The following is a 282,369-nucleotide window of genomic DNA, read 5'->3' on the forward strand; positions in this document are numbered from 1 at the left end:
TGAGTGCTTGTTTTTTAGGAATTAAACCTAATGGTGGTATTGCTAGGTCAAAAGGTATTCACATTTTCAACTCTTTGAGCATAGGAAAAGGGCCTATATGTCCCAAAGTATTTATAGTACTCTCTCTTTGGTGGAAGAGAGCCAGAAATTGAAGGGATGCCCATCAGTTGGGAAATGGTGAAACAAACCATGGCGTATGGTTCTTTTCTTTCTGAAAGACCTCTTTATTTTTTTAAATTGTATTTAATTAGATGATTTAGAATAATTTTCCATGATTACAAGACTCATGTTCCTTCCCTACCCCCACCCCTTCCCATAGCTGATGCACAATTCCATTGGGTTTAACATGTGCCATTGATCAAGACCTGTTTCCTTTTTAATATTTGCACTAGGGTGATCTTTTAGAATCCACTTTCCCAGTCGTAGCCCCACCAACCCATGTGATCAAGTGTTTGTTTTTCTTCTGTGTTTCTTTTCCCACAGATACAGTTAGCGTTCTTTCTCATATGTCCCTCCAAATAGCATTGCTGCTGGTAGAGAAGTCCATTACCTTCAATTGTACCACAGTGTATTGGTCTCTGTGTACAATGTTCTCCTGGTTCTGCTCCTCTCGCTCTGCGTCACTTCCTGGAGGTTGTTCCAGTCTCCATGGAATTCCTCCACTTTATTATTCCTTTTAGCACAATAGTATTCCATCACCACAATTTGTTCAGCCATTCCCCAATTGAAGGGCATCCCCTCATTTTCCAATTTTTGGCCACCACAAAGAGCGCAGCTATGAATATTCTTGTACAAGTCTTTTTCCTTATTATCTCTTTGGGGTACAAGCCCAGAAGTGCTATGGCTGGGTCAAAGGGCAGATATTCTTTTGTCGCCCTTTGGGCGTAGTTCCAAATTGCCCTCCAGAATGGTTGGATCAGTTCACAACTCCACCAGCAATGCATTAATGTCCCCGCTTTGCCACATCCCCTCCAACACTCATTACTTTCCTTTGCTGTCATGTTAGCCTGGCGTAGGATTCTGATGGGATACTACTGCACTGTAAGAAAGGATGGGTGGGTTATTTTGGAAAAACGTGGAAAGGCCTACATGAAATTGTGAAGAACAAAATGAGCAGAACCAAGAGAATGTTATATACAACAACAGAAATATTGTTTGAAGAATGACTTGTGTGTGTCCATCTCCAGAGAAAAGAACTACTACATAGAAATGACATCGTTTTATAGACACATAAATCTTTTTGTTGAATGATGCCTTCTCTGCTAGGGGAAGGGGAAGGAGAGAGAATTAAGTATTTTAATGTAACCAACAAATAAATGTAATTTTTAAATGGGTATTTACTGGAAACATAAAAGATAATTTATATTTACATATCTGTCTCCTACATGATAATGCAGGGAAGAGAGATGGAGGCTGGGGGGAAAAAAACCAGAGTAGGAGAATTGGAATAAAAATGTGCCCTGAATGTCTGCGACACACTCTCCACTCAGCCTCCAGGGGAGCGTGGGTCCAAGTTTAGAGAGTACATGCGGCACAGGGATAACATAGCTCTGGTGGCTGGAATTCTTCATCCCTCCCCCTTTGTAGGGTTCTTGTAGTGGGACTCATTTTAGAGCCTCATATCTTCCTTCCCCCATCTTGGGCAGACTGTTCCCAGATGAAGACTCTACTGACAGCTACTCTCCTCCTGGGGATGCTGCTGGGATGCCAATAGAAAAATCCAAACCCTCTGAGCAAGTCATGGCAAGAGGGAGCCAAGGCCAAGGCCAATTTCCTCCCTCCCTCCCTCACCTCCAAGTAATGAATCCCTTCTTTAAATTTAGCTGGAATGCTCTTCTTTTTGGCTTACCGCCTTCACCCTTCTGGGTTCTGAACTAGCCCCTGGTTTTATGCAAGCCTTCCAGTGTGGCCAAGTTCTTCTCTGGTCAAGGTATGAGGTTCAACTCCTTATTTGCTGAAGGGGAATGGGACGACTGATTAGTGTTCTCCAATTTATCCTGCATCGGTCTTGTTTGTACAGAGTGGGCTGAATACTGTCTAAACTGTCAGCTGCTTGAGAGCAGGGCTGTGGATTTGTTTTTTATTTTCATCTTGTGCAGAGGGGAGAGGGTTATACTTCCTTTGTGTCCCTAACACTTATTATGGTGCCTGGCACCTAGGAGGTGCTTATTAAATGTTCACTGACTTGGGGGCAGCTGGGTGGCTCAGTAGATTGAAAATCAAGAGTTCCTGGGTTCAAATCTGGCCTCAGACATGTTTTAGCCATGTGACCCTGGGCAAGTCACTTAACCCCATTGCCTAGCCCTTACTACTTTTCTGCCTTAGAACCAATACCCAGTGTTGATTCTTAGGCAGAAAGTGAGGGTTTTTAAATAAATAAATGCACTAGAGGGGGCAGGTAGGTGGCTAAAGCACCAGGCTTGGAGTCAAGAGGATCTGGGTTCAAATCTGGCTTCAGACACTTCCTAGTCGTGTGACCTGGAGCAAATCATTTCATCCCAATAGTATTAGAATTAAACCCATGCCCAGCCCTTATCACTCTTTTGCCTTGGAACTGATATTTAGTATTCATTCTAAGGCAGAAGATAAGGGTTTGTTTAAAACTGATACTAAGAGGGGCATCTAGGTGGCATAGTGGACAGAGTGCCAGGTCTGGCGTTGGGAAAACCTGAATTTCAATCTGGCCTCAGACACTTCCCAGATGTGTGACCCTGGGCAAGTCACTCACTCTCCATTCCAGCCCTTACCACTCTTGCACTGCCTTGGAACCAATACACAGTATGTGTATATATATAAATATAAATAATAATAAACAAATAAAATAAATAATGAATGAGTGAATAATAAAATAAATAATATATTTAGATATATGTTTATATTTTTATATTTTTACATTTTTTATGTATGAAATCCAAGGGTTGGTTGACTCTGGTGAGTATTAAGACGGCTGGGCTGGTGGCCAAACTGCAGGCAGGTCGAGGCTATCCAGCAGAGTCCTCCAATTTTACGGGAAAGGTGGCAAGGGAGCAAATGGCAAGACTGAGATTTGAACCGAGATCTTCTCACTCTGGGCCCAGGCCTCTTCCCACTGCTGGCTCCCTGGATGGTTCATGAATCTGCATGTGTCCAGCTGGTTCAAGCAGGGCAGCAGGCTACAGTACCAGCCCATACCAGCCGTCCTATCATTTCTCCAATTCAATACCCATTTATGAAACACCTACGAAGTGCAACGGGCTCCAACTGAGGATACAGAACTAAACAGCTCATCTTGGCCCAACGGGACGTCGGACCCTTCTTGTCTTAGTCCACAGGCGTTTTATTTCATTTTAGGTGGCTCAGGAGATAGTGTGAGTTGAACCAATGCTTGTTGGCTGGCTGCCTGAATTGGAGGCGAGGGCTAAGACCCTCAGGTAGGCTCTCCCGGATCTCTAGGGGCCTGAATTTCCAAGGAGCCACTGGCCCAAGTTCAAACGTCTCCAGGAAGTCTTCTACTTGATTTTATTTTTGACTGCGTAGACCCGATGGCTTTTCCCCCTGCATTTTTTTCCTTTCCAGGAAGCCAAGTCCCATCGAGACCCAGCCAAAGCACTAGATGCCTAGCCTCAATATCAGGAAATAATAATAACTCTAATACGTCGGTAATTACTTTTTTCCTCCGAGCTGATCGAGACAGAGATCTGGCCTGTGGCGAAACCAAAGAAAAAAACTAAATAGAAAAAAGAACGAGAGGATGCATCTGTTTCCTGGCTCAAGCCGATCCGATGGGCCCTGCACCCAAAGCCAGCTGCGCTGAAGCTCGCAGATGCTCTGAGGAGAAACAAGGTAGTCGGGGGTGCTCAGCAAAGGCAAGAAGCTCCCTAAAGAGGGAGGAAAGCATCAGACAGGAAATTTGATTATGGAGAAGCCAACTGGAAAAGGGCCATGTAGAGCTTAGAGCAAAGACACCTGGGCAGCTAGGTGGGCCTGCAGTCAGGAAGACCTGAGTTCAGACCTGCCTCAGACGCTTCCCGGGCAAGTCGTGTAACTGCTGTCTGCCTCGGTTTCCCCATCTGTAAAATGGGAACAATAAGAGGGCCTCCCTCCTGCGAATCAAATGCAATAAGAGTTGTAGAGCTCTTTGCCATGCTTAAAAATCTGTAAAAATGCTGACTGTGATTATTACTAGAGACCCCCAATTCACAACACTCTTGCCCCGTGTATTAATTAGATAATTGATTTAAGGGTTATGGTGATTGAGAGATCAGATCTGTCAACCCCGTCCCTTTCCTCCCCCCCCCCCCAAGTTGGTTTCTTCAGCTGCTGACACTGGAAGACAACTCTGAGTGAGTTTCCTGATAAATCTAATAGATAACTCTCTCTCTGAATAGTTTAAACAAGGGGGTTTATTTAGGAAAAGGGGAAGGGCAGGGGAGTTTGATGGGAGAGAGGCTTTACCGTTTCCCTAATCTTAAAATACTCCTAAACCGAAGAATAGTAGAATAGAGTCTTGAATGGAAGGAGGATTTTTAGCCACTTCTGTCCAGTAGGGAGAAATCAGTAAGAGAAGGACCTTCTCAGGCCTTACTCCTTCCTGTCTCAAGAGCAAGACAGACCCCTTCTCACAGTGTGGCTCTTCCTTTCAACCGTCTCCCCCCCCCACCCCCCATTCCATTCCAGAATGCTTCTTGATTGACAGCTTCTACAAATGTTACTCCTCCGGCTCTGTTGCAGGTTTTCTCCCATTTTCTCATTCACACCCTGGACTTTAAAGGTCTTGTCCACCACCACCACCCCCATAATGCATCTGCTATAGATCAATTAAACCATCAAGCTCTTCCAGTATGCAAGGCATGGCCAGAAATGCTGGAGATAAAAAGACATAAAAAGGAGACGACCCCGACGCTCCAGGAGTTCCATGTCCTGGCAGGGAAGACGAGGATTTGTGTGAGAGAATAAATACAAGGGAGTTTGGGGGGGGGGCACCTAGCATTTAGGGGTATCAGGAAACACTTCATCAACAAGGCAATACTTAAACTGAGACTGGAAGGAAGAGAAGGATTCTATGAGGATGAGGGGAGGAAGGAAAGACCCACAGTGCAAAGGCCTGGAGGTGGGAGATGGAATGTCAAGGGTGAAGCCCAGAGAGAAGGTCTGTGCCCTGATCGCAGAGTACTGGAAGGGAAGGCAGTCACAACATGGTGCATTCTTGATAGTCCCCGTTGATCGGTGAGCTCCATGAAGGCAGAGCGCAGAGGGCTTAGCACACAGCACAGATTTAATTCATGCCCATCGAATGGCTGCATGAATGAACAAATGAATCAGATCAGTCTTCCATCATTTCTGACTGATGGGGGCCAAAGCTCTTCCCTTCTCTGAGGATCAAGTTCTTCCAGAGTCAAAGAGGAAAAAGCAAACTCTCACTCCCCCAAAGGCTGCGCTCCTCTGAGGAAGACACTTTGGGAAGCCAACTCGCCAAACCCTTCTCGGGAAGGCCATTGGTGGGATAAGTACCAGATCTGGATGAAACTTGGGTTCAGATCCTGACTTTGCCACCACCTCAGGCAGATCATGGAACTTCCCTGGAACTCAGTTTCCCCCTCTGTAAAATGAGAAGCTCAGTCACGATGCCATCTTTGGTCACTTCCAGCTCTATGTCCAGGATCCCTGATTTCTAGATAGGATGACTTGTAAAAAGCATGCTGTGAGTAGGTGTTTCCAGCGGCCCCCAGGCACCGATTGGGAAAAAAGAGAACAAGAGGCCACAGGAAAGGTAAGAAATTTCATCTGTTTTCACCCCCACCCCCACCCCCACCACCCCGCCCAGTGCCGGGACTTGCAGGACTGGATGGTGGGGTTATAGAAATAAAACGTTCTCAAGTGCTTGGAAGTAATTTGTTCTCTTGCTTCAGTTGACCTCCAGTGACAAACTCCTCTGATGGGCCCTCATGGTTTGGAGGTGAGCCCAGGTTCTCTAAGCCTGTGCTAGCATGATGCAGTCTGTGGTTGGTCTTACTGGGTGAGACAGGCTTTCATAGAGGCCAGGTAATGCAGTGTGTCTGTCCTCTGCGGACTAACTGAACTAACTACAGAGGCTCAGGACCAGAAGGATGGGAGAAAGGAAAGAAAGGAAAATGAGCATTTATCCAGTGCCTCCTATGTCTGAGTATTTTATAAATATCTCATTTGGTCCTTATAACAACTCTGGAACGTAGGGTCTATTATGATCCCCATTTTACATTTGAGGAAACTAAGGCAGAGAGCCCCAGGGTCACACAGCTAGAAAATATTTCATGGTGACTCTTACTTAATCCTTACCACTCTTCTGCCTTAGAATACTTAGCATTGATTCTAAGAGAAAAAATAAGAAAAGAGGGGAGGAAGGAAGGAAGGAAGGAAGGAAGGAAGGAAGGAAGGAAGGAAGGAAGGAAGGAAGGAAGGAAGGAAGGAAGGAAGGAAAGAAAGAAAGAAAGAAAGAAAGAAAGAAAGAAAGAAAGAAAGAAAGAAAGAAAGAAAGAAAGAAAGAAAGAAAGAAAGAAAGAAAGAAAGAAAGAAAGAAAGAAAGAAAGAAAGAAAGAAAGAAAGAAAGAAAGAAAGAAAGAAAGAAAGAAAGAAAGAAAGAAAGAAAGAGAAAGCTAATCCCTTGATGTCAATCATCCTAATTTTCAAAAAAAGGTGAAAGCCCCCTAACACCTTAGCAATCCCCCGGGAACCTAAAGGAAGAGCTGTGTGTCTAGCCACCCCTCTGCGTGCCTGACAGCATTCTGAAGGAGAGCTAGAACAAGGACCCCTAGCAGAGTTGATAAGGGCTACAACACTCATTCGAGCTTTGTTACAACTAAACCAATGAGGTAATCAAACATTATTATCAGTTTGTCATAGATGTGGGAAATGTCCCAAGGTCACACAGTTTCAAAGTATCTGTGGCTAAGAACTAGGAAATGAACTCAGGCCATAGGATCAGAGATCAAGAGCTGGAAAGAGTAAGAGTCATCTGGCCCAAACCTCAAGTTTTACCAATCAGGAAACTAAGGCCCATCAAGATGAAATCACTTGCCTCCGGACATACAGCTAAGTAGTCAACAAAGTAAGGATTTGATATCTAGAGTTCCAAAACTTCCAAGTTAAGTACTCTTTTCACATTTCATTTGACTACTTCCCAATAGCCACAGAAGGAACTCTGGGAGGAAAAAAAGTTAGGCCAAATTAATGTCATTTGTTATCTAAGAAAATAGTTTGTGGCAAGTGAGAAACAAAGGAAAAAATTTCATCCCTCCCCACTCATTTTCCCCACCCAGTTCAAGATTGTTGTCTCTGTTTCCCCTCCAATTTTGTGCTTAATGGTGACTCTTTGGATAAAATTTGTGCCAGGGCAGAGCTGCTTGTCTCAGTTGGACTACAAAACAGACACCTCCAATACAACTTAAATTACCTTCTCCTTAAAGGATTATATTTTCTAAAGGGATAAGCTAAGAGCACTGAGTTGGAGTAGGGAGAAAACACAATGGCCATAGAAAGAGAAACAAGAAAGGATTGAGAGACAGAAAGAGAGTGAGACAGAGAGAGAGAGAGAGAGACAGAGAGAGAGAGAAAGAGAGAGAGACAGAGAGAGAGAGAGAGAGACAGAGAGAGAGACAGACAGAGAGAGAGACAGAGAGACAGAGACAGAGAGACAGAGAAAGACAGAGACAGAGAGAGACAGAGACAGAGAGAGAGACAGAGAGAGAGAGAGAGACAGAGAGAGAGAGAAAGAGAGAAAGACAGAGACAGAGAGAGACAGAGACAGAGAGAGAGAGAGAGAGAGAGAGAGAGGTAACTTCTCTTGTTAAGTCCTTATAAATTCTTTCTTCCAAGAAAAATAAGTAAAGAGAAAAGGAAGAAAGAGGGGAGAACCAGATGTTCAATAATCACGTTTGATTGGCAGGCTTTGCGGCCATTTTTATCTCAGCCTGGGTCTGGCTGCTGACTTTCTTTGTGAAGTCAGAGTCAAGTAACATCAAAGCAGAAAGGAGTGGGATGTAAAAATGAATCTGGATAGAATATATGTCCCACATCTCCCATCTTCCATCTTCCTCTCCTCTCAGGATCTGTGCCTTTCTTAGCAGAACGTCTGACACATCATAGACATTTAATAGTGATTGATTGATTGCTTAAACCCACGACTAACATTCCTCTCTCCCATAAGGGGTTGTGCTCCCAGGGGTTTGTGTTACAGAATAGCCCTCTATTCCCAACAAAAACAGTCATCTGCTGCAGTTCTATGGATGGACACTGCTACCACTGCCCAAGCTGCGGACCTCAGACCTTTATTTACTCTCAAGAGTCATCTTGAGATGTCCAGTCACCACCTGGACAATTCTATCTTGGGACATTCATTCACCTAAGATCAGGAAGAATAAATCGAAAGGCAAGCTGGGCTAGCTGCGTGCTCAGAATCATTTTTGAATGAGAAACTCCTTTGCCCCTCCAGGCTGCTCCAAGTCATCCTGCCTTACTCACAGCCACAAAGGCAAAGAGCAACAGGGGATCTCCACCAAGTTCTGGCTCAACAGCCATTTAGAGGACTTTGCATCATTGAACAATAGTACATGGGTCCCTCATTCACACTTGGCCAGCAGCAGATCCCCAAAGCTTTGCGTAGTGACTAGAACCAAAAAAAAGAGAAATGGTTCAAAATGAGAAATGGGAATGAATTTGTCTGTGGAATCAACATTAAAGAAGAGACATTGCTTTCTGCTCTGCTGATGCACCCCAAAGCCCCCATCTGATTTGCAGCAGAAATCTTCCATATGTATTATCTCTCCCTTTGCAAGGGGCAACGGGGTGGCACAGTAGATAGAGTGTTGGACCTGAAGTCAGAAGACCTGAGTTCAAATCTGGATGCAGAAACTTACTAGCTGGGTGACCCTTGTTCAGTCAGTTAACCTTATTTGCCTTGGTTTCTTCATCTGTAAAAAATAAGATGGAGAAAGAAATGGCAACCCCTCCAGTATCTTTGCTAAACTGGGACTATAAAGAGTTGAACGACTCAACAACTCCCATTGGAACACGAGCTCCCTGAGAGCAAGGACTATTTTACCTTTTTAGTTGTATCCCCAGGGCTTAGCAGAGTATTTTGTACATGGCTGTCATTATTCAGTCTTGTCGAATTCTTCATCATCCAGTGAACTATATAACACCAATGCCATCCATGGGGTTTTCTCGGTAAAGATACTGGAATCATTTGCCATTTCCTTCTCCAATGGATTAAGATAAAAAGGGGGGTAGATGACTTGCCCAGGGTCACCCAGGTATAGTAAGTATCTGAGATCAGATCTGAACTCAGGTCTTCCTAACTCCAGGTCTAGTACTCTATCCATTGCACCACACAGTACCTCTGTTTTTGTACATAGTATTTAATGAATGTTTCTTTCATCCATTCATCCAATATCTGCACATGCTCTGAATAATCCACCAAGATGAACACGTATGAGCATTCCCCATGTTTATTATGCATTGAATGTGAGAGCTGGAATAAGAATGGCCAGCATTTGGAGAGTGCTTTAAAGTTTGCAAAGCATGTTACAGATATTCCCTCATTTTATCCTCACACAATCCTACAAGGGAGGTACTATCATTATCCCCATTTTTAAAGACGAGAAAACTGAGGCACAGAGTTAATTTACCCAGTTATAAATGTCTGAGATTGGATTTGAAATCAGGTCCTCCTGTCTCCAAGTCCAACTAGTTAGAATGGAGCTTAGAGATCCCCTCTCATTTTGTAGATGAAAATACCAAAATTGAGAGATTGTTCAGGAATGGAGGGCACAGTAGAACCAAGATTAGAACTCACATCTCTATCTCTTTCCACCAGTGTTCTTTCCAAGAGCCGTTCTTAAATGATTTCCTTTAGAATTCTAAGCAGAGTGATGGAGCACATAAGTTAGGGATAATCTGGAACCAGATAATGGGTGATAATTTTACAAATAGGATGAATAAAATGGCATAAAAATTTTTAATAAAAAAAGTGAGATGGGCACTTGCCATGGCATCTTCACAAAGGGAGTGGCAAGGGAAACAGTTAAGACTTAATTAAGAATTAGTAAACCCCAAAAGGGATTCAAATTTGTCTGCATTTCACAGGGTTTTTGTTTTGCTTTGTTTTTGTTTTTTAAAACTCTTACCTTCTGTCTTAAAATCAATACTGTGTAATAGTTCCAAGCCAGAAGAGCAGTAAGGGCTAGGCAATGAGGGTCAAGTGACTTACTCAGGGTCACACAACGGGGAAGTGTCTGAGGTCAAATTGGAACCCAGGACCTCCCATCTTTAGGCCTGAGCCACCCAGCTGTCCCCTTTGTTTTGTTTTTAATGACTGTGAAAATCCCATTGAGCTTTGCCTCTAGCTTTGGCACTCAGCCCTAATTCTATAGGACATTTCCTAGAAGATTCAGCTTCTACTACCACCCCCACCCATAGCCCTCTGGGCAGGAAGGGTCCTCCCAGGCTCAGGCTTGGAAAGACCAGCCCCAAATGTGAAGGATGTATTTCCTATTCCTGTCCCCACCCTAAGAGAAATAGGACAGTTTGCTGTCCCTCAAAGTTGCCTTGGGATAATAGTTACAGACTGATGAAAAAAGGGAAAGGGGGATGATCTCTACAAAATGGACAGCTGATTCCTCATTTACCTCCACTGTTTCCTACCAATAAAAGGAGCAAGATGAAGGCAAAATCACTCAGAATTTTTTTTCTCAAAAAATCATAGATTTAAAGCTAGAGGAGATGTTAGAAGTCACAAGTCTAACCCCATCATTTTACAGATGAAGAAACTGAGTCACAGGTCAACTAACCTACCTAGATTCCTAGATTCCCACTGCTGTTAAGTGCCTAAGGAGGGATATAACCCCAGTTTTTCTGACTTCCAAGTTCAGGGGTTTTAATATGAGATATATGAACTTTTTTTTCCCCCAATCTTACCTTCCATCTTTGAATCAATACTGTGTATTGGTTCTACAGCAGAAGAACAGTAAGGGGTAAGCAATGGGATTAAGTGACTTATCTAGGGTCACAAAGCTAGGAAGCACCTGAGATCAGATTTGAACCCAGGACTTCCCATCAATAGACCTGATTCTCAAACCCCTGAACCACCTAGCTGCTTCCATATCTGTGAACTTATTGAAATAATATTTATGTAGCTATATTTCATTATAATTTGTCTTCTCTCTGCTTTTATTTATTTTTATATTTATTTATATATTATATATTTATATTTAATTTTATACACTTAAGAACGTTATTCTACCAAGAGGCCAATAGGTTTCACTAGATTGCCAGAAGGGTCCATGATACACTAAAAGATTAAAAAACCCTGCACTAAACTATACACCTTTCTTCTTTGGATCCCTTGAGATCCCAAGAACCCCCAACCTGACACACCAGCCCCCAGGACACCGGGTAGAAGAGATGTGGGCATTTGCCAATGTCCAAAGCCCCGCCAGCTGGTAGAATGCTGGAAAGCAATCGTGAAGGGAAGTTCTCCTGGCAAGGGCGTGCTCTAAAAATGGGCAATGAAGGGCCAGGAGGAGGAAGGTGCCACACCCGCTGGAAAGAATCTGCCACCCTCCCTTCCTGCGAGAGAGAATATCAGATGGACGAGGTGGTTCTCCAGGGGCAGCAGGGAAGCAGAATGGGCAGCGACTCTTTGGAGGGGCTCTGCTAAAGAACATGATGTCTTAAAGTGTACAAAGGGAAAAAGAGATAAGGAGAACACAAGTCCAAAAGTCCATTGTTTAGGTTATCTTTGTTATTTTAGAAAAACAAGCATGGCGGGCTATGCCCACATTTTTGACAGCATGCTGTGAAGTGGCTTCTTTTATCCTTTCCACTGGCTTTGTCTTGAGTCCAAGAATTTCCGCTGGAAGTTTTCTGGGGCTGGGCACACAGTTGCCCTGGCTGAGGAGAACAGAAAGCCAATCAGATGAAATCAGCTCTCTGGACTGGCCCCAAGTGAGTCAAGTCACAGAATGTGAAAACTGGAAGGGATTATAATAAGTGTGTAGATGTGTATGTGTGTGTGGTACATTGAGGTGTACAAAGCATCTTGTCACCAAAACCCCCATAGGTAGGTTGTGAGCACCACCATTCCCATTTTATGGATGAATTAACTGAAATCTAGAGCAACAACAACAGGTATATGTCAGAGGGGAGACTTGAACTCGGGTCTCCAAAGCCAGTGCTCTCTTGGCAATGCATCTTTCTAACTTTTAGAACATAAAAGCTAACCTACTAGAGCTGAGAATCTCTGGTAGAGTGGATAGAGGAGAGCCCTGAAGGCAGGAAGTCTGGGTGCGATTCCCATCTCTGTCATATAATTAATTATGTATGTGACCATGAAATCACCTCCCTAAGAGAAGAAGTTGCAGACGGGGTACCCCTTTTCCCATAGGAATTCCCTGCATGGATGAAATCTTGGGTCTGGTTCCCCCCAAATTCTTCTTTCTAGATCATAGCATTAGAACAAGACATGTTCCCTGTGGGAAGAGCCTTAGAACAGGGAATGGCACAGCTGGGAAAGACCTTGGAAAGCCAAAGCCAGAAAGTAACTCTGGACCATCTAGTCCAACACCCTCCATCCACTGAGGGAAGTAGCCTGAGGATGACAGAAATAGCAAGCATTTACACAGGACTCTAAGCACTTGGGATAGATTATCTCATCTGATCCACACTTTGTGAGGGAGGTTCTATTTTTATCCCCATTTTACAGAGGAGGAAATGGAGACAAACCAAAGTTAAGTGACTTGCCCAGGGCCATGTAGCTGGTAAGTGTCAGAGGCAGCACTTTTTCTTTTAAGCCCTTACTTTCTGTCTTAGTAACACATCTAAAACAGAAGGGTACAGGCGAGATAATTGGGGCTAAGTGACTTGGCCAGGGTCACGCAGCTAAGAAGTATCTAAGGCCATATTTGATCCCGGGGTCCTCCCCGCTCTAGGCCTGGTGTTTGATCCACTGCTCTGCGCTCCCTTGGCTGCTCTGGCAGAACTTTTTATATGTTCGAGACACTGTCCTTGGAAGTCCAGCTTCTTCTGAAGGACCATTTATTTCTCCTCAGTTTTGATTGGGGAAAGTAAAAAGCAGAATCCGTGACAACCGTAGCTAATGCCTCTATATGTAGTACTTCCAGCTTTATCAAGTACTTTGCACGCATACTCTCATGTGATTCTCATAAAAAATTATGAGAGAGGGTTGGGGAGCTTTTTTTTTTTTTTAACAGATGAGAAAACTGAGGCTTACTGGACGTGGAAAGACTTGCCTTTGATAACACAAGTAGGGTTGAAGGTTTTGGAGAATTTGAACCCAGATCTCTCCTGACTCTCAGGCCGATGTTCTCATCAGTCTATGATGCTTTCTCATCTCTCAACAGAAATGAATCAGAGGTAGATGAACCTTCCTAATTTCCTGCTGTATTGCTTTGTCTACCCCTACAATTCGATTCAGTTCAATTCAATTGGGGATGTAGAGGCAAAAATGAAAAGTCCCTCATCTCAAAAAGCTTCTGTTCATATACAAAGAGAAGTGGACACAAATATCGGTGTAATTTATGATGGAGGGCGGGAGGCTCTGGCCTCATGTGGACCAAGATTGCTCCTGAGGGAATTTCCAAAACAGGTTCCAACGTCCCCACCCGGAGTTTTCTTGCCAGGATCCTTCTTGTACTGAGGATTTTGCGTGTAAACCCTTTCCACATGAGGACAGTATCATGAGAGCCAGCCCTTGGGACCGCCATTATATTATGTTCACAGTTTGTGGCCACAAAGACAGTGTCTAAGATTGGGAGTCCACACCTGCACCCAGATCTTAGCTCTGAAAGCTGCTGGGGCAGCCTAGCGAATGGCATCTTTCCATTTCATTACAGAACTAACCAGAAAATCCTTGTCTTGATTTCGTCTACCAATCCAACCCTCCAATGGGGAAACTAAATGGATTTCTCCAAAGGCTTTCAAGGCCAGGAGGAAGCATCCCCAAACCTGTGCCAGCCCTCCTTGACCTCTTCACAGCTGGGCTTTCCCCAGATGACTTGGCAGCTCTGGAGCTTTAAGGTCACATTTGTTTGGGGGTTCTCCCATGAGAGTCCATTTTACCTAACTGTAACGTAGCCTTTAAATGCTTGAGAGGAGCTGATAGGTGGCTTCTTTTGTTTTTCAAGCTGCTTCCTCTACAGCAGATTCATCTAAGAGTAGTAAATCCTTTGACTTTAGGCTGGGAAAGTTCTGCTCACTTCTTAATCCAATCCAGTCTACTTTCTGACCTTCTCCCTCAACTGAAAGGACTCTCTAGGAGAATACTTAAGTTATGTATAAAGTTGATCTCTTGAGATACTGGGTTGATATTGATAGGCTAACGCTTGTCAGGGAACTCTAGCAGGAGGCAGTTGATGAACCTGCTGGATACAGCTTAATCCAACACTATTTATTGATAATGAAGGGAGAGGCCAGGGATGGGATAAAAGGTAGAAATAAAATAGGATCTATTAAATCTAAACCCTCTGTCCCACGAGGGAATGAGCCTATCCTCATCTACTCCTACTGTCGAAAGACTAACTATTTAACCAAAGATGATCCTAAAGTTTTCTATTTCTCCTTAAATTATCTATAAACTTTACCAGCTGCGTCCAACGAATTTTCAATTGATGGCAGTTTATGATCTGTCTCTCCTCGCAGCCGGTGCCTGAAATTGACTCGGCAGCTCCAGCGAGAGGAGACAGCGCCCTCTTCGGTAGCTTTCCCTCTCTGAGAAAAAGCGCTCACTTGCCCCAGTCTTCTCTAGCTGAAAAGATGTTTCTTGACTTCTCCAAAAATAACTCTTAAGAAAATTCTTCACAGATTTATCAGAGCCAACTCCCCGGTCACCTGCTCCAAGCGAGGAAGCTCCAGAGAGACCCCGGTTCTCTCAGCCGACTTTCCTATCAGGAAATTCTCTTTAAGTCACCCACAGATCACTCTTTCCTTCTCTGCTTAAAGGAGCCCAGGTAGAATTTAAAACTCTCTAGACTAAATCCTTACTTCTCACTAGGTTAATTAGCTCATTTAAATTCTTATCCTAACAATGTATAAACACAGTGGAATTGCTTGTCAGCTCTGGGAGGGGGGGAGGAAGAAGGGGAGGGAGAAAATGTGAATCATGGAACCATGGGGAAAAAAATTTAAATCAAAACATCAGAAGTCGAAATTGATTAATTAACAAACAAATAAATAAATAAGAGGCATCTTTGCTAATTTTCAAGGTGTGGGGTGAAATTACAGGGTTGTATTGATTTGCATTTCTCTTATTATTAATGATTAAGAACATTCATGTGGTTGTTAATAATTTGTGATTCTCTTGAGAATTATTTGTTCATACACAATGGGATTTGAATGTATCAATGAGATGTACCTATGCCTTGATCCCTTTTTGAGGCGTGAATATTTCTTTGATTAGGTCAAGAAAGGAATAGCCTTGAATGACTGAGTAAAGAAGTTAACCCCTTCTTTATGGACTTTAAAGGTCTGGATCCTGGATAAGCTTCAGAATTCAGGAGTTGGAGGAAATTGTGGAGGAGACCCCTGTGACTATGCCAGAGGGCAACAAGTAGAGAAAGGGGATTTCCCTTCCCCCTACCCTGGACTATGTCATCTGACCTACTGAGCAAGTAAAAATCTCTGTATCCAATAAGAGGACAGAAACACACAGATCAGACATCTAAAAACATAGAGACATAGACAAAGTAGCTTGAGGGAAGAACCAGTTTCCAGGCATATGACTACTGACAATCAAGAGACAGACCCTAGAAAGGAATAGAACCAGGCAGCCCAGCTGGAAAACCTGCCCAGCAGTTACACTGTGACAAAGAGGAGCTACATGAGTACTCTGCAAAGAAAGAAAAGGATTCTAGGATGCTCAGGACCAAGGGCTGTTCACTGTCTTTGACCTGCGTATATCCTACAAGGGTCCTTTGCTACCACTGTCCTCTGTTTGAGCCCAATCTTCCCATGGATACTGTAGGTATTTGTGGGGCGGTATGCCCCAGTTCTAGGAGAAGAATGCTTTAACTGCCCTGTTCTTGCTATTAGCTGATTGCCAATGAGAAACATATTGGTGGGGGCTCATGAGCTACAGTAGTAGGAATAGAGACCTACACAAGATTAATCCTAGATCCAAAGGTTTCAGCCACCCTTTGGGGACCTGACCTTTGTGTTGAGTTGGAAAAAGAGCCCAAAGATGGGGTTATATTTTGATTTAGCCTGTTTGGGTGCATATATCAGGGGGACCTAATCAATGAAGTCTCCCTCCCAATCCATTTTGCAATATTACAAAATATAAAAGGCAGCTCAGAAATACACTGAGATGTGAGGGTCTCCCCTCTTAGGCTTGTGAGTGGCTTGCATTTACTGCTGGTAAAGCTTATGTCTCACTCTCTTGGGTACCTGCGCCTTATAACCTATAACTCCATCCAGTAAATCGGAAGGACTCAATTGTCGAGAGGTCCCTGATAACCCCCAGTCACAAATGTAAATTATTGGAGAGCAGGTATTGTTTTCATCTTTGGTTTTATATCCCCAGTGACTTGTACATTTATATATGTTTGTGGAATTAATTAATATAGTATATATATATGTATATTTTTATATACATATATATTTGTTCCCCATCCCATTCTGGTCCCCCACCCCAAACCATGGCACTTACTAATTGTATGACCATAGACAAGTCACTCTACCACTCTGAATCTCATAGAAAGAACACGTGATTTAGAGTCAGAGAACCTGAATTCAAGTCCCAGTTGTGTTACTTACTACTATGTGACCCACCGCAAGTCATCTCCCCTCTCTAGGATTCAGTTTTCTCATTGATAAAATGGTGGAGGTGAACTAGATGATGCCCAAGGGCTCGTAGGACAATTGATTTAGGATTAGAAGAGACTTCAGCAGGGTGGCCCAGTGGATTGAGAGTCAGGCCTGGAAATGGGAGGTCCTGAGTTCAAATCTGACCTCAGACACTTCCCAGCTGTGTGACCCTGGGCAAGTCACTTGACTCCCATTGCCTATCCCTTACCACTCTTCTGCCTTGGGGCCAATACACAGTATTGATTCCAAAAGGAAAGGTCAGAGTTTAAAAAAAAAAAAAGAAGAGACTTCAGCAGTCATTCAAGCCCCTCCTTCTCACTCTAAATTTCATCTATAAAAATGGGTTTAAGAATCCATGGTGTCCTTTTCTTCACAGGGCCTTGGTGGGGAAGGGGATCTGCCAAACTCAAAGCATTATGGGAATACAAACGATTATGATTTTGTCTTGCGGGAGTTTAAGAGACCATTTGCTAAATATTACTAAAATGATTATTTAAGATAAAAATGAGACTGCCACCTAACCTTCCCAAGCCCCCGGGAGAATGAGCTAATTCATGGTTTTGTCTTTCACTGCTAGACATTTGGAGCATCAATCAATCATTACAACACTCAAAAAGAAATATACCAACATCCTGCAACAATCATGCAGAAAAATGAAGTCAAGATTTCAGGGACTTGTAATTGTTCCAGCAACTCTTTCCCCCAAGATTCCCATAGAGTTATGAGCATGAAAATAGGTGTGAACATGGGTACACTTTAAAAATTAATGAGTGAGCCTGCCATGGGCCCAAGACGGGTATTGTTCAGGGAAAGAAGTTCCCATTCCCTAGTGTTGTTTTGGGCTGGGCTGACTTTGGGAACTGGGTTTCTTTTCAGATGGGTGTATTTTTCCTCACTGCAAATTTCCTTCAATTCATCAGCAGAGGTTCTAGTCCCTTTTCTGGAAGTTTGTGACCTTGGCTTGGGTAGAGTTTTGTATACACCAACAATAAGTTCTTGGACCATTGGAGAAATGTTTATTTATTTTTTTATGTTTTCTATTTTCAGTCTGCCGCATTGAGGAAGCAGCGAGGTACCATGGAAAGAATCCTGTGTTCTAGAGTCAGAAGATTTGGATTCAAATTGTGTCTTCTCCTTATTACCTATGTGAATTTGGGTAAGTCATTATCTGTAAGAAGAGAGAGTTGGACCAGATGACTCATAAAATACCTTCCAATTAAGAATCTAAACTCTTCCTTCTAGAACTACATAGTTAGCCTTAGATGGCTGTGGTCTGCTTTCCTTCAAGAAGGAAAGGGATAGTTAGGTGGCTTTGGTGTACACTTCCTAGCTGTGTGACCCTGGGTAAGTCACTTAACCACAAGCCTAACCCTTACCACTCTTCTGTTTTTTGTTGTTTTGGTTATTTTTTTTTTTAAGCCTCACCTTCTGTCTTAGAACCAATACTCTGTATTGGTTCCAAGGCAGAAGAGTGGTAAGGGCTAGGCAATGGGATTTAAGTGACTTGCCCAGGGTCACAAAGCTTGGAAGTGTCTGAGGCCAGATTTGAATCCAGGACCTCCTATCTCTAGGCCTGGCTCTCAATCCACTGAGCTACCCAGCTGCCCCCCACTCTTCTATCTTGTAACTTATACTTAGTGCCTAGTCTAAGACAGAACATAAAGATTTTAAATAAAAAGAAAAAAGAAAGGAACATTTTTGAAAAACTGAAATCAAAACATTTTTGTAAACTCATATATCATTGTTTTCTATAAAGCGGACCTATAATTTCATTAGTGTGCAAAACTTCTACCAAGGCAAATAGGCTCCTGCTCCAAGATCTAAGAGAGTTGCCTGAAGCACTAAAACATTAAGTGATTTGCCCACGGTCACACCACCAGTATGTATCAGAAATGACAGTTAAACCTAGGTCTTCCTGACTCCAAAGATCTCCGTTGCATTGCTTTAAAAATGCTGTGAATCACATTAAAAGCACTGAGGTTTAGGATTGGAAGAAAGGAAGGAGAGAGGGAAGGGAAAAAAGAAGAAAGGAAGAAGAGATGAGAAAAGGAAAAGAAATGGCATTTATTAAACCTTTACTATATCCCTTCCACATTGCAATTTTCCCCATCACAGTTTCAATATATCATAGGTTGGCTTAAGAAATTAAATGGGAATTTGGGGGCAGCTGGGTAGCTCAGTGGATTGAGAGCTAGCCCTAGAGACGGGAGGTCCTAGGTTCAAATCTGGCCTCAGCCACTTCCCAGCTGTGTGACCCTGGGCAAGTCACTTGACCCCCATTGCCTAGCCCTTACCACTCTTCTGCCTTGGAGCCAATACACAGTATTGACTCCAAGATGGAAGGTAAGGGTTAAAAAAAAAAAAGAAATTAAATGGGAATTTGGAGGGAGTTTTTTGGAAACTCACAGATATCTCACAAAGCCCAGAAGACAACATAGAAAAAGTTTAAAAACTCAGAAATATATAAAATATATGCCAAGCATTATATAATAACATATTTTATCTCTTAGCACAATAAAATCACATAATGTCTTTTTAAAAATTAAAATAAGTAAAGTTAGTTCATGAAAAGAACGTGAAAGCCAGAAACATTTATGAAGACTTCCCAGATTGCAGGGGCACCAGACCTCTAAACCCTGGGGTGTAGAAGGGATCCCTCTACTACAGCATATTAGAAATACAAACAGAAAAAAGAAGATTCTACTCTCAGGGAATTCACAGTCTAATTAGGGAAGACCACAAATGTAGGAGAGTCCAACTGCAGACCAGAGAGAAAGGCCCAGAGATCCTAATACTATAGCTACAGTGCTGATGTCGAGGCCTTGGGATTCTTAGGAGTGTCAGCTCCCTAGAGGGTGAGCTGTGGGGGAGAGGGAAGTGGGACCACACAGAGTTCCAGCTGTGGTCCTCCAGGTATCCCCGATGTGGGCTGGGGCAGGAAATCTGTCTTTAAACAGCCATTTAGATTATTTTCTTGGTGAAAGTCCATCAAAAGCTTAAAGAATTCCATTTCTATTTTTTTTTAGCCATTATCATTATTTCCCTATGTAGTTGACATGAGAGAAATAAAAAAAGGACTAACCCCCACAGATAGAAAAGCCAGTGGCAAGCAACAACAGAAAACAAAACTATACAACCTCCATTTCCCCTCATTTTAGTGGCCAAGGAGCATGGTCTTTGGATTACACAAGACAGAACATAAATGGCTAAAATCCCAAATACTTGGGATAATAATCTAAATAACTAGATAAGTGACAGATATAAATGTTGAGCCTTTCATTACTAATCATCTGTGGAAAACAGTGGCCAACCAGAGAGGTGATACAGGACTGAAGAAAAAAAATGTCCCAATTTTGAAAATCAAAAATGTAAAAATGGACTTGAATCCAGGACTTCAATCCCCAGAAGTCCTTGCTCCACTTCCCCAGAATGCTCTCTAATCTCACTGAAACCTCACCTGGGCTGAGAGCGAGATGGAGTATTTAATCTGGTTGTGAATAGGCAAGATGTGAGTGGTCGTGAATAGGCTCTCTGGGCCTAGACACGTGCTTTTCTTATGTTTTCTTTATATTTTAATCTTCAATAAACCTCATAAAAATATAATACTCCTTACAGAGAGAAACTAATTTCTATCTTGCCTCAGTCTCCCCTAAATTTTAATCTTTACAAAATATAGTCAGTAAACCCTAGACCCGGGAGATTGGTTTCCATTCCTGGCAAAAATTTAGAATGTACTATTAAATAAGTCATTAGTGAATCTCTAGAAAAAGGAAGTGACAACTAAAATGAGCCGGACTGCCTTTGATGAGAAAAAGTGGTACCAGATTAACCCCATTTCTCTTTTGACAGGGTTACTAAACTACTGGATGGATGTAGTTTGGCTAGATTTTATCCAAGCATCTAACAAACTCTCCCATTTTTTTTCTTTCTTTTTTTTTAAACCCTTACCTTCCATCTTGGAGTCATTACTGTGTATTGGCTCCAAGGCAGAAGAGTGGTAAGGGCTAGGCAATGGGGGTCAAGTGACTTGCCCAGGGTCACACAGCTGGGAAGTGTCTGAGGCCAGATTTGAACCTAGAACCTCCCGTCTCTAGGGCTGGCTCTCAATCCACTGATCTACCCAGCTTCCCCCTCCCATTTTTCTTATGGACACATGTGATAAAGGATGAGAAGTTTTGCGATCCTTTTCATCCTTTATCACACAAGCTAGGTTAGAGGAGTAAAATAAATGTCCCAGACTCCTGAACTAGATTACAACATCATTGAAAAGTATTTAACAAAATAAAAATTCAGCAGAATCTAGATAATGTTAGGATGTGTTTTTCTAAGTCAATTTGCACCCAGAGAGATCCTTATGTACCTTTAGTGACTGACTTCCTACTTGAGTCTAACACCACTTCTCTGGGGGTCATCAGAATGATGAATGATTAGGTCCAGAGCAATCATTAATACTTTTCAGAAGAACAGCTCTAGTGAAATGTCCTGGGAATTTGTGCCTGGCCTTGGGCTGTTTCATATTTTTATCAAAGTCTTCGACTGACAAAGATGGCCTTGTGACAGAGCTAGAAAACAGGATCCTGAAGCTCTTAACAGGCTTGATTATTAGGCCAAGTCTACAAAGATGAAATGGAATAAGCAGCCATGGGAAGTCTTCCATGTGGATGGGAGAGGCAGAGCTAGACAGCAAGGTGTCTGAAAAAGATGGATGGCCTGGGGGAAGCCTGGGCCCAGTAGAAAGAACATTAGTCTGGAAACCCAAGGACTTTGGGTTCAAATCTTGTCTCTGATATTTAATACCTTTATGATTTCACATGAGTTTGTTTCCTTAACTATAAAATGAGGAAGTTGAAGAAATGGCCCTTTCAGCTCCTATGACCTTATGACTGCAACTAACATAGGAATCTCAAGTGTAATATGGTAGACAACAATGATGATGTAATGAATTTTAGGTTACACTGAGAGGCACAGGGACAACTAAGTGGTGCGGGAACACTAGACCTGGAATCCAGAAGGCTCATCTTCAGGAGTTCGACTTTGACCTCAGACACTGAACCAGCTATATCACCTTTTGTCACTTAACCCTGCTTGCCTCAGTTTCCACTTTGTAAAATGATCCGGAGAAGGAAATGACAAACCACTCCAGTATCTCTGCCAAGAAAACCCCCAATGGGATCCCAGAGACAACAACAAAGACTAAATGATCGCTTATAAGATATATTGTATCAGGGCAGCTGGGTGGCTCAGTGGATTGAGAGTCAGGTTCTAGGTTCAAATCTGGCCTCAGACTTAACCCCCTTAAGTCACTTAACCCCCATTGCCTAGCCCTTACCACTCTTCTGCCTTGGAGCCAATACAGTAAGGGTTTAATAAAAAAAAACAATAAAGATATATTGTATGAAGGATGCTGGACAATGTAACCGTGAAAATGTGGGTTTCAAGACTGTGAATTGCCAAAACTGTAAAGATAATTTTTAGTGTCTTGATTTAAATAAAAAATAAGTGGTCGCCATGGGAAAAATTCCCAAATATGAAAATACCCAAGTCAGCTGGGTTTTATGGAGATTTTAATTAATACAAATGAAGGAATTTAAGTGAAGGGAGAGAGAGAGAGAAAGAGAAAATAGTAGGAAGGGCCTAGGCCAAATGGCCTAGGCCTGAGCCTTAAGAGAGACTAGTCAGTCTTTTATCACTCACCACAAGATCGTCCTAAAGCAAAACTCCAGTCCTTCACTGAAATCCTCAACTCCTGAACTCAATTCAGAGACCCAACTCCTCCAAACTAACTCCAAACTCCAACTCCTCTGAACTCCTGACCTCCTTTTAAAGAGAATTTTCTCTCTTATGTCACCTCCTCTAAATTTTCACATCTACCAATCACAGTAGATGCTTTTCCCCAGGACTGTCCATTCTTAGTTCACATCTTCTTTTGTTATCACCTTCTCTGATTAGATTATATCTTCTGAGTATTTCACATCTCTTTGCTAAGCTTGCCCTTTGTAAGTTGCTTGACCTTTTAGTGATTAATTTAACCTTTATAGGTACTTCTCACCTTTTCGTATTAGATCTAAAATAGACCACCTAGCTTAGGGTTTTTGCTTCACTATAAGTATAAGTTGGGGACTTTCATTGTTCAATCAGGAGTTTACAACTTTATCTTCCCCTAAGGCACTGTCTGAGCAGGGTGGAGTAATTTTAAAGTTCTCAATACATTCCTGACCAAGTACCTCCATTGTAGAAAATGGGGAATAGCTTAATCAAATCTTCTGAAGTAGAGTCTGAGCAGTTTTAAGATTCACAACAGGCCTCTCTGGACAGCAAAATTCTTTTAATTTCACTGATTCCAAGGAAAGGTCCAAAGGAAGAAGGTCAGAGTCATGTGTTAATGCCTAAAGATAAAAAAGCACAAGAAAGTGAAAGTTGGAAATATTGATGTATGTGTCTGTACAGAAATATAAACCACTAGAAATCCTAAAGAAGATGGATGTAATGTCTTCCTTTAAAGCAGTGTTTGCTCTGTATACGACCTGGTTCTCCCTGGAGTTCAGAACAGATGTGTGGTATTGTATATGAGAGGGAAAAAGCCTCCTGTGTTTTAGTGAGAGGACAGCTAGAAAAGTGGATAGAATACTGGGCCTGGAGTCAAGAAGACCTGAGTTCAGATCTAGTCTCCTCCCCTTTGGAAAACATTTTACAAATCTTAAAGTGCTATGTATGCTGGCTACCATCACCCTCCTTTATCAACTAGGGTACAGATCACTTCATTATACTAAGTCCAATATCTTCTTTTGTTATTGTACAGTCTTGTCTTACTCTTCATCACCCCATTTTCTTGGCAAAGATGCTGGAATAGTTTTCCATGTCTATCTCCAGCTCATTTTACAAATGAGGAAACTGAGACAAACAGGGTTAAGCGACTTGCCCAGGGTCACCCAGATACTAAGAGTCTGTGGCTGGATTTAAACTTCAGGTGCCTAAAAGAAAAATTAGTTGGATAAAGCTTACAACAACTTTATAAGTGGAAAAGGAGGAAAAAACTCTAAAACAAGATGTTCCCCAAAATAACTGACCCCTGATATTTGTTAAATGAATCCTCTGAAGAAAACAAAGACTTCCACCCACTGGAGACAAATGGTGCCAACTCATCGGCGGTCTTCAGCTTAATGAGTTAAATCCTTCCAGATGGAGAACATTCAAAGCAAAAGGGATCTTTGGGAGCCTCCTGGAATAGCTAATAGGCATAACGATATTTTACATGTAAACTAAAATCTATATCCTTTATCTCTGCTTTTTTTGTTTTAAACCCTTACCTTCCATCTTGGAGTCAATACTGTGTATTGGTTCCAAGGCAGAAGAGTGGTAAAGGCTAAGCAATGGGGGTCAAGTGACTTGCCCAGCGTCACACAGCTGGGAAGTGTCTGAGGCCAGATTGGAACCTAGGACCTCCCATCCCTAGGCCTGGCTCTCCATCCACTGAGCTACCCAGCTGCCCCCTATCTCTGCTTTTAAAGGACAGAGTAGAAAAGAGTTTGATTGTTGGAAAAAGAAATGCTGTATCTTAAAGTTCAAGAAAGAAACTAAGGGCTCTCACAAGTAAGTGTTTGATGGGAGAAAAAATGCTTTAAGGATCTAGGATACTAAGGGGCATATTTTTTTTTTAACTTTTAGAATTGATACTAAGTATTGGTTGGTAAGGCTAGGCAATTGGGGTTAAGTGACTTGCCCAGGGTCACACAACCAGGAAGTAGTTGAGGCCAAATGTGAACCCAGGTCCTGGCTCTCTGTTCACTCTCACCTCGCTGTCCCAGTCCTCAGGAATATCAGCGAAGCTGTATGCACAGACTAGGAATGAAAAAACGAGGTGTCTAGACAGAAGACCATTTAGATAACGGAAAGGTAAGACCAACGCAGGCATTAACATGTTCCAAACGTTCGGAGCCTTGATGGAGAGAAAGCTAAAGCTAAAGCAGATGACAGGCTCACTAGCATCCTGCGCCCTGGATTCACTTGTTTCTTTTTTAAGCCTGAGCCGTGGGCTCCGAGCAGAAGCAGGCTGTGGCCGGTGGCCCTGGAGCTCTGGTTCAGTGAGGGCTGTGGCTCAGGCCCAGATGGTGCCCGCTGTACCCTGTTTCCTAGATACGGAGGAAATTTGAGGCCACACCCTCGCTCGCTGCCCCGCTGATTTCAGTTCCCTTCCAGATGCTGAGATGTGGTTAGGTAACACCGTCGCTGGGATGTCCCGCCAAACTCATGTCATCACTTCAGAGCACTCTAAATCACAAAAATTAAGAATGTTAAAAGCAGAAGGCATCTGAGCCGAAGGAGGTCTATTCCTTTGCTCCAGAGCCTAGAGAGGGGAGGTGACTGGCCCAAGGTCACACAGCTAGTTAGGAGTCCACTGGAACCCAGAGCACCGGCCCAGAGTTCCCACTAGCTGACGTCAACCAGCATTTCTTAAACTCTTACTTGCTCTCTTAGTAACCAACCACTCTAAGACAGAAGGATGAGCAAGGGCTAGGCAAACAGGGTTAAATGACTTGCCCAAGGTCACACAGGTAGGCAGTGTCTGAGGTCGAATTTGAACTCAGGTCCTCCCAACTCCAGGCCTGGCACTCCATCCACTGTGCCACTTAGCTGCTCCTCAACAAGCATTTATTAAAGGCCCTTTATATGTGCTAGACACTGAGCTAAGAGCTGGCTCCACAAAGAAAGGCAAAAACATTCCCTGCCCTCAAGGAGATTATAGTCTAATAAAGGGGGCAACATGCAAGCAACTAAGTGCAAAAAAGGTACATCTAGGAAAAATCTGAAGTACTCAACAGAAGGAAGGAGCTAGCAGTAAGGGGGCCTTGGGAAAGGCTTCTTGCAGAAGGAAGGTTTTAGCTGAGACTTGAAGAAAATCAGGACAACTTCCTTCCTGGAATCTTCAGAAATGTAGAAAAGGAGAATCACAGAATCTCAGAATGAGATTTTATTTTGTTTTTTTGTTTAGTTTTTGTTTGTTATTTTGTTTAGTTTTGCTTTAACCCCAACCTTCTGTCTTAGAAGTGATACTAAATATTAGTTCCATGACAGAAAAGCAGTAAGAGCTAGCAATTGGAGGTAAGTGACTTGCCCAGGGTCACAAAGCTAGAAAGTGTCTGAGATCAGATTTGAACTCAGGTCCTCCCAACTCCAGGTCTGACACTCTATTCATCTAGCTACCCCTGAGATGACTCTTTAGAAGGCTTGCACTTAACCCTTGAGCAAGCACCTCCTTTAGAATATCCTCATAGAAAAGTTCTGCATCTGCTGGAAGACCTTCAGTGAGGGAGAACTCATTATCTCCCAAAACAGGTCATGCCCCTGAACCTTCTCTTCCCCTACCTGGACATCCCCGATATGTTCGACCAATTCTTTAAGTGCAATTCTTTGGGTCCAGTCATTTTTTAAAAACCAACATATTTTGTCTTATTGACAATTCTAAGACAGAAGGGCAAGGGCTAGGCAAATGAGGTTATGGGACTTGCCCATGGTCACACAGCAAGGAGTATGGGGCTAGATTTGAACCCAGGTCTTCCTGACTCCAGACTCTATCCACTGTGCTACGTAACTGCCCAGGTCCAAGCATTTTAAATAATTCATAATTGATCAAATTGTACTATCATTCTGCCCACATCTCTCCATTTTGTTCACAAGGATAGACAAAGAGGCTTTGTGGGAAACTAATGCTTGGATATTAGAATGGGAACTTCTTGAGAACAAGTGCTATTTTGTCTTTCCTCCCCCACAGCAGGCACTTATCAAATGCTGGCTGCCTCGTTTTGATGTCATCTCCTTCATCTCCTGCCTATGCTAAGAAGCAGTCAGAGCTCACAGGTCTTGGGTTCGAAATCTGACTCCTCCCCTGTTTGTTCCCCAAGTGACCTTGGACAAATCACTTCTCACTTGCTGGTCCTCAGCTTCCTCCTCTAAAAAAAGAAGGAAATTAGCGGTAGCTAAGTGGCTCAGTGGATTGAATGCCAGGTCTAGAGACGGGAGGTCCTGGGTTCAAATGTGACCTCAGACACTTCTTAGCTGTGTGACCCTGGGCAAGTCATTTAACCCCCATTGCCTAGCCTTTACCCCTCTTCTTCCTTGGAACCAGTATTTAGTATCAATTCTAAGATAGGAGGTCAGGGCTTAAAAAAAGAAATAAGGGGATTGTTTCTGTGTTCCTGAAGGAAATACAAATAATAAAACCTTTAGAAGCTGTCCCATATGGATTCTAGGCTTAGAATCAGGATCTTGGATTCAGATCTTGCCTCTGATACCTACCAGGCATGTGACCATGAGCAAGTCAAGAGAGATAGGAATTCAAATCTCTGTCTGACATTTTTTAGCCATGAAACTATAGGTAAGCCTGTGACTTATCGGTGCCTCATTTTCCTCATCTGTAAAATGGGGGAAAGCCAGACACGGTGACCCATATTTGTAGTTGGTGATGTTGGAGACGTTGAGGCCAATGGATTGATTGGGTCCAAGAGTTCCAAGTTGCAGCTGGCTAAAGCTAACAGGGCGTCCATACCCAGGCCCACGCCAATGTGGTGAGTGCCCAGAAGCAAGGGCCACCAGGTGGCTAAGGAGGAGGTAGTAAGGTCCCAAGTTGGAAACAAATGAAGCAGGTTAGAGTTTCCAGGCTGATCCATATTGAGATCAAGTCCATAAGTGGCTCCTGAATTCCTAAGCTGGGCAAGATAAGGAGAAAGAAAAAGGAATGGAGGAAGAGGAGAAAGAGGAGGAGGAAAAGGAGGAGGAGGAGAGAGAGGAGGAGAGAAAGGGGGAGCAGGAGGGGGGGAACTCTCCTGTGTCACTAAATATCACAGGGTTGCTATGAATATCAAAGGAGATAATGCATACAAAGTGCTTTTTAAACCTTAAATCACTATATGTCTAGTATCATCAATCATACTTCTATAGTCTTTAAGTGAAGAAAGCATATTTGTTCTGTCTGTGTTGGTTTGGTGGAGGGGGGGGGGGGAGATTTTTTTTCAAGCCCTTACCTTCCAAGGCAGAAGAGTTTTAAGGGCTAGGAAGTAGGGATCAAGTGACTTGCCCAGGGTCACACAGCTGGGAAGTGTCTGAGGCCAGATTTGAACCTAGGACCTCCCATCTCTAGGCCTGGCTCTCAAGCTGCTGAGCTACCCAGTTGAGAGCCCCCAGAAAAGATTTTTTTTTAAAGGCTTAAAGTAATAAATAAACAATAGAACTATCTAATCATACCAGAGACCATCAGACTGCCTGTTTAGTGTTCTTTTTTTTTTTATTTAAACCCTTACCTTCCGTCTTGGAGTCAATACTGTGTATTGGCTCCAAGGCAGAAGAGTGGTAAGGGCTAGGCAATGGGGGTCAAGTGACTTGCTCAGGGTCACACAGCTGGGAAGTGGCTGAGGCCAGATTTGAACCTAGGACCTCCCGTCTCTAGGGCTAGCTCTCAATCCACTGAGCTACCCAGCTGCCCCCTAGTGTTCTATAAAACCAGAATTCCAATATCTTCTAATGCAGTCCTCCAAAATAAATGTTGCAAGAATGAATGAGTGGGTGTGCCCTTTTAAAGGGGGGTGAAAAATCCTGGAGAAGCCTTACAGAGAAATACCATTGGAGGAAGGAGCTTTGTGCTGGGCTAAAGGCCAAATGTTTTGCTCCCAGGTCTGTCACATCCCAAGAAAGAGCACTTCCTTGTCTGGGTGGCTTCTCGACAAGGAGGGTCCCAGACTTGGCATCAGAAAGAAAGAAGAGCAATGGAAAGGAAGAGAAAGGGCTGTTACCCTTCTTGGCTGAGACTCAGAAACAAACAATCCTCGAGGCAGACATTGTCCAGGCTACAGAGGGAGAACTTTACTGTTACTGGCACATAAACAGGATCTGGGAATCTAAACCTAAACGGTGTCAAGGCATGGCCTTGTGGTTGCCTAAGGAAGCTTTGTCAAGCTCTAATCGGCAGCTGTGTTGAGGGGACACAGGTAACTTCCAGTGCTGGCTCAGTGTTTGGGCAACACCAAAGGAAAGCTCCAAAGGTACCAAAGTACAGGATGCAGGGAATAGATGGATCCCTGGATCAATCTTTTTTTTAAACTCTTACCTTCTGCCTTTGAATCAATACTAGGTATTGGTTCCAAGGCAGAAGAGTGGTAAGGGTTAGGCAATGGGGGTGAAGTGACTTGCCCAGGGTCACCCAGCTGGGAAGTGTCTGAGGCCAGACCCAAACCCAGGACCTCCTGTCTCTGGGCCTGACTCTCAATCCACTGAGCCACCCCGCTGCCCCCAGATCAGTCCTTTTAATCAAAGCCCTAACCTTTGTCTAGATCACAAATTATCTAAAGACTTGAATTCCAGAAATGACTTTTTTTCTTTTGGTTACACCTTTTTGTGCTTACCTTCAACTGGAAGAGAATGTGAAAGAAAAACATAGCTCCTTCTGTTGTGTCCTTTCTACTCTTTAAGAGGCAGAATTCCATTAAATTCAATAAGCACTTTTTACATACCTATTGGGGCACCTAGGTGGCTCAGTGGATAGAGAGTCACATCTGGAAATAGGAGGTCCTGGGTTCCAATCTGACCTCAGACACTTCCTAGCTGGGTGGCCTTGAGCAAGTCACTTAACTCCAACGGCCTAGTTCTCCTTGCTCTACTGCCCTGGAATCAATACTTAGTATTGATTCTAAGATAGAAGGTAAGGGTTGTTGTGTTGTTTTGTTTTGTTTTGTTTTGTAGTTAAACACTTATTAAGTGCTTCATATGGTGCTAGATGATACTGATGTAAAACCAAAATTGAAAAAATCTCTGACCTCAAAGAATTCATATTCTATCTACCAATGCAATCTAAGACACAGTACTAATTCTAAGATGGAAGGTAAGGGTTAAAAGAAAAAAAGAAAGCCACCAAAGCTATCTGTAGTCATATGAAAGATTGCTTTAAATCACCAGTGATTAGAGAAATGAAAATCAACACAACTCTGAGATACCACCTCATACCTAGCATATTGGCTAATAAGACAGAAAAGGAAAATGACAAATGCTGGAGAGGATGTGAAAAAATTGAGCCACTAATGTACTGTTGGTGGAGGTGTAGCCTGATCCAAGCATTCTGAAGAACAAGTTGGAACTACATCCAAAAGGCTATAAAACTGTGCATACTCTTTGAGCCAGTGGTATTCGAGGTTTGTTTTTTAAAGGAAAAGGATGCATATGTACAAAAATATTTTTAGCAGTTCTTTTTGTAGAGGCAAAGAATTGGAAAGTGAGGGGTTGCCCATCTCTTGGGGAATGGCTGAACAAATTGTGGTATCTGGTTGTAATGGAATACTACTGCACCATAAAAAATGAGTGTGAAGATTAAATTAACTCTCCCTGCCCATTTTTAGATTTAATCACCAAAAGTGTAAACATTCCACTCACAATTGAGTGGGGGAGGTCTGTTACACAAGTGTGCAATAGTGGGTGACGAATCAGAATCGACTAACTGCCCCCTGGGCAGTCCTAAGCAAAGCTTTAGCTTTAATTGGTAGATGTAAAAGTGGAGGAAGGCATAGGAAGTAACGCAAAAGCGTCTTTAAAAAGGAGTTGCAACTTCCTGTGAGGTCTTCTGGAGTTCTTCATGCTTGTGATTTCTGAGTGCTCTCATTTTTCAGAGTTCTGAGTTCGAGTTGGAGGTTGATGAAGAATCTGCTGACTGGACCTGAGACCTTAGACTTGGTGAGACTGTTCTTAAATCTCTCCCTTTGGACTGACACATGGTGAGTGAAAAGAGCTGACTCCTTTCCTGGATTTTCTGAAGAGACTAGCCTCAGGAGAGGCCTATCCTCTTGAGAGAGGCTCCCTGTATCCCAAGGCCTCTCTGCCTAAGGACTAAACTCCCCTGCCTGTTTTTGAACCAGGGGTCGGAGCAAAATACTTAGTGCTTAGGCTAGATATCTTACCCTATCCTCTCTCTGATTTTCTTACTTCACTCTTTCTATATTTTATAAATAAATTGTTAAAATAAACCTCTTTGGAATTAATTAAATTCCTGGTGACCTTGTCCTTAAATAATCCAGTCCAACCTTTTATGTTAACCCCTCTCTCTTCTATCCCTTACATGAGAAACAGGATAAGTTCAGAAAAACCTGGAAAGACTTATATGAACTGATACAAAACAAAGAGAGTAGAACCAGGAGAATACAACATACAGTAACCAAATTATTATATAATGGTCAACTGATAAGACTAAACCATTAGCAGCAAAGCAAGTTTCTAAGATAACCCCAAGGAACTCATAATGAAAACGCTATCCACAGTCAAAGAAGAAACAGTTGGAATCTGACTGCAGATTAAAGCATGCCATCTTCCACTTTATTGTCTTCATGAGTTTTTATTGTATGTGTGACGTGTCTTCTGTAAAGACATGAGCAATATGGAAATATATATTGCATGGAAAGCACTGGTATAATCCATATCAGTCTATTTATCACTTGGAAGGGAGGGAGGAAGAAAATCTGAATCCTAAAATGTCAGAAAACAATTGTCAGAAGTTGTTTCTATTGTAATTGAAAAAAATAAAATAACTGACTTTTAAAAAGAAATGGTGGGAGCAACTAAGTGGCTCAGTAGTTGGAGAGCCAGGCCCAGAGATGGGAGGTTCTGGGTTCAAATATGACCTCAGACACTTCCTGGCTGTGTGACCCTGGGGAAGTCACTTATCCCCCCATTGCCTAACCCTTACCACTCTTCTGCCTTAGAACCAATACATAGTGTTGATTCTAAGATGGAAAGTAAGGGCTTTAAAAAAAATGATAAGCGAGATGGCTTCAGGAAGACCTACATGAAATGATGCAGAATGAAATAAGAAGAACCAAAACAGTGTACATATTAAGACCAACTTAATGACTTTGGTATTCTCAGCAATATAAAGATCCAAGACAGTTCTAGAAGCCTTATGATGAAAAATTCTATTGACCTTCCAGACAGAAACTGTAAACCTCAAAATTTCTTAGACTTATAAATGTTGGAAATTTCACCATTGGGAAATTTCATACTTGAAAAATTTCCTATTGATAGTGGGTCTTGACTATCCTCTCCACTTTCTGTCCTAAAGTAATCTTAAGAAGGGAAGGAGAAGGAACCTCCCATGCCAAAGGGGTTCACATTCCAATAGTCAAGACCCACTATCAATAGGAAATTTTTCAAGTATGAAATTTCCCAATGGTGAAATTTCCAACATTTATAAGTCTAAGAAATTTTGAGGTTTACAAAACTGAATGCAAATCAAAATATATTTTACTTTTCTTTCCCAACATGATTAATATAGACATATATTTTATATGACTGCACATGTATAACCCATATCAAATTTCTTGCCATCTAAGGGAGTGAGGAGAGAGAGAGAACTGGAAACTCAAAATTTTAAGAAAACAAATGTTAAAAACTGTTTTTGCGGGGGCAGCTGGGTAGCTCAGTGGATTGAGAGCCAGGCCTAGAGATGGGAGGTCCTAGGTTCAAATCTGGCCTCAGACACTTCCTAGCTGTGTGACCCTGGGCAAGTCACTTAACCCCCATGGCCTTGCCCTTAGCACTCTTCTGCCTTGGAGTCAATACACAGTATTGACTTCAACATGGAAGGTAAAGGTTTAAAAAAAAAGTTTTTGCACATAATTGGGAAAAAATCATTTTTAAAAATAAAAAAGATAACAAGACAGGGTCTTTCAGAAGAAGACATCAAGATTGCCTGATCAGGAGCCAAGTTGGAATATCTATAGAGTCTTGGCTCTTTAAAACCATGCTAAATTGGTAATATAGCAGTTCTGGGAGCCTTCAAAGCCAGATTCTATTCCTCAAGTTCTGTTCTGCTTTTCAGATAATTACCACCGTTCTTATTTTGCTGAAAGATCCAACAATATTCCCTCTTCTCAGAATCAGTCTTACACATGGGCAGAATTGATGGCAACCTCTTAGATCTCTTCTAAATTCCAAACCTATTATTCTACAATTCCCCTAGCTAAAAATTTATCCCCAAATGGCCAGTCCTTAATGCCTGCGATTATAGTAGATTCACTCCCTCAGATAAGAGTATTACATATGAAAATGCAAATACTTCTGGGAGGCACAACACTTGAGCCACATAAGTCATCAACACTAATATAAAGTAATCTGGTTCGTTTCAAGCAACACTTGGTTGAGAGAACGTTTTGATAGGCACAGAGGAGGCAGGCATAGAGCCAAGGGGCAGTATAAAAGTACTGGATACCTAGTAGAGTAACAGTGAGGCAGAGTGTAGTTTGACAGGGAAAGCACCAAAAGAATAGGGCACAGCTGGACAACTGACAACGCCAAAATCTGAAAGTCCTCTATAAAGGTCAGCTATGATTAAAATTAGAGAAGACACCCTTAGGGTTTGGGATCTTCTCCAATATTTATTCTCTTCTTTTGTCCTCATTCCCTTCTATTCCTTAGCTTTTATTTATTGATGGTGATTTTTTTTATTGATTGATTGATTTATCGATGATGCTATATTGATGCTCTCTCTACATCTTTTCCATTTTTTTGTTCTTATTCTTATAAATCGCTGAGAACTCTTTCCCCTCAGAGAAATGTCTCCATTATCTAATTCCAATTTAGAGCTTAATCTGTCCTTTAGAACAAATAGCAGCAATCAGTTCACCTTGAGGATTCCTGAATTAAAGGGTTCCACAGTTACTGGGAATAACCTAAAGAATTTCATATTTATCAAGTCTTTTTTGTAGTCATTGTAATAGCAGGAGAGTCACACAGAACCAAGGGCCAGTCTGTATTTTTCTTTGTTTCATGTGTGACTACCAAATATGAATTTTATTATGTATTTTCCTTAGAATTCCATCTTTCCACTAACATAAAGAATGGAAAGTTTGAAATCCTTTTCAGTTTGGAGGTAGAAATATAGGAGTACCTGATAGAACTGGGAAAACATTGAGAACTTGATAGCATGGATAATCTTTAATATTTCCTGATATAAGTGCTCTACCGAAAACAATGTTCTTTAGAATTCATTTTTTAATTTATACAAGTAGAAATTTACGTAATCATCTCTTTATTTTATATGCTATTTATATATTATTTTAAATAAATTATTTTTGTATTTTACATATTCAATATATTTCATAGACTAACAAAATATTATACACATTTATATATTATTTATCTTTTCATATTGATGCCTTTGGTTTTTAAGTCACATTTATTTCTTTTCTTGTTACCATTTTTATATATAGCATGTAATATAACAATATATGTGATTTGTTATAAATATGTACTAACATAATAAATATGCTTATCCAAGAGAAACAAATTCTTATATTAGCTGTCTAAAAATCTATCTCGTTCATTTTTTTTCCACTTTCCCTCCTCCCTACTCCCCTCCCAAGAAGGCAGGTACCATGATAGATTATTTTATAATATATATTTCCATGTCCATCATATTGTGAAACAAGACCCATATTGCTTACACCAGAGAAAAATTCATGGGGTAAACAAAATGAAGAATGGTATGTTTCAATCTGCACTTGGATTCCATCTGTTCTGTCTATGGAGGTCGATATCCTTTTTTGTATGAGTCCCTTGGAGTTGTCCTGGATCTTCCTTGCATTGTCAATAATAGTTACGCCCTTCACAGTTGATCATCTTACACTACTGTTGTCACTATGTACAATGTTCTCCTGGTTCTACTCACTTCATTTTGCATCACTACATAGAAGTCTTTCCATTGGCTATCCCAGAGACCTGAAACTGTCTCCCTCTTCATGTCCTCCTTCCAGTTTCTTCTGGTTTCTTTCCTGTCTTGGCTAAAATCCCATCTTCTGCAAGAAGCCAGTTGCCGTTGTTCTCCATGCTGGTACCTTCCCTCTGATATTATCTCCTTTTTATTCTGTATAGATCTGGTTTATGGGATGTCTTCCCCATTAGAATGAGAGCTCCTTGAAAGCAGAGATTGTTTTTGTCTTTCTTTCTACCCTGTGTTCAACATAGAGCAGGGCAAATATAATAAATGTTTGATGACTTGTTGAATTAGACACCATGTGACCTTAGGCAAGTCACTTTACCTCTCTGTGTTTTGGTTTCCTCAACTATAAAATAAAGGGTTGATTCTCAATGGCCTCTAAGGCTCCCTTCAGCTTCAAATCCAAGGAGACATTCAAGAGTCACAAAGGATACACAAGGCAAGCATGGACTTCTGTTCATAACTCATTCAAAAAAGAACTAGAAAGTACAAGGGTTACCAACCAATATTAACTAAGCTCTGTTGGGTACCTAGTACTATATCGTAAACGACTCAAAAGAAAACCAAAGGAGTACATTTCTCCGAAAACAACTGTTCATTAGGAAAATGAATGAAGCCAACAGCTTGCTTTAGAAATGAACCACTAGATGGCAGGATGACTTCATTTATTATTTAAATAAATTCACTTTAGTCCACAAATTCTTGCTGAGCTCCAGCCTGTGTGATCACTATGGATGTGCATGGAGGGAGATTCATTGAATCTCTAAGTTGAAGAGAGGGCCTTAGAGGGCATCTAGTCAAACCTTTCCCTGAACAGAATTTCCTTCTAAAACAACCTCTCCTAAAAGATTTCCAGAGGCTGGGGCCCTACTACCTTCCAAGGCAGTCCACTCTACTTTCTCATAGCTTTAATGATTAAGAAATCATTCCTGGCATGGTGCCAATAATCTGCCTCCGCCATTATTGCCTTCTGGGGTGAAATGAAGAAAATCTCATCTCATTCCCATTGGTTTATTCTTGTTCATCATTTTTCTGTCATATCCAATGACCTATTTGGGGATTTCTTGGCAGAGATACGGGAATGGTTTACCCTTTCCTTCTCCAACTCATTTTATAGATGAGAAACCTGAGGTAAACAGAGTTAAGTGACTTGCTCGGGATCACAAAACTAGTGTCTGAGGCCAGATATGAACTTGAGAAGAAGAATCTTCCTGGGACAGCTAGGGAGCACAGCAGATAGAGCACCAGGTCTGGAGTCAGAAGGACCTAGGTTTAAATCTGACCTCAAACACTTCTTAGCTGCATGGCTCTAGGCAAGTCACTTAACCCCTAATTTCCTAGTCCTTACCATTCTGTCTTAGAATTGATAGCATGAGAGAAGGTAAGGATTTTTTTTAAAAAGAATAAGAATTTCACTTACTTCAGACCCAGCACTCTATTCTGCTACACCACCTAGCTGCCCCCCCAGCTCCTGTTACACATAAAGAAACTGAGGCAAAGGCAGTTAAGTGACTTGCCCAAGGTCCCATAGGACAATAATTCAAATAGCTTCTCTGCTCTAAGTCTCCTTTTCTTCAAGTTAAATATCCCTAGGAAGTATGCAGCATACAGCATTTTCTCCAGGTTACTCACCACCTTGGGCATCCTTTCTACTCAAGCTCCTTTTAGGAGACACCCTTCTTAAAATGGGGCACCTACCATACAGTATCCTAGAAATGGTCTCTCTAGGACAAAATATAGTGGTGCAATTCAAGCTGTGAAAGGAAATTATCCTCCTTTGTTTATTTTAGCTTAATCAATCAAGAACTTGGAGTGCCCCTCCTTTCACACTTAGTCAGTCAAACACTTTTACTACAAAGGGAAGTTCATATCCTCAAAGACCAGAAGTAGATCCCACAAGCACTGCAGTGCCAGGCAAATTAAGAAACTATGATTGGTTCCTGAGATGTGATAGACCAGCCCACAATGAAAGGAAGTAGAAACCAGAGAGACAGGAAGTGATGGGGGGAAAAGGTTATAAAAGGCACGACAGGAGAGCTAAGCATTCATTTGGTTGGATTCATTCTACTTTGGGAACTTCTGTGTTGGAGGGAGACTTCTGCATTGGTGGTTCTTGCTGAAGGAGACTATTGTGATTCCTGTTTGGAGATCGGGACCTAAGGGAGCCTTTGTCAGAGTTGAGCTGGATTTCTCTGGATTGGCAATTATAGGGTATTTAGCTAGGCAATATTCTTGACCTTGTTCCTACATTTCCTTCTCTACTATCTCTATTTTGCTGTAATAAAGCTATTAAAGCTACTAACAGCCTCGTGACTTAAGAGTTAATTTTTATAAACAGAGACCACAACAACTTTTTATAACTCTTAATTTGACCAAAACCAATCTTACAAAGCACCAAAGGCAACCGGGTCCTAAAGGAGATCCTTCTCCTCTCCCCCTCCTCCTATGGAAGCCAGAAGTTGGTCCAATCAAACCAGCATTTCCCATACACAGAACGAAGACTTTTGGGACACCCTGTACTATTATCTTTTTCTCATTCAAAATTTCTATGTTACCTCAAACTATCTTGGGGTAGAGGCATGTCTAAAGACATGAGAGGCCTCTATTGGTTCAAAAACTCTCTGAGCAAGAAACTCTTGGATTTATATTTTTTTGTTAGTCATTTTCAGTTGTGTCCAACTCCTGGTGATTCCATCTGGGGTTTTCTTGGCAAAGATACTGGAGTGATTTGCCATTTCCTTCTCCAGCTCATTTGACAGATGACAAAACTGAGGCAAGAAGGCTTAAGTATTAGACTAGCCCAAGGTCTCCCAGCTAGAAAGTCAGACATAAAAAGAGTATTAGAACCCACAATGTCATAGCCAGGAAGGATCTTAGAAGAAAGTGGATTCAAGAGGGGGTCCATGGCAGTACTTAATAGTCCATGCTGCCTTTTACAGAACTTTTTCAGAGGTACTTTTACTGAGGTGCCTGGAGACACCTGCCTGGTCCAAGGCCAGCCCTCTCTCCTCATGCCATCTGAGGCCAGATTTGAACTCAAGATGAGTCTTCCTGACTCCAAGCCCAGTACTCTATCCACTGGGACATCTAGCTGCCCTGCTTTGTATAAATAGTATTTGTTTGCGTGTTTTCTCCCTCTTTAAACTGTAAGCTCCTTGAGGGCAGGAAGTGTCTGTTGCCTCTTTATGTATCCCCAGTGCATGGTGCCTGACACATAGTAAGTGCTTAATAAATGTTATTAGCATAACATTTATTAATAATAAAATGTTAACAAATGTTAGTTAACTGATCAAGGGGCTTGTAGTCTAAAGGGGAAGAAAACATACAAACTACTATGTACAAAAAAAATGGGCATAGATCCAAATGATGGAGAAGGTTGTAAACCTTAAAATTTCTTAGACTTATAAATGTTGGAAATTTCACCATTGGGAAATTTCATACTTGAAAAATTTCCTACTGATAGTCTATTGGAATGTGAACCCCCTTGGCATGGGAGGGTCATCCTCCTCCCTTCTTAAGATTACTTTAGGTCAGAAACCTTTTGCTGAACAATGGAAAGGGCTTTGACCTATGCTTAAGCATAGAACAGGAAGTTCTTTGAGTCATGATTGATTTTAGAATTGATACAATAGAGATACTTGGAATGACAGAACCAGGTCTTGGAACTTCCAATCTCCACCCTACTCAGGGTAACAGGATTTAGGAAGGGCTGCAGCAAAGGATCAAGATTTAATTATTTGAGAATATGACCTTCAACAGACATGTGCAAAGCCACAGACCTCTGGGAGGTCCTGGGTTAAGCTAGAGCCACCATTGGCACAGGGAAGACATGGACAGTGATTGGTAGATGTGAGAACTGAGGGGAGGTAACTGAGATGGTTTCCTTAAAGATAGCGGGGTCTGAAGACTAGGGGGGGTTGGAGAGGTTTTGCTCTGAGAGGTTGTGCTCTGAGAAGCTTGCTCTGAAGGAAGCTGGAGGTAGAGGCCCCTGAGACTGTTTCGTCACGTGAGTGATAGGGACTGATCTCTTTTCTTTGCCTCAGCTATCTAAGGGCTTGGGCCTTTTGGCCCAGCCTAAACAGAGGGGGTATTTAAGCCCTATTCCCTTCTCTCTCTCTCTCTCTCTCTCTCTCTCTCTCTCTCTCTCTCTCTCTCTCTAATACCTTTCTTCCTCCTGTTTGTAATTAAACTCCATAAAAGGTTGACTGCTGACTTGAGTTTTCATTAAGGAATTACATAGCTGAATTCCTTGGCGACCTTAAATTAATATATATCAATCTTTTTAAGTTATTTCCTTGTCACAAGGTATAGGGACCCATCTGATTTCTACCAAGTGACCTTCCAAAAAGCTATGATATAATATCTCAAAAAAAATTCTGGGGCAACATAACCCACAAAAAGGCAAGGTAAAGAAATTTTTCAGCCCAAAATAACTTAGAAGGCTGGCACAGAAAATCTAGAACACCAGTGTCACAGCAGGCTCCACAGAGGCAACAGGACTTGGGCTCAGCTGAAGCAATAGCCAAGGCTTCCCAAACTCTTGGCCACAGATGGTAAAAAGGATCAGACAACTACTCAGAAGAAAATTTCAGGAGTTCCTTTGCTGGCTCTGGGGTCAAGACTCATCACATTGCCCATATACAGAATAAAGGCACACACAGGCTGAGGCACAAATGCAAGTTGAGGAGAAGCACTAGCATACACCAGCACTTGCCACTTGCAGCCACAAGGAGCAGGGGACTCTGGTAACAGTTCCAAAGGATACAAAGAGTGCTTAGGGTTACTCACAGAACAGAGCATAAGCCCAGAGAGCATTAAACCCACCTCTCATTACATCATACCACCCTGAAAGAACCAAAAGCAGATATATCCCCTTGTCAGCTCTGAAGACAGCTGTAGGAAGAACCTGAAGCTTAGAACAGGGCCCACAGGTACAGAGCCCAACTTTAACAGTTTTTTAAGCTAAAAGAAAAGAAAAAGGCTGAAAAACGAGAAAAAAAAGAAACTGAACATAGAAAGTTATTTTGGTGATAGAGTAGATTCAAGCTTAGAAAAAAGACAACAAAGTCAATACTGATGCATCCAGAGCCTCTAAGAAAAATATGAATTACTCTCAAGTCCACAAAGAATGAATGGAGAAGCTCAAAATGGACTTTAAAAATCAAATGAGACAGAGGAATAATTGGGGGGAAAATGAGAGTGATGCAAGAAAATCATGAAAAGGGAGTCAACATCTTGGTAAAGGAGACACAAAAGAAATTAATACTATAAAAACATAATGGGCCAACTGGTAAAGTAGGCACAAAAATCCAAAGAAGAACTACTTAAAGGGAATTTACCAAATGGAAAAAGATACACAAAAATGCACTGAAAAGAAAAACTTCTTGAAAAACAGAATTGGCCCTTTGGAAAAAGAAGTACAAAAATTCACTGAAGAAAATAACTCTTTACAAAGAAGAATGGGCCAAATGAAAAAGGAGATACAAAAGCTTACTCAAGAAAAGCATGACTTAAAAAATTAGAATTAGGCAAGTGGAAGCTAATGACTGTATGAGACATCAAGAAACAATTAAACAAAGTCAAAAGAATGGAAAAAAAATTGAAGAAAATGTGAAATATCTCATGGACCTAGAAAATAAATCCAAGAGAGATCATTTAAGAATTATTTTATTATACCACTTCACACCTGATGGATTGGCCAATATGACAGTAAAGGAAAGTGATATATGTTGGAGGGGATGTGGCAAAACTGAGACACTAATGCATTACTGGTGGAGTTGTGAACTGATCCAATCATTCTAGAGGGCAATTTGGAACTATGCCCAAAGGAACATAAAATTGTGCATATACCCTTTGATCCAGTAATACCACTACTAAGTTCATATCCCAAGAAGATCAAAAAAGGGGGGAAAGGACCTACTTATACAAAAATATTTATATCAGCTCTTTTTATGGTAGCAAAGAATTGTAAATTGAAGGGATTTCTATCAACTGGGGAATGGCTGAACAAATTGTAGTATATCATGGTGATGGAATACTACTGTGCTATAAGAAATGATGAACAGGATGATTTCAGAAAGAGTTGGAAAGACCTGCATGAACTGGTGCAGAGTGAAATAAGCAGAACCAGGAGAACATGTGCATAGTAACAGCAATATTGTGGAATGATCAATGGTGAAAGACTTACTCTTAGCAATAACATGATCCAGGACAATTCTAAGGGACTTATGACAAAGAATGCTATCTGCCTCCAGAGAAAGAAATATTAGAGTTGGAATGCATATCAAGGCATATTATTTTTCACTTTATGTGGGTTTTTATTTGGAGGCTTTAGATTCATATGAGCATTCTCTTACAAAAATGAACAATGTAGACATATGTTTTGCATTATAATACATGTATAACCCAGATTATGTTGCTTAGTGGTCAGCTAGATGGCTCAGTGGTTTGAGAGGCAGGCCCAGAGATGGGAAGTCCTGGGTTCAAATCTGGCCTCAGACACTTCCTAGCTGTGTGACCCTGGGCAAGTCACTGTAAAAATAAATTGGCAAGTTATAAAAAAAATATTTAAAAGAAAAAATTGTTCAATGTAGGTTCAAAGCTATTCAGATACTTTTGATAGATGTAATCAAAAGGATCCTCGGGGATGAAGTAAAGCTCAAATGTGAACTTCCCTTCAGGGCCAGGCACAAGGACACTAAAGAGACTCTTATAATAAAAATAAAATATTTATTGGAATATATAAGGATAAAGAAGATTTCTAATTCTAAGGGATTCTAAATTCACCCAAATAAACTCCCAGGTTCCTCAAGGAACCGCTTCTCCTGTGTTTCAAAGGCTACACTAATCCTCCCTGATCTAACTCAAATTTATACTATCTAAATAAAAACTACTACTATTATCCTTATAAATCTTAACTTTGCCTTCAAATTATAAAATAGCAAAGGCTAGCTGGTTGAGTCTCAACAAGAATCAAATTAGGGCTTTGAGTCTTAACAGACTCCAAGTCCAAAACAAAGACCAGGTTTTTCTTTGGTCTTCTCAGAGTTAAACAATCTATAAAAACAGCAAAAGATAGTTAATAGTGTTTCCCAAGTTGGGAAAGAGAAACACTGAGCTCCTTCAGATCTTTTCCTCAGACAGAAAGGCAAAGATGTTACTTCCTCCAGCCCTGAGAGTCTCTGTGTCTCTGCCAACTGCCAGAGACCAACTCCCAACTGCCAGAGAGTAATTGACATAGAAAAAAATGATTATAACTGTCAACATCTGAAATCAACATGCTCTCTCAGCTCTGCTTCAAACTCTAGTTCTTTCTCAAGCCAGCCATTTTACTTCTTATTCCTAAACTAATAAAACAATACTTAATTTCTAATATCATCCTTACATTACTTAAGCCCCATTACCTAGCTCTTATCACTTTTCTGCCTTGGAACCAATACATAGCAATGATTCCAGATGGAAGGTAAGGTTTTTTTTTTTTTTAATTGTTTACCAGTTCCAGGAAAGGGAAGGGAAATAAGAGAAGGAGACAATTTGGATAATGTAAACTTCAGTAAACTTATTAGGAAAATTATTATTGCATGTAATTGGTAAAATAAAATATCTTTACCAAAAAATAAAATTACTCAACTACTGAAAGCCATGATGGAAAAAGAGCTAAGACATCACCTTTCAAGAAATTATCAATGGGGGCAGCTGGGTAATTCAGTGGATTGAGAGTCAGGCCCAGAGATGGGAAGTCCTGGGTTCAAATCTGACCTCAGATATTTACTAGCTATGTGACCCCCTCATTGCCTAGTCTTTACCACTCTTCTGCCTTGGAACCAATATACAGTATTGATTCCAAGTCGGAAGGTAAGGGTTTAAAAAAATTATCAAGGAAAATTGCCCTGATATTTTAGAATCACAGAACAAAACTGAAATGAAAAGAATTCACTTTTCAACTCCAAAGAATGTTATATCCAAATTCCCAAACTCCCAGGTGTAAAAATAAAATCCATTTTCAGCACAGTCAATAATTCTATCGAGGAAAATGGAGGGAGTCTCTCCCACTTCCTGCTTTAGGCGCTCAAATTTATACCAGGTTCCTGGATTTCTGGAATTTTGCTTCAGAGTTTCAATTATTGCCTCCCTGGCTGTAGTTTAGTCTCTGTACCCCGCAAAAGAGTCATATTCCCAAACAGGATCCCAAGTTGGCCAATCAGAAATTAGGGGGTTATTATATATATATATATGAAGATATATATATATCATATATATAATTGTATAATCTGCTGTTTCTCCCTTTTTGTTAATAATTCATCCATAAGGATGTCAAAGTCCAAATAAGAAGGATTGTAAAGCTTAATTAAATGCTTGAACTGTTTTACAACACCCATGGATTCTTCATCATATGATGGCGTATTTTTCTTAAAATTGTATATATCAGCCTGTGTAAACTTTTTGTGGCACATGAGATTCACTATACCACGCTCTGGGGACACTATGGGTACCCCCTTAGAGGGAACATATGAGCTGGTTTGCTTTCTAATTCTTCAGTTTCCATTTCTAATTTAGTTGGTTTATTTGAATTAGTTGCACACTCTAATTTAGTTGCTTCATGTTCTTTAGTTTCTATCATTGTCCCTTTAGCCTTGAGTAATTCTTCATATTGAGTTTGCATTCTATCTAGTTTAGTCTCTAGATAGTTCACTTTTAACATTCGGTCACTCTTTGCAGTAGTTTGCTTGATGCTTGCTTTTAAATGTTTAAATACAACTGTCAAAGATTTGATCATCATGTAAAAGCACATGATAAACAATAGTAGCACAGGGATATAAGAGATTAGTTGTAGGAGCATCATTGAGAGTACTGGCATTAGAAAGTCATAGGCAATTACATTTTGTATAAATTCTGGTACAATAGTAAAAATGAAAGAAGTCATTTCTAATAGAGAAAATCCCATGGTGATTTTATGTAGCTAATTCACCAGGTTTTCTGAGTCTTTGTATCAAGTTGACTGGGAGATGGATTTTGTAGCCACCTAGAGTTCAGTTCTAGCGGCTTCCATAAACCCCCTGATGAGATAAGGGCTTCAACTGCCTAAATTGACAATTGGACCCTTAAAGTCAGACAATTAGGTTCATTGTCCTAGTTAGCTAGCCAAGCTGTAAAAATAAATTTGAGAACTATATAAATACAATATTTAGATGGAAAAAACTGTTCCAATATAGGTTCAAAACTGTTTAACTCACTAATCAGGTTCAAACTGTTTGGATACTTTTGATAGAGGCAACCAAAAGTATCTTCAGTGATGAAGTGAAGCTCAAATGTGAACTTCCCTTCAGGGCTAGGCACAAGGATGCTAAAGAGACTCTTATAAACATAAAATGTTTATTGAAACATAGAAGGATAAATAAAGAATTTCTAATTCTAAGGGATTCTAAATCCACCCAAATAAACTCCCAGGTTCCAAAAGGAACCGCTTCTCCTATGTTTCAAAGACTACACTAATCCTCCCTGATCTGACTAACTCAAATTTATACTATCTAAATAAAAACTACCACTAATAGCCTTATAAATCTTAACTTCATCTTCAAATTATAAAATAGCAAAAGCTAGCTTAACAGACTTAGAGTCCAAACCAAAGACCAGGTTTTTCTTTGGTCTTCTCAGAGTTAAACTATTTACAAAAACCACAATAAATATTCAATAGTGTTTCCCAAATTGGGAAAGGAAAACACTGAACTCCTTCAGGTCTTTCCCTCAGACAGAGAGAGAGGCAAAGATGTTACTTCCTCCAGCCCTGAGAGTCTCTGAGTGTGGTTCTGCCAACTGTCAGAGAGTAATTGACATAGAAAACCGGTTATAACTGTCACATCTGAAATTAACATGCTCTCTCAGCTCTGCTTCAAACTCCAGTTCTTTTCTCAAGCAGCCACTTTACTTCTTATCTCTAAACTAATAAAACAATACTTATTTTCTAATATTGTCCTTAGACAGGACAATGAGAAAATATCATCAGCAGATAAAAAAGAAACAATTCCAATGTCATGGAGCCATAGTCAAGATAAAACAAGACTTAGCAGCTTCTGCATTAAAGGATCAGAGAGTCTTGAATTTGATATTCTGGAGGACAAAGAAACTAGGACTTCAACCAAGAATTACTTACCCAGCAAAACTGAGCATAATCCTTGGGGGGGAAAGGGGGGGTAATGAATGAAATAGAGGGCTTTCAAACACTCCTGATGAAAAGACCAGAATAGAATGGAAAATTTTACTCTCTAAAACAAGACTCAAGAATTATAAAAAGATTAACAGGAAAGAGAATTAAAGACATTCAATAAGGTTAAATTGTGTACATCCCTGAACAGAGAGATGATTCATATAACTCCAAAGAACTTTGTCATCATTTAGGGCAGTTAGAAAGAGTATAGACAGACAGAGGGTGAGGGTGTGAGTTTAATATGATGTGATGATATAAAATAAAATCTATTTTACAAAAACATTTAAAGCTGCTCTTTTTAGCGGGTCAAAGATTTGGAAAATATGGGGATATCCGTCAATCGGGGAATGGCTGAGTAAGTTATAGTATATAATTGTAATGGAATACTATTGTGCAGTAAGAAATGACAAGCAGAAGAAGCTCAAAAAAGCTGGAACTGAAGCAGTGAAATAAGCAGAACCAGGAGAACATTGTACAGTGACAGAACTACTTTACAATGAACAACTGTGAATAACAGCTATTCTCAGCAATACAGTGATCCAAAACTATCCCAAACGACTCATGATAAGAAATGCCATCTACTTCCAAAGAAAAAGAACTGAGTCAAAAAAGCAAACTTTTTTCACTTTTGTGAGATGAGAGTTTATCCAATTTGAGCAAAGAACAGTCTCTGACAGAGATCAGCTGCAGAGAGAGTGGGGGAGGTGCAAGAAGAAAAAACTGAAAGTTCCAGGAGGGTACCTGAAGCTTGGAGAACTCCAACTGGCACTTCACTTCCAGCTGGGAACCAGAGAGAAGAGGCAAATCTCCTAGGCTGAGAAGAAGCTTGTGTCTCTCTGGAGATCAACTGTTTCCCATTGAACCCCTGGATACCTCTCACTCAGCTCTCAATAACAGCAGTCAGAGCCATCAGTGGATATTGTGGACTGGGACTTTGAAGGAAGCCATCCACAGAGATCCCTCTTCAAAGATCTCATTCTTCATCTCTCTCCCTAACCTGACCCTGCATTCCAGTATTCAAAGCTAGTTAGCTAAGGAGTAGGGACCAAATAGCAGCTGGCAAGAAGAGGGATCGAGGCCTTGATCCCACAGACCTTGGGGTGGGCCAGTCTGCCAGAGGGGACAAGTCATAGGGTTTCCTCTACACCCATTTTCCCTGCCTGATACCTTTACCACTCCTTCTTGTTTGAACCCAAATAAATTATCTGCTCCTTTAGATTTAGGGCTGGGCTAGTTTCTAGTAATAGCAAAGAGGACTAAAGATCGGGGGGAGGGTCATACCTCACCCCAAAAGGGGGGTTTAGCCTCAGGATCCCAGTGATCCAAATTACCAGACCCAAAGAACAAACATCTCTCCTGGGCTGTGGAGTAGCCCCAAGGTCTTGAAGGGAATTGGCAGTTGGTGTCACTGAGGAAGATAGAGGCAGAAGAGTTCATCTTGCCTCTCAAGAATAGTTTGGACCTCGAGGGGGGCATTGTGTCATCTTACTAGGACTTTCCCCTCTAGTTCTTGTCCTCCATCTCCCAGAACCATTCTCTGAGGAGACATACTCCCTCTTTCAAGGGGACAAGACTTGGTTACCTCCCCCCAAAAGAAAGAGAGGGGAAGAACAATCTCTCAACCTTCTCTCCTCATTTCCCTCTCTCCCTCCATCCTCCCTGTTCCCCTTTTGTCCTTATATTACACTTTCTTAATTTTTTCTGGGTTTTCTTCCACAAAAGGATTAATAAGGAAAAATGTGTTACATAATTGCACATGTAAAGTCTATATGAGATTGTTTTCCATCTCAAGGAGAGAGGGAGAGAATTCAAGACTCAGTGTTCTTTGAAAACTTTTTTTACGTGTAATTGGGGGGGGGAATAAAATAAAAAATGAATGCTAAAAAAAGACATGCAAGATAAATTGGGCATAATTAACAGAGGGAGGGTATTAAAGGGGATTCAAAAAGGGCTTCTTGTGAAAGTTATGATTTTAGTTGGCTAGGAGACATTTGAGGGCATAGGGGACAGTTAGTGAAAATTCATGGGGTTAAGAGACTGAGTGATTCTACAAAGGACATCGAAGGATGCCACTGTCACGGAGTCATTCTATAGCAAACAAGGTGTACAGACTCATGGCTTTTTCAAGGACTGAATTCCCAGTGTCTATGAAACAAACCTCACTGGACCTCCCTTAAAAAACAGCCTTGGGGTGGGGGGGGGGAGGGCAGCTGGGTAGCTCAGTGGATTGAGAGCCAGACCTAGAGACGGGAGGTCCTAGGTTCAAATCCGGCCTCAGCCACTTCCTAGCTGTGTGACCCTGGGCAAGTCACTTGACCCCCATTGCCTAGCCCTTACCACTCTTCTGCCTTGGAGCCAATACACAGTATTGACTCCAAGATGGAAGGTAAGGGTTTAAAAAAAAAAAACAGCCTTGGAAGGATAAAGGAGAACTATTGCAAGTATCACCAGAGAATCTTAAGAGCTTGATTCAACCAATAATCTGCTATTTATACTCCTATACTATCTGAATGACATCTCAAATAATCCCCTCAATTCCCTTAATTCTAAAATAGGGACATGGTGTAAAAGGAGTAGATTGATTGGACTTTGAGGTCACTTCCAGTTCTAAATGCTAAGTTAAATCTTTTCTCTGGACTTGTTTCCTCACCTGAAAGGTATCTAGGCGGTGTGGTGAATAGAGTAGTGGATCTTGATTCTGGAAGTTAGAGGTTTAAATCTGATCTCAGACACTTAATACCTATGTGACAGTGGGCAAGTCACTTCATCTGTCTTAGTTTATCCATCTGTAAAATGAGAATAGTAGCTCTTAACTCTTAGGGTTATTGTGAGGATAAAATATTTGTAAAATGCTTTGCAAATCTTAAAGTACTAGAAGCAGCTAGGTTAGTGGATAGAAGTCGAGATGGGTGGTCCTAGATTCAAATAAGACTCTAGACACTTCTAGAGATATACCTTGGGCAAGTCATTTAACCCCAGTTGTCTAACCCTTTCCATTCTACCTTGGAACCAAATTGATTTTAAGACAGAAGGTAAGGTCTCAAAAAAAAAAAAGGACCCTTAAAGCACTATATAAATGCTAGCATTATCAAGCAATTAACATTTATTAAGCAATTAACACTTCTTAAGCACCTACTATGTGCAAACCATTGCACTAGGCATACAAAAGGAAACCAAAGAAATTCCCACACTCAAAGAGCATAATCTAGTGGAAGGGACAGTATGAAAATACATGCAAAGCTTTAGGTACAGGATAAATAGGGAATAAATAAACAGAGGGAAGGCAATGGAATTAAGGGGGTTAAGGCTACTACTATAAAACAAAGGGGATGGGATTAAATTAAATTTCAAACATTTATAAAGGGTCTACTGAAAATTAAAGGGAAAAGAAACAGTCCTTGCCCTAAAGGAATTTACATTCTGCAACATTCTCAAGATTTTTAAACTAAGTGTCTAAGTAGATTGTGTCAGGATAGTGTCATCTTCAAATCTGGCCTCGGACACTTTAACTAGCTGTGTGACCCGGAGAAGTCACTTAATTGCCTGAGCTTCCACATCTGTCAAATGAGCTGGAGAAGGAAATGAACAACTACTTCGGAATTTCTGCCAAGTCTCCCAAATGGGGTCATGTAGAGTGCAACACGACTCTAAAGGACTTGACACCACCACCATTCCTCTTTTAAGTTGGAAGACCTGCATTCAAATCCCACCTTTGAATACTGCATCCCGTGGGACTTAACCTTGCTGGGTCTCAGATTCTGCATCTCTAAAAGGAGGGGGTTGGGCAAATGACCATCCCTTGCAGCCCTAGGTCTCGGATCCCATGACTCAGTTTCCTGCTCTGTAACAATGGGAGGTCAGCTCCCTGACCGCCCTTACCAAGCCGCACCCCCAGAACAGCTCTGCGCCTGCGCGAGAAAACGAAACCGCTCTGGCCCCGCCCCCTCCGGAGCCCGGCGGAAATGGGAGCTGAGGGGCAGCCTCGAGAGACGCTCTAGCCGAGATCTCCAGGCTCCGTGCCTTCCTCGGCCCAGCCCCTCACAGACCCCAAGTATGAGCAGAGTCTCTCCGAGCCCTAGGCTTTGCACCGCCTCGCGGCGCCGCCGGAAGTGACGCGAGACTGTAGGACCGGCCCGCGCGTCCCGTCGAGCCTTGCGGCGGCGGAATGATGGCGGCGGCGGGAGCGTTAGAGAAGAGTTTCGTGGAGCTCTGCGGCGCCGAGCGGGAGCCGCCGCGACGTTTCCGGGACTTCATCATCTCAGGCCCCGGTACTCGGCTAGAGGCCTTTGAGGCCTCGGCTTCCCCTTTCCCTGGACCCCTGGCCCTCTGTCTTGTCACACGGTCCCTGGCCCAGCCCAGCCCCCGCCTCCAGCTTGTCAGCTCCACCCGAGCCCCCTCTGGGTACCGTCCCCTCTCCCCCCGTGCCTCAGTATCCTCGTCCGTAAAAAGAGGGGTTCGGATTATTAAACGCCTCTGTGGGCCCTGGCTGGGACTTGCTCCTTCTAACATTCCCCCCCGGGCTATGACATTGTGGTTTCTGAGGCCCTTTCGCTGCCCCAAGGTCTCTGTTCTAAAGCCCCTCCCAGCTCTGATAGTCTGCGTTCTAAGATTCCTTCTAGCGCTGACATTCTCTGTTCTAAGATTCCTCCCAGCTCTGACATTCTGTGATCTAAAGCCCCTCCCAACCCTGGGACATTACGGATTCTATAACCAATTGTATCCCTGACATTCTCTGTTCTAAGGATGCTTTCAACTCGAGTCTCTCTGCTGTTCGATTTGTAGGAGTTGGGTGTTCATCGGGAGCTGTGAAATATGCCGAGAGTGCTGGTGGCTTCTACTATATGGAAAGCAGCAAGTTGTTCTCTGTCACGAGAAACAGGTTCATTCATTGGTGAGTGTTCCAGTTTCCACTATCAGGAAGGGAGATGTGGTTCATCCATAGCACTATTACTTCAAGTGAAGAATGGTTTTTGAAAATGGGAAGATACTTTTTTCATCTGATTTCTAAGTTATATGGAGAACAAATGTAGCAAGGAGAAATTCAGGATTTTAATTCTGGCTTAACGTTGCTGGCTCACTCACTACCTGTGTGACTTTAGGCACATTATTTAAAATCCTTGGGCCTCCGTTTCCACATCTGTGAGATGAGGGGGTAGGACTACCTTTCCCACTATTCATTTAATGTCCCAAGGCAGGAGAAGATAAAAATAGCCAGTGTTAAACATTATACTGTTTTATGTTGTAGTGCATAGAACATGGTGATAAGTACTAAGAAAAATACATAGTTGAGATATAATATTGTTTCTGCCCTCACAGAGCTTACAGTCTAGTAGAAAGATGACTTAGACTTCAAAGTCTTCCATGGTAAATGTATTAGCTCTGCCCTGCAAAATGCTAAGTGAAATTTTGAGAATGAAGATCATTCTGAACCAGTTCTTGATCAGGGAAGACTTCCTGAAGGAAATCATTAAGTTGAGCTGTAAGGATTAACAGATAAGAAGGAAAGACATTGTCAGTATAGAAATGGCCTTGTGAAGCCATTGAAGTAGGAAAGCATCATGTGGTTGATGATAGAATATTCTGACTGGGGAGAGGGATAAGGGATTATATTACTAGAGACTGGAAAAGTTCTGCAGGGCCTTGAAGGTCAGGCAGGAAAGTTTGAATTTTTATTTTATAGGCAGTAGAGAGCTACAGAAAATTTTTCAGCAGAGGAGTAATATTGCCAGCTCTGTTATATAGGATGACTTTAAGATGTGGAAGAGTTGTTTCCCACTTAGTGGAACCCTGGGGAAGCCCATGAATACATTTTAGTTCTGGCTTTGCCATTTTGTACACAACATCTAACCTTTATGTAGAGTACTTCCTTTTTGTTGGTTTGTTTTAACACAAACCACAAAGCATAATCCTTAAAACAAAAACAAATGGATGTAATTTGTGACTGATAATTGAAGTGGTCATGTAATTTACCATTTGTCAGACTAAATCCTGTCTTTTTTCAGCTTAATAGGGTAGTACCAGCATTGTTATAGATTACCTGAGTTTGGTTGCTGTCTTAATTCTTCATTTACATAGTTATCATTGTATGAATTCTCTCTTTTGAATCTGCTTTCTGCTTTCTTTCTGCTTTAAGTTGTATCCCTTCATACAGGAATTCCCTTTTTTTTTTATGGTATAGTAATATTCCATGACATTGAGGCAGCACACATACACGTGCGCGCGCGCGCGCACACACACACACACACACACACACACACACACACACACACACACAGTTCATTCAGCCATTCATCAGTCATATTTCAGAAGCAAATGCAGTTCCTTTATCATTCAAATGTAGACAACAATATAAGTAGAAAGAAGGTATTTATTTCATCATCAATAATTATAATCTCTATAGCATCTTGGGATATCTATAGCATTTTCTTTCAGGAAAGTCAGATGTCCTCTGAATCCATAGCCAGCATTTTACACTATCTGCCATGGAGTGACTCATTTTAGATAAAAGTAAGAGGATAGTTTCTACCTTCTCTCTAGAGAAGATTTTATAGAAAAGTAGGTTTTCAGGATTTATTTTATTTTCTAAAGGAAAAGGCTCTAAGATGGAAGGTACAGGTTTATAAAAATAAATAAAATTATTTTTTAAAGTTTGCCTTTTGCCTACCGATATATAAGCCCTGTTTTGGAAGTACCAAGAAAAAACCAAATTGCCTCATTAGTTCAGAGTTATTTTTAGTTGTTCAGAGCTATTGCGTTCCTTGGGACTACTAACTATAGAAATGGTTTCTGAAGATGAACAAGTAAGGGCAACAATAGTTGCTAGCATGCCACTATGCCAGCCCAGCCTTAACCACAGCAACTAATAGTGGATCACCCAGGTTTGTGGGAGCTCCCTTGCTCGATATTGTAATGATTCATTCACATAACCATTATAATGAAAGCAAACTTCATGGTGGTCAGTTCTTCCATCACATTAAGTTTACCATCTCTTTTTCAAGCTTCTTTTATAACTCTCAACTCAAGACCCACTTCCTGCACCAGGCTTTTCCTGGTTTCCCCAGTTGTTAGGAACCTGCCCTTCTCCTGAGATTACTTTGTGGTTATTTGTATCCCCATTATTCCATCTCTAATAAAATGTAAATTTCTTGAGAACAAGAGCAATTACTCTTTGTCTTTTTTCTCTCTGAAGCCCAACACAATGCTTTATAATAGCTAAAATTTGGGTAGCACCTTAAGGTTTGCAGAATACATTATCTCATTGGGTTCTCATAACAACCCTGGGAGGTAAGTGCTTTTATTATCCTCAATTTACAAATGAAGAAACCAAGACAAACAGATTGACTTACTCAGGGTCTCACAACTAGTAAATGTCTGACGCAGAATTGAAACTCAGCTTTCCCTGATTCAAGGTCCAGCACTCTATCCACTCTTCCACTTAGCTTCATAGGTGGTACAGTAGATACAGTACCAGACCTGAAATTAGGAAGACTTCTTTTCCTGAATTTAAATCTTGCCTTAGATGTTTAGTAGCTATGTGACCCTGAGCAAGTCATTTACCCTATTTGCCTCTTGTTTCCTCATCTATGAAATGAACTGGAGAAGGAAATAAAACCATTTCAGTATCTTTACCAGGAAAATCTCAAATGGGGTCACAGAGTCAGACACAACTGAAAAATAGTAGTCTTTAAAATGCTTACTAAATTGAATTGCTTCAAATGGATGAAACTTGGAAATATTTGTATTTGTGAGAATTTTTTTTAGTATTTTGTATTCTGCTTTGTAAATTTAAATATACCTTTGTGATTTGGGGCTTTTAAGTAGCATTGCATATGTAACAACTGGTCTAAGGTATTTTATCCAAATTCTCAAGTGGGGGAAATTTGCATATAATTTTTTTATACTAATCAGTAACAAAAGTATAAACTTGATAACCACCAGGAGGTGTTCTCTTTCTCTCCTTAGGGCCACCTCAGGAGATACTTTGGAGCTGGTGGAAGAATCCTTGGACATAAATCTTCTAAATAATGCCATCCGCCTCAAATTCCAAAATTGTAATGTCTTACCTGGAGGTGTTCATGTCTCTGAGACTCATAATCATGTGATCATTTTGATTTTAACAAATCTTACAGTACACAGGTTAATACTGCCTCACCCTTCCCGGATGTACAGAAGTGTAAGTTTAAGTGAAATATCTTTTTTTTTTTTCCCAGAATGGCTATGGCTGTCACTAATTCATAATCCCCTGTAGCAATCCCTTAGAACATTATCCCCTAGATTAGGACTAAATTTGGTACTTAAAACTGTAATTGCCAAATGAGCATCAGTCTTAGTATTTAAAGGTCACAGAGGAGCTCTTTTTCTTTCTAGACAATCTATTTCTCCTTTTAAAGGATTGATAGTAGGAAGGAATAATTATTTTTTAATTTATAGATGTCTTGTTATTTTGCAGGAGTTGGTAACTGAAAATCAAATGCAGTCAATACTCACTGACATTGGGAAAGTTGATTTTCGGGATCCTTGCAATTACCAGTTAATTCCTATGGTTCCTGGGATGGCACCCAATTCAACCACTTCAATAGCCTGGCTTAGCAGTGATGGGGAAGCAATGTTTGCTCTGCCTTCAGCTTCTGGGGGATTGTTTGTCCTTAAACTACCTCCTCATGATGTACCTGGTAAGTGTGGGGGACCTAGCATGCATTTTATAATAAGCATATATTGTCATATGAAGGGAAGGAGAGGGTCATTTTGTTTAGCCTCGTTCCTCAAGAGGAGTCCCTTAATAGTTCCAACTTCTTATACTTTAAAACATTGAATCTTAATAGCTAATATTACTTGATCTCTAAATTTGTGACTAATCCCTCCTATTAGACCAGAAATTCTATGAGATCTACATAGATTTTTATATATATAATCCATAAATGTTGCTTGAATTGAATAAGACACCTTTATATATATGTGTGTTCTTAATGGATTCCAAAGTGTTACAGGAACAATTAATCATAAAAAAAAAAGAGTAGGAATTGAGACTTGAGACTGAATCCTCAAGTTGAATAAGCCACTCCTGGTTAAACTAGTCTTTTTTTTTTCCCCAACCCTTACCCTTATCCTTCTATCTTAGTAACAACTCTTAAGAAAGGAGAGCAACAAAGGCTAGGCAAATGGGTTAAGGTCAGGGTCACACATCTAGGAAGTGCCTGAGGCCAAATATGAACCCAGGTCATCCTAACTCTAGGCCTGGTTCTCTATCCACTATACTACCCAGCTGCCCCTTTATACAGTGGATTATTAGGATGATAGGTCTAGAACAGAGACTGCTGAGGTCCAAAACTTATCATTTAAAATGATTCATATTAAATAGAGACGTTCACGTGATTAAAATACAGAATTGGTTCCCACTCACAGGAAGAGGTAAAGTGCTTTTCCCTAGGCTGTCAGCAGTTCATCTTATTAAACTTTAAGCATGTGATTTTGTTCAACATTAGGAGAAATCCTTTTTTTTTAAATGTCTTTTACTTAGGTAAAGACTTATTCCAAGTTTCTCTCCCGTTTGAATCCTTTACCCTATTTTGTTTTGTTATTAAGGACTACTTTTAGGTAGGCAAAATCTAGGAGGAACCTCAAATATAGTTTGTTTCTTTTTAATTTTCTAGGTGTTGTATCTGTTGTAGAATTAAAACAGAGCTCAGTAATGCACCGTTTGCTCACAGGCTGGATGCCAACATCTATGAGGTTAGTAGTATGCCTTAACCTCCACTTTCTAAAAATATACACAAAAACACATCATTTTTAGGTCTTAATGCCTTCTAGCAGAGAATGTCAGACTAATTCTAAAGTACTTGCTAAATGTTTTGCAATTGACAGCACTAAATAATATTCTAGAGAGGGAAGAATTTGTAGCATAACATGTGTAGACACAGAAAGTAGACACACCAGAGAGTCTTAGTCATGGTTCATTTATGAATTTTTTATATATTTCCTACAGAATCCTGTCCAATATTTTTCATGGAATGGGAATATATACATATTGTTAATTTTCTAAATCCAATTTCATCTAGAATAATTAGTAGAAAGTGCTTGTTCCTTAGAGCAGATTAGTATATGAGGGGAAAAAATACCACTAGGATGGAACTGTTCTATTATGAATTATTACATTGAATTAGGTTAAATCTAAATGTCATTACAATTAATAATGAGTCTATAGTTGGCCTGTACAATTGGTAATAATCCTATTCTAGAACAGTATTTTACTGTTGATCAGAAGGAGAAGTACATGAAACTCTCAAAAACTCTATGTTGGCATACACCTTTTAATAACTGCTCTCTGGCTTTGCTAAATCTCTGTGTGCTTGCATTTTTAGGGGGGACCAGAACACTTCTGACCGCCCTCTCAGTCTTTCTGTTCACTGTGTGGAGCATGATGCCTTCATCTTTGCACTTTGCCAAGATCACAAGCTCCGAATGTGGTCTTACAAGGTAAAGGCCCAATGCAGCTTCTTGAGCTTAAAATTGGGGGGTAAGTGTTGAGGGATTGAAACTCTGTTGCTCTGAAAGACAGATCAGAAATCTTTCATATGTTTCAGTTTGCACTTATAGCTTCCAAAACACAGCAGGAATGAGTTATAATCATAGCAACATACCAGTATATATTGGTAAAATAACTTTAAGCTTCATCATAGAAATAGCAACAATGAAACCAGTTTCCTCTTTAGGATCTGCAATATTGAAGAGAAGTGTTTCACCATACCCTTTTATAAAAGTAAAATCTTATCAGGTTGTTCATATAAATGCTAGTAGTGAATTTTTTAGTAATGTACTTAGATGGAGCATCTCTGATGATCAGAAGTCAGGAAGGAGGGACCTTTAACTCTTTTTGAATGTCTCTTGTTAATTTTCCATCTCAAACACCAATAGGATCAAATGTGCCTGATGGTAGCTGACATGCTAGAGTATGTGCCTGTAAATAAAGACCTGAGACTGGCAGCTGGGACTGGCCACAAATTGCGCCTTGCCTATTCCCCTTCCATGGGACTTTGCCTAGGGGTCTATATGCATGCACCAAAACGCGGGCAGGTATGTACTAACTAGTGTTTTCATTTACATGGAGATTTTGCAGTTACTTTATAAAGAGAATCCTTTTGTCTTTTAAAGTCTAATCTCATTGATTGATCTTACTGAATATTTCATGCATAAACTAATTCTTCTTATGAGATGCCATTGAGTACTATAGAAACATGAAAAATGAACAGATTTTGAAGAATAAAAGTAGAAAAATGGGGCTAGTAGAGGAGGTTCTTCTTTTCAAGGAATGTGGAGGAAGTCAGCTGAAGACAAAGGAGAAAAGAGCAAAAATAGGAGCCCGAGGAGGTGTGAGATGTCACCTGTTCCCCAAAAGCTTTCTCCATTCATCAGAGAAAGCTCATCTCCAAAATAAGTGTTTGAGAGGAGCCAATCATGGCCATTATGTATAGAAAAAATATATGTGGGCACTTGGGGGATGTATTCTACACTGGAAAAAATATGAGTCCTGAGTAGATTTCCTTTTGCAAGTCATTCTCATAGTTCTCATAACTAAGCTTTTCAAGGAAATAAATGAATTTAAAAAGCACTTATTAGTTGCTTGCCATGTGGAAAACACTGGTTTAATGGTTGGAGATACAAATACAAATGAGAGTCCCCACCCTTGAGGACTCATTCTAGAAGGATGAGACAACACATAGGCTAGGGAAGAGTGATTTCATCTGGAGAGTGGCAATAGATCCACGCAACAATCAGTTAAACTTTACCAAAGCAATTATACTCTCAATTTGAGTACTATTCCTTGAAAAAGAACTGGAAAGCTGGTTGAGACTTGGGGCAGTATAGTGAGAGGAGCAAGATAGATGGTTATCCCCTTGTTTTCTTTAGTCTTAACAAAATAACACTGCCATTCCAGTGATTTGCTGTGAAACGTCAAGTTGTTTCCCATACTTTGTTATTAAAAATAAGGATTTTTATAAGTTAAAAAAATATTTATGAATTCAACTCCCCTTGGCTAAGCTGATTGTTTTGTTTTAAGCATTGTTTGATTATCTTTAAAATTTTATATTTCAACAGTTCTGCGTTTTCCAGTTAGTGAGCACTGAAAATAACCGATACAGTCTAGATCATATTTCCTCATTATTCACCTCTCAGGTAGGTTTCCATGGTAAAAATTCCCTTTTGTGAACTACACTAGTCAGAACAATGGTTTAAGAGGCTTGAAGCTATCAAATAAGATTTCATTGCACATGTGAATGAAACCCTTCTGAATTCTGCCAGTTTGATTAGGTAGGGTCCTTCTAGTCTTTTCTTTGATGCATTTACTTTCTTTGCCTTTCTCCAATGCCCATCTTCAACCTAACCTTTTTTCTTCCTTCCTCTTAGGAAACACTGATTGACTTTACCTTAACCTCCACTGATATCTGGGCATTGTGGCATGATGTTGAGAGTCAAACAATTGTGAAATACATCAATTTTGAACAGTAAGAGTTATTTCCTTCTTTGTGACCCTACTTGACTAAAAACATACCCATCCTTGAAAAAACAGCATGGGTTCTCATTTTTGTAAAGGATATGGCTCTGGTTTAGCCTCTCGTTAGTCTTCTGAAGTTACTTTCTTTTTGGACTCAGATTTTGGTCTGTGAACATAATTCATTCTTCTAGGTTTAAGAGAGAGAAGAAGAAAATACTTCTGGTTATAACACGTTTCTGTAACACTTCTAGCCTTGGTTCATTGCTCCAAACTAAGACCATTGTTAAATGTACTTACTTTTTTAAAAAATAGTTTTCCATGCATACTTTTCTAAGTGGCAATAATAAACCTTTTGTACTATCTACAAAATGACCAGAGTTGGAATAGATAATCCAACTATAAAATTCTAGGATGGAAAGAGATAGGATTGTTCCAGTCTGACAGCAGTGAGGAGTGAGAATGTTTGTCCCAAATGGGCTGAGGCTGCTGTTTGAGGTCAAGGTAAAATTCTGCAGAGCATTGGGTGTGTAGGTCATGGTTTCATTAGATTATCTCTGGTTGGTGGTTGTTGCTAGCCTGACAGATATGTTCTTGTTCAGTAATGTTGCAGGACAATGGAACCCAGTTTTTATGCAGTCTCTGCCAGAGGAAGAAATCACTATCAGAGATGATCAAGACCCAAGAGTAAGTTGTACCCAACTAAAGTCAAATCTAAAGAAATAAAGTGGCCAGCTTTGCAAACTAGCTTTCACAGATGGAAATTCCATTCAGTTAACCTCTTTAATGTTTAGGAGACCTGCTTTATTATTTCCAAGCTGTTCGATATTGGACTTAATTCTTGCCTATTAAATATGTATAAAAGTATTTGCCCTGCCTAATCCTCAAGGGGTCAACATGATAGTCAGACATGGCAGAAAGTATATGTGAAAGCAGTTGGCAAACCCAGGTGGCATTTGTATGAAAGTTGTGCTGTTGTTATTTTTAGTGGTGGTAGTGGTATGAAAGGGAAATAAGCCACAAAGACTATGGGCTGAAAAGAAAGGGGTCCTTCTGCTTTATTTAACTGGCAGTCCCAGAATTCTTACTGAAACCTCCATCTGATTCCATTTTTAATGTGAGAGACATCATTTAATAACCCAGGTTTTGGGAGTTGGGAACAACATCAATATTACAGGCTTTCCATGTTGCAGTGGTAAAAGTTGGACTGTGCAGTTACCTTAAAGTGCTATATAAATGTTAGCCATAATTATTACCACTATTTATGTATAAAATAGGGCATATGTCAGACCCACCCCATGGGTGTAAGACCCCAATATATGATAAGCTATAGAATCTATAGAAAATCTTTTGTACCCCTTAAAGATTGATTTCAAGTAGAGCTAAAGTGCCATTTAAATGAGCAGCACAACTTCCCACTCCCATCCACACCTCCCCATGTGCTGTTTCAGTTGGGACTTGACTAGCTTATTCTTCCAGTGCAACCCGTTAAGATTTTCATCTAGTGGAAGGAAACTGATTTCAATCTATTTCATTTCATTGCTAGAGATTCGAGAACTATTTTCCTACTCAAATGTAAAAGAGAAACTATTTCCTTTCTCTTGTCAAATGTGGAGGAAAATGGAGGAACTTTGACCTTTTTTAAAACAGTCAAACTAGTTCTGTTTTTATTCTCTTTAGTTGGTTTTGCTGACTTTGTTTTATGTTTCTGCAGGAGACATATCTAGAGAGTCTATTCACACCTGGACATTTCACAAATGCTGCTATTTTCAAAGCTTTACAGGTTAGCAAGAAATTGATCCATATTTACTATTAAGATTTGTGTATTTTTAATGCAAGAAACATGAATATGCTTTGCATTTGTTAATTATTAAGGTGCACACATGGAGAGGGATATGCTAACAATTACAATGTAAAGAACAGCTACTTTTTCCAATTCATTTCAACAAGCATTTATTAAGCACCTACTATGATCAAGGCACTATGTAAGGCCCTAAAAATGGGAAGACAAGATCAGCAAACAAACTTTGTCCTAAAGGAGCTTCCACTGTACTGGGGGATAGAATGTATAAATAAATAAGTAAATACAATATCATTTAAGGAGGGAGAGCAGAGTAATAATAACTAAGGGACAAGGAAAAGCTTAGGGAACCCCTTGAAGGAATTTAAGGATTCTAAGAGGTTAAAGTGGGGAAGGAGGTACATTTTAGCTATGGAGTACAGTTTAGGCAAATGTTGAGTTCCCAAAATAGCCAATTTGACTGAGACAGAAAAGTGCAGTGAGAGGAATGGTGTGAAATAAGTCTAGAAAGGTAGATTCTAAGAGCAAGACTTTAAATACCAGGATTTCAATACCAAACTCAGGCGTTGTTAGTTTTACCTAGACACAGTAAGAAGCCACTGAATGTTTTGAGCAGGGAAGTGACTTGATCCAGACCTGTGCTTTAGAAGGTTCATTTGACAGTTGGGTATAGATAGGAAGAAGAGAAACTGGAAATAGGTACCTCAATCAGGAGGAGGCTATTGCTGGAGTTCAGAAAAGGAGTTATGAGGACCTGAATTAGTGTGATGAGTATCTATCTTAGTGACAAAAGCAACAAAAAATATTTCAGAGATAGGATCAGTAAGATCAAGTAACTGATTGGCTATAAAAGAGGAGAGAAATGTAAGAACTGCATGTAATTTCAGGATTGAAGATTGAGTGGGGTGTAGGGGGATTTTTTTTTTAAATCTCTCACTTCTTGAAGAAATTCCTTCTGAGGCATACTCTCCAAGCACCTGCTACTGTTTCCTGGTTGTGATGCATTGAATGTCTCTCTCCAGTGTCCAAAAGATTTGCAGAACTCATAGATTTTCCACACTGAGAAGTATCAGTATGACCCTGGTTAGGTTTTAGTTGTTAATGTCTGAATAGAAGTAATGCAAGTTTCTCTATGGTTTAAGAAAATCTTAGATTAAAAAGTCTAAACTAAAAAATAAGACCAGTTAGAAGGGATTTCTTTTACAAATGAATTCTTTACCTTATGTCTCTTCTATAATACACAGGAGAGCCTTGTCTCTCCAAAGTGAGCTCCTGTAGCTTTCTCTTCAACTCTACATCTTCAGTTCCCTTCACCTCTTGTTTATATGAAAATATTCCAGGACTCTGACCATTTTGGTCAGATCCCGCTAGGTGGCCCATTGGTTTACACATGTTCTTCTACAACACCTACAGTTGAACACTATCCTCACAGTGAAGTATTTCAGTTAATGTAGCCTAGGAGTGCAGGAACTTTTTAAGCTGCCCTCGTCTTATCATCAGGTCATATTCAACTTGTCGACTAACACTCAGATCTTTTTTCATGGGGCCTGCTTGCTTCCTTTCTAGATCTCCCAATCTGTTCAGTCTCTCAGTCAGTTCAGTTGATTTTTTTGAACCTGGATAGAACTTGACCTTTATTCCTATTCAGGTTTTTTTTAACCCTTTCTGTCTTAGTAACAACAGAAGGGTAAAGGCTAAGCAGATGGGGTTAAGTGAGTTATCCAAGGTCACAAAGCTAGGAAGTGTCTGAGGTCAGATTTGAACTCAGGTCCTCCAGACTCCAGACCTAGCACTCTATTCACTGAGCCACTTAGCTGCCCCCCTATTCAATGTCATCTCATTAATTTGGGCCCAACATTTCAGCCCTTCAAGGTGTTTGAATCAATATTCTGTCACCTCATTTAATAACCATCTTGCTCAACTTTCTTCCATCTGCAAAATTGTTAAACATTTCTTCTCTTTATGAAAAGTGTTGATGAAAATGTTGAGTTAAGACAAGGCCAAAGACAGCTCTGTGATGATTTACCATATCTCCCAACAGTTTAACTACATAACTATTAATTAGTCATTACATACTTAAACTCTTTCGAATAGTACTATCATTCAGCCCATATTTCACTGTCTTTTCTATAAGGATTCCACAGACACCTTTGTCATTTGTGATGCTGAAGTCAAGATTCAGTATGAGAGGAGGCAGCTGGGTAGTTCAGTGGATTGAGAGTCAGGCCCTGAGATGGAAGGTCCTGGGTTCAAATTTGTGTGACCCTGGGCAAATCACTTGACCCCCCATTGCCTAGCCTTTACCACTCTTCTGCCTTGGAGTCAATATTGACTCCAAGACAGAAGGTAAGGGTTTAAAAAAAAAAAAGATTCAGTATGATAGTCCATGGACCTATAAACCTAGATATTTATCAATTTTTTATTGTGTGCACCTCTTCATGACCCCATTTGGGGTTCTCTTAACCAAGAGGATTAAGTAATTTGCCTACTTTTGCCTTTTTTTAACACATTTTATAAAGAAATATAGTTTTTTGTAAATTGTTCTTTTTAAAACATAAACAAAACTTTTGTTTTTACATCACAGACATTTCTGAATATACTTTGCTTCCCCATTATATCCTGGGAATCGATTCCTCTCTTATGAGAAAGAAAAATAATTAAGCAAAACCAGCTGGTAACAGTGGTTGCATCTGACAATGCAGACAAAATTTTGTTCTTATTGTTTCCCTCCTCTATGCTAAAAGGAGGTAGATAGATTTCATTATCTGTGTTCTAAAATCACTATTGGTTTTTCATTTAAGCCTTTGACTTCCTTTTAGTGATCTTTTCGTTTATATTTTTTTAGTCAGTGGACATATATACTATTCTTCTGGCTCTGTTTGAAGTTATACAAATCTTCCTACCTTTCTCTGAGTTTTTCTTACTTGCCATTTCTTACTGCAGAGTAATAATGGTAGTATTCATGTTTTTTTCATCTATTATCCAACCAAAAGGTAATTAGTTTGGTTTCCATGATAACAGAGTCAAAGTGTAATCATTTTTTCTATCTACGTCAAATTTCTTTTCCAAAATGATTGGGTCATTTCTATTTTCCATCAACAATATTTGGCGTGACTTTTTTTTTTGGCGGGGGGGGGGGGGGGGGTCCTGATGATTCATTTTATGACAAATTTGCCAATGAGTGCAGTCAAACCTATTGACATCTATAGAGTTAATCTCTTTACCATCTTAAAAATAGATATTATTTGGCTTATCTCATTCTCAGCATCTTTCTCATCCATAATTTTTCCTTTACTATGCCCCCCACCCCCATCTTTTGTATATATACTCTAGAAATGGTATGATGTGTATAGAGTACTTGACAATCTAGCTTTTGCTCCTGGTTCTCCCACTAGTCAGATGGCCTCAGGTAATTAATTTTCATTGAGTTTTTGACTCCTTGTCTTCAAAATGAAGATTTGCTTTGAGGTATAATGTCTCACCCCTCTTTGATTGTCAAAAGAATTAAAAGCAATGAAACTCAGTATTGGTAAGGTTGTGTAGAAATAGGTACATGCTTTCATTCTTTTCATTCTCAATCATTCTATTCATTCAAATGGAATTATAGATTCAAAAGCGGAAACTTCTTGGAGAGCAATTATGACAGTACACAGTAAAAAAAATGAGAAATTAACCTTTGACCCAGTAGTGTAGGGAGCATACCCAGAAAGTGCTGTCATAAAACAAACAAAATGAACTCTTATATTCGGAAATGTTTGTTGCAGTATTATTTGCAATTATTTAAAAAAAACTGGAAGCAACAAAACTAAGGGGGGTGGTTAAGTCATTTGTGGTACATTTGTGTAATAGAAAAAACCAATGCAGCTAAGATTACTAAATATTTTTTAAAAGAAGAAAGAAAAATCTAGAAAACTTTTTAAAAATAATGAAAAACAACCAAGAAGAAAGAAAACCCCAGAACACATTAACTCTGACTATGTAAGTGAAAATGGAAGAGAAAGAATAGAATCCATGTATTCCAATGAAGACTTGGAGGAGAGTGAATAAAAAGCTACAATAATTTATGTATTGAAATTAATTTCGGTAGCATATAGCAAGCTAAATTGTATTAATGGTAAATTTTATTATTATAACTTCATATAAAACAAAGGATTTGGAATAGATGATCTTTAATAACCTTTTCAACTGTTAAAATTCTGATTCTTTTGAAATCTGAGATCATTGGGAAAGTACCCTATAAAGCAGGCATTGCTGATTTTTTTTTTTTGTATATCCAGGACCCCTCTGGTAACACCTATGGAGCCTTGGCAGAATAATGTTCTCAAATGCATAAAATAAGTAGGATCTTAAAAATATATATATTGAAATGCAGTTATCAAAATATTGCTTTTTTTTAACAGTCATAGACCTTGGAGGGTTAAGAAGCCCTGAGACACCCTTTTCTAGAGTTAAACTGACTTGTGGCTTAAATTACTGAAATAATGAGCTTTTGACTAGCAATGGAATCTCTTTTCATTAGCTACTAAAACAAATGTATTTGCCTTTTGAGTTGCCAATCTGTCCATGGGTTTAAAAAACTGAAAATAGTGGATAAGTGAATATAATATAGGAAGCAGGGGACATGAGCTGGTGTCATCTGCTGCCCCTGACTAATGGTATTTTTCTGGACATCTGGACATCTGATTTTGAATTCTAACTCTGAAACTCAGGTCGATAGATTTGTTAATATTCTGTGCAAAGGCTACTGTGTGCTCATTCAGGGAAGTATTATAACATCCCCAGATTTCAGCCATATATACTTAACAAAGCCTCTCACCTTTACAAGCAAGATGGAGAAATGTAGGCCTAATGATAATATGATGAGGTAGGTTTGTACTTTGTTGTTTGGCAGTACCCTAATCTTTAATGGATTGATAGGAACCTTAAATGAAGCTCTTTACTGGTTTGTCTTCTGCCTTATTCCATCCAACATTTTTAACAATGATTTGGAAGAAACAGATTGCATCTTTATCCAATTTACAGACTTGATGAAGCCAAGGGCCATGACCAAATTACTATCTATATGATGTCAACATGCTGGAATCCAGCATGATGAAATTTAGTAAGGGTAATAATTAGGGTAAAGCTATCTGTATCGCATCTATATATATATATATTATGATATATACATGTATCATCTAACATATAATTATAACACCATTATTATAATAATATAGGTAAAGAATCTATTCTGAGATTTAAAAATCAACTGCTTAGTAGCAGTTTCTATGAAAAATGCTTAGAGGTGTTCATTGAGAACAAGCTCTCTATGAATCCATAGTGTGTCTGACCCAGCTCCTAAAGACTGTTATGATCTTAGGCTGCATTAACAGAAGGACAATACTCATAACAGGGTAAAAGCCAGCCAATACTATATGTTAGACCACACCTGAATTACTGGGCTTCATTCTGGGTACCACATTTAATTCATGCATTCAGGTTTTTTCATTTTTTAAAATTCTTGATTTTTATGTCACTTTCATTTCTAGATATAGCCCTCTATTGATAATAGAGATAATAGAAAGAGGGAAAACAGTTCAACAGCATTGATCAACACAAGAACTGGGTCTAACAAGTATATGCAGTGATCCATCCCCATAGTATTCACACCCACATAACCCTCCAGGAAGGAGGTGAATACCCAATTGTTAAAGGGATATTTGAAATCTCTTGTCGCATTCAGAAGAGACTCAAAACTAGACCCTTTGGAGAATGCCTTCATTATTCAGAATATTTAGCCTGGACAAAAAAAGATAAAGGGGGATTTGATATCTCTGTACCCTCCACTGTATACCAATTAAGTGTTACACATAGCAACCTTTGATGACTTGACTAAATGAACAAAATTAAAATATATGAAAGGCTTATATAGGAGAGGTTAGACTTATTCTCACTTCAGAATACTAGTACTAGAACTAAGTGATGACAAACAGGAGGCAGATTTCAGCTTGACAAAAAGAAATATCTAGAAGGTAGAAACTAGAGATAGATCTAAAATAATATTAGATAAGTGCCCTGTTATTGAGATGTTCAAGCAGATGAACACTTCTTGAAATCATTTAGAGTTGGCTTTTAAAGCCCCTTCCAATTAAGCTTTTTCCTTTTTTGCTTAATTCGGTTAAGAATTATATAGTGATGTTTCATTTTTTAAATATATTCTGATCATTGTGAACTGTATATCTTTTTAATCTATCCATAAGATTACAGCTACATTTTTACACTAAACTGTTTGGAGCCTGAGATACATTTTTCTCTCCCTTAAGTGACTTATGTTTTTTATTTTATTGCCCCCTTTTGTTGGTTACTTAAGATAGAGATTGTGTCTTGTTCACCTTAACAAACTTCATGACACAACCTAGGGCCTTCCTTGCACCCAGTAAGTATTCAGTAAATATTTATCGAATGAATTAGTGTCCAGTTATGCCCATGTTTCCTTTCCGCACTAATATGAACTTCAAGATGATGTGGTCACTTTCTCCCAAGGTTCCTGTCACTTCCACATCGCCAACCAGTCCTTATTGGTCAGAATTAAGTCTAGAATAGCAGTATTCCTTGTTGCTTCCTCTACCTTCTGAGAGATGAAATTGTCAACAAGGCAAGTCCAAGAATTTTAGATGCTCTACTTTTAGCAGAATTAGATTTCCAGCAGATTCAAGATTGTTGAATTCTTCTACTGTGTTAGCTTGCCTCTTTGCCATTTTTGTAATCTGTATGAGGAAGACATTTATCTGTATCCTCTATCTGACTGGGTTTTCTGTAGTAAATTCCTGCAATATTGTTTCTGGTTTTACTTTTATCCCAACCTAAATGGTTTTGACTGCATATTCACTTTAATATTCATCACTTTCTGTACAGGCATATAAGTCAGGTGTAAAAAAAACTAACTCCTTTTACAAAAATTTGATTTACATAACTTCAGGAAGATAACTTGTAGAAAGAAAAGTACACCTGTTCTCTACAGTACATTTTCATACAGCGTTATAATGCCATCTGAATTGGAATGTTCTGATTAAGTTTGGAATACTGCATAGTATACTAAAACATCATTTTTAATATTTGTTTAGATTTTCCGTCGAGGAACAGAGAGGAATTTGGATCTTTCCTGGAGTGAACTAAAGAAAGAAGTTACTTTAGCTGTTGAAAATGAGGTGAGATTCGGATAGGAAAATGATAACTACATAGCCTCCCATATTTTTCATCAACATTAACAATAAAGTAATTTTTTTATTAATAAATATGAATATGTAAGTTTTTAAATTAAAGATTCATAGGTAAAATATCCTTCTCCAATGCAGGAAAAAATATGACCACTGTTCTGTCATTCTTGTCTCTAGTACTGTTTGAACTATCTTTGAATACAACTTCTTTTAATGAGAGAAAATTATTATTTTGGGAAAAGTCATGAACTACACTAATATTTTTATTTTATTCCTTCTTCTGCCAGCTCCAGGCAAGCGTTACAGAGTACGAATTCTCACAGGAAGAATTTCGACAGTTGCAAGTTGAATTCTGGTCCAAGTTCTATGCCTGTTGTCTTCAGTACCAAGAAGCACTCTCACGGCCTCTTGCACTGCATATGAATCCTTACTCAAATATGATGTGTCTGTTAAAAAAAGTAAGGATAGAAGCGTGCCAAAAGACATCTTCACATCTTCATGCTCTCGACTGGACTTTTCTGAATGTTCATCTGCTATCTTTCCATTTGTCTTTAGCCTCATTGTAGTTAGCTGATTTTCCTGTAGAAATGCCATTCATTTGGAGTTAGAGATTCTTCCCTATTTTTCTTTGAACATTTAAAAATTAACCAGAAGATTCACATTTCCAGGGGTTCCTGTCTTTTCTTGTGCCCTGTGCCCTAGTGGACCATCTCTATCTCTTGCCTGATGAGAATCTAATGACAGAGGATGAAGCCACCATTTCTGATGGTAACAGTAATTAATTGTTCCCTTTTCTAATCCCCTTCTTCAGCCTTTTGGTCACTGTCCTTTAGAAAGGTTTTTGTTACCATAGGCATTCTAGCAAAACTGATTGGGCACAAATGTTTTCTACCTTCATGCTCATAGAAATTGACAGCTCTGCACACTTAAAAAATAATATCAATTACATTCACAACCATAAAGTTAAGTGAGATTTCTTTTCCTTATAGATTTAGATATTGCACGTGACGTTATATGTCTTGTCAAATGTCTTCGATTGCTTGGGGAATCCATTTCTCTGGAAATGTCATTCATGATGGAAATGGCTTGCTATCACCTTCAATCTCCAGAGAGGGCGGCAGAACAGATTCTGGAAGACTTGATCGCGAATGATGTGTAAGGGAGAACTTAGGGTAAAGTCTGATTCATAATGGAGATTTTGTAATCAGTGGTACTCAAGTAATACAGTACAAATACATTTCAAATGGGTTCTGTGTAAAGTGGATCAGTGTTAATAAGAAGATGAGCTAATTTATCCATGGAAAAACCAGTATATGACTTCATATATATGGAAACAGACATATGGAACATAGTCCAAATGTTATAATCAGAATCAGTATTTGCATCTGCATCTTAAGCATTCTTTGTATGAACCTTAAGTAAAAATGTTCTCATTTCTGGGGGTTGGCATTTCTGAAAAGCCAAAGGAAACAATTACTTGACATTGTGCCACAGGTCAATTCTTGACTATTTTTAAAGCTTTGTTAAAAACTTTTAAAGATGCTTTTGTTTACTGAATTTCCTAAAAGTTATCATGGATGGTTCACTTGCTTCTTAGGATGTTTGGCTTGAAGTCCTTTAGTGCCACACCATCATCAGTCATCAAAGTTCTCTTTCTATCCCTGCAGAGAAAATGTAATGGAGGACATCTGCAGTAAACTTCAGGAGATCAGGAATCCAGTCCATGCGATTGGACTTCTTATACGGGAAATGGACTATGAGACAGAAATAGAAATGGAAAAAGGGTTCAATCCCAGTAAGTGACACTAGAGCAAGCATTGACCTTCAATTTTTAAAAGTCATATTGATGGTTAATACAGCTTTGTACACATTGGATGTGTATTTCTTTGTTTTCCTTGTTGCAGCTCAGCCTCTTAATGTTCGCCTGAACCTTGCTCAGCTTTATGGCAGTGGCACAACAGGGAGTGTGGTTTGCAAGGGTGTATGTAAAATTGCTGGTACTCGCTTCCTTATCTGCCGAGACCTATTGATCCTACAGCAGCTATTGATGAGACTAGGAGATGCTGTGAGTATTACTTTTTTTAACCCTTTGCTTCTGTCTTAGAATCAATATGAAATATCTGTTCTAAGGCAGAAGAACAATAAGGACTAAGGGCAGTGGGGATTAAGTGACTTGCCTAGGGTCACACAGCTATAAGAAGTCTCTGAGGCTACATTTGAACCAAGGACCTCCCAACTCCAGGCCTTGGCCTCCCTTTCCACTGAGCCACCTAGCTCTCCCATATGTATTACTTTAGAAAACTCATGGAACTCTAGTCAGCTACACACCTTCAGGCAAGTGCCAGGTCCCCATGACACAGTCACAAGTTGTAAGTACAGTGTGTATGCCAAATGGATCACCTTTCTCCATCATTTACATTAGGGTACTGCTGCCATTTGTTAGGTAACAAAGGATTCAAGAGCAGAATCCTTAGGGAGGGGACTGCAAAAGATGCATTTCCATATTGACCTATCTTTCTACCTCCATGTCATAAAAGATTCTTAGACTATCAGAACTATCATCAAGGCCAGATTCCATTAAGACCCTAGAAGAAGTGACTTGTCCAAAGTTATACAACCAAGGGCCAAGCCAGAACTGGGAAGCAGATCTCTTGAATCTCCACTGTTCCTTCCCACTACCCCACTCCCTCTGAAACCCAGGTTTCATCTTCACATGGGTGAAGTATCTCAGGATTTTGAGAGCTCCATATACTATAGTTCTTCTTGTACATGAGATAATTGTCACTTCAGAAATGTAAGCCACATTACAATGGCAACTAATCTATACCAGCATCTTTTTATTTTAAATAAGGTGTTGAACCATTCGAATGAAAATTTAAAATTTTCCATCATAATTAAACTTGGACCCCAATCATTAAAGCAGGCAGCAAGTTTTTGTTAAGCATGTAGTCTGTTACCCCTACCTTGTATAAAAACATTACATTGTCTTTTTAAATCTTGTGTCCACGACCCATTGTCTCATATAATAGGTCAGAACTGAAATATGTTGTTTTAATTTTATCTAAGGAATAGGAGATAGGTAATTTAAAGGACCTCGTTAATTAAACCACACTAAATTCTTTATTTAATGTCTCTTAGCTTTTTGGTATTTATCAGAAAGCCATAAGCTTTTGCTTTTCTGACCTTTGAAAACTATTGTTGCTTTAGCTCTGAATATTAAAATTCATCCACTCTTACTTTCCTTAGGTGCTTTTGGGAGCGAATCAGCTATTTCAGTCTCAGCAAGACCTTCTCCATCGGACGGCCCCCTTGCTGCTGTCATATTACCTCATTAAGTGGGGGAGTCAGTGCTTGGCATCTGAGGTTCCAGTTGATACACTGTGAGTCTTTTTAAGTTGTTAGTTGGTATAGATAATAGAGGAATTATATTCATTATTAACAGTGTTTCAAGGTTTCTAAATACATCCATTAGGACTTGATTCTAGTGTTGCAGTTTAATTTGTTTATTATTTGTCTTCTAGTTTTCCTTATGCTGGGGATATAGAATTTTTGTGGTCCAATCATTTAGAGCTGGAATTTTGACAATTCAGGAGTACTGATTTAAAAAGGCATGCTAAACTACCATTTCTTCCTTCTGTAGGGAGTCTAATCTACAGCATTTATCAGTATTAGAATTGACAGACTCCAACGCTCTGACATCACACAAACTTGGTAAGGATTTTTTACTTCAATTTAAGTATTGGATGCATCAACTTTCAAGTGATCTTATTTAAGTCTAATAGTGTTACCAGGCAGCATGGTGGTCCAGTGGATAGCATATTGGGCCTGGAGTCAGGAAGACACAAGTTGAAATGCAAACTCAGACACTTCCTAGCCATATGACCCTGTATATTTGCCTCAGTTTCCTCATCTGTCAGATAACCTGGTGATAGAAATGGCAAACCACTCCAGTATTTAAAAATCCCAAATGGAGTCACAAAGAGTCATAAATAATTTGAGAACAGCTAGACAACAACAAAAGGCATCTCTTTTTCCTTTAGATATTGTGACTATGGAAATATATGGAAAAGTACATGATTGAAATGACTGAACCAACAGTGTTATCTCTCATTGATGACATCTTCTTCTTTTTTTCATTTAGTATCCAGCCCTCAGACAATTGTGGAGTTATTTTTCCAAGAAGTGGCCAGAAAACACATCCTATCCCATCTCTTCTTCCACCCAAAAGCACCTCTCCCCCAAACTGATGTGAATTGGCCTCAACTAATTACTACAATTACTAATTTTTTCTTACAGCTTTTGTATCCTTTGATTCTAAAATTTTGGGGAGCTTTTCCTCTTTCTACATCAAGGATATCATGTTGTATAATGTAAGCTTTTAATGAATTGTGGAAAAAAGTGTTGCAATGATGTCCTTTATATATAAAGATGCCACTCCTGATCTATCATCATTAAGACATAGGAGATACACTTAGGTTTTTTTCCCATGTGTTCATATTCCATTATCCTAATTCCCTTTCCCACTGAGGATAAATATCTTCAGGGCACGTACATGGCATTCAGATTGTGGTCAGTGGCACTGAACTAGAGCAGAAGTAAAACGCCACACAAACATTACCTAATTCAGGCCAACAAATGTTTATTGCATTTATTATAGGTTGTGTGTAAAGCCTCATGAGGGTCTGCCTGTACCAGAGTTAAAAATGAACACATGATCTCCTGACCAGCTGAGCTAACTATAGATAGCTTAATACTTTGCATTTACCTTCTCAATATAATTATTTCATATGATCTACAGTTATTACCAATCAGTAGATAGAGCACTGGCCTTGGAGTCAGGAAGCTCTGGTTCAAATCCCTCCAAGCTCTGTGATCCTGGGCTTATCCTTTATGGATTTATCTTCTTTATCTTCTCTGAACCTTAGTATCCTCATGTATAAAATGAGGGTAATTATAACAACCATATTGTAAGGATGAAATGAGAGTATATATATATATATATATATATATATATATATATATATATATATATATATATATATATAAAGCTCTTCCTAATTCTTAAATTATTAAATAATTGTTAGCTCTACTTATCTCCTTCACGCTATCTCATTTTTTAAATGGTTTTTCAAAAGCTTCTGTCCTGGCTCATTCTGAAGTCTTTTTTTAGTTCTTCCAATAGAAAGGAAAGAACTTATTCCTTAGCTCCTGAGTAGGTGGCCTAGCAATCCTGGCTGCATGTTCCCAGAGTGTCTGATGGGAAGCTGTCAATACACCCCATTACAGGTAAGTTCAATGTAAATGTAAAACATTTGTTCACTTTGGGCAGCAAGGTTGTTTTCTGAATTATAGCTTTGAGAAATTAACTATCGTCTGAAACAGTTATCTTACACATCCTCTGTAGGCACACAAATAGCTCTCTATCAAAGTGTCCTTTCATCAGTGTATATTTCAGGTTTAGAGGGAAGGGCAGGGTAGGTATCAAAACTTAACCCAATGAAAACTACTTTCTTTTTCTTTACAATATCAATCTCAAGAAGTTAGCTTTAAACATTTTATCTTTTCCCTAATTCCTTTTACTGGGCTCTTTTTTCTCATGGGAAGTACAGTTCTTACATTTAAAGTAACAAACATTCTACCACATAGACACAAACTGAATCATCATGAATCCTTAAAATTCTATTTTGGGGGCAGCTAGTTAAAAATTGGATAAAGTACCAAATCTGTTGTCAGAATGACCTGGGTTCAAAATCTGGTCTCAGACACTTCCTAGCTGTGTGAGCCTGGGCAAGTCATTTAATCCCATTGCCACTTTCTGCCTTAGAACTGATACTAAGAAGGCACGGGTTTCTTGTTGTTGTTGTTGGAGGGTTTTTAAATCCTCTTTTTAAAAACTTTTCATATAACAAATAATACCAAAATTTGGAAACTTATTCAATTTATTTGTAAGTGAAATGTGGATTACTTTCTTGATTCTTCCCTTACTTAAAAAAAAAAAAGTTTAATGCCTTTTGACAGCATAATCATTGTCCCCTATCCTGCACCCTTTCATGCAAGACAAAAAAGAACATCTGTGTCTAACAGTTATACAACATTTTGTACTCATAGTCCTCATGCTCCAGAACCAAGATCAGTTACAGTCATTGGGTATGGTTTTCTCCAATACTTTCTTCACTTTTTATCTCTTAACCCAAGTTGTCCTGTGTTTCTCTAACTTGCTCATTTTTGTTATGTCTGTGCAATGATATTCCATAAATTTATTCAACCATTTCCCAAATTATTAGAATTTTCCATTTTTGGTCAAATTCATTGCTACAGCAAAGTTTATGCTTAGGATTTTGTTCTCCTAGGCTTCAAGCATATGCTCAGCAGTGGAAATGCTGGGTTAAAATATACGAATAGTTGAATGACTTTACTTGCAGGATTTTGAATTGTTTTCTCAAACCGTGTGGCCTCTTCTCAGCTCTCTTGGCAGTATATTATGCTCCTGGTTCCCCACAGCTCTCACAGCATGGGAAGTTTACATCTCTTATTTTTCCAATGTGATAGGGTTAAAGTAGAAACTCAAAATTGTTTTAACTTCATTCTCCTCGTATAGAAATTAGCAACCTTTTTTTCATATAGTTATTTCCATTTTTTTTCTGAAAATTACTTATATCCTTTAACCACTTAATTATATTTGCCTGACTTTTTTAAGCAAAAGGGAAATCTAAATAACAGGATCAAAATCAAGTCACTAGAGAAAAAAATAGCAATGATATGAAGAAATGGAAATTTGGTCTCTAAGCATAAAGTAGTAGTTATACTAGCACACACTTATGTAATATTTGATAATTTACAGAGTACTTACAATTCTAAAATAATTACAAATATTATCAACCCATTTTACACATGGAGAGGATATAGCAAGTATTTGCTTATTAAGTACCATATGCCAGACTTCCAGACACTGCAAAGTGATTTGCAAATATGACCTCATTTTATCTTAACAATAATTGTATTCTTTTTTACAGGTAGGTGCTGTTATCCCCATCTTCTAGTTGAGGAAACTGAGGAAGAAAGAGGTTATATGACTGTTGGCTCAGGGTTACATAGTCGATAACTGTCAGAAGCGTAACTTGAGCTTGAATCTTCCTAACTCTGGCCCTAGTCCTCTGTTCTTTTTGCCACCAGCTATTTCAATTAGGAAACAATCTCTCAAAAGAGGTTCTCACTTAACAAAACCAATGTAGCCAAAGTTAGAAAAAACTGAGGAAACTAGGGAAATATTTTAAAGGTTTCTCCAATAAAGGCCTCATTTCTCAAACATATAGGGAACTAAAACCCAGATTATAAAACGATTCCCTAACTGATAAGTGGTCAAAAGATATGAACAGGAAATTTTCTGAAGAAATCAAAGCTATCAAAGATCAAAAGAAAAAATGCTCTAAATGACTATTAATTGGAGAGATGCAAACTAAAACAACTGAGGTAGCACCTCACACCTCTCTAATTGACTAACGTGACACAAAAGAAAAAAATCACATACTGGAGGAGCTGTAGAAAAGTTGGAACACTAATGCACTGTTGGAGTTGTGATCTGGTCCAACCATTCTGAAGAACAATTTGAAACTACAGTCAGAAAGTTATAAAACTGCAGTACCACTACTAGGTCTCTATCTCAGTGAGATCAAAGAAAACAGGAAAGCATCTATGTGTACAAAATGTTTATAGCAGCATCTTTTGTGGTGGCAAGGGATTGGAAATCAAGGGAATACCCATCAATTGAGCAATAGTTGAACAAGTATAGTAGGTGGTTGAGAAGGACTACTGCTGTGCTATAAGAATTGATGACCAAGAGGATTTCAGAAAAACCTGGCCAGACTTGTATGAACATGATGTAGTGAAATAAACAGAAGCAGGAGAACATTGCCCATGGTAACAGCAATACTGTACAATGATCAGTTGTGAAAGACTTAGCTGTTCTGATCAAGACAGTACCTAAGACAGTTCCAAAGGACTCATGATGGAAACTGTTCCACCTCAGGGAAAGAGAATTGATAGTTGATAGTCTCTGCGTGCAGATTTAAGCATACTTTTTTCACTTTTCTTGCATTTAGAGAGGTTTTTAGTTTTGTTTTTTTTTAACAGGGCTACTAATGTAGAAAAATAATGCATGATTTCACATGTATAATTGATATCATACTGCGTGCCCTCTCAGAAAAAGTAATTGGGAGGGGAAGAATTTGATACTCAAAAATTTTAATGAATGTTATAAATAAAAATAGTCCATTTCAAGACCTTATGTAAGCAGCATCCATGTGTTTGGATGCTAAGCCTAGTGTTATTTCTCACAATAATCACACATGCATGCATGCACGTCATGCTTTAAGATTGACAGCATGCTATTCCCAAAACTCTTTGAAGCAGGTAGTGCAAAAGAGTATGTATGCTGAGATGTAGTGAGGTTAGCATTCTGGCTCAAGTCTCCTGACCTTGGATTCCCTTTCCACTTCCTCAGTCTTTGCATTTTTCCTTTTCTAATAAGAGAATTCTTTGTGTCTTTAAGGAGTACATTCGCCTACTGCAGCCTTGGTGTCAAGTGAATGTAGGCTCCTGCCGCTTTATGATGGGCCGGTGCTACCTGGTTTCAGGAGAAGGCCACAAGGTAAATTGAGGCCTCCTCTTTCTGGCTGACTAACTGGGAGAAGTTCTGGCAACTGCAAGAAACTACTATTTGCTGGGAAGCATCTGTCTCATTGTAGCTGTGGATGGCTCGAAGAGTACTTTCTGGTACCAGTCTGACTCTTAAGTGTTTGATCTTCAGCTCTCATTTGCTGCTACAGCCTCTAGGGCTCAGAATTTTAAACCCTCCCTCCCTTCCATTTTGTTACAAGTGTTGGAAAGATAGAGACAATATTTGTAAACCACTTAGCACAGTCCCTGGCACACAACAGGTGTTAATTAATGCTAGTTCCCATCTTCCCCTCCTCATGATGCTTATAATATTCCTTTGTTTCCTTAGGCTCTGGAATGTTTTTGCCAAGCTGCATCTGAAGTGGGCAGAGAAGAATTCTTAGATCGGTTGATCCGTACAGAGGATGGGGAGATCGTTTCTACACCTCGGCTACAGTATTATGATAAGGTATTAAATCTTCATCTGAACCTTTCCAACTCCTGGCACACGTATAAATGTATTACTGGGTCTTGGGAAAGGAGGGTTAGTGCTGGGTAAAATAGAAGTGTTATTACTTTATCACTTACTAAACCTCTAAAGAAGAATGCATTGCCAAGGGAAAAATGCAGATGTTAGAATGTTAGCTATTGAGTTAAACAGGCTCAGAGAATTCCCAAAGCAATAACACTATTTCCCAGCTAGAGCCAGACTGTAGGTGACTAGAGAGAAAAAATGAAAATTGCTCAATATTCCATCCCAGGCTTATCTAGCTCTAGAATCATTGGTAAAGATGAGTATTGCCAAAAAGAAACCAAGTGTACTTTTTCATCATAAATTGAAATTCGGTGCAAAATTATTCAGCTGCTAATAAATTCAAAGTTCTCACAAGTGCTGAGTTGATAAGACATGTTAGTTAACATCCAATGCAAATCATCCGTCAACTTCATCTGTGCATCCTTAACCATCTGTAGAATTGTGTTTGTGAACTTGGAGGAGAATTGAGAGACTAGCCCAGTGTGTTATAGTAAAAGGAGCTAAAAGAGTCCCCAGACTCTTCACAAACCAAACATCACCAGAAAACCAACAACAGGAGAAATGCGCTGACAAAGAAAATGGACAAAAAACCAAAGGTGCCAGTGAAAAAGTGGAAACTCCAAAGCAGTGTGGGTACTAGAAAGCCACTAGGGGTTCTAAGAGGTGCTCCTAGCCAGGTGCTATAGCCAAAGAAGTGAAGCAAGAGGTTGCAAATCCAAGATCAAAAATAAGAGAACTTGAGAAAAGAGGCAGCTAGGTGGCTCAGTGGATAGAGAACCAGGCCTAGAGACAGGAGAATCTGGGTTCAAATCTGGCCTCAGACACTTCCTAGTTGTGTGACTCTGGGCAAGTCACTTAATCCCTATTGCCTAGTCCTTAATGTCTCTTTTGCCTTGGAACCTCCCATCTACAAGACACATGTGGTATTTTTTTTACCTTCTGTCTTAGAATAGGGATTGAGTGATTTACCCAGGGTCACACAACTAGGCAATGTCTGAAGCTAGATTTGAACCTGAGATCTCCTTTCTCCAGTCTTGGCTCTACTCACTGAGCCACCTAGCTACCTTGCACATAAGGTGTTAATCCCAAGCTGGACAGAGAAAACTATGGACTGACACTAAGGAATATTAATGTGAAAATACTAAATGAAATACAAATAAAAATGAGAAGAGAAGCTTTTTCTAAGAGGACTTTTACACAGTATTGACTCCAAGATGGAAGGTAAGGGTTTAAAAAAAAAACAATGACTTTTATTTAGACTCCAATTGTCCAAAGCCCTAGGAAGCTTTTCAGATTTCCCTTTCCTTTTATATCCTTAAGCTATTTCATTATTTTCTAATATATTCATAAAAGGAATGAAGATACAGTTCAAAATTAATTTATCTTTTGGATTTTCTTTATACTATGCCTGTTTTAAATTGTCACAAATAATTAAAGTTTAATAGGTGACATTTTTATAATGTGTAGAAATAAAAGTGGGAGAGTTATGTGATAAAAGTAAGATTAAGAACTAAGGAAGATACAGATGTAATAGAGCCAAGTATCTGGTCCTCTGCCTTGTTGCACCTTGTCAGCCTAAACTTTTCATATATCTTGCCTTCCTAATTGGTCTTGGAACCAGATTGTTCCTGTTCAGTCATTCAGTTGTGTGTTAACTCGTCATGCCTCCATTGGTTAGAGCTCCCCAGGCTCTTCTGGTCCATGGAGTTTTCCTGGCAAAGATATTGGAATGGTTTGCCATTTCCTTCTCCAATGGATCACCTTTTATCAGAAATTTCCACTAGGGGTGAAGCTAGGTGGCTCAGTGAAAAGATACCGGGCCTGGATTTGGAAGGACCCGGGTTCAAATCTGACCTCAGCTACTCCTAGCTGTGATCCTGGGCAAGTCACTTACCTTTAAAAAAAAAAAAGACAAAAATCCAACTCCACTATGACCCTAACCTTGCACCATATAGTTCATAGTTTCAATAAGCTATATAAGCCCCTTTGCTACTACAACACAATAATCTAGGAGGGAATCAAGAATGAAGTGCCTAATTCCTTTTCAATTTTATTATTCACTGCTTAAAAGCACATTTGTGATGACAAATTCCACCTATTTAGGTTTTGCGATTATTGGATGTGGTTGGTTTGCCTGAACTGGTGATTCAGTTGGCCACATTAGCAATAACAGAAGCAGGTGATGACTGGAAAAGCCAGGTAAGAAGAAAAATTTTTTGTAATGATCTTTTTTTAATATTGTTAAAGTTTGGTGAGATTTTTTTTTTTGCCTAAAACTTTGTACCATAGTTGAGGTTTATCATTCTACCTAACATTGCAATTTTTATACTCCTTTCCTTTATTTCATTTCTAGGCTACTTTAAGGACATGCATTTTCAAACATCATTTGGATTTAGGGCACAATAATCAAGCATATGAGGCCTTAACTCAGAATCCAGACCCCAGCAGGTAGATAATGAACTATTTTCACCATTGCCCCATGGGCCACAAAAGGAAGCTCACCCAATATCCCCCATTTTGTTCTTCTAGGCAGCTAGATTGCTTGCGACAATTAGTGGTAGTTCTCTGTGAACGCTCCCAACTCCAGGATCTGGTTGAGTTTCCGTATGTGAACCTGCATAATGAGGTAATTGGTCCTGCCTGAGAACACATGGGAAGAACTTTGGTGGCTTTGCCAGCTGCTGCAAACTCACTCACCTTGCTTTTTGTTTCTGGCCTTCAGGTTGTGGGGATAATTGAGTCACGTGCCCGAGCAGTGGATCTCATGACTCACAATTACTATGAGCTCCTGTATGCCTTCCACATCTATCGTCACAACTACCGAAAGGGTGAGGTCTTGGGCAAACTCAATTTCAGGGTGTCAGAACTGGTAGAGACCATCTAGTCCAATCATCTCATTGTGCAGTGAGGAAACAGGTTTAGAGAATGGAGTAAACTCTCCCAAAGTGAGGCTGGGGAGAGGAAATAGCAGGATTAGGCTTTGGATTGAAGAAACTACCAGTCACAAAGTGGGAGGGTACTCTAGTCTAGTACCCACTCGTTTTATAGCAGAGAAAAGGGTGACTCTGTGCCTTAATCAAGGCCCCTCATGGGCAGTGTGGGTATCTCTGTGACTTCACTTACAAAAGTATTATATAAACATACTACCTGCCTTTTGTTTTTGTTTTACTACCAGGATATTGTCATTTCACTTGGAAATTGTGACATAAAGTTTCTCCTCTACATCTTTTATCTTTTGGCCTTGAGCATACTATAGGAATAGGGTTTAGAGCTCAAAAATCTAATCCAGATGCCTTGTTTCACCTGGCTGTAAATTGAGATGCAGACTTTTTAAAACTCATTTGAAGTCACATAAGTAGTGTTAGAGCTGGGAGTCAAGTCCCATGACTGCAGATCTAGAGCTCTTCCCATTCCACCTTACTTTCTTATGCTCATCAGATGGTATGAACCAATTAGGACATACGCCTGAGAAGAGACTGTGATCTCTTAGGTGTATACTGTGTTCAGCTATTTACTTAAGGCAAACTTAGCTTAATTCAGATCGTGTGAAGATTCAGGTTATTTTGTAAATTCTGTACCATTTCAGTAATTTAACTTTGTCCTTCTTGTTGCTCTTGTTCTGAGCAAATATTGTGGTTTCCAGTCTTAACAAATGTTGAATCATTTAAGACTTTTTAAATTCCTAAGAGGAATACGTTCCTATTAGAGAGATTTGTTTGACCTTTCATCTCCCATAGTAACAAGCAAAATCCTTACGAGGGAGTCAGTTTTCAGGTTTTTTCCAAAATCTTACGTAACTTACTGAGTTCTTTAAAATTTCAGTCATTCCAAGGTAAAGAACGCCTCCCTTTTCAGATCATTTTTTGACAAACTCGTTTTCTTTTTCTTTAGGAGTGGTTTTTTTTTCTATCTCTGCCTAAAGAATTCTTGTCTGTGAAGAAATGGAAACATCTTTGGATTGGTCTTCAGTTTACTGGGGAAAATAACTGACTATAATTCTTCTTTTTTTTTTAATTAATTGAAATAGATTTGTTTCAACACAAAATATACTTCCCAAATAACACCCAAGTGCTTTTTTAAAAACCCTTATCTTCTGTCCTAGTTTTAATACTATACATTGATTCGAAGGCAGAAAAGTGGAAAAGACTAGGCAATGATGGTTAAGTGACTTGTCTAGGGTCACACAGCTAGAAAGTGTCTCAAGCCAGATTTGAACCTAGGACCTCCCATCATTGAGACATCTGTATTTCCCTGAGAGCCTTTATAAGGAGCATTCTAAATAGTTATGTTTAAGAAACATCTTTGATATCCCCAAATGATAGAACATTTTATACATATTATTGTGAATGGATAGATTACCAGACTTTGGAGCCAGGGGGACCTGCCCACATCTGACAGAAATTAATTCCCATTTGGGGCAGGTCATGTAACCTTTTAGTGCCCCCAGCAACTCTCTTAAGACTCATCAAAGTATGATGACTTATTTATAAGCGTACAATTAGTAAGTTTTAGAAGTGAGATATAGATCTTGATGTCTCTCAATTCCAAATTTAGTGCTCTTTCCTTCAAACCATGCTGTCTTTCATGTTCCCATGGAAAAAAAAGGAATTGTGCTTTGGTTGAAAAGCAGACGGGGGCAGTTAGGTAGCATAGTGAATAAAGTGCAGGCCTCGAATTAGGAAGACCCAGGTTCAAATCCGGCTTCAGACACTTGCTACATGTGTGACTCTGGGAAATCACTTAGCCCCAATTACCTAGCCCTTGCTGCTCTTCTGTCTTAGAATTGATATAAGGCAGAAGCCAAGCAAAAGCATAGACTGTTATAATTTTAAGTTAATATGTGCTGTTTGTCAGTTTTAGCCCCTGGAAGGTGGCAGTGTAATAGAGAAGGGAAGCATTGGTTGTCTTTCTGAAGTCTCACCTATCCTTGTTCCACAGCTGGCACAGTGATGTTTGAGTATGGCATGCGTCTTGGCAGGGAAGTACGCACTCTCCGGGGTCTTGAGAAACAAGGCAACTGTTACCTGGCTGCCATCAACTGCTTACGGCTGATCCGTCCAGAATATGCATGGATTGTGCAGCCAGCCTCCGGGGCAGTGGTACATAAATGTTCTGTCTTTGAAATTTTGTATTTACTAACAACTACAACAGTAATATCCTTTTTAGTATGACATAACCACATTTATTATCTCATTTTATTTTATCTAATTTAAACTTTCTGCCTTTCAACTTTTATTTCATGGCATTATGATAGTTATTGACCTGTTACTGTCTAGTTGTGATGATTTTAGCTTTCCAACTGGCAATGACCAGACACTTTTCTTGATACAAAATTGGGGAAAAAAGGTGAAAAATGTTTGATTGTGTGTTCTGCATCTAATGCATATATGTTCATTAAGTTAATGTTACATTTAAAGTTTTCCTTTGGTGGTTATGAGTTTGCTTAGATCCATCCATATTCTTTGCTTGATTCCTTTTATAGTCAAAGATAGAGATACCCAGGCATAATCCTCACTAGCTACCTTAAATGCAGTGGAGTACATAGCCTTGGAACTAAGTAAAGCTAATTGTGCTAAATAGAGATCAAATCCCAAACCAGGACTTACAAACACTGTATTTTAGCCAAATATGCAAAGGAACCAAAACCACTTTTTCTTGGCCCTCATCGTAAGAGCACCCATGCAAGCAAATAATGCCTATTGTAAATTAAAATGGATATTGTTGCCACTTTTGCTGTATTGGTAAAGTTGAGTTGATTATTTCTAATTAAAATTTCCATCACCCAGCTGATCACTTTTTTGTCTACTAGTATGAACGTCCTGGAGCCTCCCCAAAAAGGAATCATGATGGAGAATGCACAGCTGTCCCAAGTAAGTGAAAACCTTCAACTAAGTGTTTGTTGCCTGGTAATTGTTTAAATCTTTGCTTTAGTGACTACTTAATTCTTATTTCATGAACTTGTTTTTGACTGATCTACACAATCCGAGAACTAATTGAAACAGATTTAATGTTACTTTGATTTTTTTTTTAACCTTCAGACATTTGGGCTTTGGGAAGACCCACTGGTTCTATACCACCTTCCTTATGCCTTTGGAAATTGAAAGGTTTTATTTAATGACTGGCAGAGGGTTGATAAGATCCATTAGTCTGTCTGGCACCATCTGATTTATCCTGGGGTTTTAGAATCTCTCTCTTTGTGATTTCATAGCAAGCCGACAAGTTGAAATCTTAGAACTAGAGGATCTAGAGAGGGAGTGTTCCTTAGCCCGCATTCGCCTTACTCTAGCTCAACATGACCCATCTGCAGTTGCCATTGCAGGTAAGAATTCTCTCATTTACATTTCTTCTTAAATACCATTAAAAGCTCTTTTAAAATACCCTTCTGTATGTGCATTTTCTCAGACTAAATACACAACAAGCTAGAGGCTGTGATATAAATCTTTCTCCAGGAAGCTCTTAAATATGACTTGCTTCTCAAGAAATAGGAGTAAAACTAAATATATTTCTCATCTGTACAGGTAGCTCATCAGCAGAGGAAATGGTCACTCTCTTGGTGCAAGCTGGCCTTTTTGACACAGCCATCTCGCTCTGTCAGACTTTTAAACTCTCCCTAACACCAGTCTTTGAGGGACTCGCTTTCAAGTATGTATCAAATTATCTTGTTATCAAACATTGGCAGCCTGCTTCTTATTACAAAACATGGCTGAATACAGTAGCTTAGCATACATTATTAAGCACAGTGTCATTGCTTTCTGAAGAACTGCATTTATAAAGGAGTTTGTTTTTTCTTAACCTCGTGTACCATTTATTCAAATTCATTGGGGTTCTTTTATCTTTGAAATTTATAGCTGACAATTGACACTTCTTAGTTATATTTAAGCTTCTATCTTTATTGTTAGCTAATTAGATATTTCAGTTTGAAAATGTTTCAGAATTTTTATTGGAAATTGAGTGGGAAGGTAGAGTTAGTGACTCAATACTAGTAACTTTTAGAAAGAAGGGTGCTTAAATGCTTACTTTACATTACAGGTGCATCAAATTGCAGTTTGGTGGTGAGGCAGCACAGGCAGAAGCATGGGCTTGGTTAGCAGCCAATCAGCTTTCTTCTGTCATTACCACCAAGGAGTCCAGGTACCTTATTACTATCATGAATTTGCCATGGATTTTGGATTTAAGTGTCTCAGTATTATAGCCTATGTGAGTGACTGAACTGTATAAATTGTTTATATACTTGGAGCTAACTTGCTTATTTTGGGTTCGATGTTCTTTGGAACTGAAATATATGAGTATATATGCAATGCTGTTCCCTCTTCCCCTTTCCCCTCAATTAAAAAATTCTTAGGCCATTCAACCAGAAGGCTGTTGTAAGCAAAGTATTTTGTAAACTCAAAAGTACCATAAAAATAGTTTTGATTAGTCTGAAGTTTGTATATAATGTTTCCAATATGGCATCCCTTTCCCTCCACCAACCCCTAGAAAGCAAGACTTTCCATCCAGATTTCACTATGGCCATGTAATGTTCAAGCGTCATTTAGTTCTCTTTGACTTAATTCACCTCCTCCTGACTTACTCCCTGGGAGCAGTTTTCTCCCTTAAGCATTCCCCTTCAAACCCAATAAAGTCAAGTGTTTTGTGCCCTAGATCAGGTCCTGCCTTTTCTAACTTAGCTCACAGTGATCTTTCATTTCTGCTTTTCCATATATGGTGGAATTATAGCAGGAAAATTGCTTTCTTCCCTAAACTGCTGCCTCTATATAATTTTCTTTATTGTTTTATCTTAACTTTGATAACAGAGTGTATCACCTGGCAGGGGGGAGAGGGATCACAAAGAAGCCTTCTGCCTCTATATACCCACATAAAGGCTAGCGTTATATGGTTTGTTGAAGTCTAATGTACAGACATTACAAATTTGTTTTTTACAAATATTTCCTTAGAGATCAGTCGTTTATTTTCATTTCAGTTTAGTAAAATTATTTAGGTTTTAATTATTGGCTTTCATCATTTATCTTTATTAGTTTTTGTTACTATCTCATAGGTTTTATTTTATTTTTTTAAATCCTTACTTACCATCTTAGAATCAGTATTGTGCATTGGTTCCAAGGCAGAAGAGTGGTAAGGGCTAGGCAATGGGGGTTAAGTGACTTACCTAGGGTCACACGGCTAGGCAATGTCAAGCCACATTTGAATCCAGGACCTTTTGTCTGTGGGCCTAGCTCTCAATCAATTGAGCTATTTAGCTGCCCCCTGTCTCATAGATTTTTAATTCTGGGCAGGTATGTGAAAACATTTTCCCTCAGCTTTTCTTCTTTGGTTTACCACAGTCCACAAAAAAAAAAAACCTAAATGGACTTACTAGGGTTTTTTTCTGAATACAACTATTATATTGCGTTTTTGTATGAACAGAGCAGTTCAGTCTTCATTAAGATATATCTTATATATATATATATTTTTTTTTAAGCTGGATTTTCCTTTTAAATACACATTTTAAGCTCTACCAGAAGAGTCTTATTAAGGAATATGAAAATTATTCATTTTTTCCAGTGCTACTGATGAAGCTTGGAGGTTGTTGTCATCTTACTTGGATAAATACAAATGCCAAAATAACTTGTATCACCACTGTGTAATCAATAAGCTGTTGTCCCATGGGGTGCCTCCACCCAATTGGATTATCAATAATTACAAGGTAAGTAGTGCCTCTGTGCATAAAAGCTATCTAGCCACTAATCTCCCTAACCTGATTAGTAGTGGCATAGTGATCCAGCAGAGACTTGTAAGAAAATAAATAGAAAAAGTGTGGCTATAGTTCATTCTGTCACTATATTGCCTTTGGGTATAGAATTTGGGTATAGAATAAAATCTAACATATAGAATCTAATTTCTAGAGCTCTTTAAGATATACAAAGTACTTTCTGCACAACAGGCTTGTGAGATAGGAGGCAATGTAAGGATTCTGTTCCATTTGCACTCACTCCATTCCTAACTGGAACTGAAGGAAGGTTCAGCTATTGCCTACCCAGCTAGATCACAGCCACAGGACTGTGGCTCGGGCATTTGGCTGCTTGGGGCAGCCCCAGACTTCATCAGCTTTTCTAGTTTCAGTCTCCCTTTTGCAGGCAAAGAAGTAGAACCCAAGACAGGTACCCTGGTGATTGTGAGGCTGCCTTCAGGCCCCCACACCAGGACTCCTTTACTTACATCAGTGAAGGCACTACCTCATTGTTTATTCCACAAACACATTTAAATTGGATAAAACCCCAAAACAAAATGATACTATAATCAGGGTCTGATTGGCTCCCAAATAATTACTTACGTTCTGTAATCCTATGATTTACCAAGCACTTTCCCCACAACAACCGTGAGAGGCAGGTAATGGTGGTAGCATCCTCATTGTGGAGGTGGAAAAATTGAAAAATTTAACAAAGGCATCTACAATCAGTGCCTTCTCTTACTCTCCTCTCATCTAAACCCTCTACGTTCTGGCTTCACTGACCCATCATTTAATGGAATCTCCAAGTGCTAAAGTGGACCTGTCTAGGGTCCACAGCCAATAGTTGGTAAAGCTGAGGTTTGAACACAGGACTCCTATTTTTAAAGTCTTATTCCACCCTGTACAATGGTATATCAAGGAGAACTGGGGATAGTCTTCATTACAAAAGAAATTCAAAGAAAAGGGATTCTATTAGGCATAGGAGAGAATATTTTTTCAGAAAATCTGGCTTTTTCTGGTTATGTGTTGGGGACACCCAGTTCTCCCTGACAGAAATTAATCTGCTGTTTCCAAGTGTTGTAGATCATGTGAAAGATGGTTAACAGTGGTGTCCTTGTAGTTTCTGCAGTGGAGCATTTCATCTCCCACCTCCATGCCTGGAATACTCTTTCCTTCAGCTATTTTTCCTGGCTTCCTCTAAGTCTTAGTTTAAATTCCATCTTCTTCATGACACCTTTCCCTAATTAATGCCTCTCCTTCACAGATTCCCTTCCATTACTCTGTATCTTGTTCATAACAAGTTAATCATATCTAAGGTCTTTTGAGGGTAGAAGGACTAGTTTGCCTTCCTTTGGATAATATTTATCCATGGTGCCTGCTTGCACATTATAAATACTTGATAAATTCTTGTTGATTGAGGGATTTAAAAATACTTTAAAGGCAATCAAGTACTTCTTTCATATAACCATTCCAACAGAGGAAGAAGGAAAGGGCTCATATGTATGTATGTTTAAGTTCTATGGAAAAAAATTACTGTATTCTAGTAAAACTTGAAATGTACCACTTTGTCTAAATTGATCTATAAATACCCCTCTTTATCTTTCCTTCTCTTTTTTTTTAACCCTTACCTTCCATCTTAGGATCAATACTGTGTATTGGTTCCATAGCAGAAGAGAGCTAAGGACTAGGCAATGAGAATTAAGTGACTTGGCCAAGACTACTCAACTAGGAAGTGTCTGAGGTCACATTTGAACCCAGGACCTCCTGCCTCTGGCTCTGGCTCTTAATCCACTGAGCCACTTAGCTGCCCCACCCCCGCCCCCCCTTTTTTATCTTTCAAATGTAATCAAAAATGGTTTTATTATTATCAGTATAGTTACCATATGGCCTATTTTAAAATATAAAATTTCCCAGAATAACCTGAATCTTTAGGTAAGACCATCCCTAAGAAATTTCAAAACAAATTTTCTTTTAAAAATCAGTTATCACAGAATGACTTAAGCATAAGGGCTCCAAGATACCAGACATTCTTATACCTTGATTCACCAAAATAAGTGTAATGTCTGTAAGATGAGGGTTTAACAAAATGCTACATTTTCCCATCCTTCCCTTTTGCAGAAGGTTGATGCTGCTGAATTACTCCGTCTATACTTAAACTATGACCTTTTAGAAGAAGCTGTGGATTTGGTTTCTGAGTATGTTGATGCTGTCCTGGGAAAAGGACATCAATACTTTGGAATTGAGGTAGGCACAAATTGACAAATTTTCCTCTGGTTAGTTAAACCAGGTTCTGTAATGAAACTTCTCATTGGGTTAATTCCATTCTATTTCTAGTAAATTACACCACTGGATTTTTTTTCCTCTGAAATTTAAGTATTTGTTACCTCTATTTTTCCACTTGTGAAATGGGAATGATAAATAATGTCTTGTTTTCCTACCTTAAGGAGTTATGATCAGTTAGCCTGCATGAAGAAGTACTGTATAGATGGGTACAGAGAGTTGTTTTTCTTTTTTAAGAATATCCACATGGGAATACTGTTTTAATATTGATTTATATTAAAACTTTTTTTAAATTGCTTACTATTTTGTTTTTTAATTCAATTCCATGAAAAAACAATTCTCTTAACCTTCATTTTCTTTTAAGTTTGAGCCAAATTCTCTCCCTCCCATCACTCTGAGACAGCAAGCTGATATAGATCTTACATGTGCAGTCGTGTTATTGGTCCTTTGGTGAAAGAGATCTCAAACAAATGAAAGAAAAAGAGTGAAATATAGTATATCTTTGACTACATTCAGACTCCATCAATCCTTTCTCTGAAAGCAGATGGCATTTTTTATCATGAGGATTTTCTTGGATCACTGCATTGCTAGGATAGCTGTCATGGGTAAATGTTCATCATATAATATTGCTGTTACTGTGTACAGTGTTCTCCTGGTTCTGCTCACTTCACTTTGCATTAGAGCATATAGGTCTTTAGGCCTTTCTTTAATCATCCTTTACATTCCTTATATAGCACAGTAGTATTCCAGTACAATCATATGCCACAACTTGTTCAGCCTTTCCCCAATCATGGACATCCCCTCAGTTTCTAATTCTTAGCCACCTCAAAAAGAGCTGCTGCATATTTTTATACAAACAGGTCCTTTTCCTGTTTTTTTTTAATCTCTTTGGAATACAGACCTATGGTAGAATTGCTAGGGCAAAGGGTATGCGCAGTTTTAAAATTTAGGGGGCAAGGTTGGATTAGTTCCCAACTCCACCAGCAGTGCAGTAGTGACACTCCCCTCCAGAATTATTTTCTTTTCCTGCCATATTAGCAAATCTGCTAGGTGTGAGGTAGTACTTCAGGGTTGCTTTAATTTGCATTTCTGTAATCAAAAATGTAAATCAGAGTTTCTAGTGATATTCTGGGAATAGAAAGAGTGCCTGTATTAGTCATTTAGAGGAGACTGGACTTCACAAAGAAAGTTTAATGCTGAATGAAACCAGAATTTGCTCTTTTAATTAAGGAAAAAATTGATGTACCCAAAAGTAGTTAAATCAAGGAAGAAAATGAGATTTTAAAATATCCTTAAGAGTCTGCATGTGTAGCATTTACATTCTTTTTTTTTTAACCCTTCCATCTTAGAATCAATACTATATACTGGTTCCAAGGCAGAAGAGTGGTAAGGGGGCTAGTTAATGGGGGTGAAGTGCTTGCCCAGGGTCACACAGCTGGGAAGTGTCTGAGGCCCCATTTGAACCCAGGGCCTTCCGTCTCTAGGCCTGGCTCTCAATCTACTAAGCCACCTCGTTGTTCCCATATTCCTTTTGTTATTACAAACAAAAATAGACTTTGAAGAAAAAATGAAAGTATAAGCTCCATTCATGGATTAGAATAAAGATAGTAAACATCTTGGAATCTTCCAAGTGATTTAATTCCTTTTATAAAAGCTATCCTTTCCTTTTCCTTTTAGTTTCCACTGTCTGCAACCTCTCCAATGGTGTGGCTTCCATACTCTGCCATTGACCAGCTTCTTCAGTCACTGGGAGAAAATAGTGCCAACAGTCACAACCTTGCTGTAAGTGATTCTTCATTAAGAGCCAGCCAACTCACATGTTACTTTTTTTGGCCTTCACTTCCTAGGGCTTAAAATTGAAAAGGAAGGGAAAAGTGGTGGCAGCTTCACAAGCAACCTGGGTTCTAAATAGTGACAAAAATGAATTTGCTTCTTAGACTCCTGAGCTGCCTCATGAACATTTGGGTTTTTTTCTCTTGCAGCTACACCAGAAAATACTTGACAAACTGAATGACTACCAGGAAAAAGTCGATCGGGCAACACGGGATTTGTTGTATCGCCGGAACTAGTATCATGAACAGTCTAGCCTTTGCAACCTCTCAGTGCCTCATGGGGCTTGAGACTACCCTCCAGGAACCCTGCGTTTAAGGCTGATTTCTGTAAACTGTAAATGAGACTGTACAAGATTAAACATGAATTCAACTAGAAGGCAGAAGTCATGCAGAGGTCCTTGGACTCACTTGGCTGGTGGTGCTAATACACAATTTCTGGTTTTCAATATTGGTCTGAAGCAGCTGCTTTTTGTATATGATTCAGGAGCTTTTGTAGAGTTTATATTTTTTTAAATTACTGAAGACATTGTTTATCTGCAAATTAAAACCACCTTCAACCAAGAAAACAGGCTGGTGATTTGTCATAGTGAACAACCAAAATCAGCCATTGCAAACCTGCATTTCCCCATCACGTTTTCTATTTCAGTGGAATAATTTTGATCTCGAACTGACAAGTATTTTCCACACACAAAAAAAACCAGCCTGAAAATGTTGCTATTTCTCTTGGTCCTTCATTTCTTGTGGAATTGTGTTACTGTTGTTTTTGTACGACCTTCAATAAAATGTAAAACATCTTGCCCAAGCCAAGCCTAAACTAATAATCAAGTGTTTGAAGAGGATGACTTGTTCCAATTTTGACTCTAATGCAAATGTGAAAGTTTCAAAGTCCAGCTTACATAGAGACAGTGAAATTTTACATTCAGGCCTGTCACAATGCACTGTCTCAATCTAGTCTAACCAGACTGGGTGTGATTCATTGATTGATTGATTCCAGTCGTGTCTTAGTAAGGGTTGGACCAAATGTAAACCTTCTCTGGTCAAAGGCATTCAGGCCTAAAGATTTTGAAAGAAGAAGATAAGAAAATCTTCTCTGATTTTATTCTGTATATTTAAATGTATTGGTTATCTTTTAAGAAACTAGCTGTGTAAAACTTTGGTTATTGTGCACATCATAGGATTTTCTCTGACTACATTCCAGGGCTGTAATCAAAGCCAATCATTGTTCTTCTGTTTTAGGTAAGGAGCCAGAAAGGCTCTCAGACATTTACACTTATTGATTAAATGATGGATTACATCTTAGTGATGTTGAGATTTGATGTGATTATCAATCAGATATTGGTGTTTTAGATCTATACCTTCCTAATGTGGAAGGAAAAGCTGTGTCTTCTTAGAGGAGTTTCTGGCATCAGTCAATACAGTCAACAACAACTCCAGTTCAAGAGAGAATTTGGACGTGGAGAGACAGAGGTATAGATGTACAGCATTTATCTAATACTGGATGTCCATGTTGGCAAACTATGGCACATGTGCTAGAGGGGGCTGCTCCCCTCTCCATGGGCCTGAGGACATTTCTCACATGACCTTCCCCTCTGCCCAGCAGCCCAATGAGAGTGCTTCCTCCCTCCCCTGTCTGGGGTAAGGTGGAGGAGTGGGAGTCAAATATTTATAGAGATTATGTAGAAATTTTTTAACCCTTACCTTCTGTCTCAGAAGGTGCTCTAAGGCAGAAGAGCATTAGAACTAGGCAATAGAGGTAAACTTACTTGCCCGAGGTCACGCTGCTAAGTAGTATCTGGGACCATCTCTGAACCCAGGTCCTCCTGATTCCATCCACTGATTTTACATAGCTGCTCCAGGAGCCTCTATTCTAATGGAAGAACACAACACATAAAGGGGAGCTGAAGAGGACATGGAGGAAGATTGGGAAAATGGGGAACCCTAAAATTTGATTTGGTTTTGTCCTTACATCAGGAATCCCCAGTTACAGAATTTTCATTTAGAAAGGCACCTAAGCATTTCCAGTCCTCCCTCATTCTAAAGACTGAGACTCAATAACATCCAATCATTATGCCTAGTTTTAATCTCAAGAAATGTGAAAGGGATCTCTAAAAAAACTAGTACTATCTTAGTTGCTTTGCAGTGTTGGGACAGAACAGGGCAATTAGGAATCACTAAATAGTTAACATTCAGTTGGGTATATCTCTTTACTTTACCTTTTGATTTCCTTTATTTTTTGTAAAGCCACATCAGCCAGCCATTTTGCTCTTATTTCTATTAAAACCCTAAAAGATAATGCTGCTAAGTATTGTACTAAATATGCCAACAAATTTGGAAAACTCGATAGTAACCATTGTTTTAGAAAAAATTAATTTATATCCCAGGCTTAGAAAGGTCTATGCCAAAGAATATTCAAATTTCCCAACAATTGTGCTCAATTTCACATGCTAGCAAGGTTATGTTTAAGATTCTACAAGCCAACTCCAGGAATTATCAGAAGAGCAGAGTGGTTTTCAAAGAAACAAGAAATAGAGACCAACTTGCCATCAGTTACTAGATTATGGAGAAAGCAAGGGAGAGTTCCAGAAAAACATCTAGAGCTTCATCGACTATATTAAAGTTTTTATGTGGATCACAACAAAATAGGGCAAGTCCTCAAAGAATTGAGAGTGGCAGATCATCTTGGATGAATTTAACTTGTTTCCTGAGGAACTTAAATGTGGGTCAAGAAGCAACAGAACTGAACTTGGAACAACTGATTTAAGATTGGGGGAAAAGTACAAGGCTCAAAGATCACTGCAGATGGTGACTACAACCATGAATTTAATTAAAGGTGTTTTCTCCTTCAAAGGAAATCTATTGCAAACTGGACAGTGTACTAAAAAAGCAGAGATATTGCCTTGCCAACAAAGGTCCATAAGAGTCAAAACTATAGTATTTCCAATAGCAATACATGGCTCTGAGGATTGGATTATAAGGAAAGCTGAGTGCCTCAGAATCAATGCTTTCAAATTGTGCTGGAGAAGACTTCAGAGCCCCTCAGACAGCAAGAAGACCAAATCCATCAATATTTTAAAGAAATTAATTCAGACAATTCACTGGAAGATCAGATACTAAAGCTAAAGCTTCAGTACTCTGGGCACATAATGAGAAGGAAGGACCTATTTGGAAAAGACCCTAATATTGGGAAAGATTGAAGGCAAAAGGAAAAGGGGATGGCAGAGGTTGAGCTGGTTAGGTAGTGTCATGGAAACAACAAATATGAACTTTGTCAGATTTCTAGAGACTGGAGGATAGAAGACTTCACATACTATGATGCATATGGTCAAGAAGAGTTGAGGATAGCAACAATAAAAATAATTAACAAGCAAATTTTAATTTGTCCTAAAATAATAATATATCACAAAGACCCAAGAGCATTTAGCTTTTCAACTCAGCATCTCTTATCTGTTTGTGAAAATGAGTCTGATAGGACAGGAGAGAGGGAAAGTCATGATAACTCTCATGATCTGAAATCTACCATAAGACTAGGCTTTTTATTCCCTTAGATGACCAGGAAGCTGTGCCATGGAAGTCAAGGGTCAATTCTACCTTCTTTTAATAAAGGCCTTCCCATCCTCTTGGTTCTATCATGAAGAGACTAATCCCACTTCAGTGACAGCCCTACATATATTTGAAAACAGTTCTTCTGTCTCCCATAGATTCATTCCTCAAGCCTTCTCTAAGCTAAATATCCCTAATTCAACTGAATTTCATCTGCCATGGTCTTAAACTCCCATTATGTGCAGAGCAGTCCTGGGGGTTTTCAAAGAGCATGTAGCAACAGATAAAGACAATCTAATGAGGCAGCTAGGAATTTGGCACAGTGAATAAAACTTTGGCCCTTGTAAAGGTGAAAATTAATGGTTGGACAATAATTTTATGGAATTTTGTGGTCGCCAATATTGCATCTTGAGTCAGAAATTTATTTACAAGTATTTATAGAGAGGAAACAAAAAAAATGTGAGGGGGATAGAGAAGTTATCTATCCTATCTCAACCAGGAAGGCCAGTGGTGAGTAACCATGAGGCCTCCTCCAAGATGGAAACTATAGTCTCTTAGGAAACTAGTCAGCCTTTCAACTCACCCAAGGTAGTCCAGGAGTCAGAGTCCAAGTGGAAGCCAAGTTCTAAACCCACAATCCAAGCCACAGTCTCCAGCAAAGCTTCCTCAAAGACTTCCCCAGTCAGAAGACTATCTCCAGAAGACAATCTCTTCAGACTATTCTTAAAAACCATCTGCTCTGAAGGAATTCGGGCTTGCTTTTATGGTGACTTCTTGTCTCCTCCCCTCTTTACAGGGGCCAATCACAGTTTCCAAATTGTCTAGCACTGTATCAGTGGGATCAACTTCTCACCTTCTGAAGGTCAATTTCTCTTCAAAAAGGTTCACATTTCCTGATTTAACAGTTTCTGAGGGTGTGAACTCTTAAAAGAATTCACAAGTTTCTGAGTTTAAAAAATGGTGGAGCTTTCCAAGTATCTTGCTGGCTTCTCACATAGCACCAAGTAAGGTGTTCAATCTTTTGTTGATTCAATTTCAAAGGCAGACAAAGGAGAGGTGATCCTGTCTTCACAATCTAGTGAAATACTTAAATTAGTGTTAACACAGGATAGACAATAGAGTAAAGAATTCTCTTTCACTTGAGTTAGGAAAACCTGAGTTCAAATTTGGCCTCAAACACTTTGAACTCCATGAATTCACCTGAACAAGACACTTAACCTCTTCCTTAGTTTACCCAACTGGAAAATGGAAATAGTACTTCCCTAATAGGTTTGGTTCAAGGATCAAATGAGGTAATTGTAAAGTGCTTAGCATCAGGCCTGGCACATAATAGGCACTATAAAAATGCTTATTCCATTTCCCCCTACCCCCAGTCCTTTTGAATAAGAGTTCACCAAGAAAAGTAATATGAAATTATTCTAGGAAAATAGATGAAAGCCTCTCTTCAGCATATCAGTTTGACAGCTGGATGAAGGGTGGTTTGGAGAGGGAAGAGACTGATGACTAGCCATGACTCATCTTGTACTTGTCCCTGAAGACAGGATTTTAGAGCCAAAGAAAACCTCAGAGTTCATCTAAGTTTGGTCCTGTCATTTAAATAAGTGTTAGACTTAGAATCAGGATGGCATTCCATTCCCTACCAACTGTCTGCACTGGGTGTACCTCTGACCTGGAATGTACTCCCTCAACTCCACCAGGTCCCAATTTCCTTCAAACTTCAGCTCAAACACTACTTTCTCCATGAAGTCTACGCTGATTCCCACAGATACAAATGCTTCTTCCACCATGAATTAACTTGTATTTCTTGTGTATCATTCCTTCTTCCTGCAGATGCATGTAAGCACACACACAGAATAGCAGCATTTGGAGGAAAGAAACTTTGTTTTTTATTCCCATGCTGAAGACTATTCAGTTCGACTCTTTGTGACCCTATTTGAGATTTTCTTGGCAGAAATACTGGAGCAGTATGCCATTGTCCTCTCCAGTTCATTTGACAGATGAGGAAACTGAGGCAAATGGGTTAAGTGACTTGCCCAAGGTCACAATGTCTGAGGCTGGATTTGAATTCATGTCTTTCTGACTTCAGGCCTAGTGCTCTATCCACTGCATCACCTAGCAGCCCTTATTATTTCCCAAGAGGCAACTGTAAATGGGGATGATAATAAAGAGTTTTGAAAAAACTGCTTTGTAGACCTAAAGCACCATAGAAATGAGTTGTTATTCTCACTTAATAGATAAGACACAAGGGTCTATTTCACCGCTATTGTTTTTGGAATTAAGCAAGATTAAGCGAAAAGGACACGATTCTTCTGGCTGGAGACCTATAAACTGGGCACAGCAACAGGTGTTTAATATTTGCAATTTGTTTTGTTTTGTTTTTCTTTATCGTGTTTCATTTAGACTCTGAGCCCCCGTTTTACAGAGAACTTACCCAAAGCAAGTGCTCACAGGGGGTCAGAAGTATACCGGGAAGCTCCAGTCTCTCTGCAAGAACTTGGATCCCGCTGAAGACCCTCTCCCAGGACCGTCCTGCCTGGCGGGCGGGCGATGTGTGCTCGCTTTATGAGCAAAGCAGAATTGCCTGCTTTGCCTATCTCCGAAGAGGTCGAGAAGCGCAAAATTGGAGTCATCGCTCCCTCAGATGTTCTTATGGACTCTTTGGGAGCTTCGGAGCTCCGGTGGGTCAGATCAGCCCAAGCCCGAGGCAGCGTACATTGATCCCGAAATAGCGGTATCCGTTTGGTCCTCTTCCAATATCAAGCACAGCAACGAACCAACCCATCTCCTAGGATAGTATATGGAGTTCCTCGAGAGGAATGACTGTCTTTTGCCTTTCTTTGTGGAGTGGAAGTGTTATTGGGACGTGACACTAATGTAATAAAGGGATTACTGAATTAGGCTGCGAGCTTCGGGAAAGCTGGAACCGTGCCCCGCCTTTGTTAACCAACCAGCGCTTAGCCTAGTGGCAGGCAAATAGTAAGGCCTTAATAACTGTTTATTGGCTGATTAAAACAAAGAGTTTGTTATTGCCCCCCTCCCCGAATGTTTCTCAAGCATGGCGCAGAGTGCTGAGAATACAAATTTAGAAGTACTTCCTACTCTCACGGAGCTTAAACTCCAGAGAAAAGACTACCTACTCTAGGGGCTAACAATCTCCCGCACTGCCGAGACTGTTACGTAATAGAGATTCCGGGACTCCATTGGTGGCTTCCGTCAGCCAATGGGTCACGCTGCTCCGGCTGGTCCCACCCTTCTGGCGCGTGCGCGCTGTACGCCGGTTAGGCGCGGTAGGTCGCGGGGGTGGGGAGAGGGTCATGAATATTGATCGCGTGCGGACGTGCCAACGCCGTCCGCCCTCCCCCTACCGGCGGCCTTGACGCGGTGGAGGCTCGCGCGGAGGCTCGCGATGGGGAAGAAGTCGCGGGCGGTCCCCGGCCGGAGGCCTATCCTGCAGCTCTCCCCGCCCGGACCTCGGAGCGGCGCCGCTGGGCGCGACGCGGAGCCCGAAGCTGAGGTGGAGGCTGACGCGGCGGTATCCGCCCCGGCTGCGATCCCGACCCCTACCGCGACCCCAGCTCCGGCCCCGGCCCAGACCCCGGCTCCGGTTCCGGCTCCGGCTCCGGCTCCGGTTCCGACCCCGACCCCGGCCCCGGCCCCAGTCCCAGTCTCTGCCCCGGCGGCGGCGACGGCGACGGCGGCTACCGTGGCGACCTCCCTGGAGGATTTGCCCCCGGAAGGTAAGGAAGGGCCGCGTGGCGCCTCGGCCCTGAGTAGGAGTCACGGCCCGCCTCGAGGGCGCTGCCGCTGGGGTCATGCCAAACTCGAGACCGGGGCTTGGGGCCTAGTCCTCCCCGGAGGTCCAGGGCTGGTACAGGAGGTGTGGATGATGAGGGAGGCAGAGAAAGGAGGTTGGAAGGAGAGACGCCTCAGCCGCCCCCCTGGCTCCTGGCCTCGGGCCACGAAGGAGTTTTTCCCAAAGGACTCGCTGGATGACGCCGAGCCCAAGGGCGCCATCACGGCTAGGGAAGGAGCGCGAGAGGACCGCCCCAACAGCCGGCTGTCCCCTACCGACCCTTGCCCGCGCCGTTCTTAGGGGCCCTGAGCTAGGGTTGGGAGAGAGGCTAGGCTTAGGCTTACCGAGGCAAATGACTGAGCCAAGGTCACCCGCGTGGCGTCTGGGACGGGGCTTTTTTACTTGGAGAATGAAACATCCGTGGAGGTCTATGACAGTGAGAAGAGAAGAGGGGTGAAACCAGTAGAGGACGAGAATTGTTCCATTGCGCTTCTCATTTGTGTTTTGGTCCTTGATTTCCCCGAGCACCTGAGCTGGGCTCATAGGACACGTTTAGTAAATGCAGGTTAAATTGAATCCAGCAAAAGCCTCATTGGCAACAGCATCAAAGGTACAGTATTCCTAGAGAAGTGGAATCCCTTAGCAAGTGGGGGTAGTCAGCATCTTTATCCCACCCCTTTAGAAGAACCCCCAAGACTAAAGTAGCATGAAGTTATCAGATGACTAATAAACGTTGTTCCCGGGACTTTGTAGGAAAATACTCCCGGATAGTATTGTAAAAGAAGAATGTAGATTTAGGATTGGAAGTCTTCTGTTCAACCCACTCATTTTATAGATGGGGAAGCTGAGGCCCAGAGGAGAAAAGTGGCTGGGGGGGGGAGGGGGTCCCAGTAAGTAGTAATCAAAGATTCCAACTGGGTTCCTGTGATTCTAGATTTGGTGTATATGATTCTGAGAAATGGAAACACTGCATTATATTGCTTATCAGATGAAATAGCTCCTGGGATTGAGCATAACTGTTAGCAAATTTAATTTTTAGTGTTTTGAATGCAATAATTTTTAGATGAGAAGCAGCTTGGTCTTGGGGGTTAGGAGGGGAGTAAAGGGGCAATCAGAAAATTCTGGATTCAAGTTTCTCGTCTTTACACATGCAAGTTGTGGGACCATAGGCCAATCCCTTAATCTGTCACTCCTCCAAGCAACTCTGCTCTGTAAGACTTAAATTACAGCCAATCTGAGATCTACATCTGTGGAAGAATTGTGCACTCTGGGGTTTCTAGACAATGATGAGATAATGGGTTTGGATAAAAGAAATTGTAATTACCTTTTTATTCCTATTTGGAAATTCCTAAATTATATGATGCGCTTAAAGAGTACTATTCTTTTCCAAATCATGCTCTGGGACTTTGGGTGTGGAACATGCCTTGTACTATCAGACTTTTGTTGATAACTCCTTTATTTTCCTCTTTTAGTTTTAGCAAGGGATGGCTTGCTGGGTAGGAGAGAGAAGAGGGACACCTTCAGAAATGAAGGTGATGTCAAAACAAACAATAATGATCAAAATTTTAAACAGTTTTTAAAAGTTAGGAGCTTATTTTTATGCCCCAAGTCATATTGAATGTTTCCTTTGGATTGGGACAAAATTTTTAGGTGACTATCATTTGTAATCTGAGTTTTCTTTACTGTTCCTTGCAGATGAACAGGAAGTTGTTATGGAGGTTCCTAAAGTTATTGTTCAGAATCCCCCAAAACCAGTCATGACTACCAGACCTACCACTGTCAAAGCAACAGGTACAGAGATTTGCTGCTGGTTTTTTCCTTCTCTCTTTCTAAAATCTATTAGAATTAAGCTTTGATTGATTGTAGTTGTCTCACTGATTTAATAATATGTACCAAAAAAGTTTTAAATTTTTTTGTCTTTCTGGCTTGTACAACATGTTGAAAGAACTTACAGAAAAAATTACTTTCTTTCATTTGATGCTTATTTAAAATTCAAGTAATTGGAAAAACTAAAATTGAACTGTTAGAAAACATGGTATAGGGGGCAGCTGGGTAGCTCAGTGGATTGAGAGCCAGGCCTAGAGATGGGAGGTCCTAGGTTCAAATCTGGCCTCAGACACTTCCCAGCTGTGTGACCCTGGGCAAGTCACTTGACCCCCATTGCCTAGCCCTTCCCACTCTTCTGCCTTGGAGCCAATACACAGTATTGACTCCAAGACAGAAGATAAGGGTTTTTAAAAAATGGTATAGTATATCTAAATGTACCTTGGGAAATTATGCTCACAAATCTGTGTTTCTTGTGCTGTTAATGAGTTGAAAATTTTTAATTCCAGTTCTCACAATTGAAGCATACAGTGGGAATCTTCAAGCCTAATATTTATCTACTAAATTTCATCTACCATCTAAAGAACTTTAGGGTTTGTATATTTAAAAAGGATATCCAGAGGAAAATGAACTCTAAAAACAATTAAATATTTTAATGAATGAGTCATCAGTCATAAAAATAGAATTGAGCATTGGAATAAGTTCAAGCAATATCCTATATCATGAAGATTGCTTTGCTTGGAAGATACTTACTGAGCATAGGGTATAGCTAGCTGTGCAAAGTCATTAAGTTTCAGCACTTAATGTTATAGGGAATATCCAGAAGGCACAGACCTAATCCCTATTCTGAAAAAACTTATAATGGAAGGCACATATGCATCAAAAGGTAACTAACTGTACAAAGCAAGGTATGTGCCAAATAGGAATAAATGTTACTGATTATTAAACTGAGATTAGAAAAGACACTTGCTAGCTATGACTTTCTATGGAAAAATGGACTAATCCATTCTTAGAAAAGGCAGCAAGAAGTACTGTTACCACCCTCATAATTACTAACATTCATAAAGTGCTTTACATACATTGTCTTGTTTCATTCTCATAATATCATTTAAATGAGAATGAAGACGCTGAGGGTCTTAGAGTTTAAAGGGCCTTGCTCATCCCTGATTGGCAAGTGGATTTCATTCCCAGGTCTCAGAGACCTAAATGACCTCTTAGCTCATTGCAGTTACTATCCTTGGCCATTTCTTACCTGAACTGTTACAGTTGTCTTTTAATCTCATTCCCTCTAGTTTCTCCCTACTCCAGTCTATTGAATGGGCCATAGCTGCAGCTAGTGGTTGGGAAGCTCCTTGTACCTAAAGCATGATTCCTTAGTCTAAATTTAAGGTCCTTAGTCTCTCCACAACCTATGCCTCCAAACTTAACCCCTATTCTTTAACCTACAAATTTTTTACTAGAACCAAATTTGAGTCTGCCATTCACATTGTGACTTTTCTATATTTGCTTTGCCAAGAATTAGCCCTCTACTTATCTTAAGTCCAAACTGTTCCTTTGAAGTCCCTGAAGGAATCCTTGATCCAGTAACTCAGGGCTCTTCTTCCTCGATCACTGGACACTTAGTCATATTTAGAGCTTTCAGTGCATGCTGTCATAGCTTTTTGTATATACCCTCACACATTGCACAGTGGACAATTAACATTTGATTGGGAGTACAGTAACAAGGAATGGTAGACATAGTGCCAGTCTACAAGGGAAAGGTGGTATCCATGGGCCTGGGCTATAATTGGGACATTGAGTCAACATCAACATCCTGACACACCCTCAGACAGTTTGGTTTGACAGAGAAGAGAAGCAGAGGAGAAAGCATGATAGAGGACAATCTAAAAGCCAAGTTTTTAAGTTATATCTCTTGACAAGTTACTATTTGGGTAACAGCGAGCACAGCAATTTCTCAATTGTACAGGCAACTTTCTGAGGATTTTTACACTAATGAACTTAGATGTACTCCCAATAAAGCATTAGTGCATAGTATTGAGTGGTAGATAAACATCAAAAAATTTTAAATGAATTGTGTTTATCTAGGAGGGAAATAGCTACTTGTGTTAACTTTTTTAGGTGGTCCTGGCATTGTCTTGAAAATTGTTTTTTCTTTTTTCACTAATGTATAAGTAGAAATATATATATTTAGCATTAACTCCATTTAATGGCTTCGATTAAGCTGTCGATCTAATTCATTTTAATTTTTATGCCCATTCCTTTTTCTCCTCCCTTCTCTCCCTCAAAAAAAAAATGGCACCTTTAGCCATTTTGAATCTGGACTCAGTTAATTCATTAGTATAAATTTTTTAATATGATTTAGATACAATAGATTGTAAAATAGTTTACTTATCTTCCTCATTAGATGTACTTAGACTTTATTCTTCACTAATCACTTTTATATTCTTAACAACTTAGTCTTTAATTTTTTTTTATTGAAATTGTATCCAATTTAGTATTCATTTTTGGTTTTGCTACATTTCAAAATAAAAAAGGCATACACTTCCCCAACTTTAAAAAAGTATCCAATGTTAAGTTATTTGAATATTATATGTGTAAGATTGTTTCTTTTTCTAAAGGTAAACTTTTATTATTGATATAACTTATTACTTAAAAAGAGAAAGACATTTCCTAAACCAATGTCTTTTGTTATTTCCTTTTCTTTATGTTTTTAATTGTGTATAGGAGAATTTTATATCTATGGCTCAGAAAATTCAAGAGTTAGGTTTTTAATTGCAGTCAGTTTACAAAACTCTTAGGAACAGCAAGCAGCAATAAAAAATTAGTGAATGAAAAATGAAAACTGGCAGAAATTGTGATTCTCCATTTCAAATCCTAGGCCTTTATAGGGCTTTTTTGAGAAAGGTGCTTAATAAGCCATAAAATACTTTTGAGATTTAGAAATTATAAAATGAAGGCTAACTTGAAATGTGGAAAGCAATCTTAAAAAAATATGAAATTTTTGAAAATTCTGCCCCTGCGAGATGTAGGAGGTCTGAGCTGAAGTTAGACTAAAGCCAATTTGATGCCCACTCTAAGCCCAGCACCATTCTGGGAGGAACCAGGGCCTACAGGCTGCCTGAGGAAGGCAATAGAAACCAGAGATTCTCTGTGTTGCCTGTCACTGGTGGAAGTGGGCTGGGAGTGGCTGTTGCACTTAAGCCTGTATGAGCCAGGGAGACCCAGATTCAAAACAGTAATACTGCTTTTTTGGAGAAATGTACCTACTGAAAAATAATTAGGGCCACATTTCCCATACAGTCTCTAGAACTATTGGCAAAAGTTGGTAAAGGTGTTTACTTGAATTGAATAAGTACTTTGTAGATGGGATCAAGAATAAGGTAGCTTCAGATTTGCTTTTTGAACATGTCATAGAAATCTAGAATTGACTTCCATTAAAAAATGTCCTTTAAGTATTTTAATTGTGATAGGCATAATTAAGGAGGCAATAAATGACATAACAGAACCTGATTAACTTGAATTGAGGGAATTATACTGATTTTCACCATTGGCCAATTCTGAGTATTATTTCATTTCCTAATGCTTAATTACTTGAATAAAAAATATTTGGAAAGAATGTTTCTGAAAATGGTCTCTAGTTTGCTTTTGTACCTAATAAAAAAATATTTTGCCTTGTTGTTAACTTGTAGGCAGTAATCAGTTATAGTCTGTATTATTCTCTTTTATCTGATACTGGCTTATTATTCCTAGTACCCCATCTACAGAAACTATAACTCTGCAGGAAGCTGTTATAATAATTTGGGGGGATCTATGTGTTTTCAAGAGGACGTCAACAGATGTTTACTGCTTTGACCCCATAACTAATTTGACAACTTCTTTTCAAGAAAAGATTCCTTATCTGTTGAATGATAAATAAATTTCAGCTTTTTGACTAAGAATTTATAAAATTAAACAAGGCCTATCAAATAATCATACATGAAACCTCTTTCCTAAAATATTCGCATTTATTCTAAGTTTGGTTTTTGTTTGTTTGGTTGGTTGGTTACCAGGAGGCTTGTGCTTGCTTGGTGCCTATGCAGACAGTGACGATGATGAGGGTGATGTGCCAGAGAAACCAGCATTGACTAAGGAGGCAAATGGAAACCAATCCACTGACATTGACAGCACATTGGCCAACTTCCTAGCGGTTAGTAGTGATTCAATTTTCATAGCCATGGCTATTAATCTAGTTTATTCCCAAATAAAAATCAGTCAAGCATTTATTAAGCATCTAAGCCTATAAACAATTTTCCTAAAATTATTAAGATTAAGTAGCTGCATAGGGCATCTTGAGAGCCAGGCCTAGAAATGGGAGGTCTTGGGTTTAGATCTAGCCTCAGATACTTCCTACTTGTGTGACTCTTTTGCCATAGAACCAACACACAGTATTGATTCTAAAATGGAAGGAAGGATTAAAAAATGTTTAGTAGTTACATTTCTGGGGAAAGAGCTTAGGGAGTTAATTTCATATAGTAGAATATTAAAGTGTGACCACTTTTCCTCCAGTTTTATTGATTTTAAATATTACACTTTTGTCATTTCATTTGAAAGGAAATTGATGCCATAACAGCCCCACAGCCTGCATCAGCTGTTAGCACTTCTGCCCCACCTCCAACCCCTCCTCGACCAGAGCCCAAGGAGTCTGGAACAGCTTCTCTTTCTTCATCAACTGCAAATGGAGCAGACTCAGCCCAAGCATCAGGGTGGCAGTATGACACCCAGTGTTCCTTGGCTGGAGGTGAGCTTGGTTCTGCAGTATCTTCAGTGTCATCCTCAATCCTACAGAAGGGGTTCAGGAAAAAAAAAAGAAATTACAGTAAACTTTTCATTATTCTCATAATCGTGTTAAATATGAATTTAAATTCTTCTGGTTGGTAGTTCTAAAGATAAAAGATGTAATTCTTTGCTACCAATCCATAAGCTTGTGTACTTGGAGGTATTTTTGGAAGGCAGGTGTTTGGGATGTTTGTTTTGCAAAGATGGCTATTTACCATTGAGATCTACCCTAATAGATGCCTATGTGCTGTCTCATTAGGACCAGTAACTATCTCTGCTAGGTGAGTAATAAGGCATTACTTCTAACTATACTTTGGAAATCAAATAAATATGTAGTTGAAGGTAGTGAGTTTTTTTTCTTTTTTCTTTTCTTTTCTCTTTTTTTAACCCTCTGTACAGTGGTAGGGCTGGCACTTTAGGAGAAACTAAAGAAGAGGGCAATTTGTTGTTTGGAATCTGGTTTGGGAGCTGACTGTCATAAAGTGAATGACAGAATTGTGAAAAGCACTGCCTCTTTCCTAAAATCTGCTTGTTTTCTTTTAGTGGAAATTGAGATGGGAGACTGGCAAGAAGTTTGGGATGAGAACACAGGATGCTATTACTATTGGAACACACAGACAAATGAGGTGACTTGGGAGTTACCCCAGTACCTGGCTACTCAGGTACAAGGGCTGCAACATTACCAGCAAAGGTGAGGCTGGTCTTTAAAACATTTTTACCTCCAATTAGAAATTCAGTATATAAACTAATAAGACTCTTCTTGTCTATATACTTTTATTTATATGCTGCTTGCTGAGAGTATTTCTTTTTAGTTCTGTAACAGGTACTGAAGCAAATTTCCTGGTGCCAGCAGATATGTATTCCAAAGAAAAGGTTCTTACTGTTACCACTAATAAGAGTGGGCCTCTCTTGGTTAAGCGAGAAGTTAAAAAGGTCAGTGCCAGCATTTTAGGTAATTTATTCACATTACTATACAGTTGAAATGGTAGTTGTGGGGGGTGGGGAGTTAGTATGATATTGGTTCCAATTTTGGATTTTAACTCGTTTAGCATCTGAATCTTTAGTCAGTATCCTCTATAATCAATTTCTTCCCCAAATAAATTTATTTTTATTGTACTCTGTACCTTTACACACTTTTTCTATTGAGATTTACTATTCAGTTTTATTGAGTTAGGTTTCTTATTGCTATTAACATCTAATAGAACCTGAATTTTTATATTATTCTCTTGTATATGTTAAGGAGACTGTGTCTTTTTAAGATAATATATCTTGAATTTACTTAATTCTTCAAGCTACCTTTTTTTTTTTAATCAGTTCAAGTACACAAATGGACTTCATATTCCCTCTTTACCTTAATAGTTACAGCCATCCTTTTGTCAGTGAGCCTGAATCTAGTGAAGCCGGTTCTAACTAATGGATACTGTCTGCTGACTGATAAAATTTGTCCATCCAATTTGGTTCTCTGTTTGATATGACCTTTGAGAATATACAATTACCTACACACTAGTGGCACTGAAATGAATTAGGACTTTATGATAAAGAATACATTACTAGCAGCCAGGCAGGTGTAGTATATTTACACTTTTCAAATGCATTCTTTGTATTTGTGTCTCATAACAACCCCAGGATGGCAATCAGTATAACTAGTCTTCATTTGACAGGCAAATAAAGGGGGAAGGAGGGCAGAACACATCACCTTAATTACTTTCACAGCATCCCTGTGATATATACAGGAGTAGAATTGGACTCACGTTTGTCTAAAATTACACACTGAGTTAACAGAAAAGAGAAATAAGATGCTTTACTCTTTTTTTCTAGGCTGCTAATGCTTCTACCAGTTTTGTTTACTATAGTCAGAATAAAGGTAGTCTTGAGAAGGAATACACGTCATAGTCATCTAGACTTTCCAAGAATTAAAATTTAACCAGTAGCAATACTTAAGTTGAGCAATGGATATCTAATGGTCGTCTTTGACTGGGACACTGATTACAAAGATTTGTATTTCTTAACATTGTTCAAAGGCAGCTAAAAGAGGGTAGACAGTTTTTGGGGCTTCCTACTATAAAGACTGAAGTAGTACATTTAAATAAAACTGGGTTACTAAAAATATTTCCCTTATCATTACAGGAAGTAAATGAAGGGATCCAAGCTCTTTCAAATAGTGAAGAGGAGAAGAAGGGGGTGGCTGCTGCTCTGCTGGCCCCTTTATTGCCTGAGGGTGTAAAAGAGGAAGAAGAAAGATGGAGGAGAAAGGTGATTTGTCAAGAAGTTGATCCAATAACAGATGTAAAGGAGACAGTAACCACAGAGGAATTATCAGGGACAAGAAAAACACAAGACCCTATGGGAGATAATCCAGAAGACAATTCCCAGGAGGATCTCTGTAGTGTTGTGCAGTCAGGAGAAAGTGAAGAAGAAGAAGAACAAGACACCCTGGAACTAGAGCTTGTATTGGAGAGAAAAAAGGTGAGTGTGGGGAGCCCAGTTCTTTTGCCCTAAAGTAAATGACACTGGCCAGCTTATGGATGTGTGTTGTTAGCATACTGTTGTCCATGTTACAGCTGTAACTAGGCTTGGAGGCCTCTTTGTAGTTTCTGACAATAACTTATAAAGAATTTGGTTCGACTCCCTCCTCCCCCCATTGTTTGATTTGATACTACATTTAAAATTGTCACTGTTTTTAAGGTTGTTGCTTTGTGGTGTGGCCTTAAACTCAACAAAATAGAGCTCATTATCTCTTTCCTCCAAACCCACCCCATTCTACACTTATTACTATAGGGGCAATGCCATCTTCCTTGACCTGCAGGCTAACTCGATAGGTGTCCTATTCCTTACTCTAATAAAAAGTCTGTCAGATTTACCCAGCACACTCATATGCTCCTTTCTCTCCTCTCATACTACTACCACTCTGCTTCTAGTCCTTATCACCTCTCCCCGTGGCAGTCCATCCTCCACTCTTCTGCCAAATTTCTCTCTCTCCCTCCCCCCCTCCCCCCTTATCTTCAGAAAAGTGGTATGGCCCAAGTGATTGGGGTTAAGTGACTTGTCTGAGGTCACACAGCTAGAAAGTGTCTTGAGGTCAGATTTTGAACCTAGGACCTCCCACTCTATGCCTAGTTCTCAATCTACTGGGTCATCCAGCTGCCACCCAAATTGATCCTCTTAAAACACAGGCCTGACCATGTTATTCAGTTAGAAACACGATTTTCTCCTTCTAGCACACCTCACTGTCCCCAAACACCAGTGACTTCCTATCACTTCTGGGATCAAATATAAAATGCTATTTGGTATTCAAAACCCTTTATAAACATCCCTTAACTTTCCATTCTTCTTATATTTAACCCCTATCCCCAGATCCATTGACACTGACCTTCTCTAGTTAATCTCTCAAGACATTTCTTCTTCCCATTGGCCATTTTTCAGGCTGTCCCACACACCTGTGATGCTCTCTCTCTCCTCATTTCTGCCTCCTGGCTTCCTTTGAGTCCCAGCTAAAATTTCATTATCTACTGAAAGCATTTCCCCCTTAACGCCACTGCCTTCCCTCTGTTGATCATCTCCCAATTTATCCTGTCTATAGTAAGGTTTATATATAATTGCTTGTCTCCTGCATTAGATTGAGCTCTCCTTAAGGACAAAGACTATCTTTTGTTTTTCCTTGTTTTCTAGTGCTTAGCACACTAGACATTTCCAGGCATTTTGCATATTGTTTGAATAAGTGGATTGGCAGGATTAGAGCTGGCCTCAGTTGGGAAAATCTGTTTTTTCTGCCCCATACTTAGTTGTGTGGTTCTGGGCAGATCATTTACCCTCTTTAAGTATCTCAAGCAATTGTTGAAGACAAGGACTTGGAATTTTTGTTGTATTCTGGACACCTTTGACAATCTAGGAAAGCCTATGAATGTTTTTCAATGCATAAAGTATTTAGGTCCACAGACCAAAAGTTTAGAACTCCTAATTTAAGACTAGAAGTTGCAGAAGAATTATTTATCTTCATTTAGTCAAAACACCACCCCCACCACCACCCCACCCCCCCCCAAAAAAAAAAGTGGGAAACTTCCAACTCTCTGGTGCCATTTCTACTAGCTAGTGACAGCAGTTGTCTCTTTTTTTCTTCTCCCCTTTCAACATCTTATTTATTTTCACTTTTAAGAATGAAGAATACTAGAAAAAAGTATCGGTTGAGTGATAATATGATGTGTGGGGCAAATCTACCTTCTTAAAAGGGAATTAAGCAAGGATCAAAGAACTCATAATTTAGAATTTCTCCTATATGGAGGGAAAGGAGAGGCAGCTTTCTATTTTGTGTGAACAAATTCTGAAGAGCCTTTCTATTCAGAGATCTTTGGATGCTGTCCTTGGATATAGAGGGAATGAGCTGTATTTCTTTAAATATTACCTGCAGAATCATCAACAAATAATTTCTTGAATACTGAGTATATGAGACAATAATGCTAGGTTTTGAAGCTACAGAGAGAGGTATGAGATGTGTTATTCTGCTACTATAGAGTATATGCTGTATTCTGGGAGCTTACTCCAACTCTTAAAAGAAATAATTATTATAACCTTACCTTGACTGTTGGATTCCTTTCTAGGCAGAACTACGAGCCTTGGAGGAAGGAGATGGTAGTGTGTCAGGGTCTAGTCCACGTTCTGATATCAGTCAATCAGCATCTCAAGATGGTATGCGTAGACTTATGTCTAAAAGAGGAAAATGGAAGATGTTTGTCCGAGCTACCAGTCCAGAATCTACCAGTCGGAGTTCTAGCAAAACTGGCCGTGAGACCCCAGAAAATGGAGAAATTGGTAATTATGGGATATTTTCAGGTTTTGGAAGGGGAAAAGCCTTTTAGATTTTTACTTTCCTCTAATGACAGGATAAGGATCAATTTTTATTTATCCCATCCTTAAAATCAGAGTTATATGCAGTTTCTTCATGAATTATAAATTAATCAATGGAACATTAACAAAGATCCATTCCTTTTTACAGAGAATACATATATGAGGGCAGAGTGGGATGTAGTATCAAACAATGAAAGTTTGTTATGAAAACATTAAGCTGATGGGAGGAAGATAATTTGAAAGCAGAAATGAAGATATGCTAAAAGAAAAAGGTCATTACTGAACTTATAGGAAAGCAGTTAGTAACATTTCCAGCTGCTACTGGTGTTTGGTTCAAAAGAAGTCCCATGAAAATCCTCCTTGAGGATTTAATTGTTTCCTAAAGACAACCAATTTGGGTCTGTATTGACAGCTCAGCTTTAAGAGTTGTAAGTAGTGGAAGTGAAGTTAATAGCTTGAAAAGTAAAACCAAAGTGAGAAGCACTGGACCCAAGGTGCAAAGGTAGAGTCAGCCTAGACTGTAGCATGTAACATTCCCTGAGAATTTCAATGCTGGTAGACACTGACAACAAAAGATATGAGGGAGCTGCTGAATAAGGTTATAGCAAGGGGTGTGCATTAGTTTATAGATTTCATTACAAATCCCCAGAGGATGTCTCTTGGCCATCTCTTGCCCTCACCATATTCCAGATACTGGCATCCAAGTTTTATTGGAATTAACAGAGTAATTCAAAAAGGCATTCACAAGAGACAGTTTGGAAGAATTCATATTTGATCATCCATAAGACTTTTAAGTTTAAAAAAAAAAATAGAGAACTTGCATATTGAACAAAGTATTTATTAGTTACCCTGCTGTATTAGGCACTGGGGATGTGAAGACCATAAGGGTGTGGAATCATTCTCTTTGAGGAGCTTATATTTCATTAAACTTCTGCCTTCATAACAACTCTTAAGACAGGAAGGGCATGGACCAGGTAAATGATCACAGCAAAGAGGAACAGAAAAGGCAGCTATCACTTTGACTGCAAATTGAAGATTATTTCAGAATAAAATAGTAGTGAGAGGTGGCAACTTCCTAGCCCTTTCCTGCCTGTGTCCAGACATCTTAACTAAAGGGAAACAAAGGGCCACATAGATAGAAGTAGGCTTTTAGTTAGCAAAGCTAACATATTTTTCTTTTTCAGCAATGGGCACTGAGAATTCAGAGAAAATTGATGAGAATTCAGACAAAGAGCTAGAAGCAGAAGAATCTCCAGAAAAACTAAAGTCACAAGCAGTGCCAAAGCTGGATGAAGAACAGGATTTGAAAGTATGTATATTACCTCAGCCTTGAAACTGAGTAAAAGGATATAGGCTAACCCAATTTTGTTTTTAATCAGCCTTTTCCTTCTAGCAAGAATGCAATTTAGCAAAATAAACAATTTTTACTATCTGCTAAGTATATATAAATGGTCATTTACACAGGATATGAGTGAGGGATAAGGTTAAGAAACTACTAAGTCTGTTACCTGTATGTAAGTTCTTTTCCACATAGATCTGTGCAAACCACATAAAGCCAAGAATAGCCATGAATATTGTGGAAAAGTTTTTTTTTTTTCCTCTAGTAACACTAATAATGTATTTTCCTATTAGAATTTAACTACAAGAAATCTTATTTGGGAATGAAATACAACTGATCTGGTTAGAAAGGAATAAATGTGTGGAGAGTAGTTTGTTTAGTACCTGCATCACCATTCGATTTACATTGGTGGTGTCAAACTGAAATGGCAATGATCCCCACTAGGCTACATATTAACTTGGAGAACCTCCTGTCTTCAAATCTATACTTACTATCCCTTCTAAGGTAGAAGAGCAGTAAGGACAGTTGGTTGTGACTTGCCCCCAGAAGTGTCTGAAGCCAGATTTGAACCCAGGTTCTCCTGACTCTAGGCTTGTTGCTCTAACCCACCACTATGCTATCATAGCTATTCCTCTCTATATTGTATTTTTACTTAATTTGTTAAACATTTCCCAATTACATTTTAATCTGGCTAAGTCATGTATTTGACTCCCCTGACCTAAATGAGTATATATATTCCCCCCAAAATTTCACTAGTTTAAAAACTGCATGTTTTGTTTTTAATATATCAAAGAGACTTCATTTGAGAGATGCTGCTTTTTTTTAGGCAGGTATGTTACCTAGCTTGGAGTAAAATAAGTTGGATCATGCCTTGCTCTGTCACCTATGATTTTGGGCAAGTCACTTTCCTTCCCTGAACTTCACTTTCTTCATATATTAAATGAGGGAGCTGGACTTGGTGAATTCTTGAGGTCTCTTCCAGCTAATAAGTGATGAACCTATTTCCTTTTAAGTGGGCCTTTTAAAAAGCTTCATTAGCTTAGGCCATAAGATCATCCCAATCAGATTTGATTAATTTAGAGCATTGTTCTCAGAGTATTTACAGATTTGGTCCTTGTTTGGACAAGGGGAAAAAATCTGATTCTGTAGCCATGGGTGACAATATGCCAATATACTTTATCCTTACAACCAGCCTCTAAAGTGGTCGTGATTATACTGTTACCAGAACATCTTAGCCCATAGCTTCTTTTATTTTTACCTGAAAGAATTTAAGCAACATTGTGGTTGATTAGAACAAAATAGAGTCTGGACAGTGAGAGAATCTGGCAGGTGTTTTAGGCTTCTAGGTATGTCAAAAGGCCTGTCATTTAGAAACGAGTGGTTGGGGTTACAAATGTCCTAAAATGTGTAGTTCTAAGTTTTTAGACAAATAAATGATTATTTTAAGATGTATTGAAATGTATTCTAATGGAGTGTCCTGACATCCAGGGGGGTTTTGATACCCTTGGCATTCTACATGACTGCTTCATTGTTCATATGTAGACATTGCACTGCAAATGAGAAATGTTGGTAATCATTCTCATGGATGACACTGTGTCCACCCCAGACTTGGCTCTGTGTTTATGACCATGAGATTGATTGCCTAAGGAAGAAAGTCATCCAGATCCATATTTGGATGTCTGTCATAGAACAGATTTCAGAGGAACTGTGGTTGACGTCTAACATCTTTTTTTTTCTTTTTTCCTCTTTGGGCAACAGTTTCAGATTGGAGAACTGGCAAACACCCTGACCAGTAAGCTGGAATTCCTAGGAATTAGTAGACAATCCATCTCCAATTTTCATGTACTACTCTTACAGACTGAGGTAGGTGTTCCAACTGTTAGCTGATTTTGTATGTAACATGAGTTCCCATGGGGATTAGCTCTTTCATAGGTTGAATTACATTTTTACTTCCACAGTTGTTTTTTTCTCTCAATATATTTCTATGGGACAGCTAGGTGGCATAGTGGATAGAATGACCAGGCTTAGTTAGAGTCAAAAGGAACTGGGTTCAAATTTGGCCTTAGACATTTCCTGACTGTGTGACCCTGGGCAAGTCACTTAACCTCATTTGCCTAACCATTACACTTCTGTTTTAAGAATTGGGACAGAAGGTAAGGATTTAACTATATATGTATATATTTATATACATACACACATACAATTTCAGAGCAGCCAATTCAGGAAACACAGTAATATTATCCAAAGCAAAAACATAATTATGATGGTAGTCTGGTGGCATAGTGAATGTCGCATGCCTTGAGTTCAAAACCTGTTTCAGGCATTTAGTAGCTGTGTGATCCCAGGCAAGTCCCTTCACTTCTCTCTGCTTCAGTTTCCTCATCTGTAAAATTGTATTTACTGCCCAAGGTTGTTGTGAGGATGAAATTAAAATAATGTCTGTAATGTGCTTTCTAGACCTTAAAAGCACTAAATATGTTAGCTGCTGCTGTTAACATGTATCTTAAAGCACCTCAAGTCTGAAAGTGCTAAATATTATTCTTCTGATTACCAGACAGGCACCTGTCCTACAGGTGCTTTTCTAGTTAGACACATTAGTGGTAATCCATGCACATTCGGGCCTCTGTTATTTGTCAGATATAACTGAAGAGATGAAACTCTTGATGCTGGCTAGTATTTTAGCCAGTTGAAACAACCCAAATCACATAGGCCTATTTCTAGAAAAATAAATTGTTACATTTTAAAAATCAAAGTTGAATAAAATTGTATCGTTTTTCCAATTTCCCAAGTACTACCAGGGAGGTTACATGCAGAGCACCAAAATACGATTATCTGAGAAATCCCTATCTCAGTACAGGAGGTCATTATGGGGTCATAATCACCTCTGCCTTTGATGTGCATTTGCTCTGTGGTATTAAGCAAGTCACTTTACCAACCTCTCAGAATGGTCCCTACACTGATGAAATTTTGGATCCAGACCCCCAAAACACTTTCCTGCCCATGAGCCACAAGACCTTAGCCATGCCCTAACAGGAGCCAATTGGTATCTGTCATTAGCACGATACCTGTAGCTCCTCTACTTTTCAGAACACACGTTCCTAGAACTGACCAAGTTACTCCTCAGTACAATAAATTGAATTTGTTTATTGCTAGACTCGGATTGCAGACTGGCGGGAAGGCGCTCTCAACGGAAACTACCTCAAACGAAAACTACAGGATGCAGCAGAACAACTAAAACAGTATGAAATAAACGCCACTCCTAAAGGCTGGTCCTGCCACTGGGACAGGTACGCACTCTTCTCCCCTTTTCACCTTTCACCTTTGACATCTCAGACATGATTTGTGATCATCACCACCTGACGACGTGCGTGACGTCCTGCCTGGAGACTGCGAGCAGCTTCGGTTAGCGGTGCTGGGCAGGCAGAGCACCACCGGCACTTACAGAGTTTGGGCCAGCCACAAATTGGAGAAACACAAAACAAATGTTTAAAGTGTTCCATGTAACGGATTTTTTCCCAAGATTGGACAAAGCTGGTTTTTACTCTCCAGAGTGTCATTTCACGGAGTAGGGCGGGCTTGGGGGTTAAGCGCATGCGAGAGCTCTGTGCGCTTTACAGGACCTCTGGAAGCAACTACTCCTGATTAACCTCGGTGAAGTTAAGGAAAGCTTCGTGGCGGAAGATGTGAATGAAGAGCAAGATTGCTATCTTCTGCCAGCAGGTCAGACGAAAATATTTCTTTTTATATTTGGCTTTTCTTGATTTTTTTTTCGTTATTTGAAATCTTTGCTCTTTTATTTTTCAGCTCCCAGATCCTCTCCCTCTCTTTAGCTTTCACTGTGTTTGATATCAAGAGTATGAAATGTGAATTCCACGGTCCAAGAGGGGAAGAGCCATCTTTCACAAACTCCGCTGTTCTCTTCTTTGGAAGGGAAATTAGGGTTCTAGGCGATTGAGTCCCTTCATTAATGAAACTTGAAACCCTGTTAAGCATTGGCAAAAAATGAGATGTTTTGCAAGCCCGTCCGTCATCTGTTGGAGTTGGAGGGCTCAGGGCTGTATTCACAGAGCTGCTGGCAGTGCAAATAGCTTTGAATCATCCTTGGCTCTCCTTCCTCAATTCTCAAAGCTGTTTGTTGCCTTTGTGAATAGCAGTTCATTAAGAAGAGGTTCTTCCCTGTGAGAGCAGACTGCTGTCCTGGGACAGGACCAAGTGGAAGTGTCACTACAGGAGATTAGGTCTTAAAACGTGTGTTTTCTTTCTTGTGATTTAGGGATCATAGACGCTATTTCTATGTAAATGAACACTCGGGCGAGTCTCAGTGGGAGTTCCCAGATGGTGAAGAAGAAGATGACGATGAAGAAGAAGAAGAAGAAGGGCAAGCACAAGAAAATAGAACAGATCCTCTTCATAAACAAATCTTAAAAGAGAAAACTGGCACTGATGCAAACTCTGGGGAATCCACTGAGAATTCCACAGGTAAAGAAGGTAATTGGCAATTTAGTAATTAGGGAGGAATGGGTTGGGCTCAGGGGATCACAAATACACAGGAAGTGTGAAGTAGTTATGAAAAGCATGACAGTTTTGTAGGGTATAGCATTAACTACCAACTAAAAAACCAGTGGCTCAATAAAGGGGCTTTTGGAGTATTTAGTACTTAATCTGCTATTGGAATATCAGCAACTTTATATATGAAAATTACCTCCAGTGCAGATTGAAGCATACCAGTTTTCACTTTATTCACTTTGTGGGTATGTGGTTTTTTTTGATGTGTATCTTACACATGACTAACATGGAAATATATTTTGTGTAATCACACCTTTAACCTATATCAAATTGCCTACTGCCTCAGGGAGGAAGAGAATTTGGAAATGAATGTTCAAGATTGTTTTACATGCTATTTGGAAAAAACTAAAATATTACTGGGGGGGGGGGGGCAGAAAATTACCTTGAAGCTTGTTCAATAATCTTCTCAGTTATAGTTCAGACCAAGTTGTGGGTCTGCATGAACTGTAAAGGCTTTGTGACCTATCAAAGAACAAAGAAGGGAGCATTGAATTAAAATGACTGGTAATCAGATGTTAACAGGAGAGTAATCTGATTTTTCATGCTGATCCCTGTCAGTTGGGAAAGTGACAGACACTGGTTATAACAAGATCAGTATTATAAGTATATATACAGTATACAAGCACTATATTAATCGAAGGGTGATGGTCATGAGCCACAGCAAGCAGAATTATCCTCTTCAGCAAATCATTTAGGGCTTGGAAGCAGAAGAGACTCATTACTCTAAATAGTCAATTAGATAGTGTATGGTTGGTTTCTCGGTATATGGTTCTTAAAATCTGGACACAGTCTCTTCAGCTCTCTTAAGTTTTCTCTGTATGCTAGCAGTCTTTCACCACCATAAATAAATAATTACTGCTGAAGAATGTTCAGCTACAGTGTCCAAAAAAACTGAAATGTTTATCTCAAAGGCAACTCATTGCTCTGTAAAGGAGATCTCTTCCCCTCTGACTGCTGCTGTTTCTTAATAATGGAAGGAGAAATAGAGACTAGCACTGGTGAAGATGATAAGATTATGGTATTCACTAGTCTTGCTCTCCTAATGTTGGATGATGGCATTTGCCGAATTTAACCATGGAGATGAAAAACAATCATTCAGTCCCAATTGGGAAGCTTTTGCCTCAGGATTCAGGAGACTCCAACCTCTCTGAGTAGTATTAGTTCTTGGTTTTCTTACATCTCTAGTGCCTAATAGAGTTGATTCAACATAGAAGGCTCTGGACAAAGGATTTATTTGAATATTCATGTTCTAGCTCTCCTTTGGACCTTCAGGAATAATTATTACTTGAAATTCTATTAGTCACCTATTTTGCGAGTCAAGTATGGAACTTAATCTCTTATCAAGAAGGTTGCTTTGATCTAAATAAGTTACCAGGTTCAAGTAGAAAAACAAAATGAAGATATATGTAACTGGTAGCTTCTTATATTCCTCTGAATAAGTAACCAACCTTGTAATCATCTGAGAGCCATGAAAAAACATTTTGCACCCAGTGCAGCTCAAATGTGAAACCTTAAGTTACAAGGGTAGCTAGGTAGAACAGCAGACAGAGTGCTAGGCTTGGAGTCAAGAGGACTTGGGATCAAATGTGGTCTCAGATACTTCCTAGCTATGTAATATGACTCTGGGCAAGTCACTTGACCCCGTTTGCCTTGCCCTTACCATTCTTCTGCTCTGGAGTTGATACTAAGACAGGTGAAGGTAAGGGTTTTGTTTTCTTAAAAAAAAAAAGAAAGAAAGAAAATAAAACTGTTACATTCCAGAACTCTGCCCTCATCTCCAGATCAGCATTTTTCCTGAGGAGTTTTCCCCATCTTAACTGGACTCAAATGACTCTAGAATCAGATTCTAATTAGTATCTACAGAACCAAAGCTCCTTCCTTGAATGATTATGAAAAAATGCTTCTTTGGTTTCACTGCACTTTCCTAATAGTAAAGTGGAAGGGTTAAGTGAATGATCGTAGTTTTAGTACCCAGTGAATAAAGAAGCCTGAGTGCAGCTCTTGGGAAATGTATAAAGTGTCCTTTAGACAGCGAGTTTCTTCTCCACTCACATAATCTTCACATAGAGGAATTCTAGCTTCATTAACACTGCTAGTAATGGTACCACAAATACCAAGACTGCTTCCCTGCTTTTTCTAGTCACTCACTTAATTCTGCCAAAAAGCAAATCCCAAGGCATTCCATCCAATGGAACTGTTTTTAAAATTGCTACCTTAGCCTCCTCCCAGAAGACAAAGCAAATTGAGCTGTGGGGAGCAAAAAGCCTCTCTTAATGCCAGGTGCCTGATGAGATAGGGCCAGCATAAAGGAAAACAGGCCCTGATAATTAACGGTTGGCACAGCTGAGACTTCTACAATGGAAAATAACACACAGTATTTGAAGGCCTGTTGAAGAAGAGTGTTGAGACATTTAGTTGTGCCAAATAATGAGTCTTTAAGATCACTAAATGGGAGGTGGTCTAATGGGAAAAGTGGTCTAACATTTCTTATTTAGCTCCTTGATTCCCAGAAGTGTGGACAGATTTTTAGGAAACCCATAAACTTAATTTTGCTTACACTTCATCACTTGTAATCAAATTTTGGCATCAGAAAATTCCCCTTTTTAATCCTTCAGACTTTTAATTCCTGTTCTAACTATTGCCATTTTTCTCCAGCCATAGTTACAGCAGATTGGTTGATATTTGTGAATATAGCTAGAGGAGCATAAAAACATAAAAAAATAAAAAATTTGTAGGACTCAAAACTCTGCGTTCACATTGTTCTCAATTTTAAGAGAGAACAGTTAAGTAAGATTTCCTGTGGAGATGCCATTCTTCTTGGCATCTAAACTTGGGCTTCTTCAGTCTTGGAGACTCTCCCTGAGTACCAAGAAAAGGGGAATATTTAGTTCATTGTGACCTGAACAATGACAAGTATATTCCAAGGTTTTTGTATGCTCTCAAACTAGGTGCTGAATCAAAAGGTTTTCACACATAAGCCCAGTTCAAGCCACTGTATCAAGATATTCCTTAGAGATCTTAAGCCAAAAAACTGTCCTTGTTTAAGGTATAGACTACAGATTTTTAGTTAACTTAGTTGTGTGTAAATTACCAATTCATAGCAAAGTGCCTCTGATGTACTTTGGTATCTGTTAGGTTTAACATCACATGCTTCAATATCCTGAGTATAGGAACTCAGGTCCGCCCTACCATTCGGGCATCTAATTTATTCATAACTCATCCTCTGTTTCTAAGCCATCAGCCTTGGCCATGTATTTCACAAAAAGCCATAGTATGTTGTTTCTTTAGGAGGAGGGATAGAATGTAGGCATTAAGAAACCAGTCAGTGCTTCTGGTTCTGCTATCTTAAACAAGCCTAATTGCATTATTCTAGATTCCTCCAGCTGGACTCACACCCAATATTCCCTACAGCCGGGATGGAGTAATCTGTAAGTCTGCAGTGCAGCTTTTAGCTAAGTCAGGATGATGGTGTGCTGAGAGTACCCTCCTTGGTCTACACTTAAATAGTGGTTTGCTGACTTGGAAACATAACAAGTGCTTTTATCTGATCAGCAGTTTCTTAGCCTCTAAAAGATCCAGAGTCGAATGAGCTACATTTTCTTTTGGTAGTGGCCTATAGTCTTTGTAAGCTCGTACTCCCTGCAGCTTTGGGGTCTGGGTCATCCAGATAATTTTATGAACTTGAAGCTTTTCAAATACGATAATTAATATCTATCTTTATCTTCCATGTGGCACTACTCTAGAAGCTAAATGTCCATTGACTGATGGTTTTCTTTGAGTTCTATGGAGCTACAAATATATTATCCCTATTTTCTAGGCTTACACAACCTAAATATTCTATTGAATTACAGTAAAGTTCTCTTGTCAGAACATGTTTAACACTGCTTTTGACCATGAAACTGTTAACAGGCGGCTGCAGCTGGATCCACTGCCTGAGAGGTGAGATTTGTTTGGCTGAGACTTTTAGGTCCCTGGGACTTTGTTTCATTCGCTAATTAGGGAAATGAGCTATAGAACTCTGAACCTGGGCTTTGCTTCATTTTCCTCATCTTTCAAATAAATGTTTACCTCATTTATTATTAAATCTTTAATTTATTATTATATTACAGAAGTCCCCTACTCCTTTGTAAAATTCTCAGCAAATAGGGAAAATCTATACTTAAAGTAGAAAAGTGAAATGTAGTTCCCTTCTTTATACCACTTCCCAGAAGAAGAAGGAGATAAATTAAAGGGGCTATATATTGGATATTTGAAACTAAATGAAGGGGGAAACTCAGGTTCTCACACTAGGCTAGGATCTTTGCCCTAGCAACATATTTTCAGTGGTGGTTCTGTTGCCTGGAGACCAGACAAAGTAATTATGGGTCAGCCTTTGTTGCCTTTTTACTGCCTTTTCTGAGTCCTGTTTTTGGGTGTTTTCATCATCCCAAAGACCTGATGCCATCAGGCTGCCCATTAGTTTTCCAGCTTTTTACCTCTGCCAGTCCTGTTGAGGATTCAGTTATTCCCTCTTCTCTAAAATGTGTTCACCCTAAAAGCTGGAGTTCTTTGATGAATTGTACTATCAGATTGACCCTCAGCTAACATCTTGTTGACCTTAACCTAAATGAAACCAGCTGATTAGAAAGCTGAGGGGAAAGGAAGTTTTCCTTGCTCCTCTGGATCACTTTTTACCTCCCACTGCCCCCTTTTTTACTCTAGACCTGTGGTGGCAAACCTATGGCACACATGGCAAAGGAGTGCAATCAGCCCTCTCTGTGGACACATGTGCCGTCACCCCAGCACAAAGTTCGTTACTAGAAAGCCAGAGGGATGTGAGCCAAGCTGCTCCCCTTCCCCTCTCCACAGGTGCTGGAAGACATTTCTTATTTCACCTGCCCCTCACTGCTCTAGACGTTCACTTAGCTCAAAGTTCGGTGTTAGCACGCGGCCCCACTTCTCCAAGTTGCCTATCTTCACACTGTTCTCTGTAAAGCTATTGGGCAGTATCTAGCCCAGTAAGAAATTGAATTCAGTTAATGGGTTACCCTCTTTTAAAATTTATAATAAACTTTTTATGTAAATCATTTCTATACTGATTGAAAATATTGGTGATTTAAAAAAAAAATCTTTTGAGTGGCAGCAATAAGCTGGGAAATACAAAGTATAAAAGGTGTAAAGCCTATAATTAGAATTGACTTAGGTAGAAAGAGGACAGTTTATACCTAGTATTTCTCTGTGTAGCAATATCATAAACCGAGTCGGCTCTATGCTCTGCTTTTCCATTTGTGGTGCCAACAATCACTTGGCTATTGAGATTGGTCTTTCTTTTCTCCTAACATGTATCTGTCTATCTTAGGTTCTCTTTGTAAAGAGCCCTTTTCTGGTCAAGTCTCTTCTGCATCACTCGTGCCACTTACTCCATTTTGGACCCTCCTTCAATCCAATGTTCCTGTGCTTCAGCCTCCATTACCCTTGGAAATGCCACCCCCACCTCCCCCTCCTCCAGAGTCCCCTCCTCCCCCACCCCCACCTCCCCCTGGCGAAGATGGTGAGATTCAGGAGGTAGAGATGGAGGATGAGGAAAATGAAGAGCCTCCTGCCCCAGGAACTGAGGAAGATACTCCCTTAAAGCCCTCAGTACCAAATCCAGCTGTCAGCAGCCAGGTGAGCAACACAGATAGGGAGAGATCTTGGAAAGGAGTTGGGATTTGAGTCACTTTTTGTTCAAGAAACTAATTTTTAATCCTCATTTTCTGTCTTAGAATCAATTCTGTGTGCAAGTTCCAAGGCAGAAGAGCAGTAAGGGTTAGGCAACAGGGGTTAAATAACTTTCTCAGGGTCAAACAGCTAGGAAGTGTCTGAAGCCAGATTTGAACCCAGGGCTTCTGTCTCTAGGATTGGATCTATCCACTAAGCTTCCTAGCTGTCTCCATTATGTTCTATTTTCAGAAAAGATTATTTAACAGGTGTCTAAAGCTCACCAGAACAAATCTCTTTATCTCTTTTAGAGTTCAGCTGATTCCAGCACTTCCAACACCACCACTACCACTAGAGCAGTAAAAAGGAAAGCGACAGAAACCAATCCTGGAGTGACCCAGAGGTCAGCCACCATTGGGGGCTCTCCTGTTCTCTACAGCCAGCCAGCCGTGACAACAGGTAAGGCTGCATCCTTAGTGCTTCTCTCACAGTGTGTTAGAACTGCCTGCTGCTTTAGATTTTTCAAATCAACTTCGTCCTGCCTCTGCATTAGTAGCTTGGCGTAGTATACAGAGTGTCCAGAAGTCAATACAATAAACTGCCACTAATCAGCAGTGTGACTAGGGGTTCAAAATACAGACTGTGCCCTCAATCCCACTTCTCTAATAGTAGTTCTAGTTCAAGCTGGAGATTGTCTAGTTACTAGTGTAAAGTAGAGCAGTCCATTAGCTGTTCTCTATTCTGCTAGACAGAGTGGAAGGGTTAAGATGAAAAATTACTTTCTTTTCATCTCGTATCTGATTCTAAGTATCTCATAGATAGCCTAAGGAGCATAAACAAGTAGAAATTTATTCCCCAAAGTCTCTGTTCTGTTAAAACTCACTGCTTAGTTATATGTTTTGTTGTTTGTTTTCTATGAGATTTTTATGGTGTTTCTTTGTTAGGTCACCAAACCGTAAATGTCAGCCACCAACCAGCCTCTGATGTCACTCATCAAACAACAAGTGTCAGTCACCAAGCCCCAGGCCTAGGCCTACAATCAAGTTACCTGGGACTGGCCACATCCCCTGCCATCATGTCTTATACTGAGTGTACTTTACCCATTCGAATGACTGTTCCCACATTACAGTCAGTTCCAACTCGTGGCATACTGAACACAACTGCCATTGCAGAGCCACCACCTCCCCCTGCTCCCAAAGTGCCACCACCTGAGAAGACCAAAAAGATGAAGAAGGACAAGGTATAGGATATGTATTTGTAACTCACTTATAAAAGAAGCAAGCAACAACTTTGATTGGAGAGCTGGGCTAAAGGGTTCAGATTGAAAGTATGGCTTGGGGGATCCAAGGTGCCATCGGGAGGAAGGAGCAGAACAAGGCAGGTCAGTGTAGTGGTCAGAGTGGAGAAGTCTATTTTGGTTGGCGCATTGAATGCATCAAGAATGTTACTGGAAAGAAAAGAGGATGCCTATTTGGGAAAGGCCTTAAACACTGGGTAAAGAACTTTGTGAACTTGAGTTAGTAGGTAGGAGAGAAAGCCAAGGGAGTCCTTTGGCAGTGGGAGGCAGGTGGGCAACAGGATAGGAATAGAGAAGGGACAAATTTGAGATGCTCCAGAGATGGAACCAACTGAAATTAGTGTCAGTTGGGGGAGTTGTCATAAATAAGCAAAGAAAACCAGGGAGCCAGAAAAAAGTGTTCATTGGAATCCATGGGAAAATTCTTGTGGGGTCATAGCTCTCCCCCCCCCCCCCCTTAATATACAGCTTTGGGAGTTGTGTTGTGTGCACACAGATTGGGGGGGGGGGTGCTATTTTGTTATACCTAGATCATTTTATTGTTCTCAACACTGTTTATTTAAATTATAAAGGTCCAAATATAACTCAAGGAAAAGAGTTATTTTTGCCATTGTAGGCTTTATTGAGAAAATTAGACAAAGCCTTTCTAAGCCATGTATATTCCCTAATTCTTTAATAAGCTTCATGGGTTTGTGGTGATTTATATTATTGATGTGATATTCTGGCGTTTCTTCTCAGATTACTCTTCTCTATACACTCTATATTGCTTACTTGTTAGCCAGCTCCAAGCTTTTTCTGGCTCCATTATTTTGTGCCCCTTCCCCTACAGTCCCATCCAACTCTACCTCCACCTCCAATTACTGAAGTTGTCCTTCAAGGCTCAGTTCAGATGTTATTTCCTCCGTAAAACTTCCTGGTCCCACTCTGTAGTCTCTTTCTCACATGACCCCAGGCTTAGATGTCCAAGTACTCTATGGGCCATTTAGGTATACTGTAGTTTAGCTTTTTGAGGACAGTGGCCGTTTTTTTAATTGAATAAAGAAATAACCAACCATCTGTAACTATAGTCATCTGAGCTGGACAAATTTTCTGATAGTCTTCCTCTTCTGTTTTTTTGTTTGTTTTCTTGCTTTATGGGGCTGGGGAGAAGGGGAGTCCTGTTCTTCAAGTTAGCGCTTTTTATTGCTTTTCTTCTCTTGTTCTTATACAATATTTTTCCCGATTTTTTTCAGGGGAAGAAGAGTAAAACAAAAATGCCATCTCTGGTAAAAAAGTGGCAGAGTATCCAGCGTGAATTAGATGAAGAGGAAAATTCAAGCTCCAGCGATGAAGATCGGGAGCTGACATCACAGAAGCGAATTGAGGAGTGGAAACAGCAACAATTAGTCAGGTAAAAATATATTTTTTTTTAGCTACAGAGAGGAGGGTTTTTAATCCTTCACACAGTAACCCTGCCCTAAGTTGGATCCAATCCGTTATAAGGCAATCTACATATGAAGTTCTCTGTTAACTCAGTTCTCATCCATAGGTGAGCATTTTTTATGAGGCTCTTTTGGAAGTCAGGCACTTGATTGAATGGCTTTGACCGTGCCTCTTGAATAGGATTAACTCCCATATTTTCAAGAATAGGTGAAAAATAGTAAGATGCTCATTACAGAATACTGAAAAGTGTGGGTTTTTAAATTAACATACAATAACGAAGGTTTTATATTTTATAAGGTTTATTAATAACAACTAGAGTAAAAACTACCTCAACCCTGCCTGCTAGCTAGAGAAGAGACGTGAGGGTGTGGCTTACACAGAACTATATGCAAATGTGGTGGAAAGAGGAGAGGAATTCTAGAAAATACTGAAGGACTTCTGGGGGAATGAAGTCCAGGGGTTCAAGATTCTAATTAATACATTCCCCCTATGATCCTATTGGGAGACCAGTCTCCCCAAAAGGATCATGGAAACCTAACTAACTTATAAGTTGTAATAATTTGTATATAAAAGGAAAAGAAAACAAAAACAATGATTGCTGGATGCATTGACAAAAAGCCAAATGGGGGAAATCCCCTTTGGTATAAAAGTATGCATTCAAAACAAATGCTTTCAAGCCCCCATAGTTCAAATTCACCATATCCCAAAAGTTCATTCTGGGTCTTCTGATGCAGCGTGTGGTCACAGCAGGCATGTTCATATTGCCTTCTCCAAACAGTTCACCTTCTGGGAGGTAGTCTCTTGTTTCTTATCCTAAAATTGCTCAAATTCAAAGTTCAAACAATAACATAATCCCCCTGAGGAGAATAATAACCAACACAGGGATCACTCAGGGATTCATGGTGGAGTTATGAGGTATATGAATCAATTGGCAAAAGAAAATAAAAAACATCACAAAATCCAAATAAAAGAAAAAATAACGTGTAGGTCAAATACAAAATGTCAAAAGTGTTATGTCTAAAATATTCTAAGTAATGGAAAAACAAATTTATAATAGGTCCTTGAATTAGGGCCCAATTAAAATGATTTAAGAAATTATGCACTTACCCAATCAGTAGCCAGGACTACAGAAAGTTTGCCACACTATGAAAGATAGAAAAGGGACTAGATTATAGGAACCAGAATGGTAGCCAGAATGAGGTACTTGTTAGAATATGGGAGGAAGACCTAGACCTACCTTTGACATATGTCAAAACAAATTTTTTTTTAAATCCTTGCCTTCCATCTTAGAATCAGTACTGATTCTAAGTTCAAGTCCTCTTGTCTTGGCTCAAAATTACATCAATCCCACTGGCATTTGGTCTCTTAGACCTTGTGCTCTTTTGACACAATGCAGGTAGCTTTTTGTATTCCCTTCTGGAATCAGAATCATTACGCAAAGTCCCATAATTTTTAAACAATCGATGCCATCGTTTTTATAGTCTAAAGTGTTTTGGGTATGAATTGACATTAGGGCAAATGTATTTTAAACTTATATTATTGCAAAATCAAAAGTTAAAGAAAATCTCAATACTATTGACATGTGCTTCAAATACAAAAAGGAGAGAGAATAAAACTCAAATTCTATATTGGCACATGCAAAGAAGAACAATAATACTAAAATGTTATTTAAAATAAAAATATAGCTTACAATCAGTGATGCATTATGTCAGCCAAGGAAAGGTTAGAATACAAAGGTTTCTCGCCCAAAAATTAAATCCATTTCCTTTGCAAACTTGACCATGAATCAGTGTGAGTGCAAATGATTTTCACACAGTCACAGTTTTTTATAAAGAACAGTACAACAGGTAATGCACATTCAAGAAGTATCAAGTTTCTGTGACATTTTTTAAAAATCTGTGAACTCATGGATACTTGTCACAAGTTTTTCAGATGTAGCATCTTTCAACCTTGACTGAGATATCTTTAACAAAGTCTTACTGCCATCATTACAAAATGTGGCAGAGGTCAGAAATGACACAAACCTATGTACTGTTGATATTGGCTCTAAAAACGTCACCAAGAATCTAATTCTAGTGGAAGGGTAGAGTAAGCTGCAGAGTTACAAATGGGAGACGCTCCCTCTTGGGAACCATTCAGGGGTACCACGCCCTAGGAATAACCTCCCAGCTCCTTTGGTATAAAACTGTTATGTCTCATGTATTACATTTTTACAAATGCGGAGGTGGGGATTATAATAGTGCTATTGCACTTCTACTTCAGCTATGAAATGAACCCTTTACCTCTTGTTACAAATAACTCAGAGGCAGACAAATGATTAGTGAGAGCTATTGGGAAAAAAATCTAAAAATCATGTCTGAAGATCCCTTAAAATTAATTTGAGATATTTAGCTCATTAAATTCTCCAAAGGTGGTTAGCCAGATTGACGAAGTCCATCCATCATCTGTGACAATTTAACAAAGCAAAATGAAAGAAGAGTCTATTTATGGACTTTTATTTTTACAGTGATATTTTGTTCAGTATAATTATAGGAAAAAGGTAACAGAATATATCTAATAGCCAAAACACAGTAGATTAAAATGATTCAATAAAACAGAATAGTATTTATCAGATTAATATATGAACTTAAAACAACAAAATTAATTTTTTTTAATTCTTTCCTTCCGTCGTAGAATCAATACTGGGTATTGGTTCTAAGGCAGAAGAGTGGTAAGGGCTAGGCAATGGGGGTTAAATGACTTGCCCAGGGTCACACAGCTAGGAAGGTATGAACCCAGGACCTCCCATTTCTGGGTTTGATTCTCAATCCAGAGCCACCCAACTACCCCAACAAAATTAAATCTTAAGACAAACAATCAGCAAAATACAATAAGATACAGAGACTTTCATAAAACAATGGAGTCTTAAAAAGCTTAAACATTTCACCTCCAGACTCTTTAAAAAAAAAAGTTCCTTCCCTATCTGTTTAGGTTCCTTTTGTCACACCTGTGGGATCTCCCATAGTGAGGGAGAATTCCTCGCAGGAATATGGAGGAATTCCAAATTGAATGAATCTTAGAGAGCCTGGGCAGGCCCAAATGGCATGGGGTTGTAGGGAGATGAATTCTCCCCTGAATTTCAGTCAAGATCATCACAAGGACCAGTGCACCCAGGAATGGTAGGAAGAAAAAGCATCCTAAAACTGGGAGCTGTTTAAGATAGGTAATGCACTGCTCTTTTACAGAGTGAGCCATGCTTTGTAACAAGTTTACTCCTTAAATAAAAGTTAAACAATAGGAGATCCTGTGACTGGAAGGTAAAGGGACTTTTTTTAGGGTTTTTTGCTAAAGGGCTTTTAAAGGCTATTCTGTGTTCTTCTCTTCCCTAAGGGCAAAACTGCAAGGGACAACAATAGCATATTTGCTTGCATATGAAGGACTGGTTAGGATGAAAAAATATCAATCAGGCTTATCCCCAAAATCTCTGAAGTCACATCTACCGATTTGGTGTCTCTCTGCCCTCCTTGTGAAAAAACCTTTAGTAATAGCCTTCTAAACTTTCCAGGGTCAGTGTAAAAAACTCTGCTTGAAAACTAGAAGGGTTGGTGTTGAATAGCCCAGTTTTGCTTCTTCACACTGAAAAATGACTAGGGCAGGCTAGAAAACCCATGTGGAGGGGTAGGGGTGGCCAAAAGGATTGGGGAGTCTTACCCTTTGTGGGGGAAAAACGGCTCAGATTGGCAAGCTCTTGTGGGCGGGTTTGGTCCTGGCAAGTGGAGGCTCCAAACTGGCTGGAGCTTCTAGCACTCACATGAGCTCAGGCAGATAGGTATGAGAAGCGGCTTATCTCTTTTATCTATTCTATCTTAAAAAATATTCTGAGAATTCTATCCCTTTGTGGTCGCCATAGTGTGGATTTTTAAATTAATATACAATAACTAAAGTGTTGTATTTTATAAAGTTTATTAATAACAACTATAGTAAGAGCTACCTAAACAACCCAGCCTACTCATGAGAGAAGAGCCACAAAGGCGTGGCTTATACTGAACTATATGTAAATGTGACCACACAAACATGGTAGAGAGAGGAGAGGAATTCGAGGAAATAATGAAGGTCTTCTGGGGGATGAAGTCCAAGGGTTCAAGATTCTAATTAATACAAAAGTATCTTGAAATGTGATCTTAGTTGTCACATGGAAATGCATTATTTAGCCAAAAAGTCCTATAAACATATGACATAAATAGACTTGGTTCCTCCAGCAAGAATTTCGAGAGATACTGTCTTCTCCTTCCCTTGCTCCAAGGAGTAGAATGCCATGTCCCTTGGGAGCAAGGAGCAAGGAAACAAAAGTTTCCTTTTTTGCTTTGTGTCCTCAGCCTCTAGTACTGGTGCTAGGCACATAGAAAGCTTATTAAATCCTTCTGCATTGCTGGAATTGGAGGGCAAGGAATAAACATGAGATTCCGCTTTATAAGATTGTTCATTTGGCTTGAAAGGGTGCAGTGGGGCTTCTAGCATAAAAACTGAAAACACACCTTGTCAGAATTTGCCACAGATTAAAAACTGAATCTTGTGAGAGAACTTCCCAGTGACTAGGGAAAACTGAACCGTTAGGCTTTTTTCTCTGTCGAGTGAAGTAATAAATTGTCCATTGTTTCCACAGTGGCATGGCCGAGAGAAATGCTAACTTTGAAGCCCTTCCTGAGGATTGGCGGGCTCGACTAAAGAGGAGAAAAACGACTTCAAACACATAATTCATTTGGGGCATTTGTGTTTTATTTTCATGTACAGTTACAAGTCTTACCATTTTACTGTTGTCAAATAAACTGTAAATGTTTTGGGAGAGAGCATTGAATTTCCTGGGTTGATAAAGACCACATGCAGAACCAAGATTTTCCTCCTTTTTGAGGATCAGAATCATAGTGGCCGCTGTTAAAGGGCTAGGCCCCTTTTGTGCTGGCCAGTTCCGCTTTTTGTGGAGGCTAACTGGCTTCATTAGTTTGAGCTGAGCCTGAGGAGCAGTATTGGGATCACAGCCTTAATACTATGGTATGAAGGAAATACCAGGCTGGGAACTAAGAGGGAAGGAGGTCTATGGGTTCATCCAGATTGATGCCCTTGACCACACCTAGCCCCAACAAGTGCAATTAAGCAGAAGGCAGCAGCTCTCCTTTTTTCCAAAAAGCTTGTTATTTGCTTATAATTTAGGGATTACCCTAGCCTGTGCTTCCAGCCTTGGGCTGCCTGCCGCCCATGTTCTCCAATACCAAGGTCTGATATTTCTCCCATACTGACAAGTGGCTGCACAATATCCACAGATTCCAGCTGTTGAATGTGCTCCTCTCACTTGGGCGCTTTGGTGGAGGTCAACTTATGCTTTCACATAAGCAGCAACAAATGCCATTTACTATCTTGGGTGATGAATTTCTTAACCCATTGCTCTTAGCAGAATGAGTGGGTAAGGAGCAACCGACTCCAGATTTAAGTGTCTGTGTCTCCATTTTACCCAGCTCTCGTACATACCTTCCTTCTGTCTCTGTGTTGTACTTGCTCTCGGTAAAGATTCCAGTATTTAAACAGCGGTTCTCTGTTCTTTCTGTATTTTGTATTTTATCACAATCAGGTAAAAGTCACTTTCTTTAAACTGAAGGAAAAGCAAATTGTGTTTTAAAGCTGTTTGTATTTCTCCAGTTTTTGACTTTGTAAATTTGTATATATGCACTAATAAAATCTTTTTATACTTCTGATTGATCCTTGTAATTCCCTAAATATTCCCTATGTAGCTGTTGTCACGTGTCAGCTTTTAAGAAGTGTCAGCTTTTATTTTCCTAAAGTTCATAATCATTGTTTAAAATGAGAATGAATTTCTCAATAGAAACCATGTGGTTAGACTGGCAGTTGAGTTCTCAAACCAACAAAATGGTTATCAAATCCGTATCAGAAGTCCAATAATTCTTTGGATCCTAACAACCATGTGTAACAGTGTTCTGTAGGAACATGTCTTCCCATTTCTAACGGGGTGCCAGAAAGATGGAAGAGTCTGATGGAGCATCATACTTCCCAGGGAACCCTTGGAAGCACCTGGTGATGGAGCTGGAAGAGCATTTGCCCTGTAAGCTTTACACTATTCTGGGCCCCAGTTGTCCTACTTGTGGTGTCCCAATTCCAGCCTGTTTGCCTTTCCCTGGGCCATTGTAAAACCTCTAGACAGGAAGCTTGTGCTTGTGAGAGAGGACTGTGGTTCAGATGTCCTTGTTAAAAGATGGTCAATTTCACCTTTCCGAACCCATTTTTTTTATACTTTTGTAGGTAGCCATGTTTGTAAAATGGAAGAAATGGTAGTAACCCATTCTGAATAAAATGCTTTTATCATACCGCTGAATTAGAGCCAAATAGCCCATCACTACTTGAGGGACCTTGGGCAAGTCTATTGCAGTTTCTTCTACAAAATAAGGGGACTATTCTAGATTTGCTTCCAGGACCCCTTCTAGCTCCTGTGAACAATTCTAGTAGACCTATGGGGAAAGTGCTTTGGCATTTAAGGCTTAATACCCAAGGGAGAGAGGAAAAAAGTAGTCCTTGGCCAGGGAGTCTACTGGAAGAAAAATAGCTGCCACCCAAAGAAGGAAATACAAAATCTCACCTATATATACAGCCCTCCTAAGATTTTGACAGTTTTCATAACCAGTGGGGGTAGGAAATAGTTGGAGAACAAACAATGATTTCTCATTCATGCTTTCTTTGATTTTTTTTTCCACTTAGATTTTGTTAGCACCCAGTAATACATGGGCATTCATGGGCATTAAATCAAAAAGGTTGCAATTTCTCCAGACTAAAGACTCCTTATACTCTCAACCACTATATGCAAACAGTGTCCAGTCTTGTCATTTCTATTTCCATGCCCTGATCTGTCTCCTTTTTTCTGCTGAACATGGCTAACATTGCCCTTTAAAAAAGCATATATTCTCTTAAGAAACAATCTCATAGATAAGTAAATAAATATATATATACAACTGTATGGAGAAGTTTACTTGAAGCTGTGTGTAGTCAGGCCCTTCTGGGAGGACATCTGATCCTGTTACCAGCAGCTGTGGTTGGCCCCTTGATTTCCCACATCTGGAACACGAGACTAAGAGGGGGCAGCTAGGTGATTCAATGGATAGAAAACAGAAGTCCTGGGTTCAAATTTGACCTCAGACACTTCTAGCTGTATGACTCTGGTAAGTCAATTAACTCCCATTGTCTATCCCTTACCACTCTTCTGTCTTGGAACCAACACAATTATCTATTCTAAGATGGAAGGTACAGTTTAAAAAAAAAAGTGATAACTGATGCAGGAAAAGCCATCATAAACTACAAGCACTAGAGAAAAACTCCACCTCTTTTGAGCATGTTGCTTGGCACTCAGACAGCCTGGGCTATATGTCCTCCATCTCCAGCAGCAATAGGAGCAACATGCACAGGTCATCAAGAACAGATTCTAGACCCCATGTCCGGTTGCCGCTTCTAAGGCTTTGATTTCTTTCTTTGAACATGTGACAATGTTCCCAAGAGATGGACATTAACTGATGTAGAGGAACTTTGGGGGAACTGGTCAGTCAACTCGGGAGAGAGGAATCTAGAATGACCCTGAAGTTGTAAGTTCCCAAGTGGTGAGGGTTTGAGAAGAAAGACGAGTTCAGTTTGGGATACTGAGTTTTTGGTCATTTAAAAGATTTTGAGATGTCCAATAGGCAGCTGGAGATGAAAATACAGAGGCTTAGGGCCAGATAAGCAGATCTGAGAATCCTCATTGCATGGAGATGAACATTGAATCTTTGGAAGTTGATTATGAGAACAATGAAATGGTATATATATAGGGAATAGAAGAGCAGAGGGCCCACGATGGTGCCCTGGAAAACATTCATTATTAACCAGACTGGGAAGGAGCAGGCGGGCACAAAACTTAGAGAAGAGAGTGCCAGAGAGGGAGAAGATAGTGATAGAGAAGGATGAGGATTAAGAAAAGGCTTTACAAACATTATCTATTAGCAATTAAGAATACTAATGGAGGCTCTGACACATGAAGAGGCCTGGAGAGAACAGCTTCTGCTGAATGAGGAGGGAAGCCAGCAGGCAGAGCGTTTACAAGAGAATCAGACTCTCCTAGGCCCAACTGGGCTTCAGCATGAGTCTGGAGAGAGGGTGTACTCTGGACTTCAAAGAAAGCTCACACCTGTAATACCCGCTTCTGAGGAGGCTGAGGCTCCTGGGCACAGGAGCTCAGAACTGCAGAGCCTGGAGCCAGGAGGTCCTGGGTTCAAATTTAGCCTCAGATACTTCCCAGCTGTGTGCCTGGGCAAGTCACTTAACCCCCACTGCCTAGCTCTTATGGCTCTTCTGCCTTGGAACCAATGCATAGTGTTGATTCTAAGTGGAAGGGAAGAGGTTAAAAAGCCTGAGGCGATTCGGGGCGGCCCTCAGTTGGGGTTTTTCCATCTCCAAAATGAAAGGGATTGGAACCCCCTTGAACTAGGGACATCCAGAGGCTCGCGAATGGATGACGGAAGGCAAGAATATTAAAGGACCAACTACTCTAGCAGGTATACTTCCCTTAGCTAGACACTTGCTTTAAGGGCGGAGCCTCAACAGAGCACTGACCACGTGACGCTCCCCACTTTCCGGCCCCTCCCTTCCTTATTCAAATCTCCCGATGTGCTCCATGGCATCAGCCAATCCCAACCGGGAGGGGGTGGGGCTCGGGCCCACGCTCCTGGTTCCCTCGGCAATGGCGCCTGCACCCCACTCGTGACGCTTCCGGGTTCGCTGCGCCGTTGCCTGGCAACGTTAGGTGTGCGTTCTGGGATCAGGGCTAGGCTCCCGGGGCCTCCCGTTCCAGGTGCGGAGCCTAGAGCCTCCAGCACTCAGTTCTAGCAGAGTTTTGGAGGCCCAAGGGTTAGAGCTGCAAGAGAGCTTAGAGAGCATCTTAGTCTAACTCCCTCATCCCCCTCTTACCGATGGGGAGACTGAGGTCCTGTCCAAGGTTACACAGGTAGTAAGTGGTGGCAGAGTCCGGATTCGAACCACGGCCCCTGGGTCCAGATTCCAGACGTTGGGGGAGGTCCTTCAGTCTAACTCTCCTTTCATCCTGGCCCTCATCTCTTCCACTCCTCCTGCCCTCCTCTTTCCTCTGGCTGTGAGGGAGCTCCATCCAGTGTGTAAGGTGGGAACAAGGGTCGGGACCGTGGGGCGGGCACACACTCTCCTTCCCCTCCCCCAGCCCTCCCTGGAGCGGCGTCGCATTCCCCGCCCCCACCCCTGGAAGTCTGGTTAGCCACCTGGCGTTTTCCTCCCCTCGCGGGAAGGAGGGGGAGGGGAGGCGGCTAGGAGCGGGGGAAGGGCTGTGGTGGGTTGTCATGTTTTGGTCTTGTAGCTTTTTTCAAATAAGAAGCGGCCCGAGTCCAGGACGTTGGGCTCTGGAGCACCGGAGACAAGAACACCATGTATCCCGTGCTGGCGACGGAGATAAAGAAGGTCAGTCCGCCCGGCCGGCTCAGGGTCCGAGCCCTACTGGGGTATCTCCCATGGGCGGATTTCGACGGTGCTCATGCACCTGTGGTAGCCCAGCGCCCACGTGTCCGCCAAGCCTCATTTTCCTCATCTATGCGAATACCTTTAGTAACCCTACTTGGTGACCACGGACAGGTGCCTTAATCTCCTTGAACCCCCTTTCTGCTGCTCTAAAATGGGAAAGAAGCATGTATTAAGTGCCTGCTGTGTACCAAGCCCTTTGGTGTTCAGGTGTGTGCAACCCCTGTGGACTGTCCAGAAGGGTTTCTCAGTAGACACTGGCGTGGTTCACCATTTCTTCCTCCAGCAGACCAGGTTCAGTGACTTGCCCAGGGTCACAGGACTAGTAAGTGTCAGAGGTCACATTTCCTGACTCCAGGCCCAGCACGGTAGCTCTCCCTGCCCTTTACACATGTTCTTTCTTCCACACAAACACTGAGGGGAAGGTCTTGGGAACCAACAGCATTTACTTGGATCATCCTCCTCACCCTGCCTTTGCCTTGTGGGTCTCCTAGATCTCCGCTGAAAGGGCAGGGGCTCTCTTGGCCCTTTGACCCAGCTGCTCCTGGGCTGGGTGCTCATCATCTCCACTGCTTCAGGTGTTTGCCAGCACCGCTGTGGAGCGGCTGGGCTTAGGTGTCCGCCCTTTCCTTTTCCACTCCTAGAATTCCAGAGAGCCTTATGATACCTTCATGAACCTTCATCTCCAGTACTATGGGTACTTTAAAGGTAAGAAAGAGCAAACTTGTCAGGTCACCTGCTCTCATTCCTTTATAACACGCCCCAGGGAGGCAGGCCCATCCAGCACCTAGAGAAGAGAAGGTAATGGCACGTGGTTTGCCCAAGGTTCTCCTTAGCAAATGGGATGGAAAAGGGAAGATGTGTGTCCGGAGGTTCTGTGCTGCTGTTGTGCTAGAGAGGTGGCTGGGGTAAGGTAAGGACAAAAGAGGAAACCAGGCCCTGTCCTCAAGAAGCCTCCATTTCTTCTGCAAATGACTTTTTATGGCCTCTTTGCAACCTGTCTCCCCCAACTGGTTATGGTTCTGCCCTCCAGAGTGGAGCCGGATAGGGCTCTTGTCTTTTACCCAGGAACCCTTCAGTTATCAGAAGAGAACGGTCAATTGTCCACCAAGTGTTCTCTCCTGGCTAGACAATTCTCATTCTTCCATTGATCTTTGTGGAGCATGTTTTCTAGGCCCCTTCTGGTTTTCCTGGTCCCCTTCCTTAGTGGGTAGTTCGTCCATTTCTGTGCTAAAATGTGATCCTAAGCCCAGTGTGGTAGCACACACCTGTAATTCCCACTTCTGGGGAGACTGAGACTCCTGAGCCTAGGAGCTCAGAACTGCAGTGGGAGAGGCCATTCCAGGGTCCATCTTAAGTCTGGCCTTAATATGATGAGGCCCTGAGAGGGCTAAGAAAGAGAACCACCAGATTCCCTAAGAATCGGAGAATTGGTCCAGGTCAAAGCCACCATGGCTATCAGTAATTCATGAGTGTCCACTCCCTAGACTTCCAGCCTGGGTGAGATAGAGAGGCCCAGTCTCCAAAAAGAAGGGAACATCCCCAAGTTGAACTCCGAAGTAAATCTCCAAAATGTGCTCTGAGGAATGCATAATTCCTATCCTTTCTGCCCTGCTAATTTCTTCTAGCCACTCCTACCCAATACTCCTTATATTAGAGGGACTGAAAAATACCCAGCACATGACTTCTCAATATATGTAGAAGTAAGTTTTTAGGGCTGCCAATAGTGCGTCCTTTCTATATTCAAAAATATTCTTACATATGTGTACCTTGCTTGCAATCTAATTTTTAGACACTTCTAGCCATGAAAAGTTTGGACTTAGGTTTGTTAAATTTGGGGCTCAGCCTTTACAAACACCCATTTCAAATGGATCTTGGGTGGGAATGAATAAGGAAATAATAGCTTTCAGATACTCATTCCCACCCAAGAGGGACATTAAAACTTCATCTTTTCATAGCCAGTGGTTGATTGGTTTCTTAGTGGATTCACAGAGTACTGTAAGTGGAATAATCACTTTGTGTTTCCTTTTTCTTAGATGCATCCACCCCTGAAAGTAGGGGGCAGGGATTTAGAACTGGAAGAGGTTTTAGAAGTCATTTAGTAGAGGGATTTTGTATTTGATCTTGGAGGTGATAGGGAGCAGTTGGATCCTGAATAGAAGGGATGACATGTTCAAATCTGCATTAGGAGAAAATTACTTTGGTGACTGAATGGAGGAAAGAGTCTTGAAGCCAGTAGACCCACCAGCAGCTATTGCAATAGTACAGGCATGAGATGATCTGGGCAGGGCCAGTGTCAGAGGAGAGAAGAGGGTTGGTGACAAAAGTAAAATATATAAGCCTTGGAAATAGCTTGGATATGGTGGGTGAGAGAGAGTGAGGAATCTAAGATGACTCCTAGATGGTGAGCCCAAGGGCCTGGGAGGACATTGTTTCCTTCAGTCATTGGGAATTTTGAGATGTGATAAGGGTTTAGGGGGAAAAAATAATGAGTTTGATTTCAGCTATTTTGAGTTTAAGATGGTCTAGTGGGAATCCACTTTGAGATTCCAGTGGACAGTCAGAAGTGTGAGATTAGAGGTCAGCTGAGGGATTGATAGAGAATAAGTAGATGTGAGAATCATCAGCATTGAGAGGGTAATTAAATCTGTGGGAGTTGCTGAGATCACCAAGTGAAATAATCTAGAACAGTGATTGCAAACCTTTTAAAGACCCTGTGCCATGTCTCCCACCCTAGTGCTGGGTGTGCCTTGCCTCCCCTTACTCCACACAGGGGAGGGAGAAAGTGTTCCCATGGGCTGCTGGGCAGAGGGTTGGGTGAAGTGAAGGAAGTCCTCAGCTAATGTAGAAAGGGGGCAGGGAGTAGTCTAGTTCTTTTTTTTCAATATTTTATTTTTTCCCAATTACATGTAAAAACAATTTTTAACACTTGTTTTATAAAAATTTGAGTTCTAAATTCTCTCCTTCCTTGTCTTTGAGATAGTGATCAATTTGATATAACATGTACTATCATACAAAAGATATTTCCATATTTGTCATTTTGAAAGAAGACACATATTTTAAAAAACACGAAGAAAATAAAGTGGAAAATGGTATGTTTTCATCTACATCAGACCCCATCAGTTCTCTCTTTGGAGGTGGATAGCATTTTTCATCATGAATATTGTGGGACTGCTTTGAATCATTGTATTGCTGAGAATAGGTAATATAATAGCTAAGTCACTCCCAAGTGATCATCATGCAATATTCCTGTTGCTATATATAATGGTCTCTGGTTCTGCTCTCTTCACTCTGAATCAGTTCATGTAAGAATTTCCATGTTTCTTTGAAATCCTCCTGGTCAGCATTTCGTATAGCACAATAGTATAACATTATAATTATATGCCACAACTTCTTGAGCCATTCCCCAACTGATGGATATTCCCTCGGTTTCCAATTCTTTGCCACTACAAAAAGAGCTGCTATAAATATTTTTTGTACAAGTAGTTCCTTTTGTCTTTGAGATACAGACCTCCAAGTGGTATTGCTGGATCAAAGGGAATTAAGTTTTATAGCCCTTTGGGCATAGATCCAAATTGCCCTCCAAAATGATTAGATTAGTTGACAGCTCCATCAGCAATATATTACTATCCCAGTTTTCCTACATGCCCTCCAACATTTATCATTTTCTTTTTCTGGCATATTAGCTAATCTGATAGGTATGAGGTGGTACCTCAGAGATGTTCTGATTTGCATTTATCTAATCAATAGCACTTTAGATCATTTTAATATGATAATTGGTAGCTTTCATTTCTTCTGAAAACTGTTCATATCCTTTGACCATTTATCAATTAGGGAATGGCTTATATTATAAATTTAACTCAGTTCTCCAAATGTTTGAAAAATGAGGACTTTTATAAGATACTTTGCTATAAAAAAAATTCCCCCATCTTTCTGCTTTCCTTCTAATCTTGGTTTCATTGATTTCTCTTGTACAAAACTTTTTAATTTAATGTAATCAAAATTATTCATTTTATATCTCATAATGCTCTCCCTCTCTTCCTTTGTCATAAATTCTTCCCTTATCCATAGATCTGGCAGGTGAACTATTCCATGCTCCCCCAGTTTGCTCATGGTATCACCCTTTATGTCCAACTCATGTACCCATTTTGACCATATCTTGGTATATGATAAGAGATTTTGGTCTATACCTAGTTTCTATAATACTGTTTTCCAGTTTTCCCAGAAGTTTTTGTCAAAATAGTGAGTTCTTGTCTCAAACGTTTGGATCTTTGGGTTTATCTAATACTAGATTACTTACTCATTTTCTACTATGGATTGTATACTTAATATGTTCCATTGATGCAGCCTTCTATTTCTTAGCCAGTACCATATTATTTTGATGATTACCACTTTATAATACAGTTTGAGATCTAGAATGATTAGTTAGGTTACCTTCTTTCATGGTTTTTTTTTTCCTATTCCTATGATGCTCTGGATTTTTTGTTCTTCCAGATGAACTTTATCATTTTTTCTAGTTCTATAAAGTTTTGGTAGTTCGATTGGTATGGCACTGAATAAGAAAATGAACTTAGGTAGAATTGTCATTTTTATTATATTGGCTCATCCTACCCATGAACAAATTATGTTCATATAGTTCTTGGGTTTGTCTTGGCAAGTAGCTTCCCAAGTATTTTATTATGTATAGAGTTATTTCAGTGGAATTTCTATTTCTATCTCCTCCTGCTGGATTTTGTTGATAATATATAGAAATACCAATGATTTGTGTGGGTTTATTTCATATCATGGAACTTTTCTAAAGCTATTAATTATTTCAACCAGTTTTTAGTTGATTCTCTAGAATTCTCTAAATATACTATCATCCTCTACAGAGAGTGATAATTTAGTTTCTTCGCTGCCTATTCTAATTGCTTCAATTTCTTTTTCTTCTCTTATTTCTTTAGCTAGAAATTCTAGTACAATATTGAATAATAGTGGTGATAGTGGGTATCCTTGTTTCACCCCTAATCTTATTGGGAAGATTTCTAGCTTATCCCCATTATAGATAATGCTTGCTGATGTTTTGTTTTTTTTAAACCCCTACCTTCCGTCTTGGAGTCAATACTGTGTATTGGCTCCAAGGCAGAAGAGTGGTAAGGGCTAGGCAGTGGGGGTCAAGTGACTTGCCCAGGGTCACACAGCTAGGAAGTGGCTGAGGCCGGATTTGAACCTAGGACCTCCCGTCTCTAGGCCTTGGTTCTCAATCCACTGAGCTACCCAGCTGCCTCCTTGCTGATGTTTTTTTTAATAAAAACTAACTACTAATTTTAAGGAAAGCTCTAGTTATATTTTTCTATGGTTTTTAATAAAAATGGGTATTTTGTCAGAAGATTTTTCTGCATCTATTGAGATTATAATATGATTCCTGGAGCTTTATTATTGATATGGTCAATTGTGCTGATAGTTTTCTTAATATTAAATCAGCCTTGCATTCCTTATATATATCTCCCACCTGGTCAACGTATACAATTATTGTGTTATATTGCTATAATCTCCTTCCTAGTATTTTATTTAAAGTTTTTATATCAATATTCACTAGGGAAATTGGTTCATAGTTTTCTTTCTCCGTTTTCTCTCTTTCTCATTTAGGTATCAGCATTATATTTGTGTTATAAAAGGAATTTCATAGGATTCTTTTTTACTTATTTTTCCAATTAGTTTATATAGCGTTAGGATTAATTGTTCTTTAAATGTTTGGTAGAATTCACTTGAGCATCCATGTGGTCCTGGGGAGTTTTTCTCAGGGAGTTCATTGATAGTTTGTTTGATTGAGTTATTTAAATTTTCTATTTCCTCTTCTGTTACTTCAAGCAATTTATAATTTTATACATATTTATCAATTTCACTTAGATTGTCTGATTTACATAATTTATATAATTTGACCAAAATAGCTCCTAATGATTGCCTTAATTTCCTCTTCATTGCTAGTGAATTCACTCATTTCATTTTTGAAACTGGCCTTTTAATTTTCTTCTTTCCTTTTTTAAATCAAATTAGCCAATTTTTATTTTAACCAATAATTATCTTATTAATTTTTTAATAAAACAAACTTCTAGTCTTATTAGTTGAGTGATTTTCTTAGTTTCAATTTTATTCATTTCTCTTGATTTTTAGGATTTCCAATTTGGTCGTTAGTTGGGAATTTTTAATTTGTTCTTTTTCCGATTTCTTTAGTTGCATGCTCAATTCATTTATCTGCTTTTTCTCTATTTATGTAAGCATTTAGAGATATAAATTTTCCCCTAAGTACTGCTTTGTCTACATTCCATACTTTTTAATATATTGTCATTCTCTTCAATTGTTTCTATGATTTGTTCTTTGACCTACCCATTCTTTAGAATTAAATTATTTGATTTCCAATTATTTTTTCACTTGTCTTTCCATAGTCCCTTATTGTTTGTAATTTTTATTGCATTATGATCTAAAAAGGATGTTCTTATTATTTCTCCTTTTCTGGATTTGAATGTGAGGCTTTTATGCCTTAAGATATGGTCACTTTTTGTATAAGTGCCCTGTACCAATAAGAAGTTATATTCCTTTCTATTCCCATTCAACTTTTTCTCCAGAGACCTATAAAATCTAACTTTTCTAAAATGCTATTCACTATCTAGTTCTGAGAGGAGAAAGTTAAGGTCCTCCACTAATATAATTTTATTGTCTATTTCTATAGCTCATTTAATTTCTCTTTTAAAAATTTGGATGGTATACAATTTGGTGTGTGTATATGTGTGTGTGTGTTTAGTTTGGTATTACTTCATTGTCTGTCATACCTTTTCTCAGAATGTAATTTCCTTCATCTCTTTTATTTAGATCTATTTTTGCTTTTTCATTTTATTGGAGATTATGATTGTTACCCTTGCTTAATAGATTCTGCTTTAGCCCCTTACTTTTACTCTGTGTGTCTCTCTACCTCAAATATATTTCTTGAAACAGCATAGTAGGATTCTGGTTTTTAAACCACTCTGCTATCCATACAGTGCATTCCATTGTATGGGTGAATTCATCCCATGATTACTGTTTATTTCCCTACTTCCTATTTTCCCCCTTTGACCCTGCTCTTTCTCTCTCTTTTCACTCTGTCCCTTCTCACAAGTATTTTGCTTCTTACCACTATCTTCCTTCAAATCACTCTCCCTTTTGTTAGCCTCACACTCTTTTCTTATTTGCCTCCTACTTCCACATAGAATAAGTTAGATTTCTATACCCAGCCGAGTGTAAATGTTATTCCCCTTCTGAGTCATTCAGTGACTAAGGTTTTTAAGCATTGCCTATTACCACCTTCATCTTCCCTTCCACTCTGTTTTATGCATCTCTTTAGATAAGATAATTTACCCCTGTCTCTCTACCTTTCCTCTTCTCTCACTGCAATCCCCTTTTTCATCCTGTGATTTTTTAAATATCATGTCATCATAATCAACTTATACTGTCTATACTCCTAACTGCTCTAATAATTAAAAATTCTTGAGTTACAAGTATCATCTTCCCATATAAGAATATAAACAGCTTGACTTTATTGAATCTCTTACTTTTTCTTATTTATCTTTTTATGCTTCATTTGAGTCTTGTATTTGAACAAAAATTTTTCTGTTCAGAGTCTGGTCTTTTCATCAGAAATGCTTGGAAATCTTCTGTCTCATTAAATGATCATTTTCACCCTGAAAAAATATAGTCAGTTTTGCTGGGTAGTGATTCTTGGTTGTAAACCTAGCTCCTTTGCCTTCCAGAATATCATATTCCAAGCTCTCTCATCCTTTAATGTAGTAGCTAGGTCCTATATAATCTTGACTATAGGTTTGTGATATTTTAAATATTCTTCTGGCCCCTTGCAGTTTTTCTCCTTATCCTGGGAACTCAAATTTGGCAATAATATTCTTGGGAGTTTTCTTTTGAGGATTTCTTTCAGGAGGTGATTGGTGCATTTTTTCGATTTCTATTTTACCCTCTTGTTCAAGAATATCAAGGCAATTTTCTTCAATAATTTCTTTTAATATGTGTAGACTTTTTAAAAATTATGGCTTTCAGGTAGTCCAATAATTCTTAAATTATTTCTCCTGGATCTGTCTTCTGGTCACTTGTTTTTCCAATGAAATACTTAATATTTTCCTCAATTTTTTCATTCTTTTGATTTTGTTTTGTTGTTTCTTGATGTCTTATAAAGTCATTAGCTTCCACTTGCCCAATTCTGATTTTTTAAAAATTATTTTCTTCAGTGAGTTTTTGAACCTCCTTTACCATTTGGCCAATTCTACTTTGTAAGAATTTTTTCTTCATTGGATTTTTATATCTCTATTACTATTTGGTCAATTCTGCTTTTTAAGGTGTTATTTTCTTCTTGCATCACTTTCATTTCTTTTCTCCATTTTTCCTCTGCCTCTTTTATTTGATTTTTGAAAATCCTTGTGAGCTCTTCCAGAGCCTGAGAAATTCCCATTTTTCTTTCAAATTTTGCATGTAGCTGCTTCAATCTCATTGTCCCCTTCTGCATTTGTGCTTTTTCTCTTCCTTGTCACCATAATAATTGTCTATGGTTAAGTGTTTTGGGTTTTTGTTTGTTTTTATGTTTGGTCATTTTTCCAGCCTGTTTCTTGCCTTTTATTTTTAACTTAAAGTTGGGCTTTGTTATCAGGATATTGGAGACACTGTCTTAAACTTCATTATTTTCTTGTTGCTATTCTCAAATCTGGATGTCTACAAGTTTCAGTTCTTCCAAAGTGGTATTATGGCTTGTCAGCTGCTGATTCAGTTTCCCTCAGGGCCTGCTGTTGGCTTGCATAGCCAGCTGCACTGTGCCTCATCATGGGCTTTTGCTAAAGCTCAAGCCTCATGCAGAGTTTGTACTGGGGCTTGGAACTTAGAGGGGTAGGTATGGTGGTGTTCTGCTATTGCGTTAGGCAGGGTCTCAGAGTCTTGCTGCTGGCATGGCCCTAGGTCTGGAGAGGATTTTGAGATTTGGGCTTTTGTGCCTCATTTCTACCATCTTGACTCTGCTTCCCCACCAGGGAAAAGAGTGTAAATAAAGAAGTCTAAAGATAAAACTTTGGATAATATCAATATTAAGGAACTGTAAAGAGGAAAAGAAGCCAAAAAAAGAAACTGAAGGAATTTTTAGAGATAGGAGCCCCAGAAGAATGATCTTTCTTTGAAGCCATCAAAAATGAAGAAAAGTGTTTGGAGGTCAGGGTGGTGAGGTCTGAAAACAGGCCTTAATATTTGGCTACAAAGAAATTCCACTGAGAGATTCAAGTGTTAATATTCAATACGTTATTTTCTGCAGCTTGAGAGAAAGGTCAGGGCTATAGACGTGGATGTATGTTATCAATATATAACCCCTCATTGAGAAGCTGATGGGTTACAAGCCAGAAAGGGCAAGGGATTTGAGGAATGAGTGGATATTAAGGAAGAAGAGTCATCACATTTGGCTGTGGAAAGGAGAGATGGGATGGTATCTTAATGGGGTAGACAGAATGTGGGGGAAAGGTTGTTTTTTTTTTTTAATTTGGGAAACCCATTTATAGGCACATGAGAAGGAGCAGGAGAAAGATTGAAGAAACAAGAGAGAGGGATTAATTGCTAGATCAAGATCCTGGGGGAGATGAGTTGGGAGCAAAAGTGCTGGTATAAGTATTCACCTTGACAAGGAATAGACCCAATTAGAGAAGTTCAAAAGTGGGGAGGAGAAGAATTGATTGGGTATGGGTAGGATGGCCTCCATTCTCTCAGTGAAGAGTTGACTGGGTTCAGAGCTAGAAGTATGGAAAATCTAGGTGGGTAGAGAGCAGAGAGAAAAAAAAAAGAATAGCTGTGGGGAATGAGAATAGGGATAATTTTTCAGGTATTTAGTTGAGGAAATTCAACATTGGGAGGGAATTTGGATGAGCTTGATCGCTATTCCTATGGTTCTATTCTCTAGGATAATGGAGGAAGCCCATTTTATGGGTACCGATATTTTAATTTAAGATAATCCCCATAGGGCCATCATCAAGAATTAGTGAAGGTTGAGCTTTAGATTTTATTCTTCTATTCTTCTACCAGATAATTCCATGAAGAGTGTTTGAAACCAACTTGGAATGTTGGTGAGACTGTAATTCTACTGGTAATAATGGGAGGGCTATTTCCATCTTACTAAGCCTAAGTCTGTCATGTGATGAGTGTTTCAGCCCCCTTAATTAAACGTTTGCTTTTAGCTCAGGGGGATGGTTTACCAAATGCTACTAAACATCCAGATCCTTGGGAGCGGCATCCTCAGTACCTGTTAAAAGGGAATTTCCGGAAAAGAACTGATTTGAATCAGGATCCTTTGCAAGAGGAGAAGCTAATATGTAAGTAATAAAGTGCCAAAGGAGGAAAACTCCAGAGGCCAGTTCCTAGGGGTCTGGAGAATTAGCTATGGATCAGTTTTTCTGCCACTCCTGTAGCAGCCTTTATTCCTTAGTATTATGCTGCCATTGCCAAGAATTTAGGGGGCAGGGCTTGTGAAAGGACAATTTCTCTTTTTATCTCCCCCAGACCTTCACTCAGGTATACTGTTTCAGCACTAGAGGTGATACTGACTTCTTGAACATTACCAGTGTACCACTTATATGACAAATTACAAAGCAAAACAAATTCCCAGACTGGCTATGTTCAAAAATATTATGTCTCATTCTGCATATTAATCTTCACCTCTCAGTCTTAAGTCAGATTCTTAAGTCAAAGTCTTCATTCTTTTCTTTCTTTCTTTCTTTAAAGATCCCTTACCAATAAAAAAAAATGATACAACTATCAGTTCTAAGGCAGAAAAGAGTGGTAAGGGATAGGCAGTCAGAGTTAAGTGACTTGTCTAAGGTAACACAGCTAGGAAGTGTCTATTTTGAAGTGTCATATTGAAGGAAGTGTCATATTTGAAACTAAGTCCTCCTGACTCTAGGCATGGCACTCTATTCCCCAAGTCATCTAGCTGCTCCTAGAATTATTTTTCTTTATGTTTTTATTATATAAATTCTTCTCCTAAGTCCCTTCACTTCAGGCTATGTCAGTTCATATAGGTCTTTTCTAGTTTTCTCTGAAACCATTTCATAATTTCTTAGAGCATAATATCCTAATTACATCTAGATAACATCTGCAGCCATTCTCAAAAGATAGATAGTTTCTCGTTTTTTGGTACTCTCAAAAACTGTATAAATATTTTTGTATGGATGGATCATTTAATCTCATCAGGCCTGGTTGTGGTATTAATAGGTCAAAGAGAATACACAGTTTAGTAATTCATAATTTGGGCGTAATTTAAAATTTTTTTTTGAGAATGGCAATACCAATTCATAGCACCAACAGTCCATCAGTATAACTATTTTCCTACAACCCCTCCAACAATTGTCATTTCATTATCTTTGCCAATCCAATGGTTATGACATGAAAAGTCAGAGTTGTTTTAATGCACATTTCTCTAATCATTAGTGACTAGAAGAATTTTTTATCGGGGCCATTAATAACTTAGATTTTTTTCCTTTGAAAACTACATATTCATATTGTTTAAGCATTTAATGATTGGGGAAGGGAATAAGAGAAAAAAATAAGTACTAATATATCGAGGAGTAATTTATTTTTGGTACAGTGGATAGTGCACTAAGCCTGGAGCCAGAAGGAACTGAGGTCAAATCTGGCCTCAGAAACATACCAATTATGTGACCCTGGGCACTTAACTTCAGTTTATCTCAGTTTCCTTATCTGGGAAATGAGGATAATAACTGTCTCCCAGGGTTGTTGTGATGATTAAATGGGACCATAATTGCAGAGTGCTTATCACAGTGCTTGACACATAGTAAGTGCTATATAAATTTTAGCTATTGTTACTTTTATGCATTTGAATTAATTTGTTATATATCTTGAAAATGAAACCTTATAAAGATTTTTTCTCCAGCTAGTTATTTCCACTCAAATCTTAATTACATTGTTTTCTTTGTGTAAATCAAATTTGTGCAATCTACATCATTAATTTTCTCTTCTGTGATCTTGTCTGTTGGTCAGGAACTCTTCTATCTATTGCTAATACAGAGTATTCCCTGCTTATTTATTATATGACCTTTTTATTTCTAAGTCATGTATCCATTTGGAGCTTATTTTGGTAGTAATAAGGTGAGATCCTGGTCTAGATCTAATTTCTACCAGATTGCTTTCCATTTTCCCTAAGGAGTGAGTCAATCCAAGTAGCCAGGAAATTCCTTTTCTCTTTCTGACATTCACTGACACCTGGCTCCTTGTTACACTGCTTCCCTTACTACCTTCCCAGTACTGGTAAGACTTTCTGTCCCACCCCTAGCTCATTTATCCTGGAGACAGAGTTGGAATACTCCTTGTTTGATCCTCATTGCTACTTTCTAGTTCTTCCTCTACCACCATTTTTCATCAGCCTCTTCTCCTTTGAGGTTCATACTCTCCAAATTTATCATGCCCAGACCCTTGGCCATTATCTCTCAGCTCCCATAACACTTTCTTTCCTTCTTCAGTGAGCGAGTTCAATGTCTGATTCATAATCCCTCTCTCCACTTCATTTCTTGTCTCATGTCACCTGACTTACTAGTCCCATAATGGTGAACCTATGGCACACATGCCAGAAACACGTTGTTGCCCACTGAAGTTCCTTACTAGAAAGACAGAGGGACTTGGGTGGAGCTGTTCCCGTCACCCTCTCCACCAAGACTCCCCACCCCTCTGCCCATCAGCCTAATAGGAGTGCTTTCTCCCTCCCCTCCCTGCATCTGGTAAAGAGGGGGCAGGGCACATGTGGCACTTGATCGGGGGGGGGGGGGGGGGGGCAGGGGGGGGCCATAGTCTCTGAAAGGTTTGCCATCACTGTCCTAGTCCCTCAAGCTACTCAGTTCACAAGCTACTCTACCCCACCTGAACAACACAAAGATAGTTATGCCCTGGATCTTGCCATTATTCATAAGTATTTAAAGACTTCTTTTTTCATGAGCTCTAAAATTCCTATATCTGATCACAATCTTTTATCATTCATTCTTTCCTTATGCTTTCCAATTCCTGACCTTGTTCTTCATCCTTGCATAGTCACCATTTCCTCACTATCATAGTCCTTTCCTAGACTTATCACACCTACAACTTAATAATAATAATAAATTAAATGTCCTCTTGGTGACCAAAGACAAAGAAGTTCCACCATAGCAATAGGTTATTCTATTTTTTTCTAATTTATTCACTATCCCATTCTCTGTAGAGACTGCTGCAAACTTTCTTGTCTCTCCCAGACCCTACCTTTTATAAATATGCTCTTATCTCTTCCATCCTTAAAAAAAAAAACACACACACACACACATGCCTGTGGGTTGCCATGGGCAGCAAGATGGCTTATGCCACCTGGGTCGTGCAGGTAGTCAAGCCACATATAATAAGGTTCCCTGATGGAAAAGACAACCCCAAACTGAATGTACCAGAATCTTTTAAGTCATCTGTGCTTCCATCTCGTTCTTCTGCAATGTCACAGCATTCTGTGGGTGGTAATGAATCGTGGTCCATCAGAAACTGCTGATATAGTAAAAAATATTACCTTAGAAACACAGGAGGCAACACTTGTTTCCAGAAGAGATTGAATTTATTCAACGTGTAGGTCCAGAGGAATCACTGACAAGCCTATTATTATGATTGTCAGACATAGAGTGGTTGTCTTCACAATAAAGGCTTTCAAAACTGACAAATGTTAAATTGTATATGAAGCCAATAATATAAGATTCTCTATAAAATGAAGGGCAGAAAATTTAGATAGACATCTATATTTTCTAATTTGTTTCTAAGTCAGCTAGTTAGAAGCTAACCTGAGGGTTTGAGTTGCTATTTCATAAAGTATAGGAACTTTTTGTAATTTAGTTAATATACTTTTGATTTTCAATTAGCTCTAATAGTTAACTGTGTAAGCTCAGGTTTAATTTTTAATAACGTCAATTTTCCCATAATTTTTCATTGTTTTTATTTCTCTTTAGTAATAGAAAGTAATGATCAGTTAGAATTGTTGTTTTAGGAGAGATACCAAAGCTTTTGGAATTCTGTGAGAATCAGTGTTATCCAATTCTGAAGGATAAAATTTAGACAGAACAGATCACTGTGTTACTGAAAGTGGGACAATAACTCGAAAAATGTATTTTATTACAAGTATCAACTTCTGTCCAGAGAAGTTTCTCAGAAACCATGAAATGGAAAACAATAAAAAATGAAAGTAGAGGGATGTTTTTTAAAAGTTATCCTGTATATGTCTTAAGAGAAGAAAACATTCTTGCCCTTTTGAGTTTAAGTTTTAATCATGTATTTCTTGTGATCACAAATTGAATTAAATATTTATTTTCCTAAAGGAAAAAAAAAACCACCTCATTTGATCCTCCTCCCCCACTAGCTATGTCCATGCCTTTTGTTTCTAAATTTCTTGACAAAGCTTCTACACTTGGTGCCTCAATTCCTCTTCTCACTTTCTTCTGAACCTTCTACATTCTAGCCTTTCTGATTTCATCATTATCCAATCCCATCCAAAGTTACTGATGATCTCTTAGCTGTCTGATCTACTGGCCTTCACTAAGTTTTCACCTTTATTGACACTTTAGCCTTTGACACTGGCTCAGCATCTTCTCTTGCTGGCTTCTAGGTTTTGGTGACATTGTCCTATTCTGGTTCTCCTTCTGTTTGTCTGACTGCTCTTCAGAGTCCTTTATCCATGTCACACTCATCCCTGACAAAGCTCTGTAAAGGGCCCTCTTTTTCCCCCCTCTATCAAGGGTAATTTGGCCTGGGGTCCATAGACCTCTAATATTTCATGAAGTCTTTTAGCTTTGTGAGGAAATTTTTACATTTTTGTTTTCATTAACATTTAACTGAATTTAGCATTTCCTTCAGTTATTTGAAAACATTCTGTAAAAAGTGCATAGATTTTAGCAAAATATCAAAGTGGTCCTCAGCATAGAAAAGGTCAAGAGCTCATGTTCTATATTATCTCACTTGGTAATCTCCTCAGCTCCCATGGACTCAGTGATCATCTGTATTCAGATGCTTCTCTTTGTCCAATTCTAGATGCTTGCTTGAGCTCCTGTATTATGTACTGCCTTTCTGACTTCATGAGCTTCTGCTCTAGGCCACTTGGTAATACAGTGGACAGAGTATCAGGCCTAGAGTCAAGAAGATTCATAGTCCCTGAGTTCAATTCTGTTCTTACACTTACTAGGTAGATGACCCTGGGCAAGTTATTTAACTCTGCCTCAATTCTTTACCTGTAGAATGAGCCTAAGAAGGAAATGGCAAACCACTTTAGTATCTTTGCCAAAAACAAACAAAAAACTCCAAATGGGGCCATTCAGACATAACTGAACAACAACAACAAACATCCCACAAATGTCTCAAATTCCACTCACAAAAACCAGAACTCATTATCTTTCCCCAAAAATCCTTCTCTTCTCCAAATTTCTCTATTATTTTCAAAGGTACTACCATTTTCTCAGTTACCCAGATTTACAAACTTGGAGTCATTCTAGATTCCTTGCTTTCATTCCTGCCCATCTACATTTTGTTGCCAAATCTTGTCACTTATCCTTTCACAACATATTTCATGTATGTCACTTTTCTCTATTCACATAGCCATCACTGTAATCCAGGACATTCCTCATCACCTTTCTTTTGAATTAGCCTTATAACCCTGACTTAAGTCTCTCCCCATTCCATTCCATCTTCACACAATTGCCAAAGGGATTTTCCTAAAGTCAGTGTCTGACCATGTCACTCCCTGCTCCTTGAGCTCTTGTGGCTCCTTATTACCTCCAAGATCAAATGGAAATTTCTTTTTGGCATTTAAGACTTATCACAACCTGACCCCTTTAATATTTCTGATCTTCTTATAACAGTTTCCTTGCTATTCCCTGAATACAGCACTCTTTCTCCTATCTCTTTTGCATTAACTCTCTCTCCCCAGAGCTTAGAATGTTCTTCCTTCTCTAAGGGGTTAAAATGTGGGGGGTTTTATATAAAAGGTTGGACTAGATTATTCAAGAGTAGGGTTTGTTTTTAGGAATTTTAATTATTTAATTAATTACAGAGATTTATTTATAAAATGTAGAAAGTGAAAGTAAAATCAGAGAGAGAGGATAGGGTAAGATATCTAGCCTAAGCACTAAGTATTTTACTCATAGCTGGAGAGGCGTTGGCCTTGAGCTGAGGACCTGGGGATGCATGAAGCCTCTCTCAAGAGGGGAGGCCTCTCCTGAGGCTAGTCCCTTCAGAAAATCCAGGAAAGGAGTCAGCCTTTTTCACTCATCCCATGTGGTAGTTTAAGGAAAGTAGAAGCAGTCCAAGCTCCTCAGTCAGAGCTCCTCCAAAGTCAAGTGGAAGATGAAAGACCAAAGAGCCTTCCTCACAGGAAGTTCTTGGCATTTTTAAAGACCATTTCTTTTCGTCACTTCCTGTGACTTTCCTCCACTTTATGTGTACCAATTACAGCTAAAGCTTTGCTTAGGATTGCCTGGGTTGAAGTCAGTCATTCTGATTCATTACCCACTATTGCACACCTGGGTCACAGACCTCCCCCACTCAAGCGTAGGTGGGGTGAATACGATTTTGATGATTAAATCTAAAAATGGGCAGGGGAGAGTTAATTTAATCTTCACACTTCTCACCTCTGACTCTTCAGATTTGCCAACTTCCTTTAAGACTCAGCTCAAATTCTGCCTTTAACAGGAGGCCTTTTCCAATCTCCCTAGCTTCTGGCACTTCCCCTCTTCTGGACAGTGTACCTCCTATGTAGTTATCTATATGTCATCTCCTTCCATTAGAATGGGAGCTCCTTGGAGAGTGGGGCTTTTCTGTCTTTATTTGTATTCCCACAACTAAGCACATAAAAGCACTTAATGTATGCTTATTGATTGATTAGTAGTTCATAAGGCCATGAGCCGGTAAATTTAACCTGGGACTTAGAGAAAGCACTCCAAGAAAGTTTGAGAGTAGCAGCCTTAAGAATAGTGAGCAAGAAGGAGAGGCCCCAAGTGAGGGACCAGGACAGGTAAAGTAATAGCTTAATCCCTCAGTAGTAATTATCTTTGTTAATATTCTCTGCTGGTTAGCCTGGATAATCATGAGTTCATTGTACATGAGTTGCATTTGGTTCTGAAAAATGCTGGGGATGCTAGTTTAGAGCATTTGTTAAACTAGATCATCATTCTTGAGTTCTTTACAAATTTTTCAATTTAGTTGTTTCCTTTGTGCCAGGGAACTCGTGTTCCTCCCCTGCTTCTGGGCTGGTGTCCAGAATGGAGACCAACACATGGTTCTTCAAACCTGGATCATCTCCACTTTCCCAAGACAGTAAGTTGAAAAATCTAGATAGAAGAAAACCATAACTTGAATTTATACTATTTAAATTCACCCAGGTGATTTATAGTAGACACCAGAATAAGGAAAGGACCTACTACCTCTGTAGATTTTGTTCTCCAAATCTTCCTCATTTATATAGATAGCAGCTATGGCACTACCCTCTCCTATGTAGAGTGCCCCCAATAGTTCCCTCCAATTCAGAATCCTCTCTGGGTCTCCTTCCACTCAAAGCCAGTCCCTATTCCCTCCCCATGTGTTTATTGTTTTTCTCTAGTCCACCAGAATTCAAAGGAAGGACGCTGAATAAAATGGCTCAGTAAGGAGAGCAGCAGTAGGCCCATTCCACCAGAAACATGGGGTGCGGCCCTCTAACAAATGCATCTGCCATCAGGGGCAGTGAGTGGGGTCCAGGTCTATACATCAGAGTAGGGAGAGCTGGCCTCCCACGAGGCAGGACCATTGATGTCACTGATGCTCCCTGGGGTTTCCTGATTCCTGAGGCTCACTCATTCGCTCCCTCCGTCCTTCCCTCCCTCCCTCCCCTTCTGTCATACTAAGTATCGATTCAGATGTAGAAGAATGGCAAGGGCCAGGCAGTTGGGGTTAAGTGACTTCCCCAGGATCACACAGCTAGGCCAAATTTGAACCCAGGACCCTTGTCTCCAGGCCTAGCACTCCATCTACTGAACCACTTAGCTAGGCTCTCCAGTCCTTTTAGGGAAGATCATAATCCCCTTCACTTTTATCCCAATAATTTCCCCGTCTACTTACTGTTGGCTAAAATGCCTTTATTTGGAGACAAAAATCATTCATTATATTAAGAAGATAAATATAAGAGGAAACCGGCAGGAGTTGGGGGAGGGGGGGGAAGGAAGGTGTGCATCAGTGTGAATCAGTGTTATTCAGAGTATAAATAAGGTTACTACTAGCCTTCCTTATTATGATTAGCTAGAATGGCTTGAAAGGAAGACCTGGGCCTCACATCTGCAGGTTATGTCCAGTGCATAGATGGAGTCCCTTCCTCCCAGGGACCCTTGCTAGAAGGAAGCACCACAGAGGAGCAAGCTAAAGCTCAAAGGGGTTATCACCTTACAGACAGATGAGGCAGAGGTGAGACCTGACCTCAGAGTGCCAGACATGCTGGAGTGGGTAGGGGAACACCCCACAGTGCAGAGGGGCCAGGGTTACCAAAGACAAAGCTCATTGACTTGGGTTTTTCCCTAAGGATTTCCTAAGGATTACTTTAGGACAATAGAATCAAAGATCTAGGCCTGGAAGGAAATTGAGGCCAGGGAGATTACATAACCTGCTCAGGATCAAACAGTTTTAGTAAAGGTCAGAGGAGAAATTTGAACTTCAAACCTCTGACTCCAGAGCTGCTTATTTTCATCTGTTCTTAAGCAAGAAAGGCAGTAGCCTGTCCTCTAAGGATGTGTCCTATGTGGCTGAGCAAGTGGGTAGCTAGATTTTTAAATACAGACTCTCTTTTAAAAGAATTGAGCTCTCTTTTAAAGAAATAAGTTGCTTTTTATTTGTCTCTCAATTTTAAAAAATCCCCACTTTCCCTTTTTTTAAAGCCTTATCTACTGTCTTAGAATCCATACTAGTTCCAAGGCAGAAGAGCAATAAGGGGCTACGTAATTGAGGTTTACATGCCTTGCCCAGGGTCACATAGTTAGGAAGTGTATAGAGTCACATTTGAACCCAGGACCTCCCATCTCCAGGCCTGTTGCTTTATCCACTGAGTCACCTAGCTGCCCCTCCCATTCTGCTTTTTGATGTTATAAATGAGCTGCAACTCAAGCCATTTTGTTTTTAAAAGAGACGAGGAATGACATGTAAGAATTTCCAGTCTTTGCTTACCACTGCACTAATAAGCCAGCATAGGTTGCAGACAGACACACTACAGTTCATTTAGCCACTCAGGTGTGACCCAACCCATCAGTAAGTGATAGACACAGGTGACTCTCACTTCCACAGATTGTTTGTGTCTGTGAGTTATGTGGACTGAGGGAGAGTGTGTCTCTTCCCTCTGAGCCACGTGACCCAGAGTTTGGGTCAGATAGATAGGACAAAACATACATATTTAGCAAAAGGTAAAAGGATGCTTAAATTGTTCTAAAGGCCCCTGGAAGCCATGTAACCCAAATCAAAGAGAATCCTAGCTTTTTTACCAGTCAGTTAATTAGCATTTGGTAAACTCCTACTATGTGCCCTATTAAATAACACAATGGGAAATGGCTGTGTACCTGGGAACTATTCAGAAGCCACTGAATATTAATGGCAACTTTACAGGGTACAGGGGATGGAGTGCTGAGCCTGGAGTCAAGAAGACTTGAATCCAAATTCAGCCTCAGACACTTGCTCTGTGACTCTGGAAAAGTCATTTAAATGGTGTCTTCTTCAGTTTCCTCAGCTTTAAAATAGGGATAATAGCAATTACCTCCCAGTGAGGATCAGATCTGTAAAAAGTATTTGTAAAAGTACTTAACACAGTACCTGGCATCCTTCCCCTAATAAGTGACTTAGAAAAAGATGTCTATGTTAAGATTTCCATAGTCCTTTATTTTAACCCCCCCCCAAAAAAACCCCACTTTTTTATATTTCTAAGATTAGATCTCTCAAGATTGAAAAGAAAACCTTTTATTTGGTCCATTTTTCTTTTAACAGGCTCCCTTTTGTTGGATACCTCACTTTTTAAGAGCAATCAGCTGCTTTTTGACGAGTTAGGTGAAGGAAATCCACGACTTCGAGAACCCCGAAATCTCTTTGCTTTCTTCTCTAATGATGGGTTTCTACAGGCTCCACGGTGGCCCATAGAATGTGAAGTCATCAAGGAAAATATTCATCATATTGGTAATCTCATTTGTATTGCTACCTCAGTGACTTAGGAGAGTAAAATAAGGGTAAGAGCTGGCAAGGATTTTCAGGTTGGTCATCTTCTCACTTAGAGGGATTCCCTCAGGTCTATGCCCTGGTTCTTTACCTTTCAAGTTCAGAAAGTCAGAGGTTATCATTTGCCCAGAGACAATCTGTTTGTGTCAAGACCTGGAACTTCATTGGGCTAAGGATCTCCTTACTATGGAGATTTCTTTCCCTAATGAAGGCCAGAGGCTCCAGGAACTTAGGGAGCTGCTTGGGCCTATAACAACTCAAGAGACTTGGTCAAAGTCACACAGACACTATTCCTGAGGTTGGATTTGGACCAAGAGTTTCCAGATTCCAAAGCTTGTTCTTTGCCCACTTCCCATGCCTTCTGTGTGACCAAGTTCTGGTGAATTGATTCATGTTACTCCCAATTCATAAGTAACTGGAACAAAGTGGAATGCAAATTTATTTATCAAAAGAGGGCTATGCCTTTCTGTTCTCATGGCACACTCCTGTTAGTGTTTGCTATGCAGTGTTGGCCCTTTCAAGGATCAAAGTATCTGGAAAACTTACCCTGAGATCATACAGTTGCTTTGTCCACTGGGAAGGCAAAGCCAGGAGAGTTGAATGGCCTCTGGGATGCTTCACACCAGGATTCTTAGCAGTGCTTCCCTGTGGAGTTCAATCATCCCATTCTGTACCACTCTGAAGTGCCACACTAACACCAACTAGGCACTCTCAGTTCTTGCTGCTTCTTATTCTCTTTGTTTCTTCTAGAAATCCCCAAAGAGCCCTAAGCTCTTCTTGTGAGATGCACTTTGAAGCTCCTTTCTAAAAGTCCTCAGGCTCATTTACATTCTTGTCCTCAGTTATCACATGTGAGTTTTCCAGCCTTATTGTCCCAGCATCCTTTACAAAAGGAGAACAAATGGCATGCATTATGAGCTGCCAAGGGGAATACTTTATTTTTTTATTTGGAAAATTAAATTTAATTAATTAATTTGAATATTTTTCCATGGTTACATGATTCATGTTCTTTCCCTCCTCTCCTCCCACCTCCCATAGCCAACGAGCAATTCCACTGGGTTTTACTTGTGTCATTGATGATTTCCCTATTATTGATATTTGCACTAGGGAGATCGTTTTAGAGTCTACATCCCCAATCATATTCCCATCGACCCATGTGGTCAAGCAGTTGTTTTTCTTCGATGTTTCTACTCCCAAGGGGAATACCTGAGAAGGAAAAAGAAGGCTTTCTTTTGGTACTTGCAGAAGTGACCAGAGTAATTTCAGCTTTGCATATCTTTCTCTTTGTGCTGTGAAATGCCCTTTGGGCAGTTATTGATTGCATGCCCCTATTGGATATCTTCTTTCAGAATGGGTCCCACCCAAGCCCGAGTATTTCTATCAACCTACAGGTAATGAGAAGGTGCCAGAAATTGTCGGAGAGGGAAGAGGCACAGTGGTCTATCATATTGAATCAGGTATCCTTGTTTTCCTCAAAAGGGTTTCATTTTGACAGTTACAAAAATCTGTGATCACATGTATGAAAGCTAATGAAGCATCTTTTGATGGCCAGATTGATTAATTGCTAATATTGGTGGAAGGTTAACCTTAGTCCTTTTACTATTCTGCAAAAAATGATTGTTTCTTTTTTGTTTATAAGACCATATTGAAGCTTCCTCCTCTTTGAAACAAATCTCACTGGAGCCTCCTCCAAAGAATCTGCCCTTTCCAACTTTTAACACCACTTTTCAACCTCCCTTCTGTTGTATGCTAAGAAAGTATTTGGTCCACTTCATAGTTTTCTATGAACTTTATAAAGCATATCAATATGGTTTTACTTAACTTATTTTTAAAGGGAAGATAATTGGGGGGATTATTAGAAGGTGATTATTGTGTTAAGAGAACATGTATAAAATATGTGTTTAAAAAATAAAAATAAAATCCACTAGAACTTCAATAGGGCTATGATTTTACTGATGAGACCACTCCCTCCAGTGGTACAGATTTCAACTCATTTTCTCATCTTGTGCCATTCATGTGCATGGCCTTCCACAGAGACCCATAAAAGATATACCCAAAATCCTTGAGCCTTCTCTTGTCACTTAGCAGGCCAGCACCAGGTCTGACCATCTCTTGTCCCTTGCTTAACTGCATGACTCTTTTTGAGTCATACAGTTTCTGGATTGTACATTTGTTGTGCCACATCTTGGAGATAAGTCTTTATGGCTAATAGCAGCCTTAACCTGGAATGATGGGCCTGGTATGCCAGTTGCCCCAGGCCATGTTCTGTCCATGCCTGTGTTTACAGTTTACAGTTTAGTAATATGAATTACCATTAATCCTTTGGTAAACTGTAATTTGTATGCGTGGGAGATCAGGATGCCCTCTGAGTTTCAGTCCTATCGAGCAGAAGGATAAAGCCAAACTTCAATGAATCCGTGTTTGTTTTGTAGATGGCAGCCCATCTGATTGGTTTTCTCATCCTTTCTGTCCTTTGCTTTTCTTTAAAGCCACCACTGAGGATCTACCTAACATTTTGGAAACCTCCCTTTCGATCCTATCACTTTCTTTGCAAACTAGAGTAGAACTTGGAGCCATGTGTCCATTGTCCCCTACTCTTAGGGACCAAGACTGGTCCCTCACCTTTGCTAACCACAATGATATCTTTTATGCTACATCTCATATATGTCAGCCTAAACCTGCCATGTCAATTAAGCTTTATCTTCTTTTGGTTCACTTGCAGTTCTCATCTTCCATAATCATGCTATTCTATGACTGAGGCACATAGCATTACCAAAGATATCAGAATCAATTTTCAAAAATCTAGGATAAAAAGGAAAGCCACCATGCCCTTACACTACAAAATGTACCAACTGTCTGAGAGCCCATCTACCAAAACACACATAATCCTTGTATAGTTACAGTTACAAAGTGTACCTGAAAGAATTAAAAATTCAGTGCTCATGGCTGGGCCACAACAATAAAATAAACAGGGTAACAGTATCACAGCTGATTTATAGATTTAATTCGGTGTTAATCAAATCATCAAACATTTCTCATTGTAGATCTGTCTTCTGACATTGCCACCACTCACTGACCCCTCCATTTACTAGCCAGGGGGTCTGCCTGCCTTAGATTTCTCCCCACTCCAGTCCATTCTCCATTTAGCCACCAAACGCATGGCCAGCTAAACATCCATTCAAAAAAAGGTTTGTCATAACTACATAGATAGCAGGAGGGAAACAGTCAAGGAATGTCTACATAGGCCTGAGTGTCTCCAAGATACTTGATTACACATCATTACTACTTTCCAGGAAGCATTCTCCAGCCTTTTTTCATGTGGGGAATTTGCATCAGCCTCACCAATGACTATGACACATTCTTCTGTATGTATCAATCCCTCTTGTACTAGTTATCTTGAATGAAAATTCCTTTTTGATTGTTGTCTATTGTTTTTTGTTATTACTCTAGAGAAAAGTTATTGGTTTTTGTGGGTCTCTGCAACTTTGCTGCCATAATCCCAATCTTTTTTTTTTTTTTTGCTGATTCCTTGGGATTTTCTAAGTAAAGCATGTCACATAATGCTGCAAAACTTGGAGTGACTTTTTCATAGCATGAAAAGGATGTGTAAAAAGTATCTATACCTTAGTCTCTCTTTAGGGAAGATGAAGAAGGAAATTCCTCTATCATTCTAATGGAGATGTATCTGTGAGAGCAATGGGAGCCAGGCGTTGTTCAGCTGAAGGATCAGTCACAATCCAGGGACCTTCAAAAAGTTCTGCCCATGCCTTATCTTTGAAGGAGTCAGCAAAAGAGAGGAGGGGCTTTGCCAGTCCACAGAGTCATCTCTTGTCCTGGAGAAGAAAGCCAGCTGATGGAAGAATCCAGTGTCCAAGAATGAATCTATCTCTGATTTTACTCTTGTTCCTCCTACAAAGTGATGTGATAAGATGAACATTTTAGTAAGCACCTACTCTGGTTTTTCCAGAAGTAATATATAGCTGCTATAGTGAACTATAAGGAAAGCTAAGCACTGCAGAATCAATGCTTTCAAATTGTGATGCTGGAGAAGACTTTTGGGAGTCCCTTGGAAAACAAAGAGATCAAATCAGTCAACACTTAAAGAAATTAATTCAAGACTATTAACTGGAAGGTCAAATATTGAAGCCAACACTTATGTACTTTGGCCACATGATGAGGAGATAGAACTCACTGGAAAAAATCCTTTTGTTGGGAAAAATTGAAGGCAAGAGGAAAAAGGGGACAACGGAGGTTGATATGAACGAATAGGCAGTGTCATGGAAGCAATGAACATGAGTTTAGACTTCAAAAGTTAGTGCCTCCACTATAGAAGGGCCTGGTGTGCTATGGTCTATGGGGTCAGGAAGAGTGGGACACACCTAAACAATAAAAATGTGCCAAGCACTAGGCTGAGAGCTAGGGATAAGAATAAGAAAAAGAAAGTCAATTTCTGCCATAAAGGAACTTACTGAGGGAGAGGCAGGCAGGTGGCTCTATAGATCAGAGGTCCTGGGTTCAGATTTGGCCTCAGACACTTCTAGCTATGTGACCTTAGACAAGTCACTTACGTCCCATTGCCTAGCCCTTCTTGCTCTTCTGCCTTAGAACAGATAGTATCAATTCCAAGACAAAAGGCAAGGGCTTAAAAACTAACAAGGGAAGACAATATAAAAATTAAAAAAAAAAAAAGCTAAAAAGGGGTGGAGGGGGAGTACCAGAGGGTTAGGTAGAGACAGACTTGAAGATGATGATGGTGGAGATGAAACCAAGCAGAGCAGCTGGTGTCAAATGAAGAGATGGCTGGGATTCTGAGCCCCCATAAGCAGAGGCTGTGGAAGTTTTTTCGCCACCCTCAGGTCTCCATTCTGCGAGGCAGAGGGTACTGAGGAGGTGTGAGGGCCAAAGCTAAAGCACTCTCCCCGCAGAAGACGAACCTCTCTGTGGAGATAATAGTGGTGAAAGCCTGAACCAATCAGATGGCAAATGAAGGTGGCCCACAAAGAGGAGGGATTTCTCTGTCGTCCCCCCATCCGAAATGGCATCTGGCAGCAGAAAAACTCCCCCAGCAAAAGATGCCACACTGCAAAAAGCAGGCCTGGAGAGTCCAGCAGCAGGGTCCAGAGGCAAGAGGAGGCACAGGGCCCAGTGGGAGGAGTGGGAAGACACCCTAGAAAGAAGATGAGGGGTTTGGGCCTCTGCTAGCATGTTCTGCACATGTACCTACTCTTCACACTGATGTTCTGTGTATTTGTGCAAGTGTGACCCTCAAGTTTATGGAAACTGTCTGGTTTACCATTTTAGTAAATGCTTTGAGGTAACTGTCAACTGGCTCACTGTTAAAGGCGAACATACTTCCTGGTGGGTGTTTGGGAGCTATGATTTCAGCATACAAACCTTGAAACTGAGGTAGCTATTGGTCCCTCAGGGACCCAACCCATGAGTTTTACATTGGGGAAGATGGCCCCAAAGGGCACACTACAAGGGTAACCCCTCTGAATTCCAGGTAGATCATCGAATCTCCACCATCCACTCCTCGTGCCCCCACCCCCAATCCGCAGCATATCAAGGGACGGGCACATGAACTCATGGCCAAGTGGTAAAAACTTAAAGGTTCAGAGTTACAGAAGGTGCCCTGGGGTAAGTCAGAGTATTTCTGCCATGTAGGATCAAGCAGTAGGTCTGGGAAGCCTTTTGCCTTGGTTCTGGGGTCACCAGATTCCCACTAGGTCTGGTTTTCAGATCATGGCAGTACCAAACCAAATGGCTTTTCTTCTATACCCCCACTCTGATCAATAATGCCACTTTCCCTCCCAACTCCATTTATTCTCCCACTTCTGGCAGCCCTGTTCTCTGACTCTGGTCTCCTTTTCATACAGCTCCTCATCTCTTGTCTTCCTTTTCCAAACCCTTACCATAAACCCTGAATCCAGACAGAAGGTGACTCTCTAGGCCCATGATGGTGAACCTATGGCACATGTGCCAAAACTGGCATGCAGAGATCTCTGTGGGCACACAATGCCCACCAGAGTTAGTTACTAGACAGGCAGAAGAACTCTGTGGAGCTGCTCCCTTCCCCCTCTCCACCACACCTCCCAACCCTTCTGCCCAGCAGCTTAATTGAAGCATGTACTCCCTCCCCTGAGCAGAATACTCCCCTCTCTTTCTCCCTCCCCTGTCTGGAGTAAGGTGGCAAGCCAGGGCAGAGGGGAATCAGGGCACAGCACACAGTCTAAAAAATTCACCATCACTGCTCTAGACCATGTATTTATCAGTGTAGATTCTCCTTCCACTGATGTAGAATTTAACCTCTGCCCCTTTTCATCTTGTCCAATTCTCCTTCATAAAGACTTCATCCAGTGTGCTGAAGGCCTCCCCCAACACTTTTTAAAATTCAGGAATACTAATATATATCACATAAATTCTCTATTTTCCCTGCCTTGCTCTTTCTGTATAAATGCTTTATATGAATATAGTAATATATTTGATGTTCTTATTACTAAAGGCCTACCCTGTTGGCCCAGAGATGGCCTTGGATGATGACTGCAAACCTATGCCAACAGAGCACCGGAGTAGATTGTCTCTTTTTTGAGGACCAGCCTAGCTAACTTCAAAATAGCTCATCCCCTTGGGTGACTGCAGGGTATTGAGTTGTTCAGTAGGAGGGGTTCTCCAAGACCTCATAGTCACAGAGGCCATGAACAGTATCCATAGAGGATGCTGATGAAGTCACAGCTTGAAGTTTTCACAGTCAGCATATATGTTTGTGTAAGTAGAGAAGATGACTTGTCTCAACTTCTAAGTCTGTCCATTTTCTCAGCCCCCGCGAGTTCCTATTTCTCCAGCTCAAGAGTGGGAGGCAAACGAGGATTGATCAAACAACTTTCTGTCAATTTACAAGGACCAGAAGATGATACCCTGCTATTTGAATCGAGGTTTGAGAGTGGGAATTTGCTGAAAGCTGTCAGAGTGTGAGTAATAATGAAAAGGAATTTCTATTGGGGGATGGTGATTAGAGGGGCTGCTGAGAGTTGCCTCCAAGAGTGGATTTAGATTTGGGATTCACTATTGAAAGATAGGTAGGAGTAAGAGGGAAAACTGTTATTTGCCCTTAGGGGTTACCAGAAAAAAGAATTAAATATAATAATGCCTCAATTAGCAAAGAATTCATTCCAATGGTAGACTTCATTGTCAGAAACTTTTTAATAAAGAAAGAGAAATGTTATAAGAGCCTTGGAGGGGCAACAAGGTGGCTCAGTAGAGAGCCAGGCCTGGAGGTGGGAGGTCCTGGGTTCAAATGTGACCTCAGTTTCCTAGTTGTATGACCGTAGGCCTGTGATGACAGACCTATGGCACATGTGCCAAAAAGGGCACCCAAAGCCCACTCTGGGCATGCACGTTGTTGCCTGCCAAAGTTCATTACTAGAAAGGCAGAGGGACTTGGTGGAGCTGCTCCCTTCTCCCTTTCCACCACGCTGAGGACATTTTTTCATTATCACCCACCCCTCTGCCCAGAAGCCCAATGAGAGTGCTTCCTCCCCTCTCTGGGATAAGAGGGGAATGCAAGGCATGGGGTCTCTGGGGAAGGGCACAGCACAAGATCTCTAAAAGGTTTGCCATCACTGCCTCAGCAGTTCACTTAACCCCCATTGCCTACCCCATCACTCTTCTGCCTTGGAACTGATACTTGGTATACTTCTAAGTCAGAAGGTAAAGATTAAAAAAAAACACACACACACACCTTGCAAATGAATTACAAGATTCTCTTTGTTGAGACATGCCACAGTTTCTTTGGTTCTCTTAATCTAAGTCACAAGTCCTGCTTGTTTCTGGATGCTTCCCCCAGCCCTGATGAGGTGGTTGTACTAAACTAAGCCTGGATGATGACTCCCCCAACTCCAGATAACTGGTTATTTTGACCCCCAGGAATGGGACCCTCCTTAGTGAAACCCATACCCCTTCATCACCAGCTATGAGCTGCTCTCACTAGCAGCCCCCATTTCCCCTTTAGTCCCAACTGGATACTAATAGAAACATCTTTGATCCTAAGGAATGTTCTGAACAGAATATTAGGGCAGTCCCTAGAGATGACTTCAGTAGTCACAGATAATGTTCTGTCCATGATTCTCCTGTGGAATGCCAAACTGGTTCTGAATCAAACTGCCCTCTTCTCTAATGATTAAGAATTGGTTCTCTGCTTGACACTCACATTCCCTCTGCTATATGGTACCGATTCTAGTATGCCATTGCTTCTGCCACAGAGAGTAATAGTCCCGTAGAGCTGGAAAGCCATTAGACCCCAGACATTGGTCAGCCCATCTTTTTACAGAAGAAGAAAGCGAAGGCTAGGGGAGGCGGGAGAGCTCTGCCCAAGGTCACTCAGCTAATACACAGACAAGTTGGAATTCCATTGTTGGAAGGCCATTGTAGCCTAGCTGGTGTCACTGTGGAGCAAGATTAGCTAGGCACATTCTTCTACTCCCTCTTGCCACTAGACATTTGGGGAGGATCTGATACTTCCCAAATGACTCCTTTCTCCCATTGCCTAGTCCTTAGCCCAGGACAAGGCTATACCTCAGTTTAAATCTGGCCTCAAATTCTTCCTGTCTATGTGACCCTAGGCAAGTTACTTAACCCCCATTGCCTAGCCCTTAACACTCTTCTGCCCTGGAAGTAATACTTAGAACTGATTATAGGACAGAAGGGAAGGGTGTTTGTTTGTTTTTTTATAAATACTAAGAGAGAAAGTCAGGTAGCATGTGGATAGAGCATCAGACCTGGATTTGGGAGAATAATAGGTTCAAATCTGGCCTTAGATGCTTCCTAGCCATGCGACCCTGGGCAAGTCAGTTAACCTTGTTTGCCTAGCCTTTGCCCTTCTGTCTTAGAGTTGTTACTAAGAAGGGTTAATTTTTTTAATTGCTACTGGGAGGGCTTAAAAAATAATCATATAAAATATACAGAATCAAAAAGGAGACCAAATATAGGTATGAAAGCGCTATTTAAAATGTTGAAAAAAACAAACTGAAAAACTCAGGTTAAGAACCCTAAAGTGGTTTGAATCATGTGGATTTCTCTGCTCTTTTTATAAGCTTATAAAACAAGCTATTTTTTAAAAAATCGTCACTATAAAACATTCTCACCCCAATAGCACCAGGTTGGTCTGGATAGTGGTGTAATCTCCTAACCTGATGAAAGTCTTTCTATTTCTAGCTAATCATTAGTATCCTCCAGCTGCCCACCCCATAGCTAAAGAAATATACAGCTCAGAGCAGTAATGACAGGTCACCATATTATATATCAAGGGGAAATACTTTTAAATCATGAATTAAGTTAGAAGTCATAAGAGATTTAAAGAATAGGATAACTTGGGAGTTAAATGCAAGCGGCAGCTTTACAGGCTGAGATAAAAACAGGGAGGGCAGGACCTCACAGGTTCAATGGCTTCTCCCTGGGTTGTTTCTTCATTACTACACGCTGGCGGATATGATCAAAGTCAGCTATTTCCCATCACCGTTTGCTGCCCTGCCTGTCCTGTCCAGCTCTTCTAGGGCCCATGGTGAAGTGCAGTGAGGAGAAAGAGGCCAGCAAAGCCATTGTTGGCACTGTTCCCTCTGAAGTCTCGTGAGCAGTTTTTGCCTCGCTCTGTCTCAGGGCAGTTCAGGGTTCTAGGTCTTGGAGAACTTCCCACCTCCCATCCCCTGCCCCGTTGACCATCCTGCTCAAGCCTGGCAATAGACTCATTCTCTTCTTGGGCCTGGAGGAGAATGTTGTCCCAGCAAACTACAACGCCAGTGATTTCCAGTTAGAGTTTTGCATTTATCCTAGCTGTAGGGAATCCAAATACCCTGTTATACCCATTTGTCCTTCCCACCTTGTCCCTTCAGTGACAGATTCTGGAATTTGTGATTTGGTCAGGGTCAAATGGTACCCACAAAGCACAACTGGCAAAGTCCCACAATGCCACATCTCCAAAGGGCAGGTTACTACCGAGCTTCCTCATTCTCTCTAAAAAAAAAAAAATAAGAGAGGAGGTATCTAGGAGTGTGGCTAAAGGGCCAAGCCTGGAAATGAGAGTACCTGGGTTCAAATCTGACCTCAGACACTTCCTAGCTGTGTGACCCTAGGCAAGTCATCTCATCCCAGTGGCCTATAGTATTTAGAGTTGTTACTAAAACAGAAAGGATTTAAAAAAATAATAAGAGCAAGTTATTCCATAAGCTATCATTAGGCTAATGGCAGATCTCCCTCTAAGATAACCTGACCCTGCCATTGCCACCCACTCAGCCAAGCTACAAATCCATTCCTCCTTCAGGCAGGCATCTTTTCTTTCAGTCTTCAATTTCTGCCTTTAGCTCAACTGCTTTTCATGTTCTCGTTCCAGTCTTCCGCTTCTCAAAGTCCTTTTCCCATCTGTTCTCATAAAAATAGAAGCAAACCAGGAATAAAGCCCTTCCATCATCCCTCAGAAATCAAAATTATATCATACCAGCCTCAAATGTTTCAAGGTAAATGACCAGTTGTGAAGCTCTTCTGAAAGGAGACACCGGTACAGGGGAAGGGCCCTGGCCCTGCAATCCAGACGCCTGGGTTTGAATTCTGGTTCTGCCCTGGATTGGTGAGTCAGTCTCACACTGACCTCTAATGTCTCTGTGTTTCCTAACGGCACACAGACCACCACTGAAACAAAAAGAGGACCAGGACACCCGTATCTCATCTCACCACAGAGGGCTGCACTTCCTGCCCAAACCACTCATTGAAACCCTTCAGGGCCTACACGCTGCTACTAAATCCGTCAGGGACTTTCACACCTAGAAAGAAGTCTAATTTAATCCTGAGGTCCAGGCTCTCAGGAATTATGGAGGTGCGGCTATTCGGGCTTCTGCCTAACACCAGCCCCAGGGGTCCCAGTCTTGTTCTGGGACTGCAGAGTGAAGCTGCGTTCATAGCTGCAACACAGGAAACTGGCCCCGTCCAGATCTACAAACTAACTAGAGTGGCCCAAGGGAATTAGGGTCTTTGGGGTTTTGTATTGAGACCTAGTCCTAGAGATGGGAGGTTCTTTCTGGGTTCAAAATCTGGCCTCAGAAACTTCCTAGCTTTGTGACCTTGGGCAAGTCACTTAACCCGCATTACCTGTCTTCTACCTTGGAACTGATGCTTAGTAGTATCAGTCTTCCTATATCTTAGTATCTTAAATTCTAAAGCAGAAGGTAAAGGTTTACAAAACACAAAAGCAAATGTACCAGATTCGAGTGAGAAGATCAGGCACCTTTCAATATACCATTCATGGTAGGGTAGATGAGGTTAAACTAGAACAGGAGCTTTACTTAAGACTTCATCATCTTTCCAGCTGTTTCCATTTCCCTGTCCTCCCTCCTTTCTTTTGAGGAAGGGGCCAAGATTGGCTAGAGTGTACTGCTTGGACAAGTCACTTTTCTGTGCCTCAGTTTTTTCATCTGTAAAATGGGGATAATAAGGGTACAACAACCTCAAAGGGCTATTAGAAGTTTCAAATGAATTGAAATATTGAATATAAAACTGTTCAAGTGACAGGCAGAGGAGATTTTTTTAAAGATAATATATTAATATATATATATATATAACCACTACATGAAAACATCCTGAGAACCAAAGCACAAACCAGAGAAGAGTGGTATAGTCGTCAGTCAGTTGGTCAGACATTTATTAAGCACCTGCTGTGTGCCGGTGAAAACAGTCTCTGCCCTCAAGGGCAATCCACGAACTAGTAGAGAGAACAGAAGTCGGGAAAAGCTGGGTTCCAATCCCACCACGCTCTGTAGACACGTAACCAGTTAAGCCACTTAACGTCCCTAAAGTCAGACCTGTGATTTTCCGCCTTGCAGAGACACCTACGACTATGAGCTCACGCTGCGAACCGACCTCTACACCAACAAGCACACGCAGTGGTTTTATTTCCGAGTCCAGAACACCAGAAAAGAAGTGACGTACCGCTTCACCATCGTCAATCTGCTCAAACCCAAGAGCCTGTACACCATCGGGATGAAGCCTCTCCTGTACTCGGAGGTGGATGCGCGCAGCCACAACATCGGCTGGAGACGCGCCGGAGACGAGATCAAGTACTACAGGAAGGCTGCGGAGGAGGGGCAGCCCACGTTCTACTGCCTCACGTGGACGGTGCGCTTTCCACACGACCAGGACACGTGCTACTTGGCTCACTTCTACCCGTACACCTACACGGATTTGCAGTACTACCTGCTGGCGGTGGCCAACAATCCCATCCAGTCTCAGTTCTGCAAGCTGAGAACTCTGTGCAGGAGCCTCGCGGGCAACACCGTCTATCTGCTCACCATCACCAACCCGTCCAAGACCGCAGAAATGGCGGCCGCCAAGAAGGCGGTCATTCTGAGCGCCAGAGTCCACCCCGGGGAGAGCAACGGCTCCTGGATGATGAAGGGGTTCCTGGACTTCATCCTGGGGGACTCGCCCGACGCCCACCTCCTCCGAGACATCTTCATTTTCAAGGTGGTTCCTATGCTAAATCCGGACGGCGTGATCGTGGGCAATTACCGCTGCTCCCTGGCAGGCAGGGACCTGAATAGGCATTACAAGACCATCCTGAAAGAGTCTTTCCCCTGCATTTGGTACACCCGGAATATGATCAAGAGGTGAGGAAGATGGTGATTCTGTGTGTGTCTCAGTATGCTCTGTAACCTTCTTTTACCAACAAGCCCGGTGGTTGATAAAAGAAAGCCAGCTGGGGGTAACGAGGCAGCTCAATGGGTAGAGAGCCAGGCCTAGAGATGGGAGGTCCTAGGTTCAACTCTGGCCTCAGCCACTTCCCAGCTGGGTGACCCTGGGCAAGTCACTTGACCCCCATGGCCTAGCCCTGACCACTCTTCTGCCTTGGAGCCAATACACAGTATTGACTCCAAGATGGAAGGTAAAGGTTTTAAATTAAAAAAAAATTTTTTTTAAGTAAAATAAAATAAACACCAGCTCATTGTGTCTGTAGCCAGGGGTTGGAGGATGCATAGTGCTTGTGCATGGCACGGCAGTGAGCCCCCTTAGCCCTTCCTGGGTCCGTGGAGACGGTGAGTGAGCAGCCCTTAGGAGGACGGAGAGATGGGTTGGCAGAGGGCAGGCGAGCCTGCATGTCAGAAGGAAGAGCCTGTATGAGCGGCCTGCAGGGTGGGCACGAGCCAGTTAAGCAATAGGGCCAGTTAGCAGACCTGCTTGCATTGTCTGCCACCAGCCTTCCGACAGCATTTGATTTTATATCTCCCTGATGTGCTCAGTATATGTTCTTTTCTAATGTAGTTATCTGGGACAATCGTATCTCTTGATGGGATTGTAAATTTGGCGAGAGCAGAAAGTTTCTCACCTTTTTTGGTATTTCCCTTAGTTGGGGTGGCCAGGTGGCTCCATGGATTGAGAGCCAGGCCAGAAGATGGGAGGTGCTAGGTCCCAATCTGGCCTCTTCCTAACTATGACACTCCTATCTATGTGACCCCCGGCAAGTCATTTAGCCCCCATTTCTGGCCTTAACTGCTCTTCTGCCTACATAGAATTGATTCTAAGATGGAAGGTAAGGGATATATATATAGATATATATATATATCTTCCCTTAGCACCTAGCACCATGCTTTGCACACATTAAATGCTTGTTAAATTTTGGTCACTGATGCAATTAATAGGCCTCTTTCCCCAACTCTACCCCTCTTCTCATCTTCTTTCCACCCCTTGCTCAAAGCATAGGATTTCAAGTTAATATTATTTCTGCGAAGACTATAATTTAAACAGCTCACCATCTCTGGGACGCCGTAGGGCAATACTCCCTTCCCTGCCACCTCTGTCCTTCAAGGCAGGAACTGCCTCTCTTTGGCTCTATAGCTAGCTCTTAGCAGTGTATCTAGCACAAAGTAAGTGCTCAATAAATCCCTTTTTATCGATTTATTCATGCGAGTCATTGATGGTTTTGGGGAAGGTGAGGGAGGTGATCAGAGGGACACCCATTTAACTCAGCAATTAATTGTCAAGTAGCTACAACGTGCAAGGCATTCCTTAGGCACAAGTAGGCAGAACCAGAGAGCACCTCTGCACACCATCCCCGGCCTCAAGGAATCTAACGGAGGTGGGCATAAAACCGATTCCAATAGAGGCATGAGAACAGAAGGGCTTAGTGCACAGGAGACGTCTCGGGGGATGTGTCTGATGAGACCTTAATTCCTTAGAGTCCTCGAGGAGCGAGAAGTCCTGCTGTATTGTGATTTCCACGGGCATAGTCGCAAGAACAACATCTTCCTGTATGGCTGTAACAGCACCAACCGCAAACAATGGCTTCATGAGCGAGTGTTCCCTTTGATGCTGAGCAAAAACGCCCCAGACAAGGTGAGCACGTGACACTGTTGTGATCCCTCATTAGGACTAGATGATGGCTCTGCTTAGCTTGGGCTAAGAAAGCTCTACTTCCTCCCTGGAGTTTCTGTTTCCTGTACGAATCTATTAGCACAAATATCTTTTAGATATCAGAAGAGGTTCCAAGAATCACAGTAACTGCCTCTCTTGTAGTAGGTAAAGCTCGCTAACATATATAGTCTATATATATATAGTGTCTCTCTCTCTCTCTCTCTCTCTCTCTCTCTCTCTCTCTCTCTCTCTCTCTCTCTCTCTCTCTGTCTCTCTCTTTCTCTCTCCCCCCCCTCTCTCCTCTCTCTCTCTCCTCTCTCTCCCCCTCCTCTCTCCATTTCTCTCTCTCCCTCCCTCCCTCTCTCTCTCTTTCTCTCTCTCCCTCTCTCCTCTCTCTCTCCTCTCTCTCTTTCTCTCTCTCTCTCTCTCTCTCTCTCTCTCTCTCTCTCCTCTCTCTCTTTCTCTCTCTCTCTCTCTCTCTCTCTCTCTCTCTCTCTCTCTCTCTCTCTCTCTCTCTCTCTCTCTCTCTCCCCCCCTCTCTCTCCATTTCTCTCTCCCTCCCTCCCTCTCTCTCTCTCTCTTTCTCTCTCTCCCACTCTCCTCTCTCTCTCCTCTCTCTCTTTCTCTCTCTCTCTCTCTCTCTCTCTCTCTCTCTCTCTCTCTCTCTCCTCTCTCTCTTTCTCTCTCTCTCTCTCCTCTCTCTCTCTCTCTCTCTCTCTCCTCTCTCTCCCCCCCTCTCTCTCCATTTCTCTCTCCCTCCCTCCCTCTCTCTCTCTCTCTCTCCCTCTCTCCCTCTCCTCTCTCTGTCTCTATATATCTCTCTCTCTGTCTCTCTCTCCCTCTCCCCCCTCTCTCTCCCTCTCCCCCTCTCTCCCTCTCCCCCTCTCTCCCCCCTCCCCCCCCTCTCTCTCTCTCATATATATATAAAACCTGAAGAAGGGGTTACATGATAAGCCAGTCATTCATAGGTTATGTGATCTGAAACATCCTCGAAGTTGGCTCGAGCTCAGAAATCATGAAAAGGTCACTGAAGGGCTAAAAAGAGAGGCTTCAGAAAATAAAATAGAATTCCCTCTTTAGAAACAATAATGTGGCTGAAGGCAGACACATACAGTAATAATCTATGACAATCTGAAAGTGAAAATCCAATTTTTCTAGCACCTAGAAGTGGATCTGCACCTATATGCCTACAATGAAAAAGAAGCAGTTGGTTGTGCCTCTACTAAGTGCCTACTCTGATGTTTCTTCCGAGTGAGGTGACCCCTGGAAGGACTCACTGTTCAACCACAAGTTCAGGCAGGTGGAAAGGTCTAGAGAATAGGTCTGACAACAGATTCTGTATCTGTCACCCAAGAGCCAAACTAGCTGGCATTGACGGGGCTTGGCACCACTATTTTTGACCACAATACCTCATGGAGGCCTTTACTGTGGTCTGTAGGAGGGCCGGGCCGTCATCTGCATCAGTTGTAGGAATAGCCACATTGATGAAATAACGCTCCTTGACGCGCTACTGGTTAGAATACAAGATGTTTTGAATGGCCTAGATCTGCTCTATAAAATGGTCTCATCATATGAAGTAGTGCAACCCAGCCAATCATCACTGTGGAACTTACGGAGCACCTGCTGTCCTGCCCTCTGAAATTGGTGGGGATTCACATGGAAAAGAGACGAGATCTGTTCCTTTATTTGTCCCTAGGGGCAATGGGTAGATGTTGCAGAAAGGCAAATTCAGACCTGATGTCAGGGAAACCTTTCGACCAATCCAAAAAGTCCTAAGGAAGAATAGCTTGCCTTGGGATGAGACCGATTTCCCCTTAGGAAGTCTTCCAGGAGAGACTAGATGACCATTTGTCTCATTTTATAGTGGAGATTTTTCCATGTATGGACTGGAGGAGGTGCCTGCTGTAGTTCCTCAATTCTTTGATTCTGTGACCATGATTTCTATGACCCTGCAGGCTATATAATGTTTAAATTCCTACAGTTCTAGTCACATTTCAAAACGCTACCAAGGACTTCAGAGAGAATGAGAATCAACTCGATAGACATGAATTCTATGGAACGTTCATTCTAGAACAACTTATCGACAAGGCCTCACTGGCAGGAACACTGTCACTGAAGAGGTCAGAATTGAGCTAGGCCTTTAGGGATGAATGCCATTAGATTGGAGGAAAAGGAGAGAAGTTATTCAAAATGGTGGCACTGCACAAGACACTGGCACGGGCTGATGTGAGTAGGTAGAGGGGTTGGGTAGTGAGCCCATGTACGGGAGAGGCAAGAGGTGCTTAGAGAAGGGCACACGGGGGCCCAAGGAGAATCTCGAATGTTTCACAGCATCAAGAGGCTTGCTTTGGGGGGAAGAGGAGTCACGTGATCAAAAGAGAAAGAGTAAGGACAAATCTCCAATAAGATAAATTCTTTGTAACATCAGAGATGGGGTTATATTCTCCATAAGGAAGACAATTCAAAATGGAAAACAAAATCAATTGTTGTTGAGTGTTCTTGACATTTAGATGTCCACTAACTGAGGAGTTGGGTTTCTCTTCAGTTTTCTTTCCGAAGTTGTAATTTTAGAGTCCACAAGTGCAAAGAAGGAACTGGACGGGTTGTGATGTGGCGGATGGGAATCCTGAACAGCTACACTATGGAGTCGACCTTTGGAGGGTCCACATTAGGTAAGAACTCCTTTGGACAGCATCCTGACGTTACGAGGGTAGGTCCGGTCAGAGACTTTGGGAAGCTAAGCACATTTTCACTATTATTAAATTACTGTAATCTAAAGAAGTGCCTTGCCTTCCACCTGTGACTTCAACTAACACTACTAACAACAATGATACAGAGGCTATTTGTTTTCAGAAATATTTGGCCTACCCAAAGAGAAAGAAAGGCCATATTTTGGGGAGAACGTGGTATTTTGTACTTGGGGGTAGTGTTTTTAAAAAAAGGTTCAAAGGAAGTCCACTTTGAAATGTCCGCTAGGCCAACTGATAATGTAGGATTGAAATTCAGAGAGAAACAGCTAAGTGGCTCAGTGGATAATGAGCTGGAGACAGCTGGTCCTTGGTTCAAATCTTACCTCAGGCAATTCCTAGCTATGTGGCTCTGGGCAAATCACTTAACCCCAATTGCCCAGCCCTTCCCACTCTTCAGCCTTGAAACTGATGCTTAATATTAATTCTAAGACAGATGGTAAATGTTTAAAAAAAGGGGGGGGAGGTAGATAACCAGACTTAGATTTAATGATTTGGGAGTGGTTGACATAGAGATGAAAATGAAATTCACGGGATCCTAATGAGATCATCTAGAGGCTGAGAAAGAAGAATAAAGAGTCTAAAACAGCCATCCTTCAGGGACATGATCTAGATCGGAGGTGTCAGACATGCAGCCTAATACAGATGAACATATAATTGGGAAATAATTTGCAAAATAAAAATACAATAAAAAAATAGACAATACTACATTTAAAAACTCAGTCCATATGCAACCTGCCAAGATCTTTATACATGGTGACCCCAGTTTCTATCTGATTTTATTTTATTATTTTTTTAAACCCTTACCTTCCATCTTAGAATCAACACTATGTATTGGTTGTAAAGCAGAAGAGTGGTAAGGGCTAGGCAATGGGGGTTAAGTGACTTGCCCAGGGTCACACAGCTAGGAAGTGTCAGAGGCCAGATTTGAACCCAGGATTTCCCATCTCTTGGCTTGGCTCTCAATTCACTGTACTACCTAGCTGCCCCCTCTATCTGATTTTAACTCTGTTGGTCTGAATGATGAACCAGCAAAAGAGACCGAGAAGGAGTGGCTAGACAGGTGGTAGGAGAACAAGAGAGAATGGTATTTTAAAAAACAGATTATTTCTGTATCACCCAGATTCAGCAAAAAATTAACTTCCTATTTCTGATGTTGATGTTTTCCCCCCAGGCAATAAAAGAGACACTCATTTTAACACTGAGGACCTGAAATCCCTCGGTTATCATGTCTGTGACACACTTCTTGATTTCTGCGATCCTGACCGCAGTAAGGTAAAAAACTATTTATATTCGATATGAAGTCAAAGAGAGAATTCCAGCTCTAATTGTCACGACTTTGATGAACAAAGAGAATGTTCAGTAAAGCTGCTTTGTTTCCCCAACTCAAAGATCTCCATTCCTTTCTGTTGACCCACTTTGGAAGCAGTCAAGTCCAGGCCACTAAATACAGGCATGGATAGAAAGAAATTTTCATTCTCAACTTACCCCAAATTTTGAATTACTAAATGATTCTGAGTGTATATTCTCATAGAATAATAGCATGAAGTCTCAGACCCAGTGATATCAAAGTAGAGAGTTTCCACATGTTTTAGTCTCTTTATTACTTACTACTTTAAGCTGTTTAATGTTTAAACTTTTGTTATCTCCTTTAGTACTGAGCACAGTGCCATGCATACACTAAGCACTTAATGTTTGTTATAATATGTATTATTTCACTTCTTTTATGAATGCATTTTCATTAGCTGACCAAGTATAAAACTCTGGAGTAATAAAAATATGTATGTGTATACATACATAAACATTATTTATGTGTTTGTATGCATATATATATATATGTATGTATGTATAGGGTGTGGGGAGTGTCCAGGGAGGACTTAGCACCTCTGGTGGTGAGGGTTTGCCAAGCCCTTTTCAGGGCTACTCATTCACCTTTGGTGTCTCCTTTCACCCTAACTCGAACTTGTGGCTCCAAGAAGCCGCAGCATGCACAGTGGCCACACCTGAATAAAACCATCCCAGTAGAAAAGCTAAATTAAACTGAGGAAAACTGATGGGCCGCAAATCCATCAGTGAGTTAGGGGCATATCTACCCCAAACACGCGAAGCCTTCTCCTGTTGGAAGGGGCAGATGAAAACAATCTGTTCCAAAGATCATGAAGGTGGTTGAAGCAGGTTCAGTGGAGCTGTTAGAGCTTGGTCAGACGCTGAAGATGCCAAGGTCATCCACTGCATTCCAAGCCATCACCATTTGTTATTATTTTTGTCTTACAACTGGACTTCAATGACTCTGAAAGAGAGGGAGGCAGTTCTGCCTCACTTAATCGAATTCATGTGATACAAGACATCACCCATAATATCACTGGTCTTCTTCAAAACAAGGACCACCACCACCACCACCAATAATATATATAATATGTATGTATATATATATATATATATATAGGAGTATATGGGGTGCTCAGGGAGGGGTAGTATCTCTGGTATGGAGGGCTTGTCATGCCCTCCTAGGGCAGCTCTCCAGCCTCGACACCCAGCTCTCACTTGTGGCTCCCAGTAGCTGCTAGCATGCGGCAGCGGCCACACCCTGGGCAACGGCTTCAACAGGCCGGCTAAACCTTGTGAGGGTAGCCATTGGGTCAACCTCGACCCCTGGTGAACCAGGGCTTTGCTCACCCAGCATGTGAAGACTGCTTCGGCGGAACAGACGGAAGAAACCAATAAGAAGGTTCAACGGCTGAGATGGCGACACAGCAAGGCACTGTGGAGTGCTTAGGGCGTGTTGGAGCACAAAAGACAACATGGCCATCCAATGCAGCTGAGGAAGTCTCCAGACGTAACAATTTTCCGTGCCAATGGACTCAGGCTTCCAACACCGAGAGAGTGGGACTGTCTCTGTGCATCGACTTTTCCACTTAAATCTCTTTCATGCACAAGTGTCTTTGTGCACATTCATCTATCATAGATGAAAGCGCACAAAGACAATCGTCATTCTCGGCTTCCGAGAGACTACTACCATATATATATGTATTCAGGTATGCACAGGTAATGACTGTGATCGAATATTACTGCACTATAATAAAATACAGTTATGGAGAATTTAGAGAATCTTCAAGAAACTTATATGAGTTGTTACAGAATGACTGAAACAGAATCAAAAGAGCAATTTATACATTGACTACAGTCACATAATAGAAATAACACTGAAAGACATCAAAAGTCTGGTCTGCAGTGGCCACCCTTCATTTCAAAGGGCTGACAGCAAAGCCTTTCCACAAATGATGGTAGGTGAGATCATTCTTGTCAGATCCAGGTTTGGTTCAATTGCACTGTATTTCTACATTGAAGAGGAGGATCCTAGGGATTCTGGGGCAGGTATTGAGGAGTGGAAGTGATATAAAAAAAGTCAGTAAATTCTGTCTTTATAACATAGCTAGAGTTGTGGGCATTGAAAAGAAAGAAGCTCATCATTAGTTAGAATAATTGAAAGACTTGGATGAAAGACTAGGATGTCCAGGAAATGGAAGGGCAAACAGTGCTGGGTTGGGAAGGACACTTCAGGCAGACAGACCTTGAAGAGAAAAAGCCTAGAGATAAGAATGAGCAAAATCCTGGGATCCAGATCTCTTAGTTCAACACTCTTATCTTACAAATAAGGAGACTGAAGTTCAGAAAGAGGAAAAGACTCATCATATTGGTAGTCATTAGTAGAGGCAGAGCTTATCTCAGGACCTCTGTAGGGTCACTGTTTATTTAACACTGTTTCTTCTCTTACCTGTGTTGTTGGGGGAATAGTGGGGTAAATGGGACACTTAGATTATAACTAAATCACATTTCTATATAGATTTTAATGATCATCACTCTGCAATTAAAAGACGAGGTATCCCAGGGGAAGGTTAACCCTGTTTCACTCTGAAGAAGTCTTCCATCTGTTACATTTAAAATAGTTGTCTGCCATAAACTGTAATAATTAAATTGGTTGAGGTTGTAAACTGTAGTGAGTGAAGTAGTGGAAGATATAAATTATAGTAGATATAAGAGAGGGTGAGTAAATTTGACCGCAGAAAATATGTTTCACTACAGTGTCTTGGTTTTAAATCAAATATAAGGTGGTCGCCAGGGAAATATTCCCAATTATGAATATACCCAAGTCAACTGGGTTTTACAGAGAATTTAATTAATAATACAATGAGGAATTAAAGAACAGAGAGAAAGAGAGAAAAAGGAAATAAGTATGAAGGGCCTTAAGCCAACATGGCCTAGACCTGAGTCTTAAGAGAGAGAGATCAGTCAGTCAGTCTTTTATCACTCACCACAAGGTCTGTCTAAGCAAGGATTCTAGTGACAGAGTCTCCTCAGAGAGAGTTCCAGCCAGAGTCCTCCTCAAAGAGCCTTCCAGCCAGAGACTGTTTCAAAGGGCCTCTCTCAAGAGCCTCCAGAGGGACAGAGTCCCCTCAGAGGAGCTCCAGCGAGACCTCCTTAGAGATTGTCCTCCAAGAGCTTCCCTTCTCCAGAGCCTCTCTCAAGAGATTCCTCTCAAGAGAATCTTCAAAAGATCCTAAGAGCTTTTTTTCTCAAGAGAATCTCTTTCTTATATAGGGGGTTTTCTCCTATGTCACCTCCCCTAAGTCCTTACATCTACCAATCACAGTAGATGTTTTCCAAAGGACAGCCCATTCTAAAAACACTGCTGGGTTGACTAATCCCTTTAGTAAGTTTGAACCAGAAAAAACTTCTGAATAAGTTTTCACCTCTTTGCTCCTGGCAAGTTTACAAGTTTCCTGAACTTTAATAGGTACTTAGCACCCCATTGTATTAATTCTAAAAATAGGCATGGCTTAAAGAACTTTTTGCCTCATTATAAGTATGGGTTTAAGTACTTTCATTGTTTAGCAAGGAGTTTTCTCCCCTAAAGCAGTCTTAAGTAGGGGTGGAGTAGAGGTCCTCCCATTTCTGATCCAAGTAGAGTTCTCACTGTCAAAATGGGGAATGTTCCCAGTAGGGAATTGTTCCAATGGAGAATTCCCCAATGTGGAAATTTTTAACATTCACAAGTCTGAGAAATTTCAAGATTTACACATCACATCCATCATTACCCTTCTTCCACTTCAAGGAGAATTATTTCCCTATGAACAGCTTTTCCATTGCAGGAAACAACCTCAAATGAACTATTTCTATCCCTGCTCCATGATTTTTTTTTAATCTTCCATCTGTTACTGGGTACAAGATGGCAGGATCCTTATTTCCTATGGCTTCTTACCATTTCTTGGAAAAAAAACCTAAAAAATTCCCAAGGCTACCCCCCCCCGCCCCGAAAGAGCCCTACCATGCAATCTGGCAGCTTTTCATGGCTCACCATATGTCAGAGTGTAGCTGGGATAGTAGCTGGGCCAAGAAGACCTGAAAACTGCATAATCCAAAGTGTTTACATACCCTATTTTATGACTTATATGTTACCAGGAAATTTCATTTTTTGCATTGAATTTCCCAAATTGCAGCATGCTGCTTGCTCTGTTTCAGACTCCTTCCTTGGTTCTTTTCTTTCGTCATTATGGATGGCTATACCCTAAGACTCTCCATTCTCTACCAGTCCTTCCAAATGCTTCAGTTATCATGACTATAGAAATGACATCAGGTTTTTTTCTCCTGGGTTTCATTTTGCTTACAGGACATTTCCAGCTGCATTACGAATGTTCTTCTAATACCTAAAATACACCATGTGCAAAACTACACTCATCTGCCCATCAAAACTTGGCTTCCCCAATTTCCCTATTTTTGTTGATGATATCACATCCCCTTTCTCCCAATCATTGAGAAAACTCAGGCTTGACCCTCTTTGTGTCATGCCCTCCCCATATCCAGTCCTGGCAATTCTGCTCTGATAATATATTTTGTATCTATCCCTCTCCTTTCTATGCCTAACATCCTCACCCCCATTAAAATCCTGCTTCTGCTATTTACTACCTATCTGACCTTGGGTAAACCTCTTCCTCTCTTAGAAATTTCCTCATTTTTAAAAAAAGGACTTAGATTAGATGACCCATAAGGTCCCTTTCAACTACAAATCTTAGGACTCTAAGATTCTTATTCACAGACTCACCCATCCGCTGAACTATTAATACCATTAATGTAAAAGCAATTTTTAACATTTGAGTTTTTTTTTAATTTTGAATGCCAAATTCTTCCCATCTTTCCCTTCCCTCTCCCCTCCTTGAGAAGGCAAGCAGCTTGATTTGGTACGTATGCAGTCATGCAAAACATTTCCATATTAATCATGATGTGAAAGAAAATACAAACAAAAAAGTTTTAAAAAGTATACTTGGATCAGCATTCAGTTTCTATTAGTTTTTTCTCTGGAAGCAGATGGTATTTTTCATCATGAATCCTTCAGAATTGTCTTGAATTATATTGCTGAGAATAATAACTAAGCCATTCACAAACTGATTGTTGTACAATGTTGTTACTGTATACAATGTTCTCCTGGCTCTGCTCATTTTACTTTGCAGCTTAACTATACTTCTTGTTAGTCTTTCAAGTTTTTTTCTGAGAGCATCTTGTTCATCATTTCTTATAGCTCAATAGTATTCTATCACAATCATATACTATAACTTGTTCAGCCATTCCCCAGTTGATGTGTATCCCCTCAGTTTCTAATTCTTTGCCACCACAAAAAAAGCTACTATAAATAATTTTGAACATACAGGTCCTTTGCCTTTTTATTTTGTATGTCTTTGGGATACAGTGGTATTGGTGGGTCAAAGGAATTCATGGTTTTATGGCCTTTGGGGCATAGTTCCAAATTGCTCTCCAGAATGGTTGAATAAATTCACAATTCCAACAGCAGTGGCTCCATTTTCCCACATCCCCTCCAACATTTCTCATTTCCCTTTTCTGTCATATTAGTCAATCTGATAGGTCTAGGATAATACCTCAAAGTTGTTTTAATTTGCATTTCTCTAATCAGTAGTGATTTAGAGCATTTTTCCTGTTGGATATACAGAGTTTGATCTGAGAATTGCCTTTCATATTCTTTGACCTTTTATCAGTTGGAGAATGACTTGTATTCTTCTAAAACTGACTCAGTACTCTACATGTTTGAGAAATGAGGTTTTTATCAAAAAAAAACTTGCTGACTTTTTTTCACAGTTATAATTACTGTGTATTTCCTTCCATCCTATTTTTCTCCATGTATGCTATTCTCTTTCACCTTGTCTATCCTCAAAAGTGTTTTGCTTCTGACTTTTTCCTCCCCCAGTCCACCTTCCCTTTTATCAACCACCCCACCTTGTCTTATCCTTTCCCTTACTAGTGTAAGATAGATTTCTATACCCAGTTGAGTGTGTTCCTGCTTTGAGCCAGTTCTTTTGAAAGTAAGGTTCAGGTATTCTCTTCCTAACCCAACCACCATCTTTCACTTTACTGTAAAGCTCTCTCATGCCTCCTTTATTTGAGATAGTTTATCTCATTCTACCTTCCCCCTTCTCCTAGTACTTTTTCTTTCTCATGATTTTATTTTTAATATCATCCCATAATATTTAACCCATACATCCCTCTAACTGCCATAATAATGATAAAGTTCTTAGTTATTACAAGTATCATGTTCACATGTAGGAATACAAACAGTTTACACTTATTGAATCCCTCATGATTTCTCTTTCCTTTTTACCTTCCTTTGAATCTTATTTGGAAGTCAAATTTTCGATAAAAAGATGACCCTTTTCATCAAGAATGCTTGAATTAAAATAATAAAAAAAAAGAATGCTTGAAAGTCCTCAATTTCATTAAATATCCATTTTTCCTCTGAAGGATTTTTTTTGTTGGGTAAGTGATTCTTTATTGTACTCTTAGCTTCTTTTCTCTTTGGAATATCATACTTCTAGCCCTCTAGTCCTCTAATTTAGGAGCTGCTAAATCTTGTGTTATCCTGATTGTGCTCCATACTATTTAAATTGTTCATTGTGGCTACTTGCAATATTTTCTATTTGATCTAGGAGCTATGGAATTTGGCTGATGATCCTGGGAGTTTTTATTTGAGGATCTCTTCAGATGATAATTGGTGGAGTCTTTCAATTTTTATTTTACCCTCTGGCTCTAAAGAACATCAAGGCAGTTTTCCTTTATAATATTTTGAAAGACAATCTCTAGGATATTTTCTTGATCATGGCTTTCAGGGAGTTCAGTAATTATTAAATTATCTCTCCTTGATCTATTTTCTAGGTCAGCTGTTTTTTCCCAATGAACTACTTCACATTTTCTTGTTTTTCATTCTTTTGATTTTGCTTTATTGTTTCTTGATGTCTCATTTGCTTCTGCTTGTCCAATTCTACTTTTTTAATGAATTATTTTCTTCAGTGAATTTGGCAAATTCTGCTTTTTCAGAAATTTTTCTCTTTAATGACTTTTTGTATCTCTTTTACCTTTTGGCCTATTCTGTTTTTTGTTGTTTTTTTTAAAGATTTTTTTCTTCAGTATTTTTTTTGCTATCTTTGCCAAGCTATTGACTCAGTTTTCATTATTTTCTTGCATTGATTTCATTTCTTTTATAACTTTTTTCCTCTACCTCTGTTATTTGATTTTTAAAATTATTTTTGAGCTCTTCCAGTTGAGACCAATTCACATTTTGATTTGAAGCTTTGGATATAGCAGTTTTGATTTTATTGTCTTCTGAATTTGTGTTTTTATCTTCCCTGCCACCATGGTAACTTTATATTGTCAGGTTCTTTTTTTATTGTTTGTTTAATTTTTCCACCCTATTTGTTGACCTTTCGTTTTATGTTAAAGTTGAACTCTGCACCCAGGAGGGAGCACTGTCCCAAGCTTCAGGTTTTTTTTTTTTGTACAGCTATTTTCAGAGCTAGTTCTGAGAGTCTGTAATTTCCAATTCAATAAATAATCAAAGAATAAGCATTATGTGCCTACTATGTACCAATATAAAAAGATTTTATGAAAATTTTTGTACATATGGGTCCTTTTTCTCTTTCTTTGATCTTTTTGAGGTATGGGCCTGACTATAAGCTTGATATAGCTTGGTTAAAGGTCACAATTTAGTACTTTATAGGTATAGTTCCAGTTTGTTTTCCAAAATGGCTATTGTTGTTGAATCATTTTTCAGTTATATTTAATTCTTTGTGAGTAGGCAAAGATATTAGAATGGTTTGCCATTTCCTTCTCCAGCTCATTTTAGAAGACATTTTGTATGGTGAAGGGTCTCAAGATCCTAACATGAAAGGATTCACTGGAGAAACTGAAGATGTTTATTTAACCTATAGAAAAAAAAATCTTTTTTTTAATATGGAAATTTGTATTTAATTAATTAATTTAGAATACTTTTCCATGGTTACAAGATTCATGTTCTTTCCCTCCCCTCCCACAGCCGACACACAATTCCACTGGGTTTTACATGTGTCATTGATCAAGACCTAGTTCCATATTATTGATATTTGCACTAGTGTGATCACTTAGAGTCTACATCCCCAATCATAGCCCCATCGACCCATGTGATCAAGCAGTTGTTTTTCTTCTGTTTCTATTTCCACAGTTCTTCCTCTGAATGTGTATAGTTTTCTTAGAAAAAAAGTCTTAGAAGACTTGATCACTATCTTCACATTTTCAAAGAGGTATCAAATAGAGTAAGAAATTGCCTTTTCTTCTTGGTCCCAAAGCATAAAACTGGGGCAATGGGCATCATTTTAGGGAGGCAGAGTTAGATTTCCTTATAAGGAGAAGCTTTTGAATTGTTAGAGTAGTTCAAAAGAAGAATGGGCTCCCTTGGGAGGTAATAGGGAGCCACTGGGGTTTACTGAATAGTGGGGAGTACATGTAGTATTTATGCTTTAAGAATAAGGAAGATGATAGTATCTAGCATTTATAGAATATTTTGATGTTTGTACCTCACTTTACAAATCATATCTCAGTTGATTCTCACATCAACCAAATGAGGTAGGTATTATTATCCTCATGTTACACATGAGAAACTGAGGCAAAAAAAGAGTAAGCGATTGTCTAGGATCACACAGCTAATAAGTGTCTGGAACCTGGTTGGAACTTAAGTCTTCTTGATTTAAGGTCCAATACTATATCCACTGGAGGCAGCTAGGTGGTTCCTGAAGTCAGGAAGACCTGAATTCAATTCCTGGGTTCAAATATGACCTCAGACACTTCCCAGCTGTGTGACCCTGGGCAAGTCACTTGACTCCCATTGCCTAGCCCTTACCACTCTTCTGCCTTGGAGCCAAGACACAGTATTGACTCTAAGACGGAAGGTAAGGGCTTAAAAAAAAATACAAGCCAATGTCAAAGCCCAGCCCTGACAGCTGTACACTCAGTGGTCACAATACGGCGACAGGCAGATAAAGGCCAGCACATTCGGGATGCTGGGGCATCACTTTGACTGAGCCTCCTCTTCTCGAGGTGCACAAGTTCCCTTCTTTGTTTTTCACTTCTTTCCTACTCCCTCAGAACACTGCAAGTATCATACCCATGCCCGAAAGGCCGCAGCAGCTGGGCTCCATAGGGAGGGCATCACTCGTGGAGTCTTGGACAGGATGTTTGGAAGTTAAACTAGTTCCATCTGAGAGAAGTTTGTGTCGCACCAGAGAATGCCTAAAGAAGGCACACAATTGTCCTTTTTAAATGTCCTGAGAAACAGCTCTAATAGCCCAAAGAAACAGCTGCTGGTGAAGTCCAGATGTTCTATTTGGTCCAACGTTTCAGTGCTTCATTATGTGATAAAATCATGAAAATTCAAATAAAACCTATTCAATACAAGTGTTTCTCCTGCCAACGAGAGCTCCCTAAATGGGTGTTGTAGTTTCAGCATAAAATAAGTAAATGGAAAGGAAGTGAGCACTTATTAGGTATATGACATATATAGTCATATAGTAACTATATCTAATTGATCCTCACAACAACCCTGAGAGGTAGGTACTATCAATATCTCCAATTTACAGTTGACAATACCAAGGCAACAGGATAAGTGACTTATCCAGGGTCATGAAGTGTATGAATGTGAGACCAGAATTTATCTCAGATCTTCCTGAATCAAGGCCCAGGGTTTTATCCACTGTGCCACCTAGCTGCTTCTTGTAAGATTTAAAATATGGTATATGGCTTAAACTGTAAGAGTTAAAAGAGTGGGAGCCATAAACTGTAAGATTTTAAATGGTTGATGTTGTAAACTATAGTGAGTTAAGATGGTGGAAGATATAAATTGTGATAGATATAAGAGAGGGTGAGTAAATTTGACCGCAGAAAATATGTTTCACTATAGTGTCTTGTTTTTTAAATCAAATATAAGGTGGTCGCCAGGGAAATATTCCCAATTATTCAAATACCCAAGTCAACTGGGTTTTATAGAGATTTTAATTAATAATACAATGAGTAATCAAAGAAAGAGAGCGAGAGAGAAAAGGTATAAGTATGAAGGGCCTCAAGCCAACATGGCCTAGGCCTGAGTCTTAAGAGAGAGAATCAGTCAGTTTTTTATCACTCACCACAAGATTTGTCTTAAGCAAGGATGTCTGGGGAACAGAGTCTCCCCAGAGGGATTTCCAGCCAGAGTCAGCCTCCCAAGGGACTTCTTCTCAAGAGATCTTCAAAGGGCCTCCTCCAAAAGGATCTATCTCCAAGGATCTCCAAGCCTCACAGGATCTCTTGCTCAAGAGATCCCTTTTCTTATATAGGGGGTTTTTTCCTATGTCACCTCCCCTAAGTTCTTCCATCTACCAATCACAGTAGATGTTTCCTAAAGGACAGCCCATCTGAATTCCAGCTAAGTCTACTAATCTCCTCAGTAAGTCTGAACCAGAGAAAACACAGCTGAGTCAACTAATCCCAACAAGAGAAAACTTGCCGGACCCTTTTAGGTACCTAGCATCCCACTGTATCAATTCTAAAAAACAGGCCTGGCTCAAAGAACTCCCTGCCTCATCATAAGCATGGATCCAAGTACTTTCATTGTTTAGCAAGGAGTTCTCTCTCCTAAAGCAGTCTTAAGTATGGGTGGAGTAGAGGTCCTGATCCTGGTGAGTTCTCACATCAAAATGGGGAATGTTTCCAGTAGGGAATTTGTTCCAATGGAGGATTCCTCAATGTGGAAACTTTTAACATTCACAAGTCTGAGAAATTTCAAGATTTACATTCTGTAAATGTGATAAATGTGATATAAGCAAGAATAATAACACTGGCTTGATCTATCCTGTAGCCTCATTTTTTAATGTAAAAATCCATATATCAGTAGCACAAGAAATATCAGGTGATACTGGCTAATGAAAAAAGGCCACCCAGTAAGCAGGAGGGATGCATTTTTTAAACCTTCTGTCTTGGTGTTATTGTGATTAAAATTATCTTGAGAAAAAAATAAAATAATAAAATAAAATTCTCTTGAGAGACTGATTTGGGGGTTAGAATGTAAGTTCATTGATATATCAGTTTTTTGTTGGGTCGGGATCATAAGCAACAAAGGGATATAGGTTTCCATGGTTGTCTCTTATGACCAAGGACAACCCTAGCTGGGCTTGGCAATCTAATAAATAGATTTTTAGGAGCTCATTATTCAGCCTCTCCCTTGACCATCTCAAGATATCTTTAATTGGTGATAGCTAATTAAGAGAGATCCATTAACCTATCCACCCCTCCTGTTCCCCACATAATGAGAAACATGCACAGGAAACATGCCCCCTTCAATTATTAAACATCTTTTTAAAAAGGAAGATATTCCTTTGGATTCCCAAGAACAAAGAAAATGCAAAAAGTAGCAGACTAGTGGTATCTCTGACACAGGTTCCAGACAGAGGAACACATAGGAATTCTCCCTAATATACAGGAATTAATCTTGTATATGAAAAATCGTGTCCAGTCTAAAACAGAAGAGCAGCTAGGGCTAGGCAATCCGGATGAAGTGACTTGCCCAAGGACACATAGCAAGGCCTGTCCAGAGAAACTCTTGAAGATTGTCCTAGCAAATTTTAAACAGGAATATAATCTGTATCAGTGGTGCTGGTAAAAATGTTGACAAAATGAAATATTGAATGAAGATTCATTATGACAGTTTTTTGTCATCCGATAAACTCTGGACTGGCAACTCTTCACTTTTTCTCCTCTAATTACCTTTTCAGTAACTCTGGTACTCTTGGTTTGATAAACATCTGAACAGTCATAGTCCAAAATGCTGGCATGACTTTATTTCCAGGAAAAATTTGTGAAAGGATTTGTCAAAGTGCTTATTTTGATGCATTGCTATTTTTTCCAAGTTTCCAAAAATAACTTTTTTACAACTCCTAGAGAAGAATGATAATAACTAGCATTTTATTTTTACATATATTAGCTCATTCAATCTTACTGCCTTCTGTCCCATAGTTCACGCAGTGTTTAACAGAGCTTAAAGAAGAAATCTTTAAGAAATTCTCAGAACTTGGACAAGAAATGGACTTTGATGGCAATTGGAGTGACATCTCTTTGTCTGACATCGAATCTAGGTAATATATCCCATCCAGAGAAAAACAAGAGAAGTTATTTATATTTCTATTATATTGCCTTGACTCTCAGTCAAAACAGGAACCTCCAACAAGCCCCCAAATACTAAAGAGCCATTTCAAACGTGTGGGAGAAGGATAATTGGAGAATTCCAGGGTGCTTAGTTAAGAAGTCATTAACCCAGTTTCTCAGCCTGTAGATAGGAATAAAACTCCCTTAAACCTTCCCTTCTCGCCCCATCTCAAAGGCTTATTCAAGAAGATGTTGATACTCTCCCCAGCAAAGCAACTTGTTGCAAATCCCCAAGTTCCAGGGCATAGCCAGGGACAGGCCCAGCTGGAATAGCGCCTGTAGTGGGTGTCTGGGCATTCTCTGAGAGACACCACTACTGGTAACGTCCCATGTTCCTTCTGGAAGAAGCACTTGGGAAATCGTTAGCCCAGGCTGCTAGTCAACAGTATGAAATGGGAAGGGGTTGCCAGGGCTTTTCTCCCATGTTCCTCTTTGCTGAGGAGCTGAAAGGGATGGAGAGCCTGGGAAGGACTTAGAACATCATCTGTTCCAACGCCTTACAAATAAGGAAAGAACGAGCGAGGTTTTCTATTTCATGATTCCATCGTGGAGACTGAGCGAGTTCCGCCGGGCAGGGTTTTTAGATCCAGCTCCAGCATTCGTTGGTCAAGAGACTGAGCCAACGTGTTGTCTCTCAGGCTCAGTTCCCTCATCTGTCAGAGGAGAAGACTCCCTTTTAAGCTGAAGCATGGGACTGTAGTGAGAAAAGGGTTAGGTAAACTTCCAATACTCTAGAAAAGTGCATTGTTGTGCTAAAGATAGTGGTCTGTAGCCTCCCAGACACAGTTCTGAGTTCTATCCAGTCACAGATGTGATCTCTGAAAGTTCAGAAAAAGTCCTGACAGGGATGTAAAAAGGAACTAAGCAGAAGGGCTATTTGGATCAGAATTCATCCATATCCTGAAAGAAATGGGGATGGCGGGATTTTTAAGTTGTCCAAATAGGAATCAGAAATTTATTCATGACAAGGTGAAACAGCATGTTCTTTCTCTAATCTATAATGAGAATAAGCAGCCTGATTCTTCCATGGACAAAGCCTCGAGGGCTTGCTCAAGAATGAGAGGTTTGTCTTCTCCCTTAACAGAGTAACGGTGTAAAAAGGTTTTATTCTACTAGCACATAGGCAGGAGGGATCCAGGAAGGGCGAGTCTGACCTGAAGGACCAGAAACCAAAGAGCACTTTTCCAAATAGCCATCATTATTCTATTATCAAAACATTCTGGCTAACGTGGTCTTGAGAATCATTAGAGACCTCAAGAAATTTCCTGCTCCTGTAGGGGGTTCATGTGGCATTGGGAGCTCTCCAGTCAAACCTAGTTACAGGCCCTTGTTCGTAGGGGACCGAGACGGATGCTGCTGATCCAATTCCATGCCCCGCTATAAAAAGAAATAACAAGAGCATACCAATTCAAGATTTATAAAGCTCTCGTACGTTTGCTTCTCTACTTCTTACAACCTTATGAAAGCGGTGCTGCAGTGAGTAGGATCCCTGTTTTAAGAGGAGGATCCGTTTCAAAGAGATTAAACGATTTGCCCACAGACACACAACTAAACAGAACTCTAACTCGGGACTCCTATGACTCCATAGGTGTTGGGGTTTTTAACTGGGATAAATGACATTTGGGGGCAAGAACAGTGAAACAGAATGATGCCTGAGAATAACTGAAAAGAATTCACGAAGACACCATCTTCCAAAGAGGCATTCACGTGATCCTCTAAGCCTACTAGGAAATATAGTCCCCACACTATAGGAGGCCCCCTGGTATCAGAAAACTACCATTCTCCAGCTAGCTTCTTCTCCCACCCAAACTAAAAAAGACGTTTCTTAAAATCACATTTTCTAGACTCTAAAATGATCTTCAGTCCTTAGCTCAAAGGATGTCTTCAAGAAAGGAGTGTTTCCCAGGGATTCCGTCCAGGAGGTGGGGAAATGGATTGCTTCAGGTCACTAGGGATCCTTTTCTCACTTTCCCCATACAATTTGGCAAAGGTGTTAGTGAGGCTGGACGAGGGCTATCTTCCTCCCCAGTATAACAGCAGCCCAAGTCTGATAGGAGCCGTAGAATGATGTGACAAAGGAGAGCCCAGGATTCAATTAAAGTCCCAGCTAGAATGCTTGTCATGTGCTGTTTCTGAGCTTTCTCCTCCTCATCTTTTTGTCCATTGCTACACCTCACTGTATTACCCCTGGAGCCAAGAGATTTTTAAAAGGTACAGCAGGACCAGAAGGCTGGTAAGGAGGGTGCGAGAGTCTAGCCATTCCTGGGCCACTGCCCAAGGTAAAAAAAGTCTTAGGGAAAGATAAGCTGGATGCCCTAGAAATCCACCTGGCTGATGTCAAGTAGACAGAGTGGACACCCCCACTTAGATCTGAGGGGCTTGTAGGACATCCATCTCTGGCTTCTCTGCCCTGAGGTCCTCCACTCTGCACGTCCCCTTCGTATCAAGTCGTCATGGCCTGAGCTGCTGGTTGGTCCATCCAGATTTGTCTACTGCATTAAGGGAGATGGCGCACTAAAACAGCTTTGGATTCGGAGTCAAAAGACCAAAGTTAAAACCCTCAGTATATTACTTATAAATCGGATGACGTGGGGCAAGGGACTTTTTTTCTGTGCCCCTCAGTTTTCACTATTGACTTGGAAAAGCACAATCTAACATTGTCTGTGTTGTGTTGTAGTTTATGTGTTTTTTAAACCTTTCCCAATTTAATTTTAATCTGGTTTGGGCAGCATTTGGGGAGTATTGCAGTAATGGTAGCTGGCAGGGACCTCTGCTTTGCTCTCAGTGTTTCCTAAAGTCCCTTCTAGCCCTAAACTCTGTTAACCTGTGAAGTCTCAAATGATCAGCCGTGTTTCTGCGGGTTTCAAAGATCCCCAAGTAATGGAAAGTAGAAAGCAAGAACAAATAGTAACAGAATTATTCTAGTAGAGAATATGCAAGTGTTCTATCTGGGTGGATTCCAAATAACATTGCCTTTTTTTTTTTAAACAGTACAAGTGGTTCAGACAGCTCCCTCTCAGATGGCCTTCCTGTTCATTTACTTGATGTGGTAGAAAAGGTAAGAAATGGAGATGGAGCTTTGAACCCAAGAAAGTGAGCCACGCGATAGTATTAGTCACTGTTGTAGACAGGAGCCTTTGACTGGTTTTTCCTCATGTTCCTAAGGCATACTACAACAGGGGACATTATGATCCCCTTACTTATAATCTAAACATAGTTTGCTTTGCCATTTACATATATATATATATACATATATATGTTTAAAATTCTTATCTTCTGTCTTAAAATTGATACGAAGTATAGGTTCCAAGGCAGAAGAGTGGGAAGAGCTAGGCAAACAGGGTTAAGTGACTTGCCCAGGGCCACACAGCTGGAAGCAACTGTGGCCAGATTTGAAGCCAGGGCCTCCCATCTCCAGCTTGCCATTTATTTTTATATTTTTAAACCCTTAACTTCCATCTTAGAATCAACACTGCATATTGGTCCCAAGGCAGAAGAGCAGTAAGGGATAGGTAATGGGAGTTAAGTGACTTGCTTAGGGTTACATAGCTAGACTATGTCTAAGGACTCTCATCTCTAGGCCTGGCTCTCAATCCACTGAGCTACCTAGCTGCCCCCGGGCATTTATTATTTTTTTATTTATAAATGCTTTCCCATGGTCACATGATTCATTTTCTCTCCCTCTCCTCTACCCTCCCCACTCCTAGAGCTTGTTGAATTTTGTTGAATTGCTTGTTGAAGCAATTCCACTGGTTATACAAATGTTGTCACTTGCTGTGTATTTCCATATTATTCATTTTTGCAATAGAGTAGTCTTTTGAAACCAAAATCCCAAATCACGTACCCATATAAACAAGTGATAAATCATGTGTTTTTCTTCTACATTTCTGCTCCCAGTTCTTTATCTGGATGTGGATAGCATTCCTTCTCATGAGTCCCTCTGGATTGTCCTGGATCATTGTCCATTACATTTAATCATTCCACAATTTTTCTCTTTCTGTGTACAGTGTTCTCTTGGTTCTGCTCACTTCACTCAATATCAGTTCACGGAGGTTCCTTGTTCCATTTCATACAGAAATCCTCCAGATCATCATTCCTTATAGCAAAATAACATTCCATCACCGTCATATTCCACAATTTGTTCAGCCATTCCCCAGTCGAGGGACACCCCCTCATTTTCCAGTTTTTTGCCACAACAAAGAGTGTGGCTTTGAATATTTTTGTCCAACCCTTTTTTATTATCTCTTTGGGCTACAAACCTAGTAGTGGTATTGCTGGATCAAAGGGCATGCATTCTTTTAAAGTCCTTTGGGCATAATTCCAAATTGCTTTCCAGAATGGTGGCTCAATTCAATTCCACCAACAATATATTCAGGCATTTATTTTAAATTTTTAAAACGAGAAGAGTTAATGTTTGAATCCATCATCAGTTATTACAATGGGAATACAAATTTATTTAATACCAAAGTTGACAAGTCCAACCTTATCATTTCCAACTTCTCATTCATTCAGAAGTAAGTGAAGTTTGGAAGAAAGCAGGTTTGGGGAAAATACTCTGAGTTTCACTTTGAACCTTTTAAATTTTAATTTTAAACACTTATGATACCTCTAGATGGAAATGTCTAACAGACAGTTAGGGATGTGAAACTGAAGTCTTAATGAGAAATGCCCAGTGAATATATGAAAGGGGGAGTTATCTGTCCTGGGATAGCTGAAATCAGAGGAATGAATAAGCTTACCAAGGGAGAGAATGTCAAAAGAGAGAATCATTTAAATTGATTTATCATTATTCTAAATCCAAGCATTTCTAATTTAGCAAGAGTCCTCTCGTGTCTTTGGTTATGTCTCTAACATAACATTCTAAAGTAATATCATACTTTCCAAAAAGAAAGGGGTTAAGCCTGAGACAAAGAAGGAAAATTGTCTGGAGAGAACTTTAGACTTGAGAAATATTTATTACTTAATATTTTCATTTGAACTAAAATGTTTTTTTTAATATGCTTCCACACATGGAAAATGAGATTTAAGAGCAACAAAATAGTTTAATAGTCGTCATACTACAGGATACTTACACCATTGTCAAGTTCTTTAAGGTGTGTTTTGTTGTTTGTTTTTTTACTTACTAATCAATACTGTATATCAGTTCCAAGGCAGAAGAGTGGAAAAGGCTAGACAATGGGTGTTAAGTGACTTGCCCAGGGTCATAGGGCTAGTAAGTGTCTGCGGCTGGATTTGAATCCAGAACCTCCTGTGTCTTCATCTGGCTCTCCATCAACCTAACTGCCCTCTGCTTTGAGTCTTCATTAAAAGTCATCTGTGTAGAGTACAACCAACCTGTACCTGAACAAGCACACCCTCTCCAACACAGCTAGCAAATGGCAAGCCGACTCCTGACCCTTTAGGGTCATTGTCAGTATGCTCTTTGTCACATCCGTCTAATTCTGCCTGTCTGCACCTTCTGCCTTCTGGGGCTCAGCAGAGCCGGATTCTCTTCGAGCTGTGCTAAACTAGAAAGTGCCGTACAAAACAAATGTGGCTCTTACTGTCTCTTCCACAAGAACCACAAGTATCACATGTGTACAAACTGGCAAAGCCTTGTTGTACGGCTCTGCCAGCCGGCACGTGCCACAGACCCCGGTGCCACCATCCTCAGTCAGCCTGTCGCCCTCCTAAACTCTTGATCATTCTTGAAACTCGCTTCCTCCTGGAGGTGGCCTCTTCGGTGCTGACTAGCCCCACAGCTCCTCCCAGCCCACTCACCATCTGTTTCTCTCCCCCTGCCCATATCTTTATTGCTCTGATCTGGAGACCTTGAAGCGTAATCTCCCTCATTCCTCCACACGCCAGTAAGCAGTTCCACCCTGCCTCACCCTAGTAATTCCTTCAGTCTTCAGTGAGGAGGCTTCCGAGACCCTGGCTCCCAGCTCCATCAACCTTGACTCGGAGGTCTTCAGTCTGTCCTTCTCCATCTGTCATCGCTTCCCATCAAAGGGGCTAAACTTTCAATCTGTGACAAGGAAATCACTTTAAAAGACTGATATATATTAATTTAAGGTCGCCAAGGAATTCAGCTATGTAATTCCTAAATGAAAACTCAAGTCAGCCGTCAACCTTTTATGGAGTTTTAATTACAAACAGGAGGAAGAAAGGAATTAGAGATAGAGAGATAGAGGGAGAGAGAAAGGGGAGAGAAGGGAATAGGGCTTAAATACCCCTTCTGTTTAGGCTGGGCCAAAAGGCCCAAGCCCTTAGATAGCTGGGGCAATGAAAGGAGATCAGTCCCTATTACTCACGTGACCAAAAATGGAGAAACAGTCTCCAGGGCCCCCACCTTCAGCTTCCTTCAGCGCAAGCTTCTCAGAGCACCCCGCAACCACTCCAACAAACTCCTCAACCACCACCCCTGAGTCTTCAGACCCCCCTATCCTTAAGGAAACCATCCAAGTTCCCTCCCCTCAGTCCTCACATCTACCAATCACCTGTCCATCAATTTCCCTGTGCCAATGGAGGCTCTAGCTTAACCCAGGACCGCCCAGAGGTCTCTGGCTTTGCACATGTCTGTTGAAGGTCATATTTTCAAATAATTAAATCTTTGATCCTTTGCTACAGCCCTTTCTAAATCCTGTTAACCTGAGTAGGGTAGAGATTGGAATAATTAAATTTTGATCTATGCTGCAGCCCTTACTCAATCCTGTTAGGACTGAGTAGGGTGGAGATTGATTCCAAGTATCTCCATTGTATCAATTCTAAAATCAATCATGACTCAAAGAAATTCCTGTTCTATGCTTAAGCATAGGTCAAAGTCCTTTCCATTGTTCAGCAAAAGGTTTCTGTCCTAAAGTAATCTTAAGGAGGGAGGAGAAGGAACCTCCCATGCCAATGGGGTTCACATTCCAATAGTCAAGACCCACTATCAATAGGAAATTTTTCAAGTATGAAATTTCCCAATGGTGAAATTTCCAACATTTATAAGTCTAATAAATTTTGAGGTTTACAAATCTCTGTGTCTCCCTCTGCTTCATGCCTGCTAAACCTAGTTTTTGTCCTCACCAAGACCATAATGCCTTGCTGATCTCCCTTTTATCGCTTAATACTCTGGACTCCAAAAATAACCATTTCCACAAGAACCCTAAGTGAAACACAGCAAGCCTTCTCTCCTTTTCTCTGACACATTCTCCAAAAAAGAGAATTCCAGATCGTTCCTCAAGTCCTCAGCTCACTTCTTGCCCGAGACGGAGACCATTTACCATTAATTCGGGCATCTCCCATTCTCCATTCCTCAAAATCCCTTGCCGTGTTTCCCTATATTGTCCTCAGAATTCCAGAACTTCACAAATTGGAAGCCCATTTTATCCAACCTCTACGCCAGACAGAATCCCCTTCACAACACCCAACAGGTCGTCATCCAGCTGTCGATAGAAGTCCTTGAGTAAGAGACAGCCTGTTCCATTTGGGGGTTGTTCTAACAGTTGGGCCCCAGCTCCGGGCTTCTTATCAGGGTCCAGATGCTGAAATGAATAGTCTGGGACCAGGGGGAAGAGTGGCACGCACAGCTTCGATTCGATGCCCTTAGTTACATGCTTATAGAGATAGTGCTGCCACGTCACCTCAGAGAGCATTTCTGTCTAAAGAATTCCGCTTATGGAGAAACAGTCCCAGTAACCCAGACATCCCAGAGATCCACGTCCTGCTCATGTAAGCAGGCCCCGCTTTGCACCTGGCCTTCGGCAGTGTAAGGAAGTGTCAGTCCAAGATTGTGCTCCTTCCCCACTAGGTCACATCGACCCCAACAGCTGGAAGGTGTTTCCTTCTGTAACACCAGAGAACCTGCAGAAAGCACTCAGTCCTTTCTGGTTTCTCCTCCCTTCTATAAGGCAGAGCTGCATCTCACCATGGCCTCACCCGCATCCATCTTGCTCTCTTCCTTTGCCTCGTTTTCAACCCTGTTACACGGACCTCTTTGTCCTAGCCTGACCTCTGAGGCCTTGCCGAAGACATTTTCGTTCTATGACATCTTTTGCTTGCTAGGGATCCCCAGTTTTGTCCCCCCATCTTCCTATGGCGTGAGATCCGTAGACGGCAGTGAGACTGTCACTGACCTAAGCCTAGGCACTATCTGTGCCTCTAAAAAGCAATTTCAAATTATGTTCGTTTTTTAAAGGCCACCACAAACCACTGAGGTTTTGGACCACTGAAATCCCAAGAGCTTTTTCAGATGAATTGTTATTTAACCATGCTGCCACCGTGTTGTACTTGTGATATCAAGTTTTTGAAGCCAAGTGTAAGACTACTATCTTTACCATAATCAAATTGCCATTTTCCTGAGGCTTTCTCAAAATTTGGATTATAACTCTATTCAGTTCCTTATGACTATTCTCTTTCTATATATATAAGCTCCGCTATTTGGAGGGAATTCTCTAGGGTCTTAATGGCCCATCCATCTATCCTTTGGATTTTATTGCTGATGTCTGGCCATGATTTGTTCACAAAACATATCTTGAAAACCTGCTGCCTCATGGGCTCATTCATATGCAGTCTAAGATACCTGTTTGCTTTTTTTTTTTAAACTCTTACCTTCCGTCTTAGAATCAATATTCTGTATTGGCTCCAAGGCAGAAGAGTGGTAAGGGCTAGGCAATGGGGGTCAAGTGACTTGCCCAAGGTCACCCAGCTGGGAAGTGTCTGAGGTCAAATTTGAACCCAGGACCTCCCATCTCTAGGTCTGGTTCTCCATCCACTGAGCCACCCAGCTGCCGCAAAGATACCTGTTTATTAATCTCTCAGCTGGTTCGATAAGTTGACTGGGGCTCCACAATCTCCAAACCAAAACCATAACCCAAATCCAATACCACTAACTTAAGAACCAACAACTGCTAAATGGACACTAGTTAGAGCTTTAATAATTAATTAAAAATTTGGTTTGACCAAAATAATGTTTAAAAAAAGAGAACTGTGGTTGCCGTATATAAAATTAACTTCTCAAGTCAAAATGTTGTGAGTAGCTCTTAATTTAACTTAATATAAATGTATTAAAAGGAGGGAAATGTATGAGGGAAGTAGAAAATATTTCCTAGCCTACCACCCTAGAGCTCCAATCTGAAGCAATTCAGCTCACTCCCTGACAAAGTTCCAGTCTCCATGTGGAAGTCCAGTAGCCTCTTCAACAAGGGTTGGGGTTCCTTCAGCTAGAATCCCAACACTGAATCTATGCGCAGAAGCACAGAATGCTTCTTCAGCCTGACCCACCAAGGCCAAGTGTCTACCTCACAGAATGAATCGCAGGAAAAAAACCTCCTCTTCAGCCAAATTCCTCCTCAGGAGTCCTTCCTTGGGCAGGCTTTTTATAATCAGTTTCTCTGCATCCCTTCCTGTCTCTCTCCCACAGGAACCAGTCACAGCCTCCCAATTTGCCTGGCACTGCAAGGGGGGGGGGGGGGAGTGCTTGTGGCCTTTTAAGGCATGAACTTTCCTTGTTAGTGACTTACAAAGTGTTAAATGAGGGTACTTTAAGTCCTTGATTGATTGGCTTAAGATAGACAAAGGGAATAAAAATTCCCTTTCACAGAGCTATCCTGATTTCCAGCTATTCAAGGACTGCCTCTAGTAATAGCAAGGAGAATATTGCTCTGGGTTTTGAACCAAACATTATTTGTTATTATTAAAGAGAATTTACTAGACACTCTTCTTTAAAAATAATTATTTTAATTTAGTTGCAAAAAGGTAGAAATAACATAAATATCCAACAATAAAGCAATAGTTGAACCAAACATTCTTCTACATTCTTAAAGAACGGTGTTCATATTTTATATGCCAGAATTCATGTAAGTGTAGTTATGTTAAGTTTACAACAAAGCAATTTTTAAAATTAGTCTGATTTTATTAAATTAGTTATTTTTAAACTCTAAACAATTAAATTCAGTTGCTTGTTCAATCCTTTTAAATTTTTTCCTTGTGTATGAGTGATTTTTGTTGGTAATTCCTCTTTCTTATTTTAACTTTTAAATATTTTTTCCATGTTTCCATGATTCGTTTTCTTTCCCTCCCCTCTTCCCTCCCCCATTCCAAAGTGACAAGCAGTTCCATTGGGTTGTACAAATGTTATCACTTGATAACTATTTCCATATTATTCAGAAAATTCCTAGTTAATGTCAACTAGAAAAAACACAGAACTATTAAATAGTCAAAATCACTCTTTAATCAAGGGAAGAGGGGTTAGCGCTACTAATACCACAGACAACAGAGCTGCTTCCCAAGACTGCACAGAGTCAAGACACCCTGGTCACCAGCCCCTGGGAGTGCCACCGACTCAGGATGGACTCCTAGGAACAAAACAACTTGGGGAGCCTATATACCACTCTAGATGACCTGGGGGTTTAGGATTAGGGGGACAGTTGATTGACTTTACAGTGGTGAGAAAGGAAAATGAGGCTTTCCAGACAGGACTAACAGTGAGGGGCTGATGCCCTACAATGGACACAAAAGGGAAAGACTCAGCCCAGGGCTGGGCCACCTTGGTAATGGACCTAAGCCTAGAGGGAGAAACCATTGGGACAAAAGGGATGCTTAATATTGGGTGGGATGAGCTGTTCCCACCCAAACTACCAGGAAGTTCACTGTCTGGTGAAGAGGGACCTTCCCTCAGGGGGAAACCTCTCCTGCAATAAGGTCAAAACCTGGGGTTTCTACACTCAAACTAAATAAACTGGGGATCTCTAGATTTCCATGTTGACATTAGAATAAATTAAAGCATTATAAGCTTTAGATTCAGCAAATACAAACAAAAGTCAAACCATAATAAAATGTTTATCAAAATGTGTTCATAAAAACTATTTATATTTTTAAAGAAGAAAAACACCTAGACTTTAACAAAATCATGTGTACAACATTTATTCAATGTCTCTGATGACTCCTCCTGGGATATGCTTCTTCAACTATATTGTCAGTGTAAGGAGAAAGTATTGTTTTGCTTCATTCAAGTGGGTCGCCTAAGCACAAAGTCATGCTCAGAAGATACGATTTCGTTGAATGATAGTAAATGATTGAAGATGTTTCTTTTTTTCTTTCCTGGAGTAGCTTGACCAGAAGAAAAAACCAAAGAAGAAAAAGAAACCACTGGAAACAAGAAAGCAAAGAAATGAGATACATCAGAGGACCAGGTTTATCCAGGAGCTTAAGCCAGCAGAAGATGGCCAGGTAAGAAAAACGCAGTGGTTGACTTCTACTATCTAGTTTCAGAGCTGCAAGGCAAGGATCCTAAAGGAAAGTCCAGTTGAGGAGCATGTCCCTGTCCATCTCCCACCTTGCCATACCAACTAAAGACTTCAGGGAGTTTTCCCTTGTTTGAGATCTGGGACTCCCTCTCTTGCTTGAGGTCAGCTCTGTCTCACTCCCAAAGGGAGAGCTCCTTCAGTCCATAGTGTTTGGTATATTTATTCTCATATACTTTTTTTAAAACCCATATCATGTCTTAAAAATCAATAGTGTGTATTAGTTCCAAGATAGAAGAGAGTGGTAAGAGATTTTAAGTGACCTCTCTCAGGGTTACACAGTTTAGAAGTACCAGAGTTCACATTTGAACCCAGGACCTCCCATCTCCAGGCCTAGCTCTCAATCCACTGAGCCACCCAGCTGCTCCCTATACATATACTTACATATTTATTCTCACAGATACACTTTCTCTGATTCTGCTGTTTTTTGGGGTTTTTTTGCTATCAACTTGGATAAAAGGATTTCAGAACTCATCTCTAGGTTTCTAGGGCCAACTTCTTTGGGCCCAGAAGCCTTCCCTTGCCTAGGGAATTCTCCTGGCACCTCTGGATCCGATTTCAGCCAGAGCCCTTTGATACTTCATTCCAGCCTCCACAGAGATGGGCCCAGGGTGTGGTTATTTTGGTCTTTGTCTCAGGACAGGTCTCCAAGGACATCATGTGCTGATAAAGGCTAAGGCTGGGAAACACTGGCCTTCCTTCTGCAGATTCAAGATACTTAGACATAGAGGGCTCTGCCTGAGCCTCAAAGGCTCATTGAAGCTTTTTTTTGTTTTTTTTAATTTCACTTTTCAGTGACTAGAACTGCAACAGTTCAAATACCAGAGATAGGAATTTGTGTGTTTTTAGGCTGATTAAAAACATGCTCTTTCCAATAATTGTAGCAGGAAAAACCAGAATTTGCCCCTGTGGTGAAAAAGCAGTCCATCTTTTTCAAAAGTTCAGAGGCTCTTACAAATGAAAAGTCCTCCCGGGTGAAAAATGAGAACTTAAAGTTTAATGAGGTAAGATTTCCATTTGAATGTTTCTCCACTAAACCAGCAGCCCTCTAACATCTGAAATGTGAAAAGCTCCTCAGCATTTGGAATTCCTGAGAATAACCCCATTTCCAAAGGACTTTAAGGTTTACAAAGCGCTTTCCTCACCAGCCTCAGGAAAAGCTGGCAGGTGAACATTTGCGGAAGGAGAGGGAGCCCAGGGAAGGAAGTGGCCCAGAATCACCTTGCTAGGGAAGTGCAGAGCTGAAACTGGCCCAAACGCTGTAGTTAAGTCTGGCTTCTAAGGATTATTGTCAGTAAATTCATTTACTCTGAAAACAAAAGTGTGGGTAACCAGAGACGCATCCATAAAACACTGGGATCTCTTTGAAGGCTGTTCTTGGGAACCTGTAGCGTGTCATTAGCTCACAATGAAGAACCACCTTTACTTTTTTTTAATGAAATTGACTGATAACTTTTATGCTTATATGCCATACATATCCCGCTCTCCTCCCCCACCTATCAGGCCCTCTGAGCAGAACTAATTAACACATGAATTAAGTTGGACAATATCTGCAGTATTCAGCCCCCAGTTTCCTTCTCCCCACTTCAAAGAAAGGAAGAAAGTATAGTTTGGCAGCTCTTCTCCAGGGTCAGCTAGTGCTCACTTTTTAATGCTCCTGTAACTAAACTTTCTGGAGTACAATCCCAGATAAACTATTCTTTGCTGAATTCTGCTCTCTATCCAATATAACGAGGTTCCAGCCTACTCTAAGAATCCACTACTAAGGGGACTTGGACAGGCTGACTGGCTCCATACACCCGGATTCAACTATCCTGTCCTCCCAACAATGTTATCTATCACAGAGCATTCGTTTGCATTTTAAATGGATTTTTGAACTAATCATATGATTAAATGGAACATATAATTTTACTTTTTTTTCATTGCAGTTAAGTGGCTCCCTGAATCACTCAAAACTGACCATCATATCTCTGATTAAGTACAAAGATAAGTCTGTATGACCCTGGACAAGTCACTTAATGCTACCTCTATTCTGCCTTAGAATTAATAGTTAGAAGGAAAAGGCTAAAAAAAATAAAATCACACATTTTTTAGTGATATTGGCCCAGGCTTTTAAATGAAATTCAGGAATGGGGGCCAGATTTTTGTTCAAATTATATGATCAAGATAATGCGTACTCCTTAAGCACTTAACTAGCTGACAGTCTTAGAATGTGCCCCGTGGTAGATGCAGCCCACCCATCTAAAGTGAGAAGGGGCAGCAGATCATTCACGTTAGCTGCTACTGGCGACTTACCTCATTTGGTCTTGACAAGAACTTTGTTAAGGTCCAGATATGTTGTCTTTATTGCACCAATGATTGGTCCATTCCCATCCCCATCCCTACCCAAGTGTTCTGGCTCCAGGGTTAGTGTTCCATCGCATACCAGTGGGAAGGATTTCCCCCCAAAATCCTTACCTTCTGCCTTATAAATAATCCTTAAGACACAAAGGTAAGGACAAGGCAAATGGGGGTAAGTGACTTGCCCAAGGTCACACAGCTAGGAAGTTATTTGATGCCAGATTTGAATCCAGGACCTCCTGACTCCAGGCCTGGCCCTTCATCCACTATGCCACTCTACTTAGACCATGACCAACCCAAAGACCTCTCCCTAAGTGAAGAGGTGCATCACCAGAAAATTGGCCATCAGGGAACAGATTTGGGGAGAGCACAGCAACCCACGAAGATGGTTTATAGGGACAGAAGAGCTCTGGTCTGTACCATTAGAGAGATTCATGAAGTGCTGCTCAAAATTAGACTGAAATGTCATGCCTTTAAAGTTTACTGTGGTATAGCAGAGAGAACCCGTGCTTGGAGCCGGCAGAGACCTGGGTTTGCATCCCACTGCTAGCATTTACTAGCTGTAGGAAGCTACTTAGCCTCTCTCAGCTGTAGTTTCCTCATCCATAAAATGGAAAATCACAAGCTCATGGAATTGGAAGGGGCCTTTGAGGTCATCTAGTCCAGTCTAGAAGCTGAAGAAAAGTTAAGTGACTTGACCAAGGTCATACAGGGAATAAGTGCTGGGCTCTGACCCCACTAAACCATGTCTTCCCCTGCACTGTACAGCCTCCTAGAGGCTGCTGAGGTCAAATGTGAGCTCCGTAAATGAAGCGCTTTGTAAACTTCAAAGGACTCTGTGAATGTTAGCGCCGCATGATACCCTCAGGAAGAGGTAGGCCTTCAAATAGGAAAGTTTGAAGGGGAACTCAGGGGAGATCACCTCTTCCCGTACACAGCTGAAAACGCCTCCTCTCCTCCTCGGCGTCCCTGCTGTAGCCGGTTTGACGGTCTGGGTTTGGGTACCTTGCCGCGGGCCTGGCCTCTGATCCTTTCCATGAACCTGCGTCCGAGTCCGGCGGGCAGCCTTTAAAGTGCTTCTGGTTGGGGAATCATCGAGCTTAGGCCTGGTTCCAAAGTATACTGAGTCGCAGATAGGTGGGGGAAATGCAGATACTTCTCAGGCGTTGGGTACGACATTCTGCCAGACTCTGGCAGCCCCCAAACGGGCTCTGCTCTCAAGGAGTTCACAGTCTGAGGAAAAAATGAACCGATAGCTGGGATTGAGGAGAGAGGCTCAGTCAGTGCTAGAGTGGCCCCCTTCCAGTGGGGGAAGGGAAAGGGAAGGAGGGGAGGGGCTTCACTGTAAGCGGATTCAATGTTCAGTATTTTGTTCCGACAGAACAAGAAACCAGGTTTCAAAATGGCAGACCCTCGGAGGAAGGGCTCGACCATCAATAACGAGGTAACTTCAGGTATGAAGCAAATCAGGTCTAGGAACAGATATTCTGCAAACAAGATCCCCCTATTCCAGACTTCCTTTCACACCCACATGTATCCACAGGACTCTGATACTCTGTGTTACAAATAACGCTGCCAACACAAATGATGTTTCCTGGTAGACACTGATTAGGTCTGGGATATATTATGTAATCTGGGAAGAATTATGTCATTGTATAACAGTAGACTAAATATTATATTGGTCATATACTTGTTCTTATATTTTGTTTTTAATCTACATATTTTCTAGAATCATGTCTTATGGATTATTTTCCATCAAAATGTGACCATGATGTACATAAACATCTGCTATCCCTTTAGTAAACTTCTTGGGAATTGAAATGCATGTTTACTAAACTCCAAGAGAAGTGTACCTTGCTTTATGTAATAAATTATTCCCTAAAATGATACATAAATCAAATTTTTGTATATCAGGCCCTATGTAGTTAGAAAGCATTCTACTTAAAAGAATTCTGTGGTGAATGCTACTCCAAGTTAATAATTACCCCATTTTCTGAATTCTAAATAAATCATGTTTGCTTAAAGCAAGGTAGGCTTCTAGATAGAGTAAGCAAGCAACTCATGGACAACTCAAATTTTAACCTTGCTTATGTTACGCTAGAAAATAATGTAATTGCTTTTATAACTCAATTAAAATTCTATGTTCAACTAACTGGTTCTCTAACCTAGCAGTTGTTTTTGGTTTATTGACACTATAAATGTGTAATTTCCTATTTATTTTTTATTTTATGAAAACTTTTCCCTTCCATATTAAAATCAATACTTGTATTGGTTGCAAGGCAGAAGAGCATTAAGGGCTAGACAGTGGGGGTTAAGTCACATTCTCTGCCCCTCTCTCTCCTCCCCACCCCAATCAACCACTGCTGACTAGTTGGCTAATGGTTAGAATGATTGGAAGAGACCTTTGACTCTTGGCACAGAGGAAGAGAGCCCCATCCACTGCCAAAGTAGCCGCTGTGGCTTGCAAGACTTCCTGCTCCCTGCTAATACCACGCCTAAGGAACTTTGTTTCAGATGCCATTTGTCAAAACGGAAAGGAAGCGGGGGTAGACTTGCTAGGATCATTGGATGGCCATGCCAAGCCCCACCACAGAGCCCTTTTGGGAGGGGCCACATGTTTCTTCTTCAAAAAGAACAAATTGGCTTCCTTGGGATGAGGCAAAAGGAGTTACAAGAGAGCCACATGCCCTAGAAAGGAACATCCTCTTAAGACTATTATCTTTTTCTTTGTATTTTGGCCACAGGAAAGAGCTATAATTTCTTGTTCTTTTCATCTCATTCAATGGGGTTCATATAGAAACAGTCTCAGGACAAAGAACTATCAACTGTTATTCTTTGATGCTTCCCGATCAATGGACTGATGATGACTGATTTTCCTCACTGAACAATAGTGGGAGGTAGGGCAACTAGTAGAGTACTGTGCCTGGAGTCAAGAGGCCTCATTTCTCCGAGTTTAAATCTGGCCACAGACATTACTAGCTGTGTGACCCTCTATAAGTCACTTAATCCTGTTTGCCTCCGTTTCCTCATCTGTAAAATGAACTAGAGAAGGAAATCGCAAACTACTCCAGTATTTTTACCAAAGAAAACCCCAAATGGGGTCATGAAGAATCAGACATGACTGAAATAACTAAACAACCACATCAACCAGAAATTGGGAGGTAAACTCATCTTCTGTAGACTCACTGAAAGAATCTTAGGAACAGGGAACAACTCTAGTAGTCCGTAAGAGGCAAGAGTTCTGTCTGTGTACTTCGTGTTCCAACATGGCTTTCTTCCTTTAGATCTCTATATTTTGAGAGCTCTTCATTCCATGTTGTTGGGAGACTCCTTGGTATTGCACCATCTATTAAAAACATTGTTCTATTTTTGTGGGTCCACATTATATCTGGGCAATTATGGGCAAGTTTTGCCAGTAACCATGCTCTAATATGGCTCCTTTGTTGAATTTTCCAGGATATTTTGAGAATTTGTCATCTGTTAGTTTAGGAAGGCTAATGAGCTTCTAAAGTCTAAGAATCACCAGTAGATATTCAGTAGCTGTGATGTGGACAGACTGCCATTTTATTCCCCCAGGTTACCTCATAGCTCTAATTCTATGACTGTATCCATCTTAACTTTAATCTAGCCAGAATCTTATCCCTAGACTTGATCAGAAGACTTTTCTCTGCGTTAGAGGTAGTTGGGGGTGCTACAGTGCATAGTGTTGGGAGTCGGGAAAACCCAAGTTCAAATCCTGCCTCAGATACTTATGCCTATGTGATCCTGGCCAAGTCTCTTAACCCTGTTTGTTTCTTCAAATGGAAAATAAGCTGAGGAAGGAAATGGCAAACCATTCCAGGATCTTTGCCAAGACAGCTACAAATGGAGTCAGGAAGAGTCTAACACAACTGAAACAATCAAACAACAAAAACATTTGGGTAGTAATCATCATTGTTACTGTTATTAATAAAAAAAAAAGACTAGTCTCATGAATTCTAATAGAGCTGTCAAGATAACTACTTCCAGCTGTGAAAAGCAGCATGGGAATATTTTGAATTTTAAAAGCCTGAATGTTAAGAATTAACTAAGGTTAAGAGTTTTCGATTCTGTTTTAAGAATTCAGTAAAGGGGGGAAAAATTTAGTAAAGGAAAAGAGAAGCGAATAAGCATTTACATAGCCAGAAGCTATGCTGAGGCCTTTTAATAATGATCTCATTTGATCCTCACATCAATCTGTGGGGCAGGTAGGTGCTATTAGCATTTCTATTTTATAGCTGAGGAAACTGCAGAGGTTGTGACTTGCCAAGAGTCACACAGTTAGTGCCAGAAGCAGTGTTTGGACTCAAGTCTTCCTGACTCTAGGCCCAGCACTCTCTATGGCACTACCTCTCCCAGCCTCCCCCCTCCCCCCCAGTAGAGAAGAATATTCTAATCAAGTCTAAGCCTGGCTAGATTGAGGTTAAGCTGAATAGAATCATAGAATAAGAGCTAGAAGGTAACCTGGAGAATCATCTTAGACTACTAAAGTTATTTTTTTTTAAATAACCCTCACCTTCCATCTTGGAGTCAATACTGTTGGTTCCAAGGCAGAAGAGCAATAAGGGCTAGGCAATGGGGATCAAGTGACTTGCCCAAGGTCACATAGCTAGAAAAGGGTCAGGGGCTAAATTTGAACCCAGGACCTCCCATCTCTGGGCCTGGCTCTCCATTTTCTGAGGCACCCAGCTGCCCCTAAGGCTTTTTTAACGTGGAGTCCATGAACTTCGGGATTTTTTATATTTCAATTGGTGTATTTCAACATAATTGGTTTCCTTTGTAATCCTATATATTTTATTTTATGCATTTTACAAACACAATTCTGAGAAAGGGTCTGTCTATAGGCTTCACTATACTAACAAAAAAGGGATCCAAGCCACATACTTAAGAAAACTGAGGCCTAGAGAAATGAAATAACTCACCCAAGTTCACAGAGGGAGAAAACTGCAAATAGGACCAAATTGTGCCTCAGACCATACTTCTATTTAAGGATCTAAATTGAGCCCTTAGGTCTTATTCCATGTATATCACCATGAATAATATTGTTTTAAGCTCACTTTTAATGGTTTTCCAACAAAACTTTTTTTAGAAAGTTTTTTTTTTGAAAGGTCTAAGAATATATGACTCTGTTTTGAATCTCAATGAAACACCTACTGAAGAAACCTCACTGTTTGGACCACAAGACCCCACCACCTGTGAACCCCAATTTTCTGTTCTTGGGAGCAGAGGAGTTGGCCCCCAAACCTAAATACATGTATACATACATATCCTCATTTTACACATACATATAAACACATATGTATGTAAAATGATGAAAAATGTAATAAAAGCAAAACTTTTTCGACTAGAATGTTAGATTCAATCGATATCCTTAAGGGATACGTACCTATCTTAGAGGGAACAAAGGCCCTGTCTTTTTTTTCCCCAATCAGGAATTAGCCTACCATAAAAAGAGTTTAAATCATGGAGTTTTGCTAGCTATCTGTCCACCGTGGGGTGTCCAGGTCACATTGCCTTTAACTGTCTGAGCTGGGGGGATATAAACCCACCACCTAAGAAGCGCTTGCCTTGACTGCAGTGGGACAATTTCCCAGGCTTTTCAAATGGTTTTCTTCATCTCAAAGGAGGCGAACGTTTCTAGTCCACAAAAGGCCGGCCTCCTGGAAGAAGGCCTTAGAGGACAAAACAGACTTTGTTGTTCTGTCAACATACCGGGCTGCGTTCCAGATGATTTGTAAATGGTACAGGTGACATTTCTGTTTGTTTCTTATCAGCCTATTCATGGAAGGAAAAGATGTGCAGGTACCAAAACTCTCTGTTAATGCAGCCAGACCTGAACCACCATCAGCCTTTGCTCATCTCTTCGGTGTCTCCAGAACGAAGCAAGAACACTTTAGCCATTAGGCAGTACCCACCTCCACTCTTTCTGCAACTGAGCCAAGAGGGCTGTGAGAAACAGGCGATTTTACGTAGTCTGATTCAGCAAGGTAATTACTTAGGGACAGGAGACAGGAAGGCTTGGGCCCAAGACCTGTGTGACGGTGGACGAGTTACTTAGCCTTTTGGTGGCTTCAGGCCACTCTAAGGGGAACGGCCACCCCATAAAGGGTCCCCCCTCCCAGGCTCAAACCAATGCTGAAAGAGCCGGCTCCCCCATCAGCCATTGCCCTTGTCCAGTCTCCAGGAAGCCAGATTCTCTTGAGATGACCTTCATGCCCCTCTCCCGCCCAGGCTGGTGTTGGAACTGGGAGTCGGGAAGCCCTGGATTCTCATTCTCCCACTTCCATTCAGTAATTGTATGAGTCATCTCTAGGAGCCTCAGTTGGACTAGATGGGCATTAAGGATTGTTCCAGCTCTAAATCTAAGCTTCCAAATCCCTTGACTCTCAATGGTCAGCCTTATCTGTAAGGAGGGATTAGAACTGTGGGAATCAGCCCCAAGAGCCTTGAATAGTGAGCTCCAGTTGGCTCTGGCACTAACAGGGAGTGATGCGGCCTTGGGGAACTCACCTAAACGGGCACCAATTTCCTCATCTGTAAAATGAGATTGTTAGCCTATCAATTTTTATCAAAATTTAGTCATACAGAACTTTTTGAACTATAATTGACTGCACACATAAATACTGGGGGAAAGCGCATAGGTTGCCCGACAGGCTGTTGTATGTTTTGAGAAATGGGGACGTTCTCAACCAAATCCTCCCGTATTTTTGGAAGCAAAAATGTTTGATTCATCTATCTGAAAGATGATTCTTTTACAGGTTGGGCTCTGCTTTGGTCTATAGACCATACCTAACAGAGTGCTTTGTGTTCATGGTGGGAAAAATCCTTTCTAAAGAGGGTTTCCAGGAAGAAAGCAACCAACACACACAAAAAAGGTGACCAGAGCTTAGTCCTAGGATGACATTCACTTTAACCTCCCTTAGGATAGCAACTATTTTTTAATATATATAAAAACCTTTCCCTTCTGTCTTGGAATCAATACTGTGTATTGGTTCCAAGGCAGAAGAGTGGGAAGGGCTAGGCAATGGGGGTTAAGTGACTTGCCCAGGGTCACACAGCTGGGAAGTGTCTGAGGCCAGATTTGAACCTAGGACCTCCCGTCTCTAGGCCTGGTTCTCCATCCACTGAGCCACCCAGCTGCCCCTGCAACTATTTAATTATAATTTTATTCCTTCTTCACCCTCAGCCCCTGCAACCATTGCCTGGCACACTGCTTTGCAAATAAATGGTTTAGTATATGAAGCAAATATTGAATATCTATTATATGCCTAATACTCTCAATGTTCTACGTGCTGTGGAAAGGAGTATTTCTTTTAGGACAGACAGGTCTGAGGATAAAATATTTTTCTTTCAACCTATCATGGTCATCACTAGAAGAATCTTCATTTCTTGCCCATCCCAAGTCTAGGCCAAAGGCCCCAGGAGCACACGATTCACTGTATTTTATAAAAAAGACAATGCACAACTTGTTTCTCCATGTTAATCAAGTCTGTCTCCTCTCTTCCAACTCCATCCAGGCAAGTGGACGCCATCCCATCCTCCATCTTCTATAACACCGAGGTACTACAGAGATGTGTGAGAAGATTAACCTTGTAGTAGTAGTAATTACTATCCAGGGACATTCCACCTAACAAATACCCACTGTGTCTGCCATGTGTGACCCTGTGCTAGCTCCCAAAGAGTTTGTGATGTAGCTTCTAAACAGGAGGTGAAAAAAGATTCCAGATACTGCTTTTGGTCTGATCAGTGACTTAGCCCAGATTCGTACAGAACTAACCCCAGTGGCGTGGAGGAAAAACCGTTATGTCGAGAGACAGTCTCCTCCAGTCACCAGTTTGCCAAAAAGTAGCCGTCACTAGCTCTCAACACCCTCATCTCTAAGCCAGAATGGTAATAGCCGCCCAGCCCTGTGGCAGCTGGCAGATCAGTCTGGGGGATGTACGAGAATGAAGTATACTCTAAAGTATCCATTAGCACCATTATCTAACAAAATCCTCTACATATGCGTCAATGGACTGGGAACGAATTGCCATCTCTGCTGGCTAATAATCATTATACTGGATTGCTACCCACAGCACCCAGCCTTGGCATTTTCTTGCATGATCCAGTAATGCAAATACCATCCGTGGGAGACAGGGAAAACCACAGTAGGCACCATCTGAGCTGAGCTTGTGAAGCTAAGCAGAGACTTTACAAAGATGGCAGGAGACTGAATAGTGGATCATGAAAATGTCTGTGGCAGGAGAGAAGTACTTGCAGCATCAGGTATTACTGTAGTAGAACACTCCTGGTCACAAATAGACAAGAGGAAAAAACAAGGCCAGAAATCCCAATGAGGCAAATTAAATTACTGGCAATTGAGTAGAATGTAAACAAAAAACAAACAAAAAAAAGGGGATTTCTGCCCTGGGATGGCGGGGTGGGGAGATGAGGGAAGAGTGACTATTATTTTCTGTATAAGACAGCAAATAAATTATAGTTATTTTGTAATGACTATTTCCAGATTCTTTAGAACCTGTGTTTGAAAGCTTCTCCCTGTCCTGGGGTTTGCTACTTAAATTCATTCACTCCAGAGCAAGGATCCAGGAGTCTGTGTGATTTGAGAATAGTTACTGTCCCTCTCTGAAGCCCTGTATACATATGTAACTAGCTTGCTTGGGCTAAGTGCATAATCCCGTGGACACCACCGAGGGCAGATACCACAAGCAAAAAGGCAGCTCGGATAAAGGAGAGCTCACCTTGGAGCCAGCTGTCCCTTGCTCCAGGTTCTGGTTCCTTTACCAATGTAGCCAGTGTTGCTTCATTTTTCTCATCAGTAAATGGGAATAAGAATCTTTGCTCTTGGTGTCCTTCTGCCTGGTCTATACCAAGTGGACCCATAACGTTTGTTTCTAGTGGGAGAGGCTCGTCCTTTAGAAGTTCCCCCTTTTTTTTTTCTAATTTGCTATAGGAAGCCTTTGTCTTCCAGACACAGAAATAGAAAACCAGGCTCATGGAGCACCTGGGTCCTGGAGTTTAAGAACATAACAACAACAAAGTGAGTGTTAACTCCCATCAGGTCTATGGTGGTAATTTTATCCCAGAAGCCCTTTCTGATTTGGAATGTCTAAATATTAGTATACTCAGCATGGCACTAATGTGTCTGTCCATCATCTTAGACCATACGTTTAATGCATTCAAATACTAAATAGAAATGTCTTATATGCTTCAAAATCTTTGACAATTTTAAGAAAATTAAAAATAATCCTCTATTGAGAGGAGTTATTAGAGCAAGTGATGTTTGGGGTTCCCCCTCCCCAAATCCCGGGGTCTTTGCTATGTTTCCTCAAGAAAATTTTTTCATAGCTATTAGCCAGCTTACCTTTGATTCCTTTCTCATTTACAGTAATCCAATCCAATCAAGCCTTAGGCTTTAGTTGTGCCAGGTAATAAAAATGTTACCAGTTCCTTTGAGATTCCTCCGTCATCTTCATGCGTGCTATACTTGCATTGCCTTTATTTTAGAAGGTCTGGTGATCCCCACCCTCTCCCATCTAGCTGGCAGCACTAACCAAACCCCAGGGTTCTGGGGAGGAGAAAATGACTACCCAAGGGCCTGAACCCTAACCCCAACCTTCTTATAACTCGGGCTCCTTGCTTCTTCCACTGAAAAGGTTACAACCCAGGCTTGGGGATAGCAGGCATTGACTTTTATCCAGATGACTGCCTTAGTTACACCATGGCGATTTGTCCTTTCCCTGGGGATCGATACTACACATCCACAGTTAGGATGGTGTGCCACCCATTTCACTAAGTGATTCATTCATCCCTTTCCCAATAGCTTATCCCTTTTTATCCAGTGGTACCTAGTTGTGTGATATAGTATTGTTCAATGGACTAGTTACCAGTAATATCTGAAGGTTAGCTATGGTTTCATATAGTCGCCTCTAAATAATTTTGGCATTTTCAATAGGTTCATTAAGGCAGGATCTTAAAAAATGTGGCTGACCCCCCCCCCCGCACCCCGAAATCCCACTCCCATCTTCCCTCCTCTCAAGAATCCAAGCAGGGAAGGGGCAGTCAGCAGCTTTTCTGTGCTCTGTTCAGCAACCTCACTTGGGAAAAAATCAAAAAGGAGCTCCTCACAAAAGGATGAGCATGAACTGAAACAATTTTTTCAATTGGCTAATGTGAATTTATCCAACTTTATCACCAAGTGAAAGCCTAATTTTTGCATTATGTGGAGCTCCTCAGCAGATGGCATTTTGTTTCTAAATCTGCTGAAATGCTTGCTTACTTAGGGGATCTGGGTTTGTGCTACACCGAGTCGTTTCCAAGGCCCCCCTTCCAGTTCTAAATATTCTGATAAAATTAAGTCCAAATGACAAGGAAGTTAGCATGCCCAAGTGAGATTAGTCCTTGAAGTTTCCAAGATTAGGAAGGAGAGGCGGTGTGGGGAGAGGAGTAAGGAAAGCCTTATATGGCCTTAAGAATGCATGTAACTTCAAGTATAAGGCTAGCACCTCCTCCTCAGTCGGGATAAAGCCCCCCCTGAAAAGGCAGGTCTAGAAAGGGCCTCAGTGTTAGATGGGAAATGGAACAGCTACAGTGAAAATGAGGAATGAAGCTGAAGGACAATTGTTTGTGCCTTTCTATCAGGTCCCTGTTCCGGATTCCAAAAGTAACTGCTCTGTCCGTGCTGCCGGGTAAAACTTTCTCTCTGACTTCTAAGATCCCTCAGAATCCGGTAAAAAGGAAAAGAAAGAGAAAAATGTGGAAACTTCTGGAAAGATCTAACCTGACTAAGAGAGAACAGCACAGTCTACTTGGAGAAAGGGGGAAACAATGCAAACAGAAAACATGGCTCCTAATCTTCAGTGATATCCAATAAAGATCTGAAAAAGACAAAGAATGCCTCGAAGAGAATCCACTTCTCAGAAGTAAGACTGTATTACTGGCAAGATAGCATGACAGAAGGATGTTCTCTGTAGGAATGCTCCCTGTCACAAGATATTAATGAGTACTCACAATACAAGTTATGAAGGAAAACAGAAAACAAGGCACACTCGTTCCCAGCAGTTTGCAGCTACTGCTTGGACAAATCAAAGACAAAAAGTTGCAGTCAATTTCCTCTCCCTTGAATACCAGTTTGGGTTCATCTAAAGCAAAAAGGATTTTGATTTGTAATCTGCTCCAACTGTAAGAATTTTTCTGGAAACTTCAAATTCAAGGTGGAGAAGGCAGGACAGGGAAGAGACTTCTCTATAGGAATCTCTCAAATTGATCCAAAAAAAATCAGTGTGGTATTTTGAGGTGTTTTGCTTTTTGTTTTGTTTTATTTTATTTCTCCATTAGCTTCCATAATATTCTCCTCTCCAGTGTTTGTGTCTTTCCCTGCAAAGTTATGGTTTGGGCTATATGATTTTTCTCAAGTGCCTTGCCAAGGAATTGCATTTTTACCAACTAAACAAACACAAGGATCATTTTAAAGCAGAATCTGATGTCAAAAATAAATGGACTCTACATTCCCCCTTGCTGGCCTCTGTATTCAGAGGCAAATCTAATTCCTACCATAAATTGTACTTGAAGATGACCAAGGAAACCATTTCCTTTTCATAGTCCATCATTTTGTATTTTTGACAAATACTGTTTTCCACTCTATTCAGGAAATGTATTTTTCTTATCACACTGCATTTTGCCTTTAAATACAGTTTTTTTCTGTAGGGAAGTAAGCCATCCTCTAACTGTCCTCCCCTTTTAATAAAGACTTGTTTTGCTTCCAAACTTATGTTATTTTTATTTTAACCTATTAAATACCAGTTATTCTCATTTAACATAAGGCACCAAAACATACTAAGAACTAAATAACAATCACTTTTGTTGTTCGGTTATTTCAGTCCTGCCTGATTCTTCTTGACCTATTTGGAGTTTTCTTTGCAAAGATACTGTAGTGGTTTGCCATTCCCTTCTCCAGCTCATTTTACACTTGCCTAGGAACACAGCTAGTAAGTGTCTGAGGCTGGATTTGAACTCAGAAATTTCCTGACTCAACTCTGTCTACTGAACCACCTTAGTTGTTCAAAATAACAATTAGAGTCTTTAGTAAAGTAAAATGGTGACAAGTGAACTATAAGAGTGCAGCATGGGAAATTTAGCCATTTAGCCATACTATTGAAGTACAGTTTGAGAGTCTGACTTATTACCTCCAGTATTTATGAAACACTAAGAATGATCTGGGGAAGAACTTGAGGCCTCTCTTTGTACCAATATTACCTCCAGTTCCAAGTGTGAGAGGGAGAGGAGGAGAAAAAACAAATTAGAGAGTGAGATGATGAGAGAATGAGGAAAAAGATGAAATGAAAAAGCCAAAGATGAGTGAGGGGAGAAATTAAAGAAAAATGAAAGCAAAACAAAAACATGGGGGAAAGGATTAAATTGTTTTCTTTTATCAATTCCATGTAATGAATTTTTTAAACAATTTAAAATTTTTTTTGATTTCCAAATTCCCTCCCTCCTTCCCCCTTCCACCCCCAAAAGGCAAGTAATTTTATACAGATTATACAAAACATTTCTTTCCATATTAGCCATGTTGCAAAAGAAAACATAGGCCCAAAGTAAGAAAAATGACATGAAAAAAGTATGCTTTGATCTGCATCCAGACTCTATTGGGTTTTTCTCTAGAGATGGAGAGTATTTTATTTACTTCATTAAGATATTCAGCATTTTCTTTGATCGCTATGTTGCTCAGAATGGCTAAGTCATTCACAACTGATCATCATATAATATTGCTGTTACTGTGTACGATGTTCTGGGTCTGCTCACTTTACATGAGTTCATATAAGTCTTCCCAAGTTTTTCTGAAACAATCCTGCCTGTCATTTTTTTTTCTTTTTAAACTCTAACTTTCTGTCTTAGAATCAATACTAAGTATCAGTTGCAAGGCAGAAGAGCCTTAATGGCTGGACAATTGGGGTTAAATGACTTGCCCAGGATCATGCAGCCAAGAGGTATTTTAGCTCAGATCTGAATCCAGACTCACCTTTGGGCCAGGCTCTCTATCCCCTGTGCTACCTAGCTGCCCCTGCACATCATTTTTTATAGCACTATAGTATTCCATCACAATCATATACCACAACTATTTCAGCCGTTTTGATGGGAATTTCCATTTATTTGCTACCACAAAAAGCTGCTCATTTTAATGTATATTTCTTTGAGCTCTTTGGGATATAGATTAGATAGTAGTATTGCTGGGTCAAAGGTATGCACAGTTTTATAGCCCTTGGGGCATAGTTCCAAAAATGCTGTCCAGAATGGTTCACAACTCCTCCAGTAGCGCTTTAGTGGCTCAGTTTTTCCGCCTCACCTCCAACAGTAGTCATTTCCTTTTCAGGCACATTAGCCAGTCTCCTAAGTGAGAGGTGGTACTTCAGTTTGTTTTAATTTGCATTTCTCTAATCAATGATGCTTTAGAGCATCTTTTATATGACTACAGATAGCTTTGATTTCTTCTGAAAGCCAATTGTTTCTATTCTTTGGCCATTTATCAATTGGGGAATGACTTGTCTTCTTATAAATTCGATTCAGTTCTCTGTTTGAGGAGTGAGGCCTTTATTAGAGGAACTAGCTGGAAACATTTTTTAAGTTCTTAATAGAGGTGGACTATGCCAGATTGCCTTCTGGATGCCCCAAGGTGATAGCACGGATTTAAATTCTCAAAGAATGGCAATGACGTTTTACTCCCTCTCTTCAGGCTGAAAAACATCCTCCTGTGTAGGACACCGCTTTAGGAGTGATGTGTTATTAAAGCCCATCTCTGTCCTCAAGTATTCAGTTCAACAAACATTAAGCACATACGGCAGTGTGGTAGGCCTGAATAGGACACAAAGACGTCAAAAGTTACATGAATGCGAAATTCCATATCTTCAAGAAGCTTAAGAGTCTTTAGGAAGAGGGAGGGAGGGATGTGCCAAGTATTCAGAGAAGGATAACACAGGATAGCATGAGATGGATGCAAAAGAACAATCCAAAGTGTTCTAGAACGACGATGAAAGACAGCGTATTCATTTGGGGAAGTCAGGCAAGCCACAGAAGAGAGTGCCTGAGCTGAGTTTTGATAAAGGGAAGCATTCAGCAAGTCCCCTATGAGGACTGATGAGTGCATCCCAGACAGGGAGGGCAATATTGTAAATTAAATCAGGTGACTCAGGTCAACAGTAAGATTAGGCAGTGCCATAATATTACGTAGGATGTACATTGCTGGGAGTGTTTTTTGTGTTTTTCAGAAAAAGCAACTGGGATAAAATGATTTGAATAAGAACAGCTAGTCTAACACCACACCATGGCACGGGGAGCGTCACTGATCCCGAGTTCCCTAAAGCTCTGGCAGGCTCTCCACACTGAAAAGGCTTCTAGTATACCTCTAGCAACAGATGGTATCTACTTTCTGTGGGTCAGATTAGCTAAGTACTGTACTTAGGACTTTATCACTAATAGGTTAGATGCCTTTATGCTAGCCAATCCCCATGCCTGTAAGCTTAGCCCCCTGATGTTGGCATCTTCACTTTCCTGGCTTGCTTCAAGACTTCTGCAGAAAGTCTTTCTTGATACTTCCAGCTGCTGCTGACTTCTGCCTTCAGATCACCTTCATATTCCCTGTATATATCATTTTTTTTTTCTTGACGCCTAACCTTCTGTCTTATAATTAAAATTAAATATTCATTCCAAGGCAGAAGAGCCATATTGGCTAAGCAGTTGGGGTCAAGTGACTTGCCCAGGGTCACACAGCTAGGAAATGTCTGAACCCAGGTCCTCCCAACTCCAGGCCTGGCATTCTATCCACTCTGCTACCTAGCAGACCAAGTGTATATCTTTTAAGTACCTAAATGTTGTTACATGTTGTCTTCCTCATTAGAATGTCAGTTCCTTGATCCAACCATTCTGGAAGGCAATTTGGAACTATGCCCAAAGGGCACTAAAAGACTGTCTGCCCTTTGATCCAGCCATAGCACTGCTGGGTTTGTACCCCAAAGAGATAATAAGGAAAAAGACATGTACAAGAATATTCATAGCTGCGCTCTTTGTGGTGGCCAAAAACTGGAAAACGAGGGGATGCCCTTCAATTGGGGAATGGCTAAACAAATTGTGGTATATGTTGGTGATGGAGTACTATTGTGCTAAAAGGAATAATAAAGTGGAGGAATTACATGGAGACTGGAACAACCTCCAGGAATGGATGCAGAGCAAGAGGAACAGAACCAGGAGAACATTGTACACAGAGACTGATACACTGTGGGACAATCGAACGTAATGGACTTCTCCATTAGTGGCAATGCAATTATCCAGGCCAATCTAAAGGGACTTGTGAGAAAGAACACTATCCACATCCAGAGGAAGAACTGTGGGAGCGGAAACACAGAAGAAAAACATACAATCAATCATGTGGCTTGATGGGGATGTGATTGGGGATTTCGACTTTAAATGATCACTCTATTGCAAATATGAATAATATGGAAATGGGTTTTGAATAATAATTTTAAAAAAGAATGTCAGTTCCTTGAGAACAAGGACTGTTTTCTGATAGATCCATGGTACTTAAACCCAGTGTTATGACATAAAAAGCATTTACTTAAATGATTGTTGACGACCACCAATGAATGGATTGGCCATGCCAGACTACATAAACACACATTGACCTTTTCAGTTTCTCTTAGTCCTGTGTGGCCCCCTTCCATTTCTTTAGTGGTGATAACAGCTGGTGGAAAACGGGAAGGAGGATGCCAAGAATTACAATCATTAGACCATTTATAACGTGGCCACTGTTATTCTAATAACCAAATGGACATATTACTGGAAGAACTAAGTGTAATCAGTCTTTACAGTCTCACTGTAAACAAAACCACAAGTTATAATTAAATAGGAGAATGGCTTACAGGTATCTCTTCCGAGAGACACTTAAGGAAATTGGAGGAATTGGTCTTATCCTGCAGCTCTAGAGAGTAATACACATCTCTACATGAGTTCATGGTAAATTGTCATCTTTATGCATACAAGTATTTGCAAAAAGACCACCATGAAAAAAATAACTACAGTCTGTGCACTAGGATCTTACAGATGGTATAAAAATTTCAAACAGAATTCAATCATTTCTCCCCTCCAATCAAATCAATATATATTTTGGTATTTGGTAACTTCACTTCCAAGACATACATAAGTGAGAATGTGTATTGGAAAATATAGGTAAAAGGAATGAGAAGTCAAAAAGTATTAGACTACTTGAAAGCATCACATCTGGGGTGGTCTGAGAGCCAAGCCTAGAGATGGGAGGTCCTGGGTTCAAATCTGACCTCAAACATTTCGTAGCTGTGTGTTCCTGGGCAAGTCACCTAATCCCTGCTGCCTAGCCTTTACTTCTCTTCTGCCTTGGAACTAATACACAGTATTGATTCTAAGACAGAAAGTGAGGGTTAAAAAAAAAGAAAAAAGAAATGATGGAACAGGATGAGTTCAGAAAAACATGGAAAGACATATAAACTGATACAAAGTAAAATGAGCAAAACCGGAACACTGTATACAGTAACAGAAATAGTGTACAATTATCAACTGAGAAGGACTAAACTATTACCAGCAAAACAAGGTTCCAAAATAACCCTAAGGGACTCATGATTTTAAAAACCGCTATCCACAGCCAAAGTAGGATCTGTTGGAGTCTGATTGCAGATCAAAGCACGTCATCCTTCACCTTATTTCCTTCATGAGTTTCTGATTGTATATGTGATATATATCTTCAGTCAAAACATGAGGAATATGGAATTATACAAAAGTTTTACATAAAAGCACTGATATAAGCCATATCAGATTATTTACCACCTCAGAATCGGAATTGCAAAGTGTTAGAAAACAATTGCCAAAAATGGTTTCTATGTGTAAATAAAAAATAAAAATTCAATTAAAAATTACTGATAGTTAATCTCATTTGATAATACTCTGTTGTGATTTATCTTTCAAAGAATCAGCTTGCTAAAATGAAAACTTTGATCATTACCATCATGGTTTTTTAAATTCATTGATTCATTTAGACTATTTTTCCATGGTTCCACGATTCGTATTCTTTCCCTCCCCCCTTCCCAGAGCCAACAAGCAATTCAGCTGGGTTTTACGTGTGTCATTGATCAAGACCCATTCCTATACCATTAATATTTGCAATAGATGATCTTTTAGAGTCTACATCCCCAATCCTATCCCCGTTGAACCATGCGATCAAGCTGATCTGTCCTTTGAGCACCCAGAATCACTTTTTTCCCCTTTTTCAGGCTATTTAGGCTTTTTTTTTTTTAAACCCTCACCTTCCGTCTTGGAGTCAATACTGAGTATTGGCTCCAAGGCAGAAGAGTGGTAAGGGCTAGGCCATGGGGGTCAAGTGACTTGCCCAGGGTCACACAGCTGGGAAGTATCTGAGGCCAGATTTGAACCTAGGATCTCCCATCTCTAGGGCTGGCTCTCAATCCACTGAGCTACCCAGCTGCCCCCTATTTAGGCTTTTCTTTTAATGTTTCTTTTTACATCACCTCCATTTCTTTATTTTTTTAACCCTTACCTTCCGTCTTGGAGTCAACACTAGGTATTGGCTCCAAGGCAGAAGAGTGGTCAGGGCTAGGCAATGGGGGTCAAGTGACTTGCCCAGGGTCACACAGCTGGGAAGTGTCTGAGGCCAGATTTGAACCTAGGATCTCCCATCTCTAGGGCTGGCTCTTAATCCACTGAGCTACCCAGCTGCCCCCTATTTAGGCTTTTCTTTTAATGTTTCTTTTTACATCACCTCCATTTCTTTATTTTTTTAACCCTTACCTTCTGTCTTGGAGTCAATATGGCTCCAAGGCAGAAGAGTGGTCAGGGCTGGGCCATGGGGGTCAAGTGACTTGCCCAGGGTCACCCAGCTGGGACGTGTCTGAGGCCAGATTGGAACGTAACCACCTCCATTTCTACCTTCCTCTCCACCCCACTACTCCCATCTCCCTTCATAAAGAAGCTTTTTTAAGAATCAGGCTTCCATTCCCGCCTTCCACAGCAAGTTACGCCAAGAAAGCAGAGGTCCTCCGCCAGCCGGCCCTGCACCGTCCATATGTGGCCCCACTGATTAGTGCAAGAGGACAAATTGTGAATGCTGTGGCTAAATCCACTTACCTTGGCAGGCCACCGTCCAGGGCTGTCCACAAAGAGGATGACGCCGAGGCTCATCGGGGGCTCCGTCTACAGAGCTGGTGTGGTCCCTGCGGGGTGCCTGTGAAGCGCCCTGAAGACGACCAGGCAGAGAACGTACCACATGTGGACGTCCTCAGAGGGAGCGGCCCGGACAGTGGCCACGGAGCCCAACCGGTAAAGGCACGCGCTTCAGTACTTCTGGGAGAACTCACGCAAGGTAAGTGCTGCTCAGTCCGGACCCTCACAGAACCTCTGAAGAACTTTAGTGCTGAGTGGGAGACGCGGGAGACCCTGGCACAGGACTCCAACATCAGAGAAGGTGGAATTGGAGCCGGACAAGGAGAAACGAGCTGTGAAATCCAGAGCCCCTTCCACCCTAATGTTCTAACGGGTCTCATCCGCTACAGCCTAAGAACACATTACCCCGACGCCGACAACCCGATGTCATTGGTCTTCCCGGGGCAGCTGGGTGGCTCAGTGGATGGAGAGCCAGGCCCAGAGACAGGAGGTCCTGGGTTCAAATCTGGCCTCAGACACTTCCCAGATGGGTGACCCTGGACAAGTCACTTGACCCCCACGGCCGAGCCCTGACCACTCTTCTGCCTTGGAGCCAAGACACAGTAATGACTCTAAGAGGGAAGGGAAGGGTTAAAAAAAAAAGAAAATGAAGGACCAACACACAAAATTATGTTTTGATGCCAGATCCCTGGATCCGGCTCGTACCCTACTAGGTCACCAGAGGGCTGCTGTGGGGATGTTGGCATAGAGTCTGCTTTCTGTGTTTTAGTCCCAGCTTTCTAATCCTGAAGAGCTCCATGGACTGCAAGGGGGAGGGGGTCATGCCTTATGTCTCTCCCCCAACAGTGCTCAAGACAGGCCCCAGAACACAGTTTAGAGGCTTGGTGGGCCCATCAGAGTGGCGCGTGTAACCTACCTTTTCAATCTTATTCCATTATTTCCTCTATTTCCGCAAAACTGACCCGCCCGGGGTCTCCCAAAGTTTGGGCTCTCACCCGACCAGCTGGGAAGCTCCAAGTGCCCCGAGGACCTCAGGCACTGGCTGTGTGACCTTGCGCAAGCACAAGTCGGATCGCTTCCTCTCAGTTTCTTCTTCTGCAAAATGGGTCTATTACTAGCACTTTCCCCCAGAGTCGTTGTGAGGATCAAATGAGATATTGTAAAATACTCAGCTATGTCCTCCTTGAATCCCTTTCCTCACACCTTCCTAAGACATCTCTAGATCTCGGCTTCCTTTCCGGTCCTGAAGAGTAGGAGCCCAAAGCCCCGGGTTCGAGTCTCACCTCGGACACAGACCCACTCAAGCATGTCTCTTAACCCCTGGACCTCCTCTGCAAAGAGCTCCCTTCCCAGAAGCCTCCAGTGCCCGGAGGGTGGGCACTCTCCTCACCGCGCCGCCACCTCTCTCGATCTGGGGTTTACTCCACCCCCTGCTGTCTTAAAGCCCCCCTCGGACCCAGCTGCCTTCTGACATGGACAGATTTAGGCCGGCCTCTGGCGCCCCAGAACAGCCAGACGAAAGCTCCTGGAGTCTAGCTTTCCAGAATTTCCCCGGGGGAAAGCCGGGTCCCCTCTCCTGTCCTCGGTGTGCTCGACCACGCAATGGGAGCACAGATAATCCAGCAAGGCCCGAGGACCGAGCTGGGGTTTTTTTTGTTTTTCTAAACCCTTACTTTCTGTCTTCGGGGCAAGAGTTAAGTGACTCGCCTAGGGTCACGCGGCTAGGAAGTGTCTGGGACCACATTTGAACCCAGGACCTCTGATTTCCCGAGGGTGGAGCTTTGGGAGCCGCCGCAGGACAGTAGAGGGCTGGCTGAGCTCAAGCTTTTCGACAGTTAAGCGCCAGAAAAACTCCCCCAGTCTAGTCACAGCGATTCGACTTCTCCTTCTCCCCTGGCTCCGCTCCACACCACACAAGCGCAGTGGCCTCCCCTAGCCGGAGAGGAGGGGAGTTCTGGAGCGAGGCCAGCATATGGGGCGTGGCCCGGCTTGGGAGCGGCCCCGCCCCCACCCCAGGCTTGCCCCCACCCCAGGCTTCCTCCTCCCCGCCCGCGAGGAGCTGCCGTTTCTTTCGGCTTTGCGTGCGCGTCTCCGCCGGCGCTCGCGGAAGGCGGGGAGAGGGCGTGCGTGCGCGCTTCGCGGGTCAGCGAAGCCGCCGGCCCCGGCACGTGATCCGGGACCCGGTCGGTCGGTGGCTCGGTCCGCCAGCCCGCCTGCTCGTCAGTCTGTCTGTCGTTCTGTCAGTCCGTCCTCGGGAGCCATCATGGCGGAGGCGGCCAGTCAGGTGCTCTTGGGCTCCGGCCTCACCATCCTCTCTCAGCCGCTCATGTACGTGAAGGTGCTCGTACAGGTAGGAACCGCCGCCGCCGGGCCTGCGTCCCTGCGGCCGGTCACCCGCTGCCGCTTGTCTCGTCCCTGCCTTGCGCACCGGAGGCCTCGTCCCGGGCCTGCCCGGAGGACGTGGCCGAGACTTCGGGCACCAACCGGGGTGGTGTATGTATGTAGTGGGGGGACAGCGGATTTCTGACTGCTCCCACGCCTTCCCCGTGGAGGCAGACCGGCCACGCCTGCAAAAGTGACGGCGGACCGCGGGACGCGGGGCCCTGCCCGGACCTCCTCCTCTGGGACTTGTGGGCTCTCCAAGCCTCCTAGCCCCTCCCCATGTAGCCGGACCGACGGCCCCAAGGCGGGGGAGGGGGGAAACCTTGCTAAAGTGGGAGCGGATCGCGAGACACGGGGCCCCGGCCGGGACCCCCTTCCTCCGGGGCCCCCTTTCCCTCCACCCTTCCCGGGCTCTGGAGTTTGACTAATCCCTAAGTGTCCCCTCTCGTCCCTCCTCTCGCCCTGGGACAGCTGGAGTCCTTCCGACTCTAGGCCAATGGACTTTATGACTTGTGCCCGAGCCCTTGGGCTCCTTCCGGCGAACCTTTTCCCTTCCAGTTCAAAAAAAAGAAAATGCCAAAAGAATGGAAACTTTTTATGGGCCTTGGCCCGGACTCTAAGCTAGCGGGTTTCTTGCCTTTCCTCGGGTTCCCTCTGACCCTAGAAAGTGTGCTTAGTGCCCTTTCACTTTCTCTGCCTCCCTTCGCTCCCTAAGGGCCAAAGTGACTTGGCATTGCGCGAGGAAACATGGGATATGATTCTAACTTGGTAAGTCAGGAATATACAGTCTTTGGGATGTCTTGATTCCTTACAACCCAAAAGAAAGAGCCCTTTCCCGGACTCCCCACCAAAGGAAGAAAGCTTCCTCTTTGCTGCACTTCCTATCTACAGCAATCTTCCCAGTTGTTGGAGGGGAAACTGGTAGAATTTCTTTGGGGCTGCATCAGGGAGGAGTTGTTTCTTTGGCTGCTACTATTTTGTAGCAGATTTTGGAACCAGATACCTAGTTGAGACACAAGGAGCTCATTCAGAAATGACAATAGGATGTTTGGAAAGGGTTGCTGAATCAAATTTCTGACGAAAACCTGGAGGCTCTGATGTGGGACCCCATGTGGTTCCTGACAGGAGGAGCAGCACATTTAACTATAGTTAAAAAAGGCTTTTAGCAAGTTTGGGTGTATTGATAAGTTATTGTAAAATTGTTTTCAGCCAGGGGATATTACATTAATGGACTTGGCAACATGCAGATCACCTCAATTGAAGTGGTAAATCCTTGCATTTTTTCTTCCCCAATTTTTCCTTTGCTGATATTGTCTAGCACTTATTACCAAGATTGAGATTGTATGGCATGACATGACACTGCTCTCTCTTGGTTCTCCTACCTGGGTATCTTTCTCAGGCTCCTTTGCGGATTCTTCTGTATTAAGTCTACCAAATGCATATACTCCAAGACTGTCCTGAGTGTTCTTGTCTCTTTCTGCACTCTCACTTGGTGAGTCCCTCAGCTCCTTTGGGTTCCAATGTCATCTTTATGTGGACAGACCCATATATCCAGCCCAAGTCCCTCTCCTGATTTGTAGGCCTTAGTTACCAACAACCTATTTAATAAGAGTTTCAAATCAGCTATCCCATAGCTCACCATATCTAAAACTGAATTCATTTTCTTTTCCCCAGTCCTACCCCCCCTCCTCCACCTTTTCTGAACTCCTCTTTCATTTCATTTTTATTTTTAAACCCTTAACTTCTGTCTTAGAATCAATACTGAGAATTGATTCCAAGACAGAAGAAAAGTAAGGACTAGGCAATTGGGGTTAAATGACTTGCCCAAGGTCACACGGCTAGGAAGTATCTGAGGTCACATCTGAACCCAGGACCTTCTATCTCTGAGTAACCTAGCTGCCTCTGAGCTCCCTTTTTATTGTCAAGGGTACCACCTTCATCTCTGTAGTCTCCTAAATTCACAACCCCTAATCTCTTCAACTCCTCACTCTTGTTCTTTCCTCATATTCAGTCAGGTCCCAAATCTTGTCATTTCTTTTTCCACAACATCTGATACTGCTTCCCTTCTCTCTTTTATCCCATGTACTGCCCTGGTTCTGGTCTTTATCACCTCTATCCTAATACTATTGCAGTAGCTTCTTAATTGGGCTCTTACCTCATGCTTTTCCAAACTCTAATGTACCCCCCATTCCTGTACCCACATACACTCACACTCATTAACTCCCGTGATAGTAATAAAGAAATGCAGGTTAAAGCTGATCTGAGATTCCACCTCACAAAAAAAGGAAAATAGCAATTGGAAAAGGAAATGGTTTTGGGAGAACAAACACATCAGGCCATTGTTGGTGGAGCTGTAGTTTGATAAAAGTCATTTTGGAAAGTAGTTTGGAACTGTGCCTCAAGAGTTATTAAACTGTATACAGTATATCCTTTGACCCACCAATACCACCACTAGGTCTGTACCTCAAAAAAATAAAAGAAAGTAAAATGTCCTAAATGTGCAAAAACTATAGCAACCCTTGTGGTAACAAAGAACTGGAAATCAAGGGAGTGCATGAATATAATGGAATGCTTTAAGAAATGAATAAAGAAGTGGTTTCAGAGAAAGCAAGGAGGACCTGTATGGACAGCTACAGAGTGAAATGAGCAGAACCTGGAGAACAGTTCCTACAGTAACATCAACATTGTAAAACAGTTTCAAAAGAGTTAGCTGCTAGTCAATGTAGTGATTAATTCACTCAATCAAGATTCTAGAAGATCAGTGACAAAGACCAGTGTTCATTTCCTGCCGGAGAGTTAACCAGGCCAAGGTGCAGAGTGAGGCACACATATTACTCCCATTGACAAACCGGGAAATCTAACCATAATGACTGGCTCTGCTGTTCTTCACACAAGACACTCCATTTTCTAGGCCTTTGTACTAGTTGTCCCCCATTTCCATAATGCTCTCCCCGTTTCTACCTCTCTTGTTATCTTTGTCAATTTGCTTAGTATGAGATGAAAGTTACTTTGATTTGCATTTCCAGTGTTCTTAGTAATTTGGAGCATTTTTTAAAAACCCTCACCTTCTGTATTAGAATCAATACTGGATATTGGTTTCAAGGCAGAAGAGCAGTAAGGGCTAGGCAATGGGGGTTAAGTGACTTGCCCAGGGTCACACAGCTAGGAAGTGTCTGAGGCCAGATTTTAGAACCCAGGACCTCCCATCTCTGGGACTGACAATCCACTGAGCCACCCAGCTGCCCCCAATTTGGAGCATTTTTTAAAAATATGGTCGCTTATTTTTTGCAGTTCTTATTTTGAGAATTGTTTATTTTTATCCTTAGGCCATTTATCCATTAGGGAATAGTATTCACTCTTTTTTAAAAATACCTGGCTGTACTTTTAGGGAGACAAAAATATTTAGCAATCATTATAGTAGAAAATGAGACCCATAGCCCAGTCTCGATTTCCCAAAGTAATATTCTTTTAGCCTTTTAAAAATGTAACAAATTATATTAATTAGGTGGCAGTTCACCTTTAAATGATTTCCTCCATTTCTAGTCACAATCTGGCCTTTGGGTTTTGTGGCAGTGGGACTGGTCTATTTTACTGTCTTGCTAATTGAGTTTGCATTCTGTCATTTCTCTAGTTGACTTAAAGTCATTTGTTGTTGTTTTTCTTTGGGGGCGTTTGGTTATTGTTCCAAATGTAAATGACACCAAGTTTTTTGTTTTTGTTTTTCCCTTTGGAGATTGTCACTTTTTCTGCAGTTGTGTGGGGATTTCTTGAAACAAAACTGTTTTACTGTTAGTCTAAAGTCTGTGCAACTATGGTTTTGCTTAGTATTATTCTTATTCTTAGCCTTTATTGGTTAGAAAAACAGGTATCTGATCTTTAGTTGTAAAGCAACATTTACACTTTTCTACTCTTCCTGCAAGGCCTTGATGACTTTTTTTTTTTAACACTTGAAGGTTGGATATGAGCCTCTTCCTCCAACTATGGGAAGAAATATTTTTGGTCGTCAAGTCTGTCAACTCCCTGGTCTCTTTTGTTATGGTAAGTTGGTTTTAGTCACTTTCAGATGGATGCCAGTAAAACTTTGTCAGGCATTTGTCGACCTAAAAGGGAGGAGAGGGTATAATTTAGAATTCCTGAAATAATCTTGAAGATTCTCTTATTTGGAATTTTTCTCTGCATAGCTAGTAATCCTTTCAGTTTGTGATCTTTAATATTTGACTTATTTTCTTAGCTCAACATATTATGACTATAGATGGAAAATGCGGACTCTTTAAAGGTCTAACTCCCAGACTGTGTTCTGGAGCCATTGGAACTGTGGTCCACAGTAAAGTTTTGCAGGTATGTGAATTCAAAAACAATCTTCTTATATATGTGTGGCAGTGTTTGTGGGTGTAAACAGCCTTTTCTTTCTTTTTCTTTTTCTTTCTTTCTTTCTTAAACCGTTACCTTCCATTTTAGAATCAATACTGCATATTGGTTCTAAGACAGAAGAGGGGTAAGGGCTAGGCAATGGGAGTCAAGTGACTTGCCCAGGGTCACTCAGCTAGGAAGTGTCTGAGGCCAGATTCAAACGGAGGACCTCCTGTCTCTAGGCCTAGTTCTCAATCCACTGAGCCACCCAGCTGCCCCCTAAACAGCCTCTTCTATATGACTTATGCTATTGATTTGGAGAAATTGTTATGTGTATACTTCCCAGAGTATACATATATATATATATATTTTTTTTTAACTGTGACTTTTTTTCTTGTTGATTTTGTACTCTCCTCTGTTTGACTTTTATATGAAATACCTATTCCCCCTTTCGTTTCTAATCCATTGGAGAATGGCTATCTTTCTTACATATTTATATTCCCTTTGTGTTTTGGCTATGAGAAATGAGATTGTAGGATCATTGATTAAAAGCTGGAAGGACCTGAGAGGAAACTGAGGCATAAACCACATTTAAGTTCATTACTCAGGATCACAGAGCTAGTAAATATCTAAGGTAAAATTTAAAACCAAGTCTTTCTATTTCCAAGATCATTGCTTTAACCAATATTCCACACAATATTTAATGCATAGATTCCCCCTCCCCCCATTTCACCTATAGCATCTTTGCTACATTGGTTTTGTTCTTGTAAGAATTTTTCAATTTCATTGAATTTCAAATAATGTATTTTATCTTTTATGATCGCCTCTAGCTCTTTTTAGGTTAAAATAAATGCTAGTTAAAGCCCTAAAAGGTTACTGATATCTCTTGTACCCTTTTCTACAGTGGGTTCTTTAGTAATCAGGCATTTTGAATTTATTGTGGTATGTATAGTAGTAAGAGGTTGGCCTAAGTTTAATTTCTGCAGAATTACTGTCCCAGTTTCCTAGGAGTTCTTGTTAAAAGGTGACTTCTTTCTTAAATAATTGAAGTTTTCAGGTTTATCAAACATATTCATTATTTCCCTCAAAATTCTACAGCTTTAAAACTTCAGTTCCTCCAAATGAGGAAGATGGTCTAAATTATCTTAATTGGGATGGCACGAAATCTATTCACTTGTTGCCATCTTTTTTATTATATTGATCTGGGACTCTGATGGCCAGGGACATCTAGCCCTTTAGGTATTCAAGTCATTATTTCTTTGGGGTGTGTTTTGTGATTGTATTTATATATGCCTCGATTAGATCAACTCCCAGATTTTTTGCATATTGTAGATTTTTAAATTTTTAGATATTTTTAATGGAACTTTTCTATCACTTGTTCTTGGACTTTGTTATATCAAAATGCTATTTACTTATATTTTGTATTCTGTTATTTTACTGAAGCTCTTGACTATAGTTTCTCTGCTAAAATTCTCTGAGGTTCTTGAAGCAAACCACTACATCAGTAGTGGATAGTTTTGTTTCCTCTTTGTGTTTGTAAGTTTAATTTTTTATCTAATTTCTATCACATTTCTAGAACTACAATGAGTAGTAGTGAGGAAAGGGTACAATTTTGCTTTATTGTTACATTTTTTAATTGGGAAATCTAATGTTTCCTCCTTGCAAGTAATGCTAGCTTTGATTTTATATTCTTTCTATAATGATAAAAAACAGCTTATATGCTTTGTAGGGATTTTAAGCATAAGTGTCAAAGGCACTTTTGTCAAAGGCTTTTTTTAATCTTTTGATGTAATTGTGTATTTTAAGTATTTCTGTTTTTAATATTACTAACCTAATCATTGATTATTTTCCTAATGTCAAACTATAATTTCACTCCTGATATGAATCTCAACTTTATTGTGAAATATGAGAAGTGCAGGGAAGTGGGTGGGGTTAAGGGGGTGGAGGTGATAGATATGTGTGTGTGGATACATGCTCTCAGCTATGGTCTTTTCTTAGATTTTGTTTAAAGATTAAAATGTAATTGGGAAATGTTTAACAAAACCAATAAACATATAATAAAAGATAGGTAATGCTAGTTTTTAGTTTTCTAATTCAACCTGTAGCCACAGGGATCCATATCTGCTTGAGTTTGACACCACTGCCTTAGAAGATGGCCTAGTTAAGTGTCAGTGTAGTCAGTGTCCAAAACAACGTTGACCTCGAAGAGGAAGAAAGCCTTTTGTAGCAAGTAATTTTCAGCCTTTATGAAAGTAATGATTTCTGTATTATGCTTGGACCACACACAAATTGAAATTAGGCCAGAGTGATATAAAAGAGACAAATAGTTTTACTAAAAAAGGAAAGTCCAGGAATAAAGTCATTTTTAGACAGACTGTTTAGAACGGAGTCTAAGGATGGAGCAAGTTTGATAAGAAGCCATAACTCCAGTTAATCTTGAAATTTTTCTTTAATCTACAACTTCTGTTATTTACCTTCTTTCAGTTCTTATTATATAGTAGAAAGAGGACTGACCTTGCAATTAGGAGAGATCCAGTATCGAGTCTTAGCTTTATCGCTGACTAGCTCTTAGCTATGGTTTATTTTTCAATAATAATACAATAGGGGGGAGCAACTGGGTAGCTCAGTGGATAGAGAGCCAGGCCTAGGTTAAAATGTGGCCTCAGACACTTCCTAGCTGTGAGACCCTGGACAAGTCACTTAACCCCCATTGCCTAGCCTTTGCTGCTCTTCTGCTTTGGAACCAATACACAGTATTGATTCGAAGACAGAAGATGAGGGTTTAAAAAATAATAATACAGCAGGACCTCAGTTCACATGGCCATTACATTCTAAGACTTCACATAAATGAAAATCACACATAATAATGAGTTTCATTATTTAAATGGCATTTCTTATACAAACATATCTAAGCACTTTAGGACATTTCTTAGGCTTATCAGAGCTCTTAGCATCAACAGTCTTGTACTTTAGGGCCATTATTAATAATTAAATGGTATTCATGAAATAGAGAAGCAGTGCTCTTGACTTGGATACAACTTGTTATAAGCAAGAACTATGGACAAAGACTGAGAGCTAATGTTTGAATGTAATGACCCACACTAATGCGCCTCAGAAGGAGAACATGGGTGATTGGACAAACTGTTGGGAAATGACACAGAGTTAGCATTTTTAGTTAAACTTTTTTATTTTACATATTTTTTAGCCTTTATTTTTCTCTAGTGATAATCATGTTTTCGTGTGATCACCTCATAAAAAACCCTACTTTAATAATAAATGATGAAAACTAGCATTTCTGTGGTTCTTTAAGATGCATGAAGTTCTTCCAACATTGTTTCATTTAATTCTCATGGCAGCCTGATGTGACGGGTGCTGTTCTTTTGCTTATTTATTTAGATAAGGAAACTGACAGGACAGCTTAAGTGATTTGCCCAGTGTCACCCAACTAGCTAATGTCTGAAACAGAATTTGAAAGGGCCTTTTCCTACTTCTAAGTCCATCCCCCTATCTAAGTACTAATCACTTACTATGCCCTAAACTTCATTTCCATTGTTAGCAAAATAAAAATGCTACTTGTCCTGCTTTTATTTGTGTCCTTGTGAGGAAGTTGCTTTGTAAATTTTGAAGTGCTAGGGAAATGGGAGGCACTGTTCTCTCTGTTAGAGCTGAGGATGTGACTTTCTAAAGAAATAAAGCCAATTTTCAAAGATGCTTTGATTATTTATTCTAGAGTTACATCCCACAAATCCTACCTCATCTTCTATTGATATTAGGTTCAACGGATCCCTCATTCTGTCATTTTAAAAGTTGTTCTTTTTTGTGTGATGTCCTTTTCCATCCTGATTTATATTTGTAAAATCTTATTGAGACGAAACTCTACTAATCCTATACTACCTTCTCTAGGAATATAGTTAAACAAATACTGGCTTTGGAATCAATACCAGAATTAGTGTGTTGGCTAGTGCTAACTATGTTACCTCGGATTAGTCATGTGGATTCTCTGGACCCTGGCTTCAGCATATTTAAATGGGGGATGATCATACATTACCTACCTTGTAGGGCTGTTTGAAAGATCAAAGGACATAATTATATTGTGTTTTGTGAAGCTCTAAGTTCTGTGTGCAGATGTTTTTTTGTTTGTTTTAACTTTGACATTGTAGCAGTTTAAATAGTTTTATAATTTCAGCTGATCAGACTTTGGAAAATTGTTGGTCTTTTCTAGACTATAGCCTTGCTCTTTGTTATCAATCCCAGCTTTTCCAGGAGAATAATTGAGTTTTGTACAGTGATTTCACCAGCTTTTGCATATGTATCTGGCCTATCCTTTAGTGCTGTTTCTGCCCCAAACCCATATGCTAGATTTGGCAGTATGGTCAGTGAGTCTGAGAGAGCTTGTTCTCAACTACTTGGTTGATAATAGCCATTGATTAAATGACAGAGGAAGATCTGTGGCCAGGAGAGTACATAGGACACTTTAGATAGACCAGCCACCACCAGGACAGTTGTGTTTTGTGTCTTTTCTCCCAGGATTCTACAATAACCTGAATCCTCTTTTTTTTCCCCCTTTTCCACCATAGCGGTACCAAGATTGTGACAATGCTGAGGTATGTTGGAGATGATTTTTATGCATGAACTCTGTGCTTGGAAATTATTCCTGCTACTTGACCCTTCCCTTCAGGTGAAGGTACCATAATTTTACCTTTAAGTACTTAGTGAACTGCTGGCCTATGGAGTAGATACATCAGTCTAAATTAGCCTTGAAGCCTTCAGAAGCCTGACTCTTTTATTCTCTTCACAGGAGTTAAAACAAGGACTTGCAACTCCTCCTCAGAAAGATGTCCCATCCACCTTTGACAGGGTTATCAAGGAGGTAGGAGATTAACCCTAGATAATAAAAAGAATTTACCTCAGTTGAACTCAAGATGCTACAATATGTATGGAGTCAAAAAACCTTTAGACATACGTGATCAACATCTGATTCAAGACCTTAAGCTTCCCTTTTCCTCTTCCTTTGACTTTGAGGAGAAAATTATTTTCGTTCTTTTCTTTGGTTTCCCGGAACCTAGAAGAGGCGTAGGTCCAGGAGGCCTCCTTGATGAATGATTGTTTGTAATTGTAATATCATTCAGTAATTTCTTCTTATTTTTTAAATTAAATCATTAACTTGATTTTAACTTTAAAATGCTACTTAATTATAAAGAACCAAGAGAAGTGCTTCTTGCTTTAGGAAAAAAAGATGCATTCAACCAAAATTAGCTGAAAATAGATTCCTTTATCTAAAATAATTAGAATTATACTGCTACCAAAAGAGTCCCAAGAAAATTGAAAAACTTCAAGAAAAGATTAAAGATAATATGAGGCCCGACTTAGCTCCAGGAATGCTTTTGTAACAGTTGTCAAGCTGGAGATCTCCCCTTTGCTATTGTCCATTCTCTATCCCTTTGTCCACTAAAGAAATTTCTATTTTGCCTAGCTATATTCCCCAAACAACTTCTCCTTTTGTTTGGTAATTAGATATTGTTTGAGAGTTAGATTTTAGTATACAATGTATAAAGTTTAAGATTTTGGAGTTTACAAAACAAATGATTGACCTATTTTTATATACTTTGTTTATAAATTTTCATTTAAAAAATGAGTTCCATTGCTGTTAAAATTTTGTTTTTCACCTAATTTTGGATCATTTTGTATTACACAATCTTATTCTGATAAATTCATGCTTATATTTGAGTGGTCCCCAAAATTCTTCCTTCTAGGTAGTATTGACTCACACGGTGACTATCTTCTTAGAACAGTATATCTGTGTAAATGCAGTATCTTTCATATCTGAGATTTTTTTACCTAGGAATTATAATTTATTCTTCTTTTCTACCACCACATAGTGCCCTAGATTAGAAAAATGACAGCTAAATTGGGAAACTTCCATTTCCTAACTTTTGTAGGATTGTAGGTAGTCCTATTAAAGGTTATTCCATCTCTCATTGGAGAGAGGCTAATGAAATCATGCCTTCCAGATCTAGTTATCTAGATTGATTGAAAGTCCCTCAGAATGAGAGCATGACTTATGCTCTGAATTCAGGACTTAGTTTTTCTTCCAGCTCTGTGACTACCTGCTGGTGATCCTCCCTGTTTTTTGCTTTTGTTTTTCTCATCTATAAAATTGAGAAAATAACGGGAACCGGCCTCGCAGAGATATTTTGAGGAATAACTAAAAAAGAACATTGAAATCCATGAGTGAAAGGTACGCTAGAATGAAGTATTCTATTGTATCCTCTCCACGCTACTGTTCCTGACTCCAGGGCTGAAGCCTTGTTTCACCTCACTCCCTTTTCATATAGTACAGTATTCACCCACATTTGATCTCATATAATTTTTGACTGTCAACATTCAGGTTTCAGAAATATGTGTTAATTGTTTCTAGACTACTCGCGAGATGATGGCTCGTTCTGCTGCTACCCTTGTCACACATCCCTTCCATGGTAAGTTTCTTGTCATGAAAAAATAAGCAGAATCTGCCAATGTGGGAAATAGCATACAGGCCATTAGTATTCCTGTTAGAATTTGACTTGTTCTCTTGGCTTCTCAGGAGGGTTACTGTGGGACCTCATAGAGGACTTTATTAGTAGTTTTACTTCGGGGGTGGGGGGGTGTTTGTAAAGATAATTTATCAATTATATGTAGTAACAAATTTCCGCACGTTTATAGGATCCAAATTGTCTTCTTCACGTCCCCTTTCTGGAACTGGCAAGCAATTTAATTTGTATTATACATGTATTATCATGCAAAACTGTGCAGTTTGTGGTTTTCTTTTCACTCCCAAGTTATCCAGCTAGCTGAGTGTCTCTAGGCAGAAGCAGCTTGTTTTCAGGGCTAGCTGTTTTCAAGACTCAATTAGTACAGCTACCAATGCTTTTCATCTCTCTGTCCTGCAGTGATTACCCTGAGGTCTATGGTACAATTCATTGGCAGAGAGACCAAATACTGGTAAGTGCCTGCTGCCACATATTCATAAGGTGAGGTAAAAAAATAGTTTGACTGTTAGAAACTTTACATAAACTAGATAGACTACAAGCTCCTCAAGGGCAGAGACTATCTTTTGCCTTTTTTAAAACATCCCTCGCATGTAGCATAGTACCTGGCATATAATAAATATTGATTAGGTGATTGATTAAACATACCATTGGGAAGTAATCTTGCCTTTATTGCTCTCTTCACACCTACAGACAGCCCTGTTTTCTGTGATTGGGCATGACAAAATAGCAGGATTTCTTAAGGAAATAATTTAAGAGGGTAGGGAACAAGAAAATGTTTGACAGAGGACCTTCAGGCTCATCACCTTAAGTTATCTGTGTACTTTTCTTTGTGTCTCCAACATAACAAAGCATTTTACTTTTTCTCTTTACTGATTCAGTGGACTGTGTGACTCCATAATAACCATTTACCGGGAGGAGGGCATCCTAGGATTCTTTGCGTAAGTTGATGTTGAAGTCATTTTACTTAAGGAATTTAGTGTGAGCAGAGAAACTTCAGAAGGTACTGTTAGAAAATAAAGATCTCTTACTCTAATGGTGGAATGTATTCTTTTTTTTTTTAATTGAAGAGACTCCAAATAAGATGAGGGTTGTATTTAAAACTATGAAAATCTTAAGCATGCTAAATTAATTATTTATTAATGATAAATTATTTCATTTTTACTTTCAAAGTTGTCCTACTCACTCATTTCCTTCTAAATATCCTTCTGTACATTTTAATGCTTCTGTCACCTCTCCTTTCATTTCTTTTCTGTGGTTTTTTTTTTAACCCTTATCTTCTATCTTAGAATCAATACTAAAGTATTGGTTCCAAGACAGAAGAACAGTAAGGACTAGATAATAGGGGTTAAATGACTTGCCCAGGGTCATACAGCTAGGAAGTGTCTGAACTCAGTTTTGAACCCAAGACTTCCTCCTGTCTCCAGGCCTGGCTCTCTAACAACTAAGCTACCTCGGTATCCCTTTTAGCTATGTTTTTGACATTGCTATTGCTAGTCCCATTTCCCCCATTTCAAACCCCCCCTCCCCAAAATAATGTAGCATCCCAGGTATAGTCTTATGTTGAAAGTATTATTGATGTAGTGATATTGTAACCTAAGTACTCATATACTAGACTTATGGTCGTGTTACTTATTGATCATTGTATTTCCAGATCTTTAGTCCAAAGGTCAAAAGAATTCGTGGGCAGGGCATTAGCTGCCACAGGGTACTAGCTACCTCATTGTTAGACCACATTCCATACCAAGTCACATGTTTGATTAACCTCCTCCTCTATGATTACGTGATTGTCAATTGAGTGCCAGTGTTAAAACCAATGCCATGTCACATGTTCATTAGTTACCTCCCACTATTCTTCAGTAGAAGTTTGGGAACATTGCAGCACCCTCTCTCAATACCACCAGAGGAGCATGCACAATGGAGCAGCTTTATACCTTTGTCGCTCTCTCTCACTCTCTCTTTTTAATAAGGAGTCACTTAACCCCATTGCCTATCCCTTACCACTCTTCTGCCTTAGAACCAATACCCAGTATTGATTCTAAGATGGAAATGAAGTGTTTAAAAAAATGTACTTGAATTATTTGGTTTCTCTGGATCTAATTTTGAAAAATTCAAAATATTATCTAAGGTGTGACTAGACAGAGTTGACTTCTGCATTACTTGGTCTTTATTCTAAACTCTACCTGTTTTTTGTTTTGTTTTTTATGGCAGGGGCCTTATTCCTCGCCTTCTGGGGGACATCATTTCCTTGTGGCTTTGTAATTCATTGGCCTACCTCGTCAATACCTATGCACTGGAGAGTGGGGTAGGTTGTGAGTGACTTGCATAGACTGTGACTTGACCCAGGTTTTAGGTATCGATAATGGCTAATTTAATGAAAGACAAATACGATGATAACTTGACTGCCCTGAGGTCCCTAGCATATGGACTAAAGGATGGACTGCCATGAGCTAATGGAATTTATACTATTGACCTTAGTAAGATCTTTTAGATTCCCGAGAATTTACTAAGATAAAGAATTGGTTTAGGATTGTGCAGGTAATAATTAGAATTTATAGACTTCTCTTAAGCTTTGCAAAATATTTTACAAATATTATTTAATTTTAGCTTCACAGTGATCTTGAGAGATAAGGGCTCTTGTTATTCCCATTTTACATATGAGAAAATGGGTAGACAGAGGTTAAGTGATTTGCCCAAGGTCATGGAGCTTAGCTAGAAGGTGTACTGACTCTAGATCCAACACTGTGCCACCTTAGAAATCAAAAGAAACATTTATATAAAAAATCAACAGGTATGTGGAGGAGGCATAGGGTCTGGGGTGGAGATGAGGGTGAGGAAGGAATAGTAGTGGGGTTTTAAGATACCAATTCTTATCTCCATGTACCCAAACCACTTGTAGACTGAGTTTCCCTCCAATATTAAGGCAAAATGCAGCAGTTTAAACATCTATATTGGACTTCTGGTGCATTTTGAAGAGATCTGGAAGAATCTCTCACTGCCTTGGGTTCTTTTCAAACCCCTCTACATGAGAGAGGAGAGTTTCTTAACCTTTTGGTGGTGTACTCTTTTGGCAGAAGTGAAACTCATGAACCCCTTTTCAGAATGTAAATGCAAAAAATAAAATCCCTAGGTTTACCAAGGAAATCAATTACATTAAAATACAGTTATTAAAATGTTAAAAGTTCCCTGGTTCTTAGCTCCACCAAAATCTTCCCATCTACCCCATTCCTGGTCTGCATGAAGGAGTTTGGAGAGCTAGCATCACCTGTACATATTCTCCTTTTGGTGGAGTTTACAGAGCATATAGGTGAAGAGCCCTTCTATAGCATAATGTAGTTACCCCGTTGTTCTCATTGGGTTGTTTTAGGCCTGTCTAATTCTTTGGGTTTTCTTGGCAAAGATACTGGAGTGGTTTGCCATTTCCTTCTGCTCATTTTACAGATGAAGAAACAGGCAAGCAGGTTTAAGTGACCTTCCCAGGGTCACACAGATAGTAAGTGTCTGAAGCCAGATTTGAACATAGGAAAATGAGGATCTTTTATTCGACCCACATAAGGGTTAAATTTAATGATTGGATAATTTTATGAAATTATGTGGTCGCCAATTTTTATTATATCTTGAGTCAGAAATTTATTTACAAAATGGAGAGGAAACAATGGAGAAATGAGAAGAAGTTAGAGAGGTTATCCTATCAACTTACATGTTTACTCCTGGTCTGCTTAATCCATTCAGAGATTAATTAGCCCTCAACCAGGAAGACTGGTAGTGAATAACCACAGAAACCAGGAAATCAGCCTTTCACTCACCCAATGAAGTAGTCCAGGAGTCAGAGTCTAAGTTGAAGCCAAGCTCCAAGCCCACAATCCAAGCCGTAGTCTTCAGCAAAGCTCCCTCAAAGACTCTCCCCAGTCAGAAGATTATCCCCAGAATACAATCTCTTCAGACTATCTTCTCTAAAACAATCTACTGTGATGGAGTTCAGGGCTTGCTTTTATGGTGACTTCTTGTCCCTGCCCCTCTTTACAGGGGCCAATCAAAGTTTCCAAATTGTCTATGGGAAGACTTCTCACCTTTTGAAGGTTCTCATCAAAAAGATTCACAACTAAGGGTGTGAATTTTCTAAGTACCTTGCTAGCTTCTCACCTAGTACTAAGTAGGGTGTTGGGGTTTTTTTTGTTGATTCAATTTAAAAGTACACAAAGGAGAGTTAATCCTGTCTTCGGTCTAGTGAGGTACTAGGTAGGGGTACTTAAGTTAGTGTTAACTCAAGATAGACAATAGGTAAAGAATTCTCTTTCACACCTAACACTGTTCTACTTGCTACCCAGTTACCCCATACCATGAAGAAAAACAGAGTGCCCTATGGGCCATGAGTAAACATCAGTCAAAGAAAATCCATGATCAGACATGGATTGGATTTGTAAATCACTTGAGGAAAAGGGCCATGTGGATGTATCTCCCTCCAAGAGGCACATATCTTAAGCTGAATACTATAATTAAAGACATTCTATTTCTAGTCAATAGGAAAGGGACAAAGCAAATATCTCCTATGTGCCAGTCACTGTGAACCTTACAAACATCTCATTTGATCCTCACAAGTGTTATTATTATCTCCATTTTACAATTGGAAAAAACTGAGGCAAGAGAGCAATTAAGTGATTTGCCCAGGGTCACATAGCTGTTAGGCTAGACTTGAACTTTGGTCTTTCTGAATCCAGACTCCTAGTTACCTCTCAGTAAAGGTTAACCAGTATTTAGAAAAAATACATCCTCATTCTTCTGCAAATCACTTTGACTTGATGTGAATTTGTCTGTTCCACATATCTGAATAGTCATATTTGGCAAGTTTTTGCTAATATTTTTATGGGCTATGGGATATATTGATGTCTCAACTGTTAACACTAGTGGAATTTTCTCATTTGTTCTAAAGGCTTTCCCCTTCTTTAGGTTTCCACCATGAATGAAATGAAGAGTTATTCCCAGGCTGTCACTGGAGTAAGTTCATTCATCTTCCTCTCATCAGCTTAGAAATGGACTTTTGTTTTTATCATCCAACCTGTATTGAGAGTATTTGCAGAAGTTATTTGTCACTTATCTATTAGAACATTTCCTTCCAAGTTCATTGATATTTTGTAGGTGAATAGTGGCCCCTAGATCTCTTAGATCCACACCATTTCTAAGAAACAAGCTTATCTGCCTCTTTTAGCCCAGTGCTGGAACTCTGTGAGTGGCCCCTGGCCCGAGGGAGCACACTTCCTGGAATTTTAGTGCTGAAGAACTTCCATGATTCTTTGCTGTCAGCCAGCACCTTCTGACCTAGAAAAAGTGACTATATTCATGTGTTTGGCTGAGAGGCTCTGAAATTTAGCTCTCATTATGTTTTGTTGCTTTTACCCAGTGTAGAACAAAGCATTTCTCTCCAGATAAAACTGTTGATCCCACAACAAAAAGATCATTCTGTGAGGAAATACAGAATTCTGTCCAAGTACTAGCCATCAGCTATTTGCTGATGACCAGAATTTGAAAGCTATATAAAAGTTCCATCCCCGTATTCAGTCCCAGGTATTTTTTCTTGTTTACTCCAAATGCAAACAATATTCCCCTAGCATAGATTGATTAGGGTGGAGAGATAAAGATAGAGGCAGAATAGATAGTGAGAAATGAAAAGTTGTTCATCAAACTTTGTCATTTCCCTCCTCTTTGGTGTTCTAGTTCTTTGCCAGTATGCTGACCTATCCCTTTGTACTTATCTCCAACCTGATGGCTGTTAACAACTGTGGGTAAGTGACCAGTATTTTTTTTTTCTTGGTTGTCAGTTCTCTCTATTCTCTGAGGTAGACCTAATGGCAGTTTTGGAAAGAACGATTTTTTTCCTTCCAAAACATATCTTTCCTTTGCAATTGAAGCCCATTGTGAATTCGGTACCTTTTTGGTATTTATACAGTTATTAGGTGGTTGTTGTATGTGTCTCAACTTTTAAAAAATTAACTATAATATGTTAGCTGCTGTATGATATGAAACAAATTATATGGTGCCCTCATGGAATTCTAAAGACGGCAAGATAACTGCTGAATTCTTCTATTTCTTTAGTAACCCACGTATATAAAATATGGCTATATCCCTTCTGGTTGAGAAGAAAGGAGGGAGAAAGGGAGAGAAGAAATTATAAACCACTTTCTAAGTGTCAAGCACTCAGCCAAGGACTTAATGTAAATCAAGGACAAATAGGATGTAAATCAAGGACAAATAAGAAAGGAAGCCCACTCCTTTTCTCAAGAGAGCTCCCATTCCATGGAGGGAGACAACACATATGGACAGTTTGAGCTTCAGGTTTCAAGTCAGTTGGAAAGCGCTGGAGGTCTTCTAGGTACAATGGCAAAGTAGCTGCCAATGCCCCTTTAATGTAATATGTATGGATAAAATCTAACGAGTTTTCGTAACAAGGTTTGACTGGGCCAAAAACTGATAGCCAGAACCTTTCTGGGTCCTCAGGTGTGGCTAGAGTCCCTCAGGAGCAGTGGCCACGCTGCATCTGCAAAGGGGCTGCTTCCCAGGATGCTAGTCACAAGATGATTCCCAGGCACAATTGCTCAAGACTATTGGGTTTTCTCTATCAAGATTGAAGGGAAGATGGGGCCAGTTTAACTTGCCCAGCACATACTGTATCCTGTCTCTCCCTCAGTGTGCCTGGCTGCTTCAGCTTGACTGACTTCTCAGTGCTCTTGCCACCATCTCCACAGGAGCTCCTCCTCTGGATGATGGCTGTGAGGGCTGGGTGGTGAGAAGGGCTGGTGACTTGTTCTGGGTGTCAGGTTGGAACCTCAGTCAGGGAGGATTTGGTGGAAAGACTGGGTTTGGAAGGAGGGCATTTGGCACGTTGATTTCATCGCCTTTTCTCATCCTTCCCTTTCATTGTATCACTTCACTTTAGGTGGATAGTCCTTCCGCCCGAGTAGATTACAACCTTTATACCTTTGTTCCCATGACAGGTTCATCTTCGTTTGGCCAACCAGCCTCTGGGTCTCTCCTTTCTGGTCCTAGAGCTGACAGCGGGCAAACTTTCCATCAGTGGGCCTGGGCTCATCTGACTTTCTTATTACACTCTGGTGTGACGCTGTCAGTGGAGGGCTTTATTAGAAAAAGATATTGGTTGTAAATGAAGGCCAAAATACAGATTTCCAACTTTTACCTGCTATAAGACCCTCCAGGATGCATATTTCTGACTTAGTAGTAATTTGTGTTTGTTAATTCTGCATTCTATCCCTGTATGGTGCCTGCTGCAGAGAGATCTTGGTTGACATGCCATTCATCAACCAAGATGCAAGCTGAGCGATGGTGGTCCTGATGTTCTAGACACTTGGGCCAGAGCTTTGCCATCATAGCATGCTTTCTGTCTGCCCTTCTTGTGATTCAAAGACAGCCCAGAGTAGATGTGAACAGGCATTGTGAACATTCTCTATTGATACAGCCAAGGCAGAAGTGGATGGAGCATGTGAGAATCTGCAGTCCAGCCAGCCAGCTTTCTTCTCCAGTCATTATCAAACGTACATGTTTCCAGAGAGCATTGGGCAAGGTCTGCTGGGCAGGTTCCCAAGGGCTGAAATTTCCCCTTCTCTGCTTCCATTGGACAGTGTTGTGTTTCTAGAAGGGGTGTGGGTAGTGCTTAGAAACTCAGGAATGATCCAAATGTCTGCTGGCTTGTGGGTTCAGTTTTGAAAAACTCGATCCCAACTGTCCCATTTCAGTGAAGGTTCTTTCCTCTCAACAGATATTTCTTCCCTTTGTGACCAGGTGCAGGCCCCCAGAGACGTGGGGAGATAACTGAGCTTCTCTCTGTTTCAGGCTTGTTGGTGGATGCCCTCCTTATGCGCCAATTTACTCTTCCTGGTTAGACTGCTGGTGCGCGCTACAAAAAGAGGTATTGCTACTCCTGCAGTTTTGTGAACCAGTATTTTCCTCCTCCTCCTTATCCACCCCATCCCCCCTCACACCAGTTCAACCTCAGCACCAATTGGTCATTTGTTTAACTTCAGTGATGTTTGACCCAACATCCTGTCAGAAAGAGAGGAGATCAGATATGGAAACCAGCAATGGGAGATAGGAGATGCTTTTTCAAAGCACATTTAAATTGTAAGAGATTCAGTTGATTGGTTGCCCAGGTTATTGAAAGGGTCTTGGTTACTAAGCACTTGTCTCCTTCCCCTCTGAATCAAATCCTGAGATTTCCATCCATCCATCCCCCCCCCCCCCCCCTTCTTCCACAGTTATTATAGGCTAAGTTTTATCCAACTGGGCATGTGAGGAATTTCAGGCACTGGAAGTTAGATTAATTTGCTGCAGCAAATTGGTATCAGAGCTAAAGTTTCGCACTCTGGTAATTGATACTATGAGTGCCTGGTTGCATTGTCTGAGCAGAATCTAGTGTGAAGAATAACAGATGACACACCACAGTTGATATTCATTGGGATGACATGGGAGCAATGATTCTTTGGTCTCTGGGCTGGCTGTAACAGGTTCCACCTTTAGGTTTCATGCCTGTTAGAAAGCAAGGAATTGGGACAGGTAGGTGATTCAGTAGACAGAGCCACTAGACCTGGAGATGGGAAGTACTGGGTTCAAATATGGTTTCAGGCACTTACTTGCTGTCTTGTTCCTGGGCAAGTCATTTAACCCTATTTGCCTACCCCTTGCCACTCTTCTGCCTTGGAACAGATAATTAGAATCAGTTCTAAGATGGAAGGTAAGGATTTTAAAGTAACAACAACAACAAGGAATTATCACCCCACAACTGGTTGTTTTTTTAATGATTATAAAAAGTCAGGAAGAAAGAAGATAAAACTCTTTGTTGCATTATTTTGTGGCAGTTGTAATACATGTGAGAGGCCTTGATTCCCAAAGCACACAATTAGTCTGTAAAAAATGAGATAAGCAAGATCTATGGCCTGCTAGGATTGCCATATCCCAAGACATGAGCCCAGTGATCTTCTCTGAGAATAAAAGGCTACAGTGTGTTACTTGAAATGGCCTTCAGGGTAATTCTTTACTGCTGCTGCAGGTCCACATACCCCCTCCCTGCATAAGGCAAATGAGTTTTCTAAAATCTTCACTACAGTCACTGTTGTCCCCAGTTTAGGTAGAGATTTTTATTGTAGTTGCATCCTCTTCCTTTTACACTACCAGCCCCTGCCCTACCCCTAGTCCCTCACTTCCCCACTGTGGCTGGTTGCCTTATGCCTCCTCAGAATGAACTATGAAACTGAGCCATTGGCTCTGCCTTGAGGGCAGTTCCAGAAGAAGATGCAGTGCCCAGCCTGTAAGGAGGGGGAGCCCATGGAGGGCCTCTAGTTGTCTTACACAGAGTAAAATTGTGCTGTGTATAAGTCAGACATGCACTGACCACTGTGTAAAGGCTGGGAAAACATCTTCTTGCCATCCATTGGGACACGGTGGCATTTCATTGACCTTTGATGGGTTACCAAAAGTCAGAGAGTTTAACTTTCTGTTCTGCTGCCCTAACCATTTCACTGCATTTCCAATAGATCTGTTATATCTTCTCTCATTTTGCCAACTGGATTAACTGGATGTCATGCCCTTCACTGTAAATTTTGTTTATCTCTTATTTTTTCCAGGGAAACCTGAGCCGTGGAAATAGCTTGTTTTTCCGGAAGGTACCCTTTGGGAAGACTTACTGTTGTGACCTGAGGATGTTAATTTGAAGATGTGGGGCAGGGGCAATGACATTTCTGTAGTCCCAGATGCACAGAATTATGGGAGAGAATGTTGATTTCTATACAGTGTGGTGCGCTTTTTTTTAATAATCATTTAATCTTGGGAAAATGGAGGTATTTGGTGTCTGCCTTTTTTGTTCATTTCCCAATGCAAACTGCTTTACTGCTGAGATTCCCCAGTGATTCTTTCTCCTGAAATGGGCAGTTTTGCTTTGGGTGTAGAGACGATTTACATCAAGCAAAATTGCACTTTTCTAGAGGAATGGGCAGGTTATTATGGAGTTTAAGCCTCAGTTATAGGCTTTTTAAGAATGAAGAATCAAAAAAAAATTAAAAAAAATTTTAAAGAATGAAGAATCATTCAGTTCCAAATAGGAATAGAAACATCTTGTGAAACTTCAGAAAAGTTAATAAAGCAACTTTCTAGGAGATGAATGATTACTCTTTTGTAGACTCGGTATAGAGAAGATGATAGCTTGCCACGGAGCCTACTTTCCAATATGTGACTGAATAAGTTTCTCTGGCTCTATCCCTCTTTAATGAAAATGTAAGTGAGTTGTGAGAGGGACATGTTAACAATAGTAAAGATATATTTTTAAATTCCTTTAGCAAGAATGAAGTGCAAAAAAGCTGACTTTGAAATGACTTCAACCCTCCTTCCCTATAAGCTCCACAACAAACCCTGAAAATAGAAAACACAGATTAGAAATACTGCAGCGCTGTCCTTGGTCCTCTCTATGAGCTGTGTCCTTGCCATATCCAACAGTGCATTGTAAAATTATTTTTCTTCCCTCTCCCCACCCCCATTTTGTTTAAAGGAGCATGGGAGTGGTTTGATTCTAATGCTTAATGGCACTCTAAAAAGGATTTTTGTAATCCTGAATCTGATAATGTAGATTTCATTCTCTACTACCAAGATTTTTTTAGCCAGAACACCAATAGCCTGGCACGGTATGACCCACAACTAAGTGTGTTACAGAAATTTTCAAAACAAAGAACATTTTAGAAGGAAATGGAAAAATAAAAATTAAAAAAAAAACTTTAAACTCTTTTTTCCTGTTTTTTTGGATATATCTAAAAGATTCAGAAAATTTCACTAAAAGAAATTTTATGTTACCAGTGGTGTTACGTGTTTGAAAATTTTACTGGGTCATTTCCAAACCAAAAAAAAAATGTGATCTTAGGTCTAGGAGCAATCTAACTGTAGCCATTTGTCTTCCACCAGAGGGCATCTAGGTTTTGCTATTTTAGAAAAAAAAGTTGTGCCTTTATCTTATTCCCCAATGAGCCAAAATGGGATTACATAAAAGGTGTGCGTTCTTTTATGATGCCAGCTCCAGAGTCATAAGCACTCTAAAGTTCTAATCTCACAGGAAAACCTTAAAATAACAGCATCAAAAATCTGAGCTTTTTAGGAACCTGTAATTGCAGAGTTTTTAAGAATTGTGGACAGGGCAGCTATCCAGTGGATAGAGAGCCAGGCCTGGAATCAGGAAGACCTGGGTTCAAATTGGACCCCAAAACAAGCTGCAGGCCCCTGAGCAAATCATTTATTCCTGATTCTTGCCTTCCCTTATAGCTCTTCTGCCTTGGAACCAATACTTAGTATTGATTCTAAATTGAAAGGTAAAGGATTTTTTGTTTTGGTTTTTTTAAGACCATTTTACTGGTCCTTTAGCATGTATTGACAAATCTAAATAAGATAATGAGCCATACATACTAGAATCTGCTAGTAAAAATTCTGGGGTTAGTGAATTTTTCACTGGCAATTCAGGGTTGAAAATTGTTAGATAGTGCTGCTTGAGTAATGGGATAGTCAGTGCAGAACTGATTGACAGAGAAAACTAAGTATGAGATGCTTGCATTTCTGAGGAAGAATAGTGTCAGGGTGTTCAGATTGAACAGATCAGTAGAGCAGAGGTATTATTGTCCAGCTTTCTTTCTAGCTGAGAGTCCAGGCCCTACCACAAAGGTCATCGCCAGCCTCTGGAATAATTTTCACACTATCAGTGTGAATAAGCCCTCCTTAACAAGGCCAGCTCTCCTGCCTCAAGTGAGGAGAGCCATGGGTGATGTTCAGTGATGAGTCAGGTGGATCAAATAATAGAGTAAAGGGCAAAGCCTGGCTTCAGGTGATTTAAGTTATGAAATTAGCATGAGGAAGTCTAAATATACAGAACTGTGAAGCTAGCTACTATAGAGAATATTTATGCTATAGGAGATTAGATTAGTACTTGGCCAGGAGACAGGTTCAAGGAGACCAGTAATGAGTAAAAATCCTAACCTCGGCTGCCTCTACAAATGTCTGTTTGAGCCATAAGCAAGATAAAACTTGAGGTCCCAACACCAGAGGACGAATTGGTCCTCATAAATAGGTATCACTGAGATGTTGAAATTAAACCCCTTTAGAATATGTTTCTCTGAGGATATAGTCAGGGGGAAAAGCCAGGATGGATAAAATGGGTTGGAGGGGGATTGTGTATATCTGATATCCCAAAAGTCTTAGTCCAATTTAAACTTTAATTACTTTGTAAAGTTTTGTTTGTTTTATCAATTACATGTAATAACAAATATCCACATAAGTTCTCTGAAGTTATATGATATTGTTATTTTTGTAAGAGAATAACCATATAAAACGAAGACCCCAAAATAAAATCCCAGATAAACTAAAGTAAAAAACAGTATCCTTTGATCTGCTTTCTGACTCCCAACAGTTCTTTCTCTGGAGGCACATAGCATTCTTTGTCCTAAGACCCTCAGAGTTGTCCTGGATCATTATTGTATTGCTGAGAGTAGCTAAAGTCTGTCTCATTTGATCTTTCCACAATATTGCTGTTATTGTTCATAATTAAACTTTAATCACTAAGCGATATAAGATTATATTATTTGAAAGTTTAGCGGCAGCTAGGTGACTCAACAGATAGCCAGGCCTCAGATGGGAGGTCCTGGGTTCTAATTTGGTACTCGGACACTTCCTAGCTATGTCACTTAATCCCAATTGCTTGGCCCTTACTGCTCTTCTACCATGGAACCAATCATATTGATTATTTTTTTTAATTAATATTTTTTCATGATTCCATGTTTCATGTTCTTTCCTTCCTGGAACCAACAATCAATTCCTCTGGGCTTTGTATCACTGATCAAGACATACATCCATATTATTAATATTTGCAATAGAGTGATTGTTTAAAGTCAACATCCCCATCGAAGCAAGTGATCGAGCAAATTTTTTTCCTACATTTCTGCTCCCACGTTTCTACTCTTTCTCTGGATGTGGATAGCATCTTTCTCATAATTCCTCTAGATTGTCCTAGGTCATTGCATTGCTACTAGTAGCAAAGTCAGTTACATTTGATTGTGCTATAATGTATCATTATAATGTGTACAATGTTCTTCTGGTTCTGCTTCTTTCACTCTGCATCAGATTGTGGAGGTTGTTCCAGTTCACATGGAATTCCTCCAGTTCATCATTCCTTTCAACATAATATTCTATCACCAACACGTACCACAATTTGTTCAGCCATTCCCCAATGGAAGGGCATCCCCTCATTTTCCAATTTTTTTGGCGCCACAAAGAGCGCAGCTATGAATATTCTTGTACAAGTCTTTTTCCTTATTATCTCTTTGGGGTACAAACCCAGCAGTGCTATGGCTGGATCAAAGGGCAAACAGTCTTTTAGCACCCTTTGGGCATAGTTCCAAACTGCCTTCCAGAATGGTTGGATCAATTCACAACTCCACCAGCAAGTATTGATTCTTAAGACAGAAGGAAAGGGTTTAAATTTTTTTTTTAATTTTAAGTATTTAAATTTATTTGCAACTATTTAGTTTTGTGAATTTCAGGTATTATAAATAAGATGGAGCATCCTATCATTCTGCATTTCATGTGGGAGTTTCTTGTTTATACTTTGAGACCAGAGGTTTGGGGAGGGAAGGGGAGAGGGTCCTTTTGCTTGGCTACATTGGTCACCTGATCTATTTCTATTAGACTTTTTCTTGTGGGGTTGAGTCTGCAATGTCCTGTATTCATCATGATTTTGAGGCCAGGATTACAAAGGCAACCCTTCCAATCACCAGGCAGCAGCTAATGAAAGTTATACAGTTCAAAATTGATGAGCAATACATAGCACAAGGTGGTGGTTATGTTGAATTTTAATAAACAATATTTTATATATAATCTTTAAAATGTTTGTTTTAGTTTGTAGCATTTATACTACTTCAAAGTTGTTGAAGCTTAAAACTAAGACTTGGGATGATCTTTGTTTATAACGTATATTCATGTGGCAGCTAGGTGGTTCAATGGATAGAGAACCAGGCCTGGAGAAAAGAGGTCCTGAGAGCAGATATGGCCCCAGACTTTCCCAGCTGTGTGACCTAGGGGCAAGGCACTTAATCCTGAATGCCTAGCCCTTGCGGCTCTTCTCTCTTAGATTTGATACTGAGACAGAAGGCAAGGTTTTTTAAAATAATGTATGTTCATGTGAGGAAATAAAGGAGAGCATCTGGGTGAAGATCAGTGGAGGGAGCAAAAACAACAAACTTGGTCATCATAGGCTACCAGAGACCATGTGGACAGAAAGAGGAAATAAGTGAGTTTGAAATACCAGCTCTGGCACAGGGGCATGATAACTGAGGCCAGAAACTTGATTTATTTACATATATATATGCTAGAGCCTTTTGCTTTAAATAATTTTATCCTGCAAAGAGAAGTTGTATTCCACATAGGATAGAACTGTCTAGAACCTTAAGAAGTACCCCTTTCCACAAATTTGTGATAGAGAAAACTGCCTGGAAGTGATATGAACCCTAAATTTGGGGAGAGTAGATTACAAAAGGTTCTGAAGAAGTATTCAGATACCAAGTCAATGAAGATAATCAGCTAATATGGGATGGGAAACTCAATGAAATGAGATACAAAAGGAAGTGATTCTGATAAAGAAAAATGAGCATTATGGGACTAGATGGTTGAATTATGAATCCACATCCAACTCAGACTTCTTTAAAGGTAAGTACAAAAAAGGGCGGCTAGAGACTGGAGTGGAGAGGACCTGGGTTCAAATGTGGCCTCAAATACTTCCTCACTGTGTGACTTGGGTCAAGTCACTTAATCTCCATTGTGTAGTCCTTACCACTATTGCCTTGAAACCAATACTGGTACTAATTCTAGGACAGAAGATAAATTTTTTTTAAAAAAAAGTTCAGCTAGAAAGATCTCCAGGAATGGATGCAGAGTGAAAAGAGCAGATCCAGGAGAACATTGTACACAGAGACTGATACATTGTGGCACTATCGAACATAATAGACTTCTCTACTAGCAGCAATACAATGACCCAGGACAATTCTGAGGGACTCATGAGAAAGAACACCATCCACATCCAGAGAAAGAACTGTGGGAGCAGAAATGCAGAAGAAAAACATGATTGTATGGTTGGGGATGTAGACTTTAAATGATCACTCAACTGCAAATATGAATAATATGGAAATATATTTTGAACAGTGATACCCAGTGGAATTGCTCGTTAGCGGGGGGGGGGGGGGGGGGGTGGACAACATGAATCATGAAACCATGGGAAAATATTTTCAAAATAAAATAACCTTCTGATTTAAAAAGGGGTGTTCAGAAGAGAAAGTGGAGCAGATAAATAAATACAAAAGTGGTAGAGCTCTATGAGAAGACGCTTCAGGTATGCTAAAGCTGTGAACTGAGCCTGGTGAGGAACTGGAAGGACAAGAAGGAGCCATATGGGGTATTTTTAGTTGTGTTGGGAATGAAGGAAGACCACTGTAGAGACAGGACTCGTGATAATTGACAATAAGCAGAACTGTACTGATCTGATGTAGCTTCTGTTTTCTCTGCTGAGAATGGCCTTGGAATTAGAAAGACCAAAACCAAAAATGGCCATCAGGGGAGTAATTACCCAATAGAAAGACGCTAACCCTTGCTGAATTCAAGTCATGGGACCCTGCTGAACTTCCTCCTCAGCTACACAAAATAATTGTCAGATGTCATTATTGAGTCATTGTCAGTGATCTTTGAAAGGGTTTGAAGAATGAGAGGTACTATAGAACTGGCAAAGAGCAAAAGCTTTCCCAGTATTTGAAAGAGAAAAGAAAAATAAGTTCTGCAAGCCAGCAAGGGTGGCTGACTGCTGACAAAGTACGTAATAGTAAACACCTGGTTAAAGAGGAAGCCAGGTCACAAATAACCAATGGCACTTTGTCAAGAACAACTGATGGCAGATTAACCTCATTTCCTTTTTTGACAAGAGAAATGGTAGATGGGGTGAAGGCTGTGGATCTTGTTTACTTTTAACTATTTTATTTGATCATTTCCAAACATTATTCATTGGAGACAAAGATCATTTTCTTTTCCTCCCCCCCCCCCCCATCTCTCCCATAGCTGACACGCGCGATTCCACTGGGTATCACGTGTTCTTGATTCAAACCCATTTCCATGCTATTGGTATTTGCATTAGAGTGTTCATTTAGAGTCTCTCCTCAGTCATATCCCCTCAACCCCTGTAGTCAAGCAGTTGCTTTTCCTCGGTGTTTTTACTCCCACAGTTTATCCTCTGCTTGTGGATAGTGTTTTTTCCCCTAGATCCCTGCAGATTGTTCAGGGACATTACACAGCCACTAATGGAGAAGTCCATTATGTTCGATTGTACCACAGTGTAACTGTCTCTGTATACAATGTTTTCCTGGTTCTTCTCTTGCTCTGCATCACTTCCCCACTTTATTATTCCTTTTAGCACAATAGTATTCCATCACCAACATATACCACAATTGGTTCAGTCATTCCCCAATTGAAGGGCATCCCCTCATTTTCCAATTTTTGGCCACCACAAAGAGTGCAGCTATGAATATTCTTGTACAAGTCTTTTTCCTTATTATCTCTTTGGGGTTTACTGAGATTTGACAAAGTAATCTCATGATCTCACTGGGAAAAATATAGAAAAAATGCCAACTAGGCAACAGTAGAATTTAGATGAATTTGGCATGGTCACTAGTGGTCTGATGTCAGTTTAAAGGCGATCGTTGATGGAGTGCCCAAGGGATCTACAGTTGGCCTTTGCCAGTTTTCATTTTTATGAGAAACTCTATGACAAAGAGGATATACCTGTGAATTTCCAGATAACACAAAACTGGGAGAAAGAACATCCTAGTTTAGTCAATAAGCATTGACAACTGCCATGTGCCAGGCACTAAGGATATATAGGGGATGGGGGGTGGCAGTGGGAAGATGACAAACTGCCCTTCCTATCCTCAAGGAGCTTCTGTTCTATTAGAGGAAATATGTATGCATATAAGTATATGCAAAATAAATGCAAGGTAATTTTAGGAGAAGGAAATGGCGAGCCACTCCAGTATCTTTGCCAAGAAAACCTCTAACAGGGTCACAAAGAGTCGGACACAACCGAAAATAAGCGAACAACCAAATTTCAGGATAAGAGGTGCTAATTAGTATCCCCAAAGGCCCTGAACAGGGCAAAATGTTGGGCAGAACTCATTAAGATGAAACAGCATATGGTCCAAGATGCCTCCTACTTGCAAAGTCAACTTTAGTAACTCGATGGGAGAGGTGCGGTTACACAGCATTTTCTCAGAAAAAGATCTGAAGATTTTGGTGGACTGCAAACGATATAAATTAGCCATGATAGGACATCCCCCAAAGCCAGTGTAGTCTTGGGCTACATTAAGAAAGGCATAGCTCTTGATCTCTCACTGGACTTGGAGTCAAGCAGACTTGAGTCCTAAACCCGCCTCAAACATTTACCAGCTGTGCAATACTTAAGCCAGTCACTCTCTTAGCTTGGGTTTCCAAGGTTGTTTGTCGTCAGAATCAAATAATTAAAGTAAATTGCTTAAAGTTCAGTGATGTATTAGCTATTATGACTATTCTGACAAGACCTCATCTGGAATATTGGGTGCATTTCTAGACCATTGTTTTGGAGAGGATATTGAAATGCTGGAGAATATCCAGAGAAGGCTAACCAGAATGGGTGAAAGGTTCATTTCACAGGAGGAATTGAAGGACCAGTAGAGAAGAGAAGACTCCAGAGAGGAAAGAAAATTTGGTTCAAGTACTATGGCAGGCTAGCACCAAATTTTAGAACTATGTGCAATGGGTAAAAGTTGAAAAGAAGCAGTTTAGATCATTGGTATTCTTCAAATAGTGGACCACTTCCTGGGAACACTATAAAGATTTCTAACATCTAGACAATATCAGAAGACCCTTCTAACTCCAAAATTCTGTAATTCTAGAAAAACAGCAAGCTTCTCTCTCTCTCTCTCTCTCTCTCTCTCTCTCTCTCTCTCTCTCTCTCTCTCTCTCTCTCTCTCTCTCTCTCTCTCTTTCTCTCTCTCTCTCTCTCTCTCTCTCTTTCTCTCTCTTCCTCCCTCTCTCTCTCTATATATATATGTCCCTCTATCATTTTCTCTCCCCCACTCTTTTACTCATTCTTTCTGTCTCTCACTCCCATAATCTTTCCCTCCCTCTCTTCTCTCCTTCCCCTTCTTTTCTCTCTCCCTCTATATTCTCTCATTCTCAATTTTTCTATCCTTCTCCTCTCCCTCCCCTTCTCTCTCCCTCTCTATCTCTCATTATTTCTTTCTCTCTCCCTCCCTTCTCTTCCTTCCCCTCATTTCTTTCTCTCTCCCCGTCTCCTCTCTCCCTTCTCTTTTTCTCCCTGCCTCTCTTCTTTCTCCTCCTCTCCATACCTGTGAATTATTCATGCTACCTCCGCAAAAGGTCCTAAGTTTCTAAAACTTTTAACTTCCCCTTTGGCCATTTCATTCATCAATTTTTTTTTGGCTTCTTGTGGAAGTGTTTGGAAACTTTAGGTCAGCCATGTAGCCTACAATAATGGCTCTTTCATCCTTTCTATTATTTTCTATTTGATTTGATTCCCCCTTCTATTATTTCTATTCTGTTGTATTATTTTCTCTGCAGTCCAACAGATGGTGAAATTATAGTGTTAACAATGGGTTTTTTTTCCTATGAAGTAAGCCTTCCTCTTGACATTGACATTTAAAAATTATTTTCCTTCAGGAGGAAAGCTAAGAAGGAACAAAAAAAAATATTATGTCTACCATGACTTGTTCTACCATAAATTATGGTAATTTAAAAATTACAATTGAGAATAATGATGATGATGATGATAGCTAACATTTATATAGTACCTATCATGATTCAGGAGATTTACAAATAATATTTTCTTTGATCCTCCCAAGAACCTTAGGAAGTAGGTGCTATTATTATCCTCATTTTGCAGTTGAAGAACTAAGTTAAATAGAGATTAAGTAACTTGCTCAGCATCACACATTTAGAATCAGAGGTCAGATTTGAACTCAGATCATACACAGTAGACGGGTTGGATTTGAACTCACATCTGTGAGATTTAAAATGGTTGAGGTCTTAAATTGTAGTGAGTTAAAATGGTGGAAGATATAAATTGTGATAGATATAAGAGAGGGTGAGTAAATTTGATCGCAGAAAATGTTTCACTACAGTGTCTTGGTTTTTAAATCAAATATAAGGTGGTCGCCAGGGAAATATTCCCAATTATTCAAATACCCAAGTCAACTGAGTTTTATAGAGACTTTTAATTAATAATACAATGAGTAATCAAAGAAAGAGAGAGAGAGAGTAAGAAAGGAATAAGTATGAAGGGCCTCAAGCCAATATGGCCTAGACCTGAGTCTTAAGAGAGAAATCAGTCAGTCAGTCTTTCAACACTCACCACAAGGTCTGCCTAAACAAGGATTCTAGTGACACCAGGCCAGCTCCATCTCAGATGACTTCACCAGAGAGCCTTCCAGCCAGAGATTGTTCCAAAGGGCCTCTCTCCAGAGCCTCCAGAGGGACAGAGTCCCCTTAGAGGAGCTCCAGTGAGACCTCCTTAGAGATTGTCCTCCAAGAGCTTCCCTTCTCCAGAGCCTCTCTCAAGAGATTCTTCCCAAGTGGTCCTCATCAGAGATCCTCCAAAAGGAATTCTTCCAAAAGGATCTATCCTCAAGAGATTCTGCTTTTTCTTACATAGGGGTTTTTCTCCCATGTCACCTCCCCTAAGTCCCTACATCTACCAATCACTGTAGACGCTTTCCAAAGGACTGCCCATCTAAATTCCTGCTAAGTCGACCAATCTCCTCAGTAAGTCTGAAGGAGAGAAAACATAGCTGAGTCAACTAATCTCATCAAGAGAAAACTTGCCCGACCCTTTTAGGTACCTAGCATCCCATTGTATCAATTCTAAAAACAGGCCTGGCTCAAAGAACTCCTTGCCTTATTATAAACATGGGTCCAAGTACTTTCATTGTTTAGCAAGGAGTTCTCTCTCCTAAAGCAGTCTTAAGTATGGGTGGAGTAGAGGTCCTCCCATTTCTGATCCTGGCGAGTTCTCACATCAAAATGGGGAATGTTTCTCAGTAGGGAATTTGTTCCAATTAAGATTCCCCGATGGGGAAATTTTTAACATTCACAAGTATGAGAGATTTCAAGATTTACACATCTTTAGACTCTAGTTATAGAGTGCAATGCCTAGAGTGAGGAAGTCCAAAGTTCAAATCAGCCCCATATACTTAGTGATGCGACCTTGGACAAGTCACAACCTCTCTTTAATCTTAGTTTCCTCATCTGTAAAATGGCCACAGGTTGTTATAAGGATCAAATCAGATCATTGGAAAGTACTTTGTGCAGCATCAGGCACATAGGAAGTTTTATATAATTTTAGCTGTTACCTCCTACACCACTTAACTGCCTAGGTCAGTGATGGCGAACCTATGGAACAGGTGCCAAAGATGGCATACAGAGCACTCTCCATGGACGCACAGCTGCCCCTCCCTCAGAGTTTGTTACTAGAAAGGCAGAGGGCTTTGGGCAGAGCTGCTCCCCTCCTCCTCGCCACATGCTCCTGCCATCCCTCACCCCTCTGCCCAGAAGCCAATGGGAGTGTACAGGGGGTAAGGTGGGTGGCTCACAGATGGCAGAGCTGCAGGGGAGCAGAGTGCTCAGCCCACTCCCTTCCCCTCTCTACATTGGCTGATGACATTCCTCTTCACTTCCCCCGCCCTCTGCCCAGCAGCCCAGTGGGAGTTCTTCCTCTCTCCCCATGTGGGGTAAGGGGGAGGGGCACGGCACAGGGTTCACCATCACTGGCCTAGGTTATTTACCCAGATGCTTTCTACCCTAATTAACCATAGCTCACTCTCCTACCCATCTCCACAAATTCTTCTCTACCTCATTGTGGCCCACCATGAAGGCCTGATCAATAGCGTACACTACTACACGGGGCTGGTAACTCGTTTCCTGATTTCCTAGCTCTACTGTAAGATTCCTGCTTGGGGATGGAGGCAGAGGATGCTCATCTAGAGAGGTTAACAGCATCCCCAGAATGAGCCCTGAATTTGTCACTTAAGGGCGGAGAGAACAATTAGGAGGCCAGGACGTGGACCAAGCAAGTAGATTGAAGAGGTTGGATGGATGCCTTTTATTTACTTATTTTTTTATTTTTTAAAACCTTCACCTTCTGTCTTAGAACCAATACTGTATATTGGTTCCAAAGCAGAAGAGCAGTAGAGGCTAGTCAATGGGGGTTAAGTGACTTGTCCAGGGTCACACAGATAGGAAGTGTCTGAGGGCAGATTTGAACCCAGGACGTGCCATCTCTGGGCCTGACTCTCCATCCACTGAGCCACCCAGCTTCCCCTGAATCTTTCATTTTTTATTCTTTTTGAGGGCTTAACAAGACTCCTTCATCTAGATCCTGATCAGTCAGCCAGACCAGTTAGTTTCATTTTGGCTGTTCAGTCAGGCTCCAGGGTTTATAGGAGAAGATAAGATTTTTTCTGACAAGCCTCCTAAGTGTCTCACCCCTCCTCAAAACTACTTCCTCACCATGACTTCTGGCTTTGTCACACTCTAAGCACACACATAGACCCAACTCTCCTTCATCTTGCTGTTGTTAATTTAAACTCTTACTTTCTATCTTAGTAACAACTCTTAGACAAAAGGGCAGGGTCTAGGCAAATGGGGTTAAATGATTTGCCCAAGGTCATACAGCTGGGAAGTAGGGGTCAGATTGGAACCCAGGACCTCCCAACTCCAGGCCTGGCACTCTAGCCCCTGTACTATTTAACTGCCCCCTTCTTTGGCCTTTCAGCTATCCTCCCCTGACCTGGCACCTTCACCTCCCTGAGTTTTCAATATACTCCATCACTAGAAGTCCTCTCTTGCCCTTGACCATCCCTTTCTGTCCTGGTTTCCTCCCCTTGGAGAAAGTCATTGTTGTGGAGAAGAGAAATGACCACATGGCTTCGAACCCCAAGGCAGGCTCCTGCTGGGATTCAATTATACTGTCTGGAGTGACTCCAGCCTTCCACCAAGCGCTGACCCTCCCCGCCTTGTCTTGGTCACTCATCTCCTTCAGCTCCCATCAAAGGAAGTGCCCGGGCAGAGCCTGAGGGGCCTTCCCCTCCTTTCAGGTATTCCAGAGAGAGGACTCCTGCAGGGAGCAAGTGAGACATTGGGATAAATGACTTCCAAGGCTCCTTCCAGGAGAAACTGAGTGTAACTTTCTGGGATTCAGCATCTAGAGGGCAGCTGTCTGGACCCAAGGCTGTCTCTCTCTCTCTCTCTCTCCCTTTTTCTTTTTTAACCCTTCCCTTCTGTCTTGGAATCAGTACTAAAAGGGGCGAGTAAGTAGAGTCACACTTGGAGATGGGAGGTCCTGGGATCAAATTTGGCTTCAGATATGTCCTAGCTGCATGATCATGGACAAGTCACTTAACTCTAGTTGCCTAGTCCTTTCTGTTCTTCTGCTTTGGAATGGATCTGAAAGTAAGAGTTTAAAAAAAAAAAGAAAGAAAAGAAAAAAGGCATTCTCACACAGTGTGAGGCCACATTTGAACCCAGATCCTCTTGACTCCAAGTCTTGGTGCTCTATCCACTGTGCTACCTAGCTGCCCTTTTCTCCCTCTTCTACTTACCCTCTCGCCTTCCTTCCATCTCATTTATCATGAGATTTTATTCCCTAATTCTACCTTGCCTTGAGCCATATCCCCTTTCTCTCTCTCTCTGTCTGTCTCTCTTTGTCTCTGTCTTTGTCTCTCCTCTCTCTCTCCTCTCTTATCTCTCTCTTAAATGAGAGAGTGTCAGAGGGAGGACCTGGGCAAGTGTGGAGAAAGGGAAAGACTGCAGGGAGTGGGATTGGAGCTGTTTTATAAGTAGTGAAGCTGGGAGGTGGAGGGAAGGAGAAAGAGTATCCCAGACATCCAAGACTGGCAGTGAAAAGTCAGGAAGGAGATGGAGCAGGGAGACCAGTGTAGCTAGATCATAGGGGCAGTCCAGTTTAAGAAAACTGCAAACGGATGGCAATGGGCTTTCAATGCCAAGCATTTTATATTTGATCTCAGAGGTAATGGGGAGCTACTGAAGTTGATTGAGTGAGAGGGTTCTTGATCAGTTCTGGGCTTTAGAAAAATCTCTTCAAGAGCAAAATGGAAGATGGATTGGAGTGGGGAGAGACTTGAGGGAGAGACCCAGAAGGCTTTTGCAAAGGTCTGGGCATGAGGTGCTGAGGGCTGCTGGGAAGAGAAAAGGGAAGATATTGTGAAGATAGAAATGGCAAGTGCTGACACCAGATTGGTGCTGAGGCATGAGTGAGTCCCATGCAGAGGATGATACTTCTACCCAGGGTCACTGGGAGGATGGACATGTTCTGGGCACTAATCATATCAACTTTGTCAGACTTCATTTTCCTGTTCTCTCAGACCCTCATCCCCCAAAGAGCTTCTTGGCTCAGATCTAGAGCCTAAAGCAGCTAGGTGGCTCAATGGGTAGAGCCCTAGGCCTAGAGTCAGGAAGACACTAGCTGTGTGACTCTGGGAAAGTCCCGTCCCTTCTGCCTCAGTTTTCTCCTTTGTAAAATGAGCTGGAATAGGAAATGGCAAAGCCCTCCACTATCTTTGCCAAGAAATGGAGTCCCGCAGAAATGATGGAACAACAACGGTGCCTTCAGTGGACCTCTTTTCCAAGCTAGAACTGCCCTAGGCCGGCTCCTTCTCTGTCTCACTGATCTCCCCGGCTGCCAGACCTTCATTACCTTCCCATTTCGATACTTCCAGGCAGAGTTGTGGCCCATTTGGGGACTCTCTTCCCCAGTGCAGATTGCAGCCCTTCTGTGACTTGGTAAAAAGCTAGTAGGCAGTAATGGCCTGGAACAATCTGCAGGGATCTAGGAGAAAAAACACTATGCATAAGCAGAGGATAAACTGTGGGAGTGGAAACACAGAGGAAAAGCAACTACCTGACTACAGCGGTTGAGGGGACATGACGGAGGAGAGACTCTAAACGAACACTCTAATGCAAATACTATCAACAAAGCAATGGGTTCGAATCAAAACCACATGTGACACCCAGTGGAATCACATGTCGGCTATGGGGGGGTGGGGGGGAAGGAAAAGAAAATGATCTTTGTCTTTAATGAATAATGCTTGGAAATGATCAAATAAAATATTATTTAAAAAAAAAAAAAGCTAGTCGGCGGGAGAAACCCCTCAGCTTGTGCCCCGAGTGGGCTTAGATGTCTGGTCCTCAGAGACACCATCAGGGCCCTTCCAGCCAGCCAGCATCCTCTGAGAGGACTTGGGGGAGTTCCTGAGGTGAGCAGAGCTGCCCTTGGAGGGGGGACCTCGATGCCCCACCCAGTGAGGTGGGGAAGAAAGGAGAAGCCGAGGCCAAACCGGGAACCTTGTCTCCCTTGGCCCCCAAGCTCGGGGGCCTTCCCCAGGGATCCTCCGCTCACCGCTGCCTGGCTGCTCCCAGCCTTGGACACTGGGCAGGATGTGGGGAGCCCTGGGGGCCCAGAATGCTCTCCGCCTTTGTTTGCAGCCCCAGGCTCCCTCCGATTCCTGTCCATTTGTTCCTGCACAGGCTCCATCCCTTTAGAAGGATCCGTCTGTCCCGGGGACTCTTCTGTCGGCCCCACCTCTCCGTCCTCCCCGAATGGCCAGCCTGCGACCCCTTCCAGCCCACTTTGTGCATGAGAGTGACCAGAGACAATTGTAGATCATGCAATGGTAACCCTGCAGGGGGTCCCGCAGCCAGTCCAAGCCCTGCAGCCCAGGAGACGAGTCCCGGGCCAGAGAGGGCGAGTGATTTGCCCAAGGTCACACAGCATGTGCCGGTTTATCATTCAATAAGCGTTCACGAAGCGGCAGCTATTTGCAACGCCCCTCGCCCCCCGCACAGTACTTGCCTTCTTCCTTCCCAGCCTCCCTCCTCCATTGCTCTTCCTCGCCCACCTGCACCCTCCCCTCCTCGTTCTCGCGTCTCCTCCTCTTCTGCTCATCCCCCAGCCTCGATTGTCCCTCCCTCCCCCGCCATCCCTCGGGCTCCCCTCGGGCAGCCACCACCGCAGCAGGCAGCAGCGAGCGCTCGCCCGCTCCTCGGAGCAGCAGGGAAAGCAGTGCGCAGCCCCGGCCGCCGGATCGCCGGATCGCCGGATCGCGGGCTCCCAGAGGGCGCGGGGAGCACCCTGCGGGCCCAGGGGGCCTCTTCTCCGAAGGTTCGGGGCTCCGGGGCGCCCTTTCCGGGATCGCAGAGAGAACGAGGGCTTTGGCGCTGAAAGGTTAGCCGGGGGAGGGCGGGGGCAGAGGAGGGGGATGCTCTGGGGAGGGTCCGCGGTCTTGGGAGTGGGGGGAGAGGCATCGGACTGTCCATCTGGGGCTTTTATTCCCCAGGGGCAGCCCCAGGGGATTTTATTCCCATAGGGTGGGATACCCAGGGAACGGGGAGCCTGGCACTATTCCGGGAGGAGGGGGCCAGCAAAGACCTGGGGGAGAGGGTCTGGGGCCCCCCTGAGCTCAGGCTTAAGTGCCCGGGAATGGAGGGGGGGGCCGCCTCCCTCCCACCCTCCCTCCGGCTCAGCTCGCTGCATCTTCCATTCCTTCGGGTCTGTGACTGTTTCAGCTGGGGCTGCTCTCTCCCTGTCCCAGTTTTCTCTCTTTTATTGTCTTCTATTTCAGGCCCCACCTGGCGAGTCTTGAAGGGAACAGCCTTTTAACTCACTGGCCAGGGCTGCCTCACATCTGCCCTAGCGGCACTTCTCTCTCCCCTGAGCCCACTGGGCCTGCCAGGGACTGGGCTCAGGATCTGGGAGCTCCAGCCTGGACTGGAAGTGCTGGCTGAGGAAAGGTGGAAGGGCATGCCACCCTGGGCCACCATCCGTGGGAGAGGGGGAGCTGCCCAGGGCAGAGGGGTTAGAGGAGAAGGCTTTTTGGATGTCTGCCCCTGAAGGGGGAAAAAAGCAGGAAGGGGGCCAGGGTCTGGGAGAGATGACAACAGGGACCTGGGAGAGCCTTCCACTGGTGTCAGGGGGTTTGCCAAAAGAGAATGGAGTAGAGGGCATCTAGGTGGCACAGTGGATAGAGGATGATACCCGGCCTGGAGGCAGGAGGAACTGAGTTCGAATTTGGCCTTAGATACTTCCTAGCTATGTGACCCTGGGCAAGTCACTCATCCTTGTTTGCCTAGCCCTTACCCTTCTATCTTAGAGGTGTTACAGAGAGAAAGACACACACACAGAGACAGACAGAGGAGAGGGAGAGAGACAGAGACAGAGAAGGAGAGAGACAGAGAAGGGGAGGGAGAGAGAGAGAGAGAGAGAGAAAGAGAGAGAGAGAGAGAGAGAGAGAGAGAGAGAGAGAGAGAGAGAGAGAGAGAGAGAGAGAGAGAGAGAGAGAGAGAGAGAGAGAGAGAGAGAGAGAGAGAGGAGAGAGCACTCTGGTTATCAAGTGAGAAGATGGGTTCTGGCCCTGCCTGTGCCACTAGTTGGGCTTACATTCCCTCCCTTCTAAGCTTCTGCATTTATAAAAGTAAGCGCTGGACTGCAGGATGATCTTGAAGGTTCTGAATCCTCTAACAACAGCAGAGAGGGGAGGGGCTGGGTAGAGCTGAGCACTTTCCCTGTTCCTTAGGGTGAAACTGTTGAGTGTATGTGTGTGTGTGTGTGGGGGGGGGGGATTGTTCCTTTGTTTTCACACAGGGCTCCAACACTGGCTACTTCACATCAGACATTGGTTCCACTTCTTTATCTTCAGTGTGCAAAAGGAGAAACTGAGGCTGAATAGACATCTGGGACTTGCTCCAGCTCCAGCCTCCTTGGAATTTCCAAGTGACAAAATCCCTCTTCAACTGGGGCTAGACGGTGGAGAGAAACAGAGTAAGGAAAAGGGGGCTGGGGGGAGTGGTGTGAGCCAAGAAGGGAGCTGGGGGGCTGTGGAAAGGGAGGAATCATCAGTCCAAGAAGATTGTGAGGGTGAGGCTGAAGGGGAGGGAGGGAGGGATGGAAGGAGAACTCTCAAAGCCACTCAGGGTGAGAGGCAGGAACTGGAGAAGCTGGGATTAGAGCAGAGGCTAGAATAAATAAGGACGGTAGACCACAATGCCAGTGAACTGCCTTTGTCCGATCTTACCTCCTGCTCTGGGCTCAGGGCTCTCCTTCCTGGTCCATATCCCCTTTTCCTCATAGACCAGAGTTTACTCCCAGACCTGACTTCTGTTGGGCTTCTGAAAGCTCTTCCGAACCATCTACCTAGGAACTGCCAACTGGGGGAAGGGCCCGATTTCAGGCTGGCCCAGAGTTGGCGCCTCGCCCTGGGCCCTAGAACCCATCTGGACCACCCTCCACCCAGTGCCTGCCCTCAAAGGGTTCCCGGCAGGTTTCCTCCCAGGTGACATGGTCCATTACCCAGAGTGCTTTGCTCTGGACAAAGGACAAACTCGAGTCCAAGACCAAGACCAGGATCTTGGGTATCAGTGGACCACGCTGACTGCTCTCTGGGACTCTGGCTTTCTGCCTCACAGTCAGGGCTGATTTTATAAATAGGTGGTTCTCCTCCATTAAAACGTAACTCCGGAGATTCATCCTTTCCAGGGGACCTTGTCTCCAGACTTGCCTTTAAAGGAGGTAGGAAATCCAGACTTCAGAGCGAAGGTCTTTATAAGCTCCTCCCTTCTGTCTTAGACTCAATAGTGGACATTGGTTCTAAAGCAGAAGAGTGGTCCGCGCTAGGCAATGGGGGTCACACATTAGGACGTGTCTGAGGCCAAATTTGAACCCAAGACCTGCTGTCTCCCTAGCTAGTTTTAAACTCAAGATTTAAATGTATTTATTAAAATAAAGTTTGTTTTTAGATAGATAGCTGCCCCTAGCTGGTTTTTAAATGGAGACCTGAGGACGATGGAGCCAAGGAGGTGCCCTGACATCCTCCTGGAGGGGACTTGGGAGATCATCTAGGCTGAGGTTCCCCAGAGGCTGCTTCTAAAGCTCTTTCCCTTCCACGACAAGCTGAGGCTCCTTCCTTCTCAGCAGCCCTCGATGGCTAGCCCAGAGCAAAGGTGGTGATGGTCCTCCTTTCTTTCCGCCTTTCCCTCAAAGCCTTCCTGGAGGACGGGATGGGCGAGCTGCTGGGTCGGCTTCCACCAGACCCTTCCCTCTGCCCTTCCCTTGCAGGGACCATGTCGCCGCTGAGCACCGGGCTGCTGCTGAGCCTGCTGGGCCCCGTGGCCTGCTGGGCCCTGGGCTCAGGTTCCGAGCTTCGCTCCGCCTTCTCCGTGGCCCGGACCAGCAGCCTGGAGGGAACCACGGAGATGGCGGTGACCTTCGACAAGGTCTACGTGAACATCGGAGGCGACTTCGACCCCGGGACGGGCCTGTTCCGCTGCCGAGTGCCGGGCGCCTACTACTTCTCCTTCACCGTGGCCAAGTTCCCCCAGAAGAGCCTGTCCGTGATGCTGGTGAGGAACCGGAACGAGGTGCAGGCCCTGGCCTTTGACGAGCAGCAGCGGCCCGAGCGCAAGGCGGCCAGCCAGAGCGCCATGCTGCAGCTGGACTACGGGGACACGGTGTGGCTGCGGCTGCACGGGGACCCCCAGTACGCGCTCTACGGCTCGGCGGGGGGGCCCTGCACCACCTTCAGCGGCTACCTCATCTACCCCGACACCTCCTCCTACTTCCATAGCCGCGGGGGCCTCCCCGCCCAGCAGCCCGCAGGCCTGGCGCCGGAGGCGGAGCCCGACCCCCGCTCCGCCTTCTCGGCTGCCCGCTCCGAAAGCCTGGTGGGGATCGACGAGGCGCCTTCGGTCCGGCACCGGCCGCTGACCTTCGACACGGAATTCGTCAACATCGGAGGGGACTTCGACGCGGCTTCCGGGATCTTCCGCTGCCGCCTGCCCGGCGCCTACTACTTCTCCTTCACCATCGGCAAGATGCCGCACAAGATGCTGTCGGTGAAGCTGATGAAGAACCGGGACGAGGTCCAGGCCATGATCTACGACGACAGCCCCTCGAGGCGGCGGGAGATGCAGAGCCAGAGCGTCATGCTGGCCCTGAGGCCGGGGGACACCGTGTGGCTCCACAGCCACCAGCACGAGGGCTACGGCGCCTACAGCAACCACGGCAAGTACATCACCTTCACCGGCTTCCTGGTGTACCCGGACCTCCCGCCCGGCCAGTTCGGAGCGCTGGGGCCCTGATCAGCCCCGGGGGGCCCCGAGGGGGCAGCAGACAGGGGGGGAGGGGGAGGGGTGCATGCCGCGTGTCCTGAGGGCCCCACTGGCATGTCGGTGTCCCCGGGAGCACAAGGGCTGCCCGCGGCCACTAGGGGGGGAGGGGGGCATTCTGTGGGGGCGGGGTCTGGACTTGGGCCAATAAAGCAGTGCCGAGTGACTCCAGCCACCAGGATCTGAGCCAGAACTCTAGCTGTGCGGGAACCCGAGGGAGGCAGGGGAGGAAGATAATGCCTCCTCGCCTGGCTGTGGGCTCAGCCGTACCCCAGGAAGAGTGGGCCCATCCCCAAGGGGTTCCCGAGTGCCCAGGATGCGGCTGGCGGGGGCAGGAAGACTAAGAGCACAAGGAATAGGAACTCTGCTGGGCCACCGGCAAAAGGGAGGAAGCCCGGGGCCCTAGCACCCCCTCCCCCCAGGCTGGCCCCATTTCTGTCTAAGGCCGGCAGCTGGACTTAGAGCCCTCCCGGGGAAGCCCCCCCCCCCATTCTCCCGGCATCCCTCCTCGGTCCTCACTCTCCACCGCCCTCCTTCTATGCATGCATTTGGGTGGCTCCCTTTAGCTCGCCCAGGGTCTGCCTCTGACCTTCCCCACGGTGCAACCCTCTCCCCATCCTCCGATCCCTTCCGTGCCATGAAAGGATGGCTCATAGGAGGTCGGAGAATGGGAGCTGCTCCAGGGCCCGAGGCAGTCCCGAGATGCCTGTCCGGAGCTCAGGACAGAGATCCGCTCTGACTCCAGGAGCCGGGCCAGGAATGAGCAGAGCAAGAAAGGATGTGGCGGATGGCCACGCATTTTAGGGGCTCCTCGGCATGGACATGGGGCTCACGGTGTCTGGGCAGCTCCCCGAGATTCCCTCAGAGGAGGACCAGGCCAGAAATCCCACCCTGACGGCCTGATGTCTACCTCCTGGGCCCAGGAGCCCCATTCTAGCCTGGGGGATTTGCAGTGAACCCCCAGACCCAGGGAGAGGCCTGCTAGTCCCCACACTCGGGTCTCCCGGGAAGACGGTTAGAATGGAGGGAACACAGGGCTTTGCTGACACTTCTGCACCCTCTGGCTGCTGCGGCATCGGATCTCACTGACATCCTTTCCCCAAACCTGGCCCCTGAGTTGGGCCTTCATGGAATTCTGCTGTCCAGGAAGCTGAGGGATTAGGAGTTGGGATTAGGGTTGGGTGACTTCGGTCAGGGTCAAGCTTAGGGTTGGGGGAAAATCTTTCTATTCCCGGTCTGCGAGGACTCCACAACCCTCATAGATAGTCATTAGATATTTATTGAGTCCCTACTGTGTGCCAAGCATTGTGCTGGGCTGCCCCGGAGGACAGCTGGTCCCTCCATGTGTCCTTAGTCCTGCCTCTGTCATTGCTCCTAGGATGGCCGCTCTCTTTTCTGTCGTTCCCCTCCCCCCATTTCTTGTGTGGACCTTGCCCTGGCTGTGAGGGTTGGGGCTAAAAGGGCCATTCGACGTCATGGGGGCACTCCTCCGGTTTAGGACGGGGCGCCCAATGTCTTCCCTCGTGCTCTCCAGGGGGCTGGGGCCAGGGAGGGGGGGAGAGCGGGAAGGAGAAAAGCCAGGCTTGGGGTGGGGCGGCCAGGTGCAGGGGAGTGGGCTAGAAAGCAGCACGTGATGCCCACTGCCCAGGGAAGGGGAGTGGGCTAGAAAGCAGCACGTGATGCCCACTGCCCAGGGAAGGGGAGTGGGCTAGAAAGCAGCACGTGATGCCCACTGCCCAGGGAAGGGCATCGGGGCTAGTGCTGTTGGAACGGGCCATTCAGGGAGGCCCAAGGACTCAGCGTGGGGGTCTGGCCCGGGGGGCAGTGGCCCTTGCACAGATCCTGGAGTATTTCCTGCCCTGAAGTGGCGAAGAGTCGAGCCCAGTGACCTTTCTCCTCTCCCTCAAGAGCCGCGTGGAGGCGATAGACACAGGCCAGACTGGTGAGCAGCAGCTGCTGGAAGTGGGCTGGGCTCAGGGGGGCCTCCTGGTGCCACTGCCGCAGCTGCTGCTCCGTCCTGGCCAAGCTCCTAGGAACCCAACGCTGAAGGAAGAGGGTGAGCCGTCGGCCAGGGCGAGTGGATGCCAGCTCCTCATCCAGGAGGTGGAACTGTCCCACGGGGTCCAGCCGCAGCCCTGGCCACAGTAACTAAAGAGAAAGAGGGATCTGAGGGGAGGGAAGGGAGCCGTCGGGAGAAATGGGTCACAGACAGACTGGCCAGGATTGGGGCAAACAGGGTAGGCAGGGCTTTTTGGAGGAGGTGTTACAGGTCACTTGGGAGGGGACCTCAGCCGATTAGGGCTCTCCCAGGGCTTAGGGACCCCCAGAGTGTACCCACCCCAAAGTCTGGCCTTCATTAAGCCCCTTCTCCAACCCATCCCACCACCCCCAGAAAATCCTGGCCTCGGTCAGTGACCTCAAACATCATGTCCGGGTGCTCTGGCTTCGGCGGGACATCACCCACACCAGCACTGTCAAGGGGCTCTCCTGGAGAATCAGAGACAGGGTTCAGGGTCTCCTCTCCCTCCTCTAGCCGTGCTCTTCAATGTAAGCATTTATCTGCAGATCACGGACATCCGTGCCCTCCAAGGCTCCAAAATCCTTCCTCAGGTGCGGTCACAGGCTCCTAGATCGGGCCCCGGAAGGGACCCCAGAGATCACGGAGTCCAGCCCCCTCGTTTTACAGACCAGGAAATGGAGGAACAGCGTCCACATGGTCACTCGGGCACAACAGAGGTTTTGAATTTAGTTCTTCAGTGTCCAAATAAATCCCTTGCTTTTCCTTAACCTTTCTTGTCAAAGGAAAGAGCCTACTCTAGGCTCTAGTCCTAAAGCCAGTCCTCATCCCTATAATATGTCCAGCCAACATCTCGGGGTCCTCCACCCCAGCCTGGCATTTGGGGAGGGAGTGGCCAAGTTGAGCCTAGCACATGATCCCCCACCCCAGCCAGGAACCTGTCTGGGCCAGCTGGACCTCTTTACCTAGAAGGCAGCGTTTCCTAGTGCTCCAACGGAGGATCCTTTCTGGGTAGAGAGGACACGGCTGGGGTGGAGTGTCCCATCCACAACTCCTGGGCAGACGTTGAGCCATCTCACGCCATTGGTAGGATGGAGCCTGGCCCCAAACTCCCTTGGCACCTTACTGGCAGGATGGCCTGAAAGCTCTGGCCCCGGGACAGAAAGGCAGTGGCCCATCCATCCCCTCACGGAAAGTACAGTGCAAACTTCCCAGCCTACTCCTTTGGGTCATCACCACCCAGGTCAGGCCCTCTTAGCTCCCTTGACCAAGATGAGGGGAAGCTATTGGGTCCGATCTGTTTAATTTGGGCCTTTTTCAGCTCCAACCGAGCTCTTCCAACCTTCCCAAACCAGCAGGGCTTTCAAGGCTCTTCGATAGGTCCAGTATCGTCTAGAGCTTGGGCACTGGTGAGGGATGAGTTAAGTAAAAGGGTCACATACGCCAGCAGACCTAGAACCCTGGCAGGCCCTTCCGCCGTCCAGCAGAGCACGTCGTTCTAGTGCCACAGCCCCAAAACTGCTCCCTTAGGTTCAGGAACCCCTCCATTCTTTTGTTCCTTTTGTCTCCTACCTGTGTGCCTTCGGGACGCAGCCCCCACAGGAAGGGGGAGGCACAGAATGGCCCAAAGCCAGGCTCGGCGCCAAAGATCCGGGGCCATGCCATGTACAATGCTGTCTGCCTTTCTCGGCTTCCCAGCCTTCCTCTGTCTCCACCGAAGGTCCAACTTTCCACTGGAACCGGTTCCTCCTCACTCTCCATCTGTCTCCAATGTAGAGCAGGGTGGGGCTAGCTGGAGGCTCCATCGCTTCCCAAGGGGACTTCTGTTCCCCCAAACTTGGGAATTTGCTTTTCTGGCAGAGGAAGCCTTTCCCCTGACGTCTTGGGTCCTTTCCCTCTGGCTATGCCCAGCTGGCTGGGATGTTTAGTTAATAAAAACAAGGTGTTTGGTAGCAAATGGCTTCGGTATGACACTCCCCTAGGGCTGGGTCAGCGCCGGTCCTGTGACCCCATGTTTGTGCTCACTCTAAAACATCCTACAGCTGGTCTGCACTGTACACCCAACACAGCCAAAGCCCGAGGGATTTCTTCAGCAGCCAAGGCTGTGTTACTCGGAGGGTGGGCCTGGCTCTAATAAAGTTCAGGGAGCATCGTGAATCCCAGGGATTCTCTGGAGGAAGGCCACTCCCTTTCTGCAGGCTCTATAAGCACTTGCTTCCTCCTCCCATGCCCCTGGACTCTTCTTTACCTTCTAGGTGGAGGTCTGAGTCTGGCAAGCCTGGAGGCCCAGTTAGCAGTCAGGATAGCCACATGGGAATAGGACTGTGTTCACTTTCCTGAAATGGAGCCACTGCTCTTATCTGTGATCACACTGAGGAGCATGACAGGGTGGACAGGAGAAGGATGCTTCTCCTGGCCCCAATACGGGACTTTACCAGCCAATGGTCTCTGGGGACCCATAGCTATTTCCACTTTTTGCCCCAATAAGGGCCTTTCTTGAGTCGCTCACCTGCTGACTCAGGACTACCTGGTTCTTGGAGATAAACTGCCTGAGCCAGACAGGGTTCTGGGATCCAACAAAGCAGTCACAGTCCAGGTAGTCCACTTTGTCTCATGGAGAATATACCAAATCCTGCCTGTGATGATGGCTAACTGAACTGTTTGAGCTCTTGGATCATGGCTGTTGCATTTTAACCTGCTAAGATGAACTCCCAACTTCACTGTCCTCCCCAAACTTCCTTCACGTGCATGAACGTCATTCTCTAAACAAAGGACACCACAAGGCTGCCCCCGGGTATTCAGACATACCAAAAAATAGGAAGCTGCAAGTCCCAGTAAGTCTTTATTTACATAAATACTCTGTTACAAGATGGGCTCTGTTCTTGCTAGAAGCTATTTTGCTTCAGGTTTCTTATCTCCAGCCTCAAGTTTGGGGCTCTCTGGAGGCTGGCGATAAGCAGGGAAAGCCTCCCAGGGGCTGTTCAGGTCAAACTTCCGGAACTCCTGGGCTAGTTCCACTGGCTCTGCTACAACCCGCTTCACCTCATCATCGTAGCGGACCTGCAAAGAACAAGAGGGCTGAGCACCTGGGGTGCCGTGGCCTCTCCACACATCCTCTCTGGTTCTGATCCCAAGTCTTCTGATTATTGCCCTGTCCTTCCATCCTCTGTCCAAGGCAACGGCCAACAAGGTGCCAACCTGTGCCCAAACTACTGCCTCAAGAAGCGAGATCTGTGACAACATGGTTCCTTATGCCTCAGCTGATGCAGGACTGAAACTGGCCAGCCACAGTGCTTTTGGTACGCTCAATGCATAGGATCTCCTTTGGCCCTTACTACAATGAAGTGTGGGGAGAGTGATTATCTCCATCTTACAGAGGAGGTAACAGAGGGGTTGGTGGAGATGCCTGGGGCCCCAGAGCTAGGTAAGAGCAAATAAGGCTGAACACAAAAGACAGATGATATTGCTGATCATTTCCACAGGGGGAAGATTCTTTGATTTCTCTAGTAGTGTTGGTGGAATTGGGTTAATCCATCTATACTCTGCTACCAAGTTCCCCTATAAGCTACAAATGCTGACTACACTATTTAGCTTTTCAAGTCTTAGGGACCTGGCCTCAGTCTACTTTTCCAGCTGCTCTGTACAAGACCCCCACATGTGCCAGAGGGGGCTGCTCCCTTCCCCCTCTCCACACAACTGAGTACGTTTCTCTCATCACCCACCCCTCTGCCCAGCAGCACAATGGGAGCGATTCCTCCCTCCCCTGTCTGGAGCAAGGGGGAGGGGGGCTGCATGCCTCATGAGGGTTACAGTTTGGGCACTCAGTCTCTAAAAGGTTCACCATCACTGTCCTAGGCCCTTCCTCTCAAAATCTAACGTAGTTAAAAACTGTATTAATTCTCTTTACATTTATTCAGTTTATACTTTTACACATACATATTATCTCCCCATTAGAAAATAAACTCCTTGAGAACAGTTTGTTTCATTCTCTGTATGGGCATTCCCAAGGCCCAGCACGGTATTTGGCACAAATGAGCAGTAAGGGCTAGGCAATGGGGGTTAAGTGACTTGCCCAAGGACACACAGCTATGGAGTATCTGAGGACAGATTTGAAGCCAGGACCTCCTGTCTCTAGGCCTGGCTATCTATTCATTGAGCCACCTAGATGCCCCTCCCTGACCTTTTGGGGATGATCTTGGAGGCTCTGGTCTCAGGGTGAACTCATCCAGGCTTGATACATCATGGAATCACAAACAATCAAACCCAGATTCCCAGTACCTCTACATATCCAGAGAGAGGGAAGTCCTTCCGGAAAGGATGTCCCTCAAACCCATAGTCTGTCAGGATCCTCCTGAGATCAGGGTGATTGGCAAAGTAGACTCCAAACATGTCCCATATCTAGAAGAGAGGGAATCCAGACACCAGGTTCACATTTCCTGCTGCCTTTGCTTAAGGTCCTTTCTAGGTCATGTCACTACACTGTTCATTTTCCTCCTGGATTACTTGGCCCTTAGGAACTCACCTCCCTTTCATACCAATTTGCAGCTTTGTGCACTGAGACTACAGAATCAACAGGAGTCAGCTCATCTGCATACGTCTTCACTCGGATCCGAGAATTGAAGCGCAGAGAAAGCAGGTTATAAACAATCTGAAAGGAAACAGAATGAAAAAGTGAATTGGATTCTACTAGGCTCTAGAAAAAGCAATGAGGTTGAAATGAAACCAAGCTGAAACCGGACAAGCCTGTGGACCACTGGGTCACAGCTTACCATTTCCAAGAGCTAATGTATCCTCTTCCCTTCTTCGAGTTCAAAACCTCTGGATACTCACCTGCCTCTGAATTCCCATGGGTTCTTTCTATGTACCTTTCCTGCCTATTCTTAGAGAAGGCTCAGACATAGCCCTCGTCCCAACAAATTGGGGCAATTGTAAAAAAAAAAAGGCAATTGTAGAGGAGACCGAGCTCTTGACAGCTCTTGGCAATTTCTGACTCTTGCCCAGAAGGTGGTGCTACAACCAACCCTGCTTAGGGTTCCTATGAAGCATCCTCTGTATCCATCTGCTTGCCAGCACACAGAAGTAATTGTTCTTTGAGACAAGTCTCATTTTGGGATGTGATCAGAGATGCATACTACATAGAATGAGTTCTGTGAACTTCATGAAAGTTCTAGCTCTGTAGGGAGAGAAAGCTTCAGATTGGAGGATGTTTAGAGCTGTAATAAATAATGTTAACAGAGGTCTAATTTGCCAACATTTCAGACTCGATAATCTTATAGAAAAGGAAAGAAAATAACATGGTTGGTAGCATTTTCTAGTGCATACATTACAGTGCATCTGTTTTGGTTGTCAGTCAACCCCCTACTCAAGTCCTATTCTGATGCCCCTCAAAGCAAAAAGAAACTTTTTGGCAAAAGTTCTATAGGTCCTACCAAGGTAGAAAGGCTTCAAAAGCACAGTATGAGAAGAGATTGCCCATTGTCTGAGAACTGGCTGGGCTAAATCGGAGAGGCTCATCTCCAGGATGTCACCCACTGCCACAGGACAAGTTTTTATGGCAGCTACAATGACTCACAACACTGTCTCCTAAAGAATGGTGGACTCATGATCTACACTGATGGAAATGATTAACATTCAGAAATAATTACAAGTCCCTGGATGGATAAATACATCCCATTACCACAGTCACAGGGATACTGCTTATAGTTTCCAAAAAGCTTTCACAATATAACACAAAGCACTGCCACACCAAGCCATCTCTCCTCCTAACTTTTAATCTTCTTGATTCTCTCTACCTACCTCAAAACGGTTCTGCCGGGTTGGGACATCAACTGCTCCTAAATCAGCCAAGGACTTGAACTGGGCATTGGTGTGATCTCTGAGGAATGTCAGTACAGGGATGACTCCATCAGGATGGATACAGATCTCTAGTTCATTGAAGTAAGATACCTAAGAGGCAGGGAAAAGGGAATCCAGAGCATCTGAAAGAAGGTTGCAATCAGGTTGAAGTCATTTCATTTGAGGCAGAACAGGAAGAAGATTGGAATCAAACATCCTGAGGTCCAATGAATTAAGGAAGAGTCATTAAGTGTTGAGTATTTGCTAAGCACTATGCTAAAGGGCTGGCCAACCCACAACCACTCTCCTCAGGAGTCCTGACCCAGAGCCCATGAAAAATGTCTACAACCAGTAGGCATACCTGAACTTGCTGGACATATTTGGGTAGGATCTCAGCCACATATTCTCCAAAAGCAGAGAGCTGCTTATGGGTCACCTCATCCCATTGTCTAACTGTGGCTGAAAAGCAAAAAAGAAAAAGAAATCCCATTTTTTCAGAGGGCAAATGGAATGGGAATGAGTGCTGAGAGAAGGAAGAAAGCCTGGTACATTTCCTCTAGGTTGGCTAGGGCATTCAAGGCCTTACATGGAACCTTGTTAGCAGTGATTCTAAGGGAACCCTGAAAGTTTCAAGACTTGGTACCTGGGAGTCAGAAAAATTATACAGCATTGCAGAGAGCATAACATTGAAACAAACACAGTGGGAATGTTTTGGTTGGAAAGCAATTAGATGATAAGTTTCATAGGATTTAGACTGGAATTTGAGGTTGAGGCCCAGGAAATTAAATGACTCGTCCAAAGTCACTCAAATACTTCAGGACCTGAGATTTGAGCCTAGGTCAGAATTCTGATTGAAAATCTAATGGGTTTTTCACAACAAAGTCTTGTTAACTAAAAACCTTTCTCCTGTGCAAGAAACCTTCCTTTGTCAGCATAGCTGAATGACTCTTTTCTTCATTAACTCCTACAGCTCTTTTTATTTCTGTAATAAGAATTATGTATTGTATTGTTGCTTATGTATTTTTCTGTTGGCATCCTATCACACTGAAATCCTCAATCAATGCCTTATCATGATATGGAAGCTGACTCTGGGATCCTAAAGGTGATTAATGGTAGTTTATGCTTCGTGGGAGGTCTGTTCAAGCTATAAATGATTCAAGTACATGCCTAACTCGAACAAGTTGTGTCTGTCCTCTAAGGATCAGTCTAGCTGAGTGCAGATAAGCTTCCTGAAATTTTATTTTGAGTAGTGTCAAAGCTTGGGCCAGTCCTATCATTATGCTGGACATGCCCTGGACACTTTCCAGATTGTCAATGTCACTCTTTAAAATGTGGCAGTCAGGACAAAAGACTTTTAAGGTGTTATATGACAGGAGTAAAGTGCAATGAGACTGTTCTGGATACCATGACTATCCTACCAAGCATAATGTTAACACTGGGAGGTGGGGGGGACATGCAATTCCTGGCATATATTGGGGGTTTAATACATGCTTGTTGAAATAAATATTAAGTTGCCCTTATACTAAGCAGAAGCCTTATCTTCTCCACCTCTGAATCTCCCTCAAAGAAATTTGGCATCTTATCTCATAGGCCCGTGATGGTGAACCTATGGCACGAATGTCAAAAGGGAACATGGAGCTTTCTCTGTGGGCACTCCTGCAGTCTTTTTCTTTCTTTCTTTTTTTTTTTAAACTAGAACACCAGAGGGACTCCAAGTGGAGCTGTTCCCTTCCCCCTCTCCATTTGAGGGAGGAAATTCCTCATTTCATGTCTTCACTTCATTGGCCCCTCTAGACAGCAGCCCAATGGGTTGTACTTTCTCCTTCCCCAGTCTGAGGTAAGAGGGGTCAGGGCATGGGGGGAGTAGGTCTGGGGGGTAAGGCCCAGCACTCTGTCTCTAAAAGATTTGCCATCACTGTCATAGGCCCTCAGTGGAACTAAACTCCTTAAGGCACTATAATGAGGGATGAAAACTGCAAACCTGGGTTCAAGTTCCAATGTTTAAAAAAAAACAAACCAAAAACCCAAGAAACCCAAACCCTTACCTTCTTGGCATTCCTCTGGGTCACAAAAAGAACAAGTGTTTCAAGCTAGATTTGAACCAAAGTTGTATGGTTTTTTTTAAAAATAATCCTTATCTTCCATCTTAGACTCAATACTAGGTGTTGGTTCTAAGACAATAGAGTGGTAAGGGCTAGGCAACTGGGGTTAAGTGACTTGCCAAGGCTCACAGAGCTGGGAGTTTCAATTAGTAACCAGGACCTCCGGTCTCCAGGCCTGATTCTCTACCTACTGCCCAGCTGCCGCTGTAGTGTTCTTAACCCCCATCTGTGGGACCTAGGGAGTCAGCCTTACTTCTCTATAAAAAGGAAAGGCCTCTTTTAAGTTAGTGACCAAGCCTTTCCGTAGTGCTTCCGATGTGGCAGGCACAGTGCTGGGGACTGAGCAGAGGTTCACTGATTTAAAGAAGGACGCAGAGGCTTGTGGAGGTTAATCGCTACACCCAGGTTTGCTTCCCTGGCAGCACTACCTGTAAAACCCATAATTCCATTTTCCGAACGATTGTAGTCAGCCTCTCCTCTGCCTCTCTCCACAACCCTGGGGAAGATGTGCTCCCATACCCCATTTTCCTGGGGAGGCGAAGTGACTGGGCCACTGACGGCGAGGATGTGTTTGGCGGCCCCAAGTCGGGGCATTAGCCGTTCGCTCCGGGCCCTCTCCAGTCGGGCGGGCCTCGCATTGGCTGCCCGTCCGCTCCCCGAGTGCTCCGGTCCCGCCGGGGGCTCCTCCCCCACCTGGGGCTCAGAGGCCGGGGCGGGGGCACTACTCACGGTGCTGGCTTCCGGCCGCCGGGCTGCTCTCCTTTCTCACCGGTAGCAGGACCCCAGCGCGTGCCGCCCCTACAACCACAGACGCAGCTTGAGGGAGGCCCGAGGCGGCCCCGGTCGCTCCCCGCCCCGCTCGCGCCCCTGCTGCCCCTAGGAGTCCCCGCAACAGGGCAGCTGCCATCCTATCTTCGGGACGCCAAACCTGAGGGGGACTCGATAGGACGCGGAGCGCCAAGGGCACGGACCGGAAGCGGAAAGGGACGGCGGGCGTTGGATCCGGGCGGACGCGGGCTTCGAGGCAAAGGTTCCGTTCCGGGTGCGGGATGCGAGCGGGAGACGCAGGTGAGTGGGGGAGTTAGGGAGAGGAGAGGGCTGAGAAGCCGTGGGCGGGGCAGGGGGCGCGAGGTGTTTAAAGGGCCCCCGCAATCAAGCGAAGCGCTGCCTGACCCGCCTCGGCCTTTGAAGCCGGCGCGCGCGCACCCATGGCGGCTGCCTTTGCCTCGCAGCCGGCCCCCGCTGAGAGCCGTCCCACCATGGAGTCGCCCGAGGACTCGACGACAGAGGAGAACTACTTTGTGCACTACACTTTCAAGGACCGCTCGCACTCGGGCCGCGTGGCGCAGGGCATCATGAAGCTGTGTCTGGAAGAAGAGCTCTTCGCCGACGTCACCATCTCGGTGGAGGGCCGCGAGTTCCAGCTCCACCGGCTGGTGCTGGCGGCCCAGAGCTGCTTCTTCAGGTCCCTTTTCACGTCGAAGCTGCGCGAAGCGGGCAACCGCGTGATCGTGCTGCAGGACGTGAGCCAAGCCGTGTTCCAGCTGCTCGTGGGCTACATCTACCACGGCACCGTGAAGCTGCGCGCCGACGAGCTGCAGGAGATCTACGAGGTCTCCGACATGTACCAGCTGCCCGCCCTGTTCCAGGAGTGCTCCCGCTTCCTGGCGCGCACCGTGCAGGCTGCCAACTGCCTGCAGGTGATGTGGTTGGCCGACCGGCACAGCGACGCCGCGCTCTATGCTGCCGCCAAGCACTGCGCCAAGACCCACTTGGCCCGGCTGCAGGACACCGAGGAGTTCCTGCACCTGCCCCATCACTTACTCAGCGACATCGTTAAAGGTAAGCTGGGGAGGACAGGCGGGCACACCCTGAGGCTCGCCTCCCTTGGTACTCTTAGCCCCGGATGTGCCGGCCCGGTAAAGGGAGCTCCAAAGTGGAAACTGCCAGGGACAACAACCTGGGCAGATGTTGGGGGTAGTTTTCTCCTTAGGAATCGGGCCCCATGCACATAGGTGCCTGGGAGGCCTGTGTATCTGATCTGGTATAAGTGTTCGGGATGAATTCCCAAATTATTGAGATGAAAATTTTAGGAAGGAGTCCCTGAGTGAGCACACACCCCCCCCCTTCTTGGAGATAAAGCAGAAACCTGGCTTTTCACAACTCATTGTATGTGGGAACCTCACTCACTGCTTAGGTGGAAGACTTGGCCATACAAACCTATACTTTACCGACTTTTTTTTCCTCTAAGAAAAAAAAAAGGTAGGTAAATTGGTTTCTGTCACTTATGCGTCTGGCAATAACTTATGGAGTGATTGTGCCCGTGGTCTTCCTCTGCTTCCCTCCTCCTTTTCCCCAGATGGAGTTCCGTGTTCCCAGAACCCACTGGAGGCAATAGAAACCTGGGTGAATTTCAACAAAGAAGAGCGAGAGAGTTTTTCAGAATCTCTTAGGTCCAGCTTAAAGGTATGAAATTCCTTGGAGACCTACATAATAACCCCCCTCCCCATACTTCAGGCAACCTGGCCTCCCTAGTGTAGGCAATAAAGACAAGGGAAGCCTGGCTTTACAGGATTGGTAGTGGGAGATTGTCCAGAAGATTGTGTTCGTTGAACCAGATGGATAAAAAGCAGTCCAACCCTGGTCTCTGTCCCTTTTTGTGGCTGGTACCCATTCATGGAAGCAGCTACTTTCTAAATGTGATCTTTCCACCACAACAAACTTAGGAAACCTTTGATACAAGCACAGACCCTGTAATAATTTACAATCACAGTAAAACAGCTGGAGATCTGAGTGCAATTAACTCTCTTCCTCTAGCATTAAAAGCCCTGGAAAGACAGTGATAGGAGGAGAGTCAGGCTGAGGCTCCCACAGTCACCAGATGGGGGTGAGTTTGAGCAAGACAGCAGCGGGAAGGGGAGCTTATTGGGATCAGGCCTTCCTCAGCCAGAACCTTGTAATGACCATGTCTGTGTTTTGTGTGAACAGGAGATTGGAGAGAATGTACACATTTACCTGATTGGGAAGGAATCATCTCGTACTCATTCCCTGGCTGTCTCCCTACGCTGTGCTGGGGATGACTCTATCAGTGTAAGTGGCCAAAATAGCTTGTGCCACCAGATCACAGCAGCCTGCAAGCATGGTGGTGACCTGTACGTGGTAGGTGGATCCATCCCCCGACGTATGTGGAAATGTAACAATGCAACGGTTGACTGGGAATGGTGTGCTCCCTTGCCTAGGGACCGGCTTCAGCACACTCTGGTTTCTGTCCCTGGAAAAGATGCTATCTATTCTTTAGGTGGCAAAACCCTCCAAGATACCCTTTCAAATGCCGTTATCTACTATCGGGTGGGAGACAATGTCTGGACGGAGACTAGCCAGCTGGAGGTGGCAGTATCAGGGGCTGCTGGGGCCAATCTCAATGGGATCATCTATTTGTTAGGGGGTGAAGAGAATGACCTGGATTTCTTTACAAAACCTTCTCGGCTCATCCAGTGCTTTGATACGGAGACGGAGAAATGCCAAGTGAAGCCCTATTTGCTGCCTTTTGCAGGCCACATGCATGCGGCTGTACATAAGGATCTGGTGTTCATTGTGGCAGAGGGGGACTCCCTAGTGTGCTATAACCCCCTGTTGGATAGCTTCACCCGGCTTTGCCTTCCTGAGGCCTGGAGTTCAGCTCCTTCCTTCTGGAAGATTGCCAGTTGCAATGGTAGTATTTATGTATTCCGGGACAACTACAAAAAGGGGGATGCCAACACCTACAAGCTTGACCCTGCCACCTCAGCTCTAACAGTCACCAGTGGCATCAAGGTGTTGCTCACCAACCTGCAATTTGTATTGGCCTAAGGTCCTAAAGAAAGGAGTTGACAACTGTTCTACCCTCCTTTTTCTGTTTCTTCCCTTCTTCCTCACTCCAACCCGGGAGGCCTCAAAACCTAATGATTCAAGGAATCCTGTCTCGTAAGACCATCATGCTACCTTCTATTGCTCACCTTACTTGGGCAATTTCTTCTAGCCTCTTCCCAAGCTGGAGTAAGGTTCGGCTCTCCTTGGGGCTTTTTATACAGAGGCATCTCAGCCTCCTACCTGGGATTAAATGGTAGGCTTGCTTGCTGTTGAAAATCCCCAGGTGCAAATCTGTGCTTGGTTTAAACACAGAAGTTGCTTGATCTCTTTGGCACAGCCTTCCCACAAGGTGAACAAAATTAAACATGAGAGCTTTTCACCCTGTTGACATAAAAGGCCCCAAACCCTTTCTTTAAAGGGAGCTGGAACAATAGAGGAGATGCTGTTTTCTTGTGAACTAAAGAAAACAGACTTTACAGTTTTCCTTTAGGCTCTGATCCATGGTTTTAGTGAGGGAATTGGCCTCACTATGCTTGGCTGTTCTTTAGGGACCACAATGAGGATCTAGAATTCTGGAAATTCTCTGTAGTGGCTTCTCATTTGTTGAAATAAATAGCACTTATTTCTAGGTTACCCTGTAACTATCTTAGGGGCAAAGACTTTGTTTCTGGTTCATAGCAGAAACTGTTTTTGCAACATGAAAGTAGCCCCTGTTCTTGTAGAGGCTGTGAACCCAGGCAAAAGCCAGGACTGTTCTCAGTAATAAAGGTCTTTGGTGGGACTTGTATGTGTTTCTGTCTAACATTGAATGGGTCATCTCCTAAAGCACTGTAACTATATGCTGAAGACTACGCTGGTGTAACATTTTTTCTCTTTTCCAAAATCAAGAGCTTATTAAGAAAGGAAACTGGGCAACTATGAAGGTCAAGAACTAAGGTTTTTCTCTTTGCCTTTCCTGGGGTTAAAATGCTTTGCAGTGAGAAATACTAAGAATAAAAATATTAGGCCCATGGTACCTCAATATATACTTATAAAATTGATTTTCTTTTGGCCCCCCCATGTAGAAAAAGATAAAATCCATTGAGAATTGAGGCTACGCTTAGCTGTTGTAGTATGAACAGTTTTCTGAAACTGGAGCAAAACAAGTGGACAGAAGGAATGGTTATATAATCCTTTGGCACATTTTTGGTATTTATGGGTTACAGGCCCTAGGGTCCACTGAATGCACTTCTTTATTCTGTAATGAGCAGCAGAGTCTTAAGAGTTCTTTCCAGTCCCCCTACTTCATTCATACAGTGATTTTCAAGCCTTAGATTTTTCTGCTTCAGCCAAGAGCTCTTTGTAGAATTCCTTGAGGACCTCTACCTGCCTCGATCGGACATGGATGTGGGAGCGGATCTTGGCGATAGCTTTTATAGCCTCTTCTGGGCTACAGTTGTATACCTGGGGTAAAAGGAAAGTGAGAAAGGTATGAACTAAGGGAGGAAGGTCTCGGCCTAAGCCCAAAGACAAGATGTTATGGGGACCAGGGGAGGACTACTCTCTCAAACCATTTCAAACAATTTCTCTTGTGCTTCTGTCATTCATGTATATAGCAAGGCTGCTGTATTGGACTGGAAATGGAGAAAGCTAGGAATCCAATGAGATTGTCACCTGCTAGTTCAGGTGTTTGTTCTATGGGACCCATATTCTTCTGAAATTTGAGGATACAGAAAACGTCATCCCCATCCAGGGCTAATTGTTAGCACCTAAAGAAACCTGTGTTTGGACTCACTGCCTTGAAAACATTGTTCTCTTTCTTCTCAAATCTGTGGCCTCCAGTAGTATATGACATAGAGACACATTCATTCACTGAATAACCATTTATTAAATTACTTCTATGGGCAGTGCACTAGTAGGTGCTAGGAGAGATGCAAAGGTATTTAAGAGAAATCCTCAGATTCTCTTTCTGCTGGGGGAGAAGAAACCTGAAGTCTGCTATAAGGGGTGGGCTCTTTTCTATCTATGCTAGATCTCTAACTGGTCCCATGGACCTGGATGGCTCCCAGTGTGGGAAGGTTGGCTAGCCCAGGTGGCTGTACTGATGGGGTCCCTGCAAGTGTTTTGTTTTGTTTTTTAAATATGCACAATCTCATACCTTCATCAAATAGGCTGCCACCATGGTGGCACTTCTGGAGCGCCCAGCCTTGCAATGAATATAGACACATTTCCCCTGTTCCGTGTATTCTAGAGTAAAGCGTACGCCTTTCTTTAGGTTTTCCAAAGTTGGGACCCCAGTCATATCCACTGTGCTGAGACGCAATTGCTCTACTCCAGTTGCTTTCCATTCCTGAAACCAATTCCACCAGTAGAAAAAGAAAAAGAAACAAAATGGGCAATGCAAGGATGAACACAATAGATTAGCAACAAATGAGAATTACTGGTTAATTTTAATATCGCCTAAGTAAAAAACCTAACATTCCTTGTTCTGTAGAAGACAAGCCTTCTGCCTAAATGGCTGGTCCTGTCTTATTAATACTTCATGAAAGAAGAGTTGCTTTTTTAAAGTGGAAACATTTTAAAGATTTCATGTAAACTTTTTAAAACGCTTCTCTTGGCTATTTTAAATTTTGTTACAGAATTTTCCACTACAGATTACCTAACAGTTGTAGAATTGTGTGTTTCTGTCTTTGGATTAATTATCCTGGCATCTGAGTGACTACTTGGATTTGTAGAACTATTTCAGATTCTCTTAGCTTATATGGAAGAATTCTCCAAAGGCAGGTGAGGGTGGGAGGGAGGTGGGAGGGTGAATAGGATAGGGAAAGGGAGAGAGTACATAAATTAATTAGGAAAATAAAATTTCAAAATAAAATCAATGCACCAGTCTGCATATCACTCTTCCTTGAAAGACAGAAAAGACGCAAACAGGAAGGGCTTTTATTGTTCTTGGCAATTTTATGCTTTTAAGACTTTTGACTATAATCAGTTAGGTACTCAGTCCTACACTGAGGAAATGCACATAAAGCCATAAATATACGGTTATTTTGGAGATTGATTTTAAAAAAAAATTAACATTCATGTTATATAGGGTAATCATGTGTTTTTGTTCCAAATCTGAACTTGGCAAACTTAAAGAGGGCATATATTGTAGAAACTCTATATCCCTCACTTGCCCTACAGCTGACAGACCTAATATGTATTTTTAAATCTGGCAAATGCTCTTTAAGAAGTCCAAGAAGATTTCAGAACATTAAAAAATGCATAATCAAAAATGTTCTTTAAAGTTACTCAGGTTAAAAAAAATAGCTTTCTTTCCTCTAAGGCGACAGCAAGGCAGAAAGAAAAATTTTAAGATTGTTAATATGCTCATGTTAAGCACTCTCCAAATGGGTCACCCAACAGTGGCTGTAGAGTGTTTCTGATTTAAAACATGTTCTCCAAAAACCGAGAGGTAGTAGATTGGGATTTTATCAACTTTTTATTATGAATACATGTTTCTATGGTATAGATTTTACTATAGTTCTTGTGGGATCTCAAAATTTTCTAGTAACTTGGGTTGTAGAGATGATAGAAACAATCTGTAATCTGTCTAGTAGGTAGTGAATTTTGTTTGAGCAGCCAGCATGGATCTAAGTTTTGCTTAACAAATAGTCTAGTTTACCTTTTCATCATTTTTTTCATTTGTCATAGGATCTGAAATAATACATTGTGTACAACTGGATAAATGTGGTCATCCTAAACTGTAATAAATTTACTTTCAAAATGTCATTTTCAGATTATTCCTCTCCTGCTTACAACCTAAATTAGTTTTAAGTTTTAAAGGGAGCGAGGTCTTTAAGAAGACCTTGGGTTCTTTTTTTGGTAAGGTAGAAGAAACATCTGGTCCAAGGTGGATCAACACAGGACTATTGGTTTTCCTGGTGTTCTCAGGGGTCTTGCACAGTCCTCAGACCCTGGAGATGTTCTTTCAGCCTGCCTTTTTTCTACCTAAACATCTGAAAAATATCTCCAGGGTCCTCAGTGTGTCCTAGGGAGAGCAGTGCTTGTTGGCAGGATTTATATCCTGAAGCCCTCACCTCATAAGTGTTACACAGGAATCTTGTTTCATATTCTTCATTCATGGTGATCACTCCCCGGACATTCTCCTCCTCTACCAGCTGCAGAAAGAAAAAGGGGTCCCAAGGCATTTTTCAAACTTTCTTCCAGCACTTTGTCTACCTTTTTTTGACCCCCCCACCCCACATTTTACCTGGTGTTTTCTTTATAAGGAAGATTATAAAACCTGGAGCTATTTAGTCCAATCTCATTTTGCCAGTGGGAAAAAAAAGCCTGTAGAAAGGCTGACTTGTCCAAGGTTACACAGAGGAAGTAGCCATAATTTAAAACCAGGTTCCAAGGCAGAAAAGAGGTGAGGACATGTGTGTACTTGTGTGATTTAGCCAGTCACAGATAGGCCGAGTTGAGGGCCACACCTGAACCCAGACTCCTCAGATCTCTAGGCCTAGCTTTCTATCCTGAGCCACCTCACCCCCGGATAGCCTCTTTTAAACAGTCATCTTTGTGTCCTCAGCTCAAGCACCCAGTCCTGCCCACAGTTAATTCGTGTTATGTGAATTTGAGTTGGATATGAGCTCACAGGCCATTTCCTATCTGCCAGACCACCTCAGGCAGAAATATACTTGACTGGTAAATGGTTTTCCGGGGGAAGGCTCACTTCCGGAGGTTCACGGTTTCACTTTACTGACATGTCTAGTTGATTTCCCAGTAGAATGTACTTGTCTTCCCCACCTCCAAGTTGACCAAATCCCCGGTGCCTCGTACTTAATCAAGTGCTCCTTCGATTGGATGGGGGTGGTGGCAGTCTCCAGTAACAGGAGGCCACAAGTTCAAATTGCAGCTCAGCCACTGAAATCCCCGGGTGACCTGGAACATTGGGCTCCGGCTCACAGGCACTATCTTTTATCCTAGCCCAGAGCCAAGCAGTTTCTAAGCATGCCGGTGGATTGCCCTAGGACAAGTAAGAGACCGGAGGGCAAATCCAGGCCTGGATGAGGTCCTAGGTTCAAATTTGCCTCCTAGACCACCCAGGGAACTGGAGTCAATCGCTGGGAGTCAGAACGAAGGTTGGCCTGGCTAACCCTTGGGGCCCTTCCAGCTCTGGACCTAAGTTTGTCGGGAGAGATCCCAGCCTGGTTCGAATCCTAGGCCCATTCCAGCAATGCGCAGCCCCGCCCGGGGGGTGGGGGTGGGGGTGGAGAGGGAGGCCCAGGCCAGCCCTGGTCTTGGGAGTCCTCCCTCCCGGCCCTCCAGCATGGCCAGACCCACAGGAAGGGAGGAGGGCAAGAGCGGGGGTAGCCGATCAGCCTCTGTCCTCGGCCCTGGGCTGGCTCTGCCCCTGTGCCCGTACCTCCACCCCACCCCGCTCCAGGCGCGTGAAGCCGCGCGGCGGATGTGCCCAGGCATAGAGGCCGGGTGGGGGCGAGGGAGGTCAGGCCGCGATAAGCTCTCCCTCTTATCCCTCCCCCCGACTCCAGTCCAGGGGCCTCCTCCCCCCGCTCACCCGGCGCGTGAGGCTGCGCAGCGGCAGTGCGCCCAGCAGCACGGTGGCGTCGATGCGGTTGTACCAGTCGCGGTGTCCCGGGCCCGACACCTTGTCGCGCACCAGCGTGTACAGCAGCGTCGGGTAGAAGAGGATCCGCGCCAGGCCGGCGCCCAGCACCGCCGTGGCCATGCCGTTGGAGCCCCAGCTCGAGGACGTCGGGCCCGGGCCCTGGCTTGACTCTGGAGACTGGCTCGGGGTCTTCGGATCGTAGTTCCGGGCGGTGCGCCGGCTCCTGCAGCGACCCCAGATAGTGGTCCTCAGCGACTCCCCCTCCTTCGCCCTCCGCACCGTCTCCCTGCTATGCTCGGAGCTGGTCGATGATGTGCCCGGGAGCAACGACAGCAGACTCGGCTTCAGCGAGTTGTCCTTGCCGGCGGCCGGGGTAGGGGCCAGCAAGGGGGGCGTGGAGACGGCCCTGGAGGGGAGGGAGGGGGGGGGCATCGGCGGCATGGGGGCGGGACCCGGAAAAGGAACGGCCCCGCCCCCCGCAGCAGCCGCATGCCGTCTGTCCAATGGGGAGGCCCGCCGGGAGAACCCGAGGGACTCTGGTAGACCCGCGGGCCAATAGCGAGGCAGGAAGGCGACGGGCGAAATGAAATTGATGGCCTGGACGCCCGCCACTGAAGGCAAAGACCTAGGGAGAGGAGGAGTTAACGGACTCTGCCTCAAGGGTACTCCAGGGCCCAGCTCACATTGCCTTGGCCGCTCACTCCACTGGGTCGTGAAGATTTCCCGGAAGGTCTTCATTACGGGGAGCCTGTTTTCTCGGGAGGTGGAACCGGCCACGGGGTGGCCCTTTGGCTTTGAACTTGCAGAATCTGTTGAAATCATCCCTTCTGTCATGTCCCCCCATTGTTTCTGGTTTTCCTCTCTTTGGCCAAGCACAATGGAAGTGTATTTATTCCATATAATAACTTCAAAAATACTTATTTTATCTCCTCTGAAGGGGAGAGGCGAATGCTAAGCCCCAGTTCCTTTATCTTGACCTCAAAGCCCTCCTCTAGGCGCTCTTTGGTTTATCACCCATTTTGTCTAAAATGCAGTGAAAAGAAGGAAGACTGAAACAAAAGGGACCCTTTCATAAACTTTATATCTGCAAACCAAACACCTTTTCTATATAAACCACCAGCTGGGAGCCGGAAGTTCACAAAGAAAAAATGACATAGTCTCTGACCTCAAAGAGCTTAGATCTTACTAGGGTGTGGTTTGTAGGATTGTTTCGGGGTCCAGGATGGGGAGAGATATTCGTACCAAGAAAAGGAGAGGTTCCCTCTGGTGCTCTGACCACATTGAGGAGAGACACATATTTCTTTTCACACTACGGGGTGCTTCAAAAATGTTGTATTTTGTCGAACAAAAATTTCAACTTGTTTTCCTTTTTAAAAAATGTTTTTATTGGAGCCTTTCATAAAAAATGAGTATTCAAATATAGAAGCAAAAACAATGAAAGAGACCATCGGTCATAAGCATTTGTTAATTGCCTATTATATATGGGGCCCTGGAGATACAAAGATATTAGACGACCCTGGTCCACAGGGAACTTATGTTCCAGGAGACATGACACAAAATAGGTGGAAAGAACTATTAGCATTTATTAAGAGAACTAAATTTATTATTAGTAGTAAAAGAATTATCAAAGAGATACAGGTACAGAAGAACAAAATGATCACTACTGGACAGGAGCTTTTCTTTCTAGCAGCTGAAGAGATGAGGATTTTCTTTGAAATGGCTCTAGAGCTGAATTATGAAAGAAACAAGGGATTCAAATATTCATATTTCAGTGAACCTACTTCCCTAAAAACATAAGCTCCCAAAACTGAGAAAAGTAAGTTATCATGTACAAAAGGATTGAATATAATAGTCAGTGCCCCGGCATTATAAATAGCCTGTTAACCAAGTCTGGAGACCAATGCTGCCTCAAAAGTCTAATAGCTGTGTAATTTGGGACAAGTTTCACCACCTCCGTGGGCCTTGGTTTCCTCATCAATAAATTACAGGGGCCAAACTAGGTGGCTTGGGAGCTGTGGAGGAGGCATGCATGTAAGAGGGAAGAGCTGAGGACAGCTTTCTGTCTTGCATGTATGTAAATTCTCTCTTGCATGCATGCCTCCTCCACAGAGCCCCTTCCAGTTCCACCTCAAAAGTCCTCTGAGTTAGCTTCTTTTTGAGGCTGTCCCTGAATTAAGGAGGTATGCTGATCGTCCAGGATTTTATGATACCAAATAGACAAGCCCTCTATCGTTTCTAATTCTAATCCCAAGACTGGCTACCCCCGACCTAACAATCTTCTAACTTTGAATTTCCTGGGAGGGATTTTGGAAATCCTCTCATTCAGGGTCATCGGGACCCTCTGTATCATGGACCCCTCTGGCAGCCTAGTGAGGTTTACAGACCCCTTCTCAGAACGACGGTTTAATGAAAGGAAATGCTGCATTTCTGTTAGAGGTTAATGAAGATGAAGATGGAAAATTTTCACCTCCAAAAGTCCAGTCTCCCGACCTCTATCCAGGGACCTTTGTAGGTCTGTGGACTCCAGGGAAAGCCTCCTGTTTGTATCCCATCTCATCACTCACAGACCAAAGAAAGCCAGAAAGCTCGGGCTGGGAGGCACACAGCTAATTGGTGGCAGAAACAGGATTAAATGAGAAAGCGGAGAGTGGAAAGCAAGGCTCTTGGAGTCACTGAGTACCAGCCCTCAGCTGTTTCCCATCAAGTTCTGTTTCGCCCGGAAACTGCAAGGTCTGAAGCCACACGTGGCTCCCGGCTTGCCCAGCTCCCCACCTGTCTTTCTTTCCCAGGCCACCATGGGTCTAGCAAACGCCTCTTCTGGTTCTGGTGCGCCCCAGGCAGACCTCGCCACCTCCTGACCCTGGGAGGCCGGCGGCCACCACCGCTCCATCCATTGCCAAGGAGCTGTCCCAGGAGGACTCACCGGAACCCTGGCCTGGTTCAGCCCTTTCTCCTTAGCCGAATGCCGGCGTTTTAAAGGCTGCTTCAGAGGCTGGGAAAATGGTTGCAATGAATCCTGCAAAATGGTTCCCCAGAAGCCAATCGAGGGAGGAGGAGCTCTTATCTCATAATACAAACCCCTCCCTGTGCCCGGGCCCTCCCCGCCTCCCAGCCCTCCCTTTTCGGCCCCTCTCGGTCCATGCATCTGGTCCCCTGGCCGTGACACTTCAACGTGTCACCTTTTCTCTTTTCCTCCCTGGGCCCCAGCTCCTCCAGGGAGCCTTTGTGTGCCTGGCGGGTGCTCCTGAACCCCCTCTCTCAGCCGGCTTTTTCTTCTTAAGAGGAAAAATATCCCCGGGGCCTGGCCCGGTGCTTCAGGTCTGGGAATGGGGCCGCAATTCTTCCTGGGCAGCTTTGCACCACTTTGCTTCTTTTCTGTGGCAAAGTGAGGAACAATCAGGGAAATAAAGGAAGAAAAAATCAAATAGGTCACTTGTTGGTCAGGAACTGCCGGGGAGCTTTGCCCTTCCCCAGGGAGTCTGTAAATGAGCCTCAGAGAGGACTCGTCGCCTGTAAAATGAGTGTGAATCTTCAAGGAGGGCTCTCCCCATCTGTGCCAGTCCTTATTGGGGGCCTGCTACGGGTAGGGTGCTATGTTGAGCTTTGGATGACCCCCCCAAAACGGGAAGCTGTTCTACCCTTGATGAGCTGACTGGTGGGGGCAGGGGTGTTCGCAGAGATACCAAACACCAACAAATACAGTCTACACAACACACATGTATCATTGTGTGTGCCTGTCCACACATGTTACATGTATGTGTGTATGTGCATATGGTTATTTGAGAAAGGAGAGAGCAGGAAGAAGGAGTGACACATGACCTGGGCTTTGCAGGGAGTCCAGGATTCCAAGAGACTGACGGAGAGGAAATGCATGGCAGCCAAAGGGAATCGCCTAAGTTTAAACCCTCACCTTCAGTCTTGTAATCCATACTGGGTATTGGCTCCAAGGCAGAAGAGTGGTAAGGGCTAGGCAATGGGGGTCAAGTGACTTGCCCAGGGTCACACAGCTAGGGTCTGAGACCAGATTTGAACCCAGGAAGATGTGTCTTCCTCACATCACATCTGGTACTCTATCAGCTTCATGTTATAAATAATACATATAAAAATGAAAAAAAAACCTTAGTGGTTCTCATTTGTTTTATATTTTATCATTATTATATCATCATAATTTGTACCACTAGAATTATGATAAGAAATGAATATAATGAAAAATTCCCAGTTATTTATTTTATCATTATAATACATAATAAATAATAATATATAATAGAATAGAATAAATAATAATATAACTAGAATTATATTTGAATTATAATAGAATAATGAAAAAACTAGTGGTTCTCATTTTTTATCACGACTATATTATATGACAAATATAATTATATAATATGTAATGATATAACTACTTATAAATGATAAATATAATTTGAATTCTAATTATTCTATGTGTACTATGTGATATTGATAAAATATAAATTAATAGGGACACAATGACAGTTTTTGAGCGACGAAGTTGAAAGATCCAACTAGTACTTTAGGAAGAATAATTTGGAAGTTGTCTGAAGCATGGATGGGTGGGGAGAAACCGAATGGAAACTCCTTGAAAGCAGGGGCAGTTTAATGGCTAGCCCAGTTACCTTGCATGTAATAGACATTTAATGTTGGTTAAACTGTATTAAGCCATAGTGGATTGCTCAGAAGTAATCCAATGAGCCTTCTTGCTCCTTGTATCTCACTTGAGGCTTCTTTGCATTTGGGCAGAATGTGTTTTGAGACTTGGGGTCCCTTTTATATGAATAGTATATAGTACTTTAAAGCTTGCAACTAATTTTATAAATATTTAATTTTATCCTCTCCACAGCTGTTGGGGGCAGGGGCTATTACTGATGGGGAAACTGAGGAAAAGAGAGGTTACTTGCTCAGGGTTACCCAAATGTTGGAGGCAGAATTTGAACTCAGTGCTTCTGGGTGTCCAATTGCTGCTGTTTATCCAGTAGCTGCTCTTTGCTGTGTCTGTAAATAAATCATGAAATATCAGCCATTGCTCTTCCTTATTCATTGATCCCAAATTAATTGTCTTCCTTATTACTTAAAAAAAAAAATCCTTACCTTCTGTCTTAGTATCATTTCTAAGACAAGAAAAGTGATAAAGGCTGGGCAATTGGGGTTAAGTGACTTGCCCAGGGTCACAAACTAGGAAGTGTCAGAGGCCACATGTGAAGGGGGGGGAGGGGGAGGCAGCTCCGCACTCTACCCATTGGGCCACCCCTCAGCTCCACCCACCCCATCCCAACTTTGTTTTTCGGTACTAAGATACACATTCCATCTTTCCTCCTCAGTTTTGGGCTTTAAACTCAGCTGCAGGAAATGCCATGAACTCCTTTGGAAAGGTGGTGGATCAGTGCCAGAAGCTAATGCCTTCTGGGAGATTTCCCTGACCTCTCCCTGAAATGGGCCATTCCCTTTAACTGTGAAACCCTGGGTTTGTGGGGTCCCTACAGTGGGGGGCCGCCGCCCCCCCTCTCCAATGCCTAACTGGAACGGAAGGTCCCCCCCTCCCCGGGCTTTCTGGGGCTCCCACACCCCTCGGCCGGCTCCATTTGGCCGGGAACTCCTCAGGAGCAGGGGCCTCCTCTCGAGTCCCGGAGCAGCCATGGAGGACCAACGATAGGGACTTCCGGCCGAGCATTCTGGGTCTGTTCTGGGCGCCGTGTGGCAGTGAGAGAGCTGTAAGGCAGTGACAAAAGTCTAACCAATGGTAAGAGTTAGCCCAAGAGGCAGCTCGGTAGCTCGGGAGAGAGCCAGGTCTGGAGCCCGGAGGTCCTGGCTGTGGGACCCTGGCAAGTTACTAACCCCAATGGCTCGGCCCTTCCTGCTCTTCTGCCTTGGAACGGATTCCATTCTAAGACAGAAGGTAGGATGAAAAGAAAAAACTATTCCAACCCCGAGGTTCTCTCCTTCGTTCGTGTTCTTTCCTCATCACACTCCTCCGTCGTGCCCCCACTGTCCCGGCCCACTAGATTTCTGGCTGTTCCTCCTAAAAGCTACCAGCCATTTCCCACCTCCACACCTTTCCCTGTGCGTCTTAGCAGTACCCTCCCCTCCAAGGGGACTGGCGGCCCCAAGCTCAGCTTGAAGCCTTTCCGGATGCTGCCGCTCTCCTCATTCCCTGGGTGTAGGGTGAAACCATCCCCGAGGCCAGAGGGCTTTCCTTTGTCTTTGATCCCAGGGCCTTTAGAAGAATCTGGAAGGTGCTTAACAAATGCCTTAAGTTTTGCCTGGAGAAATGGGTATCCGATGCCGATGCCGAGAGACTCCTTTTGGGCCAGGATAAGGGAGGAAGGAAAAACTTCCTAATAATGAAAGTTAGGTAAAAATGGAGCAGTAGAAACCATTACACTCCTGACAGGAGATGGACTAAGAAGGAGACACCTTTTTTTTGGATATGACCAGGGTAGGGCTTTGTTTTGTTCGATTACGCTAATCTGTCGCAGGGGCTTTGTTCTTCGTTTCCCTTTCATTGAGGAGGGGGAGAGAAAATAAAAAAATTTTTAATTAAAAAAAATGCCCTGGGTTGTTTCTCTGGTAGTGAGCTCCCCATCCATGAAAGTCTGCAAGCGAAGATTGGACGGCCAATGGTCAGAGATAAATCGCAGATTGGACCGGATGGCCTCAGTCCAGTCTAACCAAGCCCACTGGGAGGGTCCTGGATTCGGAGGCT

General features: G+C 41.7%; 9 protein-coding genes, 4 long non-coding RNA genes and 1 pseudogene across 29 annotated transcripts; 8 read left to right on the forward strand and 6 right to left on the reverse strand.

The window, feature by feature from the left end:
- Positions 1–7,819: 7,819 nt before the first annotated feature.
- Positions 7,820–15,083, reverse strand: LOC103106500 (uncharacterized). The gene is made up of 3 exons (XR_008912726.1): positions 14,613–15,083; positions 9,809–9,909; positions 7,820–8,620 (listed from the first exon to the last, which is right to left on the reverse strand). It is a non-coding gene; the product is annotated as an uncharacterized LOC103106500 (long non-coding RNA).
- Positions 14,461–31,133, forward strand: LOC103106611 (uncharacterized). The gene is made up of 3 exons (XR_469548.3): positions 14,461–14,978; positions 17,881–17,989; positions 30,480–31,133. It is a non-coding gene; the product is annotated as an uncharacterized LOC103106611 (long non-coding RNA).
- Positions 31,134–48,915: 17,782 nt separating this feature from the next.
- NUP160 (nucleoporin 160) lies at positions 48,916–89,572 on the forward strand. The gene is made up of 36 exons (XM_007497441.3): positions 48,916–49,048; positions 49,563–49,671; positions 52,743–52,953; positions 53,230–53,452; positions 54,431–54,509; positions 55,139–55,253; positions 55,692–55,850; positions 56,874–56,951; positions 57,183–57,280; positions 57,870–57,954; positions 58,982–59,050; positions 66,172–66,255; positions 66,552–66,722; positions 66,933–67,032; positions 67,254–67,419; positions 67,932–68,059; positions 68,169–68,329; positions 69,511–69,644; positions 69,905–69,975; positions 70,406–70,565; positions 71,481–71,550; positions 74,813–74,911; positions 75,269–75,388; positions 77,558–77,653; positions 77,808–77,902; positions 77,984–78,080; positions 78,177–78,282; positions 80,393–80,553; positions 81,264–81,324; positions 81,663–81,773; positions 81,973–82,096; positions 82,484–82,585; positions 83,996–84,137; positions 86,280–86,405; positions 88,119–88,223; positions 88,424–89,572. Exons 1-36 carry the CDS (start codon positions 48,946–48,948, stop codon positions 88,508–88,510), a joined length of 4,206 nt encoding a protein of 1,401 aa, XP_007497503.1. The 5' UTR covers positions 48,916–48,945; the 3' UTR covers positions 88,511–89,572.
- Positions 89,573–89,676: 104 nt separating this feature from the next.
- LOC103104249 (uncharacterized) lies at positions 89,677–95,024 on the reverse strand. The gene is made up of 3 exons (XR_469544.3): positions 94,245–95,024; positions 92,397–92,888; positions 89,677–90,140 (listed from the first exon to the last, which is right to left on the reverse strand). It is a non-coding gene; the product is annotated as an uncharacterized LOC103104249 (long non-coding RNA).
- A 58-nt stretch (positions 95,025–95,082) lies between these two features.
- Positions 95,083–127,116, forward strand: FNBP4 (formin binding protein 4). Of its 2 annotated transcripts, none has more exons than XM_007497430.2 (17): positions 95,083–95,550; positions 97,302–97,397; positions 101,480–101,616; positions 102,021–102,207; positions 102,789–102,936; positions 103,058–103,178; positions 104,373–104,711; positions 106,841–107,051; positions 108,272–108,396; positions 110,185–110,289; positions 111,580–111,713; positions 112,700–112,914; positions 118,331–118,638; positions 118,983–119,130; positions 119,616–119,911; positions 121,201–121,358; positions 126,033–127,116. In XM_007497430.2, the coding sequence occupies exons 1-17, from the start codon at positions 95,220–95,222 to the stop codon at positions 126,121–126,123; spliced, it is 3,150 nt and encodes a 1,049-aa protein (XP_007497492.2). In that variant the 5' UTR covers positions 95,083–95,219; the 3' UTR covers positions 126,124–127,116. The 2 variants fall into 2 exon arrangements, with proteins under 2 accessions (XP_007497492.2, XP_007497493.2); XM_007497431.2 differs by having other exon boundaries at positions 95,103–95,550; positions 112,700–112,905.
- Positions 121,621–130,701, reverse strand: LOC103104361 (uncharacterized). The gene is made up of 3 exons (XR_008912727.1): positions 130,364–130,701; positions 122,498–122,533; positions 121,621–122,203 (listed from the first exon to the last, which is right to left on the reverse strand). It is a non-coding gene; the product is annotated as an uncharacterized LOC103104361 (long non-coding RNA).
- An 80-nt stretch (positions 130,702–130,781) lies between these two features.
- On the forward strand, positions 130,782–207,272 carry AGBL2 (AGBL carboxypeptidase 2). Of its 5 annotated transcripts, none has more exons than XM_056801757.1 (20): positions 130,782–130,882; positions 131,584–131,647; positions 141,163–141,297; positions 148,205–148,300; positions 150,980–151,165; positions 152,554–152,661; positions 158,022–158,172; positions 163,069–163,851; positions 165,418–165,574; positions 168,138–168,264; positions 169,514–169,614; positions 181,696–181,814; positions 184,876–184,942; positions 192,958–193,077; positions 194,036–194,155; positions 196,873–196,945; positions 201,284–201,496; positions 203,027–203,069; positions 204,460–204,546; positions 206,148–207,272. In XM_056801757.1, exons 1-20 carry the CDS (start codon positions 130,850–130,852, stop codon positions 206,377–206,379), a joined length of 3,015 nt encoding a protein of 1,004 aa, XP_056657735.1. In that variant the 5' UTR covers positions 130,782–130,849; the 3' UTR covers positions 206,380–207,272. The 5 variants fall into 5 exon arrangements, with proteins under 5 accessions (XP_056657735.1, XP_056657736.1, XP_056657737.1 ...); XM_056801758.1 differs by having other exon boundaries at positions 204,478–204,546; XM_056801759.1 differs by lacking the exon at positions 204,460–204,546.
- LOC130454986 (alpha-ketoglutarate dehydrogenase component 4-like) lies at positions 143,808–148,198 on the forward strand (annotated as a pseudogene).
- Positions 207,273–215,756: 8,484 nt separating the features above from the next.
- Positions 215,757–236,804, forward strand: MTCH2 (mitochondrial carrier 2). Of its 3 annotated transcripts, XM_001364407.5 has the most exons (13): positions 215,757–216,054; positions 220,040–220,124; positions 220,318–220,424; positions 225,014–225,040; positions 225,235–225,306; positions 226,855–226,912; positions 227,366–227,417; positions 227,845–227,904; positions 229,175–229,268; positions 231,911–231,958; positions 232,676–232,743; positions 234,806–234,881; positions 236,593–236,804. In XM_001364407.5, the coding sequence occupies exons 1-13, from the start codon at positions 215,968–215,970 to the stop codon at positions 236,677–236,679; spliced, it is 921 nt and encodes a 306-aa protein (XP_001364444.3). In that variant the 5' UTR covers positions 215,757–215,967; the 3' UTR covers positions 236,680–236,804. The 3 variants fall into 3 exon arrangements, with proteins under 3 accessions (XP_001364444.3, XP_007497502.2, XP_056657740.1); XM_007497440.3 differs by lacking the exon at positions 225,014–225,040 and having other exon boundaries at positions 215,793–216,054; XM_056801762.1 differs by lacking the exons at positions 215,757–216,054; positions 220,040–220,124; positions 220,318–220,424; positions 225,014–225,040; positions 225,235–225,306 and adding an exon at positions 226,520–226,674.
- Positions 236,805–251,404: 14,600 nt separating this feature from the next.
- C1QTNF4 (C1q and TNF related 4) lies at positions 251,405–256,426 on the forward strand. Of its 9 annotated transcripts, none has more exons than XM_056801769.1 (4): positions 251,405–252,320; positions 252,718–252,886; positions 253,792–253,913; positions 255,207–256,426. In XM_056801769.1, exon 4 carries the CDS (start codon positions 255,212–255,214, stop codon positions 256,226–256,228), a length of 1,017 nt encoding a protein of 338 aa, XP_056657747.1. In that variant the 5' UTR covers positions 251,405–252,320; positions 252,718–252,886; positions 253,792–253,913; positions 255,207–255,211; the 3' UTR covers positions 256,229–256,426. The 9 variants fall into 9 exon arrangements, with proteins under 9 accessions (XP_056657747.1, XP_056657749.1, XP_056657750.1 ...); XM_056801771.1 differs by having other exon boundaries at positions 251,416–252,320; positions 254,888–256,426; XM_056801772.1 differs by having other exon boundaries at positions 251,416–252,320; positions 254,892–256,426.
- Positions 256,427–257,523: 1,097 nt separating this feature from the next.
- FAM180B (family with sequence similarity 180 member B) lies at positions 257,524–260,077 on the reverse strand. The gene is made up of 3 exons (XM_056803781.1): positions 259,845–260,077; positions 258,672–258,795; positions 257,524–258,403 (listed from the first exon to the last, which is right to left on the reverse strand). The coding sequence occupies exons 1-3, from the start codon at positions 260,075–260,077 to the stop codon at positions 258,011–258,013; spliced, it is 750 nt and encodes a 249-aa protein (XP_056659759.1). The 3' UTR covers positions 257,524–258,010.
- Positions 260,078–261,101: 1,024 nt separating this feature from the next.
- NDUFS3 (NADH:ubiquinone oxidoreductase core subunit S3) lies at positions 261,102–267,116 on the reverse strand. Of its 2 annotated transcripts, none has more exons than XM_016423522.2 (6): positions 266,939–267,116; positions 264,469–264,566; positions 264,069–264,218; positions 262,795–262,920; positions 262,551–262,670; positions 261,102–261,332 (listed from the first exon to the last, which is right to left on the reverse strand). In XM_016423522.2, the coding sequence occupies exons 1-6, from the start codon at positions 267,114–267,116 to the stop codon at positions 261,165–261,167; spliced, it is 840 nt and encodes a 279-aa protein (XP_016279008.2). In that variant the 3' UTR covers positions 261,102–261,164. The 2 variants fall into 2 exon arrangements, with proteins under 2 accessions (XP_016279008.2, XP_007497491.2); XM_007497429.3 differs by having other exon boundaries at positions 266,638–266,974.
- A 301-nt stretch (positions 267,117–267,417) lies between these two features.
- Positions 267,418–273,808, forward strand: KBTBD4 (kelch repeat and BTB domain containing 4). The gene is made up of 3 exons (XM_016423517.2): positions 267,418–268,051; positions 268,569–268,675; positions 269,198–273,808. The coding sequence occupies exons 1-3, from the start codon at positions 267,418–267,420 to the stop codon at positions 270,056–270,058; spliced, it is 1,602 nt and encodes a 533-aa protein (XP_016279003.1). The 3' UTR covers positions 270,059–273,808.
- On the reverse strand, positions 271,273–276,951 carry PTPMT1 (protein tyrosine phosphatase mitochondrial 1). Its single transcript, XM_001370571.5, has 4 exons — positions 275,601–276,951; positions 274,117–274,197; positions 272,196–272,387; positions 271,273–271,501 (listed from the first exon to the last, which is right to left on the reverse strand). Exons 1-4 carry the CDS (start codon positions 276,483–276,485, stop codon positions 271,361–271,363), a joined length of 1,299 nt encoding a protein of 432 aa, XP_001370608.5. The 5' UTR covers positions 276,486–276,951; the 3' UTR covers positions 271,273–271,360.
- Between the last annotated feature and the right edge of the window lie 5,418 nt (positions 276,952–282,369).

The sequence above is a fragment of the Monodelphis domestica genome, chromosome 6, assembly GCF_027887165.1.
Source record: "Monodelphis domestica isolate mMonDom1 chromosome 6, mMonDom1.pri, whole genome shotgun sequence".
Lineage (NCBI taxonomy): Eukaryota > Metazoa > Chordata > Mammalia > Didelphimorphia > Didelphidae > Monodelphis > Monodelphis domestica.

Coding starts and splice junctions, on each gene's coding strand:
- AGBL2 (XM_056801757.1), top strand. CDS start 130,850: ATGTATCCCGTGCTGGCGACGGAGATAAAGAAG. Junction 148,301..150,979: donor ATCTCCACTTTCCCAAGACA/GTAAGTTGAAAA, acceptor TTCTTTTAACAG/GCTCCCTTTTGTTGGATACC. Junction 204,547..206,147: donor AAGAACATAACAACAACAAA/GTGAGTGTTAAC, acceptor CCTTTCTATCAG/GTCCCTGTTCCGGATTCCAA.
- NDUFS3 (XM_016423522.2), bottom strand. CDS start 267,116: ATGGCAGCTGCCCTGTTGCGGGGACTCCTAGGGGCAGCAGGGGCGCGA. Junction 264,219..264,468: donor AATATGTCCAGCAAGTTCAG/GTATGCCTACTG, acceptor CCTGCCTCTTAG/GTATCTTACTTCAATGAACT. Junction 262,671..262,794: donor CAAATTGGTATGAAAGGGAG/GTGAGTTCCTAA, acceptor CCTCTCTTCTAG/ATATGGGACATGTTTGGAGT.
- FNBP4 (XM_007497430.2), top strand. CDS start 95,220: ATGGGGAAGAAGTCGCGGGCGGTCCCCGGCCGGAGGCCTATCCTGCAG. Junction 103,179..104,372: donor TTAAGCGAGAAGTTAAAAAG/GTCAGTGCCAGC, acceptor TTATCATTACAG/GAAGTAAATGAAGGGATCCA. Junction 112,915..118,330: donor GAATTCCACAGGTAAAGAAG/GTAATTGGCAAT, acceptor TGTCTATCTTAG/GTTCTCTTTGTAAAGAGCCC.
- KBTBD4 (XM_016423517.2), top strand. CDS start 267,418: ATGGCGGCTGCCTTTGCCTCGCAGCCGGCCCCCGCTGAGAGCCGTCCC. Junction 268,052..268,568: donor ACTCAGCGACATCGTTAAAG/GTAAGCTGGGGA, acceptor CCTTTTCCCCAG/ATGGAGTTCCGTGTTCCCAG. Junction 268,676..269,197: donor CTCTTAGGTCCAGCTTAAAG/GTATGAAATTCC, acceptor TTGTGTGAACAG/GAGATTGGAGAGAATGTACA.
- MTCH2 (XM_001364407.5), top strand. CDS start 215,968: ATGGCGGAGGCGGCCAGTCAGGTGCTCTTGGGCTCCGGCCTCACCATC. Junction 226,913..227,365: donor TGTCACACATCCCTTCCATG/GTAAGTTTCTTG, acceptor TCTGTCCTGCAG/TGATTACCCTGAGGTCTATG. Junction 227,905..229,174: donor GGCATCCTAGGATTCTTTGC/GTAAGTTGATGT, acceptor TTTTTATGGCAG/GGGCCTTATTCCTCGCCTTC.
- FAM180B (XM_056803781.1), bottom strand. CDS start 260,077: ATGGAGCCTCCAGCTAGCCCCACCCTGCTCTACATTGGAGACAGATGG. Junction 258,796..259,844: donor TGCGTCCCGAAGGCACACAG/GTAGGAGACAAA, acceptor CTTACATTGAAG/AGCACGGCTAGAGGAGGGAG. Junction 258,404..258,671: donor ACCCGGACATGATGTTTGAG/GTCACTGACCGA, acceptor CTTTCTCTTTAG/TTACTGTGGCCAGGGCTGCG.
- PTPMT1 (XM_001370571.5), bottom strand. CDS start 276,485: ATGACAGAAGGGATGATTTCAACAGATTCTGCAAGTTCAAAGCCAAAG. Junction 274,198..275,600: donor TGCGCAGCCTCACGCGCCGG/GTGAGCGGGGGG, acceptor TTCTTTCTGCAG/CTGGTAGAGGAGGAGAATGT. Junction 272,388..274,116: donor TCCTGTGTAACACTTATGAG/GTGAGGGCTTCA, acceptor AATTGGTTTCAG/GAATGGAAAGCAACTGGAGT.
- NUP160 (XM_007497441.3), top strand. CDS start 48,946: ATGATGGCGGCGGCGGGAGCGTTAGAGAAGAGTTTCGTGGAGCTCTGC. Junction 74,912..75,268: donor TTTCAGGAGAAGGCCACAAG/GTAAATTGAGGC, acceptor TTGTTTCCTTAG/GCTCTGGAATGTTTTTGCCA. Junction 86,406..88,118: donor ATCAATACTTTGGAATTGAG/GTAGGCACAAAT, acceptor TTTTCCTTTTAG/TTTCCACTGTCTGCAACCTC.
- C1QTNF4 (XM_056801771.1), top strand. CDS start 255,098: ATGGTCCTCCTTTCTTTCCGCCTTTCCCTCAAAGCCTTCCTGGAGGAC.